The sequence below is a fragment of the Ruditapes philippinarum genome, unplaced genomic scaffold (assembly GCF_026571515.1).
Source record: "Ruditapes philippinarum isolate M1 unplaced genomic scaffold, ASM2657151v2 ctg76_1_1_1_1, whole genome shotgun sequence".
Taxonomy (NCBI): Eukaryota; Metazoa; Mollusca; class Bivalvia; order Venerida; family Veneridae; genus Ruditapes; species Ruditapes philippinarum.
Window position 1 is genome coordinate 289,563 of NW_026858000.1, and position 288,358 is coordinate 577,920.

At 32.5% G+C, this 288,358-nt stretch overlaps 10 protein-coding genes and 2 long non-coding RNA genes across 22 annotated transcripts; 6 read left to right on the forward strand and 6 right to left on the reverse strand.

Moving 5' to 3' along the window:
* Positions 1-36,772: 36,772 nt before the first annotated feature.
* On the reverse strand, positions 36,773-46,481 carry LOC132751751 (frizzled-4-like). The gene has a single exon (XM_060741984.1). It carries the CDS (start codon positions 45,242-45,244, stop codon positions 43,532-43,534), a length of 1,713 nt encoding a protein of 570 aa, XP_060597967.1. The 5' UTR covers positions 45,245-46,481; the 3' UTR covers positions 36,773-43,531.
* Positions 46,482-56,869: 10,388 nt separating this feature from the next.
* Positions 56,870-87,720, reverse strand: LOC132751752 (E3 ubiquitin-protein ligase HACE1-like). The gene is made up of 25 exons (XM_060741985.1): positions 87,321-87,720; positions 86,955-87,009; positions 85,778-85,867; positions 84,104-84,208; positions 83,229-83,304; positions 82,811-82,888; positions 80,221-80,274; positions 79,871-79,953; positions 79,055-79,214; positions 78,276-78,377; positions 77,165-77,274; positions 76,506-76,638; positions 75,670-75,910; positions 74,594-74,798; positions 73,753-73,818; positions 71,875-71,962; positions 71,222-71,351; positions 70,055-70,152; positions 69,367-69,454; positions 68,738-68,949; positions 66,321-66,455; positions 65,553-65,780; positions 62,647-62,717; positions 61,212-61,325; positions 56,870-59,243 (listed from the first exon to the last, which is right to left on the reverse strand). The coding sequence occupies exons 1-25, from the start codon at positions 87,385-87,387 to the stop codon at positions 59,141-59,143; spliced, it is 2,892 nt and encodes a 963-aa protein (XP_060597968.1). The 5' UTR covers positions 87,388-87,720; the 3' UTR covers positions 56,870-59,140.
* A 7,028-nt stretch (positions 87,721-94,748) lies between these two features.
* LOC132751753 (synaptotagmin-1-like) lies at positions 94,749-151,834 on the forward strand. 7 transcript variants are annotated; one of them, XM_060741990.1, is made up of 11 exons: positions 94,749-94,766; positions 96,877-96,975; positions 98,714-98,848; positions 130,646-130,839; positions 137,218-137,399; positions 137,995-138,120; positions 138,591-138,758; positions 141,355-141,525; positions 141,987-142,104; positions 145,195-145,328; positions 149,861-151,834. In XM_060741990.1, exons 4-11 carry the CDS (start codon positions 130,668-130,670, stop codon positions 150,044-150,046), a joined length of 1,257 nt encoding a protein of 418 aa, XP_060597973.1. In that variant the 5' UTR covers positions 94,749-94,766; positions 96,877-96,975; positions 98,714-98,848; positions 130,646-130,667; the 3' UTR covers positions 150,047-151,834. The 7 variants fall into 7 exon arrangements, with proteins under 7 accessions (XP_060597973.1, XP_060597971.1, XP_060597970.1 ...); XM_060741988.1 differs by lacking the exons at positions 94,749-94,766; positions 96,877-96,975; positions 98,714-98,848; positions 145,195-145,328 and adding exons at positions 105,403-105,568; positions 144,300-144,433; XM_060741987.1 differs by lacking the exons at positions 94,749-94,766; positions 96,877-96,975; positions 98,714-98,848 and adding an exon at positions 105,403-105,568.
* Positions 151,835-152,107: 273 nt separating this feature from the next.
* LOC132751754 (uncharacterized) lies at positions 152,108-153,273 on the reverse strand. Its single transcript, XR_009628724.1, has 3 exons — positions 153,148-153,273; positions 153,019-153,070; positions 152,108-152,839 (listed from the first exon to the last, which is right to left on the reverse strand). It is a non-coding gene; the product is annotated as an uncharacterized LOC132751754 (long non-coding RNA).
* A 2,809-nt stretch (positions 153,274-156,082) lies between these two features.
* On the forward strand, positions 156,083-175,064 carry LOC132751755 (synaptotagmin-1-like). 2 transcript variants are annotated; one of them, XM_060741994.1, is made up of 8 exons: positions 156,083-156,209; positions 158,106-158,336; positions 160,836-160,955; positions 161,544-161,708; positions 163,960-164,130; positions 172,459-172,576; positions 173,176-173,312; positions 174,332-175,061. In XM_060741994.1, the coding sequence occupies exons 2-8, from the start codon at positions 158,127-158,129 to the stop codon at positions 174,512-174,514; spliced, it is 1,104 nt and encodes a 367-aa protein (XP_060597977.1). In that variant the 5' UTR covers positions 156,083-156,209; positions 158,106-158,126; the 3' UTR covers positions 174,515-175,061. The 2 variants fall into 2 exon arrangements, with proteins under 2 accessions (XP_060597977.1, XP_060597978.1); XM_060741995.1 differs by lacking the exon at positions 158,106-158,336 and having other exon boundaries at positions 156,128-156,209; positions 174,332-175,064.
* A 900-nt stretch (positions 175,065-175,964) lies between these two features.
* On the reverse strand, positions 175,965-184,088 carry LOC132751757 (tripartite motif-containing protein 3-like). 3 transcript variants are annotated; one of them, XM_060741997.1, is made up of 5 exons: positions 184,066-184,088; positions 180,159-180,346; positions 179,582-179,602; positions 178,489-178,633; positions 175,965-177,707 (listed from the first exon to the last, which is right to left on the reverse strand). In XM_060741997.1, the coding sequence occupies exons 2-5, from the start codon at positions 180,289-180,291 to the stop codon at positions 176,822-176,824; spliced, it is 1,185 nt and encodes a 394-aa protein (XP_060597980.1). In that variant the 5' UTR covers positions 180,292-180,346; positions 184,066-184,088; the 3' UTR covers positions 175,965-176,821. The 3 variants fall into 3 exon arrangements, with proteins under 3 accessions (XP_060597980.1, XP_060597979.1, XP_060597981.1); XM_060741996.1 differs by lacking the exon at positions 184,066-184,088 and adding an exon at positions 183,915-184,059 and having other exon boundaries at positions 175,977-177,707; XM_060741998.1 differs by lacking the exons at positions 179,582-179,602; positions 184,066-184,088 and adding an exon at positions 183,915-184,059 and having other exon boundaries at positions 175,984-177,707.
* Positions 184,089-187,374: 3,286 nt separating this feature from the next.
* On the reverse strand, positions 187,375-206,962 carry LOC132751763 (uncharacterized). Its single transcript, XM_060742005.1, has 9 exons — positions 206,463-206,962; positions 204,151-204,242; positions 203,063-203,182; positions 202,732-202,850; positions 193,558-193,761; positions 192,182-192,418; positions 191,537-191,767; positions 190,797-191,018; positions 187,375-190,074 (listed from the first exon to the last, which is right to left on the reverse strand). Exons 5-9 carry the CDS (start codon positions 193,759-193,761, stop codon positions 189,835-189,837), a joined length of 1,134 nt encoding a protein of 377 aa, XP_060597988.1. The 5' UTR covers positions 202,732-202,850; positions 203,063-203,182; positions 204,151-204,242; positions 206,463-206,962; the 3' UTR covers positions 187,375-189,834.
* An 8,067-nt stretch (positions 206,963-215,029) lies between these two features.
* On the forward strand, positions 215,030-217,327 carry LOC132751766 (uncharacterized). Its single transcript, XR_009628726.1, has 4 exons — positions 215,030-215,300; positions 215,718-215,789; positions 216,394-216,483; positions 217,040-217,327. It is a non-coding gene; the product is annotated as an uncharacterized LOC132751766 (long non-coding RNA).
* A 931-nt stretch (positions 217,328-218,258) lies between these two features.
* Positions 218,259-219,191, forward strand: LOC132751764 (uncharacterized). The gene has a single exon (XM_060742006.1). The coding sequence runs from the start codon at positions 218,259-218,261 to the stop codon at positions 219,189-219,191; it is 933 nt and encodes a 310-aa protein (XP_060597989.1).
* A 12,266-nt stretch (positions 219,192-231,457) lies between these two features.
* Positions 231,458-240,129, forward strand: LOC132751758 (putative histone-lysine N-methyltransferase 1). 2 transcript variants are annotated; one of them, XM_060741999.1, is made up of 3 exons: positions 231,458-231,672; positions 235,036-235,542; positions 237,712-240,129. In XM_060741999.1, exons 1-2 carry the CDS (start codon positions 231,588-231,590, stop codon positions 235,515-235,517), a joined length of 567 nt encoding a protein of 188 aa, XP_060597982.1. In that variant the 5' UTR covers positions 231,458-231,587; the 3' UTR covers positions 235,518-235,542; positions 237,712-240,129. The 2 variants fall into 2 exon arrangements, with proteins under 2 accessions (XP_060597982.1, XP_060597983.1); XM_060742000.1 differs by lacking the exons at positions 231,458-231,672; positions 235,036-235,542 and adding an exon at positions 236,966-237,198.
* Positions 240,130-256,440: 16,311 nt separating this feature from the next.
* Positions 256,441-261,388, forward strand: LOC132751760 (uncharacterized). Its single transcript, XM_060742001.1, has 5 exons — positions 256,441-256,723; positions 257,114-257,340; positions 258,393-259,086; positions 259,237-259,635; positions 260,205-261,388. Exons 1-5 carry the CDS (start codon positions 256,451-256,453, stop codon positions 260,526-260,528), a joined length of 1,917 nt encoding a protein of 638 aa, XP_060597984.1. The 5' UTR covers positions 256,441-256,450; the 3' UTR covers positions 260,529-261,388.
* A 14,960-nt stretch (positions 261,389-276,348) lies between these two features.
* LOC132751761 (dynein axonemal heavy chain 1-like) lies at positions 276,349-284,321 on the reverse strand (the record flags this gene model as incomplete). The annotated part of the gene is given in 9 exon segments (XM_060742002.1): positions 276,349-277,140; positions 278,479-278,684; positions 279,140-279,346; positions 280,296-280,407; positions 281,744-281,929; positions 282,570-282,715; positions 282,932-283,141; positions 283,549-283,704; positions 284,285-284,321. Coding segments are annotated over 9 exon segments (1,294 nt in total), but the record flags the coding sequence as incomplete, so codon positions are not given.
* Between the last annotated feature and the right edge of the window lie 4,037 nt (positions 284,322-288,358).

Sequence of the window (288,358 nt, forward strand, 5' to 3'; positions counted from 1 at the left end):
AAGTAAAAGATTGGGAATTGAAGAAAGAAAGTAATTTACACATTGCAACATTTACACTCTCCCTAAATTACCAACAAATAGATAAAAATATGCAAAAATACTATTTACTGCGTTAGTCACGCAGTAGAATTATGGTGATTGATACTGCAAAATCAATCATTAATCGTACATAACATACAAATCATTAATTGAATTTTGAATCTTTTTAATTTTTTTTAAATCGTAATACATTTTTTTAAGTTTGATTTTCTTGAAATAGTTAGGCTCATCTCGAGGTCTTCAGCTTTCACGAGGCGGCAAGGAAAATAATTGCCTTAGTTGAATTCTTTCTTTCTATTCCAGAAACAATGCTCTATGCTGTTCAATATATTAACAGTATCTTCCTTTAAATAGTTTATTAAAATTCGGAAATTTGGTATTTTCACGAACATGATACTGTAGTCGCCATCTTGGCTCCGCAGCACCCTCCCACGGGAATGCCATCGATAATGAAGTTGTCATAGTAACTATGTTTATGATTTAACGGCAAATTATAAAATAAATTAATAATCTTAAATTCGCATCTTTCACCATTGGGATTTATACCACCGATAAGGCGATATTTTCACAATTTTATTTTATCCAAACATCAGTATATAACCGAAATGGCTTTTTTTAATGTGCGTCATTTTAACTGTAATGTTGGACTGGCAATCGACAAATATATAATTGATGAAGATAGTCATTTAATCGGTTTATAATCATTTGTCATGGGAGGCAATATAATAATGCATTTATATGGCTTTACTTTGTAATCAATATGTATTTTAAGCCAATTCATTTAAGTTGTGCTGAAAGCCAAAAGTATGAAACCTTTTTACCAACTATTCAATTATGCTTTAACTCGAATTGTTTTTTTTTTAAATTGTATATATCAAGTGAAGTTTATAGTTGACTCACTATTTGTGAATTGTTTTTGTTGCAGATGTTAATAAATTGATAATAATTCTGTTCAATTAAGAATCTCGGCAAGACTTTGAAACAGTAACAGTTTCACTGGAGTGAAAGACGCTGCATTAGCGCAATGCAAAAGTTGATTGTTACTCTTGTCCCAACCCCATTGGGCAGTTCGAGGAAATCTGGGAAAATGAGCCAATCTTTTTGTTTAAAGGCTCATTATGACTCAGAAATGTTTTTTTTTTAATTTCTCTAAATGTTGTTTTGATTTTGCTGCACTTTTATAGCAGTACAGTTATAGCGAATTAGTATTTTGTATAGGTCAAAATACTAATTTCTTTACATTTTGCTACAGTAAAGCTGCACGCCTCCAGATGAGCAAAATATTTCAATAAAATCAAACCTGGGAAAAATTTATTATGATTTTAGGAAAAGTGAAAAGATTCAAAATTTATGTTATGTTTACATGTTATGTGCGATCAATGACCTACATTTCAGCATTTATAACTATATTTTTACTGCGTTACTAACGCAGTGAGGGCTATTTTTGTATATTTTGACCTCTTTTTGGCAACTTATATTGGTTGTAAGTGCCATTGATAATGTGTAAATTGCATTTTTTGGAAACTTACAATGTAATACTTTAAAATACATTTTCAATTTTTCATGAAAATTTGCATGAGTACTTGTCCAAAACGCAGTGCGCGGCCATTTAGCGGGTACTTTCACATCTGACTGGCTCCACTGGATTGGACCTTTGCTTAGGGGTTAAGTTAGCCAAAAGTCAGAGTCCCTGTTATTGCCCAGTGCTGTGAGATTGACTGTTGAAGAAGTAGACATAATATGACCGTCACTTTTTCTTACAACTAATGTTTCTTGCGATAGCAAGCTCGCCAGCATTTTATTTAATATAACAAATCAACAGCTTTGATTTTTTTTCTTGCGTTTAGCATTAATTCAAAAAATATAATGGGGTACTTTTTTCAGAATGATTCATTAAAATGGAGCTGAACACACTTGCGTGAAAGCAATGTTTTCAACTTTTGAAATTAATATTGTTATTCTCTTTCAGAAATTATGTACAAGGTTGAGCATTTCTTCTGAAACAGATCACTTAGTAATGAGCAAGTTCTCAGAAATAAACATAATTATATAGGAAAAAACCCATAATCGTCAAATCAACTAGTTCTATTTCCCGAAATTATGATTAGAAAGAAAAACACGCGGAAGGAAGATTATTAGCAATAAAACGCGGAAATCTATAATACAGCGTGATTAGAGGTTAAGTCTCTCTAAGTACCATCACCGTGAGTGATCATTTATTAGGCATCATCTTCCATTCAAACTTTCATAACGAGATGAATAAAAATGGATGTTCCCGCCTTACTCTTTAATAGCAATTATGTTGTTGATGCCAAGGATGTGGAAATATTAGCGTAATGATGCGTAAAGTATACACCTGAGTTCAACTGTCAATCTCCCGCATTAAAGGTATGCGGTGGGGGATTTACGGTAATATATAATAAATTTGAGAAGATTTCACAGACTTTTAAAACCCAATTCTAGCAGCTAACGTGTTCTTTACTGCATACACTTAGATGTGTTACATCTTAAATTGATCCTGTGATGATTATTTGTTCCACTTAACTTATATTTTATAGTATAATTATTACAGTTTGTTAGAATATACAGTGTATTTAACTTGACATGGTTTATTCAAAGCGGTTTTTTCATTGAAAGTATGTTTCGTGAAACATCCTTTTTTCATAAGCATTTTATATGATTTTAAGAAAATATTTATGTTGACATCTAAAATACTATGGGTGTTTTATGGCGAGATTTTTGGCTGTAATAATTAATGATATAACAAAGGCATTAATGATATTTTGATATTGCAACGAAATATTTACAAAAAAAAGACCGCATAACTTTCGTATATGCAAATGCAAAATAAATAAACAAATAAATAAATCAATCAATCAATCAATCAATCAATCAATCAATAAATAAGGGTTGTCATTGATGCAAAATTTTGTATTGATATATCGGAAGCTGAATATCAACGATATATCGATATGTATTGGATTCAATAGCTTATACTTTGGGATATAATGTAATATGTGTAATAAATTGTTAGCATGGTGTAAGCGAGCATGTTTTATATATCATCAACACAGCATACCAATATAAAGCATTTTTTGTTCTCTTATCTTATATTAAAAGAAAATTAAATCCAGTATTCAAACTAGGTATGAAAAAGGGAGAAAAGTTTTGCCCGTTACACAAAGTGTGATATTTGTGAAATATGATATAGAAACAAATCGAAACTGATAAATCACGTAGTTTTCATATCCTTTTAAAATGTGTCAGTTTCTAACACGCATTGGGAGAGGTTGATATATAATATGTGCACTGTATGTATAACTATATGTAAATATATGTTAAAGTGCATTTGATTAATTTTTTGTAATATGTTCTAGATATGTGACATGTTTATCATTGATGTATATGTATTAAGATGATGTAGTTATGTATAAGTCTAATAAAATGTCTGTTCTGTTATGATATGTTCAAAAGTGGTTAAAGTTATATATCTCAACCCAGGGATCATGATTCGAAAACTACTGATGTCACGATAATCTTTCCTTCTATGACATCAGTACTGGTTAGTCTCAGAAATGATTAATGCAAGAACTTTATTTCATAATCGATCTTTAATAAATATGCTTTAACTAAATGTGCATGATTTTATAATAAAATGCAGCATAAAATGTTTCCTTTCAAAAATAAAGCCTTTTAATATTACATTTTTTTTAACAATTACAAATAGTTTGACGTAGCCGCAACTTTTTGGCCCTTTCGGCCAAATTTCGGAATATTAGCGGCGAGGTGTTAGCGCACTGCATGTCTTTCAAAAAAAAATATAGAAAAAAGTTGCAATCAAAAGCAAAGTAAAGTGAAGTACATGTAAGCGAAAAGTAAAGTAAAGGAAAATCAAGTGAAGTAATGCAAAGCAAAGTTATGCTAAGCTAAGCGAATCAAAGCAAACCAAAGTAAAGAAAGGTTAATAGATTAGAATAGAATAAAATAAAACCATGTAAGGAAAATAATAAAAATGTAGTAAAAACGATAATAATAATAATATGACCTTAACGATGATGAATGATCGTTGATGACATTGATGATGATTATGATGATGATGATGATGATATTTTGTTATTTTTTTACGCAAGTCACTAACATAAAAACCCAACAGTACTTCCTGCTACTTTAGTTGATCAGATCTCGTATAACCGCAGATTTCCGGTACATTCTCTTAGACAAGACACCTGGAAGAACTAAGTTGTTTAAAAACTATTGTTGTTGTTGTTACTATACCTGCGTCTTGCTGATAAAGCCTGGGCTAGGTTTTGTTGAGATTTGAGTGAAGTTATCGATGTAAGACTGTCAACATAATGTCAGCTTCCATTTTTCATTATAGAGATTTCAATCTTAAATCTGTTTTTAAATTTCAATCATCAAGCTGAAATATTTAGGAAAACACAGGCTAAACAGAAACCAGATTTCTGTTAAAAGCAAGTCAGGAAGGAGGAATCCCGCCAGGCAAACTTCTGGTGTATGTTCTATGTGTTTTAGGAACTCATTTCTTGACATTTATGTTCCAGCAGACCAGATATGTAATCTGATTTCTTGGAGAAAGAAAATATTTTGTGCCATTACATCTGACTTCGCTTAATTGTACTGAAAAAGTGTTATTTTAAGAACTTTGACTGGTTTGTCGAATTAGAGAAGAAAAAAAAAGAGCGCAATAAATTTAAAATTGGTTCTGTTTTAATTTGTTCTGTTACATTTTTTCGAATATTCAATGTCAAAATATTACTGAAATATTCTCGGATTGGAACAGATTACTTTCTTGCATAAATTCTTAGAAATAACAAACATGTTTTCGACCAATAACTTAAATGAAAGATGATATGTAATAAATCAAAGTGATACAAAACATAAGACAGCTAATAACAGAAAACAGACAGCTGGTTCATTATTCTGTACAGTATCTTTGAGACTAGTTTATGTTTTATATTTTGTCTATTCCCTTTAGTTATTATCATACATTTACTAAAACATACCTTAACGGTTGTTCTTACTACTCTTATATTCCTAATTATACGTGTATCATACATACACTTAGATCTGTATAGCAGTTAATCATTACAAATTTGCAAATTTCCCCCTGTAATACCAGTCATCTCTGAATAAAAATCTGAAAGATATAGCAGGGTAAAATTACAAGATATTTTTTGTTGACCGTCTGACTCTTCAGAGAGAGAGAGAAAAAGTTCGAATCCCAGGATATTCTTTTATTTGAGTTGTTATTCCTTTTTCCATCCTTGAAGCTAAACGTATGCATAGAGAGTGTATTAAAATAGGAACAGTTATGCGAGCCCCGCTGTAGCTCCACTAATTGCTAGTGTGGCTGTCAGGTATAGAACAGAACGCATGGGCAGACGCTGCGACTAATGGATTATGCATGTGGCATCGACAGAGAATGCCAAAGTTTGCTTAACCTTGCTTTTTAACAGACAGTTATTAATATTGTTCATAATCAGCCCCAACTGAGAGAGAACATTTTACCATGTTTTGCCTGCATTTACTTTCTGCACGTCAGACGCATCATGAATATGAGTTTTCCCATAATCTTGAAACCAGACCCCAAGAAAATGCCATCTAGTTAAGTCAGATACAATAGTAATTTTACTGCATACCGGCGAGATTATGAAAATCGAATTCTATTTTTTTTTACATAGAATGATTGGTTAAATTTGTACATAGTCACTTGAAAATAAATAAATTCCTATGATCGTATTACATTTTAAATGTTATATCATCTCTACTGTAACATTCCTCGAAAGCCGAACAGTTTTATCATACTTTCATTTTACCACAACACTCCCAGACACATTATTTTGTATTTCTGAATAGTACTTGTCATCCACATACATTTCCTTGTGGAAATAAGACGAAAGCATAGATCTATGTTTATTTATACGTTACGTTAAATTGCGATTGGGCGTTATCATGACGTCATTTTTGATGTCATTAATTGTTCACATTGACGTCATTTTGAAGTTGTCATCAAAGCGTGTACACACATTATATCTGAAGATCTCTCAGTTAAATCAACAACAGCCAGTATGGTTAGTTTACTATGAAATTCTGAGATAATGTTTAATGTTTTAAGTTAAATTTTTAAAATTGAAATGCAGAATGTTTTCGATATATATGTAATAGCATAAAATATGTTTGTGTTGTTGAAAAGTATCAAATATCATGTTTATCGGCATTGATGGCACTAGCTATCCACATTTTATTTTGGCACCAGTTATGCACATTTTATTATGGCACCAGCTATGCACATTTTATTATGGCACCAGTTATGCACGTTTTATTTTATAATAAGATTATAGATATTATACAGTATTTGACACTGATAACTGTGCAATTTAAGACACCATTTACTGTGCATATACATTTTGTATATGTATTATACCATTTTCTATAAAATTTGACAGAGATAATTGTAAAGTTATCTGACACCAACATTTATACAGGTTATGACACGGATAGCCATATGTATAAACAGTAAAAGCCCGCTTTACGACCACCCCAATTTCGAGACCAACCCGTTAACAGACATGTTTGGATGTATGTGAAGCTATGAAGTATCAAAGCATCCAGTAAAAACCACTTTTTGTACAAAACAATATAAGTTAATTTGCTAGAGTCGTTTTTTAAAACAGAATATCAGACTATTTTTTTCATTTATATATTTCACCAAAAAATAACTAATAAAAAATTATAGCGCATTCTTGATGGAAATAATGCACTGCAGAACCTAGATGTGCTCTAATTATTCCACACCTATCAAATGTTTGTTAACCAATAATCACACAATTGGAAAGCCTGAAATACAATAAAAGAACTTAAAATGTAAAATTAAACGATTATCTCCGCATTATCCTACATCCATCATCCCTGCAATACAGTAATCTGAAATCTATAATTGAGATATGACAATATATTGTAAGCTATTGTCACACTACATGCTTTGCATTGATTGGTTAATGCCAATCGATTCTGAAAATCCCAGAATCGGATCTAACGCTATTCTAGAAGCGGTTGTCTCACGGTAAAATACATTAGTTTGATTTGATTAGCCGTGGGCTATTTAGATTTTTCAGTTTTTAGACAATAATAAAGCCATATGACGGTAAATCTCTTAATTGGGTTTTGATGGAAATTTCACAACGAATTAAGTGATTCAGCAGAATGGATGTCTCAGTTTGACAAAGCAGGTCAATAGAAGATATTGTATGAAAATGTAAATGGTATTTGAAAGTAGAATAAGTTGACATTTTGTGTAATAGTTATAATATGTCACTAGAATTTTATGTTATGAAATATAGGTAGTCTATGGCGACAACGATCCATGCCAAATACTAATACATGTGTATTGTACTAAGGGGTTGAATAATTTGAAACATGTGACAAGTCCAGTTTAACTTCCTCAAACCTCATTTTAACCGTTATCGGCATTAGTGACAATATCGAAGCTCCCATATGTGTACGCTTGATTCCAAACATAGCTGTAATCAATGATTTTAGTATGTTAAATGTATTTTACCTTTTAATGGATAATGTTAATCAAGCTTGACTTCGAACAGTGTGTTTATATCGAATATTAGTTTTTATAACAGAATAATACACAAAATAATAAAACATTAATTGTTTAATGGAAGTGATCCGTAATTATGTTGATGATTCTTATATCATGCACCTATGGATCTCTTCAGCACATATGGAGCTCAGATAGAAGTTTGACCGGCAATTCCTTTATTTTGACACCAATCTCAATAAATGTTTCAATAAGGGTTTGTTTGAATTTTAAGCATCGTTTGGTCGTAAGATTTTATGAAAACTCTGTATTTGGAGTCCGTTTAGCGACAATTTCTTCATACGCATTGCATGTTTTGGGTACATCAGAACACACGACGGAAAGAATATCTCGATGAAGACTGCATAAAAATCCGAACAAAAATGGGTAAATAGGAGGGTAAAATCACATTTCGATTTTCTCAAAAACGCTTTGAATTTTATATAAATGTTTAAAATGTTGAAAACTTACTCTGTGATTGACCTATTTTTTCCTTCACATATATCGAGTTAAAGCGCACTTCTGGAGCAATCATAATTTTACCAAAAAAAAACGATTCTTATCTTCCTTTGGATGTCAAATATATACATTCGTTATACATTATCAAAAAATACACCCTCTGATTTTGTTAAGATCCGAAACCACGTGATAGGACTACTTTCGGTCCGCATTAAGTTCGAGGTTATTATAAATAATACCCAAGGTGTTCCGATTGTCAGTACATGTAGTTTATTCTTTAAAAATTATTTTTTCTGGTCTGTAAAAGAAGATGATTCATTAATTTTGAGAATAAATGACGGAAGGAATTTTAGCAAAATTCCACAAACAAGAAATTTATACCTTGTACCTTGTAGATGACAGAGAAAGTCTAGACATTTTTGTTGTTGCTTTGTTTTCTTTCGCTGTACTCTTAAAACGTTGTTATATTTTCTGTCAGAAAAATCGCTTTGTTCACTGAAATAATTGTATTGATTTCTCTTCTAATCATTGCATTGAAACATCATTTAGGAAGACAAAAAAAAAACAACAACAAAGGTTGTGTTTTAGTGTAGAAGGTGGAATCAAATTGCAGATGTTGCAAGTCTTTCCACTATCACGGAATAACATTTGCCTATACTTCCGCTTCTATGGTTGATGAAAAATTGAACATTACGTGACCAGGTATATCGGTATGGAATTAAACCATGTTAAATCATATTTAACAATATAATTTTTAGTTTTATATAAGAAATTCGTTCCTATATTTATCTATGATTGTAAAAAATGAAAAAATAGGAATTTCGGCAAGTGAGAAAGCTTAAAATGTAGTAATGTTTACATGATTTACATGTAAGCTTTATAGAATTTCGCCTACAGCTGTCACCTATTGCTCCTTAGGAATATATAGGGATAATTTTAAAACTTTTTTCAATAAAAAATTGAAAAAAAAATGTTCCCATCAGATAGTAAAGAGACTGTATACGAATTATACATGTATATAGTGAAGCCTTTATAGATAGGCATTTTTAATATGTATAGAACATGTTTATATAAAGAAAGGTGAAATACGGACAGATAATAAATAGAATATACCTACACTAAATAAGAACACACACACCACTATATATTTTATTGACTGTACGTCCAAAATACAACTAACTTTTTATGTTATATTCAAACTCTATTTTAAGGTTGAAACGTTGATTTTAAACCAATTGTATAGAAGTAGTATAAATATTTTAAGTAAACTTTTTGAGTACTAAATAATCTTGTTTTATCAAGCTACACAAGTGTACTGTTAAGCATAGCTTGATCTCACATGTCAACAAAATACTGACGTTGAATAAAGCGTCTATGTCTCTTATCGGTGATCGGAAATACAAACCTTTATGTACGTTCAATACACCTGTAAAAATAACATGTCAGCTGTCACTTTTAATCTTTGACCAACGTAGTCTCGTATCTGTAAGCCAATGTTTGAAATATTTGGTAAATCAGATTTGAAAATATTTTCTTATCCTAAATATTAGCCCAATATTATATCTAGATTCTACACTCTAAGGATTCGCATAATTAGGAAGTTTCAATGCTGTTTCAGTGCTGCTTAGTTTGTTTATATTAAAGATATAGCGTAATATTTTTGAAAAAAAGTTTTTAAAAAAATCTGTTTGCCTGTATTTACACTATAAATTTCCATAGTTCTAATCTAAACGATAAACTTTTTATATAACTTGGTTTATATCAACACTTTTTAATGCAAATTAAACAGCTAATCTTTATCTATAGTAAAATTCAAGAAATTAAACAGGTCGAATAAATAGGCATCTTCCCAATTCTCAAACTATTGGAAATTACCCAATGTACTCGTATTACCCAAAAATCGGTGTAAGCTATAAACGGTGTTACAGCTCATGCGTCATTAAAAATATATACGTCGTAAGCTGTATACGGTACAACAAAGCAACATGAACAAAGCAGCCACGGAAAATATATACGTCGTAAGCTGTATACGGTTCAACAAAGCAACATGAACAAATCGGCCACGGAAACTATATACGCCGTAAGCTGTATACGGTTCAACAAAGCAACATGAACCTATCGGCCACGGAAACTATATACGTCGTAAGCTGTTTACGGTTCAACAAAGCAACATGAACAAAGCAGCCACGGAAACTATATACGTCGTAAGCTGTATACGGTACAACAAAGCAACATGTACAAAGCAGCCACGGAAACTATATACGTCGTAAGCTGTATACGGTACAACAAAGCAACATGAACAAATCGGCCACGGAAACTATATACGCCGTAAGCTGTATACGGTTCAACAAAGCAACATGAACCTATCGGCCACGGAAACTATATACGTCGTAAGCTGTTTACGGTTCAACAAAGCAACATGAACAAAGCAGCCACGGAAACTATATACGTCGTAAGCTGTATACGGTACAACAAAGCAACATGAACAAAGCAGCCACGGAAACTATATACGCCGTAAGCTGTATACGGTTGAACAAAGCAACATGAACCTATCGGCCACGGAAACTTTATACGTCGTAAGCTGTTTACGGTTCAACAAAGCAGCCACGAAAACTATATACGTCGTAAGCTGTATACGGTTCAAAAAAGCAACATGAACCAATTGGCCACGGAGACTATATACGTCGTAAGCTGTTCACGGTTCAACAAAGCAGCCACGAAAACTATATACGTCGTAAGCTGTATACGGTTCAAGAAAGCAACATGAACCAATCGGCCACGAAGACTATATACGTCGTAAGCTGTTCACGGTACAACACACCAACATGAACCAATAGGCCACGGAGACTATATTTGTCGTAAGCTGTTCACGGTACAACAAAGAAACATGAACCACTTTATACGCCGTAAGCTGTATACGGTATTTGTCGAAAAAATATGTTGATAGGCTACTGCGTTTCAATTTTTTCAAAGGTCAAGAGAAATACATACATAAAAATGTTATCTATTGACTGGCCAGAATTTTGCTCTTGTTTTTTGACTGCCCTGAGGTACTAGACGAACATAAGTCACTGTCAGGTGGACGAACAAGCTTAGTTGTTTTATAGATGTTTCTCCAATCTTTTACAAACTAATATGATGTTAAGATATACTAGTTTTGCGCTTTATTATATAAATTTCCTGTGAAATGAGCGTGTTAACTTATGTTATCCATTTCCGTTGTTCTTCATAAATTATTTGACATTTTTCCCTCGGGATTTATATATTATAAACATATGGAAAACACTCGTGAGGCTACAGCCTGAATTTCATGCGAAGATATCTGTTCTTTAAAAGGAATTTTAAATAAGTTTGAAGAGTTTTCTTAATTGGTGCGACGTTTTAACGCATTGAAAGCAATTAGTACACGGATTTACTATCGACTCATAAATAAGTGATCAGTCTTCTTAACTTTTAAATCGCGTGAATCAAAACAATTTAAAACAACAATAAAACAAACACGAACGCACGCGAGCACGCTTACTTAAAATCATATTTAAATATTATGGGCATATAATATGGTGAACTGAATAACCTTTCCAAAAGTGTATAAATGAATTCTTATTTATATAATTTAATTTATTTATTTATTTATTTTTGTGTAAATAAATGGGGGAGGGAGTTGTCTTAGTCACGCCGATACTGTACATGTCATATAAACAAGCCGAAACTGTACCGGTAATATAGTCACGCCGATACTGTACAGGTCATAAGTCACCCCGATATTGTACATGTTATAAAGTCACGCCGATACTGTACATGTTATAAAGTCACGCCGATACTGTACATGTTATAAAGTCACGCCGATATTGTACATGCCATACAGTCACGCCGATACTGTACATGTTATAAAGTCACGCCGATACTGTACATGCCATATAGTCACGCCCATACTGTACCGGTAATATAGTCACGCCGATACTGTACAGGTCATATAGTCACGCCGATACTATACATGTTATAAAGTCACGCCGATACTGTACATGTCATATAGACAAGCCGATACTGTACCGGTCATATAGTCAGCCGATACTGTACCGGTCATATAGTCACGCCGATACTGTACATGTCATATAGTCACGCCAATAATGTACATGTTAAAAAGTCACGCCGATACTGTACCGGTCATATAGTCACGCCGATACTGTACATGTCATATAGTCACGCCAATAATGTACATGTTAAAAAGTCACGCCGATACTGTACAGGTCATATAGTCACGCCGATACTGTACAGGTCATAAAGTGACGCCGATACTGTACATGTCATATAGTCACGCCGATACTGTACAGGTTATATAGTCAAACCGATACTGTACATGCTATAGTCACGCCGATACTGTACCGCTGACGGGTCATATAGTCACGCCGATAATGTACTGTCATATATATAGTCACACAGATGCTGTACATGTCATATAGTCACACCGATGCTGTACATGTCATATAGCCACGCCGACACTGTACAAAGCATGAAGTCACGCCGAAACTGTACATGCCATATAGTCACGCCCATACTGTACAGGTCATATAGTCACGCCGATAATGTACAGGTCATATAGTCACACCGATACTGTACATGCCATATAGTCACGCCGATACTGTACAGGTCATATAGTCACGCCAATACTGTACAGGTCATATAGTCACGCCGATACTGTACAAGGCATGAAGTCACGCCAATACTGTACATGCCATATAGTCACGCCGATACTGTACAGGTCATATAGTCACGCCAATACTGTACAGGTCATATAGTCACGCCGATACTGTACAAGGCATAAAGTCACGCCGATACTGTTCATGTCATATAATCTGTAAAGGTCATATTGGGACCTTCTAGCTAAACCGTTTTCTTAATGAGTACATTTCCTGTACATTCAGACAGCACAAGGTCGCATTAAACGGTATTGTAAAACTATTGTGTAAAATAGAGAAAAATAAAATCCCTAAAGAAAACACTACAAGACAAAAATGAAATTTCTGCAGGCTCAGTTTAATGGTCGGTTATAGTAATTGCAAGCTACCTTTCACGCTCCCTAGCACCGTCTTAAACAGAATTCAGCAGTTAACATGAACATGTAAAAAACACCCTAAACGAGAAAACGAAGCTAAATGGACGAAGCTAAATAAAGGGCGAGTTCACATTGTGCAAGAACACTCAAAAGAGTACATTAGTTTGATAATTTATTATTCAAAGTCCATAGGCCACATGGCCCATGAGGATGTACAATACAACATATCTTGCAACCCAACCCTGACCAGTATAAAGTCTGTACCTTAACTCTGCACAAGTACGGTTAAAAGTACACGGAGTGTCTTGAATCGACGCGGTCGACAGCATTAGGCAGTTGTCAGCAATTCAAGTACCTATTGAAAAGAAATCAGGCTTGAATTTCAAATTGCTCTTTAATCTCTGCTTTTTTCACTACCACTTGTCAATCAAGTAGAGATTTTCTTGTTTGTTAAAATGATTAAGAAACATTTCGGGTCTAGAAAATAAATACTTTATGCAAATGTCGCCCTATTTTTCTTCGGGAAATTAGCATTTTTAAGGCGCAGTGTCATTCGAACCGTCGAAAGTATTCGGATTTCAAGAACAAAAAAAAATGAAGATTCTTTATCATTGTAAAGGTGATGAATAGAATATTTAGATGGTGAGATGTGGATAAACAGATGATGTTTTGAGTATTTTCTCCACACTCACCCACAGTATGCATAACAATAACAGTCAACCAGGGACACCCTGACAGAAACATTTTTTACGAGGCAAAGTGTCTCTGTGAAAAATGAATGGCACGTAATCGATGTGAATTTTATAAGCAATTAAATAACAAAAAATATAAAAGATCACGCTTTTTTTTGTTAAAGAAAGGAAATAATTCACTGCACAGGCTGATAGAATTCTTCCCTTTTTACTGGCAGTATGATTTTTTTTTATCGTAGTACAATCAAAGGCAGACAGCCAAAACATCTAATACCGTAAACGCAGTGTAAGCTCCACGAAAGCGCCACGTAAGCGCCGTGAAAGTGCTGAGAACGCATTGGATGCGCCGTACAAAACGCAGACAGTAGCCATCTTAAACGCCATATAGCGCGATAGAACGCATTGGAAGCTCTGTAGCAACGTATTGATCGCCATGACGACGTCATGAAATCTTTATCTATAAGAAAATTTAGATTTTTAAAGCGATCTCTCAGCGCTCTTAGAAATCAAAGAACGCCGTGCAAACGCATAGGGAACGCTATATTCTCTGACAAGGACTTTAACTACCACCTTGCTGTGGAAGATGGGTCATTTAAGAAAAACGGAACCTGGGAGCTTAATAATTCCAGAATAAGTTGAATTTCAAATTAAATTAAAAGGCTTGAAAACGAATAAAATGTTTGGGATCAGTCTTTTTATACGTCACGCACGCAATTCATAAAATTCAACTTTTAAGAAAATAATCGAGTGCAAGATGGGTAACTGCCCTTTTCTAAGTAATCACAGAAGGATGTCATCACATATTTTTGTCTTTTCTAATGACATCAACTGGTATGAACGTGGAGAGTCTACAAAATATGACAAAGAAACAATAGAATATAGAAGAGTGATTTCAAGAAAAGCTTGAAAAACTCTATATAGCTTGATGTGTATAATATTGGAGGTTGAATTACTTGGGACGTAAAATTAGTCTGTTTCTATGGTAACGATAGTCACAAAGAATGACGAATAAGTTATGGTCATTGAAATTAATTAAAAGAGGCTTACATGCAACTGCAAAACACCAAGAACCATTTTAAATGTACTGTATTCTCAAATGGCGAATAAACTAGAATGTTATGAATAGTTTTGGATGGTGTTTTTCCATATTTTTCCCACCGTATTGAATGAATGGTTGGATATTTGCTTGGTTGATAAATGGATTGATTGATTTACTGAATAATAGACTGACTGATTGATGAGTAAGTTAATTTTTTTTCAATCAGTTAAAATGTAAAATAAAAAAAGTTTTCCCCAATTCTCATGCCATTTGAACTTGCATTAAATGTGTCTTGAGAAATGAATGATGTATATACCTCGGCGTAAGCAATTAAAACACATAATTTTGCCTAGATATGGACAGAATCGTTCAGTCTAATCAAGATTTCATATAAGATGCTGTCACGTTTGCGTCATTGATAATTCTCGGGAGTAAAATGAAACTTAACGTTAACCTGATACAAAACTTAATTATCTTTGAACAATAATTGTCGTGTTTCAAACTTGTAATCCCACAAGACCTGTAAAATCTGATTGACAATAATGACCGTAAACCCAATTATAATTACACTGCTTGACAAAGCTTGTCTCCCGGATTTCTTACTATATAGATGTATGCAATGTACATGTATATATTAATGGATTCATTGAAGTTCAAATCCCGGACACTTCCGATTCTGTAATGAAACTTAAATGTAGTTATTTTATGGAAGGTCGTGGGTTTCTTACTCAGGGTCCTGCTTTTGACTAAAATGCTGGATGGAAACGCACCTGTGGTCTTTCTCCATCAAAACAGCAGCTGGGATGGCGCCATGACAAGACCTTTACAGCGTCTGTGTAACCCAACAAAAATGTCAAGGGAAGAAGCAAAAGTATGTTAACATCAGCATTATGTTGTTTATAAACGAGCAGATGTTTTATTTAGATGTTCATGTATAGTACTAAGCGTTCATTTATATACATTAACTGTTCTTCACCACAACATACTAATACGTCATTATTCTCATTTGCGGAAACAAATATAGTACTATTTCGTTGTTACACCTGTTATTTTATTATTTTATAGTGTATTTGCCTGTGACATTTCGAATAGTTGCAGGGTCATATATTAACAGATAAATGCTATTTTTTTCACTTAATATACATGTTAACATGTATATAAAACATATATGAAAGAATATATGCACATTTAAAGATATCATGATTTTTTTTCCAACAGCAAACTAAATATATAATAAAATACCATATAAAATCAATAAATCATATGCCAATAACGGTTAGGCCCAATACCGTCTTGTTGACAAGTAAATGATACGCGAGGGGGGGGGGGGTGTACACGTCTTGAAGCAACCAATGTTACATTAACAGAAGAAAGAACCTTAGTAAAAACTTTACACTCATTGCTTAGTACAGACTGGTTCAAGGAACTGGTTTCGAGGGTAAATAGCTTTCTACACAATCGAACTGAAATAAATTCTGTATAAACTAAATCTTTGTCAATATTTCTAATTACTTTTGGAACAAGAAAAAAACTTACCTTTGAATCTGAGGCAACCAGTTGGACAATAGAGTTATACAAGTATTACTGATAATCAACTTTGCGAAGAAGTATAGAAAACGTCGGGAAGCGAAGTTTATTCCTAGGTGTTTTGTAGTATGACGCTACCGGCCAATTCAATTAATCAACATCAAATATAGTGTCATATACACAACAAGTTCCCAGGCAAAATAGTAATTAGAAAACATATCTAGATGCCTAGAGTGGCCGTACATCTGCTCTTATTTTCAATTTATTTTCATTGTATTATTTTATAAAACAATAATACATGTACAATGTCTGTAGTTTATGCAATGTGTCTATTGTGTCGTCGTTTACTGGTGTTTATGTTGTTAATTTGCCTTGAATATTTAATAATACTATAATCATAAATCTAAAATCTCTTACTTTAAAACTGGACTTTTAAAGATTGCATTAGACAATAACCTTTCAAAAAGGGTGTTGTCGTAATCTCAGACATGGCTACGTCGGAAGAAAATATATGAGCCGCGCCATGACAAAACCAACATAGTGCGTTGGACCAGCATGAATCCAGACCAGCTGCGCATCCGAGGATCCATGCTGTTCGCTTACATACCCTATTACAAGAAGAGAAACTGATAGCGAACAGCATGGATCCTGATCAGACTGCGCGGATGCGCATGCTGGTCTGGATCCATGCAGGTCGAAAAAAAATCAACAACATTATGTTGGTTTTGTTATGGCGCGGCTCATATCTTGATCGATTCTCAACCTTATTATTGTTATCCATTTAATACATTGATCATGATAAAGAATATCTATATGTATAATATACTGTACGTCACATTTTTCACATTTATTCACCAAAATAACTTTTAATACATGATGTTTTTCAATGGAAACATATGTTTACAAGGGATAAAAATGTCGATAAAGTTACGTACATGTATATGTCTACAGGAGGTAAATTGTTGATATAAGCGTTTTTGCTATTATGTTTTTTACAAGGGATCAGAATGTTGACAAATGACTGATGCATAATCTCTAACATGAGTTTCAAATAAGCAAGAATCATATTCATGTATTTGATCATATCAATTATGATGTAACAGTTGGTAACTGATTTTTAACTAAATATATTATATAAAACAAACAACATTGTTATGTAACAGTAAACGAAGTGGTACATATAAAACTTTACATAATGAAAAAGGAAGTAGTATATCAAAATGTTGACATCGAGAAATAATATAAAGTATTTGCGAACAGCAAGTAACATTATTTGCATACGGCAAGTAACAATTTATATACGGCAATTAAGTATTTGCATACGGAAAGTAATAATTAACAATTTAATTACAGCAAGGAACAATTTGCAGACATCAAGTAACAATTTGCATACGGCATGTAACAATGTGCATACAGCAAGTAACAATTTGCATACGGCAAGTAACATTTTGCATACGGCAAGTACCGTAACAATTTACATACCACAAGTAACAATTTCCACACGGCAAGAAGATTATGAATAAGGCAAAAAACAATTTGTATACGGCAAATAACAATTTACATACGGCAAATAATATTATACATACGGCAAGTAAAATCATGCACACGACAAAAACATTATGCATACGGCAAGTAACATTATGAATACGGCAAGTAACATTATGCAAACGGTAAGTAACATTATGCACACGGCAAGTAATATTTTGCAACAGCGAGCAACAATTTACATACAAGAAACAACAATATACATACAGCATACCGTGAGCAACTTTTAGCGTTATGCATATAGCGAATAATCTGCATACAGCAAGCACCATTTTATATACAGCAAAAAACAACAACAACAACAACAAAAACAACAACAACAACAACAACAATAATAATAATAATAATAATAATAATCATAATAATCATAATAATAATAATAATAGGCCCGATAAGGTTAAACATTCAGGTATGTGCACAATTAGCAATACTGTGTACAGCAAACTATCTTATAAACTTTTCAGTTGGGCATAGTTGAAATAAAACATCTTTAATCTTCCCTGAAATAAACTTGACATGATGCTTAATATACCATCCTAAAACGGCAAAAATGTTATCTTTACTATATATTTATTGTTAATGTTCAAAGACACGTAAAGGTTAAATTTAACCATTAATTAGTACGACACCGAACACATAAAGTTTCAAGGCAAAGTCTATTATTGTCAGCCCATGAGCAAATAAACATTAAAAAGCGATGGTAGATGTATCTTAGTAAAAAACATACAGGACATATATACAGATTTAACATGAATGAATATTACTTGTGTCACATACTTATAAGATACAACAGAAAATGAAAAAATACCAACAGTATCAATGCACTGAAGCATGATGGCGCCCAGTACAGTTAAGAAAATTAATTTTAAACAATACGGTCATTGTTAGAGAATTAATTACGCAAATAAGTTAATAATAGCAAAGTGAACCGCAAACATAATTAGTAATGTAGAAAATATGTGAGTAGAAAATATGTCGGATAAGAGGACGCGCTCGAGACCGGTTGGTTTCCGGCAAGGCGGATGGATATTCTTACGTTAAAAAAATAATAATACGATTAGTTCTTGTTTGATTAAAGAGTATTTTCAATACTTACATGATAGTTAATTACAATTTTAATACCATTTACATTTTGAGCAAGTTCAATATCCGTAAATGAAAGTCAACTTTTCCCAAGTTCACGGCGCATTCGAAAATATTTGTTTACTTTAATGTTGATTTTGTCAGAGATGACGTAAACAATCACAAATTTGTTCACATAAAGTTGTGCTGTTATGGCTGTATAAATATGTGCGCGGTAAAATTCACCCAAAGGTCTTGATGCAGCGCCGAGGTATTTCAAAATTATGAAATTGTCCTAGCCAAAAAACTTCAAACGGTAATTTCAAAACCGCCCATGTTAAAGGTGAAGTTTTAGGCAAATAATGTTGACATTAACAAAGTATGTGTCTGCGTTTAACGCGTATTTGGCTCTCCTTTTCCTTTGTTTTCGTTTATATTTTTGTTGATTAATATCATAAAATGACCTTTCATGTATAAATATGAATTATCATGTATAGGGGTCTATAGTGTCTACAATCTAACCATTGTTTCACACGATCTTTTAAAATATATTGAGTTTATATATAACCATACTAGGTATATGTGTTTTTCCCAGTATTGTCGCGCCTAAATATATAAGTATTTATAATAAAAGCATACGTCTGTTTCGTGTCAACATTTTACTGACAAACTGATGAAATTTATAGCCTGGTAACAAATTCATAAAGCTGACAAACACATACAAATCTTAATGAATACTTGCAAAAATGATAAGGGGGAAAAACGTAAGCATGCATTGTTTCTTTTCAAACATTTTTCCTTAATTGTAATCGGCAAAGTCAAGTGGTATAACTTAAACTGAAAATTAAATACCACAAGTAAGGTATGCTTCGAGATTTGTTATTACGTAACCCTTGCCACGCTGCATGAATATCTTGAATGGACTTGTCCATCGTTCAATCTGGGCATTTCATGATGGGCCATTTTTAAAATATTTACTGACAGAAAAGCAAATAGTGCAGACCATGATCAGACAGCGCGGGCGCACGGGTAGATTCATTTAGTGTTAAAACTATGTATTCTTTCAACCAAAATAGACTGTCTATTGGGTAAGTAAAAAAAAACAAATAAAGAAACACTTTAACTGAACAAACTTAACACAGGTTACATGATATTCACAGACACCTGGCGATTTCAGAGAAGAATTTCAAGGAAATTTCCTATTTTTTAGTATGTAGAGTGAATTTTGAATCGGGGTCATAATTTGAACAATCGTGGTTGTGAACTGACTAATACCACATGCTAAATATCAAATGTTTCTGACAAGATCCTTTTATATATTCCTGATATGTAAATATGTGTGATAACAAGTGATCCTGAGATCTCTAAGATGATCATTAGCAAGATTTTAGCAGAGGTCTTTTAGATCTCGGATATATGCTGTCAGAAGAATAAGATGTTTTGTTGTTGTTTATTTTTAAACGTTGTTCCTACATAAACAAACCAGGGTCATAATTTGATAATCAATTACATGACAAGAAAGTGCCAAACATTCAAATGTTTCGAACATTCTAAATACCTCTATAAGCTCCAGGCGTTTCTGTTTTGAGAAAAAGTTTTTTTTTTATTTTTCCTATTCAGTTGAAATAAGAACTGAATCTGCGCACAGAATTGAAATAAAAACTTCATCAACATTTGAGCCGTGTCATGAATGGGTTTGCGACCAGCATGGATCCAGACCAGCCTGCGCATCCGCGCAGTCTGATCAGGATCCATGCTGTTAGCATACCAACTCTATTACAAATAGAGAAACTGATAGCGAACAGCATGGATCCTGATCAGACTGCGCGGATGCGCAGGCTGGTCTGGATCCATGCTGGTCGCAAACGCATTACGTTGGTTTTGTCATGACGCAGCTCATTTGTCCAGTGATATGAGTGGTGACCAAACTCTGTAGCCAGTACAAGAACATTATAGAAAGACGTCCGTTCTTTTCTCAATGGTAAACAGCTATGCAATAGCTATATAACCTATGGTGCCGGTATTATTTCAAAACTGATTGGTTAAAATCATATAAGCAGAAGTTTTATTGATTTAAAACATTACATGAAAACTATTATATTTGTTTTATTGGACATTTAAAGCAAATATTCCAAATACTCGTATTGATTACCACATTACGTCTTTATTTCCTTTCCGAGACAAGTAACCAGGGGATTGTATTTTGTGTTTATCTTACGGATTGCGTTTTATCCAATCCAATGTACTTTATTTTACGCGGAAAGTGTGCTTTTTTTAAAGAAAAAAATATCAATATCTTTCATGTTAAGTTTTGATTAATCCAAATATGAAAATGAAATCGATTAGGTTCATTAGCAGAGTCTGAAGGGTGTGTCGAGCGCAGACTTCTTTACAGCATAAACAGGTAACAAAAGACTTTCTCTTAAAAGTGAAATTTCAGAGAAAATAAAAATTTTGTTGATATCGTCGTTATACTCTTTTACAGACAATGACACATGGTAGTTTTCAGTCCGGATCAAGACAGGAAGCCAGGAATTTACCAAAGCACAGGTCAGTCAACGCATCGTTCCTGGACATGCTGTCAAGCAGTTTACCAGTTTCACTTTCGCATGGAACTTATAACTTATGTACAAGCCAGAGCAGAGGTACAGTGCGAACGACGTAAAAAGGGTCTCATGATCAACCACAACGAAAGTGACCTGCGCCGTCCGGGTATCGAACCCGGGTCGCCCGATTCACAGTGATCTAGGGGCTATAATAAACTTATATATAATAAATCATGTGTCGTTAGAATTCAGATTCATTTGTAATCTTCTCATTCATAAACTATTTAAACTGGTAAAAGTAAAACTGACATAATATTCTGTCAATAATGTCAATCTATATTAAGTGCACATAAATCTAAAAACAATATGACACAATGAAAACATTAATGTCTCTTAAACATGTAGCTATAAATTAATGTATTGAAATCAACCTTGTGTACACCACAGCAAATGTCGACGAACTGCTACGGTACAATTTCATTCATAAACGGTTTTCTTCTAATGATACAATTACATTTGTTTTCAATTTTTCATCTGCCGTACCTGAATTATTAATCATCTAATACCAATCACATGTAAATCATTAAGGTTTATGAGCAACAGTTTTAATTAAGTCAGCAGCGGGTTGATTAAGTAATTAGTGAAAATGAAGTTACATCATCATAAACGCCCCCCCCCCCCCACACCGTTCCCGTCCATTCTACTCCACTAAATGATTTGTAGAATAGATTTGACCTGTTTTGACTTTGGAACATGTAGTTTTAAGTAATTCAAAAATCCAATTTGATTGCGGTCAGACAATACTATTTAAAAACTGGCGGCATTATTGTTTTAGTATCGCCCAATACAGTTCGAAATTGTTGACAAAGTATGTTTTTGTGACTTTTTGTCGGTAATATGCTTAAATTAAATCACATAATAATTAAGAGCATTATTACAAAACTAGTAAAATTCTAGTTGGTTTTGCATAAAATCATGTTGTTGATTTACAAAACTTATTTAGACTTTAGCAAATTTCGGTTTTATAAGATGTCTGTTTGAGACATATAGATGTAAATGATAAAACTTACAAATACTGAAGTTTACCAACGATTTGCAAAATTCTGTAAATGTTTATGAAATCGATAAAAGGTATTCATTCCTTCTACCGGATTGCAGAGATAACTATATGCTATACATTTGGACCATATCAGTCGAATTTCTAAATTGCAAACAGAAATAAACGGGAATATGTACAATTAAGACAGGGTCCATATTGGAATTCGTGCGGGGACGGGGGTATATATTATTCCCCACTGTACACTTTTAATAAAATGTATTTCATCGTCTTACTTTCAACTCAAAGTACGAGCATTTCATGTTTTCTTATTATATTCCTGAAATAGCATAAAAGCAATGAAATCACACGTTTTTGAAATGATCCATTGTCGTGGAAGAAGTCAAAGTATTTACCATAGGCTTACATCAACCTTAATGAAGGTATATATGATATAATATCATCTCTGTGTTGTTTTAATATTGAGGTTATCAACATATTAATAGATATGCCATATCATAATCATACTTTAATTTATGCTGGAAAATAAATTAAAACAAGGTCATTTGGTACCGGAATGTTAGGTAAACGACACCAGTAATGACACCAGTAACTATATATATATATCTCCTTCACGTATTCATTTCTTGAATAGTTTTACCATCATGGCATGGATACTTTTATTCCTTTGATTAGTGATAATACAAACAAACGTTGTTACTTATGTCTTCCAACACCTTTGTCAAACTTCAGAACACATTTCTTTTTCAGTAAAATATGATTTTAACATTACAATGTGTACTCATGATGATATTACAGGAGTTTAACCATAAGAATTAGTTATTTGAGCTCGTATTTTATCTTCAAAAAGAGGTTCAAGCTTATCAAGCTCTTTGCCTTTGCACCAGAACTCGAGTTTGAATTGAAAAGACTCTTGAGTCCACTTCTTACAGCACTGGTGTCATAATTATGAGGAAACACGGTCGTGACCATAGTTTGGCTCGAACAAGGAATCTGAGTGTTAAGAGACTGGCACCTTTACCATTAAACCACATCTCTCCCAGGTTACGGTGTGCTTGTGCCATACAAGAAGAATACTGTATGTCATTTTAATTTTGGCCAAAAAACCGGTGTAAAACCGCGTATTACATGAAACATTCGCTTTCAAATGCAAGTTTATGAGATGGCGTTAATTTAACTGTAGCGGTTGACGTGAAATATGAGTTGTTATAATTTGAGTGACATACGGACTTTGTTTACCTGCCTCGAGCAATAGCAATGACAAAGACAAAGTATGGAATAATTATGTACTTTTTCAATTAAGAATAGAAGTTGACACACCGTGAAAAAGGTAAATGAATTTAATCTATGGTGTGATAAAGAAAATACTCTGTCTTTAAAAATATATCAGCAAGGCGACACAAGTAAAAAGTATGGCCGGGAAAGTGGTGACAAATTAAAATACTATGTATCAATGTCACGTAATGCGATTATAGAAGTTTTTATCTGTTATATTTATTTCATATCTAAATATTTGACAGAAGGGAGCCTGGCAGTAATACTGACATATTTTTAGACAGACTGACAATTATATTGAATTTCTCCAGCAATCAACTAAGCTTAGTAAGCAGGGCTGGGAATCAAAACTGCGTCGTATCCTACAAAATGTAAACAAACGCCGCCATCTTGGAACGAAAAACGTATGTTTTTGTTTATAACTCTTTTTGTTGGAAATGACTGAAAACAAGATATATGTATTAACACGCTACACTATTTTCCGCTTCGTTCGGTATATGTTGCTTGCACAACTATTTTGTAAAACAAAAGTTATAGCGAACTTGCAACTCGAAGCGAGGCAGAATTTTTATGAAAATGTGTGGATACGACGCAGTTCATATTGCTTTATCTATCGTATTTGCCTTCAAATCAATTATATATTTGTTTCAGAGTTCACCATAAACTTCGAAATATAATTTTGCATCATTTACTAAAATTTTATTAAACAGAGATGTTTATTTTCTAAGAAAATAATGATTTTTACGAAATGATACGACGCAGTTGGAAATAAAATATGATACGACGCAGTTGTATTTTTGGCAGTCTTTTCAACAGGGATAAGTTTGGCAATATATTTCTATTTTATGAATAATCACTTGCGCTAGATAAAATCCCAGACCATTTGCGGTGTAAAGCAATGTTCTGTTGATTATTTAGAATACAATGTGTCATATCCAATATAACATTTAATTTGAAAGTTTACATTGCGGAAGCTACTTTTCAGTTAAACATGAACATGTTACCTTATTGATCATAATATCTGAAATAATTTCTTATATTTTCCTGTATGTTCAATATTATCCCTAATTTTTTTCGCAAAAAAAATGTAGAAATCTATTAACTTAAATTCATTTTGGCTAGCTACGCTCTAAGTTAACTGTGGTTCTGCATGTTCTGGGTATTGACTGCTTTTTTGTGGTTTCTTTTCAAACTTTCACTCTACACATTAGCTTTACTAGGGGCGAGGACCTCAGGTGCGCCTCTGTGCATTATTTCAGGCAAAATGTTGTACCTGCAGAGAACCGTCGACATTTTGAAACTAGCTTGATAGGTTTTCCACACAAAAGAATAAAAAGTCCCTGGTGGTTTTCGAATTCATAGCAGTTCAGTTCAAGTGATTTGAATTCAGTAAACATAAACAGCTCGGCCTCGGTCAAACACACCTGTCTGATTTGTTTTTTTCAACAAAATTTGTTAACGTCAGCTGTACAAATAAGCAGCTTTTTTTATTAACTTCTGACGTGAAGTTTTAAGATTATAAATATTTGAAATAATTATAAAGAGAATAAAATTTAAATTTCTTATTTCGGTATTAATAGCAGAGAAATTTTCAATGTAAACAGGGGGTAATCCTCTGTGAAGTCATTTTCTGAAAACTTTTGTTTAAGTTTTCAGGCAATTCATTATCAAATAAAAATCACACTTTAGTATGAAGGTATGTTAAGATGTCATGTCTCTAGTCTGTTGAAAATTCGATACGATAATCTGACATTTTCTGTTCAATATTGTGAAATAGATGAATACAGAATCCCTAAAGAAAGACCAACACGGCAAAATTGAAAATGTTGCAGGCTCGGTTTGATTGAGCCTGTTCATGGACGGTACTGGAAAGTGCAAGTTACCGTCCACGCCCCCTAGCACCGGCTTAAGCAGAATTCAACATTTAAACGTGAAATAGCAAAATTTTGAATTTAGAAACATCCGCAGATGTGTTCATACGGCGGTTATCATGGAACCTTCAATGTGACACTTCCGTGCCATTCCATGAAAAGCGGCGTATGGTCCCCAAGTAATAAAATGCGTGTGCCCTAAACGAGAAAACAATGGGCGGAACTAAATAAAACGGAATTTTGAAAGGGGATCAGAGGTTATGAAAACTTAATAATTCTTCAATACTGTTGAAAGATCATGTCTGCCTATATCTGTATCAAATTAATCGGTGCATAGCGTAAAATACCGGTACCTTTGCAAAACGGACACCTTTTTTTACAAAATAATCTGTAGTTGTATCATATGTAATTCGATTTTGAAAAGTTTTTTGATGAAGAAGAATGATACTCAAGTACAAGTATAGAAAATACATTCCGTAGACATTTCCTCATCGGCGATAAAGAAACGCAGGGATAAAGTTCCGCGGCGCTGAACATAAAATGACTAAACGGAACGCATAACCTACTTGCAAAAATATATTGTAGCTTAACCATTTATAATATTATTTTAAAAATTTAATGTTCAGTTTCAAATAATAAAGCTCATCTGTCCTCGTCGATTATTAAGAAAATGAATACAATACAATTGGCACGTAAAAGACAAAAGTAATAACGGAATTGACGGAAATTATTGCTCATTACAAGTAACAACGGTGGGCATGCAATTTGCGCATTCCCGATAGCGAGAGACCTTTTCAAAATTTGTAATGTTTTCTCTTTTTTTAAGGAAAAAGTCATTCTTGATTAATACAGGGTCCAGTGGAGGTTACACTGGAATATTGAATTTTGTATCAAAAATAGTAATCACTCCCATTTCGAACTCACGTGAACAAGTTTATTAGCATGCTAAGGCAACAGTAGAACACGTTGTCATATGGGTGTGCGATCACGTGTTTCAATGTATATTGCATTTGATACAGCTTTTCGGAATTTGTAGATGATTATGATTAGTACTAAAATGCGACCGAAAAATGCAGCCTTAATAGAATTGTATTACATTTCCATTTTTATGAAACCAATGAGTGACCTCTGCTTTTGACTTAAGTTGTAAACAAGAAATGTTGTAGGACGTTATTGGCATACCTAGCACATAATTTAAATAGTTTAACCAATATTCAGCCTGCAATGAAAATACAACTGCGTCGTATCATATTTTATTTTCAACTGCGTCGTATCATTTCGTAAAAATCATTATTTTCTTGGAAAATAAACATCTCTTTTAAATGAAAGTTTAGTAAATGATGCAAAATTATGTTTTGACGTTTATGGTGAACTCTGAAAACGAGTATATAATTGATTTGAAGGAAAAACGATAGATAAAGCAATATGAACTGCGTCGTATCCACACATTTTCATAAAAATTCTGCCCCGCTTCGAGTTGCAAGTTCGCTATAACTTTTGTTTTACAAAATAGTTGTGCAAGCAACATATACCGAACGAAGCGGAAAATAGTGTAGCGTGTTAATACATATATCTTGTTTTCAGTCATTTCCAACAAAAAGAGTTATAAACAAAAACATACATTTTTCGCTCCAAGATGGCGGCGTTTGTTTACATTTTGTAGGATACGACGCAGTTTTGATTCCCAGCCCTGGTAAGCACCATCTAAAGTTATCATGTACAGTTTTGATAATCTTCAAATATATACGCCAGTATTCTAGTCAGTTTAACCATCGCCCCAGCCCCGGGGCAGCACTGGCTATAGCCAGGGAAATAAGCCTATTTTTCATCATTCATTTGTCATCACACTGTCGGATCAATGCGGCATTTTTGTATTAGCCCAAAAAGAGTTTGCGCAACTTGCTCTACAGTGCCGTTTGGCGTGGATGTTACCACCTTTCTTTAAGGGAGAGATAATAACCGGGGTTAGATGAAACAAAAGTCAATGTTTCTGGTACTCTCCGGAGTAGGGGAGAGGATAACAACTGATTGGTGAATAATACAATTCTGTAAATGTGTATTGCTAAGTTGTTATTTTTTATAAAAGTAGTTTAGATATAACCGAAATGTAGACAATATTTGTTAATTGTCATTACACATGAAACCCATGCTTTATTAGATATATCATTGTATAGATTCAAAATATTGCATCATAGAAGATTCCTATTGTCGCAACTTTTCGACTCTTGAAGGCGTTCTTAATGTAGACAAAAATCATGTGCATTATTACTAAATTGGTCTGCTAAAGGGCGTATGCTCTCGTTACCCAACAGTCATGAGCATATGATTGTGATACAATCAAATTATGACCTCCATCAGGAAAACGATAATTGACAAGAGTGTCAAGACAAGTGTTTTCACACAACATAACTTCCGCGTCCCACACGTAAAACACTAGCATCATTTCCGGTAACAAGTGAAAGCTAAACTATCTCACAAGCACCGGGAGCGTCCTGATGCTCATTGTTGAACTCTGAACCCTATTTATTTGCCACTTATATCAAGTATTTTTTTATCTATTACACCTGACATTGTGGGAAAAAACGTTACTAAATTATAAAAACAATGTCATATACAAATTGCTCATCAGTGTACAGGCGTTAAATGGCAACGTATTTCGTTGAAGATAATCAAAATTATCTTTTTTTTAAAAAAAAAGGGGAGACCCTCACAATCAATGAAAAAGCAAATACTATATATCAGCTTGAATCTATTCATGACAGAATATGTAAAGAGCAGCATCACTCAGGCTTCCTAGCACCGTCTTTAGCAGTATAAAAAGTAACCAAACTACCCGGAATGTTATTGTTTTTTTCCAGATAAGTAAGAACTCAACGTTTTTATTTGTCAGGAAGAGTGATTTGATTGAATCTATTCATTACAGAATATATAAAGTGCAGCATCACTCAGGCTCCCTATCACCGTATAAGAAATGAGGCCAACTACTCGGAATGTTTTTCTTCAGATAAGTAGGAATTCAAATTTCTTGGACGGTATCGCTCCACGTTAATTAATCAGTTGATTTTTTCTCTTCAAACAGCTCATAATGTATGTAAATCATTTATATGATACTAGGTTTATGTATTTTATTTACTATTTTATTTGTTATTGTTTTAGCCACATTTTTAAATCATTTCTCTCATTAACTTGCAAATGTTTCTAAATGCAAGAATTAAACAAAGAACCATAATATCATACCCATATTGGCAAGAAGGCAAGAAGGAAATATTTAACATAACAAGAAATTACAAGACAAAAGTGACTTCTGGTGGGTTTTGAATATATGTGTAGACTACATTTCTAGTATTTCTAAGAATGAGTGCAAGACAACTCCTCAGTAAAGAGATAATGCTAAATGAGGTTTTACCTTAAATAACAATATAAATTTAATATATATTATATTTTGGGGGATAAAATTAATATAATCATTGTAGATATATGAAACCCATTCAGAGACAAATATCACATTTGGGATGATCATATTATACAGTAATACAGATATATGTAATCAGTTACCGTTTACCAAACACACCCTCGTGCAAAATGTTATGAAATATCAATTCCATGAAAATGGCCTCTGGGAAATAGGAACAAATAGTATTGACAAATAGTTTTGTAAAAAAAAATAAAACCACCAGATGTGATTGTGTAACTGATAGAGATATAAAATTATTCAATGAGTTTTTTGTTTTGTTTCAATATATAATATTCTTATAACTTGTTACAAGTAGGCAATTTTTTCTTATCAGCATAAGTATTATGCATTTTGCATTGCTTTTTGAAGGTTCCATGATAAATTGCCGTATGAATACATATGTAGACGGCATTTAGTTCCACAAACATCATATATTTAAATGAAATGTTGAAATCAAGGCGGTGCTAGGGTAGGTAGTGGTATAGTGTAACATTTGTCCACGAACTAGTTTACTGTACTATTCTCATTTTCGCAGAGTTGGGTAACCTTAACGGTTCATTTCATCTAAGAGTTTCCTTTTTATACATAATGTATTATATGTTGTTGCCTATAACAAAATATGTAAGTCTTGACCCTAAACTGTCTCAAAATATATTCCTTATTTTTGTACTTACATTTCTTATTGTAAAATAAATGATAATAACAAACATTTCAGTTGCATGTTTTCGTATTTTGTAATTCAATTCACATCCCACACACGTGATTTCTCACGTGGTTTGTTTCATTATTATCATTATTATCATCATTATTATTATTTTTATTATCATTATTGTGTAAAAAACACAGAAAAGTTTTCCCCAAACACATTTGCAACACGTTCATTAAGTTATCTGCCATTTATTTGAGTTTAAAATCTTACGTACAATGTATAGGCGGCGACAATATGAAAGCATTGTTTTGGCGGAGGAAAACAACGTTTTATAATTGAATTTCCGTAAACAATTCCGTAATAAAACCAATCCATAATAACATCAATGATGTCTAAAGCGCTAATATTTAATCGTTAAAATGTATTTTTAAAAATAATAATGTGTGCTAAAATACTGTGAGAAACATATATATATGGGCTGATGCTATATTGTAACAACACAATGATGGGAAAACAGATATAATTTTAGCAATATTGGTGATATAACAATGATATCAGCTATTATTTTACAGTAGATACAATTGTCTATCTGCAACATGTGTACATGCTGCAACTAAATACACAAATAGCATCATTTACTATAAAGTTTTATAAAGTATCAATGGTTTTCATCACAGTAACCTTCAGCTTTTCTCCGTGCACTTTTAGCGCATAGAAGATATAATATTAGTCCATGACATATTTAGATGTGTTGTACAAGCGATGTAAAGATAACATACCATTTATGTTGCACTAGGGAAAATATAATATATAATCAAGAACATGCAAGCAATGTGAATTCTGAATACAAACCCGCAATAGAAAATATAAATAGTTAAGTATAAATAGCAAGAAATCATGTAAACTCTAAAAAATACAATCCAAAGAGCAATGTAAAGTGTGAATACATACAAGCTAACCAAAGTCAGTGTCGACAAATAACTTAAATGTCTAAATGTCTACTACCAATTTGTTATCCATATTGTAAATCTGAATGTGACCATAATAATGTCTAAATGCCAACGACTATTTTAATGATTATATAATGAATCATTTAATGATTCATGAATAAGTCACTGTGACCCTGACCTCATAACCTCAAAATCAAAAATGAACATCTACTAGTCATAACCAGCCCCCACAACCAATCTTATGACTGTAAGTGTAAGCTAAAGTGTTATCTAGATATTGTCTGGACAAGCTTTTACGTGTCAGCGCTATGGTGACCTTGGCCTTTGACCTCAAATTCAATAGGGGTCATTTACTAGTCAGGACCAACATCCACACTAAATCTTAGGGCTGTTCACCAAAGAGTTCTATCATTATTAGTCGGACAAGGCCACAGTGACCTTAACCTTTGACATTTTGACCTCCGAAAATGGAAATAGATCCCTTTCATTTTTCATAACCAGGGCATATTCCTTGACAAGTAATTGATCGGACGCGGAAGAGATGACTTGCGTACGTACGGACAGACGTGTGGACCGACCCCATTACATTATGGCCCCACACTTTAAGTGTAAAGTTTGGACAGAATGATGTCAACAACCATAGCATCATAAAGTCTCAGTATCAACAAGTAATATAATGTTGTCTGCCAAACAAAGTAGGAATACTAAAAATAAGTACGAGTTATAAGTCAAATATCATTGTTTACAATTATAGCATAAGCACGTCGAATGTCAAGGCAAATAAACCTTGATGAGTCTGTGTACTTATACTTCTTAAAGCAAATATCTAACGCAGTATGTGCAACGATTGTGCGCTTGCAATATATGTCAACAAGTTCTGTTGAAAAATTTCTGCACAGTCATTAAAAAAAATTTGGTCCACGTTATTAGAATGTATTCTTAAATAATTAAATGTTCAATTAAGAAAGTTGTTATTGTTTTTCTCAATGTATAAGTGTTAATGTCATATTGATCTCATCATGTATTGGATATAAAAAATCGGATTTCCTTCAAATAATTGAGAGAAAAAAATAGCTTCTTGGATGTAACAATATATTTATTAAAGTCTTTTATATGTATGTATTTTGATGTTCTTTATTTTAGTTTGGTTTGAAACTGTCTCTAACTCTTATAACCTCAATAAACTGTATAAACTGTAAACTCAAACATTAACACTATGTCACATGAAATTGAATATTTGCATCAGTTTTCAGCGTACTTTCAAAGTTGTACCAAAAGCGTTTCAGTATTTTGCAAAATCTTACACGGAAAATATAAAATGAAAAGACGTTTTTATTTTGGCCTGGCGAAAATATTTCATATGTTTTACTACGAAGTTCAAAATCTATTTTTGTAATTTTATGTATGTAACATTATGAAATTTAATGCGAATTTAAGATCAGCATACTGTAAGTCGACCTAGATTCATGTAGATCGAGTGAGGACATGCGGTGTCATATTTGACAGCCAGGGTGCATTTCATTACACTATACTCGTAAATGTTGATATTGTAATAAACTTTAATTCTTCCTTGTCCTCTAACTTTAACACAGACAATACAGAAAATATATATGATCTGCAACTTTATAAGTAGGAAAATGCATGTATATTATATATAAAACAGAGAAAAACGTATCTACTTAGTTTAAACATTACATTATTTCATCTCAAAGTTGAATAAAGTATGTAGATTATTTAAACCACTTCTTGGAACTAACTAGCACCTGGTGTCAGTCGTGACTCCAGGAGGGTTCGAGGGGCAATAAGTAAAAATTGTTGTCTTGATTTTTATATTCAAAATTGTTAATCTAATCGTGCAGAATTATAACGATAATGTGGTTTTTCCACATTTAAATGGATCCTAGGGGATAAACGATATTAAACAAAGAAAACTGCAATGTTCGAGAAATAATTTTATAACTATAGTCAGGCGGTCTGACTAAGTCTAGTCTAGCTTGTATCGGGGTATTTTGTGATCGAAAACTTTAAAGTCAAACTTATTATTGGAGAAATATTGATACAGTATAATAAGTATATTTTACTTGTTTTCCAAACTATTCTTTCTTTTTTGAAAGTTTTATTACTGTTTCTGTACAAATAATCGAATAAATAATTAAATGTTTAATCTAAACTTATTTTAAGTAATTTCTTTCAACTCCATATTTACGGTTTATTTTTGTTGTCTGATATATGAAGCAATCAGGGGTAAACTGTAGACTAAAGTCTTGAAAAATCAAGACACTTAAATTGTGAAAAATTTAACAATGAAAAATAACCGCCTTTAAAATTTGTCTCTGGAATCGTGTATATTTCTTCCAGACTTTAAGCCGCTTCTTCAATTCAACAAATGTCCTGGAAAGCCATGTAGCTGTATCGCTCTACATAACTTAGATAACGATTCGTTCACCATATCTAAACTGTTATCAAACATTTTGGAAACATGCACCATTTTATCAGCTAACTTTACTCTGTATCCAGATAGTGTTTACCTCGGAAGATCGATATGTTAAATATACTCTTGAAATACATTTCACACCATCAATGTCATAATAACTAAATTCACAGAAATGGTGCATCTTTATTTAAACAAGAACCGGTTGAACCGGCTGATGCTCCCCGAATAGGTTTTGGACACAGTGAAGTATACCTCTTGTAGTGTCAGAGTTATGTCACAGACAAAGTTCAAAGTGTTAAAATGAACAAAGGGCAATAACTCCAAAATTAAGCAAGGCGAAGTTATGGTTCTTTTGCACTGCACTTCTATTTAATGAGATCTATCTACCTACAAAGTTTCATGTTGATACCTGTAATGTCCTCTTATAGTTTTAAAGTTATGTCCTGGACAAAGTTCAAAGTGTAAAAATGAACAAAGGGCAATAACTTTATAATTATACAAGACAAAGTTATGGTTCTTTTGCACTACACTTCTACTCAATGAGATCTATCTACCTACAAAGTTTCATGTTGATATCTCTTATAGTATTAGAGTTATGTCCTGGACAAAGTTCAAAGTGTAAAAATGAACAAAGGGCAATAACTCCAAAATTAGGCAAGACAGAGTTATAGTTCTTTTTAACTACACTTTTAACCAATAAGATCTATCTTCATACAAAGTTTCATGGTGATATCTCTTATACTTTTAGAGTTATGACCCGGACAAAGTTCAAAGTGTAAAAATTAACAAAGGGCAATTATACCAAAATTGAGCAAGACAGAGTTATGGTTCTTTTGCACTGCACTTTTACTCAATGAGATCTATCTACCTACAAAGTTTCATGTTGATACCTCTTGTTGTTTCAAAGTTATGTCCGGGACAAGAATATCGGACGGACGGACAAAGCGGCGACTATATGCTCACCCTTTGGGGAGCATAAAGAAAGAAATATCCCACTTAAAACGGTGATGATATATTCTTATATATTCACCGGACCCTATTGCTAGCGTATACAAATAATCGTTTTCCTGGTTGTTTTAAACACAGTCATGTCATTGACAATGAAGTGGTTGAGTCATTTACTAACATTAGTAGTTTAGTGTCTTATTATTTAACTATCATCAGAGTATATGTTCCTGCTTCTGCTGAAATTTAATTCTTAGTCTCTTGAATTTGTGTAATGGATTTGCCCTGCTTTGAATTTAGACCAGTCCATTCAAAGTTTAAGGGATTCCCATATTAAAATTTTTAAAAAATACTTCAGCTACAAACAGTATAAAACCTGGCTTTATACTGGTGAAAAAGGCTAATAAATTTTTATTCCGCCTTTCTATAACAACGCTTCAAATCTCAACTCAAATTTAAGTTAAAGACACATTATGCCCCAGAAACGAATACATGTTTACTTCTTTAGAAAGGGGAAATGTAAGTTTTATAACATTTAAATAATGGTTTTAAAGCATGTTAGATGCTTGTTACTTGAAGAAAGTAGTACAAAATGCAAAATAATTTGTCACAAAAGTAGTAAAATGTAAACAAAATAGTATTTTGACTTCTTTACAAAATAGTAAATCACTTTAATTGTACTTATTGCCAATAAGCGACAGAAGAGCAAGATGGTTTCAAGTAATTGGTAAATGAGTAACTTTCTGGAAACTATGAAAGTATAAAAAACTTTTGATAAATAAAAATAAAAGCATTTCTGGAGCATAATGGATCTTTAAAGCTTTCAGAGATTTTTGTTTCTTTATTCAATCTCTCCGTTTCAAGTTTATCCTGATTTTAATACTTTAAAATGTATGAAATCGAAACAAAATAAAATTATTTCACAAGTGAAATATGTCTTCTGCTTGAAAATCGTGAATATACAAAAAATAATATTCATGAATAGTTTATATTCTCTTAATAGCTTCAAAGAAGAGCAGACGAGAATTCCTGAAATGAAATGAGTTAATTCTCCGAGGCAGTTTTGTCAATTTCGATTATGAGATTTCCCTGCAAGGAGTACGGAGGAAGAAAAGACGACATTCTACCACCTCGGTACAAATAACAGACGAGGGAAAACGTAAATTATCACTTGAATGGGCATATGACTGCCATTACATTATCACATAAAGCAATTAATATAATTTTCTTTCCTAAAAAAATCCTTTATTAGAATGATTTTAACGAGGTTCATGTGACGAGATGTGGTCCCAAGAGTTTCATGTTGAAAAGCAACCTCTTAAGGTTATTACCAATAACGGAGAAATCTTTCTGGATATTAATATCCATGGTGAATTAATTTGTCGAATTTGGCAAATTGTATTTGAGCAGTTGCAGAGCACCTAGAAGCCGGAGTTAAGGGATTTCATATTGCATATACATATGTAAAATCAAAATCGGGATCAGCTGGAAAGATTTTCTTTTTCCTGTTAGTTTTAATATTTTGCTGTTAAATGTAAGCATTGAAAATGTCATTTGGCGACTTTCCTGCTTATCTGATGGAGCAACACCAACCGAAGCCCCTTTGTGGATTATCACGATTGGGTACAATGGAAACAACTGGGTTTCTCCGACGACTTTGTATGGAGACTCCCGAGGTGACATGATGAAATCGCCCGAGTTGTTCCGGGTGAAGCTGTATCCAAATAGAATCATAGACTTGTAAACTACTACGGTAACTTCCTCTCATGAATCAGTCCTAACTGGAATCGAATCCACACCGATTTGAAGGTATATACTTTAACCGCTCGGCTACGGAGGATACTATTCTTCATAAATTTAACGACATGTATTCAATTATTTATTTGTAAGAAAAATGACCGTGTCACGAATAAAATTTGGCTCATCATGATACCGAATTAACAAATAATGTACATATTAAATTTTGCTTAATTCATCCTTAATTCTTCAGAATGAAATTTATAGTTAATAGTTGAACCTTACTTTTTTCACCACTCTTTTTTTAACAATGACATTTGTATTTAATAATTGAATTCTTAAGGTTGAACCTTTTTTTTTTGCTATACATAAACTGAAGTTTGACATGATAATCACATAAGAGGAACTTGCATAACAGGGTACCAGATAATATAAAATATTTATTGAAATGAAGAGTAACTGGGAACCAGCTGATGATTAACGCAGTGCATTTTAGTGAAATACTTTTATAAAACCACAGTCATTTCCCTCTTAAACATTTACAATGTGTTATGGCTTGTTACATTGTTATTAAAATATTATGAAATGAATTTACCAATTTAATTTCATACAATCAACTCTGAAGTTTGTATTCATTCAAATTCAATGTAAGAAAAAAATAAAAATAGAAATTTTGAAGAAACTCATTAATAGGATATTGATGTTTAAGGTGACAATCTTTTCCTGTTAAAATGTTTACTATACACAGACTATATACTTGTGAACAGCAATGTTCTATATATTTTAATCAAATGATGAATGTAAACAAAAAGTAAAAACAAACATGAAATTATATCATAGTCATTTTTATTTATTTTTTCATCATATAAATAACAAAACATTCAATTAACACATATATATTTTACATATTAGATGCCCTGAATTTCATATAAATGCTGAGAGAAATTCTCATAATACATAGTAGAACCATTTGGAATCTGATTTTGTTTATCAACTTCAACATATAAATGTGTGAACCTTTAAACCGTTACAGTGCTGGTACCGGCAACGACTTGCTTGTGCTATCGCACTGTCCTAACAGGTTCGATACTGTTGGATGTTTTTTGTAACATTTTCGTATAAATGTATCTTAAGCTTATATTGACAGTTCAGAATTTGAACTCACACATTTCCTTAAAAAAAAACAGCAATGTAAGAGTTAAAACTGTCAGATTTAAATGTAGTATACTCATTGCGTTTGTAATATTAGGAAATAAACAATAATAAAGTTATACAGATTTCTAACGAAGAAAAGGAAAACAAACAGTAATACTCAGACAATAACATTTGTAAAATATATCTTAACAAATATTTGTTTACGACAAAAATGCTGGTCAACATGTTTTTATTAATGATAATTATACATTGTACAATAATAACTAAATGTCGTCTGCTTTTCTAGACGGTGAAAGGATAAAAAAACTACTCAGACAAAAAATCTCCAGCAATTTCCAAATAATAATATTTAAAATGTCATATTTACAAAATAACCATTCTTTGAGTAAAAATATTCTATTTTATTTTGTTGATAACCAAAATGAAACGACAGTGATAGAAAGTTTGGAAGAAAACTATCAAAGAGGAATTTTTTGAGAAAATTATAGTCAGCCTGACATAATATAAAGAAATATAAAACAAAAGATGCTAAAATACCCGGAAATTATATTATTGATTTTTTATTTTCGATCATCTATTTAGATTTAAGTTAAATTATTACGTAGTAAAGTTTTTTTTATGAAATATCTTTTAAAAATTAAAAAACAAATAAATACTAAACATTTTTCTCCGGTCATGATTTCATAGATTATCTTGAAAGGGGAAGGAAATGGGGGAAAACATTCATAGAACAAATAGCTAGATTGTTGTATATAAACTAAGCCCCAAACAAAGTTAAGCAAATGGTTGGAGCAATTATTTGCTTTTATGTTGGACTTAAAATATCGGGGAGATGTCATCTAAATTTTAAGACCTACCGCGTTATCTTTGCATGACGTTTAAAATATTCACGGAGTAATGCGTGACATATATAGTTATAGTGGAGAAATTAAATATAAACTTGGAAACTAAATCTAAATCATTAATCCATTGGGTCAGACGTAAAGATTCATATCAGAACAGCTTATATGTTTTGGATCTCAACTAGAATGAAACAAACGCTACGAATCATCCACTCAAAAACAACTTAACACTACAAAAAGCTTATATTAGTATATAATCTTTCTGCATTGGGTACTTGACTTAATTATTTTCCGTACAAGAACTGGGAAGCAGGTATTATGTATCAAAATAATAGCGTGGCCTAAAACACATGTTGCTTCAAGATTTTTGTTTCATTAAAATGTAATATAATATACTATAAACGATATTTTTTTTAAAAATCCGTGTCTAACAGTACAAAACATTTAAGAAGATGAAAAAAGCCAACATAGTGATAAAAGGTCAATGCTATATAACGCCGTGAATCATACGTTAATACTGTATTAAAGAAGCCAAACGAAATATAATTACCATAAAAAATCTTGCACAATTATTCACGTAATAATTTTACACGCTTATGGCTTTTGGTAACTGCACTGCAAATTCAGCGTTACACCTTAAAACATCTTTAAAGGGAAACCATTTGTTTTGTATTGAAAGGCTTTGTGCGCTAGAAAACAGCTTGAATGAAAACGGAATTAATGATATACGTACATATTATAACACTAGTAAAACACATTTCGAATTTTAAAAGGATTGTTATTATCTTACATATCCTGTAACAATGTCATATTATTCATTTGGTCTTCTCATTTTTGTTTTGATGTTTTCAAATTGCACATTAATGTCTAGTAAAGTTCATGAACAATATCTCTATTTTGTACAAGCAGAAATAGTATGCGTAAAAATTCGCATAATCTTTTAACAATTAAATCAGAGGGAGCTACTCTTTTCAAATAAAATCTAAAATTCATAAAACGACAAAGAAATGATGGGAGGACAGTGTACGCGAAGCGGACACGAAAGATGCATATCATATTATAGTATTTAAAATTCTTTCATAGGTTTTAGCTCAGGTGTCGAATTTCTTTATAATACACAGAGAGAACATGAATAAGTAATGCTGCGTACATAGAAAACACCAGAATAAATTAGACGGTAATCTTTTTGACACTGGGAGCCTTACACGGTAAGTTAATAAGCAACAGATTTTAGAAAATTGGATCGGTTTTGGTGAAGTGTCAACCTATTTTGTAGGTCAGACCACCAATATTTAAGCCGCAACAGCTTTGATATTTCATTAATGGCCAACAGTGTTTATCAATTAGCATTCAATTATTGAATAAAATTAATCTATTGATATAACTAATTACCGTCACCATTTCTTTATCAGACTGAGTGGAAAGTTTGAACTATATCCAGTGATTGTCGAGTATATATTGTTAATTTAACTACAGTACTTTTAACGATATCAATAATGTAAACAAAGAGAGAGACCATTTTCTTTTCATGAAAAATTCAATTAAACATATATATTATTAGAACAGGAAGCTCTAAAATAACCTGTTAACAAACAGATCGTAATAAGGCTTATGACATGTCTCGTAACTGCTTCTTAATGACTGTAAACAATTGAAAATATTCACAAACACGTTCTTCGCAAATAAAAAGAACAACAAAATTTACATATAAATGTGTTCCATACCGCAGATAATTTACATGCACTGATTGAAAACAATGTGTTGAGCTGGAACTTAAAATCTTTTAAAATTTTCTCTGAAAGTATACCACATTCTTGAAAATAAAAACAGACAGATTTGAGTGGTGAAAATCCGCCCGAAAAATGCAATTTAACGCAAACCTAGCAAAAATTAGAAAACGTTCTGTATGCATAATCTTTGGGGAAATGATATATGAAAACGGGAGTAAAAATGTCAGTTAAAAAGCTTCTCAGTGGGTGACGTAGAAATGTTCAAATTGTATAAGAGGCTAAACGTTTTAGGTGAAGTAGTAAGATTCAACACATAATTCATTTATTCTCCTGTGAAAAGAAATGGCGTATGACTTGAAAATACATTGAATACTCCTGATATTTAAACGATAATAGCGTAGCAGCCGATAAGATTATGATAACATGTAAATAGTTCAAAAGAAAGGGTTACAAGAGTAAAAACGGAAGAGGTTAAATTGTAATGTATTAGCACTAAACAGGATTTCTGAACCGTTCTGTAACTGTAAAAAATATACAAACATTGCAGTACACCAGGAAAATCTATTAAAATGTTGTGATGCATTCTGGTTTTTGTTTTGTTTTCAACTGATTATACATAAAGCCCTAATCCCTAATAAGTTTCTTATTTCAGCAGCCTAGATATGCTAAGTAAGTGTGAGATACATTCCAAAGCTGTACGGGATGTAAGATAAGATTGTTTTATGCATAGTTTTATTCTCAAAATGCATCCCTATCTAAATGCACACTGCCACATTTAAAACGTACGTCAGCACGAGTTAAATGCTTATTTTAAATATTGTAGCCGACCACCGTGTCTTTAATCATTATATCCAGCAGTCAAAACATAAAGCAGAACTGGTCTGGAAAAGTTTAACAACGTCTTCAACAGATCTGATTTGGATATACGGGGGGATACGGGGGTAAGCTTTTTTTTCTCCCTGCTACAAGCCATGTATAACCGATGAATGTGATTAGAAGTAGTGATAGCATATGCACAGGATCTTAACTACATAAATCAAAAAGGGCCATGTGCATTTACATGAAATACCGCCAAAATGAGCTATAAAGTTAAAATTTTAATCACTGAACTGTCTTCTTTTTTGTTACAAGAATCATAAAGACGATTATGACTGACGACTGTTTTTATGGCATAACTTTTCATATTTTCTTTATCGAACAGTTTCTTTGTTTACTATAAATATGCAAATACCTCTTGGAGGAGCGTTCTTAAGAATGCAAGATAAAAATGATAGCCCTGTTTGACAGTTTTAGAACAATGTTTTATTTCTTAATCCTCAAGTATACCGATAACATTTGGCAAATTTATAATCATTTCCTATTCGCAGCTGCACGGAGAAAAATTTTATTACCCGTACGAGCAAAATATAAAACCATTCCTCTACCAGTTGACGAAAATCGAAAAACCAGAAGGTAGAAACGGCAATAAAATGTCAGTCAAGGGTAATCCGACCATAAATTGCAACGCTGTAATAATAATCTATCAAGATGTCAATAAAGAGAAATAGTGCTCTATCATCGCTAATTAATCCTTTATACATCTTTATATCACACATCTTTACATCATATGTTCACTTAACAGCGACCTTCCATATACCCTTTACATTTTGATGATGTTAACGAGCGAATAAAACAAATATTAATAATTATAAACGTTATTAAGCCAAGAAGAATTTTGACTTATGGAGGAAAAAATGAATAAAAAACCTTGCCTGATTTAAAACTAATGCTGTCCGATAACAAGAAAATAACTGATAAAAATTGCACAATGAAATATAGAAGTAAACAAAATTTACATGTTAACAAAACTAAATTTTTGATATTAAAATATACTACTCTCTTATAAAATCTAAACTGCGCTAAGAGTTCTAGAGTTAATAATACAAGAAGTGCTAGATAAAACTTCCAGTACAGATAAGATTGTTGTTCGCAAGAAAAATAAGCGAAAGCAAAAGTGTTTTTGCATTAAAACTGCATTTGTACGCAGCTGATCTGGAAGAGTTTGTTAGATAATTTGTATATTTTAGACTCTCTCAACACTTCCATAATTACTCTACCTACATATTGCAAACCATACCAGTTCTTAACTTTTTTTAAAGCGGGTCTGGAATGATTCTACGAAAGTAAACATTTCAAAACATTACGGAATAAACTATATAGCTCACTGAAATGAAAATAGTGATCACCGACAAACAAATGTAGATGGCACGTACACATTCACCGAGTAATACAGAGAGATTAACCGTGCAGAATTAAATAAATTTCTTTTAAAATTGGACAAAAGGGTATCAGTAAGGATACAAAAGAGATAAAGGTTCAAAGATCGTTAATGTAACAACAAAACTATTTCTGTCACATGGATTTGAACAAGGTCCTGCCTGACAGGTCAATCAATTCATAGCGTTTCAAATCAATAAAGATTATGTAGCTATAAAAGAGGGTTGAAATGGATTTATCGATTAAATATATCCAAGAATCAAAAGTTCCGGGCAATTATTGTACAGTGTCAACAGATGACGACGGTTTGTTTCCATTAGATTATAATTACGATAAATGTACACAGATTTTGTGATAAAACCAAATAATTGAGAATAGCCCAAGTGCCCGTGTTGCTTGAATAATCAATATATAAATATGGGATACAGAATTAAGGCAATTAAAACAGTCAAACAGCCGGCAACATAAGCCATCTACACGAAACGTTTAAGAGCAATATTGGCAAACAAAAAAAATGAAGAAAGGTTACGATATAATGATTTAACTTCAAAGAAAAACAATGCATAGAGATATTATGGCATGATGTTTTCCGATCTGAAATATTAGGCTCAATTAGTTTTAAAAACATTTAGAGGAGAGAGAAAAAAATAATTATACCGATAGTTATGAAACAATAAGAGCAAATAGAAAATAAACCGGGGGACATACTGAAAGAAAAATATCTGATATGGCATTGAAGAAAAAAAAAAGAGTGAAATGCGGTGACCTGTGTATAATTTTACAGCTGTCAAATCCATCAATAACTTATTGATTTATGAATCAAGTGACAAATTTTAATGGTTATGTATTCTATTCAGTCTGATTTACAATTGGTTTATTTAGAACGAGTAAATACCGATAAGTGTTTTATGGCCTATCTACCCGTCCCATTCAATTCTACATGAAATTTGGATTTCAAACTTCATTTGAAAAGAATCCCGGTAGAGAAATGACAAGCAAACATTAAACTCAATATTCTTTGTTGATATGAATAATAACTATGTCTGACATTTGAAGAATTAATGGTTGAATTAAACAGTAATCAAAATTTGTAACAAAACTGTTGGCACGACCGACAAAATAAAGAACCTTCCCAATAAAAAATATTCATGACAATAAAAGATATATGAAGTTTACTAGCTAACGAAATTCTGGTATTGTTTATCAATGAATATATCAGAGAAATTACTGATTTCTATTTAGAACATGGGATATTCCAACTCAGATTTCAGTCTACTTTCAGAGAAGATTTCAGAGCACTTTCAGAACCACTCTCTAAAACGAGAAAGTATACAAGAAGGTCCACTCTTTACTTTAGTCAGAATTCTTTGGCATATTTAAATGTACGATTTGGTGATAGAAACAATAAAGTAAACAATTACCACGGATAACAAGACGACAGACAAAATTGGGGCACCTTTGAAATGACGATTTTTTACAAAAATAGTACACAAATAATACTATCAAGATATTCTATAATGCATTTTGTGTTATCATAAAAGCATAAAAGTGCTATCTGCACCTGATAATTGTGCGTATAACACTTGAATTGCTTTTGTAGTCTTACTACACTATGGTACCGCTGTTAGAATCTGTCCGTTTGGATTTCTCGTGACGAAGAGTTCGAGTGTTTTTGACTGGAATCTGTTGATAGTGATACACTGGCACCGTGTACGTTTTCGCATGTTTTCTTTCGTCTCGGCGCACACATAATTTGGTAAAGAAGTTTTGCCAAGACGTGATGGTCTTTTGGGACCAAATCCACATACCGCTGGTTATACCAACAACCAGATTCATAAATACTTTTAACATAAACACTTCAATCTGTGGTGAACTATCACTAGATAAATACCACGAATCTCTGTTTACAAATTCATAAAATAAACATCCAATAACACACATGGCTGGAACTGTATATAACACTGAGAATATTCCAATACGAATCATTAGCACCTCGAGTTTGTCCGTCCGTACACCATCACTCCGAACACGTCGTCGAATATTAAACATTGCAACAATTCCTGCAATAATAAAGCTTGTACCAACAAGGAGATAAACTAATAACGGAGAAATTGCAAAACCAATTAACGTTTTATTATTTTGGTTTCCAACGTAGCATATCCCCGTTAGCTCGTCCGCATCTACATCTCTCATTACAAGTATTAAAATAGTTTTGATTGCTGGCAAAGCCCATGCTGCGAGGTGAAAAAATGTGCTGTGAAGCTGAATAGCTTCATGACCCCACTTAAGTCCCGCCGCAAGGAACCACGTTAAAGTCAAAACTACCCACCATAAGGAACTTGCTGTCCCGAAAAAGTAAAGAAGTAAGAAGACTATGGCACAGTCTGTATTTTCTAAACCTTCTTGGATTAAGATTCTGACTTTGCTATGACTGTCAATATTATCACAAGCAATGGAATCGCGACCCGAAATAAGTCGAATTATAAAAGCAATACTGTAAAAGTTGTAGCACATTGATAGAAAAATAATGGGTCTCTCTGGATACTTAAATCTTTGGGAGTCAATAATGAAAGTTAAAACAGTAAAAAGAGTCGAAACAAAACAAAGTCCTGCCCATATCGACATCCAAATGTCGGCAAAATATTTATCTTTTCCTGAAAATGCCTCATTTACCTCACATTTTAAAGCACATCTTTTTGTCCTGTTAATGTATAAATAATGATCTGGGTGACTGTATTGTGCACAAGGAACTTTTTTCGGCTTAAATATGGTAGAGTCTGTGTGAGATTGTCTTTGGTTGAATTTTGATGATGGGTAACCTATCTTTTCTCGTGTTTTAGCATGAACTTCCTCTTCGACCTCTTCTGGACCTGGCATACACATATGTTTCTGATTATTCTCTGCTGGAAACTGAGAGCAATTTAAAGCATCAGGCCATGGAAAGCCAAAATCTATTAATACTGGTTGGCATTTACTCTTTACCTTTTCACACAATGGTCGGCAAGGTCCGATAGTGGTCTTGACCTTTTCTGTACACATAGGCAAATAAGCCGAACACAAAAAGAATCTCAAATTACTGGAACATCCGTACTGAATGAGAGGTGAAAACGTTTGCAAAGTCAATTCGGCATCTTTGACATTAGTGTTGTTGACTACATTTGGCATACCCGTAACTTTATAACCTAAATCTTTACAAAGGTCCAGTTTAATAACATCACATGACCTGACGATACCAGTTCCTTCCATTCTCCCACTCGTGCACAACGAGCACGAGACAAATAACAACAATAGTGTTATTGTTACACCTGCCGCGGCCATTCTCTTCACTTGTATACTATAAATCAGTCATGAAAAGGCTGTAAAGAACTGCCACTGCAAATCCCACTAAATACAATCACCGTTCCTCTACACATAAACATGGCATTAAGCCAGCTTCAAAATTATCTCCGTTAAATTCCATCCCAGTTTGTTCTTATCCAAATCATTATACATTGTATGTCCGTCGTCCCCATTTCTCTATCTTAAATGAACAACGTTAACTGAAACAATCGTTGTATTACACTCTTTCCTAAAGTTTATATGGAACAACTCCTGTTTATAATGCAAGTATGAAACTAAAGCTTACAACTCTCACAGCGAGGATCATACAGCTAGCGTAGCATTCAAGTATTATCTATCGTAAACCGTGTAAGCTGTATTAAAACAGTCCGACATGTGGTGTATCCCATGTAGAACGGAGTCAACCAATAACAAGCATTAGCGAGTGTCGTCTGCTCCGCCCAGCGTTTTAGCGGGTTAACAGCGCTACTCTATCAATCATGTCAGCGGGTGTCAATCATGAAGAGGTGTCCATTTCAGCCTTCATATCTCTACCACTGCGAGGATTCGGTTGTATAGCGTTCCATTATATACGAATTCAAGCATTCAAGTCATTTGTTTGCCCGAAGTGATCCGAATCTCACCTTTTCTCTCATATTCTATTTTGACTGCAGTTTAGTGTGATTACAATAATAACCAGCTCGCTGTCAGGCGAAGCTTTAACAATGCATTTTGACTACCGTAGGAGAACCGAAAAAGATAAACTTCATTCAATTTAGTAATGCGATCTCTACTCTTTAAAATAATGATAAATGAGACATTGAAATTTAACCAGTGTTGAAGATAACAAGTGTTAAATTAAAACTATTCCTGAGGTAAAATGAAAACATTACGTGAAATCATTACATCCAATGTGCTCCCGCCCATTTTCACCGCAAGTAATATTTTATTGGTAATTTTCAACAATCAATTGTTTGAAATTATAGGTTCGTCTAACAACTACGACTGATTCTTCACGGTTGTAAATATTCGAATTAGATCACGTACTTAAGTTGCCAACCCTCGCGTCTCTTTTATCAAGATTAACGGCAGTAAATTCCACTGAACAAACTGTTAATCAAAGCACTAAATCTCTCCGATAATATCATTTTTGAATCTATGGTCCTTCCAGAAAAAAACAAGTTTGTTGATCTTTCTTCAAGACCGATGTACTTTTTCTAGAAAACAACTGTTCCTTTGCTAAGGGCACGATGATTTACTTACTATAACCGTCCAAATGGTTACCAATTTTTTTATGTTATATATCTAAGGGAAACAACCGCATCGCTATGATCATGAACTGTGTACATAATTACCTTTCTTTTGAAAATGTATGGTATATAAAATGTACATTAAATCTCTTCCACTCGAAGCATGTACGTCGCAGAGAAGGGACAGGGCATCGGTAGACGATTTGAAGAACTTTGGACGGCGTAAAAGAAAATCCTGCGGACCAGCTGCCGGTGTCCTGACTAATGCTGAGGGGAGTGGCCCAGAGTTGGCAGGGGTGACGAGGATTGGTGCTATGATGCGTGAGCCCGAAGTACAGAGTGACGGCTTGAAAGGCAGGCCCTTTGCTTGGCACCAACAGCCCTTTTAAGGGCCACCTCTTCAAATTGTCTCAAGATACTGCTACATTTAAGTTCCCATTGGCGCCGGGCAGTGACCTACTTTGGGCTCAAAATTATCTTTGGCTAATACTCCGTGGAAATTGCATGGAGGTAAATTATCACCACTTCGTGTTTCAAAATTAACCCTTCAAGGGCTGGTGACATGCTCGGGATCCAGCAGCAAAAGCTGCATTGAGTACCTGAAAGGACGGTCCTCATTAAGCATAGATTTCATCAATCAAGAATTAGTTATGGACATCAAACAGTAATGACTTAAAGAAATACCTGTACATTCATCAAGGGTCACTCAAAAGTTCCTTATGTCCCTGTCGTTGAATAAATTTTGAAAACCTTTGAAATTGATTGCATTAAAAAGTTAAAATTTAAAAAAACAATTACAAATTTAAAATTTCTGAACATCATTTTTCTTATCTTGGGTATTAAGTTTTAATGAACGATATCAATTAATCGAAATTTCTTAAAATAACTGCTAACACTTTTTAAATATATTTTCTAACATCTACACCATTTCTAAAAGAGCAATCGTTTAAAGACCCAACTGTACGTAAAGGAGGAAGGACAAAGGCACAATCCCTAAAATTTGATTCCAGTTCCTGCTTATATATAACTCACACAAACAGAAAATGACGTGACAAAAAATTGCAAGCAAGTACATGTGAGCTTGTCACAAAAGCTGCAGGGAGTAGACATACCTCAGCCTGCAAGTAGCGCTAGCGGCGTTTCTATCTTAAAGGGATTGCACCTTGTCCGACAAAAACCCCTTCCTTTTCAAGCGGGCCCCAGGACCAAAATACCAACAAAAAAGAAATGGGAAAACAGCAAACGTACTACTAGTAAACCCCTTTTTACATAAAAAAGAAACCAAAAACAAAAACCCAAAAAACTTTGTGTTTGACGTGTCCCTGAAAAACCCTTTATTTATTTCTTATACACAGCAAAAATAAATCTTTCAGCATCATAAATGAAACAAGTAAAATCATTTTTCGTCTGAAATCACAAAAATGTATCTGGAAAAAAATCAGTTGAGCTGGAGCCCTTTTAAATTTTCAATTCAAGAAAGTGCCCATACTATATCATGAAAGTCACATTGACTTATATTGCCCTTTTAAAAAGGTTCCGTACAAATAATTTTTAAACTAAAATCATTATAGGGGTTCCCCAAAAATAACATGGGGCAGAAGTTTTCCCGGATAAACGGCAATGTGAGATCACATTGTAAAGTCGACTGTGTCCAAAGGAAGTGTCATTGTGTCACTGCTGTTTTATTAATGACCTTCCAAGTTATCCACTGCTAGACTATTTGCAAATAGGAGTGTACTTTATTGCCAGATAATCCACGTTCTCTACAGCAATTGATAACTTGCGACGATCGGAGGGAGACTGACTGACTGAATTCTACCTTACAAGTGCCAAAATCATGTAAACCAATTAACAATAAGTGAATCATCCACAGCCGTATCCTAGAAGAAGAAGAAGTAGTAGACACTTTTTATATTCAAAAATAATGGGAATACCAGTATAACATGTATGTTTGTAACAGAATATCAAATGCCAGTTTTTTTCCAGCTTTTCAGTTTCTATTGCTCACGCTTAACAAAACCTTAAGGGATACTATGAAATATTCTTGAACCCAGATACTGAAACAAATACATGTACAATGTATATGGCAACTGATGATGGTACAACGTAGTTGCAGGATTAATCTACGAATAATCTGTCTTTTCAGACAATCGACCAGTGTCTAAAGTAGCCTACCTTCAAAAGCGGCGCGCCCAGGCGACAGTCATTATGATTCTGAAAACTTGCCCTTTATACATAGCAAGAGGTCACAACCTGAATTTCCAATACAAAACCCCCGTATTCTTATCTACAAGAAGAACCTCTTGAACATCATTCGCACACCTTTGGGATAAACTCAAATAAATTTCTCTTGACAAATAAAGGCAAATAATCTTATAAACAGTTTGATTTATTATATATATGGAGTTATCTTTCTTTAAATACTACAAGGTGATCTCTTGAAGTTTTACAAATCTAGATACTCTGAAAAGGGTTCTAGCTTCGCCTTAGAATTACTATTATGATAAGATACCCTAATGAAGCACGGCAGTAAGCATGCAGACAACTCGTCTCAATAAAACAAATCAAAACATATTTATCAAACAAACCAAAAGTGTATCGACCAAGATTGTATTCAAGATGATTAAAGAATTAAGAGAACCAGGATAGATGGTATGGGAAGGTATATACCCGTTTCTCTTCATATTTCATTTCTATCTTAAGACAAATGCATTCAAAAGCATTCTACTCGTATTTACCCATTATATGTGTACACATTCTGCTCTCTTCTACGACAGAAATGAAACAGGTAGAGATACGGCATATTGCCGTGTCCATCTTGCTCGCCATTTTAGATATCTAAGCCAGTTCCAAGATTCTATGTCATACAACAACAAAACAAAAACAGTGTGCTAGGTTATGCCACACGTCGAATTTTAAGCCTCTTAGTCTGATGGTATGCAACAAAAACATTTTCACTATACATGTATAACTTACATTTAATAAACCCCGTTAATATAGACGAGATGACCATGATTTTCACGATTTTTGGCAGCTAACTCTATTGTCCATGATAAATCAACCTTTTAAATGAAAGAAACTGTGACCTTCTGATAATCATAAAAGCTCTAGTGAGTTCTTCGTCGTTAAAGACCCTAACTCATCCAAATGAATAAATAAAGCCAAATTGATAAAATAACAATTTGTTTGAACAAAGTAAATGTGGTAACATGATTGATAAGGGCAAAACAGAACAAAAACAGGGAAATCATTAGATACTATAGCAGATTCGACAGAAAAAAAACATGATATGTTTTTCAATACCAAGAATATCATAAAAAGGAGACAGTTTCCATATTTTAATTTTAATCTCTGAATTCAAGGCAGGACAACGAGCGGGCAATAATGTTAACATAATTATAAAACCTTGTCAACAAATACAACAATATATTATTGCACCATATTATAATGGTTTTCACAGTACTAAAAACAATTGAATTATACAGCCGAATTTGTCATAAAGAAAAGAAACTTATCATAGAGATGAAAGTTTTGCTGTTGATCTTATCCTCCAAAAGAATAGAATTCGGAACAAAATTACGTTGAGTGTTATATGGCATTCTGGTCGTCATCAAAGAGGATAATTATAATTATTAAATGATTTTTTAAGATGGTATATGGCATCGTTGGATACCCTCGGTTGATTAACATGTAACATAAAATAACATGTTAATGGTTCGGCTGTGGGTATCCGACGATGGGTATATAAAGGCCGAGTAGAGAACGACAAGATCAGAGATCAAATTAATCAAATGGTATAATGTTGCTACACTGTTTCATATATATTTCTAAATCTACACATTCTAAGAGCATCGCACAGACGTCTCTTCTCAACATTTTAACGGAAGATAAAGACAAGACAACAATCCCCTATTTGGGTTTCAGTCATCTTTCACATTACAGAAAATGGATGTACAAAGACTGCAAGCACTACTAATAGGACTAGATCAGACCAACGGTGATCTAAACTTGCACCTATCTACACACACTTCTTCCAAGCGTCCATAGACCAACTGTACCATACAAGATGACTGGAAAACTAGAACTTATCTTCATAAAACGAGATCAAGCCAAGCAAGAACACTATAGATCAGTTGTCATTGAGCATCCTCATCACGAGAATCACCTTGTTTAAAGTCGACCGTGTCCAAGTTAAGTGTCATTGTGCCACTGCTGTTCTATAAACGACCTTTCAAGCTATCCACTTCAAAGACTATTTGGAAACAGGAGTGTACTTTATTGCCAGATAATCCAAGTTCTCTACAGCAAGACGTTGACAACTTGCGACGATCGGAGAGAGAATGGCTAGTGAAATTTCACCTAAAGTTCCAAAATCATATGAGTCACCAAGAAAAGGAACCAGTAACATCCACAGCCATATCCTAGAAGAAGATGTAGAAGAACAAACAAGTAAAATAGCAAATACCAGGTTTCTTCAGTATCCATTGTCAAAACAAAACCTTAAGGGATACTATAAAAATCCTCTAGGACCCGGATATTGAAAAAATACATGTATATGCCAAGACAATCTGTTACAGGATGGGAGTTAAACAACAACTACAAAGTTATTTTATAGCTACGACAACACCCAGGTTATTTATTTTTATGATTTGTTTTAATTTATTTTTTTATTGCTTCTCCCCGAAAGGAGAATTGTATATTGATAATATTTACGCAGAAATTAATTAACCAATTACTAGTAAGGAGGCGTTCCTATAGTCCAGAAATTTATTAATACATTTTTAGGGTATGATTAGTAGAATTTTAAAACCAAAAACAACAATAACAATAATATCAGTTGTAACTGTAAAGGCATATTGTTACAAATTGACCAATGTGTCATAAGTGGCTTTCTTCCAAAAGTGGCGCACCCAAGCCACAGCCATTCTGAAAGCCTGGCCTATATCCATTAGTTCACCAAGTTGTCACAACCTGAATTTCCCATACAAAATACTTTTATCTACAAGAAGAACTCCATGAACACCATTTGCCTTTCGGAAGCACAGATACGGACATTACTTTGACAAATAAAGGCAAATAATCTTATTATAAGTGAGATTCATTATATATATGGAGTTATCTTTCTTTAAATACTACAAGGTGATCTGTATCACGGTAATCTGAAAAAAGTTACAACTTCGTCATGGAATTATGATAATGATAAGGAACTATAGTGAAGCTTGGCAGTGGACATGTTTACATATGCCACAGACAACGTGTCTCATCAAACAAAGGATTTCATTTATCTGCTGCATGAGTACATCATCTTTTATGACAAAAATAAAACGGATAGAGAAACGGCATATTGCCTGGCCCATCTCGCTCGCCATTTGGGATATTTAAGCCAGTTCCCAGATTCTATAACATACAACGACAAAAACAGTGTAACTGGTGATGCCACACGTAAAAGTTTTAGCCTTTCATTCTGATGGTATCCAACAAAAACATTTTCACTAAACTTGTATAATTTTATATAAAACTTATGACCCCCCTCCCGTCAATAAAGACGAGAGGTCTATGACTTCATATGATACTCTGGCTGCTATTTTAGCCTTTTTCATTGACTAAAACTTTTCATTGACTTTTGTCCAAGAGGAAATCAACCTTTTTAAAGAAAGAAACTGTGACCTACTGATAAACCTTAAAGCTCTAGGGAGTAATACGTTCTCAGACTAGTCGTATAAGAACAACATTATGTAGCCCTAACTCATCCAAATGAATAAAAAAAGCCAAATAGATAAAATAAAAATTTATTTGAACAAAGTGAAGCTTGTAACATGATTGATAAGGAAAAAACAGAACAAAAAAGGGAAATCATTAGATACTATAACAGATTCAACAGAAAAAACAAGAGGGCCATGATGGCCCTGAAGTCGCTCACCTGTATATAGGCCCCCGGAGTGGGGCCAGTTTTAATCCCAGGGCTTTTATTTGAACAAACTTGGTAGACACCCATTAGAAGATGTTTCATGCTAAACATCTAAGGTCTAGCTGGTCAAGTTTTTTCTTTACACATATAGTTAAAAACAATGACACACCTGGGGCAGGGCCAGTTTTGACCCAAGGCCTTTTATTTGAACAATCTTTGTAGGTACTTACTAGAAAATGTTTCATGCTCTAGCTATTCAGGTTTTTTCAAAGAAGATTTTTAAGTTTTTGCTATACACATATATGGAAAATCAATGTCCCCTGGGGCGGGGCCAATTTTGACCCCAGGGCTTTTATTTGAACAAACTTTGTAGACACTCACTAGAAGATTCTTCATGCTTAATATCTAAACTCTAGCTATTTGAGTTTTTTCAAAGAAGATTTTTAAGTTTTTGCTATATACACATATAAGGAAAATAAATGACCCCCGAGGCGGGGTGAATTTTGACCCCAGGGCTTTTATAAGAACAAACTTGGTAGACACCCATTAGAGGATGTTTCATGCTAAGTATCTTAACTCTAGCTATTTTGGTTTTTTTCAAAGAAGATTTTTTTAAGTTTTTGCTATACACATATAAGGAAAATCAATGAACCCCTGGGGCGGGGCCAATTTTGACCCCAGGGCTTTTATTTGAACAAACTTGGTAGACACCCATTAGAGGATGTTTCATGCTAAATATCTTAGCTCTAGCTCTTTGGGTTCTTTAAAAGAAGATTTTTTAAGTTTTTACTATATGCATATAGGGAAAATCAATGACCCCCTGGGGCGGGGCCAATTTTGACCCCAGGGCTTTTATTTGAACAAACTTGGTAGACACCCATTAGAGGATGTTTCATGCTAAATATCTTAGCTCTAGCTCTTTGGGTTCTTTAAAAGAAGATATTTTAAGTTTTTACTTTATGCATATAGGGAAAATCAATGACCCTCTGGGGCGGGGCCAATTTTGACCCCAGGGCTTTTATTTGAACAAACTTGGTAGACACTCACTAGAAGATGTTTCATGCCAAATATCTAAGCTCTAGCTCTAACGGTTTTTTAGAAGAAGATATTTAAAGTTTTTTCTTTTGGTTGCCATGGCAACCAGAGTTCTGCATGGAATTAAATTCTTTGAACAATTTTCAAAGGTGACCACCAAAGGAACATTCCTGTGAAGTTTGGATGAAATTGGCTTAGTGGTTTATGAGAAGATGTCATTTAAAGTAAAAGTTTCCGGACGACGGTCGGACGACGGACGGACGACGGACGCCGGACGAAAAGCGATCACAAAAGCTCACCCTGTCACTTTGTGACAGGTGAGCTAAAAACATGATATGTTTTTCAATACCAAGAATAGCATAAAAAGGAGACAGTTTCCATATTTTAATTTTAATCTCTGAATTCAAGGCAGGACAACGAGCGGGCAATAATGTTAACATAATTATAAAACCTTGTCAACAAATACAACAATATAGTTTTGCACCATATTATAATGGTTTTCACAGTACTAAAAACAATTGAATTATACAGCCGAATTTGTCATAAAGAAAAGAAACTTATCATAGAGATGAAAGTTTTGCTGTTGATCTTATCCTCCAAAAGAATAGAATTCGGAACAAATTACGTTGAGTGTTATATGGCATTCTGGTCGTCATCAAAAAGGATAATTATCATTATTAAATGATTTTTTAAGATGGTATATGGCATCGCCAGATACCCTCGGTTGATTAACATGTAACATAAAATAACATGTAATGGTTCGGCTGTGGGTATCCGACGATGGGTATATAAAGGCCGAGTAGAGAACGACAAGATCAGAGATCAATTAATCAAATGGTATAATGTTGCTACACTGTTTCATATATATTTCTAAATCTACACATTCTAAGAGCATCGCACAGACGTCTGTTCTCAACATTTTAACGGAAGATAAAGACAAGACAACAATCCCCTATTTGGGTTTCAGTCATCTTCACATTACAGAAAATGGTGTACAAAGACTGCAAGCACTACTAATAGGACTAGATCAGACCAACGGTGATCTAAACTTGCACCTATCTACACACACTTCTTCCAAGCGTCCATAGACCAATGTACCATACAAGATGACTGGAAAACTAGAACTTATCTTCATAAAACGAGATCAAGCCAAGCAAGAACACTATAGATCAGTGTCATTGAGATCCTCATCACGAGATCACCTTGTAAAGTCGACCGTGTCCAAGTTAAGTGTCATTGTGCCACTGCTGTTCTATAAACGACCTTTCAAGCTATCCACTTCAAGACTATTTGCAAACAGGAGTGTACTTTATTGCCAGATAATCCATGTTCTCTACAGCAAGACGTTGACAACTTGCGACGATCGGAGAGAGAATGGCTAGTGAAATTTAACCTAAAGTTCCCAAATCATATATGTCACCAAGAAAAGGAACCAGTTAACTACAATTATAACATCCACGGCCATATCCTAGAAGAAGATGTAGAAGTAGACACTGTATATCTACAGTTGAAACCAAAAAACAAGTATACAGCATATAACTAAAATAGCAAATACAATGTACCAGGTTTCTTCAGTATCCATTGTAAAAACAAAACCTTAAGGGATACTATCAAATCCTCTGGGACCCGGATATTGAAAAAAAAACATGTATAAGCCAACTGGTGATGTTGCAGAATATCGACCAATGTGTCATAAGTGGCTTACTTCCACAAGCGACAGCCATTCTGAAAACCTGGCCTATATCCATTAGTTCACCTGAATTTCCCATACAAATTACGTTTATCTACAAGAAGAACTCCATGAACACCATCATTTCTTTGACAAATAAAGGCAAATAATCTTATTATAAGTGCAAATCATTATATATATGGAGTTAGCTTTCTTTAAATACTACAAGGTGATCTGTATCACGGTAATCTGAAACAAGAGGGCCATGATGGCCCTGAAGTCGCTCACCAGTATATAGGCCCCCAGAGTGAGGCCAGTTTAAACCCCAGGGCTTTTATTTGAACAAACTTGGTAGATACCCATTACCAGATGTTTCATGCTAAACATCTAGGTTAAGTTTTTTAAAAAATGATTTTTTAAGTTTTGCCCCCAGGGCTTTTTTTTTTTAACAAACTTTGAAGACACTCACTAGAAGATGTTTCATGCTTAATATCTTAACTCTAGCTATTTGGTTTTTTTCAAAGAAGATTTTTAAGTTTTTGCTATACACATATAAGGAAAATCAATGTCCCCCGGGGCAGGGCCAATTTTGACCCTAGGGCTTTTATTTGAACAAACTTTGAAGACACTAACTGGAAGATGTTTCATGCTTAATATCTTAACTCTAGCTATTTGGGTTTTTTTAAAGAAGATTTTTTAATTTTTTGCTATACACATAAATAAAATCAATGATCCCCCGGGGCAGGGCCAATTTTGACCCAAGGGCTCTTATTTGAACAAATTTGGTAGACAACCATTAGAAGATGTTTCGTGTTAAATATCTTAGCTCTAGCTCTTTGGGTTCTTTAAGAGAGGATTTTATAAGTTTTTACTATATGCATATAGGGAAAATCAATGACCCCCTGGGGCGGGCCAATTTTGACCCCAGGATTTTTATTTGAACAAACTTGTTTCATGCCAAATATCTAAGCTCTACCTCTATGGGTTTTTTAAAAGAAGATATTTTAAGTTTTTACTATATGCATATAGGGAAAAACAATGACCCCCGGGGCGAGGCCAATTTTGACCCCAGGGCTTTTATTTGAACAAACTTTATAGACACTCACTAAAAGATGTTTCATGCCAAATATCTAAGCTCTACCTCTTTGGGTTTTTTAAAAGAAGATATTTTAAGTTTTTTTCTATCGGTTGCCATGGCAACCAGAGTTCTGCATGGAATTAAATTCTTTGAACAATTTTTAAAGGTGACCACCAAAGGAACATTCCTGTGAAGTTTGGATGAAATTTGCTTTGTGACATGTGAGCTAAAAAGTTAAAACTTAGTCATGGAATTATGATAATGATAAGGAACTATAGTGAATCATGGCAGTGGACATGTTTACATTTGCCACAGACAATGTGTCTCATCAAACAAAGGATTTCATTTATCTGCTTCATCGCAAAAGTTTTAGCCTTTCAGTCTGATGGTATCCAACAAAAACATTTTCACTAAACTTGTATAATTTTATATAAAACTTATGACCCCCCCCCCCCCGTCAATAAAGACGAGAGGTCTATGACTTCATATGATACTCTGGATGCTATTTTAGCCTTTTTCATTGACTAAAACTCTTTTGTCCAAGAGGAATTCAACCTTTTTAAAGAAAGAAACTGTGACATACTGATAAACCTTAAAGCTCTAGGAAGTACTACGTTCTCAGACTAGTCGTATAAGAACAACATTATGTAGCCCTAACTCATCCAAATGAATAAATAAAGCCAAATAGATAAAATAAAAATTTATTTGAACAAAGTAAAGCTTGTAACATGATTGATAAGCTTGTAACATGATTGATAAGGGTAAAACAGAACAAAAACAGGGATTTTTTTTTAGATACTATAACAGATTCAACAGAAAAAACACATGATATGTTTTTGATACCAAGAAGAGCATAATAAGGAGACAGTCCATATTTTAATTTTAATCTATACATTCAAGGCAGGACAACGAGCGGGCAATAATGTTAACATAATTATAAAATCTTGCCAACAAAATAACAATAGATTATTGCACCATATTATCACAGATGATCAGAATGGTTTTCACAGTACTAAAAATAAATGAATTATGCAAAGGAATTGTCATGAAGAAACTTATAACAGAGATGAAAGTTTTGCTGTTGATCTTTTCCTCCAAAAGAATAGAATTCGGAACATATTACCTTGATGTTTGTTAAATGGCATTCTGGTTGTCATCAAAAAGGATAATTATCATTATTATGCCAGATACCCTCGGTTGATTTAACATGGTTCGGCCGTGGGTATCTGACGATAGGTATATAAAGGCTGAGTAGAGAACGACAAGATCAGAAACCGGGGTATATTTAGACTAAACTTATTCGTTAAGGTCCTTTATTAGGATATAAAGTACACCTTACTGATTTAGAAATACAACGATTTCGATCTATTTTTCAATGTCAAGTAGACTCAAAGTAATCGAGACGTTGAATAAAGTAAAGAAAAGTGTTGAGATATATTTGAAACATGTAGAAATTTAGTCTACAGGGTCTTTTCTAGATATTTTGGAAAAAGCCCCCCACCCCGACATAAATTGGAAAAATTATTCGACATTTTGGGAAATTTGAGAAAATTAAAAAAGTTAGTGAACAAACTTAAACATGACTTTTACCTTTTTAACATCTTCATGATCATGTTACCGGTAACTTTTTATACTAAACAAGTAAAAACAGTTCATTTTTTCCGCTCAGAATAAGGAACAGTTTGATTTATTTGACTGCTGTTAGGAATGATTTTAAATTGGGAAAAAGAGGCTATTTTGGAGTGGGTATGAAACGTCATTTCAACCCCTGGTAACAGGGAGAAAATACCGTCAGACCTTGCTGAATCAAAAATTATTAATGTTCTCTTATACAAACCTCGTATTGACGTATAATATACAAGTATATATTGGAGTAAGAAAGTTACATTTAGTAATGTAAATAAAATCCGATTAGTCATTTGCTGGCTACTACTTAGACGTTTACTACATTAGATATGTGAAGAAAAATAAGTTTTCATTGTTTTATAAAAGAAAAATATATTATAAAGTGGTGAAATCGGTGGGTTGTTTTTTTTACAAAGAAATGTCAAAGTTCATCTAAACAATTTGTTGATTAGATAGGTGTTAACCCTAGTTTAGAATATGGTCTATACTATAGTGTTGTTCCTTTCCATATTACTTGGTATGTTTCATATTTTTAACTATTATCCTGAATTGCATAATATTGTTTACCAGCGTTTTTTTTAAACTTCTTTGCAACACGTGTCTTTCAAATTGAAAAACTTTAGCAAAGTAATCAGAAGAAATTCAGGAAAAGTTTTACAAACCTACTGAAGCATTAACATCTTTTTGCAAGTGATATATATTAACATAATTGATATATAAATATTTTATATAAATCATATTTTATATAAATAATATCTCTCTCTCTCTACATATTTATTTATATATGCATGTGTGCTTAAAACTTGAGCTGATTCTGGGGAAATCTCCAGAATATTTTGGAATATTCATATTTTTAAAGTTTTGACAACTTATTTAAGGCTAATATTCAGCCTCTTCCTAAGCAAAAACATCACTCTTCCATATGCAGTTGATTTTCTACAGAGATCTGTCGATTCCTATGACATTTTTATCTAAAATATATCTTATCCACCCTGCCACCCCTATCCACAAATAACATAGACTGGTATACGTGTAAAAACATTAATAAAATACAGCTACAAAATTATTCTTCAGCAATGTGTTGCCAGTTTTTAAGATCCCTCTTTTTAGGGACTTTTTCAATTTCTTATTTTGTCATTTTTTTCTGCATTGGTTATCTATGTTTAATTTTCAGAAATTTTCTTATGGAGCATCTGGTGGTGTTTTCATATCCCTCTAATAAACTAACAGTCAATAAACACTCCGGAGACAGTATGAAGTCTGGCCAGATGATGAAGGTCCGAGTACACATCATTACTGGTGATATTAGCCAGGTCTCTTGCCTTCACTATTAAGCAAGTGCATACCCCTGACTTCCACATTGTAAGGCAACAAGGATCTTCTCCTTTGTAATATTCTTACTGGGATAGTCTGGTAATCTAAGGAAGTTTATACTGAAAAAAAAATAATTAAAAAAAAATAAGAAAAAAACTGAAACAAGAGGGCCATGATGGCCCTGAAGTCGCTCACCTGTACATAGGCCCCCGGAGCGGGGCCAGTTTAAAGCCCGGGGCTTTTATTTGAACAAACTTGGTAGACAACCATTAGAAGATGTTTCATGCTAATCATCTAAGGTCTAGCTCATTGGGATTTTTAAAAGAAGATTTTTTTAAGTTTTTTCTTTACACATATAGTTAAAAACAATGACACACCTGGGGCAGGGCCAGTTTTGACCCCAGGGCTTTTATTTTAACAATCTTTGTAGACACTTACTAGAAAATGTTTCATACTTAATATCTAAACTCTAGCTATTCGGGTTTTTTCAAAGAAGATTTTTAAGTTTTTGCTATACTCAAATAAGGAAAATCAATGTCCCCCGGGGCGGGGCCAATTTTGACTCCAGGACTTTTATTTGAACAAACTTTGAAGACACTCTCTAGAAGATGCTTCGTGCTTAATATCTGAATTCTAGCTATTTGAGTTTTTTCAAAGAAGATTTTTCAATTTTTGCTATAGTTTTACACATATAGGGAAAATGAATGACCTCCGGGGTAGGGCCAATTTTGACCCCAGGGCTTTTATTTGAACAAACTTTGTAGTCAATCACTAGAAGATGTTTCATGCTTAATATCTAAACTCTAGCTATTTGTTTTTTTCCAAAGAAGATTTTTTAAGTTTTTCCTATACACATATAAGGAAATTTGGAAAATCAATGACCTCCTGGGGCGGGGCAAATTTTGACCCCAGGGCTTTTATTTGAACAAACTTGGTAGACACCCATTAGAAGATGTTTCATGCTAAATATCTTAGCTCTAGCTCTTTGGGTTCTTTAAAAGAAGATTTTTTAAAGTTTTTACTATATGTATATATGGAAAATCAATGACCCCCTGGGGTGGGGCAACTTTGACCCCAGGGCTTTTATTTGAACAAACTTGGTAGACATTCATTAGAAGATGTTTCATGCTAAACATCTTAGCTCTAGCTCTTTTGGTTCTTTAAAAGAAGATTTTTTAAAGTTTTTACTATATGTATATAGGGAAAATCAATGACCCCCTGGGGCGGGGCCAATTTTGACCCCAGGGCTTTTATTTGAACAAACTTGGTAGACATCCATTAGAAGATGTTTCATGCTAAATATCTTAGCTCTAGCTCTTTGGGTTCTTTAAAAGAAGATTTTTTAAGTTTTTACTATATGCATATAGGGAAAATCAATGACCCCCCCGGGCGGGGCCAATTTTGACCCAAGGGCTTTTATTTGAACGAACTTGGTAGACACTCACCAGAAGATGTTTCATGCCAAAAATCTAAGCTCTAGCTCTTTGGGTTTTTTAGAAGAAGATATTTTAAGTTTTTTCTTTTGGTTGCCATGGCAACCAGAGTTCTGTATGGAATTAAATTCTTTGAACAATTTTCAAAGGTGACCACCAAAGGAACATTCCTGTGAAGTTTGGATGAAATTGGCTTAGTGGTTTATGAGGAGATGTCATTTAAAGTAAAAGTTTACGGACGACGGCCGGACGGACGGACGCCGGATGAAAAGCGATCACAAAAGCTCACCCTGTCACTTTGTGACAGGTTAGCTAAAAAGCCCAAAACTGATTTATCACTTTACAGGTGACACTGACAATCATAAACAAATATGTCTTACCAAAATTTTCCTTGGCACAGATGGGAGACAAATCCATGTCTTTACAATGCCAGGTCATTAAGTATATTTATTTTGTCCTGTGGATATTTATATTCAAATACTAGTACTTATATTTAAGAAATCTTGCTTAATTCAACAGAAAAAATGTTTACACTCAAAGTTACATGCATAAATTAAAAATATGTAAACATTTCCATCTTGGCACATCTGCAAATAATTATAAACATATTTTCAGAAGATTTTTTGTAGCAAAACAAACTAAGATTTTACAAACCATGTACTAGCAGTGGGTAACAAATCTTGTGTATATGGCACTAAGCTTATTGTAAATTTCTGTGGTCCCCCTCCCCCTGTCAGCTTGCTGAAACCACCATATGGAAGCCGGGAACTGAATAACATAAAATACATAACTATCAAAATTTTTACAATTTCTCAAAATTGTGCATAAACTCTTATTTAAAGATAAACAAGATTGCATTTGAGAAAAATGCTATGCCACCGCATTAATACAACACTAAGCCTTGTACCTTCAGACAATAAGATTTTATAATTTTTTAACTATATATATATATATATATATATATATATATATATATATATATATATATATATATATATATATATATATATATATATTGAAAATCAATGACCCCTGGGGCAAAGGCAATTTTGACCCCAGGGCTATAATTTAAACAATCTTGCTAGAAGTTCACTACATAATGTTTCATGCAAAATATCTAACCTCTAGCATTTGTCAATTACTAGAAGAATTTTTTTAAAAGTTTTTACTACTACATGTATAAGTTTTTACTATATACATATAAGGAAAATCAATGACCCCTGGGGCGGGGCCGATTCTGATCCAGGGCTATAATTTGAATAATCTGGGTAGAGGTCTACCAGACAATGCCTTATGCAAAATATCTAAGCTCTAGGCCTTTTGGGTCTTTACAAGAAGGTATTTTAAGTTTTTGCTATATGTACATATAGTGAAAATCAATGACCCCCGGGGCGGGGCCGATTTTGACCCCAGGTCTATAATTTGAACAATCTTGGTAAGGGTCTACCAGACAATGCCTTATGCAAAATATCTAAGCTCTAGGCCTTTTGGGTCTTTACAAGAAGGTATTTTAAGGTTTTGCTATATGTACATATAGTGAAAATCAATGACCCCCGGGGCGGGACCGATTTTGACCCCAGGGCTATAATTTGAACAATCTTGGTAGAGGTCTACCAGACAATGCCTTATGCAAAATATCTAAGCTCTAGGCCTTTTGGGTCTTTACAAGAAGATTTTTTAAATTTATTCTTATAATTCCTTTTGGTTGCCATGGCAACCAGATTTCTGTATGGAATGAAATTCTTTGAACAACTTTGGAAGCCCTTCACCCAAGGATCAATCCTGCCAAGTTTGGTTGAAATTGGACTAGTGGTTTTTCACAAGAAGATTTTTTAAGTTCACTATATAATGTATATAACACACACACACACACACACACAAACAAACACACAGGTGAATCGCTATATGCCACCGCATCGCAGATGCTGCGGTGGCATAAAAAAGCTATTCACATGACACAAATATCATATCAACAGCCATGCCTGAATTTACTCACACCTTTTATATTATAAAAAGAAAATTAGTATTCATTAACCTAGATTAACTGAATATAGATTTGTGAATATAATGTAGTAAATTCTTAAAGTACCTTCCAGTAACAAACTGAAGCATAAGAACTTTTTCTTGGTCTGTAAATTCTTCTAGAATCTCCCAGAACCACTGAAACAATAAGCATATAATTTTTTATATGATGCATATCAAGTTTGTTTTTCCAAATAAATGGCTGACTATCTCAATTATGCAATGTCAAATTGAAAGAAATAGTGCACTGGTCAATTGTAATCCCAGCCTGAACATCCCCAGAACAATTGGGATCTTATAATAATACTTTAGGATTATTAATCCTTACCACACTAAATATCTTAAATGGACTTGTCCATCTGTCAATCTGGACATATCCATCTATCATTTTAGGAGAAATTAAACAAGAGGGCCATTATGGCCCTAAAATCGCTCACTTGAATACAGGCCCCCTGGGCAGGGCCAATTTTAACCCAGGGGCTTTTATTTGAACAAACTTGGTAGACACCCATTTGAAGATGTTTCATGAAAAATATCTAAGCTCTAGCTGTAAGAAGATTTTTTAAGTTTTTACTATACACATATAGGGAAGAACAATGACCCCCCCCATCTTAGCTCTAGCTCTTAGGGTTTTTTAAAAGAAGATTTTTTTCAGTTTTTACTATATACATAAAGGGAAAAACAATGACCCCCTGGCACGGGCCAATTTTGACCCCAGGGCTTTTATTTGAACAAACTTGGTAGACACCCACTAGAAGATGTTTCATGCTTAATATCTAAGCTCTAGCTATTTGGGCTTTTTAAAAGAAGATTTTTTAAGTTTTTATTATATACATTTAAGGAAAATCAATGATCCCCGGGGCGGTGCCAATTTTAACCCCAGGGCCCTTATTTGAACGAAAAAGGTATTTGAAGATGTTTCATGCTAAATATCTTAGCTCTAGCTCTTAAGGTTTTTTATATAAAGATTTTTTAAATTTTTACTATATACATAAAGGGAAAAGCAATGACCTCCTGGGACTGGGCCAATTTTGACCAGAGGGCTTTTATTTGAACAAACTTGGTAGACACCCACTAGAAGATGTTTCATGCTTAATATCTAAGCTCTAGCTACATGTATTTGGGCTTTTTAAAAGAAGATTTTTTAAGTTTTTACTATATACAAATAAGAAAAATCAATGACCCTCCGGGGCGGGGCTAATTTTGACCCCAGGGCATTTATTTGAACAAACTAGATGATTTTTCATGCCAAATATTTAAGCTCTATCTCTTTCGGGTTTCTAAAAGAAGATATTTTAAGTTTTTTTCATTTCGTTGCCATGGTAAATAGAGTTCTGCTAAGAATCAAATTCTTTGAACAATTTTTAAATTTGACTACCAAAGGCACATTCCTGTGAAGTTTGGGTGAAATTGGCTTAGCCGTTTATGAGGAGATGTCTTTTAAAGTAAAAGTTTACGGATGGACGGACGATTGACAAAAAAAATCACAAAAGCTCACCATGTCACTTCGTGACAGGGGAGCTAAACAAGAGGGCCATGATGGCCCTGAAATCGCTCACCTGTATATAGGCCCCATGGGCGGGGCCAATTTTAACCAAGGGGCTTTTATTTGAACAAACTGTGTTGACACCCATTTAAAGATAATTCATGATAAATATCTAAGCTCTAGCTCTAAGAAGATTTTTAAGTTTTTACTATACACATATAGGGAAAAACAATGACCCCCGTCTGGCGGGCCAATTTTGTCCCCAGGGCTTTTATTTGAACAAACTTGGTAGACACTCACTAGAAGATAATTCATGCTTAATATCTAAACTCTAGTTTTTTAAAAGAAGATTTTTTAAAGTTTTTACTATATACAAATAAGGAAAATGAATGACCCCCTGGGGCTGGGCCAATTTTGACCCCAGGGCATTTATTTGAACGAACTTGGTAGACACTGACTAGATGATTTTTCATGCCAAATATTTAAGCTCTAGCTCTTTGGGTTTTTTAGAAGAAGATATTTTAAGTTTTTTCTTTTGGTTGCCATGGCAACCAGAGCTCTGCTTGGAATTAAATTCTTTGAACAATTTTTAAAGTTGACTTCCAAAGGAACATTCCTGTGAAGTTTGGATGAAATTGGCTTAGCGGTTTATTAGGAGATGTTGTTCAAAGTAAAAGCTTTTGAACGGATGCCAGATGGACAGACGCTAGACGAAAAGGGATCACAAAAGCTCACCATGTCACTTTGTGACAGGTGAGCTAAAAAATGTGCTGACTGAATAGCAAACAGTGCAGATGATGATCAGACGGCATGGATGTACTGCCTGATTTTGGTCTGCACAGGTCTCCTAGGTAGATTCTGTAGCCAAGAGCAGGGTAATGGTTAAACATCCTGCTAAGGCCCTAATCCCCCCATGCAGGGACAGTAAAAGAGTATAGTCACCACTAAATGCCCCTACACTGCTACATGGACATATTCCCCATATTTGGGAGACAGATAAAACTATCGCATTGTCCTGGTAGTGTGAAGACAGACAGAATATAATAATTTCTACTCTCCTACTTTCTACCCCAACATCCCTTTGTTATAAAATGACTAGTGTAAAGTGCAACCAGAAAAACACTTATAAATAATTGAAATACATTATAAGATAGATATGGTAAAAACTTAACAAACAAGCAAAATATTTTCTAGCTTTACTGATAGGAAAAACCTTGTGTGCCCTTCTTTGCCTTATTTCAGGCACACCTGAGTAGTACCACCATCATTCTGTAAGATTCCTCACATCAAAAAACTTCAACTTCCCCAGTGGGATTCAAACCTACAGCAGCATGTGGCAAGAATTTCAAAATAACAGACATTAACAAAGAAGCTCAGAAGTTTTCTTTATTCTTAATCACAGAGGAAACCTATATTCTTAATCACAGAAGAAACCTATATTCTGAATCACAGAGGAAACTATAACTTTTGTTATAAAGTAAGCGTACCTTTACTGTCTTTGACTGATTTGTACAGTCTATGTATGTTGTATGGTCTTTCCAATCCTGTATATTGATTTCTGGTATTCCTGACAACAACAACTCCAGTTCGTACTCGTCGAAAAGCCGCACAAGTTTACGTGGTATGTAAACGTGGAACCCTGATAAGAAACTATCAATCTGAGGCTGTATTGCGCGAGTCATCCGTAATTCAGTGACCAACTGAACATATTCCGCCTATTAATTAGAAATATCATTTTAACAATTTCATCATTTGTGATGAAATACGTTTATAAAATCGTTGATAAGTAAGGGTTCAATGACTCATGTCACTTAATATTACATTTTGGTAGTTTAACTTTTAAGGTTAATAAACAGTATACATCTGCTAATCGCAGGTAAAAATTGGAATAACTGGAAGCCAGTCTTGTTTTTATTGGACACTTTAATAATATCTATTTTTAGTATATTTTGTCACTTGTTCATCACTTTGATGTCATTATTTAATAAATTTCCAATATGGCATCTCCAATACATGCTCATTAAAGTCAGTAATCCTTAAATTCCCTTTACAAATATCATTAATATAGTTTTGTTATGGACAGTTTTTATCCTAAATAGTAAGATACTGGTTCTAGCATTCAACTGTACAATATATGATATACTGGACACTACAGTGTCCAATATAGAAAATATATTGGATGGTCACACTGTACAATTCAAAAGATGCCATTTGCTGTTCATAACTGGAATAGAATATTTGTTAGTATTTCTAACCTTGTTACTTTCAGTTACAGGAATTTTGTTTCCATTTGGCTTCAGATCCATTTCTTCCATGTACCCAAAAACATCGGTTTCCACAGAAAATGTCAGATCTAATCCAAGATCACTGATGTCATGATCCAGTATCCACTAAAAACATGAAAATATTATCATTTAACCCTTTATAGATATCAAACTAATAATAACTTTCAGGGGTATGAAGCTATATTGGTCTGTCCGTAATCTTGGGCTATCTGTGAAAATGAGGATGCTGTAGTATCGGGCTGTCTGTAGTATCAGGCTGTCTGTGATATTGAGATGTCTGTAGTATCGGGCTGTCTGTAGTATCGGGCTGTCTGTGATATTGAGATGTCTGTAGTATCGGGTTACCTGTGATATTGGGCAGTCTGTAGTATTGGGCTGTCTGTGATATTGATATGTCTGTAGTATCAGGCTGTCTGTGATATTGAAATGTCTGTAGTATTGGACTGTCTGTGATATTGAAATGTCTGTAGTATTGGGCTGTCTGTGATATTGAGATGTCTGTAGTATTGGGATGTCTGTGATATTTATTGAGATGTCTGTAGTATTGGGCTGTCTGTGATATTGAGATGTCTGTAGTATTGGGCTGTCTGTGATATAGAGATGTCTGTAGTATTGGGCTGTCTGTGATATTGAGATGTCTGTAGTATTGGGCTGTCTGTGATATTGAGATGTCTGTAGTATTGGGCTGTCTGTGATATTGAGATGTCTGTAGTATCAGTTTGTCTGTGATATTGAGATGTCTGTAGTATCAGGCTGTCTGTGATATTGAGATGTCTGTAGTATCGGGCTGTCTGTGATATTGAGATGTCTGTAGTACTGGGCTGTCTGTGATATTGATATGTCTGTAGTACTGGGCTGTCTGTGATATTGAAATGTCTGTAGTATCAGGCTGTCTGTGATATTGAGATGTCTGTAGTATCAGGCTCTCTGTGATATTGAGATGTCTGTAGTATTGGGCTGTCTGTGATATTGAGATGTCTGTAGTATCAGGCTGTCTGTTATATTGAGATGTCTGTAGTATTGGGCTGTCTGTAATATTGATATGTCTGTAGTATTGGGCTGTCTGTGATATTTAAATGTCTGTAGTATCGGGCTGTCTGTAATATTGATATGTCTGTAGTATCAGGCTGTCTGTGATATTGAGATGTCTGTAGTATCAGGCTGTCTGTGATATTGAGATGTCTGTAGTATCAGGCTGTCTGTGATATTGAGATGTCTGTAGTATCAGGCTATCTGTGATATTGAGATGTCTGTAGTTTTGGGCTGTCTGTGATATTGAGATGTCTGTAGTATCAGGTTGTCTGTGATATTGATATGTCTGTAGTATTGGGCTGCCTGTGATATTGAGAATGTCTGTAGTATTGGGCTGTCTGTGATAGTATCAGGCTGTCTGTGATATTGAGATGTCTGTAGTATTGGGCTGTCTGTGATATTGAGATGTCTGTAGTATTGGGCAGTCTGTAGTATTGGGCTGTCTGTGATATTGAGATGTCTGTAGTATTGGGCTGTCTGTGATATTGAGATGTCTGTAGTATTGGGCTGTCTGTGATAGTATCAGGCTGTCTGTGATATTGAGATGTCTGTAGTATCAGGCTGTCTGTGATATTGAGATGTCTGTAGTATCGGGCTGTCTGTAATATTGATATGTCTGTAGTATTGGGCTGTCTGTGATATTAAAATGTCTGTAGTATCAGGCTGTCTGTGATATTGAGATGTCTGTAGTATTGGGCTGTCTGTGATATTGAGATGTCTGTAGTATCAGGCTGTCTGTGATATTGAGATGTCTGTAGTATCAGGCTGTCTGTGATATTGAGATGTCTGTAGTATCGGGCTGTCTGTAATATTGATATGTCTGTAGTATTGGGCTGTCTGTGATATTGAAATGTCTGTAGTATCAGGCTGTCTGTGATATTGAGATGTCTGTAGTATTGGGCTGTCTGTGATATTGAGATGTCTGTAGTATCGGGCTGTCTGTGATATTGAGATGTTTGTAGTATTGGGCTGTCTGTGATATTGAGATGTCTGTAGTATTGGGCTGTCTGTGATATTGAGTTGTCTGTAGTATCAGGCTGTCTGTGATATTGAGATGTCTGTAGTATTGGGCTGTCTGTGATATTGGGCTGTCTGTTGAACACGTTTGTTTCTTAGTAATGCTTCTTAATTATGTTAACAAAACATGTTCTGTAAAATTTCTTTAATTGTGTTGCATTTTTAACATAAACTGTGCAAATGTTTGCAAGCATGTACATTTAACTATTAACATGAACTTTCCATTATACATGCAGTTTGAGATTTAAAATATTATTTCAGAATCTACTGAAATATTGATTATCACTACACAAAATGACAGACTTTTTAAACTTCTTAAAGTAAATGATAAAATCTACCTGCAAATTTTTGGCATATTCTGGATCAATGGAAGCAACATCATTGTAATTTACAGGTATACCAAGAATATGTTTGTAGAAAGATCTTGTAAAGTAGGCATTGATCAGTTGTTTATGATATAAAGCCAGGCCAAGACACTGACCAGCAAATCTGAAGTAGTTGAGATGGTCAGGATTTACTGAGGAATTGCTGTTAGGCTGGAAAGTACTGCCTGAATAAAAAAGCAAAGAAAATGCTTATTAATATTCCTGCTATAAACATATAACAGATTACATATTATCCAACATTTGCCTTTTCTTCTTCCCTTGACCTGCTTAACATGTGTGTAATGGACTTGCCCAGCTTCTATTTTTGGAACTGTCCATTATCAATTTTAGGGATATCAAGATGAAAATATCAATTTGTCAGCCAACAGTATAAAACATAGTGCATTGGAATCTTTACTGGTGGCAAAAGCTTTAAACTGTTTACTGGTGTCAAAGTCTTTTCACTTTTGTTACCAGCAGGTTAAAGTTCAGTTGTAATCCTGGTGACATACAGACATCTTAACTTTCAGGCTATGTGAGTCAGTTTGCCAGTATTTATTTTACTTGCATTGAATAAACTATAAATATCACAAAACACTTACCATCAGCAGACTGTGTAAATAAAGCATAGTCTGGATTTAGGATTTCTTTCGATAAAACATCAAACCATTCCCTCACAACACCTTGACCCTGTCAAAATAGAATACAAACTATGGACCTCAAGATAAAAAGACATTGTGTCAGAATACAACTTACAAAATTAACAAAAGCGACACTATCCATTAGAATAAGTCACAATGTTATCCTTTTAGTTTAAACAGGGCGGGCCCAAGGTTTTAAAGAAGTTTTCTGTGCTCAAATTAAGATCTCGGATATCTGATTAATCAGTAACCAATTTTACTCTTTTTTTTCCCCCACAAACAAAGAAAAAATCATTGTACTAAGCAATGAGTGTTAAGTTCTTTGCTCAAAGAAACAACAATCTTTATTGTTTACTCCCTGTTGAATGTGTAAAGAAATTCTGAGCAAAACCACAATAATTATTTTCTATCATAAATAGGCTTGGTACCATGTCACTGACATGTTGTTACAAAACATTTACAAATACCTGACATTAACAACAGGAGCAAACCGAAGCATAAAATGTGTTAAAAATGTCCATATTTTCATTAGAAAATTTACATAATTATAATTGTATAAACAAATTTACATGCATTTCCAGACATTAATATCTTACAAGCGGAAATATGACTTTTTTAACCTTAATTGGAACTACAATATGATACATACCATTCCTTCTTCACCATCAAAGCGAAGATTCAACATTCGTTTTAATCTATCTGGATTTTTCTTTAAAACTTGTGAGCAACTACTCTGGAATAATGCATCTATAAGAAAGTGGAAAAAACCATCAGTTGATAATTATGGTTACAGTGTAACTCATTTGTCAAAATTACTTACATCCTGTCAACAAAAGTCTATGTAGACAGTGCATATTTTGTCAACAGTCTATCCTTTACATGATATGTGTTTCTTTTCAATGCTATTATATAACCATTATATATTTCATTATATTACAAATATTTGGGGAAAAAAACAACATTAAGATGACATGAACTTTGTTAAGTCAGTGAATGACAGTGAAAATTGGTGAGTCAAATACTGACTTAGCAGTTTCTGTGTTTACTTAGCTTTATGTTATTGTGCTATCAAAAGATATTTTTATTTGGTTGGGCTTTACATCACACAGTATATGTCATATGGCAACTTTCAAGCTTTTTTGGTCAAGAAAGACCTTAGATGCCCTTCCGAACATTATTTCAGGCATGAACAGGCACCTCAGTAGAACCACTTACATCCCATAAGTTAGCGGGTAAACTTCCCCACATGAAAATATCAAAGTTCGACCAACAGTGGTGAGAGGCATGTGGTTTGAAGTCACAGACCTTTTGGCTCTTAGCGTAAAATGTTATTGACTAATAATGCATTAATTGTCATATATATACTGGTAGAGTATTATAATACTGCACGTTTGTAGGGTCGCTTTTCATTGGATAATCTTGACATTAATATAGTTTTATATACATGCAGGCTGCTTTCAATTCATGAATAAATCACACTTTTTTTTATAAAAAAACAAGTTTGCAGTATCATAAATTCGTTATAAATATTCCTGACAGTTTATTTGATCGTATATAAACGGTTGTTTGCAATATAACCCTTGCCTAGGGGCTCTTGTTATATTTCCAAACAGCCTTTTAAATAGGGTCATATTTTATAACTAATTATATAGAACTCATCCAACAAATGTTATAAAGCACAATATAAGCTTGCATTATAATATTTTCTTCACTCATTTAATAAAGGTATTTTTGCGGCCAAAAAATTGCCTTGAAAAATACAGTAAATTTGATTTTGTAATTGTGAAAATACAGGATTTGGAATGATTGCACTTACCTCTGGTTATAAGAATGGCATCTTCCTGCTCCTCTAATGCTGTTTGTGGAGAACTATCTGACCCAGGTGTCTCCACTTCCAAATCTTTGCTTAACTTCTCATAAAACCAATTTCTTCGTGACTCAAATGGCTAAAACAAAATAAAACAAGTCAACGACTTGAAAAGAATATCATAATTAACAAGACCTGCCATAAAGACAGCCTGATTGAATACTCTCAGTGCTTGATAATAAAACAAGAGCTTAGACAATGAAGGAATGCAAAGAAGTGAATGCTAGAGTTATAGGTGTTTAATAATGACCTACAATTATCTTTTAAAACCAACATTTATCAATAATAAACAATAATCACTGTTTTCTTGATTTATTTATAATTTATTCAGTTTTATAATAAAGGGTTAAGAATTTCATCATCTCAAATTATTTACCTGTTTTCAATTCATCACCTCGAATTATTTACCTGTTTTCAAACAAAAGGTTAACAGCTATACATTCACCAGTTTCTAACAACAAGTGAAGTACACAATAATCTAGCATTATTCATGGAACTTTGTCCGTTTTCAGACATTAGGACAGAACAATATCATAAAAATATTTCACCCTTTTTTAACAATACTTAAATAGGTAAAAATAATGTAATTTAGAACTATTTACCTGTTTTCTAACAATAGGTAAGAACACTGTCATCATTTCTGGAACATCCAACAGGAAATGGAAATGGTCAAATATAACGGTGGGCTTTCTGTAAACAATAACATTACATATCCATATTTTGTATCATGCAGTAGTTTGACCTGTGAAGGGCGGACAAGATATTTCTATTTTTAGCTCTGGCGGCCATTTTGTGCAGCAAAGCAGAATGTACCGGTGAAGTGCATAACTAGGAATGGTACTGATCACTCCTGTAAAGTTTTGTTGAAATCCCACCAGTTGTTTGACCTGTGAAGGGCGGACAAGATTTTTCTATTTTTAGCTCTGGCTGCCATTTTGTGCAGCAAAGCGGAATGTGCGGGTGATGTGCACAACTAGGGATGGTACTGATCACTCATGTAAAGTTTGGTTGAAATCCAACCAGTAGTTTGACCTGTGAATGGTGTACAAGATTTTTCTATTTTTAGGTCTGGCGGCCATTTTGTGCAGCGAAGCGGAACGTGCCGGTGATGTGCACAACAAGGGATGGTACTGATCACTCCTGTAAAGTTTGGTTGAAATTACACCAGTAGTTTGACCTGTGAAGGCCGGACAAGATTTTTCTATTTTTAGCTCTGGTGGCCATTTTGTGCAGCGAAGCGAAACGTGCCGGTGATGTGCACAACTAGGGATGGTACTGATCACTCCTGTAAAGTTTGGTTGAAATCCCACCAGTAGTTTGACCTGTGAAGGGCGGACAAGATTTTTCTATTTTTAGCTCTGGTGGCCATTTTGTGCAGCGAAGCGGAACGTGCCGGTGATGTGCACAACTAGGGATGGTACTGATCACTCCTGTAAAGTTTGGTTGAAATCCCACCAGTAGTTTGACCTGTGAAGGGCAGACAAGATTTTTTTATTTTTAGATCTGGCGGCCATTCTGTGCAGTGAAGAGGAACGTGCCGGTGATGTACACAACTTGAGATGGTACTGATCATTTCTGTAAAGTTTGGTTGGAATCCTACCAGTAGTTTGACCTGTGAAGGGCGGACAAGCTTAATACGGATGGACAACGGACGGACGGACTCACAAAATGACTTTTCCTTTGATCTTTTTGGCCATTTTTAGTCACACAAGGCTTAAAAAAAGACACACAAGTAAAAACGGAATGAATAGGATCAAAGACAATTTACTTTTACCCATTGTTCTCCAAGTCACACAAGTACCTCTAGGTTTGTACGGACAGACAGATGGCGAAGGCAAAAACAATATGTCTCCCAAAAATTTTGGGAGACATAATTAATAGTATGTGTTATTGTGATTTTAAGCACCTTTTACTTCCAATCACTGTATCATGTATTGCAAGCTTATACAAATCAACTTCTACTATTTTTTTTGACCATAGGAAGGAGATGTGTTTCTATGCAGTGCATATGACACTGTCAAAAAATCAAAGGTTTTTATAACTCTGGACAGTAGTTTAAGATTTTTAAAAACTAGAATATAGCTTAAGGATTTTATAATTCTTGAATACAGTCAAAGGTTTATATAACTCTGGAATCAGTCAAATGTTTATATACCAGTAATTCTTGAACCAGTCATATGTTTTAATAACATTGGTATACAAAGATTAATATTACAATAGAATACAGTCAAAGGCTTTGGAATCTTTTTATATCATAAGGATCATTTTTTTCTTGGGAGTATACTGGTTGGGGACTATCAACCGGACACTTTTTGAACATTTTTCCATACAGATTTCATAATTACAAACCTAGAGATCTAAAAATTTGACACAGTACAGCTAGGTTCTTCTCCTAACTAACAAACTAATTTGTTTATTTCTGATTGTATTGACACTTGTATCTGAGGCTTGTCAAGGAAATGAACAAGATATGGACTGACCTTTCTACCAGAGCCATCAACAATGCTTCATTATCACCAACAAACTGTACAAATCTTGCTGATGTGCTGAAATATGAATAAACTCTTGCTATTAAAGTTTCACAAAAGAAAACTTGTATGTATTTTCCTATATCTAAACTAAGTGACCTCTAGGGCGAGCCATTTTTGACACCAAGGACATAATTTGTATCACAAAAGGTGATGCTACATGCAAAATATCAAAGCTTTCTGAGAAAATGATTTATAAACAATTGACTTTTAAAGTCTACCTTTAGCTCATGTGACCAACTTATGCATCAGACTTGAACCATTTTCATAACTTTTTAAAAGGATCACCTCAGGATCATTTTTGTTTACATTTGGTTAAATTCCATCATATGGTTTAGGCACTATTGTTTAAAGAAATTGAGGATAAAGACAGATTACAGACAATGATCTGTCATCATAAAAGCTCACATTTGAGCACTATGTACTCAGGTTAACAAATGAACTGCTTGTTCATTAAAACAAATGATTTAAACAAAGTTGAAAGACAAATTTAACTTTAATAATATTGAAAACACACAATATTCTGTACCAGTTTAAGTTGACCACGCTAATCAAGTGTATACAAAGAAGTTAATGGAATGTAAAGCAGTGATAGCCACCACTTTTTCAAATGTGACTTCAAATAAATCGTCTAAATAGGAAAAAGACTGAATATTGTGGTTTTCATGACAAATGCATTCCAGTCACACACTTTTTTTAGAGCAAAACATGCATATTGTGCTAGATATACCATGTTTATTTCCCGTTTTTATTCTACAAAAAACACATTCCGTGTTTCTTATTAAAAACTTACTCATCTTGCAGTCCTCTGTCGCAGGAACAAACCAGGTAATATGCATGTATTACTCCACATAATCTTGGTACCATCACCTCTAACACGTCAAGGTCATGACCATCTACGGACAGCTGTTTTTTCCGTCTGTTAAACCGGCCAGATCTGTCTGTACAAACATTTAATTGAAGTCTCTCTGACTGTTTCCCCTGAGTTGTGCCATTATCTACAAAAAATATTGATTATACGTATTTTTGACAGGTTACTTATCAGTATATATAGTATTATATCACCCAAAATGCTTGGTTAAGATTACATAGCACACAGTGCTTTTACAAATGGCCATATAACCTGTAAAAATTTGACTTGAACAAAAATAAATTTAAAAATCTGCAGCAGCTATGTCTATGAAAATAGAAATGTGTCTGAAAAACATAAAATCATAACCAAACCAATATGGGTGAACTTTCAAGTGATTACCTTTTGCAGTTGTTGGGATAGACCTTGCACACAAAACTTAAACCAGAAAATTTCAATCATACATTAAAGTAACATAACTAAAAAATTTTTCCCTTAATCACAGTACTTCAGTAGTTAGAATTTCATATATTTTTATGCCTGATGAAGAGTATTATACATGTATTACTCGAAACTAGTAGCCAATAAAATCTTGAAACTTGACCTGGTGTTGTATGTGTGTTCATCACCTTTATTATTTTAGAAAATTTCAATGTTACGAAAGGGGCAAGGGCTAGGGGCAAGGGCAGTGAATACAGTTAAAATCCATGCTTGTTATATGTCTTAACCTTTACCACCTTAAAACCAATTATCACTTACAGGGAAATTTTAGAATACCTATTGACTAAATAGCAAACAGTGCAGACAAAGATCAGACAGCATTGATGTACTGGTTGATCACGGTCTTTACTGGTCACATGGGTAGAATCATGGGCTGCCATCAGGCCAAGGTACAATTATGATCTTCAAGACAGATGTATCCTTATTTCTGTGGGTAATGAACAAACAGCCCAACACCAGATGAGACTTCACAATGATATCTATAATGTAAACAAAGATTTCAACAAACACTTTTTTACCTTGAGCATTACTTTCAGCATGTTCAACAGTTTCATCCTTAGGTTTGGAACCATTCCTCGTAAGCTCAGAGAGAACATCATCTTGGGTACCAGCCCATGTCTGTTGAGAGACAGCGTGTAAATCTGGTGGTGCTGAATTGGTATTACGTTGATAGCCATCATTGCTGATATTTGAACACTCAACTTCTTCTCTTACTATGCTTAACCATTCCTCCATTAGTTGCCATAGCAACTCCAGAGGCTATTTTTGGTAGAATATAAAAAGTAGAACTTAAATACTGCTTCCTATTTTTTTTATTATTTCATATCAATAAATGATTCATATCTACACACAATAATCTAAAATTCATTTTCAGATGCTCTAGTCCTTGATTAATTGTTACTTTCCCTTTTGATTTATTAACTCTTCATGTGAGAAAGATATATTCCTAGCTATTTGAAGGCTAATGATTCTATCTTGGAAAACTGTATCTACTTTATTGGTAGAAGTAGACCTCAGGTAGAGGAACTAGCCCCGTGACTAAAGGAATTTCATTGTAACTCACTAAGATGCTTTTCAAAAACTGTTACCTTTTCAAAGCAGACCTGCCTTTCAAAATAAAATATACACTATTAACAATTGTTTACACAACTGATTTGAAAGGCCAACATCACAGAGCTTGGTCAGACTGCTGTAATGTGCAAGTAAAACTGGCTCTTTAACTGGCGACTTAATTAGGTAAGTTATTATGTCCTTAAGCTTTCAAAGAGTTAAAGAAGTGTAGATTTGTAAATTAATAAAAATACACCCAACTGTAACAATTTCTGTCTAATTGTAAGTGTGTGAATGTTAATACCTGGAAGGTTTTCTGTAGGAGATTTTCTGAGTGATCAGCATTGTTGTGTGTAACCATAACGGCATATAGCTGTGTAAGTATCTTTACACATCTTAAAAGGCATATGACCTGATTCTCAGCATCAGATGACACACTGCAATAAAAAAAAAGTACAGAAATTTGTTTCAAATGTAGGCACTGTGTAAATAAAGTTAATAAACTTCTGAATTTCCTAAATGACATTGTCCAACTTTCAGTTATGAAACAATCCATTACAGTTTTTGGAATATCACAATGAAAACTTAACTTGATTAACCAACAGTTTTAGAGCCTTGTGAGACTGGAAGAATGTGCAGACTGGCCTGGCTCTATATTGGGGGCTAAATACAGCTTTTGTAGATACCACTTAATAAGTATAGTCAGTTTAATATATGTAACATCTAACATATACAGTGTTTATTTTCATGTTTTTATAATGGCCAAGGCATTTAAATTTAAAAATTGTAGTACAAAGCCAATGAAACTTAAACAATACACAAACAAACTGCTGGTGAAAAACTCTCTAATTTTCTTTTAAACTTTAATGAATCAACTGGATCTTTTAACAATAATTGCAACTTAAAAACCCTATATTTAGAAGATATTCACACACATAAAAGAAGACATACGAACAGATTTACCTTAAGACACTGTGTCCAATGTTTGTTGCATCATGTGCCAGGGTTGAGAAAATTTTAACTGCCATATTAAGATCATTATGAACACATAAATATCTCAGCACTTTCAAAATCTGTAATAAAATATAATATTGCAAAATCATTTTTAATTGTGGAGAACTAATTTTTGTGGTTTTTATTGATAGGTCAATCCACAAATTTAAGACCCAGCGAAACTTCCTTTTGTCTGCTGTAAGATTATTTTGCATCCCGTTATTTATCTTTTGGAAAAAAAAATGTTCGTGAATTTCACAACCCACAAAAATGTTATTTGTGACAAAACAACGAAATGTCATGCCCACAAAATAAAGTGAATTTACAGTTTATTGTTGAGATCAATGAGATCTGCTATATTAAACTGTAGTTATATGACAAATTGCAGGAGTGTAACTTAAAGCATTGAGTAACAAGAGGGCTCCAGATCACTCATCTGAGAACCCTTTCAAGAGAACTTAGTTTCAATAATGCAGAAGCAGGTCACTGGGTCATATGAGATATACAGATTTTATTTTAAGAATCATTACTGTGAGGTATGCTAAAAATATAACTGGTTGTTTGGGTGACGATGTTGTTAAAGCAAATCTGGATAAAATAGGCACAATAAACCATTAACAACAGACATCAAGTGATCACAAATGATGAGTGTAAAAGAATAATCTTTGCTATAAATTAATGTACAAATTATATTTGTACCCTAAATGACTCTGACCCTAAACATTTATTACAGTGTAAGTTTTACGTACGATATAACTTTACATTTTTTTACTTTTTCAGACCCATAATTCAAACAAAATTTTGCAGATACATTAATGTTAGTTTGATGTTTAACCAAATCTGTCCTACCACTCACAAGGCTTAGTGACAGTAACAGAAATAGAGTCATATCAAGGACATCGTCCATTCTAAGTCACCCACTGATATACCAGTGTTATCCTGCTTTGCAGCAGACGACAGTTAAATGTCAGATTTCAGCACATTGACATGTAAGCTAGCCTAGCTCTCGGCAACCTTTACCAAGAAAGGTAATGTCCATTTTTACTGTTGAAAAAGAAAGAAAACAAATTTTAATTATTACCATAGTTTCATCAATAATTTTATTAGTCACCATGCTCATGAGATGAGGGAACAGATTTGGCCAGTGTCGTATCAGAATATCACAAGTCTCGCTGTAACCTCCCTGAAATATAAACATTTTAAAATCTTTAAATATGAAATCATAAAGCTGATAAGGTGCTGATTGTAATTATTAAAACATTTTGTTTGATATATAAACAATTTTTAAACATTTATCCTTAAATTACTTTATTATGTAAGGTTTAAAATCACATCAACACTGCATATAACAACTTCAGCTTTTAGTGGTAAAGAAAGAACTCAGATATATAAAAGCACTTTAGAAACAGAGAGTGGTGAAGAAAGAGTTATGAAAGTAAACATCCGTATGTTACAGCTTAACTCAACACAAAGTTCTACTTATGTTACAGCTTACCTCAACCAAAGTTCTACTTGTATCACAGCTTAACTCAACCAAAGTTCTACTTGTGTTACAGCTTACCTCAACCAAAGTTCTACTTGTGTTACAGCTTACCTCAACCAAAGTTCTACTTGTATCACGGCTTAACTTAACACAAAGTTCTACTTGTGTTACAACTTACCTCAACCAAAGTTCTACTTGTGTGACAGCTTACTTAACACAAAGTTCTACTTGTGTTACAGCTTACCTCAACCAAAGTTCTACTTGTGTCACAGCTTAACTTAACACAAAGTTCTACTTGTGTTACAACTTACCTCAACCAAAGTTCTACTTGTGTGACAGCTTACTTAACACAAAGTTCTACTTGTGTAACAGCTTACCTCAACACAAAGTTCTAGTGGTGTTTTTGTATATGTACGATCACTGCCTCCCTGACGACTTCCAACATTGTCCAATGTCTCGTAGCTTACTGGTGTACTAACTGTAGAAATCTTTGCTCCTTTCATCAACAAAAAATTTGCTAAATCATGCTGACCATTACTGTAAAAAATGCCCAGTAAAATTATATCCTCAAAAAAAATGCCCAGTAAAATTATATCCCCTAAAAACTAGCTAAAAAACTGTAGTACAATGAAACAAATAGGTAATCAGTATATTATTACAATTCAATTCATACCAAAAATGTATAATTGGGAAATTATCAACTAAGACTAATTGTTAAAATACACTATTTCTTAAAGATAAATTTTGAACACAAGATTCAAATCTTGCAACAATATGCTGATATTTCTCTTTCCTTATGGTTTAGTTTAACATCAACATTTACATGGCCACATTGTGGAAAGAACTCAGAATGCCTCTCCCTATATCATTTTAGGAACAAATGGGCAACTGAGTAGAATCACTGAACTTTTGTTCCTTTTGCTGTCTCACATGAAAGAATCATTAGTTTCATGTGGACTTTGAACCGAAAATGATGAAGGACAGGTGAATCTCCTTTTAAATGAACATATCACTGATTTTTAATTAAGAATGATTGAAACAGCCTTAATTTTAAGGTAATAAAATTATCAAAATAAAGAATGCTACTACAGCTTTGGTAAAATCTCTTATACATTTTGTTTGTATTTCCAAATGAATCTATAGCAATACAGAATGACAAGGCTTTATAGATTGTGCTTTCTAAGTTATTGTACCTGCAAGCAAAATGTAATGGTGTCCATCCAAAATTATTTGGTCTATTTACATCGGCTCTATGATCTAGAAGACAAAGTACAGTCTGAAAGAAAGATAATAAGTTACACATTGGTCATGTTTATATGTCTATATGATTAAAATAATGCTTATTGTCAGTGTTTATGAAAAAAAAAATTATATTCAAAAATTAAAATGAATTTATGGGCGTGCTACTTCAAACATTACACTATTGCTATATGTCGTAATTTCAGAAACCAGCAGGCACCTGAGTAGAACCATCAACCTAAGCTAGCTGGATAGTATCCTCATTAAAGTGACAATGTTTTGCTTTGGTGAAGTAAAAACTTACAGATTTGTGGCCATTCTGACAAGCCACATGTAAGGCAGTCTGACCTTGAGCATCCTGAAATAATGAAATTCATAATTAAATTACTGAATTAAATGATCAAACAGAAATGTTGATAGATAAGAATGGACTGGAATGTTTTTTCTAATTAAAGTACAAGTGCTGGATCAACACTTATAAACTTGTCAGGTATTAGTAGGATTATGATTTTGTAGTGTTTGAATTACAGTTTAACTATACATAAAGTTCAAAGATATAACTATTCAAGTGCCATAAAGATTTGGTCAAATGAGAGACCTGTAGAATTTTTTCATTTGATGCAATCTGACTGCCAACAGTCAATTTAAAAGATGTGGAAGCTGTACATTGAGGTTTTTTGACATGAAGGGAATGGCAATATTTTTTCAAGCCTTGTGTACTATTTGATGTTAGCCTGGACTTATAACTTGTGTGCAAAATTTCAATTCATTCACTTACTCCATTTTCCTAGAATATTCAGTTTCATTGTGCAAAATGACACAACAAGAGCTGTCGGTAGGACAGCAACGCTCGACTATTCTAGTGCTTGATAGTAAAAAATAATGCTTGATACAGTTACCTACTCCTGTTTACAGGTTGGGGTCATGATGGTGAACAAGTGTGCAAAGTTTCAAAGCCATATGTCAATGGACTTTGAAAATATTTGAACTATTACAAAAACTTTAACGTAAATTCTAAGTCGAAAAAGGGGCATAATTCTGTCAAAATGCTTGATAGAGTTACCTCCTCCTGTCTACAGGTTGGGGTCATGATGGTGAACAAGTGTGCAAAGTTTCAAAGCCATATGTCTATGGACTTTGAAAATATTTGAACTATTACAAAAACTTTAACATAAATTCTAAGTCGAAAAAGGGGCATAATTCTGTCAAAATGCTTGATAGAGTTACCTTTTCCTGTCTACAGGTTGGGGTCATGATGGTGAACAAGTGTGCAAAGTTTCAAAGCCATATGTCAATGGACTTTGAAAATATTTGAACTATTACAAAAACTTTAACATAAGTGGTTACGCGGACGCCGACGCGGACGCCGACGCTCGGGTGACTGCAATAGCTCTACTTATTCTTATCGAATAGTCGAGCTAAAAATGAATGGCATTGAAACTCTTTTCACCAAAACTTAGCTCAGAAGCATACAAAAATCAAGTTTATATTTAACTCTGAATACATAGGTGTATAATCTTAAGCATATTGTTTCCACTTTAAATGTCCCAGTTGATCTATGAAATATTTGTATTTTACGTGGATTAAATGTACTTATACTTTTTGTACAAGTCATGTGTTAATGTCAAATTCTGCTGTAATTCTCAAACAAGAGGGCCATAATGGCCCTGAAGTCGCTCACCTGTATATAGGCCCCCGAAGCGGGGCCAGTTTTAACCCCAGGGCTTTTATTTGAACAAACTTGGTAGACACCCATTAGAAGATGTTTCATGCTAAACATCTAAGGTCTAGCTCGTTGGGTTTTTTAAAAGAAGATTTTTTCAAGTTTTTTTCTTTACACATATAGTTAAAAACAAGTTTTGACCCCAGGGCTTTTATTTGAACAATCTTTGTAGACACTTACTATAAATTGTCTCATGCTTAATATCTTAACTCTAGCTATTCGGGTTTTTTCAAAGAAGATTTTTAAGTTTTTGCTATACACATATAAGGAAATCAATGTCCCCCGGGGCTGGCCAATTTTGACCCCAGGGCTTTTATTTGAACAAACTTTGTAGAAACTCACTAGAAGATGCTTCGTGCTTAATATTTAAACTCTAGCTATTTGTTTTTTTTTTTCAAAAAAGATTTTTTAAGTTTTTGCTATACACATATAAGGAAAATCAATGACCCCCTGGACGGGGCCAATTTTGACCCCAGGGCTCTTATTTGACATCCATTAGAACATGTTTCATGCTAAATATCTTAGCTCTAGCTCTTTGGGTTCTTTAAAAGAAGATTTTTATGCATATAGGGAAAATCAATGACCCCCTGGGGCGGGGCCAATTTTGACCCCAGGGCTTTTATTTGAACAAACTTAGAAGACACCCATTAGAAGATGTTTCATGCTAAATATCTTAGCTCTATCTCTTTGGGTTCTTTAAAAGAAGATTTTTTAAGTTTTTACTATATGCATACAGGGAAAATCAATGACCCCCTGGGGCGGGGCCAATTTTGACCCCAGGGCTTTTATTTAAACAAACTTGGTAGACACTCACTAGAAGATGTTTCATGCCAAATATCTAAGCTCTAGCTCTTTGGGTTTTTTAGAAGAAGATATTTAAAGTTTTTTTCTTTTGGTTGCCATGGCAACCAGTTCCGCATGGAAGTAAATTCTTTGAACAATTTTCAAAGGTGACCACCAAAGGAACATTCCTGTGAAGTTTGGATGAAATTGGCTTAGTGGTTTATGAGGAGATGTCATTTAAAGTAAAAATTTACGGAGGACGGACGGACGCCGGACGAAAAGCGATCACAAAAGCTCACCCTGTCACTTTGTGACAGGTGAGCTAAAAAAAAGTTCAGTTTTCATTGAAATCTATAGTAATCAATATATAAATCACAAGTTTACTTACCCCAATATCCACATCATTGATGTACTGAAATACATCCTTAAGTAGTTCAGTTCTTCCATTTACAGCTAACCAGTGAAGCTGAAAGTTTATATGACATTCTCTTAAATAATGCTTCAATGTTATTTACAGATTTATAGAATTATCTGAGGTGTCATACTATGTTAGGGAATTGATTCTTTGGATTAGCAGTCTAGAACACTGTCTATATTTGTACTTTAAGCTGGAATATATATGAGCCGCATCACGACAATGTTGGATGCGCAGGCTGGTCTGGATCCATGCTGGTCGCAAACGCACTATGTTGGTTTTGTCGTGATGCGGCTCATAAAATTATGCCTTTACATATTTCTGTTACATAGTTATATGCTCAAAAAGTATTTTAAGATATAATTAATCTGAAAGTATAACTGAAGCATACCACTGTAAGACCCTCATTACTGGTAATCCTGACATCAGCAGCATGCTCCAACAGGCTGACAACACATTTCTTTTGTCTGCAAGTAAATATTCATTTATAAGTCTGACACATATGGACCTTTCCAGTGTTTACAGTTTTATGTCAGTTGATTGACTGGCTATCCAATTGCTACTCTGGGATAATGCATAGTCATTGGTTGACCTGGTTTAGACAAAAGAAAACATGGTTTGGGTGGTGATACTGTTCGTGAGCAGTTGACCTAGCCATGAATAGAAAAGGTAGTGGCTAAAATTTTAACAGGCCCATTATCCGTTAAGTCACAAACAGAAACATATATTTTTCTGAAAATTTTCTGCCTTGAATATTTTGCTTATTCAGTTTATCATTTCAAAAAGAGAATCTTAATGGTTAGAACTAGTCTAGATGTGCAATGAAAAGCTCAATTTTGCATACGGAATACACTTTTCTAGCAGAGTAAATCATGAATTTCTCCTGCAAATAAGCTTTTAAAGATCTTTCGTATACATCATACATTAGAGTATGTTTCGGTTATAGTTGCCGACTAAGAACCATGTGATCCTAAATGTCCTGGGTCCGAATCCTGAAAGGGACTTTGGACAAAACTATCCATCTTAAGTTTACATGAAGTTGGTGGTACTGCTTAAATGCCATCATGTGTCTGAAAGTAATAATGCACAATAAACATATTAAAAGATTGAATAAGATCTAAAATATGATGCAATCAATTGAATCTTTTGTCGGTACAATTGACTTCCTTTGTTCTAAATCAATACCACAACCTTGTTGGACTAGCTTAACAGTGTGTCATTTAATTACAGCAATGAGAATATATATTTATTCAATGTAACACAAACCCATTCCTGGCCGCTAAATGTAGTGGTGTACAGCCAGACACGTCTCTTACATTCACATCAGCTCCTTTCTTTATCAATAAGTTCAAACACTCGGAAGATCCGCAACTGTTTGCAAAGTAAAAAAGAAACAACTTTATTGTTTTAATCAAAAGAACTCCATCATTCAAATACCATTTCAACAGATATTGATAAATAAGTCATGACGCTATAATGAGCATAAGTATAAAATCTTTTAGTCTTTCTGACCTTTTACTTGACGCCAGTAAATTGCATAGTTTTATGCAAAGGGACTATATACAAAATACAGGCTGAAGAGACAAGGAAGAACTAGAACTGTGTCCAAAGGACACGGATGCCCCCACTGACAACATATATATGGTATATAGTGAAAAAATTAACAAAATGCCATAATTCTGTTAAATTTGGTTGCAGCAAAAATTCATTCCTTTACTACCATCTACACATTAAGGTTGTTCATCTCTGGAAGTTAAAGCAAAATCTGCCATCTGGTTTAAGAGGAGTTGCGTTCACAAAATTTCTATATGGTATATAGTGAAAAAATCAACAAAGGGCCATAATTCTATTAAATTTGGTCGCAGCGAAAATTCCTTCCTTTACTACCATCTACACATTAAGGTTGTTCATCTCTGGAAGTTTAAGCAAAATCTGCCATCCGGTTTAAGAGGAGTTGCGTTCACAAAATTTCTATATGGTATATAGTGAAAAAAAATCAACAAAGGGCCATAAATCTGTTAAATTTGGTCGCAGCAAAACTTCCCTCCTTTACTACCATCTACACATTAAGGTTGTTCATCCCTGGAAGTTTAAGCAAAATCTGCCATCCGGTTTAAGAGGAGTTGCGTTCACAAAATTTCTACATAGTATATAGTGAAATATCAACAAAGGGCCATAATTCTGTTAAATTTGGTTGCAGCAAAAATTCCTTCCTTTACTACCATCTACACATTAAGGTTGTTCATCCCTGAAAGTTTAAGCAAAATCTGCCATCCGGTTTAAGAGGAGTTGCGTTCACAAAATTTCTACATAGTATATAGTGAAAAAAATCAACAAAGGGCCATAATTCTGTTAAATTTGGTTGCAGCGAAAATTCCTTCCTTTACTACCATCTACACATTAAGGTTGTTCATCCCTGAAAGTTTAAGCAAAATCTGCCATCCGATTTAAGAGGAGTTGCGTTCACAAGATTTCGGGACGTACAGACAGACGTACGGACGGACAGACGTACGGACGGACGGACAAGTGCAACGCTATATGCTCCCACTCTGTGGGGGCATAAAAATTTATTCTAACTGTACAATGCGATCCCGGGCAAAAAATTTACTATACTTTCTGGAGCTACACTAGGTCATGTTAAACATCAAATATGTTATAATTAAGCCTACACAAGACTTGTTGATTCTAACAAGAAGATATTCAAAGGGTTTTTCTATGCGATCTTTATAAGCAAAAAGTCTGGAGTGGTGCTAAGTTCCACACAATGACAAAGGTTTATATAAATTCAATAAAGATCTACAAAGTTACACGTCAGCTATTCCAGCAGTTTAAAAGAAAATCATTGCAGTTTCTTAAACAATCATTCTTTTATTATAAATCTGAATTAAACTTGTATATACATGTAATATTAAATAATTAGAATAAAAAATAATTACATACTTAGCTGATATATGCAGTAATGTTCTCTGAGCTCGGCCACATTTATAGTTGACATCATATTTTGAACTAGCCAGTAACTCTGACAATGACCTGCAATATTGAACAAAAACAACTGCTTAGAACACATCTCAAACAAACTGAGAGAAAGAAGGTATGCCATAAGACGCATGTTTCTTTTCAAAGACTTTACAGTTGCTTCAATTCCACACCAATTTATACCATGTGATTTTAAAAACAGGCAAAAACAATAATCACTGTAACTGATTTTCATAAAAAATCTACCAGAACAATTTAAAAGTGCAAAAGAATTTGAAATTGTCAAGTATTTCAGTTGAATATGCAGTATGCACTCATTTTTATTTGATCCCTCCTATGAATTCAAATCATTTCATGTCCGAAAAAGAGGCCATAAAAGCTCAGAAACATGCAACTGTGCCAAATAATTAACCCTTATAATCTGTTGGAACCAAAAGTGATCAGCATTTGCCACCAGAATAGAGCAAGGTCAGCCTCCATGTCCATGAACTCTTGTCAGACTCAATACACTTGACAGACCAGCTATAAAATTTCCATCTTGATATCCCAAAAATTGATAATGAATAATTCCAAAAATGGGAGCTGGACAAGTTAAATTAAGAAATTCAGCAGATATTGATTAAACAACATGAAATTTGATGGCACTTGAAATTCTTACAATTTAATAAAGAAAATTTAAAAGCTGATTCCAGCAATAAAGACTCTTTTACATAAGTTGTTTCTATTTTTATTTTTTATAAAATTTCACCTGTAAAAAAGTGTTGAATCTGTTGAATGGAATACACGTAGTCCATTTTTGAAAATACAAAAGCCAAAATTTGTTCACAGAAGTAATTTTACTATAATTAATAAACCTCCATGTGTAATGGTTATAGTTGGTGACCAAAGATCACTAGCCTCTCACTGGATTCTGTCATGTAAAGAAGCTATCCAGCTAGCTTACAGAAGTTTAGTGGTTTTATTCAGCAACAGTGTGCAGAGAGATCTGGTGGGCCGGCCACCCTGAGGTATTCTTCCACCTGTAAAGCTAGAAAGTTGCTAAAATACAGACCTTTACAGTGTCAGTGTCAACCAACAACAACAAAAAAGAGAAAGCAAACAAAATTTATTCTGTTAGTAAAAAATTCAAAAATAACTATACTTATGCTGATTTCCAATGACCATGGGCATCAACACATAGAAAGCTGCTTTTTCATCTAAAATAACAAGTAACAGTTTCAGTATAAGACATTTATCCTATATTATTATAATTATATTTCTTTAACAATTGCCCAGAAGCAAAAATATCTCAAAGCGACGTCATATTTATAGGACTAACTAGTAGATCTATATGTAGATTTAGACACTGTTATACAATTTTCCGTCAGCGCCAATTTTTTCGTCCTTTTATCAGAGATGAGCAAGAAATGTGCCCAAAAATCATACATTAAAATTTATGTGTGACATACTGTATCATTTACTTTACCACTGTATACTAACTAGATCTAATTACAATGTAGATCTCTACCTTCAGGAAGTTCTACTGTCCTTCCACTTCTTAGACTTTTTACTAGTCTCTGAATAAATGACATCATAGGCGTTCTACTCCAAAATAAAATAAATACATTGAATTAGTAAATCTTATCGTTTTTCACCTTCCTTTCCATCATAACTATTTTTAAATTAGAGACTCTATTTTGTTTACTTCCTACTTCAACAAATGAAATGTGAACGAAATGTATTTGATATCAAACATCAATCTTTCTTCAAATTATAAGTCAGCCATCTAACGGATATACAATAGTATAAATATGTGTCCACATATGTTTGATAAATATGTCTTCAAACATCTGAATCTCTAAAAATAAAATAAAATAAAGTTAATTAAACTTATTCCGTCCACAGCATTTTCTGTTGGTAAAACACCACTAAATATTAATACCGGGGGACCAGTCCCATGGATCCCTGCAGTACGCAGTCGTCCCGCTTTTATTCGACAGTGTTTGTGAGGCAGTTTTTGTGGCTGCAGACAGAGTGAAGTTTGTTTCGGGTTCTGCTTTAGAGTTACGCTGGGTATCAGACTATACAGCGGTGTGCAAACGGCACATCTTGGCTATTATACGAAAAGTCCAAGAAGATGCAATAGTTTAATTTTAGTACGGAAGAGTTACTTCCCTTTAAAAGAAATCCTCCATTATTTCTGTGAAAAGACGACTGCAATTTCCCATAATAGTCTTTATCTAAAACGATATGTAATATCACAGAGCTTTATTTTCTGCATTTTAATTCTCTGGTAATATTTGTAAAAGCCAATAGTATCGAAGAAGATAGATATATATTGTATCTAACTGTGGAAACAAGACACTTCATCCCCAAACAAAATCAATAAGACACTTTACCCACTCATCCAATATCCAGTACCGTCCAAGAATAGACTCAATCAAACCGAGCCTGCAACATTTTCAGTTTTGCCGTGTTGGGCTTTTTAGGGATTTTATTTTCTCTATTTTAGAACATTACCCATGCAGTCTATGCAAAAGTCAATTTTTTTTCAGGCCACACTGGGACATACGATAAGTATATCGTATATCCCAGGGCCACAAGGACCGAGACCCTAAGGTTTATTTCCGGCCCGGATGATATTTTTCCGGCCCAGACATTTCAAGCATTATTTTATAATAACTTGGTTGAATGTAAAAATGATTGTCTTTCTTAAAATTAGTGAGACCATCAATATAGAAACATAAGAAGATGCTGACCAATTGAAATAACTTAAGCAGGGTTCTCAAAGAGAAGTCCTTGGACTCCCAAGCACAGAAACGTAGGAGCACAGAGCACGTTGAATATGTTAAGCCATCTTTGCTGCACTTATGCAGTTGACTAATATGATGTATATTAGCAGAGTAAGCTAGGGGTTGGAGAGTCGGAGTTTGAACAGAGAAAAAGCTTATTCAGGAAAATGGTAGTATGTCCCAAATGGAATACACTGTACCATAAAAGTGATTGAAAAGATTTGAAATATAATTTCAAAAACCCTACATCATCAGACCATTATGCTGTTTTCTTCCAGATTCACTCCACACATGCACCCCCCTCGCATAAAAAAATATTCATTGTATTAGACAAACACATACTGGTAAATACCTCCATCTCAACTAATGTGAACAATATCTTTAGTAATTTCATTTCTTAAACTACATTTAAGCGTTATTACACACATTTTAACAAAACAAAGTTTCCTTTTGGTTACGATTTTTTTTTTTTTTTAATTATAAAAAACGGCATCGCGAAAATATGTGACTGATAATTTGTCTGTTTCCTGCAGAAACATTCACAATTCTACTTGTTGTTGATTTTGATTATATTAGATTAAATATTTTTTTATTATTTTAAGATTGTTACTCATCGGCTATTTCAACAGGCATCATAAAACAAAATTTTCAAATCTGTAATTTACGGCAAAATTTACCCTTGTTGATGAAACTTTTTGAAGACAGAGTTGACTGGTATTTAATTGACAGGCACAAAATAGATCTTAAGGTTGGTCAATATCTTCTTGAATAAATTCTTTGCATCACCGGGAACTTGTTATCAATCAGGTCATTGATATTTTTAACTTTTTGAAATTTTATTCGGACATGAGGACTGAAGGAAAGGAATTTTTCTCGGACCGCATGATTTTTATTCAGCCAGGACCGAGGACCGACGGACTTTGGCACAGACTGCCCATGTGTTATGTAATTGTAAGGCTTGGGTATCAGTAACACAGTGCATAATGTTTAAAATTTTCATAAATTTGCAGGGATCATTTCTGGCCAGAATTATTATTGAGAGAATTTCTCTTGTTCGGCCAATTTTAAGAAGTAAGTAAAGATTTTCTATACATATTTCAATATTCCATAATGGGCAAGTTGAATATGTGGATTATTCAAAGTTATAGCAAAAAGCCTTAGACATTATATTTTCATTAGATATCTATAAACAATGCAACATTAAAACACAGAGTGTATGTTCTGTTTGATACAATTGCAGTATTTCTGAAGAAACTTATACATTTTCTTTTGTAAAATCAGCTATTAATCAGTCTAGTAAGTTATATATTACACAGTTTTCAACAATACTACACAAATTTTTACCACCTTATAAGTACAGTGTAAAAACATTTTCAATCACACAGAAAACTGTACATTTTTTTTCCATGATGAAATAACATCTGTTTCTATGCCATTTTGTCAGTTTCAATGATCAAACTTTCATGTGATGTGCTGATCAAGGGAAGTTTAAGGTGTTTGATATATGTACAGGACCAATTAAGATTTAAAATTTCTCATTTACATGAGGCTTTTTAATGATTATGAGTATTTGAACATGATATTGTAAAGTGTAAAGCAGGAACATTATTACTGTTAATACTTTACATTTGAATTACTGGTGTTCAGCCTAAATGAGACTATCCAGGTGTTTTTTTTACAATCAAGTTGAATACATGTGAACTCTCCCATTTAAGCAGGATACTCCCACTTTGTGCAGCCATATTTTCAAAGATTTTTCTTAAAATAAGGGGTATTTTCACAAATTAAAGAAGTCTCCCTATTTTTGATGTCAAAACTTCCTTCTTTGTTTTTTGCAAATTCTAAAATCTCCCTCTCTTTGAAGAAAAATCTCCCACTTGATCAATAAAAAAAAGTTCACATGTATGAAGTTGTTTATTCACTCTGAATCTTTTGGTTTCTACAATTGGTTTCTACAATTAGATGGTTTATACAATTGGATGGTTTAAATAATCAGGTGATCTAGACAATTTGTTTGTTGATGCAATTTAGTCAGATGGTTTTTTCTTATACAGTTGTGTCTTTTTGACATCTGGTGATTTATGCAATCAGGTGGTTTCTGTAGTCTGATGGTGACCAAAATTGCCATGGGTGGTTTTTACAAAAGTTGGTTTCTACAATCAGATATTTTAGAGGATTTCTACAATCATATGGTTTCTGCTGTCAGGTGGTTTCTTTTGTCAAGTGTTTTCTGCAGTCAGATAGTTTCTTAAGTCAGGCAGTTGCTTTAAACAAGTTAAATTTTAGGCTAGTTGTTAAGTTCAGTCAGGTGTATTTGTTTGTTTGTTTAATTGGGTTTTATGTCACACCAACAAAGTATAGGTCATATGGCAGTGTTCAAGCTCTACTGGTGGAGGAAGACCTCAGACGCCCTTCCATGCACTATTTCAGGCACAAACTGGCACCCGAGTAGAACCACTGATGTCCCGTAAGCTAGCTGAATCACCAGCGTTCCGTGAGCTAGCTGAATATCTTCCTCACATGAAAGAATCAAAAGTCCCTGTTGGGATTCGAAACCACAGTGGTGAGAGGCATGTCGTTTAAAGTCAACAACCTTAACCACTTGGCCACTCAGTCAGGTGTATAAGGCATCTATTTCATCAATCAGTAAGCTCATGAAATCTGTGTTTAAATCTATAGTCAGATGATTTTTAATGCCAGGTAGTTCCTATAGCCAGTTTTTCTTTTCTTTTGTTGTATTTTTATACACATTTTCTTCAGTTAAGTTTTCTAGAAGTGCTGCATCTTCTACAGCTACATCTTCTACAGCTGCATCTTCTACAGCTGCATCTTCTCAATCTGCCTGCCTGTATTTCTCTTGTCAGGTTGACTATATTCCATCAGATAGTCAACTTTGTTTATGTATCCCAACTTTCAGGTGGTCTCTGCAATCAGGTGGTCACTTCAACATCAGTTCTTCTAACCAGGTATTTTCATTCAGATGACTGCTGACTGCTTTAATCAGGTAGCCTTTATTGAGAAGTAATTGATTAAGTTAGATGATTTGCAATGAATTGAAATAACAAGTGTTGGTGCTACTTTATAATAATGAACATAACAGCGGCTTAACTATTCAATACTACACTTTTCAAGTATTCCATAGAGCAAGACAAAAACCATTTATTAAGAAATATCGACTAGTTGTAATATTGATCCTAGTATCTTTCAGTCAGCTAAATAACAGAGTGAGATAGAGAGAGAGAATAGCTATATACAGAGAGAGGAAGGGTGATATTGATTGGTAATGTTCAGTGCTGCCATAAAGAGACCTATTTTTTCAGATGGTCAATGATTATTGGTGATGGGTTGTAGTTTCTTTAAGAAGCAGAAACATGTGATGTTGATTTTTGGAGAAATCTTGCCAAGTGTTGTCTGTCTATTAGATCGATATAGTTTCTTCCAGATTTGCTAGAAATTGCAATGTTCAATACACAAAGATCGATGGTTGAATTGCAAGATGACAATTTAAGCATCAGTCTACAAAAAGACTGTTTAAGATGGTTAAAGCTGTAATTAAGTTATATACAGGATATTCATTTTAATGTTAACAAAAGAAAATGAAATCTCTGTTATGGAATCATAAAATGATGTTACTTTGGGGTCAAGTGGAGGTTATTTGCTATCAACTATTATTCTTTCATTTAATCAGTTTTAATGAAATGACTTTGCTAATGTCATCAGCAGTTTAACAGTGTCATTAATAAAATGTAATGTGCATTTGAAGCCATTCTACCACTTTCATTTATGTGACCTTGAAGCCAATTTACCATGCAATTTATAAGCTGCTGTTACCTTACAGTTGTAATTACGTGCTCATGAAAACATTTTACTATTGTTACTAGATGTGTTCTTGAAACCTCTATACTATTGTTATTTTATGCCCTTGAAACCACTCTACTATTGTCATAATATGCCCTTGAAACTGTTTTTCAGCTTTATATGCCCTTTAAACTGATTTTCATCATTATATGCCTTTGAAACTGCATTTCATCATTATATGCCTTTGAAACTGCTCTTCATCATTATATGCCCTTGAAACTGCTCTTCATCATTATATGCCCTTGAAACTGCTCTTCATCATTATATGCCCTTAAAACTGCATTTCATCATTATATGCCCTTGAAACTGCTCTTCATCATTATATGCCCTTAAAACTGCTTTCATCATTATATGCCTTTGAAACTCCTCTTCATCATTATATGCCCTTGAAACTCCTCTTTATCATTTTATGCCCTTGAAACTGCTCTTCATCATTATATGCCTTTGAAACTCCTCTTCATCATTATATGCCCTTAAAACTGCTCTTCATCATTATATTAATGCCCTTGAAACTGTTCTTCATCAGTATATGCCCTTGAAACTGCTCTTCATCATTATATGCCCTTGAAACTGTTCTTTGTCATTATATGGCCTTGAAACTGCTCTTCTATTTTCATTTTATGCCTTTGAAACTGCACTGTTGTTATCATTGCATGTCCTTGAAACCACTCTACTATTGTCAGTATATGCTTTTGAAACTGCTGTACAAATTTTGTTTATGTGTCATTTGTATGCCCATTCTTGTTTACAATGTTTTGTAGGTCTGTTAGTCTGATATTTATACATTATATTAAGAAATGAAGAATAATTGAAGAACATTGAAATTATCATAATCTACCATACCAGATTTTAATATGGATTCTTAAGATTTATAATAATGTGCATAATATACTGTGGGCAAATTAAAGATATTCAAACAGATACATTAGTTACAGTGAATATGAGAAAGATATGGAAAGTGAATTTCTGTTTGACTGCATCCACTCAATAAAGGAATGATAAGATTCAATTATTGTCTCAGGACGAATTTACCTCATCTTGGGCAAATTGTTTGTATTGATTATGCCAGTTATCAAATCTATATTTGGCAAAAGCCTGGCATTAAGTGTGGAGAAATGGCAGCATGCTCATTAATTCCAATAAATATAAAAGACGTCCGTGGTGTTTAGGAGAGAAAATGGAAGGAATAATTGAGAATAGCTTGATATAACTTGAAAGTGTTCAATTTATTAACTTATTTAATTCATATGATATTTAGAACAAGCAGTGTTTGTAAAAAAAAACATAAATGCCCATTCCCATATCTGGTGATTAGGAAAGTTATCAAGAGGTTTCCTTAATATTGAAAATTTGACCTTAAAGGTCAAAGACTTTTAGGTGTCAAGGCTGTATTATCTAATATTATCTAAATAAAATGTCTATACGGTAAGTATGTTGTGCCCAAGTATAAAGGGTCATACATATAAGAATAAAGATTTAATGGCCAAAGGTTTAAGATTTCTGCAGAGAGAGACAGAAATAGATAGACAGACAGACAGACAGACAGACAGGCAAACAAACAGAAAATATTACACTCAATGAATATGGAGGCATTAAAAGCATACACAGTGAAAAAGCTTACAACATTTGAGAGACTTTTATGTTAGTCTCCCATTCATTATGCATTTGAGATTTGCCAGACTAAATGTCAATTTTCCATATATAGAACTTGAAAAGACAGTCTGGTGTTACCTCATGTTCATGATGTATGATTCTAATTTACTTAAATCTTACTCCTTGGTCTGTGTTACAAGCACCTAAAACTTTGTCCTGTACCAAGTAGATTTTCTGTAATTCACTTGACCAAAATGCAGGTCACTTTTCTTATTTCTTACATGTGATATTTTGAAAAATGAGAAGACTGATTTGAAAACTATTATGATCCACGCTTCATCGTTGTTGTTGTTGTTGTTTTGCAGAAACTTTACTGTAGCCCATTATTCAAACATTTTAAAAGTTATTAACATGAAGCTTGGAATACTTGCTTACATTTTTGCTAAACTTTCCATTAAAAAAAATATTGTAATTTATAATGTTTATATGCCATTCCTCTACATTCAAATATGGTGTGTCTGCAGTGAAATTTCTCAGTGAAATTATCAAATATATCCACTGTTACGTTTACATGTAAGTTATATACTGAATAGTTATATACTGAATAGTATATGATGAATATTCATGTTATGCTTCAGATGACTGCAAATGTCTTGTAAGGAAATTGAAAGCTGTAACTCTTCCAGATTTCTGCTGCATAAAAATTTGGACTGAATCCAGAAAAGGAATATGTGAGTACAAAATGTGTATCCACTTCCTGCCACACTTGCCACCCCAATAGATGAAATATTATGTCTGTAATCAAAGGTGTAGACAGAAAGTTGATATATAATAAAAAAAGAAGACTTTTTATTATCAATAAATATTTTCACCACAAAAAGATTTAAGAGAAACTAAAAAAATTTCTGCCTTGAATTTGGTTTGTATGTAATACATTTTTTATTTATAAAAAAAATATCTAGATTTTTCCTTTTAGGTCAATGCATTGCTGGACAATTATAGTATTTTTTACAAAAAGTTTATGTTCCAAGTCAATCAATACTTTTTGTACATTTATGCCCTTTTTTAGAATGTTATTTGCTTGTCTGTTTCGAAGAAAAAGTCAAGCTATTATAATCTCTGTTGCGTTGTCATCATGCAAAAACTTTTTGTAGACCATTACTTAAACAATTTTAAAGATATCAGTATGAAACTTGGAATATTTACTTATCATGACAAGGTGCAGTTGTAAGACAAGGGGCATAATTCTAAAGCTATATTTTTGTGTGCCTTTTTTAACTTTCCTAAATTTTCATCAAAGTGGTTATTTTAACAGATGAGCCATAACACAATATGTGATGCTCTTGTTTAGAATGTTTATTGTTTGTATGTAATGGAATAATATAATATGTGAATAATTTATTGTGTAGTACACTTTTTTTGTTCACTTTGCCATGATCATTTTTTGTTTGTATTCTTCCTATCTTTATAAATGTATAGCAGTGTACTCAGTATCCAGTAACTTATTCTATTTAAGTCAAGCTATGTTACCATAAATAGTTACTACAGTTACGTCAATGAAAGCTGTAAACATGTATGGTACATTTCATGTATAATATCCTGCAAGGAGATAGTCGGTACATGATATATAATAGTAAAATAAAATACCGTATTAGCTATATATATTAAGAATCAATATTTAAAAAGAAGATTTAAATTTTAAATGCTTTTACAATTTTTTACTTACTTTATATTATATCTGCTCACTAAAAAACCTTACAACCATACATTCATTATATTTGTTAATGAAAAAGAAACTCTTTGGTCCATACGCCAAAGAAAAAAGTTCTGGTTTCATTCTCCCTATATTTTCTCATCTTGTATAACCTTAGGTCCATACTTTAAATTTTGCCCACCAAAAACAGCTTAATGTCCATGTTATATAATTTCTCAGCAAAAACAACTTTAGGTCCATTATACTTACTTTATATTTGTTGTCCACCAAAAGTCCACCAAAAGTTTTAAATCATAATAAGCAGGTCCATACTTTATATTTGTTCAGCAATGTTGATGTTCAAATTGCGGGCTCAGTGCAAAATGTTTGTACCTTAATTCATAATGTATGGCAATGCTTTTCTTCACCTTAAGGGGAATTGTGGCAGGGCCGCGGGCCCATAGAGAGGGGAAAATGCATCACAGTGGGGAAATTAGGGGAAATTTTGAAGCAGACAATATAGCCCATTGTTGCAGGGGCATATCAGTGTGTTAATGTTATATGTTGTTTGCCATTTGTATTTTTTGCAGTGAATATGAATGTATGTGTATTGATTCATACTTGTTATTCTACATTTTGCCATTCATGATTTTGTGTCATTTGTCATTGTTTTGTATTTGCACGGATTAAAGGTTTTTATTACGTGAGCCAGACTTTCTATTGTATGATAATAAATATTTTCTGTGAGCACGTCTCCACACCAAAAGCCCTGAACCTATGAATAGCACCGTTTCCCTGTAGTAAGAGTGGACTGTGGCATTTGTATAAAGATAGATATGTCAACTGTGGAGCCATACCATTATGGTTTAAAAATTCAATATCCATCTCTTGTGAAGAAGTAAATCTCAAAATATAATAATGATAACAAATCATGTTGAAGCATATTTTTGAATATTTTCAGGGATTAGGGAAATATAATATAGTTTTTGAGGAGGGGAATGGGGCAAATTTCAGTGCCAAATTGGCCATAAAGCAATGTACAGCATAAAGTAGGAGTCTTAACCATTTCACCTACTTTAAACTTCAGCAAAGGCAATCTTAATATTCATACTAAAACTTTATATTCATGTTTGATTTCCATTTTACAGGATATCTTGACAGAATAGTTATTTCAAGCCTGACTATTTGTGACAGCTAGAATGCAAATAAAAGTCGGTAGATGTAAATAGATGACAAGCTGATCAGAGGTAGGACATGTATGGAAAATATCCCTTAATTTGTTTTTATTGCTCAGGGATTATGTGATATAGATTTTTTCTTAGAAATATATCTTGTCTGAGAAAAGATTGCGTGTAGGTGTGAGAAGTTGTTTGATGCTTTGATAATTTCCATAAAAAAATAGAGAAAAAAACAACACTCGGTGGCTCGCTTAAAAGCAGAGGGATGTTGAACAAGTGCTGTTGCCTGAATCATCATGTGTCCTTTCATTGTGTCGGATGGTACCCCACTTAACATACATGAATTAATGTACTTCCCAAGTGTTTCCAATTAGAAGCTTTTCATTGCTAAGTAATTGGATTTCTGTTATGTCAAATGTGTTAAATAAAGCTTCACATTATAGAGTTTGGTCAGACTGTATGGACATTCAGGCTTATTGGACTTGTTCTGTAATGGTGGAAAAGGCAAATTATCTTTACTCTTAAACAGCCAATACCAAGGATGATATCTCACATTTGCAGAATATTCTTTTGCCTGTTGTTAATTGTACATGTTGTTATTTTTACCATGCTAAAATATTTTTCATGGACATTGCTTATCATTCAGTCTCGACCAAAAACCATTCATCATTTTAAGGGAAAATTTTGAAATAAATACTGACTGATAAGGGAACTGTGCAGACCATGTTCATACAGTACAGATGCTATCATGTCTTCATTATTGCTGAATAACAATTCTGATTGAATACTCCCTCAATGGATTTAAAATGGTCATAAGTCTGATATCATTTTTGCATTTTGTCAAATTCTCCATTATAACAAGACTCACTCCACCTGGTATCAGGGACAAATAGGGAAACAAACCAATGATACTTTTAATTATTAACATTATTAACTGTTTGAAGACATTGCTAAAAGATTTTGTGATGCAGAAAAGTTTTGCTAATACAAATTGAATGGCATATATTGCTTAGTGTCATAAATGTATTTGCCATGGGTTTAGGTAGTTAAAATTTCAGTGTTGGGTATATTTTTTGGTTTCTGGTAATCAATGACATGATAGCTTATGATTGTGACAGGGTCATGAGAGATTATTATCTCTAATGAACTCAATAAATTGAGTGATTTTCAATTATTTGTTTTTGTTTTCATGGCTTTTGAAAGAACACCCTGTTAATTCAGCAATGACCATGATTAACTGTACACATTTGTTCAACCTTTATCTCTGAATGACACGGAAAATTTATATGCTTAAACAAATATGTTTATGTGACAATTTTGTGTGATGTATGTTATGTAATGATTAAAGGAACTCCACTGAGGTTGGGAATCCTATTTGATTTAAATTCCTTACCACTAGGGCACTTAAAACAGAAAGATATGTAAAAGATCCTTAAAAAACTATGCTCTCAAATAAATTGAAAATCATATTTTTCTGCTATTCCTGGCCTGATTTGAGTGAAAAGCATTGCAAGTCTTAAAAGAATAATTATTTTGGAAATATTTGGAGTAAGCAAATGGTCTAAAATTATGCACAGTTATTTGCAAAGATCTTCATCCATTGAAACTATTTCATTTAAAAAATTATTTCCAGTTAAGTCAAGTCTTAAAATGTCAGTGGAGTCCTTTTAAGTGCTTTGTACAATTCTTATAAATATTTTGTCGATATTGTAGAAAAAGTTTCCAGATATCAACACTGTTTTCAATAGACTATTATTTTCAGAAATGGTTGAAAATCGTCTTAATTCCATTCATTTGATACTTTTAGAGTGCTAGAGAAAATTCCATGAGTGGTTTTGTTGTCGATCTAGACAAAGAGGTTTGGAAAATCTCCAAAAAGAGTTGTTATTGTGATATAAATGTGGGCCTGAAACAATCGCCAGACTTGCAGCTGCTGCACAAGGTTAGATATCTGTTTTTTTTATAAAAATCAATTTCTTTGAATGCAATATAATTAATGAGTATCTATGGTCATTTGTCATCTGCTGTCAATTTCTGTTGCAGATACTACCAGTATTAGTGTTGAATTAGTGAGGGGATGTTTTGTTGTTGTTTTTCTTCTGGGGCCAAATATATGCATTAATTTTCCCAAAAGACAAAATATTGAAAATAAAAAACAAGTATTCTAATCTTGATAATTTCAGAAAAGGGGTTTATTAGCTTGATATGGCTAACCTTGATCTGCTTAATTTCTCTAAGGATCTCAACTGAGGTCCAACAGCCTAAAATCATAAAATTTTAACAACCTGACAAAACAAAAAAAGAGCATAATGCCACTTTAAATGGACTTTTTCAGCTACTGAACTGTGCTCATTGCTCTTTTAAGTGGCTTATTGCTATTTGATTATTGATAATCAAACTGAAATAAAACGAGACTGACTATCTATGCATGTCTGCTGTCTGACTATGCTCTATACTGTTGGTGAAATAACTTAAATTTTTATCTTGGTTACCGAAAAATTAATATATGGAGTACAGTTCCAAAAATGGAAGCTGGACAATTCCATTTAAAGTGGTATTATGCTTGTTTGATAATTCTGTTCATGCCAGAGCAGAGGTACAGTGTGAATAACTGAAGAAAGAATTTTGTGATCAGTTACTACAAAAGTGACCGATTCAAAGTTAAGGCACTACCAATTGAGCTATTGTGGATGTCATTTGTTTTATCATTTGAATTAGAATTGGAACAAGTATCAGTAAAACTTTTACTTTGAGTGAAGACGACATTCTTGTAATCATCGTTGGATACCAACGTTTGATACATGTAACATGTAATCTGATAAATGTTAATGGTTTGGCCGTGGGTATACCACTATATCTTGTAATATGTCCATTGATTTGTTTTATCCTAATATCCTATGTGTTTGTTGATGCATTTTCAAATGATGTTCGGAAAAAAAGCACTTACTTGGCCCTTGTATAGATGATATTGATGGAATTTCATGTGTGAATATTTCTTGCGTCAATGTAACCATGGTGATTATGTCCTTGTTATAGCATACCAACTCTTATTGGATATACAATGTAAACAAGTACTGGTCATTGGAAATTTTAGCTTCATTTCATATGCAGTGTACTTATACTTGTCGCTGGAAACATTAATGTCTGAAACAGTGGAAAAGTTGAGTTATTATGTTGCCAAAAATAGCATTTTTGTTAAAAAATAGAAGCAACAAATCTATATCAATTTCTTGTATATGGAGAGCTGTTGTCATAATGACTTTATGCATCCACTGGTACCTTTGATATCTTATATGTAATTACCTTGCTAGCTTATGGTTCTACTAAAGTGCCTGCTCCTGTCTGAAATAAGGCACAAAGGGGAACCTGAAATCTTCCTCCACCAGTTAAGATGGAAAGTTGCCTTATGACCTTAATGACCTTACTTAATGTGGGTGTGACTAAAAATCAAATAAAAACAAAATAACACCTTGCATGATCACCCTTTTTTGAGGTATTTAAGAACCTTGGAGTCAAAAGGGTCAAGTCAATGCTATAACAGTTGATTTTCCTTCTTTGACTGTGTTGTTTTACAGTGTCAAAAATCTGCAATGGAGAGCATCCTTTATTGTAGCATCAAATAATTATATTATTTTCTTTGTTTATATCAAATTAGTGGAACTTAAAACTAAGCATTATTTTGTTGCTCACTTTTGAAATAGAAAGTAACATTATTGGATTATTATAACTGAAATTGTTTTGTTTTTCAATTATTCTTCAGACAGATTTTTATCTTATCTGAGCTAACTGTCTCTGTTTACATATTCCCTTCGATTTAATAGCTTTCTAAAGGAAAGGAATCAATACCCAGATTGCTTTCACAGAAATAATCTTTGGTTGAAACCCTGTTAAAAATTGCACTAATCATTCATTTTTCATGGCAACAATTGTTACAAGGCAGTCTGTAGCAGTGCTATATCCCTTGCAGCAGCTGACATAAATGTGGAACTTTTTAACCTTTGACCATTATCGACCTTGAAACTTTAGCTAGGCACATCATAAGCACATCATGTTATGTTGATCTTCCCAAAATGGACAAGACATTTGACTTGTATGTGTAGCCTTGACCTTGGGGTTAGCAGTCTAGATGTTGCCTTCTACACATCATATCTTGATGGTGACCTGATCACCATCATTTGTGTCAAGTAATTTAAATTATCATCATCTTCCAAAAGCTATAGAATGGCTTTAAAATGGTTGGTTTTTTTTTTGACCTGGTTGTTGTGCTCTGCACAGTGTCATAACGGTGATCATTTGTGCCAAGTTATTTTAAAAAAACTTTTCAGCAGTTTAAGAGTTATAGAGTGTGGACCTTTTTTAGCTCGACTATTCGAAGAATATGAGAGCTATTGTAGTCGCCCCGGCGTCGGCGTCAGCGTCCGCGTCGGCGTCTGCGTTGGTTAAAGTTTTTTGTAAAGTCAAATATCTCAATTATTACTTAAGATATTCAATTGAAACTTACAATACTTATTTCTAGTAACAAGATACATCAGATTGACAAGTTGGATAACTCTGCCTACAATATTGACAGAATTATGCCCCTTTTTAACTTAGAAATTTTGGTACAAGTTTTTTGTAAAGTCAAATATCTCAATTATTGCTTGAGATATTCAATTGAAACTTACAATACTTATTTATAGTAACAAGGTACATCAGATTGACAAGTTGGATAACTCTGCCTACAATATTGACAGAATTATGCCCCTTTTTAACTTAGAAATTTTGGTTAAAGTTTTTTTATGAAGTCAAATATCTCAATTATTGCTTGAGATATTCAATTGAAACTTACAATACTTTATTTTTAGTAACAAGGTACATCAGATTGACAAGTTGGATAACTCTGCCTACAATATTGACAGAATTATGCCCCTTTTTAACTTAGAAATTTTGGTTAAAGTTTTTTGTAAAGTCAAATATCTCAATTATTGCTTGAGATATTCAATTGAAACTTACAATACTTATTTATAGTAACAAGGTACATCAGATTGACAAGTTGGATAACTCTGCCTACAATATTGACAGAATTATGCCCCTTTGGAACTTAGAAATTTTGGTTAAAGTTTTTTTATAAAGTCAAATATCTCAATTATTGCTTGAGATATTCAATTGAAATTTAAAATACTTTTTTATAGTAACAATGTACATCAGTTTGCAAAATTGCATAACTCTGTCTGCAAAATTTGCAGAATTATTTGCCCCTTTGAAAGTTAGAAATTTTGGTTAAAGGTTAAAGGTCTTCAAAGATATTTACTTGAAACTTTACACATGCACTTAGGGTCATAATTGGAGGGTCATAATTGTATGTCACTGACCAAGTTCCATAACTCTATCTTGCATTAAGGCTGATTCATATTCCCTTTTCTACTTAGTCTCTTGGTTAATGTTTACATGCAAGTTTTACATATCTCAATAACTATTAAAGATATTTATTTAAAACTTCACATATGCATTTAGGGTCATAATTGTAGGTCACTGACAAAGATCCATAATTCTATCTTGCATTTAGGCTGATTTTTCTCCCCTTTTTCAACTTAGAAATTCATGGTAAAGTTTTGCTTGTAAGCTGTTATCTCAATAACTACTGAAGGGTTTGTGCCTTTTTGGGACAATTTTATGCATTCATAATAATAAAGCAGTGATTTACTTGATAAAACATCTTAATAACAAGCCTTTGCACCTTTTCTGTCAAATTTATGTATTCATAGGTTATTAGTATTATTATACTCAATAAAACACCCTTGTGACATTACCTTCCAAATAGTCAAGCCAATACTGTATAATTGGCCTATAACATGAATTTATAAAAAAAAATTGGCCCTTTAGTGAACTTAAAAAATTTAACATTATGAAGGCTCTTTTACTATCAAGCACTTAGAATAGTGGAGCATGCTGTCCTACTGACAGCTCTTGTTATATTTGACCTTGCTGATAGCTACCTGGTTGTTGCACATCATCTCATAATTGTGATCACACTGTCTAGCAGACTGATGAATAGAAGGCCATTCCTATATTTAACCCACTTTCCAGCAATGAATTAATAAAACTATCTTCTTGTTTTTTTCTGAAGATTTGAATTTTTATATTTTTACAGGGAAACACTTTTGATGCCTCTTTCAAAGATATACATACATATATTTAGTTCCATGCCTCTTTCAAAGATATACATACATATATTTAGTTCCATGCCTATTTCAAAGATATACATACATATATTTAGTTCCATGCCTATTTCAAAGATATACATACATATATTTAGTTCCATGCCTCTTTCAAAGATATACATACATATATTTAGTACCATGCCTCTTTCAAAGATATACATACATATATTTAGTTCCATGCCTCATACATACATATATTTAGTTCCATGCCTCTTTCAAAGATATACATACATATATTTAGTTCCATGTCTATTTCAAAGATATACATACATATATTTAGTTCCATGCCTATTTCAAAGATATACATACATAGATTTAGTTCCATGCCTCTTTCAAAGATATACATACATATATTTAGTTCCATGCCTCTTTCAAAGATATACATACATATATTTAGTTCCATGCCTCTTTCAAAGATATACATACATATATTTAGTTCCATGCCTCTTTCAAAGATATACATACATATATTTAGTTCCATGCCTCTTTCAAAGATATACATACATATATTTAGTTCCATGCCTCTTCCAAAGATATACATACATATATTTAGTTCCATGCCTCTTTCAAAGATATACATACATATATTTAGTTCCATGCCTCTTTCAAAGATATACATACATATATTTAGTTCCATGCCTCTTTCAAAGATATACGTACATATATTTAGTTCCATGCCTCTTTCAAAGATATACGTACATATATTTAGTTCCATGCCTCTTTCAAAGATATACGTATATATATTTAGTTCCATGCCTCTTTCAAAGATATACGTACATTTATTTAGTTCCATGCCTATTTCAAAGATATACATACATATATTTAGTTCCATGCCTCTTTTAGGTCTTTGCTGACAAATTTGATTCATTCTATAAACCATGGTTGTAAAGATTCTCTTTTTTTTCTATGAATATGGAGAACTCTTTACAGGGCTTCAGCTTAAAAACTTATCAGCTTATTTTAATATATATTTTTATTTTATGGTTATTCTTTTCTTCTTTAATTTTTCTGGGAATTTTTACTCAACCAAGTCCTTAACCATCAAGGGGCATGAAAGTTGGCTTTCCGGGGAAAAAAACTCAAATATTTATTAGCAGGTTTTGATGTAATTGCATCTGTTGTTTCTTGTGCAGTGTGCTCTAGTCTTTTGTAATCCATTTAACTCCACCCTAGAGTCTTTGAAGCCTTTTCAGGGACAGTCTGATGGTTATGTCTCTGCTTAACACCCAAGCACTGCAAGTTGGTCATATGCCCATCAATTTTGGTGCCAGAACAAAAGTACAGTATTGATCTGGCAGTTTGGAGACCAAATTAAGGTTAAAACACCGAGCATTTCCCAAGCTTTACCCTACTCTGCCTCGGAATTTGTTGGCTAGGGTTACAGCTGACTCAGGCATTCCTGCCAGACATCATAGAATATTTGCTTGTTGTGGGGAAGTTGCAAACTAAGCAATCATACTCTCATTAAGATGGTTAATGACTATTAAACTTTGACTTTACTGAAATTGGCCTCATTCCAGTGATTCTTTTGCTTAAAGTAGTTGCCCAATGTAGGTCTCTTCCAAAGTGACAAAACTGTTGAAAATTCCTTAATAAATATTTGAAATTCCCCAATATTGTGGAGATTTTCCCCCAAAGAAGGTAAAACTTTTGGATAAATTTAGCTGATTTAATGAAAAGACATTGTTCATTGTGTATTTACTAAAATCATCTGAAATAATTCCTGTTTAAAAAGGTTTATTTTAATTTTACCAATTTACTTATATGTGTACCACACTAAAATTTCCCAAGTTTAAAGGAATTGGTTGTTGCAAAAAAGTTTTAAAAAAATGCATCCTTCATTGACCTTGTGATGCATACATATGGTAATTGATCATTCAAGGAGATAATAATGATATATTTAAATCAGCCATCTTCCTTATTTTTGCCACTGCCCATTAGTATATAGATTGCCCTTATCAGTTAGTCCATTCCCCTGTCCTGGTCTTCATCCATAGACTGAGAAAACAATGGAAGTTGATCCATGTCCTATGGACACATTTCTAGTTACACACACAAAAATATCATGGAGGGGACATTCTTTCAGTTTTTGAATGCTTTTTTCTCCCATTTTTCAGCAACTGGCAAGATAACCGATGATAATAAGTTTATAATCTTCACCACCATTATAGCCACCAACATTTATGTTAAATAATTATGGTCGCCAGTTTTTCCCAATAAGTACGCTAGAATAGAATGAGAGTATGGAGATATACGTCAATACAATCATTACCCAGAATGCATTTGAGTTGTTATTGATTATCTTGCCTGCTTGGTAAGAGAAGCTACGATTCTGAAAAAAAAATGTCAGGCTTTACTAACAAAATGTGACCAATTGTGGGCCGGAATTGGAATTATTTTACCATTTTTGTATAATTAATACATCTCAGGATTATCAAACTGTGTTTTTTATCATAATTTAGGTAAGGTTACTGTTTAATTGTTTGTTTCATATTGAATTGTTTCCTAATCTCATTGTGTATTATAATAAGTAATGAAGGTAGGCAGCGAGCTTGTTTGTTTGGATTAAAAATAGTGAGCCACTGTGTTTCAATGTAAATAAATCATAATATAAAGAATGGAATAAGAAATAGACATACACTAAAAAAGCATAAATCTGTTATTGTATTCAGCATTTTTTTTAGATAAATTTTCATATGTTTGAAAATCAGAAAAATGCATCAAACCAATGTAAGAGCCATGTCTGTAAATCCAGAATAAACCCTGAATTTTCACATCATACAAAAAAGTCATGTACAAAATAAATAATAAGACTGACAAATAATAAAGTTCAATATTTTGTGGGTTTTTTTTACATTTGTATTATATTCATATAATATCATTTTATTATATGTTTCTGATTTTAATATTAAAATCATCCTTCCTTTTTAATACATGTACATTAAGCAATGTTTGGTTTTCTTTAAAGCAGCTAGGTAATCTTTGTGATAATTAAAAAATTGTTCATAACAGAAAAGGCATTGTTAAATGTACAAAAGTGACTTAAATTGAGATAAAGTAACAACTGAAATTGACAGTTGAAATTAAATAACGGCAGAATATATAATATAACAAAAATAAGCATTTATGAGCATTGTGAACCCTTGGTATGAGCATTTCTTTTTTTTAAAATGTTAAACCAATAAATTTTTTTTCCTTGGTTGTATACTTAATATTTCGTGTTTATATCAGCTTTAAGCCTTATATTATTAACCTTTTACCTGCTGTATTTGTGTAGTGGATTTGCCCAGCTTTTAATTTGGAATAGTCTATTCAAAGTTTTAAGGGATTTCAATATCAACATACAAAAACTGAGCTGCCAACAGTGTAGAGCCTGATCAGATTTCAGAAGTTCACACGGCCACACGTATGTTAAAAACAACTTTGATAGCCGTGTCAGATGGTGTTTTTCTAACTTTTGTAAATTAAATGTAACAGATGTTGTATTGTATATATATATTTATATATAATATGCTTTAATATGATTATACAGATATATAATAAAATATTTAGCATCAGTGAACCTGAAGCCATTAAAATTATGCTATGAGTAAATTGTACTTCTTTGAATTCAGAATTTTGAAAATGTCAAAACGATGGAAGACAATGGCAAGTAGTTAGGAGCATAGCTTTGTCAATATTTATCTGTAGGTCAACTTCTGCCTGGTGGGGGTGAGAGGGGTGAGGTTGTATTGCCTAGAAATGTTTTTGCTCTGTAGTGTCAAAGGTGTGTTAATGCCATATTCAGTACAATAAATGTTCAAATGGATTACATGTATTAGAAATTATAGGCAGTCAAAAAAACTAGTTTTATTTTTTTCACTTTCTTTGAAAACAAGTGTAGGGTTACAAAGTCTATAGACAGGAAGCTATGCCACTTGCATTATAGACTTTGTATGAATGTGCAAGCAGGTCTGGTGATGTAGGCAAGATATTTGGTGCCTCTAGTGTGCACTGACCCTAAATAATATGTTGTTAATGTGCAGCTTTATGTGCAGTAGAACCGGTTTGTTTAATATAAGTCCAAAATCTGAAACTAGTTCATGAAATTATTACTTTTAACACCATATTAACATGTATTTAGGTAAATTGATCAAATTATAAGGGTAATATTAACAGTTAGTTAGTACATATTCATCGGCTGTGATTGAAACTGCAATATTAGCTACATGCAGTTACCTTGACAACAATACTGTGTCACATGATTATTTCATTATGTTAAGACACTGGCATCTTTTTCTATAATTTTTAATATTTTTTTTGTCAGCAGCTTTTATGAAGATCAGCTTCCAATAAACTACAGGGCCCAGATTTCAAAACCCATCTTCAGGGCTTATAGGTTTTTGCTTAAATTTTGTTCTTGGTTACCTTGATTAGAGGCAGGTTAATAAAAATATGAATATTTCACATATACCTGGTCAAATCTCTAAATTGATATCAATAAACAACAGTACATGTACATTTTTGTTATTTGGTAAGTTACCCTGCTGAATTGTTGCAACATATTTGTTTCTTTTTGAATTTGAATGTGTTCATAATTATAATCATTAATTTTAAGGATTTCAAAAAAAAAAAATCAAAATACTAAAATTTACAGAGGTTTGATCATGCTGCAAGGACTGGTTAAAGTAAATAATACAATCTCATTCGAAGTATTTCTTTTAATTACGGTATATTTGTTAGCTGGCAGTGAGTTAGGGCTGTTTGTTTAACAGGTCTGATTAGTAATCTCATGATTTCTGACCACATGAGTTCAAACCCTAAGCAGATGTTTTATTTGCTAGAATATGTTTATAAATGTAAGCTTCCTACACATTTGAACAAAAATAAATTCAGTCTAAAATCAGTTGTTGCAATCATTTTGAAAATGGCATATGTCACAAGATGGTAAGCTTCCCTGTTTTCTTGCTATATAAAATTCAATGTTTGATGAAAAAAAAAACCTCACATTTGTCGTAATTTCATAAAGAAGCTTACATTAAACTCATCCCTGAAACGTAATAAAGGCTTGCCACAGGCTCGTTCATAATGCTTTTCAACACTTTTTTAATATGAGTCTACATTAAAATGACATTTGTGAGATATTATACATGTATATAAATGTTACTCTAAAAGATTTGACATTACTTTGTGAATTCACAATTTATTTAACAATCTTTTCTTTGCTGTTACAAAACAAAATAGACATAAAAAAGTTGTAGAATCCAGGAAAATTTAAATTTTTTCAGTTAATGGAATATTTTACATTTGCATCTGTATACCTCTACAGATAATTACCTTTCCCTTCTGTTTAGAATTCGACAGTGTTTTTATAAAGATGTCTGCCTGCCTTCATGTTTTCATAGAAATGTCTGCAGTGAAAACTGCTTAAATGTTTTCATAGAGATGTCTGCAGTGAAAACTGCTTTAATGTTTTCATAGAGATGTCTGCAGTGAAAACTGCTTAAATGTTTTCATAGAGATGTCTGCAGTGAAGACTGCTTAAATGTTTTCATAGAGATGTCTGCAATGTACACTGCTTTAATGTTTTCATAGAAATGTCTGCAGTGTAGATTGCTTTAATGTTTTCATAGAGATGTCTGCAGTGAAAACTGCTTAAATGTTTTCATAGAGATGTCTCCAATAAATGTTTTCATAGAGATGTCTCCAATAAATGTTTTCATAGAGATGTCTGCAGTGTAGATTGCTTTAATGTTTTCATAGTGATGTCTGCAATCTAGAGAGTGTTTTAATGTTTTTATAGAGATGTCTGCAATAAAGACTGCATCCATGTTTTCATAGAGATGTCTGCAGTGTAGACTGCTTTAATGTTTTCATAGAGATGTCTGCAGTGTAGACTACTTTAATTTTTTCATAGAGATGTCTGCAATGTACACTGCTTTCATGTTTTCATAGAGATGTCTGCAGTGTAGACTGCTTTAATGTTTTCACAAGGATGTCGGCAGTGTAGATTGCTTTAATGTTTTCATAGAGATGTCTGCAGTGTACAGTCTGCTTTAATGTTTTCATAGAGATGTCTGCAGTGTAGACTGCATTAGTGTTTTCATAGAGATGTCTGCAAAGATCATAGAAAAGTTTGCAAAGGAGACTGCTTTAGTGTTTTCATAGAGATGTCTGCAATATAGACTGCCTTCGTGTTTTCATAGAGATGTCAGCAGTAACAATGTGTTTCTTCTTTGTTTCCTTCAAAAATCTTCAGTTACTACTATTAACATCTTCATTCTATATTGAATATTTTGAAAATACAGTAACAATTTGTTTCAACTAAGATTTTTGTATAGAGAAATCTTCACAAGATATAGTATTCCTTCTATATGGAAAACTTTTATCATCTTTTGAATTACTTTACTTTTTGCAATTTTTAGCTCGACTTTTCTATGAAAAGGGGAGCTATCCTACTCGCCCCGGCGTCGGCGTCGGCGTCGGCGTTAGCGTTGGCGTCACACCTTGGTTAAGTTTTTCGTACCACCCCACTTTATTTCAGAAGTATTACAAGTATGGCTTTGAAACTTACCATACTTGTTCACCATCATAACCTCCATCTACAGACAGGAGTACATAACTCTGTCAAGGTTTTTGACAGAATTATGGCCCTTTTTTGACTTAGAAAGTGTATTGAGCTTGGTTAAGTTTTTTGTACCACCTCACTTTATTTCAAAACCATTGGAGGTATTGCTTTGAAACTGACCATACTTGTTTACCATAACGACCTTCATCAACAGACAAGAGGACATAACTCTGTCAAGGTTTTTGACAGAATTATGCCCCTTTTTGACTTAGAAAATACATTGAATATGGGTAAAATCCACTTATTGCCTTAACCCTTTGAGATATTGCTTTGAAACTTTTAATGCTATTTCACATCATTACCCCCATCTGTACGCAAGAGAAGGTAACTCTGTCAGGGATTTGTTTTAAAAATTAAGGCCTTTTATCGACTTAGAATCTTGGTTAACTTTTTTGTACCAGTCAACTTTTTGACTGAACTGGTTGAGATATTAAATTGAAAGTTGGAATACTTGTTTACCATCATGGTCCCAAAACATGGGCAGGAGAAGGTAATTCTGTTAAGGATTTTATTTGAATTATGGCCCTTTTTGACTTAGAAACTCAGTTAAAATTTTCATTCTTGTCCACTTGTTGACTTAACCATTTGAGATATTACTTTGGAAGTTGGAGTTCTTATGTGCCATCATGAGACCTATCTGTAAGCAAGAGAAGATAACTCTGTGAAAATGTTTCTTGATTTGTACTTAGAAATTCCTAGTTAAAGTCTTGTGTGCCCTTAACTGTCAAAGTTTTGTTTTATAGGCAAGCACTAAAAAAGTCGAGCGCGCTGTCCTTCTGACAGCTCTTGTTATTTCTTTCCTCATTCAGTAATATTTTAATGATTCAATCGAGAATTCTACACTTACAATTAGGCTTCTAATATCTTATATTGAATACTTTTATCATACAGTTACTATTTGTTCCATTTGTAGGGAATACTTTGATACTTGGTTTGAGATATCTGAAGCTACAATTTGTTCCTTCTGTATGAATAACTTGAGCACGAATTTGCACCTTAAATTCTGTGTGAAATGTTTTCATTTTATGTTAAGATATTTGCATGTGAGCAATTACAATTTCTGTAGGCAAAACATTGATGCTTTTAAATGAAAAAATTGTATCTTAATTCTGTATGATATACTTTGATATACTTGTACAGATATATCTGCAGTTACAACTTATTCCTTCTGTACAGAATGTTTGGATTTAATGGTCATTGCCATTTATTCTTTCAGTGTTTTGATTATATGTTAAGAGATATCTGCAGTTACCATTTGTTTAATATGTGCAGAATGTTTTGGTTTAATGTTTACAGATATCTGCAGTTACTAGTTGTTTCTTATGTGCAGAATGTTTTGGTTTTATGTTTACAGATATCTGCAGTTACTATTCGTTTCTTACGTGCAGAATGTTTTGATTTCATGTTTACAGATATCTGCAGTTACTATTTGTGTCTTATGTGCAGAATGTTTTGGTTTAACCCATTACTTCATATACACGCCTTTTAATGCCTTTTTCAACCCCCCCCACCCTTTATGTTGTTTCAAATGATGAAAAAATGCCTTATTTAGGCCCCAAACACTTGTTTTTGTTTGAGAAATGTTGTTAAAAAAAGTGACCTCTTTTTCGGCGCGGCCCCCCAACCAAAAGATACATCAGGGGGTTGCCAGAAGGGGGCACATTGGGGGGGTTTGAAGGGGGGCGGAGTCCCCCTCATCGCCAAGAAAAGTTTGGACTTGGGAGAGGCTGTAAATGACCCCAGATTGATCATAAGGTAACGTGTAGCCAACGCTGAAAAGCATTTGACTCTATCTCAATCCATTGAGAAGTTGCAGCACTTTGAAATCAATTTTGATGGAAAAAATCAACGCAAAATAGTGATTTTTGGCAATTTTGAGATGTCCCCTCGTTGCCATGGTAACAGAAAATTTAAGCCTTAGCATGTTGTTGCAAGGGCAATGGTCCAGTCAACATTTGTGCCAAGTTTGATTAGTGTTGAAGCAGTTTTTATAGTATTATAGCAATTTGAACTTGTAACGGGAGACTTTTCAATGAAAACAGCCATTTTTCACAAAATGCTCATGAAGTAATGGGTTAATGTTTACAGATATCTGCAGTTACTAGTTGTTTCTTATGTGCAGAATGTTTTGGTTTTATGTTTAAAGATATCTGCAGTTACTAGTTGTTTCTTATGTGCAGAATGTTTTGGTTTAATGTTTACAGATATCTGCAGTTACTATTTGTTTCTTATGTGCAGAATGTTTTGGTTTAATGTTTACAGATATCTGCAGTTACTAGTTGTTTCTTATGTGCAGAATGTTTTGGTTTTATGTTTACAGATATCTGCAGTTACTAGTTGTTTCTTATGTGCAGAATGTTTTGGTTTTATGTTTACAGATATCTGCAGTTACTAGTTGTTTCTTATGTGCAGAATGTTTTGGTTTAATGTTTACAGATATCTGCAGTTACTATTTGTTTCTTATGTGCAGAATGTTTTGGTTTAATGTTTACAGATATCTGCAGTTACTAGTTGTTTCTTATGTGCAGAATGTATTGGTTTAATGTTTACAGATATCTGCAGTTACTAGTTGTTTCTTATGTGCAGAATGTTTTGGTTTTATGTTTAAAGATATCTGCAGTTACTAGTTGTTTCTTATGTGCAGAATGTTTAGGTTTAATGTTTACAGATATCTGCAGTTACCATTTGTTTCTTATGTGCAGAATGTTTTGATTTTATGTTTAGAGATATCTGCAGTAACAGTGTATTCATTCTGTTGGGAATACTTTGATGCTTACAGAGAGAAAATGGAATACCCTACATGGAATATTTGTTGTTTCTCTGTGAGCCACAATGGCAAGTTATTTGCCTACTGCGCTGATCAATGATGCTTCAGTAACTGTCTTTTATTGATTTCTGTTTTATATCTGAACTACTGGAATATGGTGCTATAAAACATGATACACTTGTAGAGATCTATAGGTTGTGTGAAGTAAGGAAAAGCTTCTAGCCTGGAAGACATATTTATGATAGCTTCACTAGTACTGGGAAACTTAGCACCAAGGATTGATTTATATTTTATTCTCTTTGGGTGAATTTGTACTAATACTATGCTATATTTGTATAATGGACTATCCCTGGTGTAATTTTGGAACTGTTCATCCATATTAAATGTCTGCAGAACAGTAAAGTAGAGCATGCAGGCCAGTGGTTCAGAGTTATGTCAGACTCTCTAACAGTCCTTTCAGGTCAGACTGTCCCAGTTATTTAATGTACATGAATTATATATAATTCAGAAAACAATAAAAAAACTCCCAAATAGAATATTCAACTACTATTTTCAGAAGTTTAAGCAATTGAGTATGCACACTTTGTCAAACCGCTAACTGGAAATTTACTAGGTTAGGTATTAAGGTATGATTTTAATTAAGATAACATGATCAAATATTCAGAACAGATAAAAGACATTATGCCTCAGAAATGAATTATATTTTCCTTCTTTAGAAAGAGGAAACATAAGTTTCTAATGTTGAAATAATAGTTTTAGAGCATTTTAGACATTTATCTTATGAAGAAAGTAGCACAAAATGCGAAATATTTTGTCATAAATGTAGCAAAATGTAAACAAAGTGGTATTTTGACTTCCATACAAAATACTTAAATACTATAATTGTACCACCTGCAAAAAAAGCAACAGAAGCAAAAGATAGTTCAAGTAATTAGCCAATGAGAATTTATTGTGGATACCAAAAATAAAAAGCTTTTGAGAAACACCTTTTTGGGGCATATTAATGGGCTTTTAATTTACATTATTTTGATTTGATAACTTGAATACAAACTTTGATTAATACACTTTATAACTGTGATTAAAGAATTGTTTTCTATTAAAAAACATAACCAATTAGATGTCTAAAAACTTGAGCTGGGTAGGAGAAATGTTCACAATTTTTAGGAATTTTCAAGATTAAATTGGGGTTTTTCAACAGTTTTGTCAAATGGGAAAAGGCAGAAAAAGAAGATTTAAACTGCTGGATTATAATCTGTTTCAGAATTGCAAGTTTATGTAACAAATTCAGTAGAAAATAAGCGTAATGATTATTATCATGTTGATTTATAACAAATGAAGCGCCTTCAGGTATATTTGTAACAAACCTATTTTTATCTCAATTTTAAGCTTGACTACCTATGAAAATATGACATATATGTTTATTTAGAAACACGGATACACAAAAAGTTGGGGGAGTTATTTTAATCCTATTTTGTCGACTTGAAAGTAGTTCTATCTACTTTCTTTTGTTCGAGCTAGTTATGATCGTGATTCAGTACTAAATACGTCACACGATGTTTAACTTTACTTAACTTACGTACAGAAATAAAATTTGATATCTATTGTATAGAATTGAATAGCGGCTATAATTTGAAGTGTAATATCTAGGGTAAAGTGAAGGTTTTACATGGAGGATATGATGTGGAAATTTTAAAAGGTAAATAACACAGCTTTCAAAGATTATGTACATTAATATTTAAATGTTGCAACAATGTTTCTAGTGAAATATGTTACAATATTTTTAATATTCTAGCATTTCAAATACTGAGGGTCTATCATCTTTATTGCTGTTTAAGATAGCATTGAAATGTCTTACTGTATCATGTTTCAAATTCATTTACAGCCCAACTTCCAACCTGTTTTATTGTGCATTTACAAAGAATTAATTGAATATATTGAATAGATTGAATAAAGATTTTAAAAATAAAATACTCGCAGTAACCTGACTTTCATCATAAAGTTAACATAAATGTGATGTTTAACTTATGGTCATATAAGACTAAACTTGCTCTTAAGTGTTCCACTGTGGGAACCCTTTAAAAACTAGCTGCGATAATTGAAATATTTGCCCATGCAACCAATTATATAGATATATGCCAGCCTGACCATTCTTTTTAATTTAAGCGATTGGATATCAAAATTAAGCGAATTAATTAATTAACAAGAACAATTCCAAATTGGAAATTAGACTGATCCAATTTACAGCAATTGTGCAAAGACTAGAAAATTCAGAGTCCTATGCTAAGAAGATATTTTAAAGCACCAGTGCGCACATTCAAAACTTTTGTCTTAATATTCAGAAAAAATTACGTAGTTAAGAATCATTTTCTGAAATTGCATCTTATTTCTGCACTCATCCATTGTGAAGATTGTGTAAGAAGATTGATTCTGTTCTTGTCTGTCTAGCGGGGGAAATGAAAGTCTAATTATGCAAATTATATTTCATTTGTTGCAAGATTTTATTATTTATTTCGTGAATTTCTAGTTATTTATTCCATTACATGTTTTTCTTCATCGATCAGCTAAAGACAGGAAAATCGCTTGAGTCTTTTATGATTAGCTAGTTGTTTTCTTTTACTTAATTTCTCCCTTACAGGAAAACTTTTTTGAATTCCTAGAAAATTGATATTGAATATATTTGTTCAAAGATAGTTTGTGCTGAGAGTTGATTTTACTGCCAAGTTTGATAACAATCTGTGACTGTTTAATTTAAATACAGTCTGTGAGATCATAGTAATTGTTAAGTCTGTAGTTTGAAATTGAACTCCTTACCTTATGGACTTTGAGATCTGCACGTAACCCTGCTTTAAATATAGGTAAGAGTTTATATTTTAGGGACTTTTTTATCAAAGTATAAGAATTAAGTAACCAACAGTATAGAGACTGGTTAGACTGCATGGATGTGCATAATAATCAATGTCAATTGTAAAACTCTCCAATCTCCCCTCCCCCAACACTGCCACACTGAGTTGGACATGTTCCTTACCAACTTGGCATCCAAAATTAAATTACTCTATTGACTGAGCAGGGTGGACACAGAAAAAATGTAAAAACCCTCTATCCTATAAATTGCCCTGAAATGTGGCGGACACAGGGGCCCTATGTTGACTAATTCATTTGTATGTCTTTATCACTCATAGTATTTCAAGGGTTTTGGCATAAACATATCTTTTTTTATAATTTCTGAATGAGTGATGATCATCACACTCGATGTCCAATGTCTGAGATCAGTAGTCATTTAGAAATTTCTCCTCACCTGAGGATGGAACCAGAAACATCTGGAACACAAATCTGATGCTAACACACATGACTGCATAAGAAAATATGAAGTGCAATGAAAACAATCATGTAAATGAATATTTTATATTGCACCTATGATAAATAATTGTCAACAATGGCAGTGATTCATAGTTTTCTTTGAGAACTTGTAAAGACAATTAATAAGTAAAAATAGAGGGGTTAATATCTGTTATCGAGAAATATGTATAAAAATTATTAAAGTTAAGAATGCCTGTTGTAGGACATTTTATATTTACTCTGTTTGGTTCCTTTTACAGACCACTAGAGCTGAAAATTGAAAAATTATCTATTATTCTGATTGATCACTAGGTTGATAATTAGCTTGACTATTCCTAGAATGATAGAGGGAGAGGTCATGCACCTTTTTTGGTACACTAATGTTTGCAGAGGCATAATGACACATTTTAAGTTCAAGCCAACAGAGCAAGAGATTTCAAATGTCCAAGGGCTTCTGCTCATGTTAATTCACAAAAAAGTGCATTAGTGCAGTTCTTGCATAATGGTATATGTCTAATTTGGTATTTCCTTTATCATTAAATCATTTGTTTTTTATGTACAAAGAAATTAGATTTGTCCTATGCTTTTCACCTGCTAATGCTATAACAGCCAAGTTTTCATAATGAAGCTTAGGCTGTCACAGTAGTAAGTTGTTTTTACATGGCTCCCAGTGAAAAACATTAAAAAACGTGCAACAAACATACATGCTCCCATGATTTTTTTTCCATCAGTACATGTTTTTCTTCTCTGTTATACCTACTTGGGCAGTTTTAATGCAGGAATAGGGGTTAAAATACTCACCTGTGTGTTAGTGTTGTCCATGGTTGTGTTAGCATAACACTTCATGCAGTTAACCACTCATGTATTTGGGATCATAGTGTTTGTCCCTGTCGGCGGTTCTTAACTTCAGCATGGGTTTTGACTAAACTAAAGCCCTCTGTGAAATTTGCTGGTTAAAGTTTTTTGCATGCAAGACTGTCGAAGAAATTCACTTGAAGCTTAAGACCTGTAATTCTGGTATTGATTTTGTTTTAATTTTTTTTTTTTTAAACATTTTAGGATAGTATGATTCTAAAATTTAGAACAAAAAATCCTGACTTTAATTGTCATGATCTTTATGGGTTTTACTTAAAATGATGCATAAGTTTATATAATCAAAGGGAGGTATTGAGAGTTATGACTGATGTGATACCATGTCTGATTGAGAATTTGTTAAAGTTGTGACTGGTGTGATTCTGTATTTAAGGATTTGTATTTAAAATCATGGCTGATGTGATGCCACATGTTTTATTAGGATTAATATTTAAAGCCATGGCTGATGTGATGTCACATGTTTTTAAGGATTAATATTTAAATCCTTGGCTGATGTGATGCCACATGTTTTCTTAGGATTTTTATTAAAAGCCATGGCTGATGTAATGCCACATGTATTTAAGGATTAATATTTAAAGCCATGGCTGATGTGATACCACATGTATTTTAGGATTTTTATTAAAAGCAATGGCTGATGTGATGTCACATGTTTTTAAGGATTAATATTTAAATCCTTGGCTGATGTGATGCCACATGTTTTATTAGGATTAATATTTAAAGCCATGGCTGATGTGATGTCACATGTTTTTAAGGATTAATATTTAAATCCTTGGCTGATGTGATGCCACATGTATTTTAGGATTTATATTTAAAGCCATGGCTGATGTAATGCCACATGTATTTTAGGATTTATATTTAAAGCCATGGCTGATGTAATGCCACATGTATTTTAGGATTTTTATTAAAAGCAATGGCTGATGTGATGTCACATGTTTTTAAGGATTAATATTTAAAGCCATGGCTGATGTGATACCACATGTATTTTAGAATTTTATTTAAATCCTTGGCTGATGTGATGCCACATGTTTTCTTAGGATGAATTTTTTTTAGGATTTTTATTCAAGTCATGATGATGTGATTCTGTATTGAGTTAATTTATAATGTCATTGTTTACAGAACATTCATTTTGCTTAACATATGCTTATCAAGAACTTATAATGGTTCAAGATGACAGCATTTGACCTTAGAATGAAACAGCTGGCTAGGTAATAAAACACATTCATGACATCAGAGGTATTGATCATAATTGTAAAGGGAACCATGGAGAAAAATTGATCAAATTGATCTTCTCTTAATTAACTGCTTAGTATGAATGTGGTTTATTGGTAAAATGACATAATAGACTCATTATCATACTGAACCAGTATTTACTTTACCAGCAAGGGAAGCTGGGAGAATGGATTTTATAAGAGACAAGGGAGGGCCAAGTATGAAGCAGGCCATTGATCGGGTATAATTATAGCAGCGAAAATTATCGACATGGATTTGGGTGTTTGTTAGAGAAATAGGGAGGAATAAGTACCAGAAAATTACTTTGATATTTGATCAATATTTATACAGATAGAGAATAAATATTTGCCTTTATCTTCCATGCTGTTTTGTTTTTGAATGCTGTATCTGATCAATGGTTTTATTTACATTAATTGGTCAAGTTGTATGAGTATGTCATAAAACAAATTATATGAAAAAAAAGTTTACTTTGATGGTACTGATAATGGTATCAATTTTTTTTTTCTAAATCAACGGTTGATTTCAATTCTTTTCTGTATTCACTTTAACCTTTACCGTGGTATTATATCTTAAATGGACTTTTCCATCTTTCAATCCAGACAAAACCAATTATCAGTTTTAGACAAAAACAATTTAAAATATTTAGGTAATTTTTCAAAATATATACTGACTGAATAGCAAATAGTGCCGACCATGATTAGATGGCATAGATGTGTTGGCTGATCTTGTTCTGTATGGGTCACATGGGTAGATGAACAGGCTAAGACTTGGGCAAGTGACATATTTTTACTGACTGTAGCAATACATTTACATGTTATCAAATTAGGTAAATACAAATTTACTATTTATTATTATGGTCATAAACTTCAGTAAATGTATGAACAATTTTACATCATAAAAATATATTTGTTTTTGTGTAATTTTAATCTTTTGGTTCTGTGACTGCTGGATATACTGTCCTCTATTATGAGAGGTACTTGTATTGATTTTGTGTTTAACATTGACGTCAGTAAAGTAATTTCCTATTTTGTCAACAACTTGATTTGTATGTCGCATAATAAGAGAATTTGTGATTTGTGTGGACTGGACAAGATGTTACCGCAGGAGTACAGATATTTGACCGAGAAAATTGTTTTCATTTAAAGAGATTGGTTCTTGGTTGAAAGCTTTATATAGAACTGTACATTTGTTGTCAGTTCATTATTATAGACTTATATTAAACAAGTCGAGAAATGTCAAAACGGAAAGCCTGAGGCAAAAGCTTTGAAACATTTCCAGAGACAAGATTAATGTATTCATCTTAATGAAATGATATAAGATTCTGTTAGTTTTTTTTTTTTGCTTAAAGCAGAAAAAGTCAAAACCACCTGTTAGGACATTTTTATGTTAGATTTGTGTAATATAATGTGGTTATAGTAAGAGCAATTCTTGATTTGGTACTTGTCTTTGGCTTGAATAGATTTTGCTAGTATCTCATCAGAATCAGAAGAGCTATGTGTGATCCATTCTAGTTCAATATTTAGAGACCAAAAATAAGACATTTAACCTTCTTTTAACGGAAAATTAATTCCAGATATACCTATGTACATATGGTCATATATTTGCCTGGTCATATTTTTGCGTATGATAAATGTATATTCAATTTTGCAAGGACCTGCTTATACTTCCATACTTGCCAGAGCAGACATACAATGTATACAATGGGAATGACTGTAGAAAAGATTTCATAAAAAAACACAACAAAAGTGACCTGCTACATCGGGGAATCAAACGTGGGTTGCCCAATTCACACTCCAATGCTCCACCTGTTGAACTAGACAGGTGTTGTAAATATATTGACATGTATGTGATGGTAATATTACATGAAAAGCAAGCAACATCACAAAATTTAGGTTTTCTTTGATGTCTTTTCTTTGAAAAAGTTTTTTTAATTACTAGATTTTTCTTTGGTGCGCTGCAGTTAGTCCCCAGCTTAACCCAATGAATAAAAAACAAATTTTTGATTTTTTTCTTTTTCCCCTTCATTTTTTCCCTTTTTTTCCCCAAAAGGTTTTTTGATAAAAGCACTAAAGGCATAAATTTTTTTGAAAATCAAAAACGCTAATCAGCATGTACTTTTAAACATAATGTTCATGATATTAATCATAAAGGCTAGCATTGATTAGAGATATTTATATCACTGACCTTTGTGACATTTTAAATAATTATATAAAACAGAAAACCAATACTTACCTATCTTGTTAATATGAACTTTTAACTATTAATGATATTGATAGGAGATTTATAATATACATGTACAGACAGATGAAAATTAAGATAATTTTATTTAAAGGTCACATTGCCTATTATCAGTGTCAGTAATTTCCATTTGCCAGGAAAATATTATTTATTGTATTTCTCAATTATAGTGCTCTCCCTAGGAAATCTTGCCTTTTATGGAAGTCTGACAAAATAGTATATGGGTACATTGACATTTAACATACATGTGTTAAAGATAGATGTAGGTGTGTGGGTATAATAATATATATGACATTGTGAGAACAAACATCTGGTCAGGGCAGTAATGTCTTCATGTCAGTATAAGCTGTCAATAAATTTATAACCAAGATCTGTTGTATGCAATATTGTATGCAATATTGGCCTCAGACTCATAAATCTTAAGGTACCCCCCCCCCCCGAAAAGGCGGCACGGGATATAGAAATAGTCTCCGTCTGACCTTCCCTCCTTCCGTCCGACATTTTTGTCCGGAGCATATCTCTAAAAGTATTTGAGTTATCAACTTGAAACTAAATAGGTGGATAGAGGAGCAGTGCACAAGAATGATAACTCTACCCTGCATAATTTTTGAGTTATTGCCCTTTGTTATTTTTCTAAATTGATTTTTGTCCAGAGCATAACTCAAAAAGCCTTTGAGATATCAAAATGAAACTTCATAGGTGCATAGATCTCACTCAGGAGGTGTACAGTGCACAAGAATGATAACCCTACCTTTCATAATTTTTGAGTTATTGCCCTTTGTTATTTTTCATACTTAATTTTTCACCTGAGTGGAGCAAAACTCAAAAGTGTTTGAGATGTCAACATGAAATGTCATAGGTGGATAGATTTTATTGAGTAGGAATGCTGTGCACAAGAATGATAACTCTTCCCTGTACAATTTTTGAGTTATTGCCCTTTGTTCTTTTTCATACTTAATTTTTCACCTGAGTGGAGCAAAACTCAAAAAGTTTTTGAGATATCAACATGAAATGTCATAGTTGGATAGATCTTATTAAGGAGGAATGTTGTGCGCAAGAATGATAACTCTTCCCTATACAATTTTTGAGTTATTGCCCTTTGTTCTTTTTCATGCTATTTTGTCCAGAGCTTATCTCAAAAAGTATTTGAGGTATCAACTTGAAACTTCATAGATGGATGGATCTCATTGTGGAGGAGTGCATTGCACAAGAATGATAACTCTACCCTGCATTATTTTTGAGTTATTACCCTTTGTTATTTTTCAAAGTTGATTTTTGTCCAGAGCATAACTCAAAAAGCCTTTGAGATATCAAAATGAAACTTCATAGGTGCATAGATCTCACTCAGGAGATGTGCAGTGCACAAGAATGATAACCCTACCTTTCATAATTTTTGAGTTATTGCCCTTTGTTATTTTTCATACTTAATTTTTCACCTGAGTGGAGCAAAACTCAAAAGTGTTTGAGATGTCAACATGAAATGTCATAGGTGGATAGATTTTATTGAGGAGGAATGCTGTGCACAAGAATGATAACTCTTCCCTGTACAATTTTTGAGTTATTGCCCTTTGTTCTTTTTCATACTATTTTGTCCGGAGCTTATCTCAAAAAGTATTTGAGGTATCAACTTGGAACTTCATAGGTGGATGAATCTCATTGAAGAAGAGTGCAGTGCACAGGAACGATAACTCTACCCTGCATAATTGTTTAGTTATTGCCCTTTTTTTATTTTTCAAAATTAATTTTTGTCCAGAGCATAACTCAAAAGGCCTTTGAGATATCATTATGAAACTTCATAGGTGCATAGATCTCACTCAGGAGGTGTGCAGTGCACAAGAATGATAACTCTACCTTTTATAATTTTTGAGTTATTGCCCTTTGTTATTTTTCATACTTAATTTTTCAATTCAATTTTTTTCTCAAAAAGTATTTGAGGTATCAACTTGAAACTTCATAGGTGGATAGACTTTACTGAGGAGGGATGTAGCACACAAGAATGATAACCTACCCTGCATTAATTTTCAGTTATTGCCCTTTGTTATTTTCAGCCATCAGTATTCACATAGGTTTCAAATCTGTAATCACTATAGCCATCAGTTTTCATTACCAAAAGACCTCTTAAAATGGAATTATTCTGCTCTACTACATATACATTCTTCCAATGAGCAAACACATTCGGCGGGGGATGGCCATGTTGACATGGCTCTTGTTGTACTTTTTCTTGAATAAATGTGATAAAAAACTTGTTTTTAATGCTAGTATGGTTTTCAGTGCTTATAATTTAAACAAGTGTGAAGCCTAATTCAAACAAGTTTTATGGCCAAATTCAAACAAGTCCTGATAGCTTATTCAAACAAGCCTGATGGCCTAATTCAAACAAGTCTGATGGCCTAATTCAAACATGTCTTGATGGCCTAATTCAAACAAGTTCTGATGGCCTACCTCAAACAAGTCCCAGTGGCCTAATTCAAACAAGTCCTGATGGCTTAATTCAGACTAGTCTTATGGCCTATCTCAAACCAGTCTGATGGCCTAATTCAGATAATTCCTGATGACTTAATTCAAACAAGTCTTTTGGCTTTATTCAAACTAGTCTGATGGTCTAATTCAAACAAGTCTGATGGCCTATTTAAAAAAACTAGTCTGATGGCCTAATTCAAACTAGACTGATGGCCTAATTCAGACAAGTCCTTATGGTCTAATTCAAACAAGTCTTAATGACTTAACAGATGCAGCAGTCTTGTTTACATGAAGTTGCCAGTTCAAAATTATCATGCAAGCACATTTTCTACCAGGTTTTGCAAACCTCTGGTATGAAATTGGTGCATGTTGGCAGACAGTCAGGTGGTAGGGTGTACACAGTTCCTTCCCTCAGTGCAGCTCATCCCACTGTTTCAATGGATTTCAAAAAATGATTGCCATCAAGTGCCTTTGCTGGTATTAATTTTGTGATTTTATCATTTTTTGCAGAATGATTGCCCTTTGCTTTCCAATATTGGCAGAAAAATTGGTTTGGTGACAATTTCATTATTCTATTCTTTTTGGATAGATATTCTAAATGTTCAACAAAATTTTTTGTATTTGTGTGTTCATTATAATTATCTAAGGTTAATTTCATTGAAAAGGTCTTAAAAAGACAATCATGGTCTAAGCTAAATTCAAACCTTTAAATAGGCATGATTTCTGGCATATTATCATTGAGCCTAGAAAGGAGTACAGTTCACATAATGCTTTTTCTGTAAGTATACAATTAATTTTAATTTTGTGCATTCTTTGAAGTTTATAATTACACACTTTACTTCTGAAATGTTAAATGGCCAACAAGAGGTCACTCAGAATATTTAAATTTCATAGGTCAATCAATTGTTGAACACTAAATGCTTTGACTACTCATTATATCAGATATGTGGGTTGCCAGACTATCTCATCATATTGACCTGCCTATTATGAATAAAAGGGGAGTTAGGTATTTTTTTTATCAGTTATATTAATTAAATGGTACCTTTTGGAAACTGTTTATTTCAAAGTAAATGCATTTTTTCATGCTTCACTTATTTAAAAGTGGTTTGGCAATCATCATGTAGAAAGCAATTTGATAGCTTGAAAACATGTACATTTCAAAATTTTTATTGAAATTTGATTTCTACTCATGTAATAGTGAGTGTAAATTTGTCAAGCATGACTGAAATCTATTACATCTAAGACAGCCTGTTCAAGTACTTTCGTCCTAATTCTGAACGTCCTAATTCTGAACGGAAAGTGCTTTTATAGAAAGATGTAATAACTTTGCTGTTTGATGAAATATGGGAAGTTTTTTGACATTATCTTTTGAATTATTAACTAAACATCGTAGAAAGACATTCAAATGTTGAATCAATATTAGATATTTTTTGTCATTTTACACTGCAAGAGTTTTATGCTGTTACTTTTTGCTTTTAATGCTCATAAAATTGTTTTGAAAGCATTTACAGGGGAGAATTCATCTGTGACAACAATATCAGCAACACGTTGTACTGGGCCTTCGGGATTTTGAGAAGCTGTTAACTAATGTTTGTTTTGAAAGAGAAATTGAAATAAATTCCATCAGTACTAAAATTTCCTGATGATTTTGTCTGTAAAAGAGTTCATCTGAGACTACATAAAAAGGAGAAAGTTTCAAAAATATTTATAAAGTTTACTGTTATTTCCTCACATGTTTATAACCGCTTTGCTGTCAAAACTTTAATTATGAAATTACAGTGTATTTGCCAGGGAAATTTCTAAGAAATACAAGAGCTATAATTATTTTTCACTTCATGTATATTAAAAAAATGATAAAATCCATTCTTTTACAGAAGAAAATTGACAAAGTAAAAACAATTTTTTTTATCAACAATGGGATAAAGAAATACCATAAACATCAAAATATTAGATTAATCTTTTTATATTCCAGTAATGGGTATATACCAGTGTTGTTTGCAAAATGGTATTTTGAACCAGTGTTGTTTGCAAATGGTATTGTGAGTGTGACTGGTATTGTCCAACAACATTGACCTGGCACTCTTGCATTTGACCCTGTAGTCGGTATATTCCGTAAAAGTGACGACCTACTTGTAAAACGATATAAGTGAAAATATCGAATTGTTAAAATGGTGTTAATTAAAAATTCCTCTGAATGAAGTTGGTAAAGGGGTTTCACTTGAAGAATGTAGATGTGACTGGTAGGTTCGAATCCTATTTCAGCGATTTCTTTTTTCTTGTTTTATTTAAGTTTTAAAATTGCCATTCTCATAAAACTATTGCAAACCTTTTTGTTGTGTGTGACTACCAGTGTAGTATTTTTATAGCGTGTATGCGCTAAAGCATATAGGACGATTGCATAATGTCACAAAGAGAACCGTTGAAAGATACTGTAATGAAATAAAAAATATAGTTTGTGTATAAAACACCACTTAGCAATTCTAAATCCAGGTGTAGTAAAATGATTTCAAATTAATTCTTGCGAGTAAAATTTAAAAAAATATATCCATAACGTGGTGTTGGTAAGGAATCAAACTAGACATCTATACCAATGCACCACACCTCACTGACGAGAGAAGTTAGCAAATTTATCAACATGTTTGACAGATACTGGTCAGTTTTTATTCAAATGACCTTAAGGAAAGTTAATGAAGTGCCAGGTCAATATTGTTGGACAATATACCAGTGTTGTTTGCAAAATGGTATTCTGAGTGACAGGTTTTCCAGTGTTGTTTGCAGAATGGTATTCTGAGTGTGACTGGTATTCCAGTCTTGTTTGCAGAATGGTATTCTGAGTGTGACTGGTATTCCAGACTTGTTTGCAGAATGGTATTCTGAGTGTGAAAGGTATTCCAGTCTTGTTTGCAGAATGGTATTCTGAGTGTGAAAGGTATTCCAGTCTTGTTTGCAAAATGGTATTTTGAGTGTGACTGGTATACCAGTGTTGTTTGCAAAATGGTATTCTGAGTGTGACTGGTATACCAGTGTTGTTTGCAAATGGTATTCTGAGTGTGACTGGTATACCAGTGTTGTTTGCAAAATGCTATTCTGAGTGTGACTGGTATACACAGTGTTGTTTGCAAAATGCTATTCTGAGTGTGACTGGTATACCAGTGTTGTTTGCAAATGGTATTCTGAGTGTGACTGGTATACCAGTGTTGTTTGCAAATGGTATTCTGAGTGTGACTGGTATACCAGTGTTGTTTGCAAAATGCTATTCTGAGTGTGAAAGGTATTCCAGTCTTGTTTGCAGAATGGTATTCTGAGTGTGAAAGGTATTCCAGTCTTGTTTGCAGAATGGTATTCTGAGTGTGAAAGGTATTCCAGTCTTGTTTGCAGAATGGTATTTTGAGTGTGAAAGGTATTCCAGTCTTGTTTGCAGAATGGTATTTTGAGTGGATTATGCTGGTAGTGAAGGGTGTGTTCAAGGCAAACCGTTGTTTCCTTGAGCAAGAAACTTTACACTCATTTCTTAGTACTGGGTAGTTCCAGGAACAGATTCGAGGGTGTTCAAAAAGTTTATAGCTTACAACACAATCGAAATTGAAATCAATTCATATAAACCAAATATAGTAAAAATCTTGAAGATCTTTAAAGATTTCGATAGTGATAATGTTACAAGGAATTAGCTGATTAGCCCATCTGTTCAGTGTCCACAATAAATTAGCTTTAAATCTTTTAATAAGTGATATCGTCCATCTGTCAAGTGTCCATAAGTGTGATAATAGATAACCAGTTAATAGTAGAATCTAGTGAAACATTCTCCTGAATGTTTTATGTTGATTGATCAATAACTTGGCCAATATTGATTATACCTACTCCTTCACAGGCACTGGAAAGTCAAGAGTAAGGAATCTCTGGTGGGTTATATAGGGAATCTTTAGTGTATTATTATTTAAAACAGTTGTGTCATACAGTGAACCAGTGAGAAAATAACTGCATATAAGGAATGGATATTATGTTATTATATGTAACTTTATGTGTTTTTTTTTTTAAGCAACATCCTGTTATGTGATACGATATTAAAATTATGTTGTATGTTGTAGAAATTCACGATGTAATGGGAATATGAAATATAATTTTTGTAATTTGTAAGCAGTGTCGGTTGTAGGAGTTTACAGGCAGATGGATTGTACACGCATATGGATTAAACAGGGATATACTATTCTAATAGATTTAAAAAACTAGTTAACATTTTAATTATATTAAAACAAAACATATCACATTTAAACTGCATGCCTTCAGAAGTGAGACCTAAAAATTTCAAGACAATCAGTTTTAAGAAAAATGTGCAAATATTTGAAGAAAATTAAAAAATATTAACAATTCAACCATTGATTTACATGTTATGTGCAATCAATGACTGATTTTGCAGTATTTATCACCATATTTTTATTGCATGACAATTGCAATCAGGGTCGTTGTTTTTTCCCCATATTTTGACTGTTATTGGTTATTTACTGTGATTTAAAATGCTGTTAACTGTGAATGTGTAAATGACTTCTTTTTTCATTTTTCACTTGACAATCTCTTCCTTTTTAATATAATTCTCAAAATTTTCATGATAATTAGCATGAATCTGTAGGCATGTGGCTTTAATGTTGAGACAGAGAACTGAGTGTAAGTTAAATCGTAGGGAATATGACTCGTTAGTGACAAGCTTGGAATTAGTTTCTATGGATACGAAGACAAACAGAGAATTTATCTGATATCATAACTTATCTTGTGCAATATTTATTTTTTCTCTGCCCATCTGAATCATTGTAACATATACTGCTTTGAATATAAGAATTATTTCTGTTTTGAATATAAGAATTATTTCTGCTTTGAATATAAGAATTATTCCTGCTCTGAATATAAGAATTATTCCTGCTTTGAATATAAGAATTATTCCTGCTTTGAATATAAGAATTATTCCTGCTTTGAATATAAGAATTATTTCACACACTTTTAATAGAATCTTACCTTTAAAGGTAAACAGTCTTGTAAAATTGTTTTAAATGCTTTTTAAAGAAAGAGATATGATAAAATGTATTATGAATGATTTTTAGGCAGGAGAAAGCAATGCGAAAATAATTAAATATAGAAAAAATTAAGTTTAGGCCGTTTCTTAAATGGAGGATTCCACATATTTAGCCACAAAGTCATATTTCATTTCAGTATGATACAGTTTATCCACAGTTTATCCACTAGTTTCATGTTGCTCAGAAATCTCTTGTATATTTTTGTTCAGAAACAGTTGAGATCCCTTGAGTAAAGTAATGAAACAAAAATAAATAACTGAGTGGGTGAGTTTTTGTGAGATAACGCAATGTTCAATCTCCAATATCGAATTTAGTGGAAACTATGATCCCAACGGACCAGAAAAATATAACAACACTAGTCTTATAGAATGTCACACTAACACACGGAAACTCATAGTCTTTTATTCTTTCTATCATTGTAAGATTGAGCTCGGGTACCCAAGGTTTGTACCTCCTACCAGCAGGTTAGACGAATGAATAATTATTCAATATTAAATTTGTAAGAATTTTATATAAGTAAACATGAATCATGGCAGTATTTAAATCTGCAGCAATCTGCAGCTGAGCTGCAAAGTCGGCAACCAGTCCCTGCCAATTGGATGCAACTGTTGTGTCCTGAACAATGAACAGATTGATTTTACACAAATGTCATTATTTTTTGTAGCTAGATGTGTAAACAATATGAATGTTCAAAAGGTCAAATTTTAGGGTTATTACTGAAAAGTTTTAGAAAGGTCATAATATTTGCAAATTATGTACAAAATGCTTCGCATCTTTAACACACAGTATTTATACTGGTGGCATACCAGTAAGTTACATGTACTTATGAATTCCAGCATTCAAAAGAATTTGAAATATTTGCCTTGATGAACGTTTAGAAAGAAAATCAAGGTACATGTACAATATGATAATTAATAAATAATACTGCACAAGTACTTTTGTCACAGGGTGAGAACAATGTGCAGCCTCAGACTTAAGGACTTGAACCTGGGACCCTCGGAATACTTTACAGCAACTCTAATGACTGGTCTATCTGGCCGCTTTCACACCATCACCCCTAATTAGTGAACAGTTCAGTACTGTGACACTTCCTTTGATCAAAATTGAATATAGTTAATTTGCAGCCGCCATGTATACATATATAGATAATATAAGCTTAGGATTGTCAAATGAGAATTTATTTTGTATTACAAAGATGAGCATTGCACTAGATGACTGTACGCAGATGTTTGTTTAATATCTCATGTTATCAGATAATGATTCAATCTATAATCATTAAGGTATACCAAGCTTGCATGTTAATTGAAAATCTCACTATGAAAACTGAGGACAGTTTCCGGCCATTCCTATATTTTGAATTGTTTGTGAAACTTTACTAATCAGTGCAGGTTTCTAATTTCCTGAGAGAAGAGTCTCTAGAGAGAATTCGGAATTAATTTATTATGTACATATTATTTACCGGTTTTAGTTGAAGCTGTCCACTAACTTATTGTAACGTCACAGCACCCCACCCCATCCCTATAGATAATCAACCCCCCTCACCCCCCTGCCACTCCCAAGTAATGATTCTTTTTCTCATTGTAAGTTGGACATATCTTCTGCCATTGTGGTGCCAATATTAATATTAAACCCCCACATGAATCTGGCATTGCAAAAGCCAAAAATTTTGCTAATTTATCTAGTAACTTCTGTACCTGCCTTGTGGACAACAGGATGGGGTCACAACCAAGTTAAGTTAAGTTTGTCTGTCTGTCTTAAAAGTAAAGAATTTATTCATTGCAGAATTCTGATTGCCATTGGCAATGGAATCAAAATAAATAAACAAAAAAATCAAGGATTTCCTTGCTGATAGAAAGATTGTTTTGATAATTTGTTGGCATCAAATATTCTTCAAAGAAGCAATTTTTTTGGTTGTAAATTTAAACAAGAGACTAACAGACTGATATGGAATAATTGAGCTGCCTAATAAGTGCCCTGAACAAGTTATAGTATATAGAAATGAGATCAGCTCTAGGCTGATAGGGATTGGTTCCCAGGAGATATTCATTATCTACTCTCAAATTAGATTCCTATTATTGAATTAACTTGATGTACATTGTAAATGCATTAATGGAATAATGTTATGTAGGTCAGTGATTGGTAAAGCCATTAGTTGTTAAATAAGTTGTCTACTTATTGTTGTAGACTCTAATATGAATCCATATTTAGCATACAGACTGATTCTGATTCAAGCTTAGTTCATTGAAAATTAGCATACATTGACACAGTACTGCTTTCTTGTTGTAAAAATCCATTGGTTTCTTTACTTTTCCGTCTTCTTGGAACCTAGAATTAGCTTTATTCTTGTAAAAAGCCATTTATGTATTTTTTTTCCTTCTTGAAATCTAGAATTAAATTAAATGATTTTGTATATAGCTCAAGAGGGAGAGACCAGTAAAAAATGAGAAAGTCACAGGCTCGGTTTTAGGTGTCCTAATGAATAGGTGGCAATATTGTATTTTATGGTCAAAATTCTGTTTGCAAGTCAAAATAATACCTTAAAAGATGGGCAATTGGATAAATCAAAAGTATACAATTAATTGTTATGATAAAGGTGGCAATATCAAATGCATCCCTGAATTTTTGTTTTTTCTTCAGAATAAAAGTATACATGGTAACAAATATGATGCAATACGATTGTAATGATGAATTTTATGATTTTGTCGAACAATATGTTATCTAGGATATGGTATACATGTACACATAAATATATAACAATGTTTTTTTTATATTTGAGTGTATATAATCATGACCTTATTTATCTGCGTGTGTTTAATGATCATGTAGTGGTGTAGCTGCTTTTAAAGAAATCCCTAAAATATGTAATTTAACCGAATTACAGGATTCTGTTGGATACTTTCAGTGTAAATTAAGTGCAACAACAGTTTATGATTTATGAATAAAAGTTGATAATTGCTATTTTCAGGTGAGTCCATAACTATTTGAGAATGGACTTGTTGATGAGGATGCAGCGTGACACAGAGTCCGCGGATGCACCCGAGACAAATGCAGCGGCCAGTAATGATACAGTGCCAGCAGCTGCCGTAACCACGACAACAGAAGCAGATAAATCGGCTGCTGAGAAAATCGAACAAAAGGTCATGGAACAGATTCAAAATTGTAAGACTTTGAAAATATTTGGAATTGCTAATTATTATATACATGTAACCTTCCCTTGTGATAATGTAACTGTGTTTTGAAGTTTTAAAGCAAAATATAAAAAGTATACGGTAGTATATAGAGTATCAAGATAAGAGCTTTTCAGTTTTTGGGCTATCCTTTTTAATGGGACATCATATTCCTTATAGTTTAATTTGACTTGCAAAGTCTGTGACATGATATAAAAAGATCATGGAACTATTTATAATAAAGTGCAAGAAGCCTTTAAGGCTAATAAGTTACGGTTTGAATCACTTGCACCTTTCTGCTGTGGGCTAGAATCATGTCAAGGTCTCTTGATTCATGAGGAAGTTGTTGGTTTTACTCAGGGGATCTGCTCCTGCCTGACCCCATGGACAGAGGGGCATCTGAGGTTTATACAAGTCATCATATGACATTTACAGCATTGTTGGGACTAAAAACAATAATGGATTAACAGATGACACAAATATAATGTAATATCACTTTATATGTTTGAGTAAGCTTGAACAGAATAGCATAATTGTAGCATAATAAAATATTGAGTAAGTTTGAAGTTTCCTTATAAATACTGATCTCATTACTTCTTATTTTTAATACAGTGCATTGTAAGTATGTCACTGTTAAACATGCAACAATCACTTTTCTATTTCATTGAAAATTTCCTGTGCACAATTTGTTAACCCTTGCCATTCTAACATTGTAAAATGGACAAGTATTATGATCATGTCCTTCTTTATATTTGGCTACACATTTAATATGAAAAATAATGAGCAACATCTTTCCTGTCAAGATTAAGATCATGAACTGATGAACTCTGGTGGACATTCATGAACTGTTCATGTAAAGTAGTTCATGAAAATGTTCATCTTTAGTTCATTAGATGAATTCAGGAAAAATTTATAACCCAAAGTGTTTATGAACTGTTCATATGCACAGTTTGGATATAAAGAGTTCATAAACAGTACATGAACAAGTGGTCATGAACCTTGAACTGGCTTGAACAGTTGCTAGTAGCAACTGCTCAAAGAAGAACTGACAAATTGAGGCTGATTGTAAAATGTTAAAATGAGATAGATTAAACAAGTTTCTTGACAAGTAATCTGGCAGAAATATGCATGAATATAGATTACATGTTTTGTAAATAAGAAGTTAATGAAATGCCAGTAGTAGATAGATTACTCAAGGAAGTGTAACAATTTCCAAAAATTTGTAATGAAAGAAAATTCTTGCTTGGAGAATATAGGGATTTTTACTTTAATAAAAGACTAAAAATGACATTTGTAATGATACCTAACTTCGATCTGATTTCTTGTGATAATTTCTGAGACACCAGTTCTAAAATGAAAACAAGATCGGCAAATGAAAAGGAATAATGAATGATTTTACAAAGCAAATTTCTAGAGCATTAAAATACCTTAATTAATTAATTATTCATACATAATCAATACAGTCTTTTTTAATGTTTGATATGATTATATAGAGGATATTTGTTTGTTTGTGTGTAAGATGAAATTTTATTTCATCTAGTGGGCTTTAAAAACAGTATTCTCACGAGTGGCGTAGCCACGAATGAGAATACTGTTTTTAAAGTTCACGAGATGAAATAAAATTAAATCTTACACAACAAACAAACAAATTTTCTTTTTATTTTATGCTAAAAAACAAGTTTAAACGAAATTTTCATGACATTAACGTAAATATTAAAATCTGTTTTCCCCATTGAGAGCCCCATTTAGTCGGAATTTCTCATTAAAAACAAGAAGTCTATAAACCTGATAACTCAGTAGTTTTGGAGATGTTACTAGATTAATGAACTGCTCATGAACTAGTTTATTTTTGTGTTTTTTTAACCCAGTTCATGAATATCAATACAGACAAACCATATGAAATGGTTTCATGAATTTATTTGTCAAAATTGTTATTCATGCACCATAAATGTACAGTTCATGGAGTGAATGATGAACAGTTCATAAACTGAGTTCATGAACAGTTAATGAATTATTCATTACTGAATATATGTCAGATTGCATGCATATACATGTTGGGAATTGGCAGTCTATATATGAGCCACGTCATGACAAAACGAGTTTGCGACCAGCATGGATCAAGACCAGCCTGCACATCTGCACAGTCTGATTAGGTTCCATGCTGTTAGCTATCTGAGTTTCTCTACTTGTTATGGAGTATGTAAGCGAACAGCATGGATCCTGATCAGACTGCGCGGATCCATGCTGATAGCAAACCCATTATGTTGGTTTTGTCATGACGCGGCTCATATACTGGTGAAATACTTGTGTATTTGGGTTTGTTAACCCTTGTCATTGGAAAGAAACAATGGTGAAATACAAACATTCAAAGGTCATTTAAAGGGTTAATAAAGGTATGCATCAATGAACACATTGTCACACAGTTGCACACATTTTGATTACTTAACTAATTAATGGGTAAAAACAATCTATTATGCCTGAGTTCTTCTGCAAGATTGTATGTTGATCTCACTTTAAGAAGCTTACATTTACAGAATTATTCATAAAGGCATGTTGTTATTTTACACACACATATATATACATAAATATATGATATTTTGCTACAGTTATGCTGCCTGCACCATATGTTCAGACACATTATCATTATAGAGCTTGATCAACTGTGTAATGAATATTTCAGTGTTCATAATAGAGTTTGTAAATTCTATATGACTTTGTGACAGGATTTATACAAAACTATAATTTAAAAAAAGAGCTAGAATTATGATAGGAAATGTGTGAGGTGCAAGAGTAAGTATACTTCTTTTATGTGTATAAAGACAAAATGGCGTAGAAAAGTACAATTTTGTAAGTGTGGTTGTATGTGTTTTATTTCATGAATATGTGATGCTTATATTTCACACACTGTCAAGGGTTTAAATATCATGCTGTATGCAAACCATATGTCAAATTCACTAATCAATTTTAAAATCTAAATCTCAAACCGGATCCTGACTAAAATGACTGCTGTTATATTATCTACTGTATACTATTTTTGGGCAAAATTAACTTGTCTTATATCAGGAATTTTGAAATTTAGTTATTAAATTTATAACCTTTGACATTCTATAATAATTCAACTTTCTTGATAAGCTTCCCCAGTTGGATCACTGTTTTAAAAACCTTTTCTCAAGTTAAACACACTTGTATACACTTTGGATTTTCCAAGTTTGAGCCTTGGGTGTAACATAGGTGTGGACATCCTGGATTTTCCAAGTTTGAGTCTTTGGGTATAACATAGGAGTGCACACCCACGATTTTCAAGTTTGAGTATATGGTATAACATAGGTGTTCACACTCACGATTTTCAAGTTTGAGTATTGGGTATAACATAGGAGTGCACACCCACGATTTTCAAAGTTTGAGTATTGGGTATAACATAGGTGTTCACACTCACGATTTTCAAAGTTTGAGTATTGGGTATAACATAGGTGTTCACACTCACGATTTTCAAAGTTTGAGTATTGGGTATAACATAGGTGTTCACACTCACGATTTTCAAAGTTTGAGTATTGGGTATAACATAGGTGTTCACACTCACGATTTTCAAAGTTTGAGTATTGGGTATAACATAGGTGTTCACACTCACGATTTTCAAAGTTTGAGTATTGGGTATAAACATAGGTGTTCACACTCACGATTTTCAAAGTTTGAGTATATGGTATAACATAGGTGTTCACACTCACGATTTTCAAGTTTGAGTATTGGGTATAACATAGGAGTGCACACCCACGATTTTCAAAGTTTGAGTATTGGGTATAACATAGGTGTGTACCCCTTGGATTTCCTAAGTGTTTGTTTGTTTTTAGCTCGACTACTTTTTTTTTTTTTTGGCTCGACTTTTTTTTTTTTTGAAAAAAAAAGTAGAGGTATTGTTATAGTCAGGTCGGCGTTGCCGTTGCCGTCTTTTTTCTATTTTTAGAAATTGCGTCATTGTTGCTATTATTAGAAATTGTTGCTATTTTTAGAAATTGCGTCATTTTTTCTATTTTTAGAAATTGCATCATTGTTGCTATTTTTAGAAATTGCGTCATTGTTGCTATTTTTAGAAATTACGTCATTTTTTCTATTTTAAGAAATTGCGTCATTTTTTTTCATTTCTAGATTCTATTTTAGAAATTGGGTCATTTTTTTCTATTTTTAAAAATTGCGTCATTTTTCCATTTTTAGAAATTGCGTCATTTTTTTCTATTTTTAGATTCTATTTTTAGAAATTGCGTCATTTTTTCTATTTTTAGAAATTGTGTAAATTTTCCTATTTTTAGAAATTGCATCATTGTTGCTATTTTTAGAAATTGCGTCACTTTTTTATTTTTAGAAATTATGTCATTTTTTTGTATTTTAGAAATTGCGTCATTTTTTCTATTTTTAGAAATTGCGTACTGTTGCTATATTTAGAAATATGCTTAATGTTTCTATTCATATATATACAAAATATATAAAGAAAACAAATGTGACAAGACAGACCAACTAAATTTATAAAAATGAAACGTTAATATATGTTCAAACCTTTCTATGTTTGCGTTTAGAAAAAGTAAAAAGTCGAGCGTTGCCCCCGCCCGGCGGTGGCTCTTGTTGAGTTTAATTATACACAGCGCTGGAATAAACCATATGTTCGAGAATGTAGCATCCTTGCCGTTCCACTATCGTATTCTCATCAGGGACATCTTTTTCATGCTGAAGCTTCGGTAGCCCATTCTTCATTCAATGGTGGTGATTGAAGAATGGGCAACCAAAAATGTCCTTAGATTGAGTCTTTGGTTTTATATAGGTGTGCAGACCCTGGATTTCCCTGGATTTGAGTCTTAGGTGTTACTTGGTGTTATGTGTAACACAGCTTAACCCTCTTCTCGGATTTCCCAAGTTTAAGTCATGGGTGTGATACGATTGTTATTTAGTGATAGTAAGATTGTTACAGTTAAGTTGACAACTTAATAAACAATTACTATTTGACTTTTGTTTTATATGTAGAACAATTTGAAGTTACTTGATGTAAAACAGGTTAATACTGGTATATTGTCACTGACCTCAAAGAATGAAATATCATGAAATTGGTAATTTGACAGAGATTCAATTGGGGCCAACTTATCCCTAACACTATCATTTTCCATTAATTTATTGAGTTGAAACACATTTTAGTGACATTTGGTCAATTGGGGTATTAAATATCTCATTTAGTGATGCTTGGTTTAATATATAGACTATGGGATTTTTATAACACCCCTGTCTTCAACTTATGTTGCATTTATTTATGATGGAAAAAAACTAGTATAATTATATGGGGTAGATGTACAAAAAATATTTATTAGAAATATTGTGATTTGAATCTTGCTTTTTGTCAACTGGAGCATAAAAATAACTGATGAATGGGTGAAAATGTGTACCAAATTTGATTGACCTCAAAGAAACCCCCAACAGCCTTGAATTTTTTAAAACCAAGGTATTTTGAGAACTGTTGCACTGTCTCTTTTAAACTATGAATTTGCATATTATTTCTGTTAATTTTTTAACTAACAAAATTTGCAAAATGTTAACAAAATTGGAATGAAAATATGAAACTGATAATTATTTTGATGAAATAAGATTAAATTTCATTAATGTTGATGACTTACTAACACTAACTTTTACTTATAAAAAAGGATAACTACTTTTCATGCAATAAAACAGGACAAAACACTAAACTTGAATGTTTTCAAGCTAGTATAGGGAACCTTAGAATCCCTATTACACATGCATTTGTGTTGGCCTAAAGTTGTGTTTTTCTTAAACTAGTGAAGGTATTCTCTTGAAACTTCACAAATAACACAGTACTGCACTAAGGTGAGGAAATGTTCTTCTTGACCATTTACCATAAGAATTGCTGTGCAGCTCAAATTTAAATAAAGTATCTTATTACTTCCAAATTGTTATGGTAAAATAGTCATCATTTAGTTACAGAGAACGTGCAAGAACGTGCTTAACACTGAAGAAAGTCAGGTATCAAACATGAAAACTTATGTATATACTCAACATTATATTGATTTGTTTATAGGAATTTATTTTAGTTTGATTGTGTAGGAAGCTATATGCTTTTTGAAACTCTCTCAAATCTGTTCTTTGAACCAACCAGTGCTAAGCAACAAGTGTAAAGTGTCTTGCTCACAAAAACAACAGCGTGCCCATGACGGGGTTTGAACCAATGCAGCCCTCAATCCTTAAATTACTACTTAGATTGATTGATCCTCTGTCTGATAGTTGCCAATGGAAACCTGTCAGGATTTATTATGACCAACTCATATTATTTATTGTATAAAATATTTGATGGTGATTTCAATGTTTTATTTTTTTACAGTGCCAGTATGGGCATTGGTTGCAATATGTGCTGGGGCTCTTCTCATTTTGATCTGCTGCACATATTGTATATGCAAACGATGTTGCTGCAAGAAGCGCAAGAAGAAAGATGGCAAAAAAGGCCTTAAAGGTATTGTGGGATTGGAAGATGTGAAAATTCTTGGACATTCTATGAAAGAAAAGGTATGGTACCTAGTATAGATTATTTCAGCTTTATAAAAAAATAGATAATCAGCTTATATGCCAGTGTTCAATAATATCAATGAATCTCAATGCTTAGTGACAGTACTATAAATCAAAATATTATGTAATACATTTTCTTATCAGTGCTTATGCTGTCATTATTTTGATAAAGAGCTCTTTACATAAGCAGTAAATGTTTATAAATTGTCAAAGTTTCGATGAGGGTACATGGTATAATGCAACAACCTTGAAGTGCAGCGCAAACCTCTTTTTCAGATATTGCAGAATCACTGTCCTTTAACATAATTATGCTGTCCACTTAATTTAGATAAAAAATGTTTACCCGTTTCACATGGACCTATCATCTTGAATTTGGTTTGAGGTGAGAGGGCGGAGTGGGGTCAAGGTTAAGCTTGAAATTAGATTGGTCTACTCTACCACATAGTGTGACAATCTCTTAGCCGTGTCAGAGTGGCATCCATGCACATGTGTTGATGGTACCAAAAATCTTGTTTTGACAAGATGATATTTTGCTGTCTAAAATTTCAGAAATCATTTATAAGGTTGTGTTTATAAGGTTGTGCTTATGTCACAGGTGCAGCCAGATCTAGATGAATTGGAGGTTAACATGGAAGATAACGAAGATGCTGAAAGCACAAAATCAGAAGTTAAACTTGGCAAACTGCAGTTCTCAGTCGACTTTGATTTCCAAAAAGGGGAGGTAAGAATAATGATAAAACAAGGAATGTATAAAGGTGACTTTCTTAAAAGAAACAATATTGCTTTAAAAAAATCAGAATGGCCCTAAAAAATCAAAATGACAATAGAAAAGTTATCAAAATGGCCATAGAAAAGAAATGAAATTGGTCATAGAATGGGAAGGGCCAAAAAACTGGTGTTATCACCTTTTAATATGTGTAAAATAAAGAAATATGCAAAGCTAGCAAATGGTAAATTTAGATTGAAAACAAGTGACATCATTATGTTATAATACTACATTACTTGCTATATTCCCGTAGGAATGTGCAGTACACATTCCTAAGCTATAGATATGCAGCTGTTGCTATTAAAAGGTATAATGCTATAATGGGCTGTACGTAATCAGTAAAATATTCGTTTGTATCATATATCAATATGGATTGATGAAATATTATTATTCTTACTCATTACAAATGTATTTGAAATTTCTAGTTGGCAGTTGGGGTAATTCAAGCAGCAGATTTGCCAGGGATGGACATGTCCGGCACATCTGACCCGTATGTAAAGGTGTATCTTCTCCCGGACAAAAAGAAGAAGTTTGAGACCAAAGTCCACCGGAAAACATTGAATCCAGTGTTCAATGAGACATTTGTATTTAAGGTAGGAATGGTTGATTTTGAGGCTACATGTCAGTTAGTAGATAGGAAACTGGTTCCCCCTCTTATCTAGAGCCCTTCCTAAATCAAACTAATTGTCAAGTCCCATTTTTGTGTTGCCTTAAAAAAGTAACATATAGGGTTGTGTCGCCTTGAAAAGGCGACATATAGGGGTTACTTTTGTCATCTGGATCATTGTTGGCATCCCCTAAGGCTTGCCCGGAGCATAACTCAGTCTGATTGACTCCAAACTTGATATGCATGCTTCTTTTAATAACTTGAAATGCAGTGCGCAAAAACCAGTACTCTGCACTTCTTAATTTTTGAGTAATTGCCCTTTGTTAATTTTCATACTTTATTTTTGTCTGGGCCATTTCTTCTAAAGTATAAAAACTATGGACTTGAAACTTCATAGGATGATAGATCTCATTAAGAAGAAGTGCAGTGCAAAAGAATATTTTTATTTCTTGCCCTTTAGCGGTTTTTATAAATAGCCTATATAAGTGACAGCTATACTGTTCATAAGTTCTATATGATTTACCATGCTAAATAGCTTAAATAAACTTGTTCATCTTTTAATCTGAACACATCATTTTTAGGGAAAATTAAATGATTTTTTAAGGGCTGACTGAATAGTCAAATATGTAGACTATGATCAGAGATGTGCCGGCTGATCTTTGTCTATACTGGTTGTGTATAGATAAAATATGTTGCCACCAGCAAGCAAAGTGGTCATTACCTTACTCTTTAACTTGTTCATTTTAGATCCTGAATGACATTTACATTCATGTTAAGTAATTGCACAAAATTACCCCTCCATTCTTGTTCGGACAGCCATTTTACTGTCAGAGAACTTTTCCTGTCATTGTATTATTTGTAAATTTCACTTGTCTATTTTTTCTAGAAGGAGCTTTATTAAATAAAAACACCATCTATTAAATGAATTACTTTTAAATAAATTACTTTTGTTGGTATTGATTTTTATTGGTCAATTAATTGTTAAAAAACTGTATGAATGCTAGCATGTGATAACGAAGTTCAGCAAGTTTCCATATTCATGCAATACTTCTTTTGGGATTACACAGTTTAAATAATTATTAACCCTTACACTGCTGGAACCAAAATAAAATATTAGCCTTAGTCACCAGTATATAGAGCCAGGCCAGCTTGCTCAACCATATAGTCTGACCTGGCTCTATACTGCTGACTGACCAATTTTCTTTATATCCCGAAAAATAAGAATGGGCAGTTCTGTTATAGATGCTGGACAAGTCCATTAAAGAAATTCGGCAGGTTAAGGGTGACAACAGTAGGAATTTTTAAGTAACTATTTGGAGCAGCCTTTGCTTATTGTAACTTCTATACATAAATGTCCTCTGTGTAACTACTGTTATCAGGAAAATTCAATACAGACCTGGGAATATGTTTCTAGTTTTAAACATTGATAGTTTCATGTAATCAGATCCTGATTTAAGTGCAATGAGAACCGCAACTCCCACGCTATTCAATTTGTGACTTTTGATGTTTGATGTTTTTCATGATATAAAACAAATGAATATTACAAATAAGGATATATTAAAAAAGAACAAACAAATTTATAGTTATTTTCATACTACAACAATGGCATACTAGCCAATTGGCAATTAATGTTACCTTGAACAAGGGTGTGACATTTTTGAGAGAAAGGTAGATAAAACATGGTGTTATTATCAGATTGTATTTGCCTGTTTGATAAAAAAAGTTGTTACACCATGAAATGATTTGGCTATTGTGCCCTCTGATTTGAGATAAGACTATTGTGCCCTCTGATTTGAGATAAGACTATTGTGCCCTCTGATTTGAGATTCGACTTTTGTGCCCACTGACTTAAGATTCAACTATTGTACCCTCTGATTTAAGATTTTCTATTGTGCCCTCTGAATTAAGATTTTCCATTGTCCCCCATGATTTCAGATTTGGCTATTGTGCCCTCTGATTTCAGATTTGGCTATTGTGCCCTCTGATTTCAGATTTGCCCTTTGTGCTCTATGATTGAAGATTTGCCTTTTGTGCCCTCTGAATAAGATTTACCTTTTGTGCCCTCTGAATAAGATTTGCCTTTTGTGCACTCTGATTTTAGAACCTTTTATGCCCTCTGATTCCAGATTTGCCTTATGTACCCTCTGATTGAAGAGTTGTCTTTTGTGGGCTCTGAATAAGATTTGCCTTTTGTGCACTCTGATTGAAGATTTGCCTTTTGTGCCCTATGATTGAAGATTTGCCTTTTGTGCCCTATGATTGAAGATTTGCCTTTTGTGCAGATTTGCCTTTTGTGCCCTATGATTGAAGATTTGCCTTTTGTGCCCTATGATTGAAGATTTGCCTTTTGTGCCCTATGATTGAAGATTTTCCTTTTGTGTCGTCCTCTGATTTAATATCTATTTTGTCCAATAATTAAATATATTTGTCTGTTTATCAGACATATATTTAATTATTGCATAATATGCTCTATGCAAATGAAATAATTAGATACTATCAACTTTTGTCTCAACTCTCTATTAATTATTGAGTAAAGCAGACTTTGAATTATTGATGTTTACATTTATAATGGTTCATTATAGGTCCCATTTGCTGAAGTGGCATCAAAGACGTTGACATTTGCAGTTTATGATTTTGATCGGTTCTCTAAGCATGACCAGATAGGTCAGGTTCAAGTCCCACTGAACTCAGTTGACCTGGGAAAGACTCTAGAAGAGTGGCGTGATTTGGCAAGCCCAGAAAATGAAGAAAAGGTATAAAAATCTTATTTTCTGGATAAAAGTGTATTGAAAAAGACTACATTAAAAGTTTTTGTGATTTTGTATGCTACGATATCGTAATATATTTTAATTTCAAAGAAGGATCTGGAATTGATTCATTATTTGAATTGTAATGCTGACAAACTGGACCTAACAAACTTTGCTTTATCATCAAGCTTAATGTTATTTGATAACCACACATTATAAGAGTAGAAACGGCTGAAATTTTTATTTTGCAAGTGCTATGAGTAACCTATTCTCCAACAAATTTTAAAATATGTATCTTGTACCAATGATTTCCCCGAACATCAATTTTTAGAAGCATATGTGATTTTGGTATATGTACATAGTACATACGAGTGTAAAAATGTAATGTCACATGGTATTTTTACAGATAGAGAGAGTGATGTTAACAAAATTTTACAAAATATGATTTCTAGATATTATATTTCTAGGAAAACAAGCTTGGGGACATCTGTTTTTCTTTGAGATATGTTCCAACTGCGGGTAAACTCACAGTTGTCATCCTTGAAGCCAAAAATCTGAAGAAAATGGACGTGGGTGGATTGTCAGGTATTTTCATATTATATTTAATATTTATGATGAAGTATTTAACTTTTTATATTGATGAAAATATTTTTACGTAAGTTATTGCCATAGTATGAGATGATACAAAATGTTATACATGTACATGTATGTATATTTTTATGATATTTGACTGTGCTCTGTGCTATATGGAAATAGGTTTGGATGAATGTCAAGCAGAAAACCATATTGGACAAGCTAGCAGGACAAGCTGCCTGGCAAGACTGATATGGCTCATCAGCTGGGTACCAGTCTAATTATATTCCATATTGTACAGAACATAACCGTTTCATTCTACACTAATTTCATATATAATAGTGATGTACATGCAGTTTCCTTAATGATGAAACATTTAATACATGCTAAGATATCATCTATTCATTATGTAAATTGTGACATATTATTTGCAATATTTATCTAAAGTGTCAAAATTCAGACAAGATTTTAACACATTTCAGACATTATTGTAAAGTTTTCTTGTGGCTTATTGCTATCCTAAAATTATGGAAAATTAAGGAATTTTTTTGAACTTGCATGATATTATGTACATATACTGAAAATATCTTTTGTACAGTCACATGATTGAAAGAATTATTATGATTACACAATATTTATAAAGGTAAAATATGCTAAGATAAAAATTCAGTTTCTCTTCTTGTAATGAAAGCTTTGAATCTTTGCAGATATATATTTAGGGTCTTTATTTAAAGAAAAGTTGTGCTTGATGTTTGTTATTTTTATTTAATGCCAAAAACCTTTGTTTGCTTTTTGAAGATGACTCACAAAACAGGACAAAATCTTTAAAGAATTGATAATAGATATATACTTGGTTGTAAATTTTTATTGGGAGGAAGTTTAAATTGTGTGAGAAAATATTTTTATTATTTCTAAATACAGTTATGTCTTTATTTCAGGGAAATATTGATTTATTTTATTGATGATCAGTATATTCAAATGTTTGTTTTAGTTGTTAATGACACTGTATTTATTATTTATGAGAATAATTTATCATGTTCTTATTTGAGTGGTAGCATTCAAAATAAGGAACATTATTATTTATTTTCACGTGTATAGCTGACAGATCTAGATTTTTAAGTAATAAAAAAAAAGATTACAATAATTACTTAAGATTTTATTTTTTATTTATTAAAGGAAAAGAGAATATTGTATAATTGTTGAGTAACCAGTTTTGAATATGTACGTTTTCTTTTTCTTCTTAAAAAAATTCTGATATTATGTATAAAGATCCTAAACAGTGAAAGTGGCTGAGTGACCAGGGTGTCTGCCCATGAACCCAGGTTTGAACCAGTTGGGGTCACCACCCAATGATGTGCCTCCACCAGTACTGGCTTGTTCCAGGAAACAGATTTGAAAGTAGGACTAATATTTGAACAATTGCAGACAGCAAAATATTGCCTAGTACCCAATAAATTATTTTTTGCTAAATAACCTTCTGAAGACATTAGTCAACATGTGCAGACATAAATTTTTAAGGATGAGTAGCACAGCAGCAGCAGACGACTATAGTTGATGGGGTCAATAGATCAAAGTTCAAGGTCATGCTGGTATAGCTCAAAATCATGACCTTTAGAAGAATTATTCATTGAACAATCATTAATGATGAGTTATTCATAAAGTAACTACTTACTGGTTTACCATGTGTATAAAATGTACAAATGGATATAACTTCTTATAATATTTATATATAGTTAAAAACAATGAATGAATGAACAGTATGCATTGTGGGTTGAATTTAGTGTAATATTCACAATCACACTAAAGTTGTGTGTAGATGACACCTTAACACGTGTGCATTTTAGATGTTATATCACCGTTACATTTTGTTATATAGTTATCCCCAGCAAAATTACCAGTTTGTATAGGAATGGTATGGAAAAAAAAAACAATTTAATATGGAACATTCATTCATGTAACTGAAATTGAATATAATGAATTACTTATAATGAAACTTGTATATATATTTTTTCTATATTTGTTGTTTTGAAGTTGTTTTTTTTTATTTATATATATTTATATATGAATATTTATGTAATCATTGTGTAAAGGTTATATGTAATGCATCTTTGTGCAAAAACAGCAAATATTTCATTTCACTGAAAGCGTGTTTTTGCACAGATGTTGTCAGGGATTGTGTCATTCATCACGTATTATCATGAATTCAGATCCATATGTGAAAATAGCGCTGTATCAAGGGAATAAGCGCCTCAAGAAAAAGAAAACCACTATTAAGAAACGAACCCTCAACCCTTACTTCAATGAGTCTTTTACGTTTGAAGTTCCATTTGAACAAATTCAGGTATTTTTAAACACACACAAGTATCAGTTCCTTTTTGATATTTTTATGGCATCATTTTTCTTTTTCATTTTTGTTGTTTATATTTTGTTCTTTGTTTCTCTTCAGTTTTTTATTTCATGGGAAGATTTTTTTCTATTTGTATCTTCCTTATGAAAGGCACAATACGAGGGTTTTGATAAAGAAGCTGTTCCACTGTTTATGTCACTGTTTCCTGAGTACCATGATTTGAAATATCTTGTTGTAGATTGATAGAAATTTTAAGGCTTTTGTGAAACTCAAACTCACAAATGTAAATATGTCTGTCAATGAAAACTAGATAAATTTATTTTGTTAAAAGAATTCTTGCTTTGTTATTGTTTTTTACATATTGAAATGTTTGCCAGTCAAAAAACCTAGCTTTTTACTTTGTGACTAAAAAGATCCAATCCTCGTTATTGTTTGTCAACCAATAACATAATTTTGTTATTTTATTTTTTTTTCACATTTTTAATCAATCTTATTTTTAAAAAATACTTCATTATATTACATGAAAAATTGAATCTAATTAACATTTAGAGGAGAAAATTAAACATATTGGCAAAAGTTTTCCATGAGAAACTTAGAAGACTAACAAGTAACATAAACAGTAGAGCAGTTTCTCTATCAGTGTTTTTTCTCTGCATGCGTTTTTTGCTTCTTTTTTTCAGCGGGATTTTTAAAGTCCAATATATATGCTACCATACTTAAACTTTGATCCTTATTTTGCTCTACTTTTTTACCAGATCCCTATGTTAAAATTTCGTTGATGCAAAATGGGAAAAGGGTTAAGAAGAAGAAAACTACAATAAAAAAGTGTACCCTGAACCCGTATTATAACGAGTCCTTTACGTTTGAGGTTCCTTTTGAACAGATACAGGTATACTTGTAACCTATTAATATAGACAGATAACCCCAATGTTCACAGTAGATGTTGTCTTTGTAACCCTAGAAAATAATACATGTAGCTAATACTAGGAAATGTGCACCATATAATCTGTGTTGTTCTGTGTTAGCAAGCTTCTGTGCTCCTTTAAATAGTCACAAGTGTTTCTAAATATAGACACAAAAGTTCCTAAAAATAGTCAAAAGATTTCAAGATTTTCTAAAAATAGCCACAAGAGTTACTAAATATAGACACAGTAGTTCTGAAAATTATCGCAAAAGTTTTTGAAAAATAGTCACAAGGGTTTCAGAATAAAGTCACAAGAGTTTCTAAAAATAGCCACAATATTTTCTTATTATAGTCACAGAAGTTCCTAAAAATAGTAACAAGTGATAAGAGTTTCTAAAAATAGTCACAATAGTCTAGCTATTACTCTTTAAAAAACAAATCAGGGCAGAATTATCAATATAGTTACTATTTCACTCTTCCTAATGTATCACAATGTCTTAATGTATAATTATTATAGAAAATTATTAATTGACATTGGCCATTGGTTTATGACATCAGTATATATTTTAATACATGAGCACCATCATTCGGGTGACCAACAGCTTACAAATTTTTACCTTGTACCTTGCATAGACCTTTATCTTTGGATTGGATTTCAGGTTGATGTTTTTAAAGTCTCTGTTGTTAAAATGAGATTTTACACAGAGTAGAAAAAATTTTACTTTAATTTGTTGTTTTGCAACTTTAAAGTGGCTGTGTGAAGCATCCATTGGTGACACCAATATTCTTACATGAAATTACAGACTGATAGGCTGAAATATTTTGAATAAAAAATATATGTGTAGTAGATATAATATCATTTTATATCATATTCCTTCTTGAGATTTTTATCTTTAGATCTATATCATATTTAGTGTAATTTGTGACAATTTATTTGGAGCGTGGAAGCTTTATACCTCTATCTAACCTATATAACAATTCTGGCAGACTGTCTAATGTGAATGTTACTTTATATTTGTTGCCATGACAACTAAAACCATTACACCAGGGCCATAGGGATGAATACCAAACACAACAAGTTGTAAAACAATCTTAGTAAATTTCATTCCTCGACTAAATTGAATTTATTATCTAAAATCAATGTCATATATTTTGGAAACATATAAGACCAGTCTGAAAGTTGAACAAACAATTTAGATTAAAGTGTGTTTTTTGTAAATGTATCAGTTTCAAGGATGTTTTAATGCTCAGCTTTGTCATAAAATGCGGGGGAGAGTATCCAATTGATTAACTGACAGTTGGTGAGAATCCAATTGTTTCTATTGAATGTGTTTCATCTGAACAAAGACTGGTAATTGTCTGTTTTGTGGTTGTGTTGTCAATAGTAAGCTCTTTATTGTTGTTGTATGTCAACTGTCCATTGTTCACTTGTGTGTATGTATATTGTCTTAACATTGTTACAGTTACTGTAGCTGTTTAGTGTTTGTTGTTTTTTTCCACTGAATTCTTTTTATAAATATCTGTTCAAATGAATGGATATTTCAGCAGAAACCCTGATGAGCATCAGCTGTTCAATTATAATTGTGGCAATGCAACTCATGAAAATTATATCAGGTTCACATCTGAATTAAATGTTGATCTTTTACTGGAACAAACACTTTAATTCTTGAAAGACAAACAGTCACCTTGGCAGAGTGGTTAAGGTGGCCAACTTCAAATTACTTGCCCCCACTGCTTTGGATTCAAAGCCCGTCAGTGAATTTAGATTCTTTCATTTGATGAAGCTATTAAGCTAGCTTACAGAAGGTCAATGGCTTTACTCAGGTACCCATTCAGCCTGAAATAACACATGGGGGACATCTGAGGTCTAATCCTCTACCAGTCAAGCTGGAATGTTGCCATATGACCTTTACAGTGACAGTGTGACTTAATATCCAACAAAACAAACTTAAGAGACAAATTCTTTGAATTTATTAACAGTGATATTTTCACTACACGCAGACATTACCGACATTTCCCATAAGACATTATTCTGCCAGAATGTCAGAGATTTTCATTACTATAGCACTGACATGATGTTACACCTTGCTATCTTGTATATTACACTATACCCTAGAGAATGTCACACATGTTTTCTCTTTCATGTACAGATGCTAGAGTTAAAGCTTCAAACTAAATTGTAGATATTTTTATTTCAGATAGAATTTTCATATTCTGCAATTAGTAAAATTAATATTTGCTCTTGAAATTTTTTATGTATTTTTGCACTTTTCACCAGGTTTTACAAATGTTATCCATTACTCTACTCAGTAAATATAATAAGGAATGCAACATAAGCAGTATGATAATTTTTTGTAACAGTTGAGCTTAATGATTTTGTAATTTAATACAAACTTGAGTGTTATTATCGATATTTGTACATGTTTAATTGCTGCTCTTTCAGATGTACCTCTTTGACTTTTACATTGTTTTCTATCATTTCTTTCTTGTGTAGAACATATACATTAATCACTATAAACTGTACATATACCTAAGCTCAGCGCAACCAAAGTATCAGGCCAGGGACGAGTGGTTAAGGTTGTTGACTTCAAATCACTTGCCTGTCACCACTGTAGATTCAAGCCATGCAAGCATCGCTACATGTGAGAAAGCTATCCAGCTAGCTTACGGAATGTCAGTGGTTCTACTCAGACGCCTGTTTGTACCTGAAATAATGTACAGAGGGGCACCTGAAGTCTTCCCCCACCACTTTGTCCAGTTAATATGGAAAGTCATTATTTCACTGAGCAAAAAACTTAACGTCAACTGCTTTGTCCTGGTTATTTCTGGAAATGAAATTTTTGCTCATTTAGCATTAAGATATGAAAAAATAAGTATTGCTGGAATTGTTTTAGTTTGTACAGAATTTATTTTAGTTTGATTGATATGAAGGAAGCTATAAGCTTCAAGACACACTCTGATCCATTGCTGGCTCTGACCACGCAGACAGCAATTCTTGGATTACTAGTCTATTTAATTAACAAAAGGACGACCTGTTAAGTTTTCATGCTCTGTAGTGTCATTTGACCAAGTAGAATCTTATAATTCATGTTAATAATTATTATAGGCTCGTACCAAAAATGGTAGCATGAAGCTTCCCACATATTAATAACATTTCCTAGACTCATTTAATACAAGTCAGTATGAAATGATAAATAATGTTATATCATGTTACATATATATAATCATATTAAAAAGTCTTACATCTGTTGTATAAGATTGTCTCAGGACTGTTAATTCTGCATGTCTGTTTTTGGCTTGCTTACGACCCTGCATTGTATTGACTTGTATATGTGCATGACTGAATAGAGCATGAACTTTAACAAATATACGAAGAAAATGTTTTGGAGTTTTATTTGTAAGGATTAAAGCTCCAAATGTTGATTGTAAAACCAAATGTTACCATTGGCAATTGCTGTGTGGCAGACTTTGAACCTCTTGCCCGTAACTACTTTGGGTTTGATCCCGACAGGGATTTTAGGGACTATATTGCACATGGACGAGCTACTTGTATCCAGCTTGCTCACAGAGGGTCAGTGATTCTACTTAAGTTGTACACTTGTGCCTAAAATAAAATGTACAATGGGGTGATGGAGGTCTTCCCCCACAAGTTGTGCTGGAAATTCCCCATTTAACCTTTGCAGTGCAAGTATGGAATGAAACCCATCAAAACAAAGGCTACAGGTATGTTTGTAATAATACAGCAGAACAGGAAGTTACTGATATGACACTTGGATATCAATGCTAATGAACATGGTAATAATTTGCTTCGCAGCCTGTACATTCATGCGGTTATACCAGTCTCTATATCGTTGGTTAAAGTCAAGTATTTTGATAAATATATTCCTAAAATTACTGCCTTTACAAAAATATTTGGCAAGGTACAAGTAAGAGTTGGAAACATGCTTAACATAAAATGTGATATATTTTCAACATGTTGAAAGAAAATTTTCAATTCTGTAGAAATATTTGGTTTAAAAACATATTTATTTTTTATTAAGTTACAATACTACACATCAAACACAAAATTTATACAAAATCATGATAAAGTGGATTGAACTGGAAGCTCAAAGCTTATTCATTTTTTATTGACTTTGGTATAATATATTACATTATATTAGAAATGTGGATTTAATTTGCCCTCTTTTTATTTTTATAAAATGATAAGAAATGTTGACTTTATCTTTGTTAATATAAGGCATATACATGTATGTCACAAATCATATAATCTACAATATTCACAACTTGTTTTGTAAATTATCCATTTCATTTGTAAAGGGTGATAACATTGTTAAAGTTGTTAATCAATTAAGAGTTCTGCCCCTTAAAAAGTGTAAATGAATCACAGTTTTGTCAAATGTTATTTTTTATTAGAGGGAAAATTATTGATTTAGTTAGCTATCTATTAGTTAGATTTACATGTAGTTATTCACTGATAATTAATTGTTGTTTACTATAGAACCTTATAACTATTTCAGAAAGTCACCTTGATCATAACAGTGGTTGATTATGATCGTATCGGAACCTCGGAGCCGATCGGACGGGTACTTCTTGGCTGCAACTCCACCGGCACTGAACTACGTCATTGGAGTGACATGCTGGCTAACCCCAGGCGTCCTATTGCCCAGTGGCATACTCTACAAGAAGTTCCTGAGAAAAACTAGAGACACAGTCAAGCATAGAGAGAGGCAATGGAATTCTGGGAAAAACATATTGTCTTTGTAATACCAGTCTATGAAAAGCAGAAGTGACTTGTAAAATAAACTTGATTTCATTTCTTAAATAAAAAACATTACGTAGAACTGTAGAAAAAAAGTCATCAGTTTTGGGACCAAGGTTTCTGTGAGAGAATGTTTTATGAACTTAATGTTTCTATATATATACATATATCTTAATATGATATTACTTTATATTTCACAGTATGACAGGAATTGTCATAAACTTCTATAAAATCACATATATTATACATTATGCTTGGATGTTGTTTATCGATAAAGATACAAATTTTGATTCTTTTGTTTAATCAGTATTTACTTGTGTTTTCTTTTCACATGATCAGAAAATTAGGTAATAAAATGTTTAACGTAAAACTGTTTTGATTCTAGATAGAAACAGTTATTCTAGATCTATATTCACATCTGGTTAGATACTCTTACTTTATTAATCTTAAACACTGTAGCATTGAGTGCAGGTGTACTCATATATGATCTACTTAAATAAACTGTACATGTGAATTTAAAGTCAAAATTATTGTGTGATATGATAGAAGTATAAGGTATATTTAAGAATCATTGTGATTTCTGAAATCTCAACTATCACATCAACAGCTGCTGTCCATGCCACATTTTTCTTGGTGTTCCAATATAAAATATTACAAGTCAGCCTGATAACGAGGAAATAATTCAGGATATAGTTTTTAAAATTACTTTTAAGACTTTGATAAATTCTTAAATATGAAACATGTTCAGGTTGCACTAAGATTTGTGCCTAATATTTAAAAAACAAAAACAAAAATCTGAAAAAGCAACAACAACATAACACCATACACGATTGATGCCAAACAATAGAATAAACACACCTATGTTTGCATTGATTTTAAAGAAGAATTGATTTAACATGGAGCTTTATATAATGTATTAAAAGTCACTGGTTTGAAATTTTATTTTAAAACTGAATGATTAATAATCATACCCATCAATTTATCATGTCTGACGTAATTGAAACTTATAGTAAGCGACATCAAAGTAATGAATGCAATGTATTTGTTTGATTTTTTCAGATAATTTCATACATAAGACACTTGTTTGTATGCTGGTGTGTTTAGTTTTGTTTGAACATGTGCCAGCATAAAAAGGGAATTTCTTAAATGCATGTGAAAGATTGTAAATGAACATAATTAATGATGGGGTGTGATGACTCAGTTGTTTGGGTGACCTTGTTGTCAGGGTAACTGCCTATCAACAGTGAATTCAGTACTTGTACTCGTAGTAGGCGAATAACGAGTGTTGAACCCATCCCTGCACAACATAGGGACCTTAAGTTTGAGCCCTACTGTTGTCACAGTCATGTTTCCTCATATGACACCAGCAAGGTTTGTTCCAGAAAGCAGACCTGAGAGTGGCTCGAATTAGCTACATGCTTTTTTTCACCATTGAAATTTAAACGATAATGTTCTAAATCAAAGTTTAACATTCTTTTATTTTATTTTTATTTTTTTTGTTTTTTCATTGAAATCTCAGTAAATAACATACTAGTTTAATACATGTTAACATACGAGAATACAGACAAGTGTGTTATAATCATTATTTGTAGTATTTAATAAGAATTGGTTGTAAATGTGTATAAATTAACATTATCTCATACATAATAAGTCATCACATTTCTGTATAGCATGTTGTAATGTGTAGAGAAAAAAAACTTTTGTCATGTGACAACAAAAAAAAATATAAAAATAAATCACATGGATGTGTTTGTACTGTAGAAATGCATGATGAAATATGACAAAGTTATTGTAAACTAAACATTAAATATTTCACAGTAGTGAGATATGTTTTTATAAATCTATAATAGTTATATGAATTTTTTTTTGTAAATTTTGGCAAAATAACTGTTAAAAAGTAAAAGATAGTTGTCAAATTTTCATGTAAAGATTTCAAAGTTGGTGTTGTCCTGTTTTTTTGTCAGAGATATGCATTTTAGAGAAGAAATACATTGGTAATGGGAAGTAATACACTGTTAAAGGGAATAAATCCCCTAGAAATGGAATGAAGTAAAGAGTCTTGCATTAACTATCTATCTTGAATACAGTATGTTTGAATTTAAGACTTAAAATGAAATGTTTATTATTAAGATATTTTTATTAAAATATAAAGTTTAAAAAAGCATTTAAATAGACATTTAGAAATAAGATCTTTTGACTTGTTGATTTTAATATAATTTCCATGTTTTGCTCTTTACATTCCAGAGTACAATGTTAATTTACCTGCAAATGTAACAATGTTAATTTACTTTAGATAATTTCCCTACAAATTTAACAATATTACAGTGTAAATGTTTAAGTGTAAATTTACCTACAGGTACTACAATATAATTTACCTACAGGTAATACAATGTTAGTTTACCTACAGGTATAACAATGTTTATTTACCTACAGGTAATACAATATAAATTGACCTAAAGGTTTATCAATTTTGATTTACCGACTGGTATAAAAATGTTGATTGACCTACAGGTAATACAATGTAATTTACCTACAGGTATAACAATGTTGATTTACCTACAGGTACTACAATGTAATTTACCTACCGGTAAAACAATGTTGATTTACCTACAGGTAAAACAATGTTAATATACCTACAGGTTTAACAATGTTGATTTACCTACAGGTATAACAATGTTGATTTATCTACAGGTATAACAATGTTAATATACCTACAGGTTTAACAATGTTGATTTACCTACAGGTACTACAATGTAATTTACCTACTGGTATAACAACGTTAATTTACCTACAGGTTTAACAATGTTGATTTGCCTACAGGTACTACAATGTAATTTACCTACCAGTATAACAATGTTAATTGACCTACAGGTATAACAATGTTGATTTACCTACAGGTAATACAATGTAATTTACCTACAGGTATAACAATGTTGATTTACCTACTGGTATAACAATGTTGATTTACCTACAGGTAATACAATGTAATTTACCTACAGGTATAACACTGTTGATTTACCTATAGGTATAACAATGTTAATTTACCTACAGGTATTACAATTGCAGATGTATTTTATTGTGTTTACATATTGTATCTATGAAATCCTGTTGAAAGAAGCTATATTTTCAAACTTCTCCTAGAGTTTAAAAGGGTAATGCTTTACAATGACAAGTGAAGGTAGTAGCTCACGTATATAACTGTGGAATTGTGTTGTGACTGTTACAATGTACTCATAATAAAATCCCATGATATAATTGTTAGTTGATTTTTTGCTGTGATATGTTATTTTTTTAGATTATTTTCTTTTTTTGTTTTATTGGATCAGTGAAAGAAATTTTTCAGATTCTCTAGTTAGTGTGTATGTGTTAAGTATACTTCTCACATAAATTTGTTAAGAAAACTATAACATAGTTCTACCATTATCAAATGTTATGTATGAATTTGATATGAAAAAAAAAAGTTTAATTTTCAGCCTGCACCAAATTTGCAATAAAAATATTTACCATTGGGAATTTGTAATACAAACTGATTTTTTTTATATTTCTATTAAGAAATATAATTGCTGTTATGTTATTTAACTTAATTATCATTTTGTATGACTGTGAATCTCTTATTATATACATTTTGTATACATGTACTCTTCTCCACCTTATTTCTATAAATAGAAAAAATTTTACATAGTGGAATACCATATTTGTTCCATTATTATTAGAGATTCTCTTTATGCAGTTGAATATAATTCTAAGATTTCATTCTTTTGCATTGTATATTATGTGTATAGAACTAAATGCACAGTTGATCAGCTCTGATGTACATTTAGCAGAGTGTTAAAATCCTTTAGCATAATGGGCTCTGCATTAAGCATATCATGCTGCATAATTAAAAAAAAATAAGTTTCTTGAATTTAAGCACACATGTATGCATTTGAAATCAATTCTTCAATTTGGAATGTGATGTTTGGACTGAACTTTTTTACAAAAAAGAAACTACTTGCATAATATGAATGTGTTCATTAAAACATTTTGTAACCATCTTCTGTTCCTCATTCTGTCGTCTGCTGTTAACAAGTACATGTAAATGAATTCTTTTCATAAAATAATCTTTATTGCACTTTTGGCCAGGTACCATATTTATCTTATCTAGACAGAACTTGAGTACAAATTTACATATCAAAGAACCTTGTTTTCCTTTCTTTTTAATGAATACTGTAATTTCAAATTTAAATGATGACCTTATGCTTAATTGTTCAGTGATAACTATACATTATAGATAAAAGAAAACTTCAAAAGTTCAAATAAAAAAGAGTTCTGGAAAGTTTAATACCGGTACTGCTTTGAAAATGGAAATTGTTGTGACTTCATGATTTCAATTTTTTATTTATTGTAGGTTCTAAAATGACAAGAATTACATAATTAATGTTGTCAAATATTTGTACTCCTGATTTTATCTCCAGGTCAAATATGGTACTTTAGTGAATTTCAAGTTTAAAGGTTACAAATTATGGATGCAAAATTATGATTACTTTATTGTTTTCACTGAAGTTTTTAGATTAAAAAAAGGTTGTCTTTTTTTTCTTTTTCTAATTTGATGTGAACTTACACACATTTTGTAGGCTAATTTTACTATAGCTCTTTACAAGGAAAAGTTTTTTTTCGGTTTCTTTTTAATTGTACAAAAATCATAAATTCATAGAGAATTGTTTTGTTGGTGAATAAAGTCTTTTGTCCTAGATTGTGTTAATATTTCTTTAACCCCAAAAGTGACTGCTGATAGAAAGGATTATATATACGGCACTGGAATTGGCATTAAGCAACACCAGTTGTTAATGAATACAGAAACATTTGTGTATGTGTGCCCTATGCAAGCTTGACCACACTTCAGTGTTGAAGCACTCATTCTGAATCTGTAAAAAAAAAACCACTTTCAAAACTTAGTAAAAAAAAAAAAAAAACACTGTGAAAACCTTAAATCAAATATACATGATAGCAATATTATTTTTCTCAGATACTTGAATGGATAACTATTATCTGTGGAAGACTGGTTCTGTATTGTTTATAATAGAGCTGAAATATTTTTTAATAAAAGTACTGCCTCTCTCAGGTCAATTCTGTGTTACTTTGGTGAAGAATTATGGGCAATGAGCGTAATATTCCAAATCAATTTATCCCTTTAATGTCACTCAACAGAATGTCAAGGGAGGTAATAACAACATTATTTTTGGAGGAATGAGAACACTGGTGTACTGGATCCAACATGAATGTACTTTAACACCAGACAATTTAAACACTACTATTTCTAGAAAACCTTCAAATCTTTAGTTATTTAGATGTCTGTGTGACTGGAAAAATATTGATATTTTGATAATAGGGGAAAACTCCAATATTTAAGCCCCCATCATAGAAGCAGGCACATGTGAGCCTGCAGACCAGACCTGCTCCAATCAATATTAGAGAATGTTTTACGCTTGATGCCATGTAACCCAATATGAAAGGGTATAACTCCCACAACAGTATACATATTATGTGATATAAACCTGAAAAAAAATGAAAAAAGTGTATATCATATCAGGCATACTGAATACATTCAATGTTGGTTAGTTCATTCTCACCTGATGTCAAATGTGGATTTAATTAAAAAATGTAGATTATATCCTGGGACTTTAAGCTTTTACTATATACTAAAAGACAATGATTATGTTATGAAAAATAACTCAAGTGTTGGGGTCAGTTATGATACAGTTAATATATGTACTGTATTTAACTTTTGATGAGTCTATAAAAGATATTCTGTCTATGTCCCAAATCTATATATTCTAAATTGGACAGATAAATAAATTTCATGAAAGGAAATAAACAATGTCTGTGACAAATACAATATTTAAAGTGAATAGTAACAAAACACACGCACACACAAAAAAACAACAACAACAAATTTTAATGTGCTTCAATTTTTTATTATTCCGGACCCGGTTGTTACGGAGTTTAGCAAATCTAACACATGACGTCATAAATTTTGACTGCAACGAAAAGAAACCACAAAAATTTGAGGGCTTCATCTTAATTGTATCTAAATATGGCTTGAATGGAAGATAGATTAAATCAAAAAGGTTTTCTATACATACTTTAATTAGTTGTGTAATCGAGCAAATATGTTAACTGCAGCTAATTTGTTTCGCTATTGCTTCATGGCACAGTTGCAAAAAAGAGAAGAGTTGCACATGTTGTACATCATTGGAATGTTTTTGACAATGTGCCATGTGATAAAATGACATTAATTATATGATTTGATTAATATGTACATTATGATTGAAGAGTCACCGTTTTGATTGTCCCAAATAGGATGTTTGGGACCATGATCCGACCATCAAAACCGTGACACCTGAACATATGCGGGGTTCTATCAAACTCGCTTATGGTTATGCAGAGACATAGATAACAGACATAAGCAGCTCCTATATATAAAATATCACTCATGCCTATCAAAAAGTGAAAAAATAGGCATTTTGTAGCAAATAAAACTTGATGGATGTACTTTTGGTCCTTTTATATTATATACTGGTCGGGGACCATCAACCGGACACTTTTTGAACATTTTTCCATACAGAGTTTATAATTTTTAATATAGAGACCTAAAATTTTGACACAGTTCAGCTAGGTTCTTCTCCTAACTAACAAACTAGTTTGTTTATTTCTGATTGCATTGACACTTATATCTGAGGCTTACAGGGAGGGTATCAAAATTACCTAAATTGTCTACACTAGAGTCTACAGTACCATGTGTCCGGACAGATATGTACATGACATGATTTAATTTAGATAAAAGTTTGGGTGTTTTGATTTGTGATTTTCAACATGATAAACAATATTTCAGCAGCAAATGCTAAAGTTTTGGATATTCTATTGTTTACTCGCATAATGATTATAGCTGGTATATGAGGTCATGCATTGCTTTCTTGACCCCCAAATTTCAACGTCAACATTTTTGAAATAGACATTGAAATATTACCATTTAAGGAGGTTGAAATAAAATTATTTACTTAATTATAGAAGAAACATGCATTTATTGTTGATAAAAAAGTGACTGACAACCACTTTACAAAGAAAATACTAAATTAAGCATTTTATGGGCCGTCCGGGTTTGGTGGTTGTCCGGTTTTGGTGGTCCCCAACCAGTACCATTTGAAAGGTAAATCATTAATCTATTGCTGCATTTTAAAATATTGGTAACTTTCCATACCTTTCACTTAGAAAAACATAGCAGAACATGCCCACTGAGCCTGTTTTTTCATCATATGAATAGTTTTGTAACAACAATTATTAAGTAGTTCTCTTTAAAAATTGATGTATCATTTATTTAAATGGGAACTGTAAATATTTTTACCTGCAGCCATAGACAAATGCATAAGCTTTCAGAAAATGTATTATTTTACTGATTTTGATATCTGGTTAATAAGTTTTACTTGCTACAAGTTTTAAGTTTAGCAGGTACGCATGATATTTTAACTGGCTAGGATGTTGCCTATCTCTGTTATCTATGTCTCTGGCTTATGACAGCAAAACATGAACCTTAAAGCCATGGCTTCTGCAATAAATGCGCCACTGGTGCGGAAATTAACCAAATAATTCTCTGAAAGCTATTGGCCAGTGTAATAATCCAATCTACTAAATAAGTAGATTTTAGTAATATTGACTTTGATCAATATCATTAACATAGATATTCAGGAGCAATCATAAAATTAATAAAACTTATTTTCTTATTCAGTAATATATAATACCATTTTAGCACATGGAATGACTCTTTTTTTACAGAGGAATCATTGTAGGTAAAATATCTGAAATGTCATAAAAACCATTCTGCACCTATATAGGCAGACTTATTTGTGATTCTTTAATAGCAATAGGTGTAAAAAAAATGTCCATATATTGATATAATTTTACAAATACAATTTTATTTGTTTATCAAGAGAATTTATCATTTAAGATTGAATATATTTGTTTTACAGTGCCAGAGTCTGTACCATCAAATGTTCCATCCAGTGTGGGCATTGGCTGCAGTATGTGTTGCATCTCTCCTTATCCTTCTTTGCTGCATTTGTTGCAAAAAATGCAAAAAGAATGATGGCAAAAAAGGTTTAAAGCAAGTTGTATGTTTGGAGCCAATGAACAAAAATATATGCAGCGTCATTAGAAATACAAAAAGGAAATTTTTCAAAAGCAAGGTTAAAGAAGAAATGGTATGAGATAACACTGGCTTTTTCTTTTTCTTTTTTATGCCCCCACAGAGTGGGAGCATGTAGCGTTGCACTTGTCCGTCCGTCCGTCACGCCGTACGTCTGTCCGTCTGTCCGTACGTCCCGAAATCTTGTGAATGCAACTCCTCTTAAACCGGATGGCAGATTTTGCTTAAACTTTCAGGGATGAACAACCTTAATATGTAGATGGTAGTAAAGGAAGGAATTTTTGCTGCGACCAAATTTAACAGAATTATGGCCCTTTGTTGATTTTTTCACTATATACCATATAGAAATTTTGTGAACGCAACTCCTCTTAAACCAGATGGCAGATTTTGCTTAAACTTTTAGGGATGAACAACCTTAATATGTAGATGGTAGTAAAGGAAGGAATTTTCGCTGCGACCAAATTTAACAGAATTATGGCCCTTTGTTGATTTTTTCACTATATACCATATAGAAATTTTGTGAATGCAACTCCTCTTAAACCGGATGGTAGATTTTGCTTAAACTTCCAGGGATGAACAACCTTAATGTGTAGATGGTAGTAAAGGAAGGAATTTTTGCTGCGACCAAATTTAACAGAATTATGGCCCTTTGTTGATTTTTTCACTATATACCATATATATGTTGTCAGTGGGGGCATCCGTGTCCTTTGGACACAGTTCTAGTTTTAGACTTTGATTAATTGCTTTAAAATGTAAGATATAAACTTGCTATCAGTTAGTATCAGCTATTAATTCAGTGTTTTTCTCATGGCATTCTTATTGTTTTTATCATTTTCAATATACTGTTTTAGTTCACATTACATTTTATCAAAATCAGTCAAACATGATTCTGTGATTTTCATTAGGCCAAGATTTCCCTATGTCAAAATAAATCCAATATTTTTCAATATTAACCAATGTCAACATCAACCCAATAATTTCAAATTTATTTAATTTTATAAGTCATAATCACTGTGTCAGTATTATTTCAGTATAATATATTTCATTCTGCCAACATTGATCAGATATCCTGTATTGTAATCATCCTAATATTCACCTATATCAAAAGCAATAAATTATTCCCCCATCTCAACAACACTCAACAAAGATTCAGTAGATTCTACCCTTTGTCAAAATTGTTTCCAACTTTCCCCTGTATCAACATAAGTCCAATATTCCCATACAGGTGTTGATATCAGTCCAATATTCCTATACAGGTGTCTTGATTCAGAGTCAACTCGTCCCGTGGTCAACTCATCACCTTTTTGGTCAACTCATCACCTTTTTGGTCAACTCGTCCCGTGGACAACTCATCCTGTGGTCAACTTGTCCCTAACTCGTCCCCTATATTTTATTATCATTGTTTTTTCATATATTTCTCAAATTATTATAGACCTCTAAAAAACTTTATATAAAATTATTGAATTTGACATTTTTTTACGCTTTTTCATATGCTAATATGGTTATTTGGAGGGCTTTATGCAATCATAAGTATATATATGCATTATCTGACAACTTGGTTATTTATTAAATTACATAAAGAACACAAAGACGATCAATAACAATAACATTTAATGTATAAGAAACATATCTTTATTTGAAATGTTTCATATGCAATGATACAACATTACTTATTCAATTACAAACAACAGAAAAAACACACGCAAAAACGATCATTAGCAATAACATTTAATGTATATGTATGAATACATGAAGGCCTTTCACAAGCAGTCTATTATCCAACAATATGGAATTCTGAGAAATGATTAATGCACTATAAAAGAAATAATCCAATGTTGATATAGCATACAAAACAAATGTGATTTTAACAATAAATCGGCAACTTTTATATTGACAATTTCACAACAAACAATTATCATGTTTTTAATTGACACGATCCTTCTATAATGAGATCAATATGCACCACATAAAGTTTTTAGCACTTCTAATTTATGTTAATCTGTCGTCAGTCTTTAATCCATTCAGGGATGCGGTAAAAATCAAAAAGATGGACAAAATTTTAGTTCTTTGTAGTTTTACATCAAAGCTATGTACATGCACTTAGATAAAGAACATTAAAATGCACATAAAAAGACATTATTTTATTAATAATTCGATTTCAATCAAATGTATTAAGATATTACATAAAAGAACTATTCAAAGACATTGATTTATAACATAATAGTGACGAGTTGATCAAAAGTAGGGGACAAGTTGACCTTTTTAGGGACAAGTTGACTCTTTGAGGACGAGTTGACCAAAAGTAGGGGACGAGTTGACCAAAAAGGTGTCGAGTTGACCACGGGACGAGTTGACCGGATTGCGGTGTTTTTATCAGTCCAATGTTCAATATTCCCATACATGTGTTAATATCATTCCAATATTCACATACAGGTGTTTATAAAGTATCAATGCAATATTCCTCTGTTTCATCATAAGTCAAATATTGGGAAATAATGTCAACAATTGGTTTCTATATTGTTTACAATTTAGTTTATGAGATTAAAATATTTAGGTTCAGCCAGGCATAGATGAAGTGAACATGAACATGTGGGATTTAGATGAACAGGGAAATCAAAAGGCGTATCATGGAAAGCTACAAATTTCACTAGAGTTTAATTTTCACAGAGACGAGGTAAAATGAAAAAAAAAGGATAAATTTAATTATTTAAATCATTCATTTTTATATCATTATATGTTAGCAGACAGGCATCCAAATGAACACGATGCATGCTTACAGGGACTCCACTGAGTTTTTTTTTGACAAGATGGGGACTGGAAAAAAGTTTTCAAAATAAATGTTCCATTTGATGTAGGTCTAGACCATTAACTTGCGTGCAAAATTCGCTCACTCCATTTTTTTCCCAGAAAAAGTTCTGTAATGGTGAAAATTGACCCAAATAAGAAGTGTTGCAATGCTTTGCACTCAAATCAGACTAGCAACAGCACAGACATATGATTTTCAATTTTGTATTCTGGCCAAATACAGTATCTCAGCTAAGTTTGATAATGTCATTGAAATGCTTTGGGGTTAAATTTTTGAAGCCTTTAATAGAATATAAGAATTTCTTCAATATTTAATGAAGTCTGTTGATTAAAATCCTTTTGTAAACTTTGCCTCCAACAGGAATATATGAGATTACTTTAAAAGGTAGCTTCTGGCAAACCTGGTTCTTGTACAACAATTTAGATATTCATTTAGTTTCCATATTTATAATTTTAGCTCAATGTTACAGTAAATGCAGCCAAAGATTTACCTGGGATGGACACAACTGGAATGTCTGATCCATATGTCGTAGTGAGCATTCTGAGTGAAAAAAAGAAATTTCAGACCAAAGTCAAACGGAAAACATTAAATCCTGTATTTAATGAAACCTTTGTTTTTAAGGTAGGTTTCAAAATGATATTTAAAAGATATTATGATAGTTGTTAATTTTTCTGCAAAACAATGACTGAAACCTGCATCAAAAACATTCTTTTTTATATTAAATTGATAATTCTAGGTTTGTGTAATATGCTATATCTGTTCTATACAAAAATTTATGTATTTTTATATAAGTGATAATTTACATTTGCTTATATGGCCAATAGGCAAACATTATAAACAGTGAGCTATTTAACTCCACAGAAATCTTTATTATAATACTACACAAATGTTTTCTTTGAAATATAATTTACAGTACAGTTACTCTGTAGAGCAACACTAATTTGGAGAAAATTGTTTTGGTTGTTTCTGTAAGGTGTTGCTCTAAGGATGAAGTCTTACTATGGAAAAATGCTCTATAGATGGCCACACTGTAGAAGTTGTACTGTAACACAAAAATTTGCAGCAGTCATATACAAACAATTTATATAGATTATAGCAAAGTCATATGATTGTCCAGTTACAAACATGCAATTCATTGTATTATAGTGATTACATTTGTTTGTTGTTCATGTTCACATTATGCTCCAGGCATCTTCCTTTGAAGCTTTTTATGAAAACAGTAGAATTGTCTCCATTCCAGAAACATCCACAATATCTTTTTATATGCCCGAAAGAATTTCGGGCATATTATGTTATACCCCCTGGCGTCCGTCCGTCTGTCTGTCTGTCCGCACTCACAGGAGAGTAATTATGTGGCTAGAGGGACAATAGGTAACTGTTCTTTCTCTTTGATGTCATTCATTCCGTAATGCTTTTATGTGGCTATTTTCTTTTGTGTGGCTAAAAAGAACAATAGAGAGAACAATAGAGTAGCCACATAATTACTCTCCTGTTAGAACGTCTGTCCGTCCGTCCGTTAGCAATTTGGTTTCCGACGCATAACTTAAGTTCCATTTGGCCCACAATATTCAAACTTCATAGGATGATTGTCCATATTGGGTAGAACACCCCTATTGATTTTGGGGTTACAAGGTCAAAGGTCAAGGTCACTATCACCTTAAAACTGAAAACAGTTTCCGGAGCATAACTCAAGTTCTGTTTGACCCACAGTGTTCAAACTTCATAGGATGATGGTCCATATTGGGAAGAAGACCCCTATTGATTTTGGGGTCACCAGGTCAAAGGTCAAGGTCATTATTACTTTAAAACTGGAAACAGTTTCCGGAGCATAACTTAAGTTCCATGTGGCCCACAATATTCAAACTTCATAGGATGATTGTCCATATTGGGTTAAACACCCCTATTGATTTTGGGGTCACAAGGTCAAGGTCACTATCACCTTAAAACTGAAAACAGCTTCTGGAACATAACTCAAGTTCCATTTGGCCCACAGTGTTCAAACTTCATAGGATGATTGTCCATATTGGGTTGAAGACCCCTATTGATTTTGGGGTTACAAGGTCAAAGGTCAAGGTCACTATTACTTTTAAACTGAAAACAGTTTCCGGAGCATAATTTAAGGTCTATTTGGCCCACAATATTCAAACTTCATGGGATGATTGTCCATATTGGGTAGAAGACCCCTATTGATTTTGGGGTCACAAGGTCAAAGGTCAAGGTCACTATTACTTTAAAACTGAAAACAGTTTCCGGAGCATAACTTAAGTTCCAAATGGCCAACAATATTAAAACTTCATAGGACGATTGTCCATATTGGGTAGAAGACCCCTATTGATTTTGGGGTCACAAGGTCAAGGTCACTATTACCTTAAAACTGAAAACAGTTTCCGGAGCATAACTTTAGTTCCATGTGGCTCACAATATTCAAACTTCATAGGATGATTGTCTATAATCGGTAGAAGACCCCTATTGATTTTGGGGTCACAAGGTCAAAGGTCAAGGTCACTATTACTTTAAAACTGAAAACAGTTTTCAGAACACAACTTAATTTCTATTTGGCCCATAGTGTTCAAACTTCATAGGATGATTTTCCATATTGGGTTGAAGACCCCTATTGATTTTGGGGTCACAAGGTCAAAGTTCAAGGTCACTATTACCTCAAAACTGAAAACAGGTTCCAGAGTATAGCTTAAGTTTCATTTGGCCCACAATATTCAAACTTTATTGGAGGAAGGTAATACTTTATTTAATATATGTAATGCCTTACAAATGCTTCATCCTTACTAAAAAAAAAAAGCACTTTCGGGCATATAATGCTCCGCCTAGCGGTGCTCTTGTTTTCATTTTAACAAGGCTCTGCATGCCATTTCAGGTTCCCTTTGCTGAAGTGACATTAAAAACATTAGTGTTTGCAGTTTATGATTTTGATCGCTTTTCCATGCACGATCAGATAGGTCAGGTTCAAGTCCCACTAAATACCATAGACTTTGGCAAGTCATCTGGAATATGGATAAATTTGGAAAGCCCAGAAGCTGATGAAAAAGTAAGTATTGTTTTATTATGCTCCCCGAAAAATTTCGGGGAAGCATATAGTCGCCGGGTTGTCCGTCCCATAACTTTGTTATTTGAAGTTGGATTTTACAACTATTTCACAGAAATGATCACCATATTGAGACGACGTGTCGCGCACAACATTTGGGTTGCTACCTTGAAGGTCAAGGTCACAGCATTACCTTGAAGCAAAATCGTGTCCGGCCCATAACTTTGTTATTTGAAGTCGGATTTTACAACTATTTGACAGAAATGATCAACATATTGAGACAACGTGTCGTACACAAGTCAGTAGATAGATCTTATTGAGAAGAAGTGTAGAGCAAAGAACAGTAACTCTGCCTTGCCTAAGTTTGGAATTATCACTCTTTGAACTTTGTCTGGGACATAACTCTGAAACTACAAAAGATATACTTTTCTGTGTCCAAAACCTAGTCGAGGAGCATCACCCGGTTCACCAGTCTGTAGATTTTCCACAGTCTTTCTGGAAAAACTCTGGAAAATAACCGATTTTCCATGAATTTTCATGAAAAAAGCTTTTTTCCACAGTATTTACAGAGTACTCTGGAACAATTTTCATGGAGAACTCTGGAACTTGACTTTTTCATCAAAGAAATAACCATGAAACACTTCTTGAAACTCTGGAAAGTTAACACTTAGACAATTTTCAAGGAGTTTTACTCTGGAAAACACTTAGTCATTTTTGAGAAAGTTTTGGACTTAGGAAATTTTCATTTGATTGCTGCATTTTCATTTGATTGCTGCATTTATGTATACTTCATTTAATACATTAAACTTTAATATTTTTTCCTAAGTTAAAAGCATAAATAATCTTTTTAATATAATACAGTTTTCTGGTTTTAAGACATAATTAAAATAAAGACAACCCCATTGCCACACTTTGGCATTGAAAATGCATTAAGTTATTTTTTCATTTAACTCTCATTATTTTCAAGGTATCTCATATCAAGCCTGATCTGAGTGGTTCATTATTATATATTACCCTTAGTTAGAAAAAATAAATACACAATTAAAGAGAAACAATTTAAATTTAAGAACAAATGTAATTGTTATGCACTTATATTTCTTTATTAATTGATGATAAATTTATTATGTATCTCTATTGAAGTATATATAATTTATATATTCATCCTGTGTAGAAGTAACTTATGCATAGTGATTAATTTCTGGAACCTTCAAATCAGCATCAGCCACAATGTAAATATTTATGACCCCTCAAGTGGAACCCACTGGTTTCATAACTCACCTATCTGATATAAGAGAATAGAAAGAGGTAAAGCAGGTTTACACATACTATATTACACTGTAGTTCCCAAGTAACTTAATACCCTTGCAGAACAAATGTATTTCTACATGCATGTAACTTTTCAATATTAGATAGATACTTAAGAAAATCTTTTTTTTAAAAATGGCGGGAAATTTTAAATCAGAGATAATTATTTTCCATTCAAAATATTGGTGATTGTAACAGATTCCATATCAAGCAATGAATTTCCAAATTCACATTTAATAAAATTCATAATATGCCTTAATTGTAATTTCTTGTTACTCATGTACATATGTTTATTATGCCCCCACAATGTGGGAGCATATAGCGTTGCACTTGTCCGTCCGTCTGTCAGTCCGTCCGTCCGTCCGTACGTCCCGAAATCTTGTGAACGCAACTCCTGTTAAACCGGATGGCAGATTTTGCTTAAACTTACAGGGATGAACAACCTTAATGTGTAGATGGTAGTAAAGGAAGGAATTTTTGCTGCAACCAAATTTAACAGAATTATGGCCCTTTGTTGATTTTTTCACTATATACTATGTAGAAATTTTGTGAACGCAACTCCTCTTAAACCGGATGGCAGATTTTGCTTAAACTTACAGGGATGAACAACCTTAATGTGTAGATGGTAGTAAAGGAAGGAATTTTCGCTGCGACCAAATTTTACAAAATTATGGCCCTTTGTTGATTTTTTCACTATATACTATGTAGAAATTTTGTGAATGCAACTCCTCTTAAACCGGATGGCAGATTTTGCTTAAACTTCCAGGGATGAACAACCTTAATGTGTAGATGGCAGTAAAGGAAAGAATTTTTGCTGCAACCAAATTTAACAGAATTATGGCCCTTTGTTGATTTTTAGTTTTCAACTTGTGGCACATGTAGTCCAAAAAATATTTGACCTAGAGTCATAAGATTGACAGAACAGTGGCGTGTGGGGGCATCCGTGTCCTATGGACACATTTCTAGTTTTTTCAACATATTTAAGGTTGCAAACTTTCAAGTCTTGGAGTCACATGAGATGTTTCAACTCAAAAGATGTCAGATGAGGGAAAAGTGATAAATGTACTGTTGAACAGAACTATCCTGGTAATAATTTAGTTTGTTTTGTAAAAAAAAGTTGAAGTAACATGTTTTCATATAAATGCATGCTATTTTCAAAACTCTGAACAAAATGTTGTTCTTTATGTTTAATGCATATATTATTGTTATACTGACCCTCAAACTTTCAGTGGTAATTAAGTACTTGTGAAGGATTGAGTAATTTAAACTGCCATTGCCTGTACGAAATTTTGGCACGGATTCTGGGCGGAATTGGCACGGAATTGACACGGAATCAGTGATTTCTGGGCGGACCAGGAACGGAAACGCAAATTCCGTGCCATTCTGTCTCACAAGAAAAATATTTTGTTCACTTTTCTGGGCGGAAAACTAGAAAAATTCCGGCTGGAATTTTATTTGGAGCAGAATTTATACTTAAACATTTCATCTTGGACAGAATTTTCAACTTTGAAATTTTCTTGGGAAGGAATGGTCTTCACTATGGGCGGAATTCTATACTTAAACATTTTTCTTGAACAGAATTTCACATATAAGATGTCTAAATCATAATTGTTAACTCTTGTTTTTGCACTTGCAGACATTGAAATTTTACCAACTGTACTTATTATTTTTGTTGAAGCATGATACTTGACCAATAATTACAGGTGTATTTTTAGAATAAATAGGGTTATTTTTTAGACATTACAATATGCCTAAACAATGTTTTTAAATATTTTGGCAAATGATATATTGTCAGACTAATTTAGCAAATCTTTTTTTGTATTGAAAAACAACTGTAATAAATCTAAGTGTAGAACTTGAAAACATTCACCTCCAAAATGCTTAATTAAGTTTATAAAAAGCAACATTGAAATAAGAATGCTGTTTAAATTTGAATATCAGGACAGCCACAGGACAAGATAGTGTGCTTGCCATTTTAAACTCTAAGAAATCATGATTTTGTTATAAAAAAATAAACAAAAACAAAACAAAAACATTGCATGAAATAATCTCATATAGTATGCCCTTTTAATCTATATAGAATTGATCAGCCAATATGCCCAATAATTGCTTTCATTTAGGTAAATAAATACTACAATATATATCCACTGAGATTTTACACTACACAGATCAGAGCTCTGATAAAACTCAACTGACCAGCAGTTTCCCACCATCTTAAACTCTTTGCATGACTAATTTACTCCACTGGTCATTCCAACAGATCAGGCTGTTCCATTGAATTATTTTGGGGAGAGATAACATTATAAATTTCATATGCAGAATTTGTGAAGGACATTGCAATTTTTTTTGGTCAGAAATTTGTAATGATTTTTAAATTCTATATATATATCTATTTGTTGTACTTGAATTTTTGTTACATTCAATGAATGGAGGTTGAGATGATGAGTAAATTAACCCTGTTTTACATAATGATTGACCTGTCCATGCAGTTATACAGTTGTGAATTTTGAACTCTAAGATATCTGGGTCAGCAAAAAGAGTGCAAATTGAACAGAGGATGTACTTGATATTTTAACAATTTTGGAGATATACTTTTGTTTAAGATCTCAAAGTGTTTTAGTATTGGTATGATAAATAAGTGTGAAAACATGGGACAAGGAGATGAACAACATAATCAGGTAATTATAAACCTTTAGTTACATTAATGCTGAAACAAGTTTTACATCAAACTATCAATGGTAGCAAACTAAAATTTGTAACAAGAGGTCAATGTTGTTTTTATATTTTCAACTTCATACATTTGTTTTTTTCTGATAATTGTTTTAAATCTTAATTACATGTTTAATGACTGTAAAAATAAAGTTATTCAATGATTCTATATAATGATTGTGTGTATTGTATAAATTAATAGCATGTAGTAGATCTTTTCATTTCCTGGAAATTAAACAAATTAAGTCAATTTGATTAAATAGGAATAAATGGTACAAATTCAGAAGTTTTGTACAGCTGAACAGGGTCATCATAATCATTTATTATTTTACATGTATGTGAACGTGTTTTCAATGGAACAATCTAAAATTACATTTTACACTCATAATTTCAGACTGGGAGTTATTTTAGAGCTGACTGTGAGATGCAAGGTGTTTTCATTAAAGATGTGCAGTATTAATCCTGAAAAGGTATATTTTTAAATCTCAATACTTTACTATTCAACATCTTTCCTTGAAAAAATACATAACCAGTAATAAATAGTGTCACAAATAAAGCAGTTAATTAATTCTTATACAGAGCAATTCTTAAACACTTGTTCACTGAAATAAGATACTGCATAATAGCTTTAGTATTTTTGAATATGCATAAGCACTGTTAATATTCAATACTGTTGAAACATAAAATTTGATATTATCAAAAAATATGAAATATAACTGCATATAATTATGCAATCAAACATAATTCATTACTACATTTTTGTTTAATTGATTATTAATCTTTTAATATTATTAAAGGTGAGCACAACCACAAGAAGTTCTTGGAAACACAGGCAGTGGACTTAAAACAGACATCAATTAAAGAAATAGTAATTTAGATAATCAGAAACATTTGAAACAAATTTATGATTGAAACACTCTCAGCAAAAAAATTGCAAAAAAACAAAGTGTTGGATTCTAAGAAAACCAGTACCTACCAAAACCTGCAGGTAGAAAAAACTGTTTGTGTTATAGTGAATGTATGGTATTCTATTCTGTATATGGACTAAAGGATATGTATTAAATTTTGTGAAAGAAAATTTAATATGATACATTATTGATAATTTTATCCAAAAAAAATGTGATCATGTTAAACTCATAAAAATTCCGCCCCCATGAATTCTGTCCGAGAATTCCGCCCAGAGTTTTGTTTGACAATTCCGTTCCAAAATTCCGTTCCAAAATTCCGCCCCGAGATTCCGCTTCAAAATTCCGCCCCAAGATTCCGCTTCAAAATTCCGCCCCAACTCATTTGCATATTTCGTCCGAATTCCGCCCAGAATCCGTCCCGTTTCCGCCTGGAATCCGGCCGGAATCCGTGCCAAAAGCAAATGGTTTAACACTTGTATATTTGGGGGAGAATTTAAATTTCTGGGCGGAATCTGCCATTGAATTCCGCCTCATTTCCGTGCAGAAAATTTCGTACAGGTACACACAGTTGTCATTATATAGATATAGGAAAAGCAGGGAAATAATTGACACAAGTTTATCATAATGTTAATTTTGACCAAAAATAAATTATTTTCATCAAAGCATGGTGTTTACTTGATAACTCTGTGCTGATATTCTGCAAAAATCATTTAATTGAAAGTTTTCCATCTTAACTTTTTTCACCCTTTCATGTTTTTAACCAGGTTTTCCGAAGGAAAAAACTGGTTATTAGATTGAGGTATGTCGGCGGGCGGATGGGCGGGCGGACGGCGGGCGGGGCGTTAACAATTTCTTCTGTGCGCAATTCCTTCTACATTTCTCAATGGATTTTGACCAAAACCTTTTACAGAAGCTTTGTCATCAAGTGCCCTGGCGCATATTGTCGGGGTTTTGCGATTGGATAATATTTGACCTAATTATGGCCCTTTGTTTTTTTTCCTTATATAGAATATATAGTGAAAAATTTCTTCTGTGCACAACTTCTCCTACATTTTTCCACAGATTTTGACCAAACTTTCACAGAAGCTTTGTCATCAAGTGCCCTGGGGCATATTGTCGGGATTTTGCTATTGGATAATATTTGACCTAATTATGGCCCTTTGTTTTTTTTCCTTATATAGAATATATAGTGAACAATTTCTTCTGTGCTGAACTCCTCCTACATTTCTCTACGGATTTTGACCAAACTTTCACAGAAGCTTTGTAATCAAGTGGACTGGGGCATATTGTCGGGGTTTTGCAATTGGATAATATTTGACCTAATTATGGCCCTTTGTTTCTTTCCTTATAAAGAATATATAGTGAACAATTTCTTCTGTGCTGAACTCCTCCTACATTTCTCAACGGATTTTGACCAAACTTTCACAGAAGCTTTGTAAGCAAGTGCCCTGTTGCATATTGTCTGGGTTTTGTGATTGGATAATATTTGACCTAATTATGGCCCTTTGTTTTTTTTCCTTATATAGAATATATAGTGAAAAATTTCTTCTGTGCGCAACTTCTCCTACATTTTTCAACAGATTTTGACCAAACTTTCACAGAAGCTTTGTCATCAAGTGCCCTGGGGCATATTGTCGGGATTTTGCTATTGGATAATATTTGACCTAATTATGGCCCTTTGTTTTTTTTCCTTATATAGAATATATAGTGAACAATTTCTTCTGTGCTGAACTCCTCCTACATTTCTCTACGGATTTTGACCAAACTTTCACAGAAGCTTTGTAATCAAGTGGCCTGGGGCATATTGTCGGGGTTTTGCGATTGGATAATATTTGACCTAATTATGGCCCTTTGTTTCTTTTCCTTATAAAGAATATATAATGAACAATTTCTTCTGTGCTGAACTCCTCCTACATTTCTCAACGGATTTTGACCAAACTTTCACAGAAGCTTTGTAAGCAAGTGCCCTGGTGCATATTGTCAAGGTTTTGTGATTGGATAATATTTGACCTAATTATGGCCCTTTGTTTTTTTTCCTTATACAGAATTATCAATATATAGTGAACAAATTCTTCTGTGCTGAACTTGTTCTACATTTCTCAATGGATTTAGTTCAAACTTTCACAGAAGCTTTGTCATCAAGTGCTCTGGCGCATATTGTCGGGGTTTTGTGATTGGATAATTTTTACCTAATTATGGCCCTTTGTTTTTTTTCCTTATATAGAATACATAGTGAACAACTTCTTCTGTGGCAATTCCTCCTACATTATTCATGTTTTACATTGCTTGTTGCTTGTATTTGTATTTCAAATACAACATATTTATCTACAATGCTGATAATTGAAAACCTGGTTTCATGGCATTGCCATGTTTCTTGTTTATCATTTATTATCATGTTTAAACAATACTAATTATATTGACATTGTGCATATAACACAAGTACATGTATTTATATACAATTTTTCAGTATCTATCAGAGAGGTCACACCACAAGTCAAGGAGATGTTGCATCATGTGAAGTGAAGGATATATACATGTGTACTAGATGGATGTTAAATTACATTTGTTTGAATAAAACACTCTGACATAGAAATAATTGTGAAATGTGCAAATTACTATAAGTGTTTGAATTCTTGACAACTAGAGTGTTTTTTGGATTTGTTAATAAAAACACATGCAAATTAAAAGGTCATTTGATTTTAGTATGCAACCATCATTTCAGTAATCCCAAAATGTTCCAGAGTGAATTCCATAGTAATTCCAGAATGTTCCAGAGTGAATTCCATAGTAATTCCAGAATTATTTCAAGGCTAAATGGCATCTTACTCCAGATCCTATTAACTGCGGAACTTTTTCCAGAGTGGCTCCGTAACATTTTCCAGAGTAACTCCGGAACATTTTCCAGAGTAACTCTGGAACATTTTTTCCAGAGTATTATGTCATTTTAGCAGACCAATTTCCAGAGTTGCTTTGAAAACTCTGGAACATTTTCATGGAAAACTCCGGAAAAGTTTCATGAAAAAAGCTCTGGAAATTCATGGAGAAAGTACATGAAAATTCGCGATTTTTTTTTCAGTTTTCTTTGAACAACTCCGGAAAACTAGTCCGAATTATCCAGAGTTGGCAATTTCCATGAAAATTCCGGAAGTTTTCATGGAAATTCGTGGAAAATGTACGGACGGGAATTATTTTATTGAGTGAACCCAATCTTGTTTGTATGCATAGAAGATGATAATAACTCCCCTTCTAAGATGATGGCGTGTTCAGTGCCTTAAGAATAATGTTAAGCAATTTCAGAAAGCTGACGGAAATATAGCTTTTAAATTCCCTTTACATGTAATTTGAAAGTATAATTAATGAGAGTGTAATATTATACCATTATAGTAACCTTAGAATTATGTTGATACAGGAAAACAGACTTGGTGATATATGTTTTTCATTGAGGTACAAACCAACTGCAAAGGCACTTACTGTTACCATACTGGAAGCCAAAAACCTCAAGAAGATGGACATTGGTGGTACTTCAGGTAATGTTATCATTCTCACTTTTTGAAAAAATGTGGCCAAGAATAATAACTTAAGTAAATATGCAATCATTATACATGAACATAACTGAAACATAAATGTTATATACTTTCTAATGTAAACAAATATTAGCCTATCTGGTGGTGTTTGAACTCATAGTGGTGAGATGCCAGCAACTTTTAATATTTTACGATATTGAGAAGCAGTGGCCTAGTTGTTCAGGTTTTTGCCTAATTACCCAGCAATCATAGGTTCAAGCTCTGCTTTGGTCATGACCATGTCTCCTCATATAGCACCTGAACAGGTTAAGTCCAGGAAGCGTTCTCGAGAATGGTTGAAAAAAGGTACAAGTGTTCTTTACATCTGAGCTTAAATAAATAATATATATGTATATAGTTGGATCAGTCGGCCATGATGGCTTGATTAAATTCAGTAGTTTGGTATCAAAATCAAATACATTATATAAATTCAGTGCTTGTGAAATGTTTTGCAATAATTTTTTCATTTATGTATATATTTGCTCAAAACAAACAAATGTCTCAGTATGTTATGTTAAATATCATATGCACTAATGTCTTTCTTGATAATGTGTCATTTACAGATCCCTATGTGAAAATAGCATTGTTTATGGGGAAAAAGAGGCTAAAGAAAGGGAAAACTACAGTAAAACATGGTTCATTGCATCCCTACTTTAATGAATCTTTCAAGTTTGAGAAGATCCCTCCTCCTCTAATGCTGGTATTATTCTTTCTTCTTCTAGCTGTTAAGTCTAAATTACAACAACAATGTAATGATCATATGGTAACTTTCCAGCATTACTGTTGGAGGAAAACCGGAGGTGTCCTTGGGACATTTTTTTTAGCCCCCTCACCACTGTGGGTCTGAATCCCAACAGGGACTTTGGACTTTTTTATGTGAGACAGCTATCCAGCTAGTTTACAGAACATCGGTGGTTCTAGACAGTTGCCCGTTGGTACCTAAAATAATGCACAGAAGAGCACCTGAGGTCTTCCTCCAACAGTAAAGCTGCAAAGTCGCCATGTGATCTATACTATGTTTGTCTGATGTACAATCCAACCAAAAAAAATTATTTTAGACACCAGCAGACATCTGGAGTAGTACCACTGACCATCTGTAAGCTTGCTTAATTGTTTCCATTTATGAAAAAAAATCCCTGGCAGGATTCAAACTCAGTCAATGAGGGACAAGTATTTCGAAGAAACCAACCTTAACCACTTGGACTTGTAGGACCCCTACACTTTATTCATTTTCTACAATAAAATTTAGATTCAATATGCATTGTACAATGATATTTATTTATGAAGACATGTTATTTAATTATTTACAGTCAAATATAACAAAAGGGAGATAAATGTTTGATTATAATCTTTAAGTAAGACAAAAGGTGTTGAAATTCTTACATATTTTATATCATATTCCTAAAAATCTGTAAAGTAAACATGAAAGGTAGTCCATTAATTTGCAGTGTCAACTCACACTGAATAGCCTCGTAATAGATATACTATGCTCATCTTTGAGTTAAATATTTTTATTGCAGAAATTTATTGAAAAACTGATGACTATATATTATTTATAATGTGTCCACTTACAGTATGTTGGATTTGCAGCATAACATATCTACTTTGTTTTATATTATCATTAAATCAATTAGCAATTATCAATATTTCCAAATATCAAATTTGAGCATTGTACATGTATATCTTTAAGAATAACAAAATAAACATCGCTTTTTTCAGAGAGTGAGACTGGAGATAACAGTGGTTGATTATGATGCAATAGGAAATTCTGATCCTATTGGAAAAGTAGTTCTTGGCTGTGCTTCTACTGGACCACAACAACGTCACTGGAATGACATGTTGGCATCTCCTAGACGGCCGATTGCTCAGTGGCATACATTGCAGGAAATACCCCAACAGTAGACAAAAAGTTGGACTTGCTGCTTTAAAGATATATAACTTTTGAATGAGTCTGAGAAATAACTTTTCTGATGCTTTATGTATTTATTTATTATTTAAATATTTATTCATTGATTTATTTTGTTCATTAATTTATTTATGCATAAATATTTGAGGTTTTAAGTTCAGTTTAGTGAGTAGCTATGTCTGTGATATATGATATCTGTGATGATTTCAAACCTTGAAATGTTTCAGCAGACATGTTCAAAAACTGTTAAAGTCAATTGTTATTGTTATAATGTTGAAGTGATTTTTTAATGTCATACATGTAATTGTAATATGAATTGTTATTGTCAGAATGTTAAAGTGAATTTTTATTGTCACAATATTGAAAGTGTATTATCATTGTTAGCTTGTTGAAGTCATTTGTTAACTAACATTTAAAAATACATGTTTTGTGCAAGCCCATTGTTTTACGTGTTTTATGCATAAAGATATTACTTTGTAACTTACCATACTTGTTAATGACTATGATTTTCACTTTCTAACAAAAGGACGTAACACTTTCATGAATTTTGTAATTACTAAGCCCATTTCAGATGTAGAAGTTTTTAAAAAAAATATTCCTTGACTTACTTTAGTGGAGTGTACTGCTTATGGACAACTCGTGCTGTCTTAAGGACAGCTACAGTTATTAATGTCTTAAATATAGTTATTAATAGTAAAAAAGGGGTCTATGTCAGTTTGTACATGAGGGGCACCTAAGGTCTTCCTCCACCAGTGAAGTTGCAAAATTGCAATATGACCTGCATCGTGTTGGTGAGAGGTAAAACAAAATAAATAAAAAAATATGTCAGAAAAAAAACTATAGATATATTGATCTATTTAGGTCATAAAGTAGGTGTACTCCATGTCTTCAGAAGATATAGAATTGCTAGTTGTCATCTTGATATATTAGGTATTCAGATCAACACAGCTTCCACATCTGGCTCATTTTCCATATGATTAAAACTTTCCAGCAAATGGTTGTGATTTCTTCTAAATAGAAACATTCTATATTAAATGATGTTGTTGTATGCAGTGGTTGATATTACTTGCTAATAAAAGCCCACTTTTTTCATGAATCGTACTGTAGTAGTAAATATTTAGGGGTCTTTCCTTCCACCAGTGGGCTACCACCAATGGTCACTAGTTTCCAAAATGGGATTCGAAGTCACAGCAGTGAGGGACAAGTGGTTTGAAGTCAACAACCTACACCACATGGCCACGAACGCCCCCCTATGTATCGGTCGCATGACTGATCTTAAAGTGATGCAAACATTCATGTAACAATCTTTCTTTAATTTAAATCAAAATGTAGTTTTAAATAATAACTGCTTCTATTTTACATATAATCTGTTCTAAAAAGGGAAACAAAAAGTAGGGTACCTTTTATATAAGTATTTAATCAGAAGTCTTTGTATAATGTGTGTATATAAATAATAAATATAATACTGTAAAGCACAATTAAAAACACAATTCTACAAATGCTAGGAGTCTAAATACTATGTTTAACGTTTTTTATGTGCTCAATAGCACCATTATTGTTTTTTTTTTCAGAAAATTTAGTTATTAAGTAATTCAATATTATTGTTCTTGTAATAAAAATAAACTAAGTATGACTAAATATTGCAATATAAATATTTAGCTGTAGTCAAATGAAATATATACAAAAAGAGGTATGTTTTTGCACACGTTACATGCTTAAATTCAATAATAATCGTATACATGTATATATTACTAAAAGAATAACAAAATTAAAAATCATAAATGACACCAAGTTGGCAATGCGGGTGACCGCCTTTCTATAAAGACATGTACATGTACTTGAGTAATAATTTCATGTTCAAAATTTTCTATATCAATGCATGTTTACAGTTATAACTTGGATTTCTTTGAATCTTCACTGGGATCAAACATTTGAAAGTGTAATATTGCTATGAAGTTTGTCAAGTACCTTTGCTTTTTTTTTGAGTGCATGCGAAAAGACCTCGATATAAAGTCAGCCTAGTCTGTACTTGGTTACAATGCACTTAACTGTTGACTGTTAATTTTAAGCTTTTAAACATTGAAATCTCTTAAAATAACACTGTACAATTACACATTAAAAACGGGGAGTGTTCATAGTACAAATTCATTAAATATTAAGTGTATATTTGTGTATATTTAAGCTTTTTTTGGATAGCACGGGCGTCTTTGATAAACTTAAGATCTTATCAGTGTTTTTGACCAATTTAGAGTAAAAAAAGCAGTGATAAAATGCAATTCTGGTATTGTCCTAATGTTATACTGTCATACTAGAGTTGTTGGTGTTCGTCTTTTGCTGGAGCCAGGTCTTGTTGCGTGACACGTGCACGGTCGGTACCGGAATATTTTGATACAATGCTGTCCTAATATGCTGTATTCGGAAGTTATGAGATGTCCTTCCGGTCCGAGAGCGCATGCCTGAATACAGCCCGTGTCGTCTGTCGGACACAGTAATTCCTTCAAAAGGACACCACGTTCAGTATATAAGTTCACGGTATGATTCAGAGTGTCAGCAACAACAATCTGATCAAGAGGTGTGATTGTTATACCGCTGGGAATAACTGATAAGCCTTCTTTGTTTGACGTCGGCTGAAACTTGTAAAGCAATTTTCCAGAATACGTGAACATTTTTATCAAACATTCGAGAGGATCGCAAACAATCACCTCTTCCTTTTCGTTTACACAGATAGGAAGTCCACTTGGACCTCTAGATCGTCCAGCTAGTCGAAACTTGTGTAACAATTTACCCGTTCTTCTGTACACTTCCACACCTCTGTCAACTGTAGACACTACTATATTAAAGTTCCTGTCACTTGCAATGCAGTACGGCTTGTTCGAGGTTGGAAATTGATATTTAAACTCGTATGATTCTGAAAACACTTGGACCCGTTTGTTGTTTTTATCAGCAACGGCAATATCACCATTTGGCAACTCGGTAACACCAGTTGGTTCATCAAATTCACCTTCTTTCTTGCCTTTCTTACCGAACTTTTTCATAAAAACACCGAAATTACTTATAACTTGTATCCTGTTATTTCCCGAGTCAGCGACAATGATGTAACCATCGGCTGTAACAGTTAATCCACGAGGATATACAAAGTCACCGTCCAAAGTTCCACGAAGACCAACTGTAGTTAACAGCTTATCTGGTCTGAAATGGAAAGAGAGGGGAATTTCAGTTGTTACTAATTTTAACCTAGTTCATAAAGCTGGCGGCAACTGCTACTAGCCGTGTGACCAGTGCAGTCTGATCATGGTCTGCACTGTTTGCTATTCAGTCAGAATAATATTTTGAAGTTGATTTCCAGTTTTCTGGATAACTTATTTATAAATACGTAAAACGTCACATAAATGTAAAACATGATGGTCACCTTAGACTTCTAGAACGCAGTTCTAACAATTATCTAGATGAACGAGACTTTCAAACGTTTATAAAGGGAAGTATTTTTAAAACTAGTCAGTAGTTAAATCGAATGATGATGGTGGAATTTATTTATGAATTATACGAGTATAGTTTTTCGTGAATTGTTTTCATGTGTGATACTAAATACGATCAACATAATCATTGATCAGTGGTATTTCAGACCTCCCACCACGAAGTTTTTTGACATTACGGACTGAACATAATTTTCTAATAAATATTGCATTTGATGTAGGTCTAGACCAAAAACTAGTGTTCAAACTTTCTTATCATTTGCTCATTTATCTTGATTGTGAAAATGACCCACAACTGAAAATCGCTTTTCACTCAAATCGAGCTAAGAGTAGCACAAAAAATAAGACTTTCAACTTATTTTCGAATGTACTTCTTAATCATTTTTTAGCATTTTTTTCTATTTTAAGTGTCAAGAAATTCATGTTATTAGGCTTTTGGACCTCAGTGGAGTTTCTTTAAAGTGTTATAATCCTAAAATACAGAATGTTATGCTTACTTTCGTTCTAACGGATCAACGATTTCTTTGTAGTGCATGTCATCAACACTGCGGCACGTGGCGGATAGACCATGTGACAGAAGCCACGCCTCCCAGTCGTTTCTACCCTCGTGGTCTTTTATCATGTTTATTCGACAGTCGTGTGCTGAATAAAGAAACAAACATGGTTGTGAATAGGGCCTATATATGCAAGATAGTTACTATGAAGTGTTCAAATACGATATAATATACCTCAAGCCAGAAAGAAAAATTGAAATGAACTCAATGATATTGCCAATATTTGTATAAGACAAATAGTTGGAGCAATAAAAGACTATCAGGAAATTATAAAGACCTTTAAACTTGTTAAATGTACACAACAATTTGTATATAAATAAAACTTCTGATAAAATTATGATCTTAATGCTTGACAACATGTCAAGTATGGCGGCAACATGTCGAGTGTGCTGACAAAATGCTGATAATCATGATTTCAACATATAAAATGGTGGTAATGTGTTGAGTGTGCAGACAACATGTTGAATGTGCCGACATGTCGATCATGCTTTCAACATGTTCCGGTGTGCTGGTAGGTGTTGAGTGTGCCGATTGGTGTTGAACGTACTTATAACATGCTAAATTTGCTGACAACATATGTTTATTCTGCTGACAACATGTTAAATTTGTTGACTTCATGAGACTGCTAACAACATATTGAGCATAATGCTGACATGTCGAGTGTGCTGACAACATGTTGGGTATGTTGCCTTAAACCATTCAACAAATGCCACAAATACAAGCAAACGACCATATATATATACAGATACATGCCTCATGTACAGGACGATGAACCAAAACACTATGTTTTTGATAGCTCTAATGCTCTAGCAGCTAAGATACAGAAACTGGTCATTTTAAATGCTATAACGTCTTAAATTGTGAAATTGTGAAGCAGACTTGTAAATATTTATCGTACTTAGCTGATGTAGTTAAAATTATATTTTCATTTTTTAACCAGTTAACACTGGTGTTGATTAAAATGACCATGTTATCTGCAGATAGCTTAATGAAAACCATAGAATACCATAGAATACCAATTTACACCCATACTTACACGGGAGCTCCCAAACCGTCACTGAAATTGTTTAAATTCAACTGTGTGAAAGTGCATGTAATGAAACCTTCAACCATGTAATATTTTTGAACTGCGACTTACCTTTTTTAACGTTATCAAGAGTAGGCTTTCTAAGGAATAAAATGTGTTAATAGATTTGCATAAAACGTATCTAGGTGTAACTATTATGTTGAATTGTGTGTTATTGTTAATTATAGGCACATTATTGCCACAGAAATAAATACATTTTTTTCATTCTTCAAAAACGGCAAAATTAAATGTATAACCTTTAAGTATGTTACATGCTTATCATCTGAAGAGAGTAGCACTGAATGTGGATTAATTTGTCATAAAAATAACAAAAAGTATACGAAGTAGTGTTTTGATTTTCATTCTAAATACTAAATTAAATTTGCCAAATCATGTTAACTCCTTTTTAACATGTGTTAATATTTTCTGTAAAATGCTTTACAAAATTTGAACAAAACCGACGTAATTTATTTTTATTATATTATGAGTCGGGTTATTTAATTCAACGTCGATTTCATATCTGTGACGTAAAGACGTAAACACATACCTGTAGGTCGACGATGAAAGAGTATTTGCGCCAAGTGGTGATTTTCTTCTCTTCTTTTGGAGACGGGTGCCCTCAGATCTGGGCTCGTATACCCGTGTCCGTACATACGGAAATGCGATTGGAAGTCCACCATAACTGTTGGTTGTGATTTACGTTTCTACGGAAACTAGCTCTAGCAACTATGGGTTCTATAATGGACATGAAAAGGAGATCGAAATTAGATAGTTATTTTATCACATACCCGTCGGGCCGCTTTTGAGACTCCGTGTGCATATATTTTGACGTGACGTCAATTGAATTATACATAGAATAAAGACATGCTAAATGTGAGCGTAAGACTATAAGTGCGTCAATGAAAATGTGGTTCTTTTTAACTTTAAACAGTTCTTATTTTGAATATGTGATTAATAAAATATTATATTCGCGTAACTTTATTACACAGTTTATTGAACTCGCATGAGGCTGGCATATTGTAATTTTATTTAACTCTTTCAATAAATCTAGTATTGAACTTACATTCATTCAATATCCTCTATGCCTTACAAGAGACACAAATTCGTGCAATTTTATCTAGGTAAAAATCCTTCTAATTTCAAACGAGTCTTTGGTAACAAGTTCTAACATTTTGCACTATAATGCATTTGTTCAATATCTATTATATTTTCTCATTTAATCGTTGGAATTTGAAAGTTATGATTAATAATTATAAAATAAAGTTAATATGGTTTAAGTTTAGAACCGATTAGGAAATGGATATATTGTTGAATAGTTAATCCAGATTATTATATTGACAATTGTATATTTTAGGCAGATTACTTGTAAGAAATATTTAGTTATTTCTTGGCATGCCATTTTATGAGGTCATTCGAGTCATTAAGATGCGGATAAAAATAGCTTGTAAAGCCGAGAAAAACTCGTGACATCTCTTTGCAATGGGACATAAAAGCCATTTAAAGTTTTAAATCATAAATATGATGCTCAAATTAAGATTTATCAATATTGTAGGTTACAAAAAGCATTATTTATAAAGATATTACCGAATTTAACATTTCATGTGAATAAGGGGAGGAAATAAAAATTTATTTTCTATAAAGTTAAAGTCAAATTTTACAATAAGACATGAATGCATATATTTTAATGATCACATATAATATGCACAAATATTTGCAGTACATATTTTACATATTCTTCGATGTTTGAAAATTGTTTTATTTGCATAATTATGTACATATATATAATTTCACTTAGTGTGGTTTACCACTTTGATCACAACATACAGGATCTTTACTGTTCAATAAGCGTTTGTTACATTAATTGTGTGTATAGTGACTACTTTATACAAGAGGAACATCAACAGTGTTTAAAATTTCCAACATAATCGAACTAAAATAAAGTAGTATAAACTAATCGCTGATTAGGTATAAATGCGCTTAGAAATATAATATTGTATAATTCATAGGTTGAACATGTATAAATGATATGTGTATTAAAACAATTTTAAATTGTTGCTGTATTTCCAATCAAAGACTCAAATGTAACTTTTCAAACTTTTCCGTGATTCTCCGTAGTCGGCGAGGCGTTCGGAAGGATTCGGTGCTTTTTCTCGAATTAATGTTTTAAGCAAAACATAAATAGCAACAACTATCTTAAATGCCTGCCAGTGCTTAAGCGGACCAATCCCTATATCAGGAGTGTACTTTTATATTTCCATTAATCTTGGATAATCTAAATGACTCGTTAATCCGATTTTCAGACCAGACGTTTTGTTCTCATTTTATTAACTAGGCTTAAATATATTATCTTTTTCTTTATATAGATGGTACACCACCGGTGGTGACTTCGTGAATTGATTCTACAGGTGTATGCCAGGACTGAAGTATTTACTGATTGTATTGTATACTTAAATCAGTGTTTTGTTTTGATTCCTTCTTTAAGATAGCTTATATTAATGTCACTGTATTTTTCAGACCGTTAATATGTGTCTATTTGCCAATGTATAACAATATAAGATTTACACAAGATAAACGCCATTCTTAATGATGATGATGTTTTAAGTTTTATATTATTAGGATCCACAAATGCAAATGTAAAAAACATTCATTTGGTTTTATGTGTCGCTACTACAGTGTAACCGCTACAAGACTACCACTGTACGTAGAGCAGAAATATCTTTTCAACATTAACACTATTAATTTCTCCAAAAGTATGAATTTACAATGAATTTTAAGTTTATAAAGCTATATCTATAAACTGTATTATTACTAGTACTATTATATTGTAAATTGTACCACATGAGATATACGTGTATACATGAACTATATTTCACGTTACGTCATCTGTTAGTGACCATTGGCATTGGATATACATGTATATGGTGGATGCTAGTATTAAAGTATAACAGAACAAAAATATTGATATATTATGATAAAATCTGAAACAGTTTTAATGGTAGCTTTTCTATAAAAGAGCCGCGTCACGACAAAACCAACACAGTGCGTTTGCGACCAGCATGGATCCAGACCAGCCTGCGCATCCGCGCAGTCTGATCAGGATCCATGCTGCTCGCTATCAGTTTCTCTACTTGTAAAAGGGTTGGTAAGCGAACAGCATGGATCCTGATCAGACTGCGCGGATGCGCAGGCTGGTCTGGATCCATGCTGGTCGCAAACCCATTATGTTGGTTTTGTCGTGACACGGCTCAAAAATTCTCAGACAGTTTGATTGTTGAATTGTCAAAATACAATGATATAAGATATCTAATATCAAAGAATACCTATGCTCATAAATATCTTTTTCAAACCTACACTGCTAGCAAAGACCGACTGACCAGTAAACTGCTCATGATCATATCGTGAAAAAAAAAAATTTAAAAGTGGTAGGTTTGTTGATAAAATGGAAGAGTGTATAAATATCATTTTTATAAATCCCGTGCACTGTTCTGACGTATTTAAGTTTTTGAAAGTTTTTCCGTATATTACTGCTGTAAAACGGCCATTTTAATGAAAATTTGGAAGGATAGATTAAATCTGTTAATAAAGTTGAGATAAGTATTCCGCCAAAATGCTATACAATCAGCAAATGAATACCGTATCGAATAATTAACATTCAATTAATTATATAAAGTAAAGTTCTGAATATTATATCAAACATGACATATGAACCCAATATCGTTGAATAATTATACTGCGTTTCATTATTAGGATGCCAAGTGAGTGTTTAAAAGTGCTGTAACTTTGTATTTGTCTGACTGTAAAAATAACCATCTCACAAGATGATAACAAAGACAGGCTTACTAGAGCTCGGTCACTTACATGTATATTCAGTAAATTGGTAATTTGTAACTCCAACCCCATCCGGGATATATCAGGGACTTTCACTTTTGGATTATCACCCACTGCCGGTAGTGGCCGTAAAATTACATGCTATATACCCCCGATCTACAAGTTTGACAATGCCCCGCCAAAAAACAAAATTAATGACTGCACTGACCCAACAGCGCTTTGGCAACTTTGCTTCTTCCCCAGCTATTTCCCGCCATGTCCCGAGGTTGGCACCGGGTTACAACAAACACATTGATGTATCGTAATAAAAATCAGTTGTAAACAAAGCAAAGAAATGTAGCAACTCATCAATGAACATGTACATTTTTGTACAAACATTTAAATAATACATGTACTGTCAGATATTTAATGAACTCAGCTATATGACTTCTATTTATTCAGTAAATCACTTAAATAAAACTTCAGCTTTACTGACCTTCTAAACTGTGTTAAAATATCCTAAACTTGTCAATAATCCATTCAAATCTCAATATCCAAAATTCTTATTCAAGAATTTTCAGCAAATTAAACAAGTTAAACCGTTCGATAATAATTATTCATAAATAACAACCCGCTTAAGCAATTACCTCCCTTTGTAGCAACGCGTTCATAGCGACACCATGAAAAGATAGAATATTGGATCTATAAAGCCGCAAGATTGATAACCTTTGATAGGGCGTTTTTTTTATCAGATCGGGTATATATAGGTATTGGAAAAATAAATATTACTTTGTTCGCTTTATCAACTTGTCAGACAATTGTCAACTGGTGTCTAAAGGCCCATTATAAATCTTATACTGCAGTCTTCAATAGTCGTCGAATGAAGTTAAATGAGATTAAATAAATACAAAACTTAAAAGTGGTTATCGGTAAAAAAATAAATGACGGTAGATCTATATATGCCAATGTTATAATTCTATTTGCAATCTTTCGATGTTTTAAATGGTCTATGTATAAGCGTGCATGTTACCTTAAAGGCCCTAAAATGGTAACACTCATTGTTTCGAAATCTTTTTATTTTTAATGTCCAATCACGGTTTCCAAAATGTGTCTCAATTACCATATACATGCAGCTGAGTCTTCTTTTGTGTGTTTGCAATTAATACAGTTATTGTGATTTGGTATTTTGTATGGAAGTCAAAAAATACAACCTTGCTTACATTTTGCCACCATTATCACAAATACTTTCATATTCCGTCCTATTTTCTTCAGGTGTTAAGCTTCTTATATGATCTTAAACTCTTATTACAACATTATACCAATGTTTGTCCTTTCTACACCAACAAAAACATAAACAAATAAATAAATAATGCATTTATTTACGAGACTTAACGTGCCTTTAAAATGCGGTGAATCAATACGTATTGAGTGGCTTTAATGAACGAGTTGTCTGAACTAAGCAACTAGAGTAAAAGACGGACACAATTTCATTATCTGTTTTATTTTCACAAAAAGCAAATAGAATGCATTAAAATATACATAAGCTGTTATAAATAAGTTACAATTTACATATTGACAGGCAAAGCATGGGAAATCAATCATTGGTGAATGTCATTTAAAATGTTGAATATTACGCATTAAGTTACCTCCCTTTGATGGGCATTTGAACAATTCATTTAATCGGATATCACGTGTTATGTTTTCTCTCTTCCAGAAGTGCGCTATAAAACATTGTGTCTTAGTGTTACGTTGTTCATATCATCATGTCATCATCATCATCATCATGTCATCATCATCATGGCATCATCATGACATGCTCTTTTTATTGTTCCTCCACATACTGAAGCACATTATCGTAGAGTAAATCATCCATCCGAGATATGGGTATACGAGATAAGCAGCTGTCGTGTTAACCGACTTAAATGTAACTGCGGTAGCTATAGTTGTTCCTACTACTGATGCCAAGATCAAAGTTCCCTGAAATAAAATCAAATCAAATATTGATATCAATACGTTGAAGCAGGTATATATATTTAGAATACTTTATTACGAATGACAAGCAGCTAGGTGTATGTTTACTCTTGGTGGATTTGGAAGTTTTGCACAAAACATGTTGACCTCGCAATTTTAAGTTAATTTTCCAAGTTTGATATTTCATTTATCGTTTATGAAGATAGATTGTTCAATATTTATAAAGGTTACTGAAAAATATATCTTTTGTGCTATGCATGTACGTATAGTATTGATAATATGTCTTATTTATAAACAAATGCGAGAGCAAAATTATGACCATGTCCGGAAATACGCTACAGTGAGTTACATACCTTGTATACATTATATATAGTAAACGGGTGCTGGATAGTAATTTTATTTATGATGATCAACGGGAGATTATTTTATGATAATTTGACCAATAATGACAAGACAAATGTCCAAAAAGTTGTTTCCAAAAATGGTCCCCGGTGTACTCCTGCGAACGAAATGACGGACGCACAAAAAGAAAAAATTTAAAATTTTATAACAATTTATTTTTTTTGGGGGGGTTTAATTTTGCAAATATGTAATGTGGAAACCCTAAATTTTTTTATTTTTAAATTTTTATTTAAAACTTACCCCTAAAATTTTTGGTTTTTGAAACAAAGCGGAAAAGAATGGACCCGGGGAAAAAGCAAGATTTGGCCCCCAATTTAAAATGAAGGGAAATTTAAATTTATCACACTTAAAACCCCCAAATTCGCCAATACCCAAAATAAATACCCTATCCCATTTCAAAGTATTTTTGTTAACTTGGGGTTTTTTAAAACCCCGTCTGGCGGGGCAAAAATGGCTTCTAAGTTTTTGCAAAATATACATTTATTAATCACCCCTCATAATTTTAAATAGAAAATTCTTAGGGATGATTTATGCATCCCTTGCATACGGAAGTTAGAAGGGAAAAAACAAAGGACAAAACACTTTTACCCATTTGATAATATCGAAGTTAAAAAGGAAAAAGGGAAAAAAGCAGCAATTGTCTAAAGATATTTAAGACACCAAACAATATTTCCGTCCCCCTAAAAATTTTTCTTTGGGCAATTTGGGATAAAAAATGCTGATTTGGTTTAAATTTTTTAAAAATATGCACAAAAAAATGTTACAATCATTTCGTGTTAACTAGGGGTTTTTATTCAACCCTTTTTCCCACAATTATCACATAAAACTAAACAAGAAAAAAAAATTTTATAAGTATAAATTATTTTTAATTTTTTAATATAAAGGGAAAATTATTTGCATTAAAATTTAAAAAAATTTTTAAAAGGGTCCCTTTTTTATTGGGAAAAACAAATTATTCAATCCATTGAAAAATTTTATAGGAAATAGGGTAAAGATATTTTTGGGCTTTATTTTATTGACCTTTTTAAATTATGAAAACATTACAGGATATTTTAAAAATTTTGATAACCCCTTGGGTTTTGGGCCGTGAAGATTTTAGAAAATAAATTGTAGTTTTTTTAGGCTTAGGGAAATTTTAAATCAGGGCCCCGGGTTAATGTAAAGGGTTTTTGTTAATTTCAACCAAAAGGACAGTCGGGTTTAAAGAGAATGCCTGATAATTTGGGGGTATGTGGTTCGAAACCTTTTTTTGCCCTTTTTTGTATCTTTTTTATTTTTTTAGTATAAAATTTTTAAAGGAACGGGGTTTTTAGTGTTTTTTTAAAGGCAAATTTAAAAAACTTTATTGAAATTTTTAATTTCCGTTTTAATTTTTAAACCTGAAAATTCCCTTAAAGAAATGTTATTTAATAAAAGTTATATACTAGACCCAAAAATTAGGTAAAACCATAAATATAATCAACGCACAGAAGGCGCTTGAATTTGTTTGGGTCTCGGAATATCAGAAAGGTGAAGTTTGATTGGAAACAATGAGATATAAATGTAATATAGATGCTATTAATTCAAGAAATAATGACACAGGGTTATGAATTTATATTTTAATGAACTGTAAATAATGTAACATTTCAATATATCAAAACTTATCTAAACATACAAAACGGTATCCTATATCTAAACATGCAAAAATATAATTGTAACATTATTATATCCAACATATCTTACAACAAGTATAACAGTATATTTATATTATATGGTGAAGATGGGTTTTTTTTAAGTTTAAATATTATATGGTCAACATGGCATTTATACAAAGAAACAAATACATAATGTTTAACCTTTAGAAATGCTCATGCCACATTGCAATGAATAAGATGATTTAAATAATAGTTATTACGAATTTTGTAATATTTAAACTAGACATGGGAGTAAAAAGTTTAAATTGGATGACTAGGTACATGTATTACCAATATAGATTTGGCAAATTATTATGCAATACTGTAAGTAATAAGAAGAAACTTGTTGTCTTTCCTTTTTTAACAATGGCATCATTATACATATACAGCACATACTAGTATATTTTTATAGTTTGAGATCATCTTTATAACAATGGCATCAATATACATATCCAGTGCATAGATAACTATAGTATGAGATCATTTTACATAAAAACATTTTAAAAAACAGTAAACAGGATATACATATGTTAAGCAGATAAATGTAGTAAAAAAGTAGAGCATCTCGACAAGGTAATCAATGATAAAAGCATAGTTTGGAGACCTTTTGTGCAGTGCATATATAAGTTACCTACATTGCAAATTCCATATTTATATTGAAAGGAGAGAAGGGCATGCTCATAATTTGCCTATTTCTCTCTAGGATATAGGGTAATGGAAAGCCATATGAAATAACATATTCTGATGCTCTTATTTTCGTGACTTTTATCTCGAGTTTCAAATAGTATAAACTAGGAACAATTTTTTATTTTTACTATAATACAGAAGAGTAAGAACACATAAACTTGGCAATTGGATTTCTACTCATCAGATAGTTTCTGATGTTTCTATTGAACTGAATGAGTATTATGAACCTTGCTATATTTTGTATCACATTAACTGTTTATTATTTAGCCTGTATCTCTGTATAAATTACATATAATCTTTATTTGCACACATATAACAACAACAAAGAAAAACATTTGTGATACAGTAAGTGTAGTAATTCGAACATCATTCTGTATTCTTTGAACAGTTACTAGCACTTAAATGTAGATGTTCTGTATTCTTTGAACAGTTACTAGCACTTAAATGTAGATGTTCTGTATTTTATTTGAACAGTTACTAGCACTTAAATGTAGATATAAGATAGTAATGCACACAATTGTCTATTATATACGAATTATTAGATTTGTAAAAGGCATTATTTATGGACTACTTTTGTATGAGATCATTTAGTATTATTGTCATATGAGAACATTTAACAAGAATACACAGATATGTAACATATGTACAAATGTAACGAATATGTAATCATAGCAACAAAATTATATGCCGAGTATAACATATTATTGTAGTTTGCAGACTTTAGGGGAATCATGACAAAGTAAGAAATAAATCCTTAACAAGCTGTGTGTATAGACATATCAACATATCTTTGCAAATATATTTGAAAATTAAACAAATATATGTTTTCAATGATTGGACAATTTATCGATTACATTTCTAACATCATAAAAAAATTATGTGTCCATTTTGTATACTTGATTTTCAAACATAGTTTTCCAAAAAAACACACCAAATTGATAAAAATGCATCTAAACAATAATAAATATATAATATTCTATGTGACTTGACATTTTGTAATATCTATTATACTGGCATTTTAGATAGATATTTCAATAAACAATATCATACGACACACAGTTTTATAATATTAAAATTAAGGAATGAGATATGATACTAAAATTGGCTGACTAGGCATTAGTAATAGGGATTTGGCAATATATTATGCAATACTGTAAATAATTATAAAAACTTGTTGGCAACAAACAAGAGCTTTGTCATTTCTTTTTAACAATGGCATCAATATACATATACAGCACATATATTATTATAGTATGAGATCATATTATATATAAACATTTCAAAAACAGGTATCAAAATATACACATCTTAAGCATATAAATGTGGTCCAAATCGCTCAAGTCAGAATAATTGTTAATTTGGTTTTTAAAGAATTTTTTTTTTTTACAAAATGCGTATAAGGAAAGTCAATGATCCTCCTGGATGGAGACAATTTTGACCCCATCCTTTTATATGAACAAACATATAAAGATGTTTCATGCTTAATATCAAAGCTTTAGGGATTTTTAAAAGGAGATTTTTCAAGTTTTTATAAGGAAGAAATCAATGACCATGCTTTTATTTGAACAATTATGGTGGACATACTTATAGAAATGTCAAACTCAGGAGCAGTAATTTTAGAATGAATGTCATCCAACGTGTTTTTTTCCCCAATTATAACTCTCTATTGACATTTTTATTACTTTAATTCATTAGATTGATACCAATAGTATCTGCCCCACTTATTTCCACCTCCAGAGTTATTGGCCCGGAGGCTGTGCAAAGTTCAACCTCGTCTTTGGTTTCTTTTCCGAGGGTTACCTGTAGAAGTGGCAATGGCACATTTATAATCTCCCCTGTTGTCAAGTACAACTCTGCTTTCTCTTCTTCAACACCAACAGCCTCAACTTCTACGATTTTTCTTTCAATTGGAGCATCACATTTCTGGGAAGAAAACATACTTAACATAAATACATAACACTATTATTGACTAAACATCAATCAAACCTTCAAACAGTGGTTATATTTTAAATTCATCAAGATATGATAATCATTATATGCATGCAGTAAATATGTATTATTTAAGACTGAATTTGTACTATTGCAATTTTGATATTGTTTCCAATTCTAAACATCTGCTGAGGATATGTCTACCTATGTTTTTTTTTAAATATGAATAAGAAGTATAAATGTGTATATTGTATTCCTAGATACTTTTGCTGACATCATATTTTACATTTTTTTTAATGTTTACTTGTTATGACACTCACATTCATGCAATCACATGTCAGTGAATATCAAGTTGTTGTAATTACAAACATATTTTTGATTAATTTGCCAATTTTGATAATAATGGCATTAAAAGCTTCATTTTCAGTTAGGTTTAAGTTCACAAGCAGAGTGTAAAGGTCAGATGGCAACTTCCAAGCTTATATGGTGGGGAACCCCTCTGTCCGTTATTTCATGCACAAGCAGACACCCAAGTAAAACCATCGACTTTTAGTAAGCTAGATGTAAGCATAATCTCTTGTAAAAACTGAAGTTGCTGGTGCTGTTCATACCCATAGTGTTGAAAGGCATGTAATTTGAAGTAAGTAAACAGTCTTCACCACTCGGCCATGAAATAGCTTAAATAGTTACAAAATAAATACTATTACAGGACTTACTTCTATAGCTGACAGGCTTGTCGTTTGCAATGTGGTTGTGTTGTTAAACACATTTGTAACAACATCTGTTATTTTAACAAAATCTCCAGGCCTGACAGTAGTATCTGCCATGGTCCTCCACAGGGTAACCTTTGCCTTTCCTGTCGAGTCTTCTATTGTGATTTTTTTGATCTTAACTTCTGACCCGCTCCCCCTCACGTTTACTCTCTGTGGCTCATCTTCCTGGAAAAGTCAGGTATACTTCACATTTCTGAATTATTATAAAGGTTTGAACAGATTAATATTAAGGAGAAGTACTTTATAAGACTTAGTATCCCATTCTAATCCTTTTCTTGAATGTAGAAATATTTGTTTTGTATTGTATATATGCAAATGTATATATTCGTGAAATTTGTCTTCGGTATATTCAGACTCCAATACTTTTTTCAAATATTGTTAAGCAAAGTAAATGTACTAGGAAATGTACATTGGAAAATCTGGTCCGAGAGTCACATGTCCTTAAATTTGTACCAATAGCTGTCTATAGGGAAGCATGTTGAATAATCAAAGCTTTGACAAGACATGTGATTCTGGTTTGCACAGTTTGCTTTTCTGCAAATAAAGATGTAGAAATTTTCCCTAAAATAATTTAATGTCTTTATTCAGATTGGAAGACTGTCTAGTTTTTTCTACTTATTAACTTTGATTAGTATGCAAAGTATTCAAAATACATCCAAAATATGATTAGTTACATGTCTTACCTGTACGATTCTACCCATGACAGACACTCTTTTCTTTAGTGGCGATGTTAGTGCCTGTGCAATTTTCAGGCTTTCTGCTGGTCTGTGTCTTATTAAATCTTCTTCTCCCTCCGTAAACTTTGTCTGGTCTACTTCTAGTGGAGCAGAGCTTAACACTTTGGATTGTTTTTGGTCATCACTATGATGTGGTGACCATCTTCTGATTTTGTGATAACCTCTCTTATCACAATAGAGTTACCAACCTAAATAGGAAGAAATGCCTATTAAGGATATTTGAACAATTATTTATATAAATACATATTGTTCAAAGAAATGAAAATTTTTGGAACTCCACTTATTTTAAATATTGATGGTTAAATAGAGTGAGCTGTATTTACCATTAAAAACAGCTGATTGATTCAATATTTGTGAATGCATTCAGATCTTTTGTTCACCATTTCCTATTTTATTAAAGACATGTGATTCTGGTTTGCACAGTTTGCTTTTCTGTAAATAAAGATGTAGAAATATTTCCCTAAAATAATTTAATGTCTTTATTCAGATTGGAAGACTGTCTAGTTTTTTCTACTTATTAACTTTGATCATATCAATTAGTATGCAAAGTATTCAAAATACATCCAAAATATGATTAGTTACATGTCTTACCTGTACGATTCTACCCATGACAGACACTCTTTTCTTTAGTGGCGATGTTAGTGCCTGTGCAATTTTCAGGCTTTCTGCTGGTCTGTGTCTTATTAAATCCTCTCCCTCCGTAAACTTTGTCTGGTCTACTTCTAGTGGAGCAGAGCTTAACACTTTGGATGTTTTGGTCATCACTATGATGTGGTGACCATCTTCTGATTTTGTGATAACCTCTCTTATCACAATAGAGTTACCAACCTAAATAGGAAGAAATGCCTATTAAGGATATTTGAACAATTATTTATATAAATACATATTGTTCAAAGAAATGAAAATTTTTGGAACTCCACTTATTTTAAATATTGATGGTAAAATAGAGTGAGCTGTATTTACCATTAAAAACAGCTGATTGATTCAATATTTGTGAATGCATTCAGATCTTTTGTTCACCATTTCCTATTTTATTATACTATTTAGTGCCCAACTTTGTCACCAAATGAAAACGTTGCATATTTTAAAAATTCTGTGTTATTTTTCATAAAAGAACAGAAGTCGATACTATATTAAATTCTGATCATAGCCGACTTCAATTTTTCATAGTACTTCATAGACGTTATCAAAAGAATAACAATGAGACAAAATAAAGCTTGACACCAAGTATGTTAGTATTCATCCATAGCTATTCTACAGATCTTAGACACATCCGCCTGTGGCTATCGCTCCTGTCAAAGTTTCTAATTTCTGAAGTGCAGCACGGATGAATAGTAGCATATACATAGAATTACCCTAAATGATGAGCATTATATTTTTATAATATTTTTACTTCTATGGGCATTTTAATTGTGAAATACAATGTATACTTATATTTAAATCAATTCTGAGTATTTAGTTTACTTGATAACTTTTTTTTGTTTTGTTTTGGGTTTTACGTCACATCGACACAGTATAGGTCATAGCGCGACGCTCCAGCTTTACTGGTGGAGGAAGACCTCAGGTGCCCTTCCATGCATTATTTCAGGCACGAACGGGCACCTGAGTAGAACCATCGACGTTCCGTAAGCTAGCTGGATAGCTTCCTCACATGAAAGAATCCAAAGTCCCTGTCGGGACTCGAACCCACAGTGGTGAGGGACAAGTGGTTTGAAGTCAACGACCTTAACCACTTGGTACTTGATAACAACTTTAGAATTTCCTTTACAAGTAAAGTGCATAAGTTTATCTGTGTAATTAAATAGTAATATAGTTTGAGACTAACAGATTTCAGTTGAGATTTTTAATGGTGAAGCTGATACATTTTATGGCAGTTTAATTTGAAAATTGCATATGACAAGTTTTAGATAGTTCTATATTACATCAATGACAAGCTGTGAAGGATGCATGAATAAGCTTTAACCTACCTTCAGTTTAGCATATTTGCTACTATCATAGCAAATAGCTTTAAGTACTGTCTCACCATCACTTACAGCAATAGTAAGTGATGACTTATCAGTGCCATCTCTGCCAGTGTAGTGCTGGGGACTTAGAACAGCAACAACTTTTACTTTAAATGGCTTACTGTATGGCCCTCCTCTTTCCTTTAACAAGCTGCTTAAGCTAGACATCTGAAAATGCAAAAATAGTATATGTATATTTTCTTTAAAATTTTCAACTGTTCAGTATTTATATATACATGTATTTAGTGCAATACTGTGAAAGTGGTTTATTTTGCAACGTGATAATATTAATACCTGTGTTTTTTGCAAACTGATATTATACCCAAATATATGATTGTGAATTATTATTACTTTTAACAGTTTTCTTATATTATCTGAAAACACTTTTTTTACAGCAATCTTACATGGATAAGTTTGACTGTTCAGATACTAGACTATTTTTCTCATTGTTTGTCTGAACAAATCACAAATGTTTTAACAAAACAATATTTGTGTTAATAACAAAATAGGTTATTAGATTTATATGGAAAAGAATGTTTCATTAATGTGACAAAGAATTAATAAATGATATCAACAGCATCTAACATGAATATCTTTGACTGTTCAGGTACTTAGTGATTATTTTATAATGTTTGTTTATCTGAACAAATTACGAATGTTTTGAACGAACAATATTTGTGGGAAAGAAATGTAGAAGGAAATGTGCTACAGAATTATCAGTGTTTATTTCAACATTTTTATCACATACATGGCTGCTTTTGCAACTCCGTAAAAATTGAATTGCACAGCCTTGTTACTTTTTCACTACAAGCGGTCTTTATTTCTGGTATGTGACAAAAGAATATCAAAATTGTGTAAGTTCATTACTGACTTTATTGAACATGTTGGATAAATAAATTATGCTCACTACGGCTCACAAAATATTGTTTTATTCTTCCTATTCAATAAATTCAGTATTGAAGTTACACTCATTCAATATCCTCTTATATATGATTAATATACATATGTAGGTATTAAACTACTTAATGAAACAATTGCAATAATGGCATATTCTTAACATGTACTTGCTTAATTCATGATGTTATAAAAACAATATCAATCATGATATCATATTGTCCCAAATATATACCCACGTAAAAAGTCCACTTTTTGACATTTACAAATATTTTGGAAGCATAAATATCCACTTACGGTACCAAGTATTCAAATTTGTTGATGATATTTGAACATGTTGAGTAAATGGAAGCCTATAACCATTAGTAGGGCTGTCAAGAATATCCCAGATTAATGTATCATTGATATTCACCATTCGATACATAAGTGATAATAATATATTGATACACAATTTTGAATATCATATGTTTTTCATCTTATTCACAATTTTGAATATCAAATCTTTTCTTCTTATTTTGTAAAAATGTTCATCAATTTCGTCTAAATAGGGAAGTTCTTTTGATATCTTATGGCAAGCTTTTACTAATATGTTAAAGTTTTAGTCAGTGAGATAATAAATTAGCAAATAACCCCTACACTTCATTACAAATTTTGTGTTTGTTAATACTAATAGTAGAAGCACACCAAATAATTTCAAATTCAGAACTATACACCAACATTCTTGCTATTCTAATTTTATTTATATGCAAGATACAAAGGTTTGTGATCAGAGTAGTAGGATTCTAATGTACCAAAGCCTTTGATACTGTCTGCACTTATATTTGTATATATATGATCAAGGCATGAGTCATAATCTGTTGTAATAGTATTAATTAACTGGACCACATTCAATTTTTGATGAAATAGAGGCTGGTAAGATGCTTTTTTACTGATATCATAATTAAAGTCACCCATTAATGTAATATTTCTAACTGTGCTACTGTCAACTTTTTTAACAATGTCGCACAATGCAGATATAAACAGAGTGAAATTACACTTATTTGCTTGATTTGGGGGACAATAAACAAAACAAAACATTTCTTTTTTGTTAACTCTTATGAGGCAGTATTCTATACCAGATGCATTCCCACATGATATCATTTCAACATTTACCGAACATCTATAATATATGGCTAACCCATGAGCACAATCTTCCTTTCTGGCACTTATTATGTTAAATCCATCTACAGTAAATCTGTTTCCCAAGGTCTCCCATACTCTAGTTTCTACAAGACCTATGATGTCTGCAGACATCAAATTATATTCATACCTAAAGTCATCAATGTGCTTTTGCAGTGATCTGCAGTTGTGGAAACACACAATCATTATTGGTTGTTCAAATGATTTTAAACATGGTAGCATATTTTCAATACTTTTTTGGGACCTCAGTCTTTCCATTTCAGCTTCAACTTCAGATGAAACACTGATCTTTGTTTCATTTAAGTCTGTTATGTTTACTCCAGATAAACTTGTGACTCTACTCAAACCAACATAATGGATATGTTCAATTTTTCTCTTTCCAAAATTGACTACTATTTCCTTCATTGTGGATCCCTGTGATTTGTGAATAGTTTTTCCAGCAGACATGTATAATGGGAACTGTCGTCTTATTACAACATATGTTTTCATGTACTTGTAAGTAAATTTCCGACACACTTCAAGTATTGGTGTCCATTCAAGTGATATACCATCCATGTACAAATGTTTGTATTTTGTTCGCCACCTGCTACCAATTAAGTTATCATTAAACTGAACCCATACAATGCTGCAGCGTGCAGAATCAGGAACTCTGAAATCGAACTTCTTTATGACACATGATGCACCATTTGTTAAGCCATCAGTGGTGTCTATATTCAAACAGACTTCAGCTTGCAACTGTATACCTAGTGTGAGAGTTTTTTGGAGGCCCATAGTTTTACTTGAATCATCTGGTAATTTTGAAAGAATATTTTCTCGCAGGGACAAACTAATATCACCAGATATGTCATCTAAAGCTTCAACAGTTACAACATTCTCTGCCGGTATATTACCCATAACAGTTGAATTGTGAAGAGCTACATCTTTTCTGGTACAGAATAAATGTGGCATCTGACATATTCTTTGTTTATCCTCTGTCCCAACAAGTCTTTTTTTCAGAATAGACAAATCTGCATCAGTATGCAAACCTTCTCGCAATCTGTTCAGTAATTCAGCAAAAGCACCATCATCTTTTTGTCTCATAACCACTTTCAGCTCATAGAAATTGAACAGGTCTACCCATGGATTTGTGGCAAGGGATGACATTTGGATATTTGTGAAGTTTTGAGAAAATATCCAAGAATCCATGACTGGTTTAAGTTGGTAGAGATCTCCAACAGCAAGGATACTAACATTTCCAAAGGCTTTAGTGCAAGCCATAATTTCTTGCAATCTAAGATTAATGAAATTGAACATGTTGCGCCCAACCATTGAGATTTCATCTATTATAATTACTTTCAAGCAATGATAACGTGCTCGCATTGTGTTCAATTGACGCATATCAAGAGGTCTGAAATGAAAACCTTGATTTGCAGGAATATTAAAAGCCGAGTGGATTGTTAAGCCACCAATATTGTGAGCTGCTTTTCCAGTTGGTGCACATAACAATAGTTTAACACTGTCAGGACTTTCACCATGACTGTGATTGTAATACTTCAACAAACCCTGGTAAATATTTCTGATAACGACACTTTTTCCAACACCACCACCACCAGACAGGAATGTATAGAAAGGCAATGACTTTGTCTTGACTGTGTGCAATATATGGTAGAAAAAAATTCTTTGCTCTTCATTCAATTGACGCACCTGTTCAAAGAAGCTGTCATTTGTCATTTCCATTTGTGGGAGAATTTCATTACCTGTGGATCTTTTTCCAATATTCAGATCTTCCCCTAGGTCATAATCTCAAAGTTCATTAGCTCCTGATCCTGGGTCAAAAAGGTCATACTTACTAACTGTATCCATGTCTGCTTCAATGTCTATTGAATCTTGATGACATGATTCAGAATTTACTATACCTGCAAAGCACTCTTCATCTATGTCTTGCACGGATTCATATTCAACTTCGCACCTCTCATAGCTTTTCACATTGATACTTATTTCTTCAAACTTTAGATTGTAGCTGTCCTCAAAAGTGTTTAATCCACTGATCAAGTCTTTTTCTTCATTCCTCCAATGTGTGAATAACATTAATTTCTGACGATAAAATTCTTCCTTATCTTGATTTATAGGTGTTAAATTTGTGTATATAACCTTCTGCCTGCATCTTCTTTGCACTTGTGTACCACAAGGAAATCTTATTATTTTACTTTCAACAAAAACTTCTGTGTCAATATCATCATCATGGTCATGGTCATACTCTGTTTCTGGAAGTTCTTCAAGAAATGTTTCAGTATTACTACTTTTTCGTTCACTTTTACAAACTTGGTACCAGGACGCAAAATCTGCATAACATATATTTTCCATTGAACGTGGTCGTCTTTTGTACCTTTTTAACACATTATCCATCTCTACATTATGAGAATTTTCAGGAAGTTCCTTCAACTGTGAGAAAGGCTTTATGAGACTTGTTCTATCATCTGGCTTCTGTGTGTCAACATATACAACATCTCTTGTACATCTTCTTAAAGGCATTTGTAATACTAGATATACTGCCTCTTGAGCTCCAATTTCTACGCTTGTTAAAAACTGGTTTCCAATTTTCCTTACTTGCTGTCTAATATCACTTTCAGTTTGCTGTGCATCAATGCAAGCATCTTTGAGCAAGTTTGAAAGACCTCTCTGTCCTTTTGAAATGTATGAGACAATGTACGAAACACATGAGTAAGGATCAAGAACAAACTGCAAATCCATATTTGCCATCCAGGATTGTAACAATACTTTATTATAACTATTTATCCTACTTTCAGAAACAGAGCGTTTTAAGTACACCGTGGCTCTTTTCAGAGTAGATCTTATACATTGTTCATAGAAATCATAGTCCATATCAAGTTCAGCTAGAAATTCTTCAAATGTCATGCTATCATCCGCTTTATGAAGATCATTCAATAATTTGCTTATTTTCTTAACACAAGCTGTATGTTCAGGTCTTAATTTTTCATTCTCTAATGGGTACAGGATGGTAGTTCTTGGCATTGGAAACAAAGGAAAATTGAAACGGCAGATATCTTTTCCTTTCTTCCTGCAAGTATTAGCATGCCTGTGTGTTTGATAATTAACCAAAACAGGTATACTATCATCTTTATCACATGTAACATACTTATCAACGAAAGCAACAACATCTACATCAGTGGATTTACCATGTATTGGAGCATCTTTTATCCAAACAAGCATGTGAATATGAGGTGAACCTCGCTGTTGAAATTCAACACGATAAAAGTAATCTTTAATATTACCAATAGGCAGGCTAATATCCTTCAGTACGCACCTAATGAATGTTTGTATGCGGTTTTCAAAGTATCGAGCACAAGTCACTGGATCAGACTTAATCAAAGTACATTTTTCTGTCCAAGACAGTGATCTAGCTTCTTCAAGGTTAATTGATCTTTCAAGCACAAGTTTGGAAAGTGATTGCAATAATGGCTCCCATTTTGTTTCAGCAGCAGAAAATGAGCAGAACCATGTTGGAATGCCAAGCTGACGAACCATAGAAAAGACATCACGCTTTGCCTGTTCCCAGTATGGAGGAGAACCTCTCAATGTCCGTAGAACTCTATAACCATCATTTTGCATTGTTAAATTTTCCACAAAACCAGGGCGCAGAAATTCACTAGCTGTTATTGTACGGCCTTTAGTTTTACACTTCCTAATTGCAAGGGAGACTTTGTCTTTAATTTGCTTTATTTGTAATCTTTTAAGCTTGAAGAATATGTTAGGAATATTTTTTGCAACTCTTCTATCAACATTTCTTAACTCCCATTTACATATTGAACTATAGTGAATGGGAATACAACGTTTAGAATTATCTGTACGAGATTGGCCACAAAATATAGTAGGAAAGGAAAGAATCTCTGAATGTATATCTTGAAACAAGCTAATAGGTGAATTTTCCTCCCCTGGAGCAACACATAGAACTTGATTGAACTCTCGAAAATCCAATGATTGTAGACATGTATCCAAGTTTCCAGTCATTCTTTCATTGAAATGTTCATCTTCTGTCCATCTATTTGTTTCCCCCTCATCATCAGCATGAGATTCTGTATTAGGTTCTGACCTTTCCTCAAAGGTACCAGATGGCTGCTGAAGCCAGGTCTCATTTAACGATATTCCTTCACTTTGAAATAAAGTACTATTAGAAATTAACCATTCTGCTGCTTCAAAAACCTTATTAGGCCGTATGTTTTCAAAAGCAACATGATGCTTGTATGACAACTTTCTTTTCAGTTTTAACATAATTGTTTCATTGTCACTCATCATCCTTGGTAGTGATTTAATAGTACTATTGACATCTGCTGGGACATTTACTACATTACCCTTCATATTTATTTGACCTCCCCTGGGCATTTCACGTAATTGCATAAAAGGCAGCCTTGGTGAAACCAGTCTTTCTTCTAAAGGTGACAATTTTAATTCTTCAGGAATGGGTGGAAAGGAAAGACCATTATGAAGCCAAAATTGAGGAGTTTTACCATTCTTTATAGCACAAAGGCAACCTTTGCATATCCATTCTGCATTTCCAACACTCTTGTAACCATTCAAGAAATTTTCAATATTTTGAATATTTGCTGTTTTCTGTACATTATGTCTGAAAAATGTTTGAGTACAACATGAACAGACATAGTCTGGACCCTCAGATACAAGATTATGAAACTTGTTTACCAAGCTTTGTGTAGTAAATGGAACATTTATATCATCTACACACTGCAGAAATGATCTACCTTCGATCAAACTTTCAACAACCTGATGTTTACTTGAAGTATGTGATGACTTTCTTTTCCTTTTATGAACATTAACTACCCTATATCCATCTAACTTTTCAAAAATTTCTATGGCACTGTCTATTGTTTTCCACTTTTTGCCGAGATCAAAGTAATGTAAATCAAACTGAACATCATCAGGGTTTACATTCATGGACCTTACTAATGCACAAATGTAGGAACAAACACTATTTAATGAGTTTATAAGACCAAGTACTGAAGTCCCATTTGCTGTACTCAAGCCTTCATGATTCCTTGAGTGGCTATCAAATACATAGTAACAGTTCCCGTCACGCTGGATGCTTATGGCAAGCCCACAAAAAATCAAAATAAAACCTTTAGATTGATAGTTAAGAACTTTTTTCGACATAGCAAATTCAAGCTGATATAACGTTATATTATCGTTATTAACATTTCGACCAAGAAACCCAGATGTTATGCCATTATAGTAAACATACACCTTGTGTCCCTTAATAATAACACTTTCAGGTAGTTCTTTGGGATCCATAAAGCCTGTTGTTGCCTGTAAGCTATCAATTGCACGATACAACTGACTTCCAGCAAATAGAATGTCATGCAAGTCATGAGCTTGCATCTTTTGTCCATGTATAATATATCTTGAAAATATCAAGAACATTAAGCTGCATGGAACACATTGCCTACCTCTTGCCTGATCAGGTAAACATGAATCACCTTGATTAATTTTGGCAGATGTAACCAAATGGTAATCCATCTTTAAAAATTCTGTAGTTTAATGCATTATAAACAACCTACATGTACTGCAATACATATTTTAAATTGTTTCAAAACAGGTTTACCACTATTTTGCTTCTGAACATAAGAATATCATTCTGCTTTTTTATTAACTACACCGCCTAAAATGCAACATAAACAACAACTATAAACTGCTATTCAGATTATAATAACGGTGGTCATTTAACTCTTTCAACACTTTTTCCTTTCAAAACTATTCATGACCGTCAATTTCTATTAGACTACCCAGGCTAAAAGTCTTTATTAGTTGAATATAAATCCTTTAAACTCAAATCAATTTTAAATACTCTACTCAACAATATAGCTCTCAATGAATTTAAAACCAAACTAATGAAATTCAATTTAAAGCCATCAACACCCCTTCATAAAATATCAACCCAATGTATATATTTCAAATCCATGAACTCTTAATTAAGTAAGTGTCATTTCCATGTATCTATGTTCAATTCCATGTAATTCAAATCCCATGATCTCATAATAAAGTGTCATTTCCATGTCTCTATGTTCAATTCCATATAATTCAAATCCCATGAACTCTTAATTCAGTGTCATTTCCAAGTGTCTATGTTCAATTCCATGTAATTCAAATCCCATGAACTCTTAATTTAGTGTCATTTCCATGTATCTATGTTCAATTCCATGTAATTCAAATCCCATGAACTCTTAATTTAGTGTCATTTCCATGTATCTATGTTCAATGCCATGTAATTCAAATCCATGAACTCTTAATTTTGTGTCATTTCTAGTATCTATGTTCAATTCCGTGTAATTCAAATTCCATGAACTCTTATTTTTTTGTCATTTCCATGTATCTATGTTCAATTCCATGTAATACAAATCCCATGCACTCTCAATTTAGTGTCATTTCCATGTATTTTACAACAATTCTATGTTTTTCAAATCCCATTAACATTCAATTGAAAATATATTGTGTGTGTTATACTATTAATTCAATTCCCTATATGTAAAATTTTATTAATTTACCTATTGTTTTTGTATAAAAAAGTGCTCTGCTTGGATTTGGAACAGTCTGTTCAAATTTCAAGGCATGTCATTCTCAATCTCAAAATACAAAACTGAGCAACCAACAATATAGAGCCTGATCAGAATGCACTGATGTGCAAGCACTTTTGGTTCCAGCAATCTATGGCTTATATATCAATATTATTCTGTGTGTTTCAACTGCAAATCTGTATAGCACTTCACAAATTCAATTCAATTACATACATGGGTAAATAAACAGAAATAATGACAACACAACTGTACAGTACTGGTTTCTGGGGGGGGGGGTTACTGTCTATTAAAAGTATTCTAAAAAATGATCTAACAGTTTTTTGAAAACTCAATCAAGTTACAGGATTAATTATCCGAAAATTTGTCATCCAATATGCTGATTAACACAACCCTCAGTCTATTTCTACAAAATTTTAAGACTTATTAGAACACAACAATGCAACTTATAAAATGTACACCTTTTAAGAAATATTTTAAAACTTACCTCAAAGAGAAACTCTCAACTAAACCGCGGTAAATTCTTCACTATAAAGGTAGCACTCCACACAGAATTTAAGTCTCTGATGTCAATGTTCTATATTTAAGACCCCTGATCTACACAACCTGAAACAGAAAATACAGATTGTTGTCATAAGATTGCAAATCTTAAATGAAATTATCCCGGCAGTACAGGGAGCAGCAATACATTCAAATTATAATACTTTAATAATTCTTTCATTGAGCTATTTCTATAATTTTTTAGCCTACTTAAACCAAAACAATGATACTTATCTAATATAAACGTATGTATCTGCTAAGAATCTTTTAAAACTTACATCAAAGAAAAACTCTCAACCAAACAGCTGTAAATTCTTCACATTAAAAGTAGCACTCCACATTTACTTCCAGTCTATATGCAATGTCCAACAAGCAACATGTAGCCCAAACTACACAATCTGGAATGGAAAGACACATTTTGTCAGTTTATTAATGTCATAGACTGCAAATCTATAATAAAACTTTCCCATTTACGAACGATAGAAAGTACAAACAAGAGGGCCATGTTGGCTGTGGAATCGCTCACCTGTATATAGGCCCTTGTGCCAAGGCCAATTTTAAACCAGGGACTTTATAATAACTTGGTAATCACCCATTAGAAGATGTATCATGACATATATCTAAGCTCTATCTCTTTGGGGTTTTCATAATGTTTATACCATATTCAAAAAGGGAAAATTCAACAACAATGATCCCCTGGGCCAGGGCCAATTTTTACCCCAAGGCTTTTATAGAACAAACTTGGTAGACACTCACTAGAAGATGCTTCATGCATTATATCTAAGCTTTAGCTATTTTGGTTTCCTAAGAGGATTTTATAATTTATACTATATACAAATAAGGGAAATGAAAAAACCCCCTGGGACAGGGCCAATTTATACCCCAGTCAGAGCTTTTATTTGAACAAACTTGGTAGACACCCACTAGAGGATGTTTCATGCTAAATATCTATTATGGTTTTTAAAGAATTTTTTAAAGTTTTTACTTTTTACAAATACCGAAAATCAATGACACCCCCCCCCCCCTCTTATGAACATTTTTTTAAGTTGACCACCAAAGGAACATTCCTGTGAAGTTTTGATGAAATTGGCTCAGCGGTTTATGAGGAGGTGTCATTGAAAATAAAAGTTTAAGGACAGACGCCGGACGAAAAGCGATCACAAAAGCTCACCATGCCACTTTATGACAGGTGAGTTAAAAAGCTTCAATTCATTCTGTAGAAACCCAATATAATATTATGAAACATTTATTCCCTCCTTATTGTATTTCTATAAACTTTTGAGTCTACATTGTCACATAGAACATATCGATATGACTTACAAATTGTATAAATCTGCACCTGGTTAACAATAGATTTGAAACTTACGTCAAAAAACCTCTCAACCAAACTGCTGTAAATTCTTCACTAAAATGATGCACTTCACAATTTCAGATCAATCTTTTCCCAAACAACACAACCTGGAAATACAAGAATCTGTTGAGAACATTTAAAATCTACAACGGTCAGGCAGTATTAAGTGCTGCCGTTCAGTAATATGTCGAGGTGCTGGCCGAAGCAAGACATGTCCATCTTTGTAGCTTATTGTGAAGTTGCAGTACATGAAAATTGGGCACATGACAAATCAGCACATAAATAAAACATTCTAGTGTTCCGTGGTATACATCTTCTCTATATGACATACCTCCTTTCCTTATTACAATGAAATTTTACTGTATTGTTATCCATCGCTGGTTTGTTTTTAGCAAAGAATGACCTGTGCATGTTCAAAAAGGGTACCGTTTGAGCAGATTTCCCAAAGAGGGTACAGATATGGATATGCACTGTGATACCGGTCAAGGTAGGAAAAGAGTCAACTCGGCCCTATACCAACTTGGCACGGGTCAACTCAGCCCACCTTACAAAAATATATATAAAGTTATAACTTTGCTTTGCATGTTGCTAAGGTAAATGATTTTGTTTGTAAAGTAATACAAAAAGAGAAAAAATGAAACAAAAGCGTGTTTACTTAAGCTTCTATTTAATTGAAGAGGTCACTAATCAAATGGATAAATGAGTCAATCATAATTATCACCTAATTAAACGATATCCTTAATGTACACACTGATTGATAATAAAAGCCTGTAACAATATATGTTTCAACACATTGTTTGACACTGAAGGCATTTAAATTTATGGTTAAACTTTAAGTTAAACCCACCACGAGTTAGAAATACAGTAAGATATGCAATTGGTTATCTTTACTCGCACTTCTACTGATAAGAAAATCCTGTTTGCTGCTAGTTCCGAAACTGTCAATCTGTATATCATAAATAATGACAATAATTACAATTAATAGTGATAACACAAACCTAAATATTAATGTCACGGTTCAGAAATGTTCACTATTTAGGGCAGAAGATGTGTAAGCGGCCTGTTAGCTTAGTCTGGAGAGCCGGGGTACAGTATCCGAGGTTCCCAGGTTCGAGTCCCGGTCAGGCTGCACATTTTTCTAACCTTGTGACATTTGGCATCCAACGGGCGACTGTGACTGATATACTATAGCTCAGAGTTTAATTTACATTGCACTGTAACTCTGTGAAATTCGAGGACAAAATTCAGTATAGCAGGGGAGTATGTCACGGTTCAGAGCTGTTCACTATTTAGGGGAGAAGATGTGAAAGCAGCAGGATAGCTCAGTCGGTAGAGCCGTGGTACAGTGTCCGTGGGTCCCAGGTTCGAGTCCCAGTCAGGCTGCACATTTTTCTCACCCTGTGACATTAATAATTGAAAAGTGGGCCGAGTTGACTCATGGCGAGCTGACTCGGAGGCCGAGTATGTTTTAGGGCCGAGCTGACCCGGATTCGTCATGGTCCTGTAGTGTGGACAATTAAGGTACAATGTACTATTTAAACCCTCCTCAACAGGAATCAAATCGGATGTCAACATATAATCAGGCGAATTAGAAGAAGAACCTAGCTGCACAATCCTGTGACAAATATTTGGATCTTTAGCTTTGAAATTCAGACATTTGCACTTGGAAAAAATGTTCAAAATGTCCTGTTGATGGTCACCGATCAATAGGGTGCCTCAAATTGATTTGCACTCAATTCATCGATTTAGCCATTTTTATTTCGGAGCCGTGACCGTATTCCAACTTCTGTGTGATTTCGCGCAAATTTATTACTGTCACATAATAGTAATTGTTGCAAATGAATTCAACGATCATATTACATTTAAAAAAAAGTTACAACATTACCGCAGCATCTTATAACTTCTTCACATGAAAATCGGTCCCATCCACATTAATTATCCAATATGGCGTCGCTTAAAACGTAAATAAACAAAGGAACTGTGACCTACTTAAAATATATGCTCTTAAACCAAAGTTGTAACTGTCACAAACCTGTTTGTTTTGTGGAAAATTATTCGACAGGCTCTTTAACTGAAAATCACATCCACACGATCCAAATCATTTGGCGTCGCTTTATAATGGTAGGCCTAGGCCTATTTAAGTAAACAAAGGACCTGTGCCGGTGACCTACATAAAATTGAATCTGCTGTCTTCGCTTTAATCAATATTAACACTGTCACAAACTGGTTTGTAATGTGAAATCAACTTATCATATATTTCTTGTTTATAAATAATAACAACATACGATAATGTATAATAAAGATTGCATGAAATTTAATTTACAAACCTTCTTTCTTTCCTCTCCGTGGGTTGTTCTGTTGACTCTTCAGCGTGTTTTGATCACGTGACAAATTGAATTAGTTATATAAACTAACCCATAAACGAACGCCTTTTAATTGAAGAGTTCAAAATTGACGTACGTTTAGTCAAAATTATTTCAATATAATACCAGTTATTTGCGGAAATGTTACAGAATTGCACAATATTAGAAATCTTCGACCAAACGGGAACTATATTTTCTTCCCTGAGCACGTTTGAAAATTAATGCGCCTGTTTTGACAAATAATCTGGTTCCCTGTCCTCTTATGGTTCGCAGGGGACCAGTCCATTTGACAATCTTAACGCCGTGATCTCCCCTGAATTTTTTCGGCCTTAATGTCCATGTAAAGGGAAGTAACCGCTTCAAAACAGCGGACTACTTTCGGTATCTGCAAGTAAGAGCAGTCGGTCCTGAAATTTCGCTACCATTATTTGTTTGGTCTGACGACCCAAACAAATAAAAACGAACAACATAAAATAATCATATATAGATTCAAAAATGTTGAAAGTATTAATAAGAAAATAAAACATGGACCAACGCGGCCTCGAACTTAAAACACGTGTAGCACTTAGATTATAAACTCGTGATTTACCCTATTGCGCTATAACGCTGAGTACACTTAGTTTAGAGATACAAATTAAATTAAATTCCATCGTACATCGTACATCTCACGGAACTTATCGAACATCTACCGAAGATTAATATACTGTGTGCATCGACCGTGTAATCAGTATGTAATTGACAGGTTAATAAAACCAAACAATATAACTGAAAAAGTGAGTGGTGGAGGAAGATCTCAGGTGCCCTTTCGTGCATTATTTCAGGCTCGAACGGGCACCTGAGTAGAACTACCCATGCTCCATCAGCTAACTGGATAGCTTCCTCACATGAAAAAATCCAACGTCCCCTGGAGGGATTCGAATTCACAGCGGTGAAAAAAATGATGTATAGATCAACCATTTAATTTAAGCATATGAACAATACATGTACACGGAAAAGAAGCAGAATATTATTTTCTGTAACAAAATATTTGATAGGACCAAGGGTCAGCCTATCTAGTCTCTTTCAAAAAGGATCAGAAATCTACAAACAATCAGTTAAGGTAATTTGGGTATGATTTTCATCAAGAATAAATAAGTATTCAACTGATTGCAGTCAGCCTCCCTTAAACAGGTATAAATTTCTATAAGTCACACATCTATGTATTCTAGAGGCTTTATGAGGGTCCACCCGCCCTTTAAGGACCCCGTTCCACTCGCGTGTTTAAATGTTAAACGTAAATAGGCGTTGCTAGGTGTGGGCAAGAGTTTGACTAGGTGGGGGAGGCAAGCATAAGCTTTGACTCATGCGATTTTCACATGAATTAAACAATTCTATTTTACCATCCGTATTTATATCGTATCATTACATTTATAAATGTCTGTTTTAGAACTATTTTATACGTGAGAAAACACATACTTTTAAGAACTAACCTTTCTCCAGTCTTGTAATTGTTTTCCAGTGAAATATGTGCCCACAAACCCACCGACATGAGGTAAGAAAATTGCACACGCTGGTTTGACATATTCCGCCATCTTTAAAAAAAATAGTATGAAAATATTAAAGCGACAAATTCAATCCGTTAGACACAATTTTTTTATATCTAAAATTATTTTTTTTTTGTAAAAAAGTCAATATCTAAATCAATAGAAACAGTATTTATCTAAATGAAAATCAAAATAAAATCTGAATAAAAGATAAGTGAAATAAATGAAATGAAAACAAGATGTCCTACCGCGTTTAAGTTAGTGAGACAAAAGGAAAGATTTAAGCTTGTTATGTTTAAACAAGTATATATTTAATCTGAGCAAAGTTTAAATACTAAGTGGAGTGTGAGATAGTAACGATACATATAGATTGTGAACACTTGACCAGTATCAAATACTGATGCAATTTTCTCAACCTAAAATCATCTATACATTTCTTTCAAATTCCTATTCACTGCAATTTAATTTTAATATACAATGGCATTCACTTTGAATAAATTACAATAACACACCTCCCAATACAACATAAGCAAGAAATATCTTTTAAAACGATACTCGGCCGAAGTTAATCTGTTTAACATGCAAAGTTGTGTTATTTCTAAGTTTTCAATTGAAAAAGAAATGATACCAATGCTTGCATAACACTGTTATGATAATTATTTCTTGTAACTATTAAGAAAATACCCATTTTGTAAACATTGAAATTAAATTATAGCGAATCAATTGATATTAATGATTTTTCAAAGAAGAACCACTTCTATTTAAAGTGTCCCTTTTACTTGTTTTACGTTTGACTTATAAATGTTGTTATCATTTACAAATTAAAGATCCTGTATGTTGTGATCAAGGTGGCATGCCTTTGTGTATTTACGTTTGTTTACCCTCGCCACCGAAAGAAACCATATGGGCTAGCAAGTGAAATAATATATATTTACATAATTATGCAAATAAAACAATTTTCAAACATCGACGAATATGCAATATATGTACTGCAAATATTTGTGCATATAATATGTAATCATTAAAGTATATGCATTCATTATTATTGTAAAATTGGACTTAAACTTTGTAGAAAATACATTTTTATTACCTCCCTTTATTTACATGAAATGTTAATTTCGGTAATATCTTTATAAATAATGCTTTTTGGAACATACAATATATTGATAAATCTTAATTTGAGCATTATATTTATGATTTAAAACCATAAGAAAATTGTGTTACAGGATCTTTAACCTAATTTTTTTTTTTTTAAAAATCCACATTCCTGTACATTTTATTTTAGAACTATCCTTTACATTTTATTTTATAGTGGCAAAACTATCCCTTACATTTTATCTTAGAGCTATCCTTAAAATTTTATTTTAGAATGGTAAGAACTATCCTTTACATTTTATTTTAGAATGGTTAGAACTGTCCTTTACATTTTATTTTAGAATGACCAATGAGATTCACCGATTTCAGTTTGTAATTTTAAAATGACCAATGAAAATTCTTCTTATATTCAGTCCTTCCCTGTTAATTTTACAGGAAGTCAAACTGATAACAGACGGACTTCGTCCAAAAAAAAAATAAATAAAAAAAAAATAAAGAGAACAAAATAAACGACAAAATATTTTTAAAATGAGCAAACCAAAATATACCCTCGCGATGATTAATCTCATGTTTCCTTTTGAGAACTATGGCTATTACCAACATTAGAGAGGTTATTATATCATTAATTTATATATTTTCTTGAATTAGTAAAATGATATAATAACCTCTCTTTAAATAATACGCTCGTAACATAACATCAGTGTGATTTGAAATTAAGTTTACTCTGTGTCATTAAAAAGTGTTGTCACTTCGGTGCACCTATCGCATTGATAACTTTTCCATCTTAAGCATATGCTACAGTTACAAAGGCATAAAGTCAGATTGAAAACTGTAAAATTAAATTTCGAATGAGCTAGGATCAAAAGTAATCACTGTTAACAACACTGCACCTTTACACTGCTGGAACCGATTTTTTTTAGCAATATAGAGATACATGTATGCCAGACTGCACATCCTTGCAGACTGAACCAGCTCTGTACTTTCAGTCTTGATATTCCAAGATTGATAGCCAGTTCTAAAAAAATATTGAATCTTAATAAACAAATTCAAGAGATATTTTGAAAATTAGCCTTCTAATCAATTACAGAAATAAAATGACATATTTTGAAATCTGCCATGTAGTAAAAGGGAAGACACAACTCTTTGTCCATTTTTCGTAAGAGAAGGGGGAATCATGTGACAAGGGGGTTAATCCATGCGCGCGCATCCTTAAAGTTCTGATACCGCGAACATCGGCCGGTATTTCGAAGAAAAACGAGTGGTGTGAAGATATGGAGAAATCAGAAAATGTATGAAATTAATTTGTTTTGCAAAGAAGATGTCCTTACTTTTAGTTTTTATATACAAAATGTCTTTAAGTAACTCTTTCCTGTTTTGTCAGTATTTCGCGTTGAATGCGGTTTTGATTCTGGATAGTGCGTACACCCGGCGTTGAAATGTTACAGAAAATGAGCAAACATCGATTAAACTGGCCGTTTCAAACAGCTGGAAGTTATTCTGTTGTAGAATTCTTTTCAAAAATATATTTCCAACCTTTGTTCCAATTCATTTGTGCTAAAAAAGTATATAAACGCACTATTTACAGAGAAACAGAGATTATGATATTGCGTACATTCTAAAAAAATCCAGATACTGCGTACACATAACTATGCAATTGATAGAAATGACATTTTATTCGAAGCAGTCTAAGGTTTATAAAATGATAAAGCGGATTGCATGGGTGTCCCGTTTGAAGAATTATTTAAAATCTACATCCTAGAAAATGTTTAGAATTAACATTTATTTATGCAATTTGTTAAGGTATTTATGTAAAACCTGGTGAATAATTGTCTATCTTGTTAATGTTTTTATACTCTACATTTCAAAATAAATTACTTCTTACAGTCAAATTTATATCTGATTTCAGAAAATGAATGTATGTTGATTTTGTTGTTAATTCTTTGCCAGTGAATCTTCTCTCAGACAGTATGAGGCACGACATCGGCAAGATGGCCCCTACAAATGTGATATATGTAGTCAAGTGTCTTTTTCGGAATACCATTACAAAACACACATGCAGCGTCATTCCTCTGAACGCAAGTACCAATGTAAATGCGGCAAATCGTTCAAGACATCTCATGATTTAAAACGCCATGAACAAAGAAAGAGCCAAACAAAGGAATTCAAATGTGATGAATGTGGCTTGGCCATCTCTAATAATAAAGATCTTAGTGATCACAAACTAGATAAGCACGAGAATAGAAAATTTTATAAATTTGGAAAGTGTGGCAAAGCATTCAGGTATAAATTCAATCTTTACAGACACTCCAAAATGCACGAAGGGAATGAATTTACATGTGAACATTGTGGGGAAAAATTTCCAAGCAAAGCAGCTATTTCGTCCCATCTCTCATATGCAAGTAAAGATCCTGTCAAGTGCAGTATTTGTAAAAAAAATATTCAGTCATACCAAAACTCTTAAGGAACACATGAAAAGGAAACACAGTTAAAAGTTCGTGGAACATGAACGCATTCCAAAGAAAGAACTTGCTGCAAGCGTTTTTAGTTCAAGTTACAAATATATGCTATTTACTATGTAAATTATAACAAATATTAAAATCAATGTGTTTATTTTACAGAAGCAAGATAGCTTATATTTTGTTGTCTTGTATTTGACGAAAAGTTAAGTTTATCATGTAAACAATTTCAAATTCAATTTTAAATTTGTTTGACTATAACTTAATATCGTTTTTATCACATTTGATTTATTCGTATCAGAATATAAGAAAATGCATTTTTACAGATTTATTGATTTCCACTGTCGGGACTTAATAATATGGCGTTGTCCGTCCGTACACAATTAGTACGCAGCATAACTTTTGAAAGATTTCATTGATTGTGTTTGTATTTGAAATGTTTGTATTCTATATCAAAACTCAAGTCACAAGTTTCAGTCATAGCGGCGTTGACGTCCGCAAACTTTAACCTTGATCATAACTTTTTAAGGTTTTGGTGCATTTTCTTCATACCTGGCCGACAAGACCTTCATACAGACCAGACTAAACTTGACCTTCATTCATAAATGACTTTGACCTTCAAGGTTATTTTTGCTGATTTTTTCTATAAGTGGCTATGACTGTTTTTTGATTGGATTTCTTCAAACTTGAACATAACAATCTTCAAGGGTCAAACTTCAAGTTAATTAGACATACCTGACCTTCACTCCTAAATGATTTAGACCTTTAAGGTCATATTTATTTATAATTTTTATTTTCCTTTTGCTGTATTAGCTTTTACTTTGTTATATATGAATGGATTGAGTTCATATTAAGACAAACACATTTAAGGGTAAGACCTTCATGTATGTTTAAGTCAACTTGACCTTGGCTCCTTTTTGCCCTTGACCATATAGGTTAAACTATTGGAATTTCACTGAATTTCGATATATTTAATTGACTGTAACTTGGTGATTAATAAATTCATAAATGGAAAAAACAACCTTTTGGACAAACCCTTGGTGATAGAACTCGACTTCGTTTCGATCGTTTTTCGTAGATCATTTTTGTAGGTGATAAGAAGTTCCCGTTGTGTTGATATTGATTGATCAGATGAAAGTTAATGTTGAAATTAGTCTTTTTCATTCTACGTATTTTCCTCTCCAATATTTCAGAGTATTGTTTCTGTCTGTTTAGACTTAAGCTAGACTTTTTCGGCCTCATGATTACGTTTTGTACCTACAATAAGAAAGCCAGTAATGTAGATAAAGTTTAAACATTAAAAAAAAAATAATCAAGAAATAAAAAAGGAAACAAAAAATAAAACTTTTAAGATGATTTTATCAATGAGCAAGTTATAACTGCATTGTGATTAAAAGATACATGTACCCGTACAGTGATTCTTCTAAAAGCAATCGTAAACTGATTACATTGTCTAAGTCTAACGAAGTACAAAAAAATCACATGTCAATAGCATAGTTATGTGTACGCAGTATCAAAAACACAAGTGTGTGTACGCAGTATCTGGATTTTTTAAAAAATGTACGCAATATCATAATCTCTGTTTTCTGTAAATAGTGCGTTTATATACTTTTTTAGTGCAAATGAATTGGAACAAAGGTTGTAAATATATTTTTGAAAAGGATTCTACAACAGAATAACTTCTTGCCGTTTAAAACGGCCAGTTTAATCGATATTTGCTCATTTTCTGTAACATTTCAACGCCGGGTGTACGCACTATCCAGAATCAAAATCGCATTCGACGCGAAATACTGACAAAGCAGGAAAGAGTTACTTCAAGACATTTTGTATATAAAAACTAGAAGTTAGGACATCTTCTTTGCAAAACAAATTAAATTCATACCTTTTCTGATTACTTCACACCACTCTTCGAAATACCGGCCGATGAAGTGTTCGCGGTATCAGAACTTTAAGGATGCGCGCGCATGGATTAACCCCCTTGTGTGATGCGTGTATATGGTCGCATGGTCACTTTCCTTACTTGTCCTCAGTGTATGTAAATGGTCAAAGGTCGAAAATCTGTAATAAAATGACAACGTTTTCAAAGGAGTCTTGGTACGGAACCGTCTGGTGCAGAATCTTAATGTTCTTAAAAACTGTAAAAAAAAAAAGAGTTATAATTAAGACTTTGTTACTTCTGCTAAGTAGTTTGAAAAGCCTAAAGTAAGGACTTTTTCAATGCCTAAAATATATATAGGACTTTGCATGTCCTAATTAAAAGTCTTAAACACTTATATATTAGGAGAAATATAAAACCTTTTTTTTTGTATAAAAATCTTGTGTTCAAATTAGGGTTCAATTTTATATTTAGTGTTTTGAAGTTGCTCCTAATTAAGATGTTTTTTCAACTCCTAATTGTGCTTTTATTTCTTCTATAGGCTTTAAAAAATTCTTATAAATACAATGTAGTAACAAAATTGTTATATGGTTTATTTCTCCTAATTATGAGTAAAAATTCCTATTTAGTTTAAAAATTATAATAAGGTTTTTATCTCTCCTATTTAGGAGAATGGAAGTCCTAATTAGGTTATGTTTTAATAATAAAGTTAAAAAGTCCTTAGACTTACATTGAAAAGCGTATTTTTTTACTATTCTTAGCCCAATTTGAGTCAAAAGAGTTGAAACACTTTTCAATTTTGGGACATTTTTCACTGTTAGAATAATCATTCAGGAAAAACGGAGTGAGCGCATGATCTGAAATTGTGCATTTAAGTTATTGGTCATGATCTATATCAAATAGAATATCAATCATGAAAAAATTATTTCCAGTCCTGTCAAGTCAAGAACCTCAGTGTAGTCTCTTTTATTTCTATATTCGACTTATTCTATTTGTAATAAAAAGGTAATGTGATGGGCTAAAAGAAAAAAAAAATAGATTTAACTTGAGCAGCCGACATTTCTGACACTGGCAAGACTAAACATATTTGCAAGCTCCCATTTTTTAGAACTGTCTATCAATCTGGCATATCAAGATAGTGCGACATTTAGCGGCATGTGCGACATTTAGCTTCTTTGCGACATATAACAGTGTCAGTAACCTTTTGCACAAATACAGAATTTACTTTAAAATCTGACAACAATTTCAAATGATATTAAGATGGATTATATCGTAATTCTGATTATCTATAGATATATTGAATACTTGTTTAACGACATACTTCTTTCAATTATAATTTTACTAATTCATACTTGAATATATGCGCAAAACTAAACGTCATTATACATAAATATATTCTGCAATATCATGGCGACATATTTTATGTAGAAGATGCCACGTATTATTGAACTTTGTGAAGGTTAGAATAATGATTGGCGGTTTTTCTAACATGTAACATTCCATCAAGCCCAATGTTCCAATAATAAAACAACTACCCGACAATCTAATATCAATTTACGCATATTGTTTGATCAAACCTTCGCTTTCATAAAAGCACATCTATATTTGGTCATGCACAAAATAATTATAGTAAGAGTTTCATTTTCCTTTTTGATAGATATAAATCTAGCGTGAGGCACACGTGTTACATCTACACTCTCAATCATTGATAAACAACATTGAACAATTCTAGAAAAATCTTTATTTTATGAAAAACAAGCGTTTGTTGAAACGGATATAGTATGGTGGAAGCGGAAGTCGAAAAATAAGGCCTTTTTATGTGGACACCGGGAGCTGAAGAGCTGATCTATAGGTAGGTATCTTTATCAATATTTCTGATAAGTTATTAGAAGCTTTTGATACAGAATCATAACAGAGAATGAGAAAAAAATAATATTATATTTAACTCTAAGTCAATTATGATTTTCACATCAACAATGAATGCTCCCTCAGCATTGAATTTCCCCCACACCATTGGCTGAGTTGACATAACAGTTTTATTTTTTTTTCATAATAAAATGTAGACAATCTTTATACATATACGTCCAGGGCATTAAATATCTATATAGCTTTTTATTGTCTCGATCGATATATTTCCTTTTGTCATAATTTTATCACTTTTATCACTTTCGCTGTCTGTAAATCGCTGAAATAGTTGTTTGTATGCTTATGAAAAAGAATGCATGTACAAAATTGTTTGTATATAAGAAGTTGCTATGATGTTTTTCAGGAACGAAAACGTGCTTGTAGACAAAGATGATGCAGAATGTATATGTCAACAAAACTTTGGTCTACATAAAAAGTAGGTTTTATAAAGTTATCTTTACTGATGTAATCTTTTACAAGGAGATGTTTCAATCTGTAAATCATTTTGCGAAGTATTTGCTACCCGATCATGTGCGACATACAGCCAGGCGTCTGCAAGGTCGGATTGACTTAATTTATAGCTTAGCTTAGAACGTTTAACAGAAATTTTAAAATCAAAGAATGTACGAGTCGAATTTCGTTTTTAAGCAGCATATCAAACATAATACGTAACAATTAATTTTCGTTTAAAAAATTAGGATAACTTGCGGTTGTGAGATTTAATTTTTCTCAGTTCGATGCCCACTGTGTGCATTTTCGCCCTGTTCGGTGGCCCCACTGGGTGCATTTTTTGCCCGGCTCGGTGCTCCACTGCGTGCAATATTGCCCTATTCGGTACCCCACTGGGTGCACGTTTGCCCCGTCCGTTGCCCCACTAGGTGCATTTTTGCCCTGTTCGGTGTCCTATTGGGTGCATTATGTTCAGATCCAGTATGGCTGAATGTCTCGAGTTTGTGGCTCTGCTTTTTGATTTTGACCCTTATAATTTGTTCGTGAGAAATGTACTATACTGACTGCGAATTTACATTTTTTAATTCTAGAAATATTACCAGGAAGAAAGATTACAGCAAGGTACCTACTGACTGTGATGGTGTTTTGGTACATGGTAGTTGATATCAGAGTTCTATTATGTAAGTTCAAAATACTTAGTGCTACTGTACAGAAATTACAAACATAGTCTATATGTCTGATTAAATGACTGATTTATCTACTGACATGAATTTCCTGACTTATTTAGCTTATATATCTGACATCACCTGCATGCTGATATAACTATATAGTATACATACATATACATCTATTGACATGATCTTTATACGTATAAACTAACATAACATTTATATCTGACAATGTGCATACTGACATGAACGTTCATGTTAATGTACATGATATTTTTTACTGACAAAATGATACATCTTATATATTGAGATGACCTGCATATCAATTGAAATTACTTGAAACATGTCAACTTTCATTTCTCTTTTTTATCTGCTAAAATGTTTATTTCACACTGTGTTGAATGTAGAATTAATTCTAATGTACATGAACCAATTTATTCAAGGTAAACATCAATTTAATTAACAAATGCACGTAACAAGTGTTTCATCTTGCATTAAGATTGTATTTATAATTTATACTCATTAAGGGTAAATGTAATATAATTGATTAAGATTTACTTTCTTGTAGATCAGCCATGGAAAGATAAAAACAGAGTCAGAAACTTTGTAGATATAATGCCATCTGAGGTTGGTTAAGAATTATATTGTATTTTTGTGATCAGTACCGACACTTAGAATGCAATAAGTAAAATTTAAAAGTGTACACATATGATGGGGATGTGAAAGTTGGTCTTTTAATGTATACTTTTACTTCGTTCTTAATTTATTATTTATATTTAAAAATGGACTTGCCAGAGTTTGGTACGATAATAACTTATCATAACTTACTTACATATGAATTGATTGCCCATTTAACATATTTATTTTGGCCGACCTTCTCTCCACCCTTGTTAGAGGAATACATCAAGTGGCTTAGTCTGTTCTTGTTTTAGGTTTGGACAAAATAGCACACATCCTAAAGATAACGATATTTCTAGTTTCTATCTTCAACCTAGACTTATTATTTATGAAATATATAATAAAAACGTCAAGACTTGCAGATGCAGGTGTCTAGTCGACCATACCATTTGGTCGACTAGACACCATTCATAAGATTGCAAAGAAAGTTTAGATGAGATGAGGTTCAAGCCAATTCAAACTATATGAAGTCCCATAAATATGCAATATAATGGCAGAAACGGCTGTTTAAAAGCAAGCTGAGGAGTCCTTCTTTACTATAGTATAATAAAGTAAAAGGATAGAAAGCGGAATATTTCAAATTCTGAGCAAGTTGTCGGAACAGTACATGATAGATGATAAAAAGACTTGTATTCGCCCTTTTTTCCGTAGATAAACTAGTTACATTGGAGAATCTTTGAATGAATCATATTTAGGTGGAAGCTTGAAATGCTTTCAACTTTGTCTCCTGCCGGATGTAATGTTGGGTCAGGTTTCTAATTTGTCTCTTATAGGGGGATCTTCTCAAAGATGTCCATTATTTTTATTTTGGTTTTTGGTTTTGGGGGGTTTTTTTTTTACACAAATACAAAAACAAAAAGTTTTATTTAAAATGTTTAATTTTTTAAGGGCCCAGTTTTTCCTATCCTTTTCATTATTTTTTCTTTCCCGGAAGGGGGTCCAAAACATAACGAGAGTCAACCCGGGGATTGAGGGTTTTAAAAACACGTTAAAAACTTGGCTATAATTACACTACTAACGATACTGATATCCGAGCACATATGGATCCGAATCATACTGTACTTTATTGTCGTATAAACAGATGCGGATCCAGTTCCTCTCTTGAAGTTATGAGGCAGCTCTTTGACTGCGACGCCAACTGTCTTCTCAAACATGGCATCAATGTGAAAAATTCTGTTGAAAATGCTTCTACAGTTATGGGTAAAGCATTTTCGTTCTTATTTGTCCGTGAGCCTTACGGACGCTTACTGTCCTCATACAGCAACACGTTTTATCTGCCAAAGAAAGACTGGCTAACAAGAGGGTCACAGTTGATACAGCAAGTTCGTGAAAACCCGGCTGAACTTAGTTTGAAATATGGACACGATTTAACGTTTGCGGAACTCATCAAGTACGTGGTAGATAGGTATGAGAATGCACAGTTTTTGGATGAAAATTTCAGACTAATTCGGCACAAATCATGTAACCCGTGTACATACAATTTCGACTACATTGGTAAATTAGAAACATTTGAATCAGACTGGGATATCATACTTGATGAATGGCGATCGAATGAAATAATAAAAGACTATCCCTCCGATATTCTAAAAACGTTTCGGCTGACGTCATTTAATGGCCCATTAAATCATTTATTTGTTACCATTGGTTTATTGAAGACATCGGGCATTCCAGTACATTCATTGTTTGTACGAACTTGGACATACTTTCAAATGATTGGTGTAATTTCCAAGCATGTACCAATACCTTACCTGAAAGAAGAAATAGGTAAGATAAACTTGGCAGATTTCAAGAAGACATTGTTGAACGCGATAGAATTAACTGAAGCTGAGAGAAGGGATATTACTACACAGAAAATTGAAGCGATGCGACAGGCATATTTAACAGTGCCTATGGATTATATGGAGAGATTGAGTAAAATGTTAAGGGAGGATTGTTTGCTGTATGGCTATGACGAAAGACCGCCCTTCTTGTTTGATAGAGTTAATAATAGGTACAATGAAAGTGGGCGTGATTTCGATTATTTCAAAGCTATACAAGTTTAGGTTTAGTTCTGTAAAATTGAATGACACTATCAATTCAGCTGGTTGTTAGCAAATGTACTGGTAAATCGATTTTCTTTTGCTGATGTTGTAGTTTTTTGTCCTTGCAATATTGTGGGTATTGACGTGTACACTTGCTTTAACCCGATCAAAGAGTACAGACAAATGTTGCTTGAAGTATTATGTATGTACCAGCGTATGACCATAAACTGCAGAAGTGTGACAAAAGTTGATTAAATTGCCTAGTGTTTATGTATATAGAAGTGTTTAATCAAACTGTTTCTGTCGACAATTGTAATTTAATGATTTATGAGAACAGCTGTTCTTAAAAGAAGCAAAACAACATATGTAAGTTTCAAAATCGCGTATTAAGGATTGTGATCTTTAAATATGAAGAAATAAAAGTGACCGAATTTCCTCTTTTAAAAGGTGTAAAACTATATTAAATTATATTAAATTTTGATAATATATATATAATATTGTTTTCGATTTCTCATATTGTTTTCAATTTCTCATGGGCATTTTATCAGAGTCTCTGTTATATAACAGATGAACTGTTTCCGAACTTCATATTCTACAGCTATTTTAACATTTAATCTGCTGAATTTTTAAATATGTCCAGGTTCCATTGTTTTAATTGTCCATTATCAGTTGCTAAGGATTTCAGGATAAATATTTGAAGTTGGTCAGCCAACGGTCATGCAGTCTGAACTGGCTATTTATCATGCCATTACTATGACAACTGCCTGATAAAGCCTGTCTGAGAACAGCAACCTTTCTCAGTCAGTGACTTGAGAACACTATGTTCCTACGCCAGATCAGCACTGGTGATGTTTATTGTTGGTATTGTTTAATTGACTTTGCTGAATATTTATGATAATATACAGTAAATAAATTGTTAAAGCAAATTGTACCAAAAAATTGTGTTGTGTTATGAAATTATTGGTAAAAACCCTCGGACTACTTTTTTTGGCGTATAACCCTCTTGTGGTTACCGTACTTTCAGAAATTAGCGCCCCGAATTAAAAAAATAAGATGCAAAATCATAATAGAGGCATGATAAAAAGAATAACAGGTTACTGTCTTTTGAGAAAGGGATTTCTCAGACTCGGATAGATATGGTCCGGAAGGGGCTCGGCAAGCCTCGCCCCTTCTAGGACCATATCTAACCTCGTCTGAGAAACCCTTTCTCAAAAGACAGTAACCTGTTATTCTCTATATACGGATGGCAAAGTCTAATAACTTTCTATTCCAGCAGATTTATGGTCAAGTGGGGGAATGATAATGCGTATGCACTAACTAATTTTCAAAAAATTCAAAAATGAGCAAGCCTCTTTCAGTTTAGGGCCTTTGGTTTTTGATTCCAACCATTATTTGGCTGATCAAAGTTAGCTCAATATAGTTTTCTAACAATTAAAGAGGAAAACATGAACGCCAAGAGTATGTGGTACTAGTAAAAACATGATACTTATGATCATTGATTGTTGTCTTTTATTTTATTATCAACATAATTTAATTATGGATAAATTTCATATAGTTAGCCAAATTCTTAGTGGAACTCCACTGAGGTCTTCATTTTTTTTCTTTCATTTTTTCACAATTAGAATATTTATTGTGGAGAAATAGAATGGGCGGATGCTCTGAAATTTTGCACACAAGTTATTGGGGTTTACCTACATCAAATGGAACATTTATCTTGAAAAATTATTTCCAGTCATTTCATGTAAATAACCTCAGTGGAGGCTACAATAGAAATAAATCATTTTATGTCCAGTATCATCATTAAGTTTGTTAGTTATGATATGTTTAATGTATGATTGGGAACCAAATGTCTTACGTTTATTTGAGTGTGGTCGACCTTAATCTGATGTTTTAACTCTCTCAAATAGCTGCTTTTGAGTAAATAGGTTTTCTTATCTAAATGTTCAATTAAACATTGCTTGAACAATTATTTTCTTCTTGTGGTTATGTAGAAACTTTAAGATGCAGTTGTGAGGAGAACTGAGGCCTAGTGGAGTGGCTTAGGTGACTGTGTTTAAACTGAAGGATTATGAGTTAGAACCCTACTGGGTCTTGCAAATCACAAGTACTGCTTTAGTTGCAGGAAGTGGACTTGATGATGGTTCACATATACAACAGGCTATCTTTACAATCAAGCATAAATAATAATGTTTAAACTAACGTTGTGACCTCTCATGTTTATTTTTCATGGGATATATTATCCATACTAGTTTACTGTGTATATATAAACCATGTATCATCAGAGGAAATTTAATAAAATAAACATTGTATCACCATTATTTGTGTGTTATTTACTTGTCTCCGTGTCAGAAAATTAATAAATTATAAACAACATCTTTAGCTGTTAAATAGGTATAACTTATGTTGAACTAAAAACAAGATACTCCTTTTACGTTTTACTTATATTATATATACATATATAGTGTACAACATATACATGTATGCAATCTATATATCCTGATTGTAACAATTTTACAATAAGTTTTTCCTTGAATAAATCAGAACGAGTAAACTACGGATAAATTTGGTGGTCTTTCTGCAGCATGGCCGTTTTCAGGCTGATTTGGTTTGGTTGATTTAGTCTGACATGCATTATTCTAGTAGACCTCCTTTATTACCAATATTTCATCATTCTTTTAACTTTACCATTCTGAAAAAAAAATATTATGGAGCAAAAAAAAAAATGCAAGATGTCTAATCTGTTACAAGACGATGTGCTTTCAGAGAATTAAAACTATTTTCATTCGTTTCACCTTTATTTTGCTGTAAAGGCATTGAGAAAGAAACATTTTCCTGAAATAACTTAGCTAAAAAAAAGTTATCGTGAAAAAAGTATTGATCAGTATGTGTAGGCAATCCAAATCTTAGGTAACCCGAATCTTCTGTAAATAAAGTTAAAAGAATAATAATAATTATTATTATAACATGCCTTAGATAAACACAGTATGAATACATAGTGTGATTAACAATATTTAAAGAATGGACCAAACTTGACTAGTAATAGGGACTGCAGCTTTCAAAACATTGTTTATGAAATTTCTTATTCAAATTAGAAAAAAGTCATTTTCTAGATTACAATTAATTTTTGCGAAACAAATATTTTACGTAAAGATCAGTATAGTTTATCCGCCAGAATGGTGACAATGTAGATTTTGATATATGTACACACTTTTAGTCACTCATCTATCTTTTCACTGCTTTTTCACCTTCTTTTCGTTATATCAACTGTTACTCTGAAATCAACTGAAATTTTATCATTTTAGTTGCTCAACTCTCTTTTCCATGGGTTTCATACCAATCCCGCGCATCCTCAAAATGCTGATACCGCGAACACTTTTTCCACCGGTATTTTGAACAAAAACGAGTCAGGTATAGCAATCAGAATAGATTTGAATTTAATTTCTTTTGCCTTACTTCTACTTTTAACATTCCAAATGCATTGGCACAACTCTTCCCTTTCTGGTCAGTATTTCGCGTTGAATGCTATTTTTATTCTGGATACTGCGTACACCCGGTGTTGAAATGTTACAGAAATAGAGAAATTGTCGATTAAACTGAAAGTTTCACACAACTGGAAGTTAGTTTATTGTAGAACCTGTTTATAAATATATTTTCAATCTTTGTTATTTTTCCTTTGTATGAAAAAAGTCTTAAAACGAACTTTTTTACTGGAAATAAACATTATGATACTGCGTACACTATCAAAAAATCAAGATACTACGTACACATTTATGTGTTATTGATTCTGCCTACACTTCTTCGAAGCAGTCTAAGTTCTTAATGGGATCAAATAGATGACAATGGCGAACAACAAAAATAAAGTAATAAAAAGATAATTAAAATAAAAGAAAAAAAATATATTCTGATTTCTTTACATGACTCGTTTTTGTTGAAAATACCGGTGGAAAAAGTGTTCGTGGTATCAGAATTTTGAGGATGCGCGCGCATGGTAAGACCCCTTTGTTTTCACTCTTTTTCTCTCAAAGGTGTATATAAACACCTGTTTCTGAATAAAACATTTTAAGCAAATTTATTTAGAAAATACTCGTGAATTTGATGTTTCTTATTTGGTTGAAATGTCCTCACATTTTAAAAAATCAACAATACAGTATAGTGATTTTTCATGTTAGTAATTGTGAAATTGTGTTATGAAGTCTGGTTTATATAGAGATATAAAAAGAAAAAAAGTTTTCAATGCCGTGCTACTCACAAAAATATATCTTGTAAAATTTATATATAAAATGCATGTTAACTAAATAAGCTAATATCATTATACAGATTTAAAGAATATTTTATTTTTATTTAAGGTTTACAATTTTAGTGCCAATTGTGTGATTCGAACGATATATACTATGGCCATAGTAATAAATGAATAACTTTCAGTGTTTCTAGTAGAACGGAAATGTAAGAAAGATTGACATGTGAAATTGATCGTGTATACAATTTATGTGTATAATTTTAGCAAACAACAATTGTGGTAGTACATTTTCAAAAGATCATTTGCTTCTTGCTTTATTGTGAACAATTTGACCATATGTTGAGGTTATCCAAAGTTTAAAAGACTTTTGGATTGCTGACCGTCCAAGGAATACTGAAATCCAAAACAAATTGTTCATTAATAGATGTTTTCATAAGTTTGTAAACTAAAGGACGGCAAAACAACCCATTAATAAAGTAATGATTATGTCCAAAGCTTCATAAAACCCGCAATGTCCCCGATATTTTGCTTTATAGAAAAAAGCAAACCAACACATTTTCACATGTAACGTTTGAAATATATAAAGTTCATACAAACGCTGCTGACATGACTGTATATGAACATTATTTTTAGGTATTATTGAACAAAAACATCGGTGTTATGATTTTTTTTTTTCAATTTATGAACGTAAAACATGCTTGTGTGTCCTTGATATTTCGATTATTTTTTTGGGCCAAGTTATAACATTCATTTTTATCTGGAATCTCTCTCATTTAAAGTTATAAGACTATACCGATATCAGTTCATGATATGCAAATGCAAGATGAAATGCACGAAGTAAACATATACACATGTAGAACTATTACATTCAACACTTGTGTTTTCCGAATCTTATAAAACATATTATACATTTATGCCATTTTGTTATAAAGCGAATAGTATTTTTTCTGGCCTTTCAAAGTTAGCCATCTGTTGGAATTCCGTGCAATTGATCCAGTAGCAACATTCAATATTTCTTTTTCCCATTCACTGTGTAGAAACATTCTTTTTTTCACTGTCCAATGTCTAGGTGACAGTGCTGTTTTCTAGGAAACAGTTTGCTATGGATAGATATACGAGAAAACGAATGATTTTTTTAGCAATATTTGCAATTATTGCTTATGTTGGCGTATATCACGTGATTCTACCACGAAAACGTAAGTTATTTCATTATATACTTCAATTAAGTCTTTTGTTGATACACTAATCTTTTAATATAAGATTACTTGCTATAAAGATTTACAATCTCAGTTTATATAATTGCATATCATTATTAAAATAATTTGATCAAACATTGCCAAGTGCCAAACTTATTACACATTCTAAGAACTAACTAAAGTGTTGATTTCTACTAGAACCGGTGCTTGGGAGTGGGGTAGAGATCTGTTACTCATGTCTATAAACGAGGTTAATCAGGACGCGTCTGCAACATTTTCAATTTGATGTTTTGAGCAATCTTTAGCGTTTCTTCTTCATTAAGTATGCATTGCATAACTGTTGACTTGATGGCCCATTTACAACATCTAGATTATAAAGGGATCCATTTTCTTATTCTGTTTACATCCAAAAAGACAGCTATCAATTCATGTAATGTAATATTACCTTTATACTTGTTTAGTATAAATTATGGAAAACATGTAAAACTGATATATCATGGTAAATTTGACACCAAATGCAAGAATTATTCAATGGTAAGCATGTAAATCAAACAAATAAGACATGAAGAACTAATAATAATATTTATTGTGGTTTACTTTCCGTTATTTCAGTGGAATTGTTGAGGAAAGTATGTACGGATGAAGTGATGGCTGATTCAAGAGTTGAAATGCAGGTACAGTTCATGAATTATGATAGACTTTATTTGGTAGATACTATGACAGATGCCGATGATAAAACACTCAAACGCATACTTATTAATCAATGAGCACATATGAGTTAATCTGTCATAATGAGAAACTTCATCTGTTTTATTATACATTTATCATTTATTTTGAATTAAACCATAAAGGTGTTATTCATGACCAAATGGTTAAAGTTGCTGAACGGATTCGAATCACATGCCCCTGATTGCCGTGTAATAAAATTTTATCAAGGGAGTTAAATTAAATTCATGTAAGAATACTATTCAGCCAACCTATTGAAAATGGGTAGTTCAATCTGGGAAAGTTATGGGGCTTTCATCAACCAGTTATACCGACAAGTCTTGGCGTCACGTACCTGTTGAAGAATCGGTTATAACAAATGTAATCAACCAAACATCTACCAAAGTTGTATATTTGAAATGTTACTAATGTTACTTTTATAGTCAAATCATTGAAACATAATTTTATATTCGTTAAATCGTTGAAGATAAGATTATAAATAGTAACAAATCTTGATATTCAACTGATACATGGTGATGTATAATGGTAGAAAGAAAATGTATAGTAATCAATGTTGTCCATACAAATGTCTACGGGAAGCATGTGGGGATCAAATCAATCTATTACAACGTGTTGCATTTGTTTAATTAAAAAAGTCAATTAAACTCAACATGTTATTGATATTGCACACTATTTCGACATTAAAAATGACCTTGCTATCGATTGTTCTGTCTTGTTTTTCAGGGACCACCAAAACCTTTTTTCAGTTTCGTAAGAATCATTCTAACAAAACATAAGAACCTTTGACTTTATCAATTTTGAAATGTTATTTATTTTTCAGGGTACATCAAACACAACATCAAAACCTTCGGATGGTAAAGACCATTATACAATAACATATGATAATAAAGGCTCAAAAGACAAAGTATATGAACTAATGATGGGTGGCGGAGGAGAATAAAAGGTATGTTAAGCAGTGTTTACCTTTGTGTGAAACAAGACTCTATACTTTTGGTTGCTCATATTTAATATTTGATTTGGAAATCCCTTACCCTAACAAAAGATGGTAGACAACTTTTTTTTAGCAGAAAATGTATATCTATGTCATGCCAAGCATAATTCCTAAAGTAAGCTCAATAGATATAGTATGAAAAAAGTCATTCAGATAACCTTGTCAGAAACCCATGTCATTTCAGACTACTTACTAAATAATTATATGTTTGTTTCCTAACAGTTTAAAATAGTATATCATTTTCAACCAACAAATGCGTGGTTGTATGCCGGTATCACTGAGAGTTGTGTTAATTAGTTCTTGCCGTCTAATAATTGATAATTTTCTTTTTACTCTGTTATTTAATTACATTAAATTTTGTCGCGTAAAATTTTGTTATAATAGTTTTTGTCGTCTCAGAATGTGGTAACCATAGTTGCTGTCGTCTAGTTTCATTTGGAATTGGACTTTTGTTTTTAAAATTCAATTTTCTTGTGTTGATACAGTTGTTTTTTCTCTTTCAGCTGATGTCACTTACACAGAAATGTCATTTTCATGGGAACGTTTAACGAATTAGGCTTATCACCAAAGTCTTACTCGAATAGTATATTTTAAAATGAGAAAACGTTGCAAATAGATGCCTACATTAGGAACTTTAACAATGTAAAATGTATCTTATTTCTTCAAGCTTATTTTTTTTTAAACTTTACGTTGAAATGAACATTTAGAGATGCTCTATTAACGTTCAACATATTTTTCAGTAGTTTAATTATATGTACACTGAAAACATACATTTATTGATATGCACATGGTTATTGATAGGCAAAAATATTGAAAAATGTACCTTCATATTAAAAGTGGTGGATATTCTATGTAGATTCCTTTCTTAACATAACTGTTGGTATTTGAAGATATAATACTGATATGCTGTGTTTATTGCAACACCATATCATATAAATGTTTCTGCTAGTGTTTAAAACATATCAAACATCTTAGCTATGGTCTCTGAGTCATTAACATGAATATATATTTGTTGAACATTTGTTATCATCGACATTTGCTCCAGGTTGTTCAAATAATCACCTACCTGCACATTGAGAGTATCTGATACATTAAAATATGTTTTGGTGTTTGTACGAAAGCAGCATATATATAATGTGTGCAATTTTTCTTACGAGTAATTATCCATACAATATCGCCAGTGTTTATAGAATGTTCTAATTGAAATTAACTATATACATTGTACATATCTGTATAAATAATAAATGCTATTTCTTATCAAAGTTTTATGTGTTTTTGTAATTAAACGGACACCTTTCTTTCTTCTATTTCTTTTTGTCTTTTATCAGAAACCAATATGCTCTATCCCAACTACATGCATGTGCAATTTTGTTGTCAACTATGTCATCAGACATCTTCTGAAAAACTAACAAACGCCAAATGAACTATCTACAATAACCTCAACGATTTGTTAAATATGGAACATATTTTTGTTTTTATTTAAAAATAATTTTCATAGCTTCGTTTTCCATAATTCTAAGGTATTTCTAAACTGAGAAATTTTTGGAAAGCAATTTGACTTTGTTTAAAAATGTTCGCTGTAAAAATGATTTGTTTCCGTTGCTAGTATTTGAGTTAAACCTTAACAAGCTGGAACCGGAAATTATCAGTATATAGAGCCAGACCGGGCCAAATCAGTGTGAACAACTATGCAATCTGACCAGGTTTCCAGTTTGTAGCAAATCTCGGGATTCCAAATGTCCATCCTATGCTGGTTTCTGACCAATCAAATACCTCAGATTCGAATTGGGCATAGACAAATTTGTTAGGCACAGGATCCATATATTTTCTATACTCTCTTTGCTTTTGTGTTCTTCAAATTTACTAGAGAACGATTTGGCACTTTACGAGTTACATGTAACATGGGTCTTGTTGTTTTTTAAAATATTATTGTCCCTGCCCTCCCCGTGATCTTCAGTGTGCATCAATGTCATGCCGTTATCAATTGTAATTCCAATGGTCACCACCTAGTAAATAGCAGTGACATTGACTCTTGGAGTTAAAATTTGACATCCTCCGGTATTCATAGGGGCAAAGACCGGAGTTACACTTGCCTGGTACATAACGTAAAGACGTAAAAGGGATAGATAACACCAAGTGTTGGACTAATCTTATTATTATGGTTTAAGTTTTTCTCAGTAAATGTGAGGACAACGATAATAAAACTGATTCAAACTGATTTCAAACAATGTGTCAGTAACCTATATGACGTACACAGCGGTGTTGTTTTGTTTACGACGTTTAGATTTGTAAAAGCTTTACAAAAACAAATAGAACCGTCAAACCCTATAGGGATTCTTTGGAACAGAGCATCAAGAGGTGCATTTTTCGTAGCTCTGGTCGTATAGAGCTCCCTGTTTGTCTTTGCTGCAGGAATGACATTTTGTGATTGTTAAATTCATTCTGATATACTTTTAATTTTGTGAGAACACATCGTCTGTTTGTTGTTGTTTGTTAGCCTGTTTGCTCTTTGTCCTGACTTAATTTTATGAAAATAACAATATATAATCTTGTAAACTTACTGAAATCGCCGACCTAACATAGCAGATAACTACTAATGTTTTTGGATAAATGAGTCAAGTGTTTGATAAGTATCTCAAGACATCCTCAAATGTGCTTTTTAAAAATAAGTCAAAAGTGAAACCCTGTTCGACGTTACGAGTGATTTTCGTCCTGTAGTGTACCCCCAATTAATGGTGAATAAAACTCAAACAGTTTGGTACTCTATTCGATATGATCTCTTCAGCACACTGTAGCCGTTGATGTTTTTTTCCAGACTTTGAAATATAGATAATATTAGTCTTGGATTAAATATAATAATTAAAATCATATCCCTTACTGTTGCTCCTATACCCCTCGAGTAACGGAGAGAAAACAATGATCAGATTTGAATGACATTTGGACTCTGTTCATAAACACATTTGAACAAGTTTAATGAACTGTTCCCAGAATTGAATGAAATTTGCCAAAGGTCGCTTCTACTTTCTATTGTCAGGTCAATGACTTTATGACAGGTAAATTTGTTTTGTCTCTTAATTGTCTAAGGCACATCACAAAAAACTCCTTAAAATTGGCGACATGTGTTTTTTTTCTCGTAATATTTAATATACAGTGGCCTTTCTTATCAGTGCAAAGGTTATACCGTCCGGAAAATAATCACTTTGTGGAAATGAGAATAATTTATATTAAAAAAACAGTAACAAAAACAAACAAACAAGTATGTATGACCAGTAATTCACCAATGTGCCATTAAACACAAACATATAAACAATAAACTGAAAAGTTACCGAAACAGGAATATTTACTTACAAGTTTGGCAATTAAAAAAATGTATTTTTAATTCAATGTTTGCTAAAACTCTCTCCAGATAAGACTATAAAAGTATGGAAACAACATATTTTGTACTTGTAAAATTTTATATTTTTTACCCTCAAAGGTTTTAAACGTGCAGTATATATAATCTCTTCTCCTTATAAATGTCAATTGCTCAGGTAGAAAGAAAAACAGATGTGCAAAGACAAATGCAAAGATGGACCTTGAAAATATATTAAGATTATTCAAAATAATGTCTGCCTAAGCAATTGACAATTACACTTTTACTTTTTGTTTATTAATATCCCGGGGTTCTTTGATACTTAACGTTTATGGGAAAATGAATGAGATTTGTATCCTATTTAATAAGTGATCATGACCCTTTTCCAAAACTGTTTGTCATAAATCTATTTCAACAGATCTAATTATAAAGTCATTTTAAACTATTTACATTGTCTGTCAGCTTGGATGATTTTAGAGGAGGTCACTACGGTATCAAGGTAATACCAAAAATGCAAGTATGAAATGGTATGTGTCAAAATCCTCAAATTAAGTGAAAAACGTCCAACTTTATAAACAGCCGATATGTTAGTATATGAGATTATAACATATTTCAATTGACAGTTTTAAATGAAGGCAGCTAGATACGCCACTCGAAGTCTTCGCATTGTATTGTTCAGATCGTATTGATCACCCACCCAACCCATTAACTGTTGTAAGTATTAGACAATATGTTGTGACTTAAATATCCATAATTGTATTTACTATAAGATAAGCATAAGATAAGTGGAAAAGCAAGTTTTTGTCTTTATTGGCAGCAAAGCTTCTGATTGTTGCTATCCGTATATATCGACATGTTAATAATCAAGATAATAGTTTATTTTACGGCCTGTGAGCTTTCAAGATAATTAGTTCAGAGGTTCTGCTCCCGAAGATATATTTATATTTTATGTAAATTATTATATAAATTATTGTGTTTCTTGTATTTATATTTTATATAAATTATAATATTAGTGTTATATTTTGTTTTGATTTTTATTTTACGATATTAAAACAATGCGAAAGCGTTGTTGTTTATTCTGTACTAGACTTCGTATTAGGTTATAAATAATTTATTTTCGTTTCAGCAAAGCATATTAGAAAATAATGAATGGTAAAAGTAGTCAAATATGAAGATTTTTCATAAAATATTTTCTGACCAGGAATGTATGTCTTATTCATAAAATCAAATTTATCGGCGGAATTTTGATAGTATTAAAATAGTAGCATCGGCAGGTGTTACTTTTACTCGCATAAAACATACATGTGAATACCATGATATCGTAGAACCTGTAATAACTGTTAAAGAATTGGCAGATGTACTTGGTTCATCTTCTTAACCAACCCGCTTAAAATCAAATAATTACCAAAATAAATGTGAAAATTGTTCCATTTTATTTTAATATGTTTCTTTCTCTCCCAGTACAACTGGATATAATTATATCATTGTAAGCCAATCATATTTCTGTAAACATTCTACGAACGCCCAATCACATAAATGTGAATAATATTGAATTATACAAGTAAACATTGGCATTAAATGTATTTATATATTATAAAAGAACAAATAAAGCGGAAAAAAGTAAAGGTGTGAAAAACAGAAATTATATTTATATCTATATATACGTATCTTGTCTGAAAATACATACACTTTTAACACACACATGTTACATATCAATTGATATCTCTTTTTATGAACGAACGCACCTTACAAGAACAAACATAAAGACATTTGCCGATCGAAGCGTAATGTATAGAAACAAATTAAACGAAAAGGACAATCAACAAGATGAAAAATACGTCATAGGGAGAGCATGAACGCTGCGCGTGCTATAACAAACGACTTAAGAACGCGTTGGATCACAACATGGATGTAGATGTCTTTTACTATGGTCAAGAAACAGTTGTTTATAATACATTTATTATGTGTTATAACATTATCAACATCGGCAAAATCATTAGGTAAGTTGAATTTCTTGTCAATTGAAACAAAAGCACATTATAGTCAGGTATTTTTTGGGTTTTGAACATTACATATAGCAGAAATTTGATGTTTAGTCACAGTAACAAGTTATTTAAATCTGCAACTTTTGATTGACCATGAATGTATCTATGATATATATATTCATAAACGGAAGCGCGGAATGAAATACTGCTAAATTGTTTGCAAAACATACACATTACAAAATTTATATTACGCTGGCATTTTTGTGAGACGTTTCCTTTTTTTAAGAAGTTCATATGAAAATGTGATATTATTTTGTCTGTTTATAAGAAATGACCAAGTATTTACATTCTTGAACTGTTCTAACGTTCCAGGTACTACATAAAGCATTGTAAATTGAAATGTTGATTTTACCATGCTTTATAATAAGCACTTCCTTTTTCAAGCAATGTTGTTCTTTCATGTAATTAAAATTTTAAGTATTCAGCGTTTAACTTTCATATCTGGAGAGTTTTACAAAAGGTTTCTCTAAAAATGTTCAGCTGCAATTTCTTGTAGGTATTGCAATGCTTTTGTGCATGTGCACTCCCTTCCTCGGAAATTTACAAAGTCTTTCAATTAGGTACATTGTATCATTTTTATAAACAACACACACAGAAATTACATATGAATTACAGCATAAAACCATTTTGGTATATTGATGGTAAAGCAATCTTTTTTTTTTTGTTCTTTTTTTCTACAATTGTATCTGTTTTCACCGCAAACCCATTTCAAAGTGTATATTTTTAATATCAAATCACTAATTGTAAATCATTTTGTTTTTATCGCTAAAGATCATGCTATTTTTTACAGATGCATTAATGTCAAGAAAAGTTACGTATTTAGTAGCTTTTATTTGCAATGTACAACAAGTTTATATGGAGTAGTAAATGTAGTAACAATAACATCTTTTAATTATCCATATTCTTCAATCTCTGTAGCAATTATTTTAAAGGAACATTAAGCCTAAATTGAATATGAATTTCCTCTATATAAAAGGCAAACCTGTGTTTTATAAAGTTTTTAAGGATGCTTATCGTGTCAAATATATTTTTTTATCAGCAGCAAAAAGGAAACTTATCAGCAGCAAAAAGGAAACAACAGAGTTTTTTGTCCTTTATACAAAATTCTTAATCCCTAATGGCAAAAAAGGCATATGAGATAGTTCGGCTAAACGGCCAATGAGTACCGTGTCAGAAACTTTAACAGAAAACCAGTGATAAAACACCACGTTTGATAAATAAAAATAAAAGCATTTTAGTAGGGACTGGCAGTACTGCCTTTTATAAGATTGTATTATCTCACCGCTGTGGGTTCATGTGATGAACCTATCCAGCTAGCTAACGTCGATAATTCTACTCATGTTGTCATTATCTTCTGTGTTGTTGCGTCGTAAAACAGAACAAAATGTATTATCATTGTTAGTACATCTTATGTTATGTTGTGTTTTTTTCTGTTTCTTTCTTTTTTCTTTTTGCTATTTATATTTTGAAACAATTAGTTTGTATATTCATATGCATGTATACATCATGAAAACAGCAAAATACAATGCGTGTACAATACGTGTATAATTTACTATCAGCATATGATGTTCATTCCTTATTTTCAATTGTTTCCGTTTTATTTCATATCATATCGTTTAAAATATTAATTCTGATAATTTTGTTAGTACATGTTAAACAGCTGTTCTTTATATTATATTGTTTTATATTTTTATTGCATTTTGTCAATACATACTTTATATGTATTGTTTGTGAACAGAAATTTTGATTGTCATGTAAGTAATTGTTACAGCTGGCGTTTTACAATTAACATTGTAAAACCCATTGTTGTAAACACATCTTTTGTATTAACAGTCACATATGTATCTAAAATGATTTGGGTTTTTTTTTTCTTGTATTTTAACCGAGTTTTCATATTTGTCTATTCCTTTCTGTAATTAATATAGGTTTTCACAATATCTTATCTTTGTCAATCATTGCCTGGGTAAGTATTTAATAGTAGAGAATCTGTCAAATAAACAGCAAAGTGGTTACTCAACGTATTCCATAATTACTTAAATTGAACATATTTGCTCATTTGAAATAAAAATTTACATTTTTTAATTTGAACCACTATCAAATACCCTTTCTAAAATCAATCAGTGCTGATGCCACATTTAGAAAAATATGGTCTTCAGTCACTTGACTTTAGAGAGACCATTTCTATCTTCTGCTTTAAAGCCAACAAGCACATCCTAAATTTATCACTTTAAATGCATATTTCTTTTAAGAGTATATCACAATTACAGCTTCGTGTCATTTTACCATTTAAAAAAAATGCAATTGATGTATGGTAGTTAAAAATTCACAACTTTTAGCTGTTGTTTGGGGGGGGGGGGGGTTGTATGTTTTTTTTCCACAAAGTTTTTAACATATATTGTTTGGTTTTACACAAATAGCTACGCAAAAACAAAATCGCAAATTTTATGTATTTGATCATACGCTGGGAAATAAGGAAATATAAACATTGTTTGATAAAGTTCAATCTTTATAGTGGAATCTCAATAAATGAAATATATTTCATACAGCTTAATAAGTTTAAGTTTAATTTAATTGTAAGTGTATTCGGACTTTAATTGATTGAGGATTGAAATTCACGGACTTTGGTGTCCATTGATTTAAATGGATTTTAAAACTAATGCCGTTTATCTACGTAATTCACAGATTAAGAGTGGTTGTTAAATTATAGAAATGAAGGTTTTATCTAGCCACAAAGTGTATGTTTAAAATTAATTTTCAATAATTGATTTAAGTGCCTTTTACAGGTAACATATTGTTACAACATATGCTTTGTTAACTACGTATCTTTTTTTGAGCAAGTAAGTTATTTATCACAATGAGTGTCTCTCATGAAATAAATGTATATGATTATCCATTAAATAACTTTTAATCACTGCTAACATAATTTACCTTCTTGAAATTTTATTATTATTATTATTATTATTATTATTATTATTATTATTATTATTGTTATTGTTATTATTATTATTATTAATATTATTATCATTATTATTATTATTATTAACTAGGAAAAAAATATTTGTTCTGCATTTATGCTCGATAGAAACTTTTTTATATTTACTTACACACTACAATTACACTAAATTAGAACACCATATAGATGCGTTTAAATTCACAAAAGCGTGTACAATTTTTGTATTCATAGAAACATATGATTGCACTAAAACATTTGAAACTATTAATTTTGATTTGAAGGTACATTTGTATATTACCCTTTTCTGTTTATCAAGTTGAGAGAAAATCCAAATGGAATGAAACTTTATAATTTTTTCGTTTAAGGTCTTGTTAAAGAATTCAATAACGCCGATTTGAAAAAGGATAATACCAATGGACTCCATGAAACAAAAGAAACTACAATAGAAAAAATAAAAACCGAAAATTTAAATGATCTCCAGAAACCAAACAGTAAATCCCTACCAGAAAACAACAGCAATTTACAAGGAGATGATTCCATGTATACATTATCTGATTTAGAAGAAGCAGTTTCCAAAGAAATCGATAACAGACCAGTAGAAGATAAGGAAGTCAAAAATAATAAAAATGAATTAACAGATGATAAAGCATTATTAGATATATACACGGAATCAGATCTCGACGAAACTAAATCTCAAGACAAGGTTAAACCAGAGGTTGATAAAAAGTCTTCATCATTTTTATTTGTTCCGCATAAGCGACACAAACGGAGTGCAACAGCTCATCCTGACGAAGAAAACGGCGAGGGATCTGGCGAAGGTTCGGGAGACCTACCAACATCATTATAAACTGATTTCTTCAACAAGACTATAGGTACGTAAGATTAACACCACATCCAATTTATTCTTGTATCCTTAAGAATTTTAATAATATAGAAGACATCACTGGCTGCGGAATAAAAAAAAGTTAACAAAAGGTAATTAGGAATTTTTCTGACTATGACAACACTCAATTTGTTCGGCAGATAAAGGGTTATATCGTGGTTTCGAATAACCAAAAAGCAACATCAAACTGATCATAAAAAGCACTTCATGTACACTTTTTTAAACAATCAAAGGTTTACTTCCTTTATTTCTTTATTATGGTTTAAGTAAATTTAAAGAGTCATGACACACAATGTTTTAGGACGTTACATCTAGTTATTATTTTCTTATTGATATGTAGCATGCATTTTTTTGTGGTAAATTTCGATCCAAATATATCTTTCAGTCTATTGATTATTTAATTTAATAATTAGATTTGCAATATTGTGTGACATTAAGGACGTACAGAGTTTGAAACACACAGACTTCCGCTGCCAATATGTCTTTATTGCCCTCCGACTTGCAGCTCTCTTTGGAAAGTATCTCTAACAATAGTAATGCTATACAAATTATCAAACAATGGTATTCCAAACTTTCACCATTATTGATAATTGAAACTTAAAAAAAATACAGCTGCAACATATAAACGTATACTAGTAAAGTATTTATCAAAAAGGTTATTGCAAAATTTTCAAAATAGCGACGAACAAAAATATAAGCGCCAAAATAATGCAATGAAATTGACATAGCTTGCCGACGTACTAGTTTATTTCTAAATCAGGATAGATTCTGAGGATATCTTGATTTTTTTAAAGAAAACTTTGAAAGTTATTATGGAAATGTCTCGGACTCGGGCAGTCTACCATCCACATCGGTTAACAGTTTTATATGAAAACGGTGTTTTTAGAATTTAAAAGCATCCAAAGATGTTTCAAAACTAAATTGAAACTTTAAACAAAAAATTTTTAAACGATTCCTAGCCTAATTTGGGCGCTTTCTGTTTTTTTGTTATTTTTGCTCAATGAAAATGAATATTATGGAAAAAAAACGGAGTAAGCAAATGATAAATGTAATTGTTTTTGATATGCAAAAAAGATAAACTTTATTTGAGTACATGTTATTTACTTACAAGGCAAGACAATTTGATAACAGATTACATGTTGAAAGCTGATAATATTTTACGAGTCACCGGTTTTCATTGTTTTAAAAATATAGCGTGCATCAGCAGAAATAAATTGAACAGACATGTTGTTCCGAATATTGATCTATAATTAAGTAAAGCACAAAGGACAAACTACCAAGGACAAACATGCTGCCTTAAATCTGCCACGTATCAAATATTGTTTCTTTAAACTATAATGTAGCGACTACAAAATTAGAAATTCGATCAAGACATTCTTTCAATCCTTCTTTACAAATATACTCTATTCACCATTACGTTTTACAAACAACATATGTTAATAATAGACGTCAACATGTTTCAATAATCAACCCACGTTAAAAGAAGCTTGAAAATTCAGTTATGTTTCGATCGGAATATCACGGAAACATGGCGTGTAACATATATGCATGAAAACACTATTCTTTGACATGGAATTAAAGAAATAAGAAATGATAAAACTGTGTTTGTTTCTCTTAATTTCTGTATGCTATATTGAATCAAAGGGTAAGCTTTTCTTGTAGCACTTTTCTCGTTGTGTTTTTGAAGCTTTTTTTTTAATTCATAAACGACATTTTTATCATCATTTCGAAGAAATAAAACTGTTCGTTTATTTGTCCGTTCATTTGCGAGTTCGTCCATTCGTTTTTTGTTTTGTAATATATTTACCTTTTATGTTTCATGTTTGATTAAGATAAAATAAGTGCATATAGCATTTGAAACGAAACAATTTTTTTAAAAGTACAATGTAAGCATACTTTAATGCAAACCATAAATAAAGAGAAAGGTGATAATTAAAGTTCGGGTTTTGAACTGTGATAATTCTATTGTTAAGTATTCATTTTCCGCCGACAAAGAGTGTAATATAAACAATTCATTACAACCTCTTAAGAAAGAGCCTCTACAGCAATAAAATCTGTACTACAACAGTATCATATCTTGATGAGCCCCATATATGTAATTAGATAGTGTTATATATTTATGCAATAATATCCATAAAAATTTCTTATAATTTTACAGGTTTGGTAAATGAATTTGAAATTGAAGATTCAAACAATGCAACAATAGAAAATAAAACAGACCATCGTAACAAAACCAAACTTAACATCTTGCCATCAAAGAAAGAAATCAATGTCACCAAGAAACACCTTCACAACGACAAGAATAAAACTCGCTCACAAATTCACGACACGTCTATGTACACAGAGACTGATTTAGAAGAAACGTCCTCCCAAAACGATCTAAAATTTGACGGACCAAACACAAATGATAATGTGGCAAACAATACTAAAGAAAACCACGATTTTGGAAACAATGAAACAGAGATGTCTAACATATACACAGATTCGGATTTAGAAGCAACGGCGTCCAAAGATAAAAAGAAACATGGGGAAACTCCAGAGAAGGATAAAAAGTCGGCTGGTTCGTACTTATTTGTTCCTCATAAAAGAGAAATAGCCAACTCAGAACACGAGGAAGGATCTGGTGAAGGGTCTGGAAATGAACCACTGACCAATGATACTTCTTAATCTTCATCGACAGAAAACTTCGATTTTAAATGAAAGTAGACAGAGCTATTATTATAGACAAGTTCCTTACATTACAAAAAAACTTATATAATTTTTTTCATTTTCTGTATAATATCTTTGAAAATTTATTTGTACAATAAAGCTTCGTTTAAAAGCGGCACGCCCCAATATGAGTAAACTTAATCTTCTGGAATTTTTTTATCTTTAGTGTAAGATCTTTTAAAAATTCACAGTCTAGGTGTAACTTTTATTGTAGTATGCAAATTATTAAAGAAGTCAAGCCTTCTTTCTACTCTTTTACTAACAGAGTAACAAATGTTTCAGTAATTTTTTGCAAGTAGCTTATAGAGAGTTGGCGCCTTAAAGATATACTATGCTCAATTTTGTACTAGAAAATATTGACAATTGCTACACAGTCTCTTTATAAATATAGAATGTTTTGACATCACTCAAAGTAGGTATGTTATGTTAAGAATTCTACACACTATAGGTGGTCACAATATGAATATATGTCATTAAAAACTGGCAGTTTTATTTTAAGAAAAGACCATTTTGCCTTCCCATACATAGTTTATTCATTCTTTTATTCAAATTAGACATATTCAGTTAATTTCATAGATTTCAATAAATTACTAATTAGAATATTTACTAAAGGATGAGCAAAGTATATCTTTAAGCTAGTTAAACTGTACATTTAACAACATATGTGCTCATTAGAATGTTTTTAATTTTCATTAAAACAGATCCGGGCGCGTGCTGCTTCATCTGCTTTTACAAAACTAAGATTGTAATATGACATTTGTATGTTATTGTTATAACTGGGTGACACAAAGGTAGAACGAATAATGGTATATGGAACGTTTTAAAATACCATTAAAGTAGTTCGCGATCATGACGTCAGTTATTGGCGTCATCTGACACATGGCCTTGTTGTTCACAAAGAAATAATCAGGATCAGGATGAAATGATTCTGATTTTATTTCCATTGTTGTACTGAACCTTACATTGACCATGTAAGGTTATTACCTTTTGCAACATATTCAAAACGTTTAAAGCTGTTAATTGGCGACTAGTGTTTAGAAATGAAAATACAAAATGATAACTGGCTCAAAATAAGGTTTAGTTTTATAACCAGGAGTAAAACAAGGTCAAAGTCCAAAGGCACGTTCCATCTAAATTAATGAAGAAACTTTTTTCGTAAAACACATTGATCTTGTCATTTCAAGTCCATTTTAAAGTAACACTAAATGTTAAATTTTTTTATTTGAATTTTGATCCTGATCCATTGTGAACACAGGCCTTGTAAATAAATAACATTCTATATAATATAATGTATTATGTGTTTGTTTCAATTTTCAATTCTATTTCCTTGAGCATGTTTTAATCTAAACAAAAAAATCTCATGTAACATAAGTCTTCTTCGTATACATCACGTTTTGTCGTCTTCACAAAACACTCGTGGTTTTATCTCGGTACATCTCTTTCCAAATCGTGATGTATATTATTAATAGATGGACTATACTTTTGATGAATATAGATCTACAATAATAAAACAGGTTGACAAATGCAATTTTAGTTGTACTAAATATTGACTACATCTCCCAAAGTGAGAATAAGTTCTCTTAGAAATGAGATGTATTCATTATTTTCCTTTCATCTTAATTAAGTCGAAGTTGCATATTTACATTTAGGTATGCTCAATATTAGTTACACATTAATAACATTAATGTAATTATAGTTAAATTATTGTTAATGTTATTTTTTGTTTCTTAAGTTTTAATTTGTATTTGTTTTTGTTAAGTTTTAAATGAGTATGACATTTTAGAAATATAAAATAATGTCTACATTATTGTTGAATAATTACAGAATATTTATTAAATAGCGTACGTAACATTGCGTTCAAATTTCAGTAGACTTTTCATTTCTATTTATTTCCTGGAATAAATGATTTAGATCTTTTGGGTAAACATGGCTTATACAAAATAGTTCATCAACATGTAGTACAATATAGTCAGTAACACACTCATTTAAGGCTACCTAAAGTAGAATGTTCTCTAAAGTTATATTAGAGAAAATAGAAATCCCTAAAGAAAGCCTAAAACGGCAAAATTGGAAATGTTGCAGGCTCGGTGTGATTGAGTCTGTTCATGGGCGATACTGTCAAGTGCAAACTACCGTCCACGCCCCGAACACCGGCTTTAGCAGAATTCAACATTTAAGCATGAAAATGGCGACAATTTGAATTTAGAAACATCCACAGATGTTTTCATACGGCGGTTATCATGGAACCTTCAACGTGACACTTTCGTACCATTCCAAGATTCTTTTAAATGAAAGGTCTAAAGTCATTCTTTACAATGGGTGACCATTCCGGATTTTCCATAGAGAAATATTGCCACCAAAAATGTGTGGTATATTGAACTATATTATCATATTATATTAAGTACTTCGAAAATAAATATGTGTGGGTCAAAAAGGTATAAGGAACATGAAGCGATGTTCTATGCTGACTTGTGAAGATTGGTTGTCCAGACAAACTTTACTTCGGGCAACGTTTTGAATGGCAAAACAGCAATATCAATTTTAAGAGAACTATGTAAACATGCTGTTTGCACTTGAACGTTTCTTTTAAGAAAACTTTTTTTAAATCAGAGACAATTAACACTGCTTCCTTTTTTTAATAACATAAAACCGAATTTATTCCATTATCCAAAGTGATGGAAAAGTAAAAAGTAAATAAAATCTAACTCTGTGTAACCACGTAAATTATCATATTTATTTGAACTCAATTTTCAAATCAAGGATAATTTGCATAACAAATATAATTAATGAAGTATGTCCTTACTATCTGATAGAAAGTGTAATATATGTATAAATATTGTATGACAGACTTGGAAATATATAGCATAGCATATTTTGAAATATGAAAATAAAACCACAATGGCTTATAATTAAAATATAGCAAAATTTCTAAGTCTGCAATTGGTTAAATATTTGTTAAATACTTTATAACAAATCTCATATGAAAGAATAATGTATGTGAATAAAAATTCATCGCTATAAATTGTGCATGTTTTTTTATATATATAATTAATATTATTTAGATGACAGTCATTTTTTGTTGTGACAATCTCAAGATGTGAAAGCAACCTAATTGTATTGGTTCTTTTATTATTTAAATTTCGTTATATATTTCACCATTTATAGCTTTACAACTTTTAAGCAGACGGATAATTGTCAACTTTGTATAATTCGAATTGCTGACAATGTATATTACATATGTATTGCTTGTTTAAGATACAAACTTGTGTTATAGATTTTCTATAAGAGCAACCGATAAATGCAACACATGTTGTTATTTCAGTAAGAATAAAATATTCTATGATGTCAAACATAACTCTTGAAGCATTAAATACGTCATGAAAAGCTTACAATTAAAACATCATATAAAATCATGCATTCTTTAGTGCTTTAATTAAGATCTTAATTAAGAAACCACATATACATGGAATTGCACCCACACAGTGAAAATGTTGTTTATATGGTCAGGTCGTATGAAAAGGTCAGTAACACCGTCTTAATGTTAGGTATAAAGCATTCATAGAAAATGTTTAAAACATCCATGTGTAACAATATCATTACAAGTCAATGAACAAAATCAAGGTTACAGATGTATATGTTACAATGCTTTTAAGAATTTGGTAAGGTAAAGAACAAATAATTTAATATTCTTAGAAGTCTGGTAAAAGAAATATACTAAACTAATTTATTAACTTTATTTATTAATTATTCTATACCTAATAACGAAGCATCCTTAAACATAAGAAACATACATTTTTATTATATTATTATTATATTCTCCCTTTTAATATAATAATGAAATAATGAGGAATAAAATATATTGCTGGTGATATACAAGTATTAATTATAATGTGCGGGCATGACTTTATTTTTAATGCGTACCTTAAAGTGACATTATGCTCATATTTTTATAGTCAAGTTGAGCTGAATTGACTTTTTATTTCAAAAGATTAACTGTTAAAATGATGTTTGACTAACAGTTTATTTTGGAAAATGTTTTGGATAAATTTAAAATCTGCCTAAAATATAAAAAGACTGCCCCACTCTTTTTATAAACTAAACGTTTCAGGTAAGTTCTAATTGATATTTACGGAATTTCCGTTTTGATCCGGGAGTTATTTATTGTTTATATTATGTAAGTTCTATGTCTCTAGATCATCATATGCATTGCAACATTTCTTTTCTGATAGATTATCATTTCCTTTGGCACATTGAAGTACGGAATTTTACTGCCTTGAACTAAAATGGATTCAACTTTAATGTTTGTACTAACTGAGTGGGAATCCTTAGCAGTAGACTTTTTTAGATAAATCAATGTTAGAACTGGCGGATTTTTTTCCTTTAACTTGAAGGGACTCCATTGGCTTTTGTTTTCTATGATTTGTGAACCATTTTAATGTAGGTCTTAACCAATAAGTTCTGTAAAAAGTATTACCGCGTCCCTTTAGAATGATCAATTTTATTGTACAAAACGACCAAAAAATGAATGAAAAGCGTTGCGGCACTTTTCACTCAAATCGGACGTAGAATTGCACTCAGTACTTTTCAATATAATTTTGAGAATATTTCTTTATTATCCATTGCAGATTTTTCCATGTAAAGATTTTAAGTGCTTAACTTGATCTATGTAACAAGTCAGGTTTTGAGTTTGTAAGGTTTTGTGTTTGTATGGTTTTGTGTTTGTATGGTTTTGTGTTTGTATGGCTTTTGTGGAACTTCTTTAATTTGTAAATATGCTACCAAGTTCTTTCTTTGAGATAAAACTGACTTCAGATATGAATTATATACAGCATCTTACATTGAGACAATAGAGGGTACATACCTACATAAGTATATGTTACTTTACTCTTTGAAGACTTGCTGTGCAGTTCTTTTAATCTCAGTGTTTTTACAAGCACAGCTGACCAATGCTAATTGTCTACCGTGTTTCTTCTTTGTGGAAAATGTTGAGTGCAGATTCACATTATCAAATGTTTTTAAAATTGTTATGACCACCGGCAAAACCATATTAACTTATTTGGAAGATATGAGAATTTTTATGCTTGTTGATGGTAAAATGTGCTGGGACAAGGAAAAGATTCCCATACATCTAAACAGCGCATAAGCTAAACTAAGTTTGATAACTCTGATTACCGGTTTTTCACAAGACTTAGGATCTTTTGCCTCCAGTGTCCTGACTTTACCTTTTAGGCTCTGGACATACTTTACCTGCTCAACTCTCAAACAGCAGATGTACATCTTGTGTATAACAATGGCTTCTTTAATTCAGTTGATTAGTTGATGTTGTGGGCATTGGTATGGGCGGAAAGAGAATAGGTAAGCATTAATTCAATCTTCTTTATTTGTCGTATTTACAACAATCTGTGTACATAAATCATCTGGTACATACAATATGTTTCAATTTTATTTGTGAAACAGATACTTAGCAGGAAAAATTTCAACTGATATAATTAAAACAGAAGAAGTGTATTACTTTGAAATGAACAGAAAAAGATGAGCGTCACATGTCCTTCGATCATTATAAAAATATGATGCTTTTACATAAGTTTCTGAAATATATAAAAGTTAACTCTATTTTGATAACTTCACAGTGAAATATCAAAATATAAAGACAATGAAACCAAATTGTATGCGGATGAAAAGTAGTTATGATAAAAAAGGGCTGAATTACTCTCCTTACTTAAACAACAAAAATATTTGTACACATGGTTTAGAATTAAAAAAAAATATTATGTTTATTTTCAACATAAAAGATGTACCATTAGCTAATGATTTCACGGAGGGGAGCATATGGCACTATGCAGCAAAGTCAGTTATTTATAACTTAAAGCTATTTACAACAATTAAACGTTTAAAAATGTGCTTGTTTTGCATTATTTCACTCATGCACCCCTGCTGTTACATTTTCGCTTGTAAAATATTGCAATTGATCTTCACAGAAATGTGAAATCTATTTCAGTCTTGCATGTGTACATATTAAGTAGTAACTGGACCATTTAAACAGCTTCTTGAAATATTTAGATGGGTGTGAACCAAAAGCTTTTGTACATGCAGTCGTGGAAGCAGAAGGATATAAGAAGACGTGTGACGGTGATATAGTGTGAAGTAGGCTGTTTCTAGCGGCAACACTGTTTGTACTTTGGAGTGGCAAAAAGGGTCTTCTGAGAATTTCTACATGAAATGAAACTTGGGTTGGCTACTCGGCATAAGTGTCTTCTTATATTCAACACTACAATAGCATGTTGATCTGCAAGATACATTTTGTTGTAGTTATTAGTTGTAATAATTTTTATTTGTAAATTTTTGAGTAAATGCTGAAATTAGTTGACTTTCATTTGTTTGTTGTTGTTGTTGTTGTTTTTTTTTGGTTTGTTGTTGTTTCTTTTATTGTACAAAAGGCTATTAAAATTTACGTTATAAAATAAAAATAACTGTATTAATAATTACGAAGTTCATTATTGCCCAGTTAAGTTTAAGACTTTTAAATTCTATGAAGATTCTATGTTCGCATACACTGTTAACAATAAAGAAACTTTAGCTTGGACCTTGTAAAAATTCGTTGATTTTTTGACTTTGTTTTGTTTTTTAAAGGATTTCTAGAGAAAAATATCAAAGAAAACACAAAATATATTTTTATTTTTTATTTCAGCAGGTTTATTTCAAAGATGTAAACAAAGAACAAAAACGTGTTCTTCTGTTTTACACTTGTCCTCTGCCTGCAAATGAAAAACAACATATGTTTTATGATGCCATCAGGCAAGAAACATTTACAATACTAACGTTTGTAAATGTTTTCTATAAATATAAAAAGATATAGTTATGATAATGATACAATGGTAACTTTTTAAAGATATTAATAAGATTTTTAAATTTTGTTTGCATTATTTTCATGTTACAACGATACAATAGTAGTGTGCTTGCTCGAATATACAGTTTACTTAGTAAGTTCTGGTACAATTTCAGTAAAATTAGTTACTATGACAGTAGGTTTGCCATTATGACATTTATGACAAAGGTATTTTCTAGACATGTATGACTAGTTAGCTAAAACAAATGCGTACCAACGAACAAAAGTTACAGTGGCTAAATAGCAATAATTAAGAGCTTTCTTATTTACTAATATCCAAATGATAAAAAAGTTTCCATATTCTTCGTTGTACAGCTTCAAAGTACTTTATGGGATTTTGATACATGTCCACAGGAATCTTTTAAGTTTTTTTTTTTCAATAAACAATTGCTAACCAAGGCCATTTCTGAAGTGCAATGTGTCCCTTTGAAGTGACGATGTACTGTTGTAGTGACGATGTACTATTGTAATTGTTGTAAAATGACAAAAGAAATTTAAAATGAAATTATGCTGATTTCTTATAAGTTTTTCAAAAGATTTTTCAAAAGATTGATTGTTATAAAGTTGATTGACCAACAGTTTATCTTTAAAAATGTCAAGGCTGAAATATACTCGTACATCTGCCTAAAATATAAAAAGACTGTCCTTTTCTTTTTTTATAAATTGAACGTAACAAATAAATTCCGATTGATACTTATGACCATTTGACGTTTTTTTTTTTATCGTTCATGCATTGAAAAGGTTTTACCAATGCGACCATTGCAAGATGTTCGGTTGTTTGGACGGAATTCGAACTCACATCCTATGTCAACCTTTTACCTCTCATATAATGCTATGCTTTATAATTTGAATGTTACATTATGCTATGGTGAAAAACGTTTTGCTATGTTATGTAAACTGATGTTATGCTACTTATGCTATGGTATACTAAAATGTGCCGAGCTTTGCTATGATATGCTATGATAAGCTTAATAAACTTTATGCTATGCTAAATTAACTTTATGCTTTGCTTAATGATTCTTAAACTGCAATACTATGCAATGTTAAAAACAATTTAAATAAATGTTATGTAATGATACGTATAGAGTTTACCTGCTGTGCTAATTCCTCATCTGCTAAAGAACTAGTAGATGGGCAAGTGATGGTGATGTGGCATGTAGCCAAACCGGTGACGGTGTCCCATGAAACCACGGTAGTAGGGATAACGATGACTGTAAATATGGTGGTAGTGATGTCCGATCCTTGGATAGTAACCAAACAATCCACTTCTGCGGTACGGATGATAATCATCGAGGCCATGATAATATCCGCTTGTGTATCCGTCTTGGGCATAGCTTGGCACTATTGCTAGCACCACTAACCCGCAAAGGATTAGGCCGAGAGTCTGACACCTCATTTTTGCTTAATTATGGAAATAAAGTAAATGTAAAACAATTATTTAAATATTGTAAAAAATTTAATCTCCTAGTAATATGTTTTATAGGTTAATGAGTTAAAATATCATTTATTTCATCGAAAGTTTTTTTTGTCTGGTCATTACGACGACGATTATAATAATTTTCTGGTCAATCTAGGCTGTCGATTGTCCTGATTAAATTTACCAGAAATTACCAATTTCTCCGCAAGACAACTAAACCCTCATATAGAGAGACAAATGAACATAAGACTCAATGCTCTAGATCAGTTGTCACGGGGAAATTTGGCAGTATTTAGCCAAACACCGGGTATTCAATATTAAGAAGAGTATATCTACATGTATATTGATATTGTAGCAAAATCTCCTAACGTGAAACTATAGAAAAGAAAATGATGTAACAAAAAAAGTTAATCTATCGAAATTAAATGATAAATGCACCATTGGTTAAAATATATTGCATACAAAAACGCATGCAACACAAACAAGTTGTTTTGGTAATGAAAATATGTATACGACATCCTATGTAAAATTGTAATTCCCGCAATCGTAAAATTTGATTTTTTTAAAACACGTAATCCATAAATTCCCTGTAAATTTTTAACTTCTTCTGCAAATTATAGTGAATAACACGATGCGTGCTAATTCTAACAATGATAACAATATTCTGTTCTGCTGTGTTACTAAGATACGGTTGAACATTCCGATAAATATCTTAAGACTATTAAATATATCATGTGATCTTCATATTCATATGAAAAGAAAATGTGTGAAGCTGTGTATCAGCAAATTATTCGATGCAAAACTAAATCGATAAATCAATACCAAAATAAGATACATAAATCAACTCAAATATAATGATATAAATCAATTCCAAAATGAAAGACAAATAAGTTAAGATGTTAAGTGATCAAAATAAAGAAATAAATCAATTGAAAAGGATAATTGTAAGACAAATCACAAACAACAAAAAGAGATAAATAAAAACCGTGCATACTGAAATATACAAATTAATCCAACTGAAAGAGAAAATTAAAACAGTGCTAACTAAAATATGCAAATTTATTCCAACTAAGAGATAAATCATTTCAAAGTAAAATATATATACCAATCTATTTCAACTAAAATTTATAAATAAAAATCAAATGTTTTACACCAAAACTCCCTAATGATAGATATACAGATATTCAAATAAATTTAATTAAAATGAAGAAGAAAAATGTATATTGACTACAAGAATTAGGTGCAAACAATCTGGAAGAGATTCATCACTGCCAACTGAAAGAGATAAATTCATTCCTTAATTAGTGCCAACAGAATAATACGAACTAATATTTAACTGAAAAAGATTCAATACAAGACATGAAACACACATTTCAGTTTTAAAAATGAAACATCTTACCTTCAATGCTTCCAGAAACGAAGTTTGAAACTACTTCGATGTCCGGAATCACTCCTCCGCTTTTATACTTTGTTCAAACCTAATTAATTTCAACTTTTGCATTGCAATTCTTTTGATTGCCGACAATTCTCATCCATTATTCTAATTAAATAATTGTGTAATTAATTGTAACTTTTATCTTTTTTACTATTTGAAAAAGAAAATGGTAGAAAGATGTATCTTAATTCACCTCAAAAAATGAATTTGCAATTCATACGTTACAGAAATTTATCTATTCTATACTTCGCACAAGATGACGAAACATTTTGTTAGGTTTTCTCTTATTTTTGCTATGTAAAACGTAAATGCGTTACTAAAAACTTGAATGCAAAATTACCATGCAGCGATCAATGTGATTTAAAGAAACAAATGATGATCGGCATTAAAGGAACCTTGAAATGCTTTTCTTACATTTGTGTACCAATTAGTGTAAGTCTTGGTGCAAAATTTTAGGTCATACCCTCATCCCGTCATTGTGCAAAATGATCCATGAATGAAAAGCGTTGCAACGCTAAGAACCGCGCAAAAAATGAATATATTTCTTTGGTATTTTTTGCATTTTTTCCAATTAAAGTGCTTCACTTCACATTTGTAAGATTTTCGAATTTTACATTTTGGGGTTTTGACCTAATTGTTGTATATGATTATATACTTTAAGCACACCAAGGAATTAAAAAAAAATGAAGTTTGAAATTTCGTGTTTATATAAAGCAAACCTAACCTTTTCTTTAGGAGATAAGATGAAAACAAAATGAAACCCTCCTTCGAAAAACAATTGTTTGGCGCCTATTATTTATTAAAGAAATTATATATTGATGAATTTTGGTTAATCAACTTTTTTCTTAAAGTCTTTATAATGTACAATAAACGAAATTATTTTTTAAAGCTCTCATTTAATAATACATCAATAATCCCTTACAAATGATGAATCGACAAAGCGTCAAGAATGTAGGTAAATAAATCATTTACTTAATGAAAGTTCATGTCCCAGTCAACTTTAAATCAGAAAATAACATCACAGTAATCTTAGGTGCAAATAAATGAATCGGTAGATTATTGGTAATAAATTGATGGTTCATGCATTATGAATGACAATGCTTTTATCTCAATTAAGATTATAGTTTTCAAACATTTAAGTAATGTCTACATTTGTTTCTCACACATAAATTTACAATGCTACACGTTTATAACGTCGCTTTTTATAACTTATAATATAAACCTGAAAGTACAGAAAAAAATGTCTTATGCAAAATTTACTTAGAACTGTTTTTTATTTCAGTGTCCAGTTCCGTTTTGTTTTGGTCACACTTATTTTAAAGGAACTTCACTGGGGTCCAAGGCCTAAAATTAACATATATCAAACGACACACTTATGGATAACAAAGAAATATAGTCATAATTAAAATCGCTTTTCATTTTTAGGTTATCTTCCACAATAAAAATGATTATTCTAAAAAAAAAAAAGAAAAAAAAGGGAATGACCTTCATTTTTTTAAATTTAAAAACTTGTTTACTCAACTTGAATGTAACCTTCAGGCAGAAAAACAAATTCGTTAACTGAAAGTTATTTCTCACTGTTTACGTGCAGAGAATCATATAAAATTACAACCAACGATACGATGAATATAAATCGTCAGTAATTGATTAGTATTGAACCATATTTCAAAGTGTTCGATTTTTTTATAGATTGAAAAAGTAATACGTGCGCTGAGTTTTAGCAACCTGGTCCTTTGATCCTTTATTTAAAGATTCAAAAACAGAAACTACAAAAAAGTAAGCAAGCGTATTGAAATGTAAAAGAAGAGGCTTATTTTCGCAAGTGTTGTAAAATTGTGTCTTATTTTGGACAAAACCACATTTACGAGGGATGTTCCAGGTACAACATCACTTATTGTTGTTTGTTTGTATATTTTTTAAATATAATTTCTAAAGTTTTAAAGTCTTCAATACTAACCATCAAAACACATTTGATACTCAGTAATGGAGACTGATATCTTGCAGACCTTGTATCGTTTCACCAAGTTTACCTCTTTCCAGACAGGTAATATTTCAGTTTTTGTAACGCAAAACTACCAACATTCTGGGAAAAAGGAGGATGTCGACGGATGGTTTCTATCTCAGATGCAACTCAGTCACAATGTGTACATTTTTGGCGAGTGCACTGTTATGGCCCTGATTTTTGCCGACGAATTTGGTTGTAGTCCTCTTATTTTCTTACAACATCAACCATAGAACTTACCTTTCATCGCTTCGTTTTTAGGTAAGACAAGACAGGACCTTATTTATCAAAGAAAGTTAACACACCCAAAAAAAAAAACAACATTACAGTGAGTCTTCTCTGTGAAATACTAGGGCGCTTTGCATTTTGGATTGACCAAATTAATTGAAATGGTTACGCATGGGTTGCAAGAAGTCTCAATATTAGTCAGCAAATAGGTAAAAGCTTTTTTGTTACATTTCCATGGGTTGTTTTGCCTTTGGTACACGGGTCGTCCGTTGCTCATTCCTGAACAATTACGGTTACTATCTTTAGTTTACTATGCGTTTTCAAAATACAGTGAACTCGTTTGTCATACGGACCATCTGCTTCACTATATACAGTATACATGTATAGGGCATATTGCGAACTTTGTCGATCTTACTTTCGATCTGCCTGATCAGAGTCTTTAACTTGCATGCACCCGTTTCTAAATTAAGAGATGTTCCATGATCATGAAGGTTAATGTAAAATGCATGAACTTAAAGTATATAGAAAAACGAAACATAAGCATGGTTGGGTGCAGTAGTGAAAGGACAGCACTCGCGCTACGAGATCAAGAAATCCAGGAAAGTTTTTAGGTTCAAGGACACCACTAATTGATAAGTATTGAACATAATTTCCTCGAGCAAGAAATTTAGGTGAGCAAGAAATTTAGGTTCCTCTATAATGATTCATTTCATGAAGGTTGATAATTGAGAGGACAGTTAAAAAGTGTGGCACCACTGTTTTATGCTGTATCATGATTTTCACAGATGATGACCGTATATAAACGTTTGCTTGAAATATAGCTCTCACAGCTATTCAAACAACCGTGTCTATAGGGCAATATAATCTGTCAAAATAGTTACATTGTATAATATACACTGTTGTTGTCAAAAAATGAAGTCACTTGTTTTATTTTGCCTCAAACAAAGGCTGTTCTCTGTATTGTAAATTCGAAAAAAGGTTGTTGACATGCTATAGGAACGTATATAAACAATTGGTTGTAATGAAACCAAGCCATATATGCAAACAACCGGTTATACATGTATATAGGGTTATATGCTCACATAAACCAGTTTTTAGAGGTTCTTGTCGCAATAAAACCAACAGTGACAGCGTCAGGCAACGCATAAAAGCTGATACAACCCACGGTGTTAAACCATTTGGAGGGTTCTTATCGCAATAAAACCTACGGTTACAGCCTCCAGGAACCCAGTAAAGTGGACACAACCCACGGTGATAGGCCTTTTAGAGGGTTCTTATCGCAATAAACCGATGGTGATAGCCTCTGGGAACATTGTAAAGCTGACACAACCCACGGTGATAGGCCTATTACAGGATACTTTTTACAATAAAAACAATGGTGAGAGCCTCACGGAGCACAGTAAAGCTGGAAAAAAAACACGGTGATACGCCTTTTAGAGGGAGCTAATCGCAAAAGAACCGACGGTGATAACCTCGGGGAACACAGCAAAGCGGACACAACCCACGGTGACTGGCCTTTCAGAAGGTTCTTATCGCAATAAAACCGACGGTGATAGCCTCAGGGAACAATGTAAAGCTGACACAAACCATGGTGAAAGGCCTTTAACAGGATACTTATTGCAATAAAAACGACGGTGACAGCCTCAAGGACCACAGTAAATCTGACAAAACTCACGGTGATAGCCCTTTTAGATATCATATTTCTTATTGCAAAAGAAGCTCGGGGAACACAGTAAAGCTGACACAACCCAGGGTTATAGGCCTTTTAGAGAGTTCTTATCGCAAAAGAACCCACGGTGATGGTCTCGGGGAACACAGTAAAGCGGACACAACCCACGGTGATAGTCCTCTTAGATAGTTTTTATCGCAATAGACACGACGGTGATGCCCACGGGGAAAAAAGTAAAACTGACACAACCCACGGTGATAGCCCCTTTAGAGTGTTCAAATCGCAATAAAACAGGCGGTAATAGGCTCCTGGAAAACAGAAATGCTAACACAACAGAGGGTGATTCGCTTTAAGACGGTTCTTCGAGAACACAGTAAACACAGTAAGGCTGAAACAAAGCACGATGTTAGGCCATTTAGGGGTTTCGTATAGCAATTAAACAGACGGGGATAACCTCGATGCAAAGTTAACTTGACACAACCCACGGTGACAGGACATTAAGAGGGTTCTTATAACGATGAAGCCAACGGTGATAGCATCGTGGTCATAGTTATGTTGACACCACCCACGGTCAAAGACCATTTAGGGGGTTCTTATCAAAATAAAGCCGACGGTGATAGCGTCAGGGAAGGTAAAGGTGACTTAGCCCACGGTTATAGGCATTAAGGTTACAGCGTCAGGGAACAAAATAAAGCTGACGCAACCCATGGTGATAGGCTTTTAAGATGATTTTTATCGCTATAAAACTACGTTGACAGCCTCAGGGAACAAAATAAAGTTGACACAACCCATGGTGATAGGCCTTTTAGAGAGTTATTATCTCAATAATAACAACGACTTTAGCCTCGGAGAATACAGTTAAGATGACACAATCCTCAATGATAAGCCTGTTAGAGGGTTCTTATAAAAAAAAATTCCGACAGCGCTATCCTTAGGGAACATATTATGGCTGACACAACCCACGGTGATAGGCCTTTTAGAGGTTACTTATCGCAATGGAACCGCCGGTGATAGCCTTGGAAAAACCGTTCATGTGACACAACCCAAGGTGATTGCCCTTTTAGAGTGATCAAATCGCAATAAAACCGACAGTGACAGTTTTAGGCAACACAAAGAACGTTGATTACAACCCACAGTGTAGCCATTTGGAGGGCTCTTATCGCAATAAAACCCACGGTGACAGCCACGGGGAACACAGTAAAGTGGACATAACCCACGGTGACAGGCCTTTAAGAGGGTTCTCATCGCACATGAACCGACAGTGATAGCCTCAATGAAAAAAAGTAAGGCTGACACAACATACGGTGATAGAGGGTACCTATCGCAATGAAACTAAAGTTGATAGCCTCGGGGAGAACATTAAAGCTGACATAACCTACGGTGATAGGCCTTTAAGAGGGTTCTGATTGCAATAACACCGACGGTGATAGCCTAAGTAGACATGGTAAAGCTGACACACGCCACGGTGATAGGCGATTTAGAGAGTCATTATTGCAATAAAACTAACGATGATAGCCTCGGGGACAACAGTTAAGGTTACAAAACCCCCTGTGGTGTATTTATCGCATTAAAACCGATGGTGACATCTTCAGGCCACACATAAAAGCTGATACCACCAATGGTGTATGGCCATTTAGAGGGCTCTTATAGCATATAAAACACGGTGACAGCCTCAGGAAAACACAGTAAAGCAGACACAACCCAAGGTGACAGGCCTTTAAGAGGCTTCTTATCACAATGAAACCTAGGATGATAGCCTAAGGGAAAAAAGTAAAGATGACACAACCCACGGTGATAGAGGGTACTTATCGCAATGAAACTAAAGTTGATAGCCTCGGCGAACACATTAAAGCTGACACAACCCACGGTGATAGGCCATTAAAAGGGTTCTTATTGCAATAAAACCGACGGTGATAGCCTCGGGGAACACATTGCAGCGAACACAGACCACGGTGATAGGCCATATAGGGGTTCTTATCGTAATAAAACCTACGGTAATATCATCAGGAAAGAAGCAAAGCTGACACAACCCAGGGTGTTAGGCCTTTCAAAGCGTTCTTATTGCAATAAAAGCGACGGTGATAGCCTCGGGGAACACAGTAATGCAGGCACAACCGACATCGATAGGCCTTTTAGAGGATTCTTATCGCAAAAAACGGCTATGACAGCCTGAGGCAACAAAGTAAGGCTTACACAACCCACGGTGTATCATGGAGCTAAGTCAAATTGACAGAAGACACGGTAATAGGCCATTTAGGGGGTTCTTATCGCAATAACACCGACGGTGATAGCCTCGGTTTTTTAGAGTTTTTATCGCAATAAAACAGACGTCGATAGCCTCGAGGAACACATTAAAGCTGATACAACCCACGGTGGAATTAAGCCCACGGTGATATCATAAGGGAATACAGTAAGCTCTTACACCCCTAGGTGAGGTGTTTTATTGGAATAAAGCCCACGGTGATAGCTTCAGGGAATACAGTAAAGCTGACACAACCAACGGTGACGGGCCCTTAAGAGGGTTCTTATCATAATCAAACCGACTGTGATAGCCTCAGTTGATAAAAGTAAAGCTGACACAACCCACGGTTATTGATGGTACTAATCGCAATGAAACCGACGTTGATTGCCTCGGGAAACACATTAAAGCTGACACAACCCACGGTGATAGGCCTTTATGAGGGTTCTTATCGCAATAAAACCAACAGTGATAGTCTCAGGGGCCATAGTTCAGTTGAAACAACCAAATGTGATAGGCCATTAAAGGGGCATTATCGAAATAAAGCCGACGGTGATAGCCTAAGGAAAAAAAATAAAGCTGACTTATCCCACGGTAATATGCCTTTATGAGGGTTTTTATCGCAATAAATCCGGCGGGGATAGCCTCATGGAACACAGTAAAGCTGGCACAACCCACGGTGATAGGCCTTTAAGAGGGTTCTAATTGCAATATAACCGACAGTGAAAGCCTCTGGGAACACATAAACGCTGACACAATCCATTGTGATAGGCCTTTTAGAGGGTACTTATTGCAATTAAACCTACGGTAATAGCCTCGAGGAACACATTAAAGCTGATACAACCCACGGCGATAGGCCTTTAAAGGGTTCTGATTGCAATAAAAGCGACGGTGATAGCCTCGGGTAACACAGTAACGCTGACACCAACCAAGGTGATAGGCCTTTTAGAGAATTCTTATCCCAATAAAAACGACGGTGACAGCCTCAGGGAACAAAGTAAAGCTGACACAAACCACGGTGATAGGCCTTTAAGAGGGTTCTAATTGCAATAAAAACCGACTATGTTACCCTTGGGAAGACATTAAAGCTGACACAACTTACGGTGATAGGCCATTTAAGGGGTTGTTAACGCAATAAAACTAACGGTGATAGCCTCATTGAAAAAGTAAAGATGACACAACCCACGGTGATAGGCCATATACATGTAGACGTTCCTTATCGCAATAGAACTGATAGTGATAGCCTCGGGGGAAAACAGTTAAGTTGACATAACCCACGGTGATAGCCCTTTTAAAGTGTTCAAATCGCAATAAAGCAGACGGTGATAGCCTCGGGGAACACCTTAGAGCTGATACAACTCACGGTGATAGGTCTTTTAGAGGGTTCTTATCGCAATGACACCGACGGTGATAGCCTCGAGGAACAAAATAAAATTTGACTTTTAGGGTTTTTATCGCAATAAAGCAAACGGCGCTAGCCTCTGGGTACACAGTAAAGCAGACAACCCTCGGTGAGTGTTTCATTGGAATAAAGCCCACGGTGATAGCCTCAGGGAATACAGTAAAGCTCTTACACCCCACGATGAGTGTTTCATTGGAATAAAGCCCACGGTGATAGCCTCAGGGAAAACAGGAAAGCTTTTATAACCGACGGTAATAGCCTCAGGAAATACAGTAAAGCTCTCATAACCCACGGTTATTGCCTTTTTAGAGGGTTTTATTGGATTAAAGTCCACGGTGATAGCTTCAGGGAATACAGTAAAGCTTTTATAACCCACGGTTATAGCCTCAAGGAATACAGTAAAGCTCTCATAACCCACGGTGATTGTCATTTTAGAGGGTTTTATGGGAATAAAGTCCACGGTGATAGCTTCAGGGAATACAGTAAAGCTCAAAGAACCCACGATGATGCGCCTTTCAGTTTATTCTTCAAGCAAGAAAACCTACGGTGTTAGCCTCAGGGAATACAGTAAATCTCATACAACCTCATTGTTTACAAGTGGATTGTTTTGCTTAATTCATTACTTATTCAATTGATTGTATAATTAACTCAACTGAGTGTGTAATTAAAAAGATTACCTACTTAACCGCAAACGCATTAAGGTAATCGTCTTTTACCACCACTACTGTTCTTTTTAAATAGACAAGATCAATATGTGACATAGCATAAATTTATTATGTTTATGTCAAAAAATCTTAACCAAATTGATACATGACAAAAACAAACAATAGCGACATACGATATCCGTTATCAATATCATGTTGAGATAAATAAATAATATAATCAGTTGTTTATTTCGTTCATTTACTCAATGTCATATGTAATATTAATATGTAGACTACAAAACCGCTATAAAATGTTTTATAAACTTACAGTTTTCTTACTGAGTTTTCAGGTGTACGAGTGTACATTTGGTCCGCCATATCCGGTAACTGGTGCCTGGTTTAAAGACAGGTTTTCTCTGGCAGAATGGAACGCAACGCTTCGTGAATTTTCCAAACAAGGTGGTGACACTGTACTTCTTAGAGCACCTGCATTACAATTAGTACGGTATGAAGATCTTGTTGAAGACAAAAACTTCAAAGTAAGTTTTATATAATATTTGTGTTATGCACTTACTATGCTCTGCAAATACATGTATGTTGTGTATTATATTTTGCATGGGCTGGAGGCCAAAATTCAAATAAATTTTGTCATTGTCATTGATATATTCTCTATAGTTTTGTATCAGTTGTCTTAATTATGGCTTGGTATTGAATATCAGTATTAAAGCTGGACGAAAAATAAAAACTCAGCATTCTTTATGAAATATTTTGTTTTGTCTGTCCAATTTTACACGCAAAATTAACTGTTCGGATGTTTAAAATGTTTTTTCCCCGGTTAAAACGTAATATCATTCTGTAAAGTATTAGTAAAATGTTTAGTTTCACACCAACATACAAATATTTGCTCTTATTTCTATTATCTATTCCAGTGGTGCGGAAGCAATTTCCGGGAAAACCCTACAGATGAGTATCGTGATTGTTACCATGAAGCCGTGAAAGACCTTCAACTATTCAACATCACAGTTGGCGCAATAGCTTTATACCAATATGAAGAAGATTTTGATAAATCTTCAGTTATTAAATGTCCTCAATACGACAAGATGATAGTATCTGACAGGGTGTATTACAGATTAGTTCTGCCATTGTCTGATCGCAGGTAAACACCGTCTGCTTTTATGAAGTTTGGTCTTAAAGATCCTTCATGAAATAATGTTCAAATAAATGTCGTCTGCTACCGCGGAAAAAATTCAAGTAAGTGTCGTCTGAGGAAAAATGTTCCAGTAAATGTCGTTTGCTATCGCGGAAATACTTGTTCAAGTAAGTGTCATCTGTTATCGCAAACAAAATATATAAGGAAATGTCGTCTGGCAAAAATGTTCAGGTAAACGCCGTTTGCAATGGCGGACAAATTGTTTAAGTAAATTTCGTCTGCTACTGCCGGAAAAATTCAAGTAAATGTTGTCCGGTAAAAAGGTTCGAGTTGATAAAGTCTGTTAGATAAGAGAATCGCTGTACTGTATATATTCGGTTCTTATGATATCACGGGTTCTATGATATCACGGTATTTACATTTTCTGTGACTGCTAGTAAGAGCAACACACCACGATGCTAATATTTTTAAAACTGGCGTACTAATCTCATCTTCATCTGCCAAGACATTTAATTTTGTGAATAAAGAATGTAATTGTGGGAAGTAAACTATTTTATACAGTCTTCATATTTGACTACAATTTATCTTTATTATTTTACACAGTCTATCAAAATATATTACAATCACATATACTGACATATCTTCTGTTCCATAGTTTGAATATAATAGCAAGTCAACTGGTTGAAGTTTTTCACAACTTAACTTGAAGATTTTGACCCATCTATCCTTCCATACTTGCATTTCTGGGGATTACCGTGATACCATAGTAACCTCCTATGAAAATACTGAAAATAGACATTGAAAGTATTAAAAAATAACATTTAAATTAGATCTTCAGAAATAAATCTTTCACAGGCAGTCTTGGAAAAGGATCACTTATTAAATAGAAGGAAAATGTCATTCATGTATGATATTTATATTTGAATACTTTTCAATAAACGTTAAGCACCGTGATATCATAGAACCCCGGGATATCATTTATACAACGTTATTGTAACTGTAATTACTATTTACAATTCCGAAAGAAAATTTATTATGCTATTCTCTTTTGTTTTCAGTAACCCTTGTGATTTAAACAGTACAGAAGTATTGTTGCTCTTCACCATGTTCTCTGGCATTGACCCACACGAACTTCTGCTGATATCAGCCGCAGACTATAACATGTCAGTTTATTTTGGACTACCGCAACCACCTGTTTGGTACAAGAATGGTCAAGTCAGTAACACCTCTCACTTGATGGCATATTATAACTTTATCCAGAGAGTGTTATTGGATCACAAAAAGCGATACAGTTTCTCCAATTCTTCCAAACAATTGAATTTATACGATACTGTAAAAGGATACTTTTGGTCCGATGACGTTTTGCTCACTGATACTGGGAAAGCATTGGGATCTAAAAATGAAACATACCTAGATATATTTAAAACACTCGCAAAATATACTCATGGAAATAAGAAACTTTTCGGTGTTTCGTCATATGTACAATCAAATAAGTTTGAAGAAAGTTTAACGTTAGACAACAACGTTGCTGCATTTACTTCCATTGTTACGCAATGTGAAATTGACGTCATTTCCGTTAAAGATGGTCGTGGCTCAGCTAATAATGCATTATTCTGGGATACACAATATAGTTCAAGAATTGATACAACAGATGCCGGTCTTTACCGAATTCTTGAATACTACTATCCTACAGAAATGCGTAACAGAATAGTGAAAACATATGATTACTTCTTCAATTTTAGCGTAAATCAGGTAAGAAAATTGTTTTAAGAGCAAAGTCTAAATAACGCCCATTATTTTATTATCTTTTGACGATGGAATGATATCTCTTTAAATGGTCAATAATTCAAAAACAACATTTTTGTATTTTTTGTGTTCATGTTCCCATTAATTTCATTAAAGGTATTCAATGCATTATCAGGAAAGCGTGATGAACTACATAAATCTGGTAACAGCGTTGAGTTATGGTTAAACATAGATGCATTTGACGCTTTACATGACGACCCATGCCTACCAGTTGATACATCAAGTTCCGGGATGGATCGATTGGTTAACGGCGTCACAAAATCACGTATAGATAGAGTATTGACACACGCAGGGTCTTCCGTTAAAAAAGTGGTGGCCTTTGCTTGGGATCCAGGCTTTACATGCAGCACAAAACAGCACACCTCCCCCATCAAAAACCAAATAAATGCAGATGCAGGGAGACCAATTATTGCGCATTGTTCCTTCCATAGTTCCGCCAATCGTTCTGTCGTTGTTATTGGGTATAATTTACTGAGAGAAACTCAAGGGTTCACGGTTTGTAAAATAACTATTTCTTTTAAAGAATTTAAAGCTTTATAACCGACGTAATATTCTATATGTATAAGTTTAAAAGCAGTCGAAAGCTTTTATATTTATTTCAGAACCGAATTTTCAGATTAGATAAGAATGTTTATAAGTTTCATGTATCCCAATATAATTGATTATTCCACTTATTCATCGTTCTTGCTTTTTGCCTGCGCAGACAGCGCATGCTCGAAATATCAGTTCCGTTACTATGGGGTTATCGTCGTTTAAATTGTCCTCTTGTAAAGAATGTGCAGTCTGTATGAATTTACCATTAGTATTAGAATTAGTCATTAAAGCAAATTGAAAAAAACATGCATTTTTAACATCTCAACAAGTTTTAGATGCAGCAATTTGTAACCAGTTACCACGGACAACATTTTTATTGGAGCACCAGCCCTTATCCGAAGTTTAAAAGAAAGGGACAAATAATTGTGGATATGGCAATTTAATGTTTTAAAATATGTGTAACATAATTTTTTTTAACTTACTAAGCAATGTTTATCACTATTCTAATTATGTGTTTTATCTTATTTTAGATTGAATGGCCAAATGTAAACGGGAAAAGGGAAGTTACCCATGTGCACGGTTATTATTTCGAGTTGGATTGGGGGATTCAGCACGACCGAGTCCCTTCTTTGATGTATATACAAATGTATGACCCTTACGATATCATTGACCTTGCTCAGAAAGGATATGTGAAGGTCACGGCCGACGATGGTTATCATGCATGCCTTTTTAAATATGATTTTTCGACAGGAAAGGGTCTCGTGAAATTTGAGAATGACAGACAAATTAAGAAGTTTTACCGTATTGAGCAAAAACCGATTTATAGGGTATATGGACAAGATATTCCATTCTAGTAGTTTGCTGTACATGTACGACACTTTTATGGGTATAGATTTTAGACAAATCAATTGTATTAAGAAAACGTCATTTGTCAATCATTATCACAACCTTTGTATTTCTTTAAATAGTTTTTGAACAGCTTTCAATGTGAAATTATCAAAATAGACTTTCAAAAGATTTTCACGGTCCACTTTAGAGCAAGTAATTAAACGAGTTATTAATTTTTAATAACGATATATCACCCATAATTTCAAACAAGAGTTGTAATAACGAGGAAGTCGTATTATAAGATAAGAAGTGGTAATAACAAAACTAAACTCGTTTGTACGGAGAACAATATATGTGTGCATGTACTTTTACCCTAAGACATTTTATTAAACAAAAACATCTCGAAACGTTCGTGCTTTTTATTGGTTGCTCTTTTAATTTGGAACTTCATGGTTCTTAATACGAACGTATTCAAAATGATCAAACTTGGCAACAAACATTAGTTGAAGAACCGCATTGTATGACTGCAATGTCATGCTCAGGCTGTACTGGCTCTGTAAAGGTGTTGGTGGTGGTTTTTGAAGTTTAATCCCCCACCTCCACTACGATCACTGCCGTAAGTCACTTTCAATAACAATGCCAGTATTTTAGGTTTTTTAACTAAAATAATAACTACACCATATACTCTTTTTAAGTGGAAACAATTTTATTTCACATTATAAAATCTAGAAAAAACAAGAGGAAAGATTGTATTGCATGTACAAATTCATCCCTGTACTTATATATAACTTAAACAGAAGATCATTTTATACAGAAGTGTTTTTATCAAATCTTAATAATCGTAAAAATAAAAGTTCTAGGTGATTCAAACACAGATTATTTTGTGCCCAAATCCATTATTTAATGTCCATTGTAAACAGACAAGAATCGATGTCATACTACTGCTGTTATACAATAATAAATATTTGTTTAAAAGGGTGGAAAGCTATACATGACAAAATGCATACACATTTTCATATTATAATGGTCATATTTGCAAATAAAGTTTTTATAAAAATTGTACTCAATTTGAACCAACATGAAAAATGAAAACAAAAGAGAAGAAAAATGTTTCCTTACAAAATATTTAATTGCTTTTTAATCAGTTTAGTAATTATTCCAGGCAATGGTCAACTATTTTGATAGAAATTTACAAACGTCATTTGTTTGACTAAGGAACTTTGGTTTGATTTTTTTAAGAAGAAACAAATTTTCTTTCAATTACAGTAAGTCCAATATAGCTTTTCACCCTTTAAACTTTACAATAATCTTCATCATCATTAAAAATTGTTATATACAAGAAATAAACAAATACAACAGTGGTATAACAAATTCATTGGTGAACGATTTAAAATTATAAAATTCGCAAATATAAATATTTATGACCCAGCTTATGCTGACCAATGACAGAGCAATAGGTTTCATAAAGAAAACAAAATCGAAATATATACCTACAGAACACACATCTTTGAAACACAATAAAATAAATAAATACACAAATATTTTCATCATCTCCATGTATAAATAATGTCTTCTGAGGTTTTCTTCCCCCATTAATTGTCCTAGAAATAAACAACAACTTGTAAGACTGTAACATAAACACATAATCAACAATAGAATATATACAATAATATTAGAAAAAAAGTGAAAATATCACAAAATATAAATGATAATGTGAATAAAAACAACAACAAAAATGTAACAATGTAAATGGACGGAATGAAGCACTTCAGACCCTTTGGCAGTCAATCAAAATTGTCATATAATACAATCACAGCAGGTAATGAACAAAATATATAATACATGGTTATAATTTTGATAAAAATAAATCGAGAATAATCTATAAACATGGCAGACATAGTAATTGCATCACAAAAGACATAAACATGTACATTGCATATCAATTTTATTTTACAATTTTTATTGTAATATCAAAAAAGTTTCATAAAAAATAAATAAGAAATGCACCTTCTCAATGTTATCAACTCGATTTTATAATACTCAATTTTTTTTAATTTCATCACATTATTCATCACCACTTTTGTATTTTTTTTTTTTACTCCTCAAAGAATACACACACGTTTTATATTTTGATAAATGTACATAGACTTTATATATGTTTTATATGGTTCGAGTATTTTCAGTTAATACGGTCGTATTATTTTCCAATTAATACGGTCGTATTGTGGCTGAGAGACCTCTAAGAGACCATCTAGCCGACGGAATTCCCTCACGCCGTACGTCAAGCTCCATTATAGGCTCGGGCGTGTTGCTATTCTAGATGCATACACAGGACACTGGTATGTTTCTGCGGCTCGGTTTGAATCCTGTAAGATGGGTTTTTCATTAGCCGGCCAGCATGTGAGGTGAACGACTGGAAGGGTAGCATACCCACTACGTGGTGGGGCATCTTGTAGCTCTCCCGTTGTCTCTCTCCCAGCACAGCCCCATATATAAATACCATACACAAACATGCCTTCTTGTGGTGGGTCTCGTAACTAATTGGTAGAAAAAATAAAAGCAATGATCATATAATGATGTTTTATCTTCTCAATCATTTGAAATTGTTAAACAATTATCAAAATATAGTAAATAGAACTTTTAATTAAAAACATTGACTTACTTTATATTATTGTAGAACTTTTTTTCACATATAAATGTCACATATTTTTATTAGCAAAAGTCTTGTCTTGTGTAGTATAGACAGCACCTTCTATGAGAAATTTTCATCATTTTGTACTTTATCAAATCAATTATGGATTAAAACAATTTTTTTTCCTTTAGAATAACAATATTGAAAGAGCAGCTCATCTCCCAGTTTCAGTAATCAATACATATTTAAAAACTACATATCTTTCGTTCTAGATATGACTTCGTCTGAAAACGAACTGTTCGAAATTTCCTGATCTGCGTTAGAATATCTAGATATAATTGTTCATATCCAGGAGACCACAATGAAGAATGCTCGCTAACCAATAACGCAGATCTTTCACGACCCGTATCATAACCAAACAGGAATCTATGGCTATTCATTCAATAATTCAAACTTAAATCTCCAATATCTATTCAATAAGAAAAAATTTGTCATACAACACAATCATAATTGTATTAATGTAATAATAATAATATATCAACTGCATTAAAATTGTCAGACATCATTATAAGACGCAATATGAGTCCAACTCTTTATATCATTCTATATAACTACAATAAGAATCTCTCAAGTATGACACTTGTTTTGGACTCATTACCAGATCCGACCCCATGGTATGAGGTTCCGGACCGACATTTTTTACACAGACACGTGGTACGCAGTGATACAAGTCGTCTCTGCAGAAGAAACTTATCTACACCTATCTCAAGGGCGGTCGTCCACACGGCATTTTCTATCATCTGTAATACAAATATATCTTACATTGTATCATTATTTCATATAAAACTTTACCTGGATTGTTGTAATACATGCTATACATAGAACTTATTTCCATAATATTCAACTGACTGGTTTGAAGAAAATCATTTAAAGAATCTAAAATAGTCATTGAGCTTATATAAAAAGGGTAGGACAATACAATGCCAGCAATGCAAATTAATAATGAGGAACAGTGGAACAGCCTTACATAAGCAACTAGATAGAATACAATTGATTACTGTTCATATTCCATACTGTACAATACATAATCCAGCTTAATATTTTGTTCGTCCAACATGAAATATGATAAGTTAATAAATAGAGAACTACTGGAGTGGTGATTGATTTCTGTAAGAAGTTTATACATGTTCCAAACTCCTTCAGATTTACAGTAAAGTGTAAACCTCAGTTCTTTACCTTCTCTCTATGTAATCCTAAAAAATATCAAAAACAACTTTTAAAACTTCTTTTCAATAAATGTAAAAAACATTTATTGAACCAAATCATTCCTGAATATATATCAATATTTCTTGTTATATTCTACAACAACTATCTTATTCATTCAATCCAAATCAAGAAATTGTTGGGAAAAATTTGTTATTTTCATATTACTAGCTAATATCTTTTATAGAAAAAAAATAGTCTTCAAAAAACGGTTTTTTCAGTAAATTATAAAACACAGAAACCATCACTTCTATTTTAATGGTTAGCAACAACCATTTGGCAGTTCACTATATTGAAATTTTTTTTCATTTTGAACTTACGCTTATTTTTGGCCAAAATTTTCATCAATAAAAAGCAATATAACAGATTTCAAACCAGCAAAATACAGCATTATATCCTATATCTTTTACTTTGTAAAGATAAACCTGTTATAAGCTTTTGCATTTCTGTAATATGTATAGCAATTTCCCACAATTCACATTTTCCTCATCTTGAAAGTAGCAAAACTTGCAGTGTGCAAAACACACCTTGACCTACAACTGTGAGTTATAACTCTGTGCGCTAACCCCTGCCAAGCTGGTCCTTATTATATATATAATAATGACAATTATATCTCTATTAATTTTTCTTTTTATTTAAGTCTACAACTTCAAAGTCTGCCTAAAAGCTATAGACTGGTCTGAAACAACCACTAATATTTTATCGACGAAAAAACTTGTCAAAACCCTCAAATTTTACAAAACAATATTTTACTAGTCCTGTGACGGTGAAATCATTTCACTACGGATGAAATATTTTTTCTTTTTTTTTGCACTTTTACCTTAATGGTTGCATTATTTCATTTGATTCCCACTTATTAAGCTAATTTTTTACAACAGATCATCAAATCAATTAATTTTGAAAATTTACGGATTCCATCTTATCAAACTGAATAAAAATATTAAATAGCCGTATGGCAAAACCAAATATAGTGGGTTTGCGACACATATCCAGACCAGCCTGCACACATCCCGCAGTTTATCAGGATCCATTGCTGTTCGCTTACAACCTCATTACAAGGGTAGGAGAAAACTGATATGAACAGCAGTATCCTATCAAGCTCCGAATGCGTCAGGTGGTCTGTATCATGCTGGTTCGCATAAACGCACATGTTGGTTTGTGCATGACCGGCTCAATAAATTTTGGAATTTGTTAAAAACAAGAACCTACCTTCGAAATGATTGGTGTCTTGAAACATCATGTGTAAGTGTGTCATTAAGCATACTATTCAAATACACATTCACAAGTGTTAAACACATACTATTCATCTCCAGAAGGAGTCTAAAAACACATTAAATAATTCAAAAAAATAAAAAATCACAAAGTTTCCTTTAACACAAAATTAAATTTCAACTTCATAGGGAAAATTCATAAAGAATAATTTTACATATATTTATTATTATCATTATTGAATGATAAACAATTAAAGAATTCAAAAAAAAATCAAGTAAAGCAGCCAAAATTACATCACTTTCACAAATATAGCACTATATATTATATTAATACCAATTATACCCTTATACATTAAATGATTAGCCAATTCTCTTGAATTTGGGCAGATGATAATTTCAAGGATCAATAATAAAATACAAAAATGAATCTACCGCGCTGACACTTAGCAAACACTTATCAGTTCTTTTATTGTAAAGTTAAGCAATACCATGACAATTTTTTTGCAATCATTGGAATGCCTACAATTATGCTATCAGTATTAAGTCTGCAACAGCACAAACGTGCTTTTTAGGTTAACTAACACAAATATTGCTGAATCATAAGCAGCCTCAGCCATTCATGTAAATTACAACACTATTTACCTTAAATTTTTAGACCTACAGTTTAAAATGTAGTATTATTATATCAACAACCAAACATGGTGAAAGATAAAGCAATGGAACAATAGTAACTAAACACAATACAATGACACAAATTGGCCTTCAAAGTTACATACTCAGAATGTGTTCTGAAGAAATTGCCCTATGAAATATTTGTCTATTTATTGTCATCTTAAAATTAACAGCAATTAATAACCAAGTTCTATGAATACACTCTATCAAACCAATACTAAATACCAGTTTGTACAATAATGATTATAAAATCGAGTAAAACACCATTTTTTAATTTAACTCTCTCTGATTACACTTTAGTTAATATAAATTTTTAAAGGCTTAATTACATGCAGAATTTATCAATACAATAAACTTAGAGCATTTAATATTTCATTTCAATATAGTTGAACAATTTTACAAGACAAAATTAAGCAAACAAGTGTTACACAAACAATTGAATGTTATTTTAAAGTGATAGGATTCACAAGGGTCAATCTTTTAATTATATATTGCCTAAATTAATTAAAAAACACATTCAACTAGATGTTAGATAAACTACGTATTAAATTTACAGTTCAAATATCAGAACAGTATATTGTGATTAAATCAAAGATATTTACGGGTTTATAAAACTATGGCTAGTTAATTACATTTTATAGAAAAAAAACTTTTGAAAAATAGATTTAGTTAAACACAATGCAAAACTATTATTTCAACATTGGTAAGAGAGGCATTTGGTCCTCAAAGCCAGTCACTTGTCCTAACCAGATCAGCCACAGAGGCTGGCACCTGTTTTGTCCATTATGACATAATTACGTAAGTTAGGTGTTAAATACATTATCTAGAAACATAAAATAATTATACATCTTGAAAGAAAACATAGTTTTAGTATGAATAGAATTTACTTTTATCTACTGTAACCCATAACCAAATAAAAGTTCTACATAAATTCCTATAATTAAAATAACTACAAGTTTTACCACAAACAACATATTGTTTCAATACCAGGGAGGAGATTTCATTGGTTCTGTCAAGTAAAATACGATTGTTAAATTATCATTTTGTGAGTGAACAAGTACATAAAAAATGTATATCTAGGGGAATTACTGCTAATACATACATGCATGTGATCTTTTTTACACATAGGGCACACATTAGATTAATACATGCTTATAGCAATAATCAATATTAATCTGTGGATTTTATTCATTCAATTCTTTTGTACACCAAATCGTCATATAGTTGAATTCAGTATTATACTAGTTCAGCGAGCATACATGAGTTGTTCTTATATAGAATTTAAATGAAATGAGTCGATTAAGGAAAGTATTATATTTAAGCAAGCCTTGTTACATTTATGGTGTGAGTTTTAATGAAAGTCTCTATTGTAGGATCATTTTATTTATTTTGGCTGGGAATTTTCAGATCAGTTGACCATAAGTATAACCATTTTTCTGTGCTTTGCTTTGGTACTTTGGATACCAATTAACCAGGACTTACCAAGCAACGGGGAAAAGAAACCCCCATATCCAAAAAAAAAACCCCCCACCCCTCCTGTGTGAAGGCTGTTTTCTTTTTTTCCAACATGTTGTTAAAAAAAAACTACTGGCTTATAACTCATAATTCACTGTCAATTGAAATCAATTAAGTCTAAGAACTAGTCTGATGTACCATTAAATGAAAGAGTGTATCATGTACATGAACATAAATAAATAGTGCTACATTACATCAATCTAGGTACATACATCAACTAGTGGCTTTTTTTTTTTAAAACCATAAAAAATATAATGAAATATTATATTTGCAAAAATTTTTCATTTTTGGCAATACATTAAATAAATAAGTGTACATGATATACAACATGAAGTTATGAAATCAAGCAGTGACATAAAATTCAACTAAAAGTACATTAAAGAATTGAGGTTACCCTCAATCAAGGAGCTAATTGTTTATGATAACTGTTGTTAGTAGAACAGGGATCATCGCAGCATGTATTACAATTGCTATAGTCTGGAATCAGCAGTAACGAGATAAACAATGGAAATAAACATTAAGGGATTCTTTTCTGTCTTCTATTTTTCTAACTTTACAAAATTAACCACTAGCATAGCTGCTAAAGTTGCTTCATAATTGAAAATCTTAGTTATCATTCATATATAAGAATCTATATAAAAAAAACTTGAAGATTACAAAACTTTAAATATAATTCAACAACTATAATTTGATATCAACCAGAAGCCAAAGATAAAAACAAAGATAAAACATTAAAGAGAGAAAAACAATTGAACAATAAAGCAAACTTAAAAATATAATATATAACATATTCAATCAAAAGTATTGATACTAAAGTTTACAGCAAAGAATCAAACAACTGTAATTTATTTGGTTTCTACAGTAAATCGTGTTTCATAGTTTCTAACTTAAACCTATCTATTTACTATCAGATAATCATAATCTAAAACTTTTTTTAAAGTGAAGAAACAGCAACAAAAACCAGCATATAGAGAAGAAACTAAAATTAATACCTCAACATTTTGAATGTATATGGCAAGCTACTAACATCCAGAAGTGTAGTTTCGATTCCTTCAAGTGCTTGGAATTAACGAGTTAGCGAACATTTGGAATGGAAAACGCACCGCGGTATGACATACTTCACTAAATCATATAAATATTTCAATTGAATAAGTATAATAGCTTATTCTATGTCATATTTGAAGTATCTAAAGGGTATAAAGTTACATAAAATCAGGACTCTAGGTAGTTAAAATAAGTACAGTTTATTTGTCATAATTGTGGTAAAAATTAAAATCATTATGTTATATCCTAAAAATATTTCTCCATCTTCAAGCATCATGTATAAAATTATCTTTCATACCAACAATTACTAAGGCTTTCTGAAACTGATAAGCCTTTGCCTTTAATATTAGAGCAAGGCCAACCTGCACTCCTCACCAAATTCATCAGGCTCTACATTGTTGCCCGACTAACTTTTAAATTTTCATCTTGATTATCTCCCCCTAAATTTGATAATGGACCAGTTCAAAAATGGAAGTTGAGCAATTTCATTTTAAGAAATTCAGCAGGTTAAGGCAAACTGTTTGCTTGTTTTTTTTGTTTTCAACTTACATCGAGCAACTTCAAAATCTTTCTTGACAGCAGTAGGTGAGACCCAGTAGTCTACCATAGCACTGAGACTTTGCTGATCATTAACATCTGTCGAGTAACTGCCATAAATTACCTGTAATATATATAATTATATTAAAATATGGAAAAAAATATTTTAGTTTCATTGGCGGACATAGCAATGTATATGAATCCTTTTAAAACATATTTCACACTTGTAACATCAACTTCACTCAATTTCAATCAAAACCCTTATATAATCCACATTATGAATGTTTTAGCATTATAAATTGTATAGACTTCAGTCTGGTTATATGACTGTACATAATGGCTTGTTGCTATATGACCAACACCTGCTGACAAACTTTTATTTCGGGCCATATAACCGTTCAAAAATATTTATTACAAAATGTACACAGGCTATTTTTCCATTTCGGCATCCAAAGCTGTTCTGAAGGAATAAAATTGTATGTATATATAGATTTCAATGTAAAATTATTTATAAGGAGTACTTCAGACAGCATATATCGTATTCCAGTCCATGAGGTAATCCTAGATTGTTGGGTACCATCTGGTGCTGTAAACATTATCTGGTCCTTAAACTCACTGGTTATAAAATTTAGAGATTCCTGAAAAACAAAAACATTCAACAATTACATTCTTTTGTCCTTGGAAGTCTCTATGACCTTAAAGAGGTCTCTTAGGACAGGTGGTTCAGGTCATCAAGTTTGACTCTATTGCTCAAACGTTTGTGTATTAAAAATTCAATCAAAAGATTTAATTTTTTTTACTTATGACTTTCATAATTTTCAAAATGACTTCTAAATTTCACAGGACGATCCTTTTTTAAGGAGTTAGCTTAAAGAAATAGCTTTCTAATTTGTTGGCAATTTTCTGAAATAAATGCAATGGTGAAACAACGAGTCTCGCTCTTCACAGTGAAGCTAATTGGTCAGCAGCAATACCGTCTCTATTGTCCAGATAACAAAGCTCTTATAATTATTTTTACCCAAATACGAAGAGCTTGTGATTTCCTTCATACATAACATTACCCTAACATTATTCTATATTAAGTGTAATTCACTGATCATAGTGCAAACAAAATTGTCTCAGTCAAACATAAAAATGTGTATTTGGCAAGTGTACATATAACAAAATCTTCCCACCATTTCTAGCAAGTATGACACTACCATGAGTTGACTAATGTCAGTCTTCATTGCCCATAATATTTAATTCCTTGCAATTTCATGAAAAGCCTTAAATGGTCAACAAATAACAGAATGTGTAAGTTCTAAATGAGACTAAATAAGATGCAATTTTGGAAAGAAATAAGAGGTTATTAGGCTTAAATATCAAAGATAGCAGGACAAAGGTAAAGTTTAAACTAAAGCTGAGACTAACCTGAATTTCGAAGTTTCCGATATGAAGGAAATCAGCAGGATTATTCCAGCCTCCAAAACCAAACCTTGTTCGTAGTTGTATAGCTGCATGTAGGTAACATAGGTTATGTAACATCAATGGCCACTCTGCTCGTGTTGACTGCTTCAATATATCTGGCTCAAAGTTGCTAAATGATCGTACTATACTGTCTTTCATCACCTAATAATTGATGAATTTTCTTAAGGTTAATTAATAATAATAATGTATAAACCACATAAAAAGAAAATTGTTTTGTAATCAAAATCATCAATGGTTACCGGTAAGAATTCAAAATTGATCAGGATTTTTCTCTGTAGCATCAGGTTTATATCAAATACCTTCATAAAGAAGACACTGAAGATTTTTAAAGAAATTTCTGTAGTGCAAAACACTCAAAACAATTAAACATATCAGATATGAATAGCAAAATGATATAATATACATGAAAATTTCAATATTATAAAATCACATTGTTTCCATGGTCACATCTCTACTGGGTTTTAGCAAAAGTTGTTACTAAAATATAGTTTTTTTATCATTAAACCATTAAAACACAAACCTTTGGTGAATCTAAGATGGTCCTGACTGAGTTTTGTATGAGCCTGACAGGAAGTACCTCAGGTATGGCTTGACTTGAGATCCAAACTCGGAACTGAGGGTCAGGAGGGGTCGTCGCAGAAAGTTCTTCTAGAATACTCTCCAATGAGAGCAGCAGTTGAGGGGCATTTTGAGCATTGTGTAATAACACCCACATTCCCTGTAGTAAATATTGGAATAAAGTCAAAATTCTGCATGTAAAACATTTATATAATATTGATAACTCAAACAAAACAGGATAAAGAATTTCTGTATTGAATGCTGTTGGAATAGGAAAGAACAAACTTTACTTGATTATTAGAAATCTGAATAGCTTTGAATGCTAAATATCAAATTATGACTTTCCTTGATTTTATATTCAAAGAAAATATCTTCACAAAAATCAAACTTATTGAAAACCTGCGGTATATAGTAATTTTACATAATGTTTATTCATAGAGGGAAAATTGCCTACCTTGCCATTCCTTTCTGTATATTTTCTAGCAGTTCGTATCAGTGTTCGGATTATTTTCAGTAACTTGATACTTGTAGAGGTTTTATTTGTTTCTTGTTACGAAAATCAATTAAACATTTTCCCCAAGGCCACTTCCGCCTCTCTTGTGTTATAGGAGCAATTAATGGTTACCATTGGTGAGCTCTGTTTTACCCCAAGAACTGGGAAATTCTATCCCCACGTTCTCCATAATACCGAAACAAAGTGTTTTATTACCACCACATAAATTTCATTGCTAATCTTTCACAATTAATTCATTATAATATTATTTTGAATTCAATTTAATAATATTTTTTGTTATTACATATATACACATACATCATAATATACATTTCTGAGGCAATATACAAAAAATATCGGCCAAAAGGATATTTCAGCAATCAAACAGGACCCCTCCCCTTTCACCAAAATTTTCTTTTTAAAAAATATAAAAGACAAAAACCAAAAATTTTAATATTTTCAAATTTTAGGGCAAAAAAATTTTTACAAATTTCCCAATACAATTATTTTCTATCTAATGGGCCCAAGGGTAAAACTAAAAAAACTTTATTTACCAAAAACAGGGAGGCTTGAACCTTTAAATTACCCAAAAAATTTTTAATTTTTTAAATTTTGGGCGTTTTCGAAAAGACTAAAGAGTATTGTAAAAACGTTTTAAAATTTTTTACTTGAAGATGGAGTACTGATGAGTGACAAAAAATTCCATTTGAGAAACTGTAAATAGTGATTTTTAAAAAAGTTGGTACATTACAGATGATGACTGATGAGGATTTTTTAAATACTTTATGAATGATTTATATGACTGTTGGGGGGACTTTATGTCATGACTTTATGAGGTTGAAATCATACTTTTGGGGTGAGGTATGAGGAAAATGTAAAATTTTATTGAGATGACTTAATAACCTTCTTTAGGATTTAGACTCACTTAGGGCTAAATATACAAGTAAGCTACATGAAGCAAAACTAGTAGACTTAACAAACAAATACTCTATGGGGCCACAATATGCTGTGTAGTGTGTACAGACAGAATTGATATTTACAATATACTATACAATATATATACTTTTCAACTTGCCAGTTAAAAGGGGTGAGGAAAAAATATGCTTTCAGAAAAAATAAAGAAAGACAGAAAGTAAAAATTATTCAATCTAAACATGCAAACAACATGCACAAAAAATAATTTTAAAATGGAAGCAAGAAAAACAGTTCGTTTTTTGTATTAAACCTAATCACAACAAACCCAGACTAGTGAAAAATTTCTACTTTGCAAACAAAAGACTAAGCATTTAAAAACATTGATTTTTTTTTTTAAAAAAATGAGCCCTTTAATGCACCTATATAATACAATCCTCTACCTTCAACAGATTTCTAGGATTATTCATAATAATTAATAATAAACTTACAAAAGCAAAGTGCTGACCCCATCCCTACCTTCCTGAAGACTAATTGAAATAAAATTCCCATTATTTACTGATCGACAGTTCTTGAAGGCCACAAAATACCCAAAAGCAATTATTTTATTGAGATTTTGAAATAATGCAATTGTGTATGTGTTAACCATAATTTTTTTAAGATGGTCTATATAATAAAACAGTTATAATAAAAAAAACCTGTTGTAATGCACTTGCATACCAGAATATATAGATTTGAACAACATAAAATTCTAAAAAAAAGTGCATTGGGAAATAAATATATAAAGTAAAAAAATATATGGTACACTCACAACAATAAATGGTTTGTGTCACATTTAAAAATATTATTAAATATTAATGTATACTGTTATATGGCTAAGTATAGTCAGTTGTAAGCATATATATTACTTAAACTGCTAAGCAAGGTTTATATTGCAAGCAACCATTTATACAATGCCATATAACCAAATTCTTTATTATATAACAAATTTATAACACTGCAGAATTATATTCATTGATTAAAAAAGAAAAGTATCCATAAATTTGCTGAAGCCATGTTTATATTTGATATAAACATCCCTATTGTCCAATATTATATTTTTTATATAAACTTTGCTATTGTCCAATGAAAATTAAGGTTACAAAGATGCAGTGCTATAAATTCAAATAATTTATTGATTATCAGTCCATCTATAAAGTAATGCTATAAATAAAATCACAGCACACATATCAACAAGTGAATTGAAGCATTTACAAAAATTATAGATCAATTCTATTTTAAAAACAACTCAATCTGCACACTGTACAAAGTATCAGAGTATCTTACCAATGAGGCAGTATCTCCGACATACTGGGAAATTTGTAACAACAAAATTTACATACATGTACAAACAGATATATACAAACACATGTGCAATACAATAGTAAACAATACAAAACATAACATACTTTTTGTGGGTTTTTTTATAAAATTTCACTACTGGGCCAAAGGATGTAATTAAAATTTACATCCAAAATATGTTAGTGCTATTTGAAATAAGGTTTTATTAATTTATTATGACTTACCTGATAATTAAACCCTAAATCTAGCCTTGAACATTCGCTATAACATTTCTCTTATTGGCCTAATTCATTTTTATTTTCATTCTATTTTATTTATATATAAGTGCAATGTTATATGGAGTTTTGAGAATTCAGGGACAATGTATAACTATAGAGCCCATTTCACCATAGCCACATTTGTTTCCAAACTTGCAAAGTACATATATAAACAAGCATTTATACTAGCTGATGTAATAGTAAATTATGCCATTTCTTTAGACTTGCTGTATATCAAGAAGTTTTGAAAGACTATAAAATATACAATTCATAAATTTATAAAACTGCACGTTTTAAATAAAATTTAAATCATAAATTTTGAAGCAGCCATGTATATGGAAAATATAAGCCTCACAATCGTCCAATGAAAATGGTTGTTACAAAACGTGCAGTATTATAAAATGGCAATAAAGACTTAAAAGTCTATATAGGAAATAGAAAACTATGCATACATCGCGTGCTACTTCTGTGAAGGATTATATATCTTGAGAAAAGTAACATTTCACCATAAAAATAATCTAATACAAAAACATATAAAAATTCTCCCAAATAAACAATAAAATTAAAAATAATATAAAGTTGGTTTTGTAAAAAGAAAATTTCCATGCAAAAATTTATTATTTCTTGTATGAAATGTTACTGATTTCTATTGGCTATATGTATTGTTTTTAACCCATTTCTCATTGCATATTTCAATCTTTTACTGCAAATGTAGTTATTTCTTCATAAGAATTATTATCAAACAAATTTTTTCTTTTAATACTGTAAAATCAGAAATTTTCATGAGGAGATAAATATTGCTAATTTCAAGTGAATTAATGCTGTCAAATAATATTTCACCATAAAAATAATCTTATGCAAAACATAAACAATCAACCCACAAACAACAAAATTAAAAATACAAGTAACAAGAACAGGTTGAACCGGGTGATGCTCCCTGAGAAGGTTCTGGACACAGGAAAGTATTAAAAAAAATGAACAAAGGGCAAAAACTCCAAAATTAGGCAATGAGATCTATCTACCTACAAAGTTTCATGTTGATACCTCTTATACTTTTAGAGTTATGTCCCGGACAAAGTTTAAAGTGTAAAAATAAACAAAGGGGAATAATTCAAAAATTAGGCAAGGCAGAGTTACGGTTCTTGTGCACTGCACACCTACTCAATGAGATCTATCTACCTACAAAGTTTCATGTTGATACCTCTTATACATTTAGAGTTATGTCCAGACAAAGTTCAAAGTGTAAAAATATAACAAAGGGGGATAATTCAAAAATTAGGCAGGGCAGAGTTACGGTTCTTGTTCACTGCACACCTTCTTAATGAGATCTATCTACCTACAAAGTTTTCATGTTGATACCTATTATAGTTTTAGAGTTATGTCCTGGACAAAGTTCAAAGTGTAAAATAAACAAATGGGGATAATTCAAAAATTAGGCAAGGCAGAGTTACGGTTCTTGTGCACTGCACACCTACTCAACGAGATCTATCTACCTACAAAGTTTCATGTTGATACCTCTTGTTGTTTCAAAGTTATGTCCCGGACAAGAAAAGGGGACGGACGGACGGAAAGACGGACGGACGGACAAGGCGGCGACTATATGCTCCCCCGAAATTTTTCGAGGAGCATAAAAATGAAGTGGGTTTTTGTAAAAAGTAAATGTAATGATGGGTGCCATTACTACATTTAATTATCACATGTTGTCATGGCTGCCATATTGGATTTTATCAACATTTTTTTTTTTTAATTGTAGGCTTATGTACCAGTCCGAAATATTGATTTTCTGAAAAAAAATTTAAACAAGAAAATATCTCATTTTACAGTATCTATCGTTGTTGATGTGTGTTACATAAATATTTTGAATCATATCCAACAGTCCGGCCCCGGCCCCTAGCCCCAGCTTGATATATTTTATATTAAATGGCATGTATATGCAGTGCTTCTGAGTGACTATTAAAGTTAAATGTTTTCACTACATGACATGATTAAAGAGTGGGTAAGTTAAAACTACTTTATATTTCATATGAAGATTTGCAACTTTTCATCAGAATAAGTTATACACCAATAGCAAACAAATTATTCTGAACATTGAACCGAGCAGATCTACAGCTAGAACATTGTTTCACACTACTGGTACAATGTATAATGGGCATTTTACAGTTGATGCAAATATTGATTTTGATCCTAAACTTGATCCTTATTTAGATTCTATTTTAAAAAAAAATATTCTCAATTGCCAAAAAATGCTGTTCAAATATGTCCAGAATTAAAAAAAAACTTTGATTTTTAAAAAAAATTCTTTGGTAAACATTAAAACGTTTTTGGATACTCTCAGGATCAGTATAAAGTCTATCCCATCATTACATCCTTGCAGTTTGGCCGAACCATATATTTTTGCCTCATTAGTTTTAGCTCTTTTTAAAAAAAAAAAAATTAAACTCTTTAAAATAGCAAAAGGTCATTCCCAAACTTGATAGCAGGGCTAGAATATAATACAAATTTAGGAGTGTTTACAGATATCAAATAGATACTGAAACATTTACGAGAACTTGACAAGACTGCATATCAAACACACAAACTACCTTAACCAAGTTTAGTTGCAGCAACAACAATTCTACAATTAGTCAGCAGTAGACAGCAAATGTTTTACCCCACCCACTACATGATTACATGGTGCAATAGTCGCCTGCACATTCTGTAACTTACCCCTTTCTACCAGCTGGTGCTGGTAAACTACTATAATGCAGAATTAACAAATCAATTATCAGTCAATTAAATCATATACAATCTAAACCTTTCTGACTATACACTTTCATTTTAAATCCTATATTTAAAGCCAATTGTTTTCTTTTCCCAATTAGTTTAAATCTGATTTAGAATAGCTCAGTTTTTTGTGTTTTGTTTTTAATGAAAACATGTAGTTTTTTTTTTACCATTCATAAGTCTGATTCCTATTTCTGATCCATAATCAATATTTGAACTGCGCCATGACAAAACCAACATAGTGCCTTTAGCTACCAGCATGGATCCAGACCAGTCTGCGCATCTGTGCAGTCTAATCAGGATCCATGCTGTTCGCTATCAGTTTCTCTACTTGTAATAGGGTATGTAAGCCAACAGCATGGATGCTGATCAGACTGGGCGGATGCACAGGCTCATCTGGATCCATGCTGGTCGCAAACGCATTATGTTGATTTTGTCATGGCGCGACTCATTTTTCTTTAGAAATAGCTTTGAAACTGTTAGAAAATAAAGAGCAAATTTCAAGAATAGTTTTAATAATCCCTTATGCTATGCCAGAAAAATTAAACTAAATTATAATGAAACTTAATGTCACATACATCTATCTTTATCAAACAAAAATTAGGCTGCAAAACTTAATAAACAAACCATAATCTTAGCTAAATCACCCGCATATGATAGAAACAAACTTTGACACAGGATTCCCAAACTAACTATATAAATATTAGTCTATAGATATCCCTTTGTTTAAATTAACTTAATTCCTCACTAATGGAAGCAGGATGTGCAAAATGATACAACTATATCATGTTTAAACTACAGTATAGGGGTGCATGTTTAAATATCTACTTTAATTCTCTCAACACTGATGGATATCACAATTTAATATGTAAAATATCTTCATAGTACATGTATACAATAATTTGCATACATCACTGAAGTATAAAATAGATATGGCAACAAATCTGATAAACAAATGAATACTGCTCAAGGAAAAACAGACTCAAAGTCACAATATGTATATAAATATAAAAATTAAGTAAAATACAAGTGCCTGGTGTAAAAAAAATAGTTTTTACTTTTACTTGTTAAGAATAGATATAATATATTAATCATTATCTTTTTTACACATGATGATTTAACCTGGTTGTCCTTGAGCTCTACACAAATGTTGGTCACCACAATGTGACTGCTGTTACAACTTAAATAAGAAGCTGGATCATGGGGCAATGTATTGGTCTCTGTGGTCAGGAATTTATTATATTTCAGACAAGCTCTTAGTCAAAGTTCATTTCAAAAAACCAAATATCTATAAAAAGTATGTTAACTTACTTTTTGCCAAGCACAACGTTTATAAACACAGTGGAAGCCTGCATGATTTTATCACTTCTGACGGCACGTACTACACACAAACGTTGCATGGGTTTATACACCTCGTCCATCTTGTCCGGTAGAGGTGTGGTATCAGGACTGTCAGTCTCGCACAAGTTACGCCACTGTGTCTCACGACCATCTTTCGGCATGCGATCAAACATTTCCTAAAAAATTATCAATTATCATTATAATTATCTGTAACAATCTCTAATTATCTTAAAAATTATCATACAATTAAAATCTTAATCTTGCTGAATTTGTCCCACTTTTAATTTGGAACAGCTTATTGAATATGTAAAGGATTTCAATATTAAAATATTGTAATTAAACAAGGTTGCCCGGGCTCTGTACAAGTAAAACAGGCAAGTCATAATTGATGCTTGCCATCAAAGACTAATGAGCAATAAACTTCATCCCATTCATGTCACTTGTTATTTTCTTACTTAGGTCTACCAGGGCTAAGCAGTCAACCTGTCTGACGTTGATTCACTTGCCCATCACCACTGCAAACTCATGTCCCACAAAGCAAGTTAATTTTTTATTTTGGGTTATCTATCTAGCTTCTATTTCATTATTAAGATGTTTATTTCTGTAGAAAATAACAACAGAAATAATCTACCTGAAACCATTCGAAATGTGTAGCTAGCACTTGAAGGTTATGGAACTGGTCATCAGTCATCCAATCAAATGGCTTCTTGGTCTGGGTAATCTTGTTCTCCTGGGATTGTTGAATATGACCAAGGGAGAGCATCACTACTGAACTGTAGTCAGGGGAGATAAGAAACTCTCTTTCACCAGGACCAAGACGATCAAGAGAATCTTCAACCTGAAACATAGCAAAATGTTTAATTTAAGACAAAATAATTTCTCATTCATTAATCTTTAGCCTGCTGATGCCAACAGATTCTACCCATGTGACTAGTGAAGACCAAAAATCAGAGGTCGGCCATCAGAACATGGTGTACACTTTGTGCTATTCAGTAGTGATGTTCCGATTGTCGCAAGTCGCCGATAATCAGTTACTGTTATGTGAAGGGACAATAATCGATTCACAAAAATTTGTTCCGCTCGCCGTCGAAAATGTTTAACGTATCAAAGGGAATTAATTCTGATGGTAATTTTCTTTAAGGAACAACTCGCCGATCGCAAAAATATCATCTCAGAGACAATTTGGAGTTGAACAGGATCAATAAGTGATGTAAAAAAAGTAATATAATGTGATGTGAATGTTATTATTTGACATCGATTGAAAAATAAAATCTATTTCGTAAAATTATGACTATATAAGGTTAAAGTGCTAAATGAAGTTCATGTTACTGAATATAATCAAGTGCCTTAGGGTGAAATGTTACTTCCAGGGCTATCTCTTTTTGACGTGACTTAAGTCGAAAAGTTATCGATTATGTCCCATCCGATTGAACCGATGATCGATTGGCACAAATTTCATCCGATTTCCATCACTACTATTCAGTACATAAATTATTTGAAAATTATTATTAAGGGTTTTATCCAGATGCAAAAATGGTCAAGTTCCATCAGATATTTAGTGTGATTAGGATTAAAATAAAGTTAAAGAGAAACTAATCTTTTCCATGTTATAAATGTAAATAAAGAAATATAACCATTGTCTAGAAGTTTGGGTAATATAACCATTAAGTTTTTTATACTTTTGCTATAAAACCCCTTTTTAAAACTTTTTAAAATAAAAGATAGTATAAATTTAAAAATACTCAGTTCAAAATAAAGGAAAAGTTTGTAAAGTATGTAATGCTTACCTCAATAGCAAGAAGAAGGGCATAGATGAACCTATCTCTCTCAAAGACACCTCTAGCAGTGTAGTAGTATGCATTACTGGTCACTTTCTCTAGAACAGCTTTAATTGCTGACCTAAGATAAAATTAATTACAATTACACATCTTTTACATAAATTTTTCATACAAAACTTTAATATCACAAAGTTAGGTCATAAACAATATGTCAAGACCAGGTAAACTATACATATATAATTCATGTGCATTAAAGACACTCACATAAAAAAAAACTACCTCTACTGGGGTCCTACATATTTACCGGACAATCAGTTTACCGGACAAAAGCTGTTACTGCTGAATAGTGCTTTATTTTTTGCTTCAATTAAAAATCATACATTCTGAATTGTACACACACTTTCTATTTCAAAGTAAATAACAACAAAACCACTCTCAGGTAAATATTGTTGGTTCAGTTCTTTATCTACTAACATGCCCTTTTGTTTACTAGTTATTTCATGACCTGGTCATGCGGGGGAATAATCTGTTCTGCGCAGGCCCAAATATGGAGACACTTAATGGGTTTTTTTTAGATAGGTTTTACTTTTAATTCTTTTTAATGTTACATCAAGAGACAATTGTAACATATTTAAATGATAAAAGTAATTTTAAATTTAGTCTAAACAGTATCTCATTGTTGTCTTTACAAAGAAGTGTAAATTAAAAAACATTTAAGGAAACGGTTTACGCCTATGGGAGGAAACTCTACATCATGAAATGTAAATGAAATTTATTTTATGGCTTTTGTAACATGCTACATGATGACCAAAAGGAAACTGTATGGCAAAGAACAGAAGAATTCCATTTGAATATTAAAATGTTTCATATGTTTAAGGATCATGAAGGATCAATACGTTTATTGAGTTAATAGTGTTAATTTCAGTTACACCCTATATATTGGCCTCTTCATAACAGGCATGGCTGCCGTGTCTATTTCTAGTAACAAACTGGGTTTTTCAAATATCTTAACATTGCCATTCAATAGTGGTAGTTTCCTTGCTGGTTATTTAAAGATTAATTTCAATTTATGACTTCAAAAAAATTGAAACACAATGTCCGGTAAATTGAGTTGTTTACACGATTTTTTTCCCCTTTTAATGCCCTACTTTAAAGACACATTTTTAAGGTAAAATGTTTAATTTTATTTTTGATAAAGGAATGTTAACGTGCTGTAAGAACCCAAAATTATTTGGGTAAAATTTCATTCTTTTTTATTATTCTAAATAAAAGTTACAGATAAAAAGCTACATATTTTGTCTGGTAATATGTAGGACCCCAGTAGTTATATGAACAACAGTATATGAAAGCAACATAAATATTGTACAGTTCTTAGAATATCTATTGTACATTCTCTTAACACCTTTAAAATGCAGAAGAAGTACAAAAAAATTTTCATTACGAATATAAAAATTTACCTTTCAGAATGGCTAATGGCAGCATCGTATATATCAAGGAATCTATTGTACGAGATCTGATAAAGTGGATTCACTTCACGCATGTACTGAGTTACATCGAAACAAACAGCCGCCCTCTGAGCAATTGATCGGAAACCATCTCTCGCCTTCAATATAGAAGCCTCACTCATCTCAACTCGGGTTTGTCTGTAATACAATATACAGCTATACTTTATAACATATATTTACTTTTACATACGATCCCTATCATAGTTTGAATACATAATTTTCGGAATTATATCAATATGTACCAAAAAACAAAACAAAATCTTTCCAATTTAAAAGTTTGAATCCCTCTACAGGTTTATATGGACATTACAGATAAACACCTGGTATAAAAATACAAAATCACAACAGATTCTAGCTAAGACTGTCCATTAGCTTAATATGTAGAGTGTTGGACCGTGAATTGGGCGACCCAGGTTAAACTCCCGAACAGTGCAGGTCACTTTCTTTGAGATTGATCATGAAATCTTTTCTACAGTCATTCGCACTGTACCTCTGCTCTGGTATGTACATAAGTTTCAGTTCCTTGCAAAAGTGAAGGCAACTAGTTCTGGTAAACTGCTTGACAGCTTTCCCAAGAACAATGTGGTGGCTGAACTGTGCTCTGGTAAATTCAATGTGGTTTACTGTGATCATCCAGAGTGAAAACTACCAACACCACCACTGTTTCTAGCTAAGCTAAAAGCCCTGAAAAAACTTTATTAGAAGTACACTCAAGAATAAATATTAATCAATAATACCATTTCTTACAGTAACTATACAGAGGTAAATAGACACTTACGTCTCCACAGTCTCATCATACTGTTTCTTGAGTTCTGCCAGTTTTTTGGTTGCCTGGAGGTCATTCATAAGTCTAACATCACTAGAGAGGTTAGTTCTCATCTGTTTCTCTAGTTTGTCCAGGAACTCCATATTCTCCTGTCTCTCCTACAAACATACAGTAATTTAATATATCTCTTACAAACACAGTATTTCAGTGTATCTCTTACAGTATTTCAATGTATCTGCTCGAAAAATATAGTGTTCCAATATATCTCTTACAACATACAGTGTTTCAATGTATCTGCTGTAAAAATATAGTTAATCCCTGAAAAACAGACACTAATAATCACTACTGACTACAAAACTGTAATTATAACAAACCTGTCTAAGAGCTGTCTGCTCATCTTCTAGTCGAGATTTCTCATGAGCCATGAACCTGTTGAGTAATTCTTCCTCCACGTCCTTCCTGTATAACTGGAAGTACATGACAGAAGCGTATGCTGCCAGCTGCTGGGGTACCATGTGTGGCTCCACTGTTGTATGTAGATACAGGCGGAATCTTGGGTCACACTCCACCTCATGGTCTTCCACCTTCATGGTGAAATAATCAAATTTAGTTTTAAACATTATTTTTTCAGCTCAAATGTTAATAAAGCATGTAGATTATCTGAACCACTCTCAAATCTGTTTCCTGGAACTAACCAGTACCGGTGTCATATGAGGGATCACGATCATACTCCCAATATGGTTCAAACCCACAATCCTGGGTTGAGAGGCAGACACTTTAACTACATGTTCACCAGTCCTTTCAAATAATCTAACTTCATACTATCACAAACCTAAGAAAAACACAAGGTAAAACTTAAAAATAATCTGAAAGGTATCAATGAACCTTACCTAAACATTGTTCCTGCACTGAGGTCTATTACCAGTAAAATATGAAAAACATTATCATTAAATCTATAATAACATTCTAGATTTAACTAAATTACACTTACAATGATTTTAAATCTGTTTTTGCCGTTGATGAAATCTGAGCATCTCTGTATGGCATATCGGAATCTTGCATCCTTCGCCAATTTCTGTATATCACAGTCTGTTACCAATAATGGACTGCCGTCTGCTAAACAATTTTCTAGTTGAGAACGTATTTCCTGTAATGAAAATAAGAAGTGTACGCTTTAAAATTTGAAAAAAATCTCATCACTTATCTTGTAATGATGGAATTGGGAGAAAACAAACAAAATGCGGTAAAAAATCTGTCTCCATCTAATTTTTTCCTTGCTGAATTTCTCATAAGGGCCTGTCCATTATTAATTTTGGGGATAATAAAGATAAAAACAGTATAGACCTTGGGCAGATCTGACTGCACTCGTATGCATGCTGGCCTGGGTCTATATTGATGGCAAAGGCTAAAGTTCTTTCAGTTTCAGCAGGTAGAACAATTTGTAAAACTGTAAAGTTGAACATACTTCATTTCCATTAACAAGTGTTTAAACCCAATGAAAGCTACTGATGATAATGACTTTGCTAATGTCAGCAGTATTAGAGCTATACCAGCATGCAGTGTATGCAAATCCAAACACTTTACTTCTGGATACTTACTTTAAGTAACTTGGTAAAAACCCTAACATTTACAATGGACTAGCCCAAAGTCAAAGTGGAACAAGTCAAAAGTCAAAGTGGGACAAGTCAATATACAAATTTGGAATATTTCATCCAAGTTATACTTACAGTATATCTAACTTCAACAAGTCCCTTTTCCTTCATTCTGTACCTCAACCATTCTATAATACGAGATGTTGGGTCACAGACAAGAGGCCATGCTGTTATACTCTCTCCTTGCATCAGGAAACATGCATTCTCCAACATGAGGGGCGTGGTCGGTAGGCGGAGTATCTCAAGTTGCATGATATCCAACTGAAATAATTTTAAGCCCAACTTCATTCCCCATTCAGCCGGTTTAATTCAAATATTACTTACTATTATAACTATTATTTATTGGTTTGTAATAATCAGTTTGTCAACATCATCCTAAAGGTTCTTTCATGCACTTATTTTTAATCATCTCTTTGAATTGTTCTTGTTTTTAGCATTGTTGAAATTTGTTTTTACAACAATGAACAATCCAGTTAGTACAGCTAAAAATATTTTTTGTTTGCAAATTATTTCTTCTTTTTTTCATACAAATTGCTTCTTTTACACAAATTACTTGGCTTATACAAAATGTGCAAAAATTATACAAAATATAAGGATGTTATTTTAGAGCAGTTTTTATTTATTATGATTTGCAAAAGTAGCCAGCAGTTTTTTCTGCAGAAGTCCTAAAGCCCACTGTGGCTTATGGAAAGAGGAAAGCTCTGTGAATGCTTAGAACTTACCTGTGTATAAAGGAAGTCAACAATCTGAATGTTTCTGAACAAACTTCTTTTTGGTAACGGCATGCCATGATGTTCACACACCTGCATGAAAAACTCTCCCATACGCTTCCTATAGTAATAGAGAAATATAACAATAAAATTTCCCTTACATTTAACAATCTTTTTTTATGAATATTTAATTTTACTACTAGCTGTGTATTTTTATAAAAAAATTTACAAATTATCACAAGACTTACAATTTCAATGGTTTGCGAATCTAATAATTCATGGATGATTAGGTGAATATTTGTGTTCAAGTGTCATAACAAGTTTACAACAATGACTTTCCTATGGCTATATATAAAGTAAGACAAGCAAGTACATCAATGCAGTCAGACCAAACTATTGAAACATTTTAGTATTGGCTCATGTTTCACTCATGTTGATCTGTAATTGAAATCTTTTTTACCTTAATGTAACAGATTTGCCTAGTTTTTTATTTGGAACAGTTCATTAAAGTTCAATTAATCTAAATCAATATAAAACAAGAGCAAAGCATGGGACGTAATGCTCGTCTGTTAAAAGTTCTAAGTTAAAAAGGGACATTACTCCAAGAATATTGCTTTCAAAATTATGCCCCTTATCTAACAACTGCACCTTGTCATAAGCTACTAAAGGTACCACATATATGGGATAAAATAACAATGGACACTTTCAAATTAAAAGCAGCACAAGTCTATTATACAAATTTAACAATGTTAAGAGTTAGAATATATTAGAACATTTACGGTACCTGGTATCCATGTTATGTGGACCACAGTAGGTAAGGAAGGCAGATGCAGATATACAGTTGGCCAGCAATAGTTCATTAGAATCATTGTCCTTCACATGTTGTTTCCATTCTTCTTCCTGTCCTTTCAAACTATACAACACAATTAAAATACATACATTAATATGTACAGATTTTCATGAAATATACATATATACATACACAGAATTTTATATGAATTGTACAGAAATACACAATTTTCATGTGAAATGTACATAAATCAATGTACATATTTTTATGATATGTACACTTTTATACATTTATAGAATTATATATATTATTAAACTGTATAAAAATACAGATTTTTCATAAAATGTACATAAATCCATGTATAGATTTTCTTGAAATGTACATTTTAAATACAATTACTTGAACAGATTTTCTTGTAAATATGTACATATAGATACATATTTTCTAGAAATCTGCATAAATATTTTCTTGAATTTCAACAAGTTTTAACTTTTACACAGTCAGATAACAATTACAATAAACATACCTGTCAACCATTTCTGTAGCTGCCTTCAGCCTTTCATTCATGGATATTAGTTCCATTTCGAGGGAATGTTTCTCCACAACTGCCTGATCAAACTCAGCCTGTAGTTGGTTCACCTCATCCTGTATACGTGGAAGATCTTCCTCCTCATAAACTTCTTCCGGTGCTTTCACCTCCTCCTTCGTTTCTTCCTCCGGCTACAAGTACCAGATCATATGTATATACATGTATATATATAACAAATATTGATGATGTCAGCACTGTATGCTGTTTACACATGTGTACTGAAATAATGGTAATTTGTTTACGGAACTAAGTTACTTTTGAATTGCCCTGACATTTTGGCAAATTATTACAATAAATTGAAGTTAACATAAATTATAATTTCTACAGTTTTATTTTCATATAATTTTTTAGTTCTTGATGCATATACTGTTAAATCAGAAAATTTCATTCATTTGGAAATAAAAAAAAAATGAGAGAAAAAATGGTCACTATGAATTTAACATTTCTATAAATTTAACAGAAATGAAAGCTGAAATTTTGAACCTCACTTATTGTTTAAAATGTTTTGCCCTTGTGATAATTTCTGATCTTACAGTATTATACACAAACTCTATAAAAAGAAGTATTCATAGAAATCACCTATTACTAATTTTTATACAACAAACAATCTTACTTCTTCAATAAATCAACACATGTTCAACAACTATACATAATTTTAGATTATATGATTTAGTATCATTTGATATTGTTGTTATTCTTACATTACAAGTATATCTTCTGAATTTGCCTTCTTAAATGTCAGTACAATTTAACAATTAAATAAAACTTTTAGATTTTGCCATTTTACATGCAACTTATTAGGATTCATTCATCTATTAGTTGAAAGAATAACAGCTATTTCATAGTTCATCAACTTACAAGTGTTATTTATTGTTTATGCGAAATTATTAATTAAATGAAAAGGAATTATGGCAAAATGAAAACTTATTTTGACTTTCACCCGTTTACTCACTATATACCCCTAAATGGGCATAATGTCACTTTAAGGAACTTGAACTTTCAGTGGTAAAATGCCTACAAAAAAATCTGAAACCAAAGGCAATATTTTTCCTTATGAAAAGGTTAATTCACATAAGAGAGGGGCTATTTGTCCCAGGTAACCAATCTTAACCAATGAATGTCAAAAATTAGTTTTAATACATCCATCAGTTTCTTTTAATTTAATTAATCAAATTTCATATTACCAGCAAATGATAACTTCAGTGAAATCCTATATTTATCAATACTATGCATGTAATTTTTAACAAAACATTAAAAACATTTGTAAATGGCATGCAAAAATAAAATGAAATAAACAAAAACATACAACAGTAAATGAGAAAAATTATTTACAAAATACATAATGTAGTACTCAGAATAATTGTCATATTAAATACAATTTACACAGAAAAGAGTTAATTAATGTTTTCAAAACTGGCAATCCATCAATTTGGATAAAAAAGTTATATTTATTTTATTTGCTGTCAATTTTTGTATCAGATTCATTACTTATTGTAATTAAATATAAGCTATGCCGAATAGCATCAGCGAACTTTATGCGCCGCCACGGGAGGTACGGGTTTTAGCCGTTCGTAGAGACGGCTGAACGGATAATAGCCCTACATAAAATCGTCTTGAACCAGTTAGCAATTACTAAGAAGCGTAGAAAGAGGAAGCAAAAATTTTTAGAGAAAGTGATTTGATATTTAGTGATTTTATATAGCTAATTTTACGGACATTTGTGGATATCATAGGACACAAAACTTAATCTGGAAAGTACCAGGTTGGATATATTTGTTTCTTTGGTGTGATTACCACCGATTGTTTAAAAACTTTGTTTTCTTTATCTGTTTATATCGCCGACTGTCACCGAGTCAAAACGGGAATATGGCATTGGGTCGTATTCAAACTGGAATACGTGTGGCTGTTTTAGGTCACAGTTTTATTCGTCGGCTGCATGAAGACTTTAAACAAAATTCATATCCCGCAAACTACGATTTGGAAGAGTGTTCCGTGGTCCACTTTGGTATAGGTGGCTTTAGAGTATGTGATGGTGATGCAGTTACGTATTTCAGCTCAAA

What these genes read in the sequence shown, in the direction of transcription:
- LOC132751751 (XM_060741984.1), bottom strand. Translation starts at nt 45,244, where the DNA reads ATGGCCGCGGCAGGTGTAACAATAACACTATTGTTGTTATTTGTCTCG.
- LOC132751752 (XM_060741985.1), bottom strand. Translation starts at nt 87,387, where the DNA reads ATGATGTCATTTATTCAGAGACTAGTAAAAAGTCTAAGAAGTGGAAGG. An exon ending in GTCATTGGAAATCAGCATAA is followed by an intron (nt 85,868 to 86,954) that starts GTATAGTTATTT and finishes TCAATATTGCAG; the next exon opens with GTCATTGTCAGAGTTACTGG. An exon ending in TACCTATTGTTAGAAAACAG is followed by an intron (nt 71,352 to 71,874) that starts GTAAATAGTTCT and finishes ATTTTGTTTTAG; the next exon opens with CCATTTGAGTCACGAAGAAA.
- LOC132751753 (XM_060741990.1), top strand. Translation starts at nt 130,668, where the DNA reads ATGGACTTGTTGATGAGGATGCAGCGTGACACAGAGTCCGCGGATGCA. An exon ending in TTGATTTCCAAAAAGGGGAG is followed by an intron (nt 138,121 to 138,590) that starts GTAAGAATAATG and finishes TGAAATTTCTAG; the next exon opens with TTGGCAGTTGGGGTAATTCA. An exon ending in TTCCTTTTGAACAGATACAG is followed by an intron (nt 145,329 to 149,860) that starts GTATACTTGTAA and finishes TAACTATTTCAG; the next exon opens with AAAGTCACCTTGATCATAAC.
- LOC132751755 (XM_060741994.1), top strand. Translation starts at nt 158,127, where the DNA reads ATGTTCCATCCAGTGTGGGCATTGGCTGCAGTATGTGTTGCATCTCTC. An exon ending in GCAAGGTTAAAGAAGAAATG is followed by an intron (nt 158,337 to 160,835) that starts GTATGAGATAAC and finishes TAAAATATTTAG; the next exon opens with GTTCAGCCAGGCATAGATGA. An exon ending in ATGAAACCTTTGTTTTTAAG is followed by an intron (nt 161,709 to 163,959) that starts GTAGGTTTCAAA and finishes ATGCCATTTCAG; the next exon opens with GTTCCCTTTGCTGAAGTGAC.
- LOC132751757 (XM_060741997.1), bottom strand. Translation starts at nt 180,291, where the DNA reads ATGGTGGACTTCCAATCGCATTTCCGTATGTACGGACACGGGTATACG. An exon ending in CTTTCATCGTCGACCTACAG is followed by an intron (nt 179,603 to 180,158) that starts GTATGTGTTTAC and finishes AAACAATTTCAG; the next exon opens with TGACGGTTTGGGAGCTCCCG. An exon ending in GTTGATCCGTTAGAACGAAA is followed by an intron (nt 177,708 to 178,488) that starts GTAAGCATAACA and finishes TTTCCATTTCAG; the next exon opens with ACCAGATAAGCTGTTAACTA.
- LOC132751763 (XM_060742005.1), bottom strand. Translation starts at nt 193,761, where the DNA reads ATGTCTAGCTTAAGCAGCTTGTTAAAGGAAAGAGGAGGGCCATACAGT. An exon ending in GCAAATATGCTAAACTGAAG is followed by an intron (nt 192,419 to 193,557) that starts GTAGGTTAAAGC and finishes CTTCCTATTTAG; the next exon opens with GTTGGTAACTCTATTGTGAT. An exon ending in CAAGCCTGTCAGCTATAGAA is followed by an intron (nt 190,075 to 190,796) that starts GTAAGTCCTGTA and finishes TTTTCTTCCCAG; the next exon opens with AAATGTGATGCTCCAATTGA.
- LOC132751764 (XM_060742006.1), top strand. Translation starts at nt 218,259, where the DNA reads ATGAGGCAGCTCTTTGACTGCGACGCCAACTGTCTTCTCAAACATGGC.
- LOC132751758 (XM_060741999.1), top strand. Translation starts at nt 231,588, where the DNA reads ATGTCTTTTACTATGGTCAAGAAACAGTTGTTTATAATACATTTATTA. An exon ending in AACATCGGCAAAATCATTAG is followed by an intron (nt 231,673 to 235,035) that starts GTAAGTTGAATT and finishes TTTTCGTTTAAG; the next exon opens with GTCTTGTTAAAGAATTCAAT.
- LOC132751760 (XM_060742001.1), top strand. Translation starts at nt 256,451, where the DNA reads ATGTCATATGTAATATTAATATGTAGACTACAAAACCGCTATAAAATG. An exon ending in TTGAAGACAAAAACTTCAAA is followed by an intron (nt 256,724 to 257,113) that starts GTAAGTTTTATA and finishes TATCTATTCCAG; the next exon opens with TGGTGCGGAAGCAATTTCCG. An exon ending in CTGCCATTGTCTGATCGCAG is followed by an intron (nt 257,341 to 258,392) that starts GTAAACACCGTC and finishes TTTTGTTTTCAG; the next exon opens with TAACCCTTGTGATTTAAACA.